This window comes from Bos indicus, chromosome 29, assembly GCF_029378745.1.
Source record: "Bos indicus isolate NIAB-ARS_2022 breed Sahiwal x Tharparkar chromosome 29, NIAB-ARS_B.indTharparkar_mat_pri_1.0, whole genome shotgun sequence".
NCBI lineage: Eukaryota > Metazoa > Chordata > Mammalia > Artiodactyla > Bovidae > Bos > Bos indicus.
In genome coordinates, this window is record NC_091788.1 from 24,764,241 (window position 1) to 25,052,598 (window position 288,358).

The 288,358-nt window shown below is 39.7% G+C and overlaps 4 protein-coding genes and 1 non-coding gene across 6 annotated transcripts in view; all 5 read right to left on the minus strand.

Annotated features, from left to right (window-relative positions):
- Positions 1–47,543: 47,543 nt before the first annotated feature.
- On the minus strand, positions 47,544–174,047 carry PRMT3 (protein arginine methyltransferase 3). Its single transcript, XM_019955035.2, has 16 exons — positions 173,814–174,047; positions 173,464–173,587; positions 171,789–171,871; positions 169,931–169,980; positions 169,189–169,291; positions 166,136–166,295; positions 164,775–164,919; positions 160,255–160,320; positions 153,659–153,780; positions 135,030–135,129; positions 111,861–111,939; positions 100,324–100,511; positions 98,290–98,376; positions 67,569–67,619; positions 67,310–67,397; positions 47,544–53,200 (listed from the first exon to the last, which is right to left on the minus strand). The coding sequence occupies exons 1-16, from the start codon at positions 173,839–173,841 to the stop codon at positions 53,091–53,093; spliced, it is 1,584 nt and encodes a 527-aa protein (XP_019810594.1). The 5' UTR covers positions 173,842–174,047; the 3' UTR covers positions 47,544–53,090.
- Positions 136,768–136,839, minus strand: TRNAC-ACA (transfer RNA cysteine (anticodon ACA)). Its single transcript has one exon. It is a non-coding gene; the product is annotated as a tRNA-Cys (tRNA).
- A 3,715-nt stretch (positions 174,048–177,762) lies between the features above and the next one.
- HTATIP2 (HIV-1 Tat interactive protein 2) lies at positions 177,763–192,007 on the minus strand. 2 transcript variants are annotated; one of them, XM_070782470.1, is made up of 6 exons: positions 191,989–192,007; positions 191,272–191,467; positions 189,276–189,383; positions 179,910–180,047; positions 179,351–179,412; positions 177,763–178,755 (listed from the first exon to the last, which is right to left on the minus strand). In XM_070782470.1, the coding sequence occupies exons 2-6, from the start codon at positions 191,464–191,466 to the stop codon at positions 178,530–178,532; spliced, it is 729 nt and encodes a 242-aa protein (XP_070638571.1). In that variant the 5' UTR covers position 191,467; positions 191,989–192,007; the 3' UTR covers positions 177,763–178,529. The 2 variants fall into 2 exon arrangements, with proteins under 2 accessions (XP_070638571.1, XP_019810799.2); XM_019955240.2 differs by lacking the exon at positions 191,989–192,007 and adding an exon at positions 191,804–191,982.
- Positions 192,008–200,647: 8,640 nt separating this feature from the next.
- Positions 200,648–202,240, minus strand: LOC139180621 (E3 ubiquitin-protein ligase RNF113A-like). Its single transcript, XM_070782560.1, has one exon. The coding sequence runs from the start codon at positions 202,158–202,160 to the stop codon at positions 201,111–201,113; it is 1,050 nt and encodes a 349-aa protein (XP_070638661.1). The 5' UTR covers positions 202,161–202,240; the 3' UTR covers positions 200,648–201,110.
- The window catches only part of LOC109554013 (ubiquitin-conjugating enzyme E2 variant 1-like), a 100,154-nt gene continuing 13,990 nt past the window's right edge, over positions 202,195–288,358 (minus strand). The window contains exon 4 of the mRNA XM_070782434.1: positions 202,195–202,280. Within this exon, the coding sequence (XP_070638535.1) occupies positions 202,195–202,280 (86 nt within the window). The remainder of the gene's footprint in view (positions 202,281–288,358) is intronic.

Sequence of the window (288,358 nt, forward strand, 5' to 3'; positions counted from 1 at the left end):
ATCTGTAGAATTCTCCAGGCCAGAATACTGGAGTTAGGCACAACAAGATTTATTATCTCCTTCCAACTGCAGAAAGTGAGTCTCAGAGAAATGTGTAATTTATCCCAGTGGGTAGCCTTTCCCTTCTCCAGGGGGTCTTCCCAACTCAGGGATCGAACCCAGGTCTCCCACACTGCAGGTGCATTCTTTACCAGCTGAGCCACAAGGGAAGCCCAAGAATACTGGAGTGGGTAGCCTATCCCTTCTCCTGTGGACCTTCCCAACCCAGGAATTGAACTAGGGTCTCCTGCATTGCAGGTAGATCCTTTACCAACTGAGCTATGAGGGAAGCAGGAGAAGCGTGTTTCTTAAAAAGGAGCATAATCAAGGTTACTTACCAAGGAATGGACCGTTGTCAGGCCCAGAATGAGAAAAAGATGCCATGAGCTGCATGAGGCAGTCTGCTAGCTGTATTCCTCACTCTTCTTTTCCCATAATAGTTAAGTTTAGCTGGGCACATGGCAACCCAGCTAAAGATGACATATCTGAGGGACTTCCCTGGTGGTCCACTGGTTAAGAGTTTGCACTTCCAATGCAGAGAGCACGGGGAATTGGTCAGGGAACTAAGATCCCACACACCATGCAGTACAGCCAGAAAAACAACAACAACAAAAAGCCAACTGTATCATGTGTTTGTATGACTGAATCCCTTTGCTGTCCACCTGAAACTGTCAGAACATTGTTAATAAGCTATACTCCAATAAAAAACAAAAAGTTAAAAATAAAAGAAATCCACCTGCCCCCCACCCAAACACAACAGCAACAACAAAAAAAGGATGTATCTACGCCTTCCTTATACTCGGTGGGCCCTTGTCACTAACTTCTGGCCAAATGAGATATAAGCTAATGATGGGTGAACTCAGGGTCTTAACTTAAAACCTTGAGCATACGCTCTCTGTTCCTGCGAGATAAGAGACGATGACCACCACTTTGCGCCTACAAGGAAGAAAGCCACATGTCAAGAACAGCAGGGCTGCCTATCAACTTAGCACCCCTTCTCTCAATGTCTCTACTATGACATAAAGACAAATTGTTATCTAGTTTAAGGTACTGATATTTGGGGTCTGTTGGTTACAGCAGCTCAGACTTTACCCTAGCACACTGGACATTCCATACAACATCAACAGGCCCCTGCTCCCAGTGGGAGCAAAAGTCTTTTGTCAAATTGAGGCAGTGTCCATGCAACTGACTGAAGGATTCTTTGCCTCCTTGATTTACTGGAAGACTGATGAGACATTTTTCTTGAAAGCAATATCTGTCAGGATGGCCTGCCAAGGTCACATCCACGAGGCGAGCAGCATCTGTCTCAGATTGAAAGCAGAGCCTGAGTCGCCGCCTCTGCTCCTTTATTCTGTGCTGCTGTTGAGCTGGACTCCCAGGGGCAGAGTGGAGTATGTGTTCATTAATTGTATCCACCCATAATGATAATGCATCTCTGCATGCCTGCTAGCATCCAGACAGAGTTTGGTACTTTATATCCATATCATTCCCTGGTAGCTCAGCTGGTAAAGAATCCACCTGCAATGCAGGAGACCCTGGTTTGATTCCTGGGTTGGGATGATCCCCTGGAGAAGGGATAGGCTACCCACTGCAGAATTCTTGGGCTTCCCTGGTAGCTTAGACCATAAAGAATCTGCAATGCAGGAGACATGGGTTTGATCCCTGGGTTGGGAAGATCCCCTAGAGAAGGGAACAGCTACCCACTCCAGTATTCTGGTCTAGAGAATCCCATGGACTGTAATTCATCATCATTTAAGCTTCCCTGGAGGCTCAGATGATAAAGAGTCTGCCTGCAATGCGGGAGACCCAAGTTCAATCTCTGGGTGGAGAAGATCCATAGAGAAGGAAATGGCAACCCACTCCAGTACTGTTGCCTGGAGAATTCCATGGACAGAGAAGCCTGGTGGGCTGCAGTCCATCAGGTCACAAAGAGTCAGACACAACTGAGTGACTAACACTTTTACTTTCATCCATAGCCTTAAGGTAAGTGATATTTTTTGGACCAAGAAACAGTCTCAGAGACGCTGAGTGAGTTCCCTGAGGCAACACAGAGCCTAGATGATGTCAAGGCAGATTGGACTCATTCTATAGCCTCTGCTTCTTCCACTCCATGGACTGCCTTCAGACAAGCTGTCTACTTCAAAACATGGTTTAAGGGTTGCTGAGCAAAGCTGGCCTCTTCCTATTGGGATAAGAATCCAGGGGTCTGGACGCCTTTTCTCACCATCATTCACTACCTGCTGCCCACAGTTTGGGCTTTGACCTTTTCAGAGGGTTTTAATCTTTGTGAGCATGTGTGCCTGGACATGCATGAATGTGTATGCTGGACACTTCTGGAATCTGATGAAAGCTCTGAAAATATCCACAGCGTTATGGATTGAATTGTGTCCCTCATCTCCCAAATATGTTGGAGTCCTAAGCCTCAGAACCGCAGAATGTGGTCTTACTGGAAGACAGGGTCTTGAACAGAAGTGATCAAGTTAAAATGAGGGTGGCCCTAACTTGATACGATCTGTATCCTTGTAAAATGGGGACATTTGGACACAGAGATAGACACACATACAGGGATGGTGCTGTGAGAGATGCAGCAAAGACAGCCATCTACAAGGAGGGCGGCCCAGGACAGACTCTTCCTACCCCACCGGCAGCGCTGTGCTGCTGCTGTCCTGGCAAATGAATGCATCACTCAGTTTATGTACATACACACCAAATATCACACACAAATTCTGGGGATTCATAATTCACCCCAGAATATCCACAGACCCTTATTGAAGGACCCTAGCAGAGTTCTCGGAGAAGGCGATGGCACCCCACTTCAGTACTCTTGCCTGGAAAATCCCATGGATGGAGGAGCCTGGTGGGCTGCAGTCCATGGGGTCACGAAGAGTTGGACACAACTGAGCGACTTCAATTTCACTTTTCACTTTCATGCATTGGAGAACGAAATGGCAACCCACTCCAGTGTTCTTGCCTGGAGAATCCCAGGGACAGGGGAGCCTGGTGGGCTGCTGTCTATGGGGTCGCACAGAGTCAGAAACGACTGAAGCGACGCAGCAGCAGCAGCAGCAGAGTCCTATTTCCTGAAAACCTTCCAATGCCTACAATGATAATACTATCAAAAACAAACAAAAAGCATTTAGGCCTACCTTGATAATCCAGGATAATCTTTCCATCTCAAAACTCTCAATCATATCTGCAAAGTTCTCTGTCTCTCTCTCTCTCTCTCTCGTCATATGATAACATTCACAGTTTCCAGGAATTAGACAAGGGCATCTTTTAGGGGAACACCATTCAGTCTACTGTGATCTGTCTTCTGGGCTCCAAAGATGCATGCCTGTCCCACACAGGCAAAAGGCATTGACCCCCATCCCTACATTCCCCCAAATTTCAACCCATTAAAGCATCAGTGCATTGAAACTCCCATCTAAATATCATCAACTCAGACTTCCCTGGTGGGCCAGTGATTAAGAATCTGCCTGCCTGTGCAGCTAACATGAATTTGGTCCCTGATTCAGGTGGATCCCACATACTGTGGGGCAAGTGAGCCATGCACCATACATAACTATTGGGCCCCCATGCTCTAGAGCCTGTACTCTGCAACAAGTGACACCACGAGAAGCCACCGTGATGAGAAGCCCTCACACTGCAACTAGAGTAGCTCCTGCTCACTACAACCACAGAAAGTCCACATGCAGTCGCAGCAAAGACCCAGCGCAGCCAAAACTAAATACATACATAAGTTAATTAAAAAATAAATATCATCAGCTCAAAATCCCCAAATCTCATCGTTTAAATCATCTAAATCAAGCATGAGACTCTGTATGATAACATCCTAGGCCAGAATTCCCCTCTACCTGTGAACCTATGAAATTAGAAAGCCAGTCACCTGCTCCCAAAATGCTGGGGTGGGCAGTGACGGACATTCCCATTCCAAAGGGAGAAAAGGCAAAGAAGAAAGAGTCAAAACCCAGCAGGGCAAATTCCATTAGGTTTCAAGGCTTGGGGATGATCCTCTGGGTTGGAAGCTCTGTTCTCAGGGCCCATGACTTGAGGCAGGTGCTATTATTATGTTCACTTTACAGATAAGAGCAAGGAGGTGAGGAACCTGGAGAAGATCCTACAGCTAGGGACAGCGGACAGAGGAGATGTTACCAGCAGTCTGAGGACAGGGCCTCGGTCCACAGAGGTTCTCTGCGTTTACAGAGGGCCCCAGAAAGGCATGGGGGGTTTGGCTGTTGCAACTTACAAACATTTGCCTAGACATAGAAAATAGACTTGTGGGTGCAGTGGGGGAAGGAGAGGGTGGGACAAATTAAAAGAGTAGCGTGGAAACATACACTACCATATGTATGGAGAAGAGCCAGCCAGTGGGAATTTGCTATAGGGTGGGAAGTGGGAGGGAGTTTCAAGAGGGAGGGGACAAGTGTATACCTATGGCTGACTCATGCTGATGTGTGGCAGAAATCAACACAATATTGTGAAGCAATTATCCTTCAATTAAAAATATTTTTTTAAACTTAAAAAAAAAAGCCCTGCCCAATTACATAGTCTTTAAAAATGTTTCTGAACTCAGCAAAGCATATGCGGAGCTGTACTTTGCCCTCTCTGCCTAAACACTTTCTTTGCGGCTATCATTTTGACCAAAACCAGGCTTCTCAAACCATGAGAACTTGAATGGGAGACCCCTGACAAAATGGAAGCAGTTTTGCAATCGTCCAGAAAACCTTCCCATACTGGTCATGCATGTTTTGAGTTTTCAGGCTTGTTGATATTGTAGGCTTTCGAGTCAGACCTAGTTTGGGGGTCTTAGCTCGTCTACTTTTTAGTTCCATGACCATAGGTAAGTTATTCTTAACCTCTCTCGGCTTTAGTTTCATTTTTGAAAGTGAGGTAATAACGGAACCTACTTCTGGGTTTGCTGGCAATGAATAATGTAATGACATATGCAGTACTTAGCATGATCCTTAATAAACATGATCAATTGCTAATATTATTACTGCCGCTGTTGTTATTTCTCTGTTATGGAATGATCTCTGGAGCTGACATCCTTCCAGAAGGATAGTTCAAAGTCTCTGGTCCAGAGACTAAAAATCTTTTTTAAATACTTTTTTTTTTTTTCTTTTTTCTGGCCATGCTGCACACGTGGCATGGAAGATCTTAGTTCCCTGACCAAGGATGAACCCAAGCCCCTGCAGTGGAAGAGTAGAGTTTTAATTGACATGGACCTTGAGGGAAATCTCTAAAACAGATTTTTGAAAAAAACTCCCTCATGTAGCTTTAGCAGTGTATTATTCAAAATATCAAATCCCTGTGCCCTTTTCACATTCTTCCTGAAAAACAGCAACTAGAAATATTAAATAAATTCAATTTTCATACTTTTAGATTTCACGAAAATGTGTACTTTCCCCCTTCCTCTTCTCTTTCCCCCCTTCCTCTTCTCTTTCCCCCCTTCCTCTTCTCTTTTCCTTGGTTCTATGTGTGATAAGGAAAAACACTTTTAGTGAATAAAAAGTTAGCAGACTGGTAAACAGGTTTTCCAATTACTGAGCTTCTATAATAACAACCAAAAAAGAAGCCATAATAGCTCAAGGTGAATGGAAAAGAGATAAGAAAGTAAATTATCATGAAGATCGATGATAGCAGCTTTATAAAGACCCAGCTAGTACTTTTCCCATCTTACTTGTCAGCAGACATGAGGGAATAAAACTGCACACTCACCACAAAATACACACATGCAATCATTCTTGTGCTAGATCTTCCTTCACTGCTTTTACACAAACACACATACATGCAAACACACACTAAAAAGAATAGCTTGGTCAGGTGGTTCCAGCACAGGTGAAGGTTAAGGATGAACTGAAAGTCCTGAGAGTGGAAATGGCCCTGCTAACAGTGTGAGTGGCAAGAGGAAGCATCCTGAGTCAAAATAAAAGACGGAAGATCCTGGGGGAGTGATTATCTGGAATCAGCATGCTTTGATTCATTGGTATTTCCCCCGTTCCGTCTTTGATTACAGACTCCATCTTCAGAAGGCCAGATCTGGACAAGGACAGGGAGAACGGCTAAGGCTCAGCACTGACTGCTGAATAGCTCTTGGCGGCTCTACTGATTATCTTCTTGACTGAGTGAAGTTGGATAGCCAGGGGCTTTACGAGTACACGGGTATTTGTCCTTTGAGCCAACTATGGAAATTTTCCTGCAGTAGCCCTCTAGACTAGGTATGACCTAAATCAAATCCTTTATGATTATACACTAGAAGTTAGAAATAGATTAAAGGGACTAGATCTGATAGAGTGCCTGATGAACTATGGACGGAGGTTCGTGACATTGTACCGGAAACAGGGATCAAGACCATCCCCATGGAAAAGACATGCAAAAAAGCAAATTGGCTGTCTGAGGAAGCCTTACAAATAGCTGTGAAGAGAAGTGAAAAGCAAAGGAGAAAAGGAAAGATATAAGCATCTGAAGGCAGAGTTCCAAAGAATAGCAAGGAGAGATAAGAAAGCCTCCCTCAGCAATCAATGCAAAGAAATAGAGGAAAACAACAGAATGGGAAAGACTAGAGATCTCTTCAAGAAAATTAGAGATATCAAGGGAACATTTCATGCAAAGATGGGCTCGATAAAGGACAGAAGTGGTATGGACCTAACAGAAGCAGAAGATATTAAGAAGAGGTGGCAAGAATACACAGAAAAACTGTACAAAAAGAGCTTCACGTCCCAGATAATCACGATGGTGTGATCACTGACCTAGAGCCAGACATCCTGGAATGTGAAGTCAAGTGGGCCTTAGGAAGCATCACTACAAACAAAGCTAGTGGAGGTGATGGAATTCCAGTTGAGCTCTTTCAAATCCTGAAAGATAATGCTGTGAAAGTGCTGCACTCAATATGCCAGCAAATTTGGAAAACTCAGCAGTGGCCACAGGACTGGAAAAGGTCAGTTTTCGTTCCAGTCTCAAAGAATGCTCAAACTACCACACAATTGCACTCATCTCACACGCTAGTAAAGTAATGCTCAAAATTCTCCAAGCCAGGCTTCAGCAATACATGAACCGTGAACTTCCTGATGTTCAAGCTGGTTTTAGAAAAGGCAGAGGAACCAGAGATCAAATTGCCAACATCCGCTGGATCATCAAAAAAGCAGGAGAGTTCCAGAAAAACATCTATTTCTGCTGTATTGACTATGCCAAAGCCTTTGACTGTGTGGATCACAATAAACTGTGGAAAATTCTGAAAGAGATGGGAATACCAGAACACCTGACCTGACTCTTGAGAAATTTGTTTGCAGGTCAGGAAGCGACAGTTAGAACTGGACATGGAACAACAGACTGGTTCCAAATAGGAAAAGGAGTACGTCAAGGCTGTATATTGTCACCCTGCTTATTTAACTTATATGCAGAGTACATCATGAGAAACACTGGGCTGGAAGAAGCACAAGCTGGAATCAAGATTGCCGGGAGAAATATCAATAACCTCAGATATGCAGATGACACCACCCTTATGGAAGAAAGTGAAGAGGAACTAAAAAGCCTCTTGATGAAAGTGAAAGAGGAGAGTGAAAAAGTTGGCTTAAAGTTCAACATTCAGAAAACGAAGATCATGGCATCTGATCCCATCACTTCATGGGAAATAGATGGGGAAACAGTGTCAGACTTTATTTTGGGGGGCTCCAAAATCACTGCAGATGGTGACTGCAGTCATGAAATTAAAAGATGTTTACTTCTTGCAAGGAAAGTTATGACCTACCTAGATAGCATATTAAAAAGCAGAGACATTACTTTGCCAACAAAGTACCATCTAGTCAAGGCTATGGTTTTTCCAGTGGTCATGTATGGATGTGAGAGTTGGACTGTGAAGAAAGGTGAGCACCAAAGAATTGATGCTTTTGAACTGTGGTGTTGGAGAAGACTCTTGAGAGTCCCTTGGCCTGCAAGGAGATACAACCAGTCCATCCTAAAGGATATCAGTCCTGGGTTTTCATTGGAAGGGCTGATGCTAAAGCTGAAACTCCAATATTTTGGAAAGGACTGGGGGCAGGACAAGAGGATGACAGAGGATGAGATGGCTGGATGGCATCATCGACTCTATGGACATGAGTTTGAGTAGGCTCTGGGATTTGGTGATGGACAGGGAGGCCTGGCGTGCTGTGATTCATGGGGTCGCAAAGAGTTGGACACGATTGAGCGACTGAACTGAACTGAACTGAACTCCTCTCCTGGCCTCATGTTAAAAAGTGAAAGTGAAGTTGCTCAGTCGTGTCCTACTCTTAGTGACCCCATGGACTGCAGCCAACCAGGCTCCCCCGTCCCTGGGATTCTCCAGGCAAGAACACTGGAGTGGGTTGCCATTTCCTTCTCCGATGCATGAAAGTGAAAGTGAAGTCACTCAGTCGTGTCTGACTCAGCGATTCCATGGACTACAGCCCACCACGCTCCTCCGTCCATGGGATTTTCCAGGCAAGAGTACTGGAGTGGGGTGCCATTGCCTTCACATGTTAAAAAAACCCATCCCAACTGGATTAATACTGCCCTCTTTTTTAAAATAGAAGATAAGTGTTTCACAGTGTTGTGTTGTGTTGGTTTCTGGTGTACAACAAGGTGAATCAGCCATAAGTATATATACATTCCGTCCCTGTTGAGCCTCCCTGCCATTGAGGGAGTCAATTCCTAGGCAGGTTGATAAGAAGTCCGAGGTCCCTGAGGTGGAGAAAGGGGTCTGGGGCTCTTGAAGTGGAGATAGGGGTCTGGGGTTTTCAAGGAGAAGGAAAGGACAAACTTTTTTTTTCCTTTACATTCCTTAGTCTTAGCCACATTTTCTTTAAGCCTGGAACTGATGATTATACAACAAACAACTCAGTTTAAACTCTGTACTAGGGATTATGTAACAACAGTGTATCCTACTTGAGGACAGTTTCTCCTTCCTGAAAACCTTCTGGCTAATCCTGTTACCTTAAAATGTATATTATGGGAGTGGGTCTAGTAAGATCTTTACAACCTTGAGACATTCTTTTGATTTATTGTAATAACTAATTAAAACAGTATGTAACTCCCTTGCTAACACTTGTGAGGGGGCACTCTGCACCCCACTTCTGATGTCTGTGTCAGAAGCTTTCTCTGTCCCTTTTTATAGTTTAATAAAACTCTGCTACACAGAAGCTCTTGAGTGATCAATCCTGGTCCCTGGTCCTGAAGTTAAACCTTCTTCGGAGGTCACAAACCCAATGCCATTCACCGTAAGCTGCCACCACCCTGCCTCATCTCACGCCTCTTTGACTTGGTTTACCTTCATACACAGTTCACTTTGTGTGACACATATTTATTCAGTAAATGTTACTGAATGCAGTGTTCCAGAGAATAGTAAGGAGAGATAAGGAAGCCTTCTTAAGTGAACAATGCAAAAAAAAAAAAAAAAGAAAACAATAGAATGGGAAAGACTAGAGATCTCTTCAAGAAAACTGGAGATACCAAGGGAATATTTCATGCAAAGATGGGCACAATAAAGGACAGGAATGGCAAGACCTAACATAAGCAGAACTATACAAAAAAGGTCTTTATGACCCAGATGACCATGGTGGTGATCACTCACCTAGAGCCAGACATCCTGGAGTGTGAAGTCAAGTGGGCCTTAGGAAGTATTACTATGAATAAAGCTAGTGGAGGTGATGGAATTCTAGCTGTGCTATTTCAAACCCTACATGATGATGCTGTTAAAGTGCTGCACTCACATGTCAGCAAATTCAGAAAACTCAGCAGTGGCCACAGGACTGGAGAAAGTCAGTTTTCTTTCCAATCTCAAAGGAGGCCAAGGCCAAAGAATGTTCAAACTACTATACAACTGTGCTCATTTTACATGCTAGCAAGATAACGCTCAAAATCCTTCAAGCCAGGCTTCAACAGTACGTGAACCAAGCACTTCCAGATGTATAAGCTGGATGTAGAAAAGGCATAAGAACCAGAGATCAAATTGCCAACATTCACTGGACCATAAACAAAGCAAGGGAATTCCAGAAAAAAATCTACTTCTGCTTCATTGACCACGCTAAAGCCTTTCGTTGTTTGGATTGCAACAGACTGCAAAACTCTTAAAGCGATGGGAATACTAGACAACCTTACCTGCCTTCTGAGAAACCTGTATGCAGGTCAAGAAGCAGTAGTTAGAACTGGACATGGAACAATGGATTGGTTCAAAATTGGGAAAGGAGTACGTCCAGGCTGTATACTGTCACCCTGCTTATTTAACTAATATGCAGGACATCATGCAAAATGCTGGGCTCAATGAATCACAAGCTAGAAGCAAGACTGCCAGGAGAAATAGCAACAACCTTAGATATGCAGATGATACTCGCTCTAGTGACAAAAAGGGAAGAGGAACTAAAGAGCCTCTCGATAAGGGTGAAAGAGGAGAGTGAAAAATATAGCTTTGAACTCAACATTCAAAAAACCAAGATCATGGCATCCAGTCCCATCACTTGATGGCAAATAAAAGGGGGAAAAGAGGAAACAGTGACAGATTTTATTTTCTTGGGCTCCAAAATCACTGCAGATGGTAACTGCAGCTATGAAACAAAAAGATGCTTGCTCCTTGGAAGGAAAGCTTAGACAAACATAGGCAGCATATTAAAAGCAGACATTACTTTGACAACAAAGGTCTGTATAGTTAAAGCTATGGTTTTTCCAGTAGTCATGTACAGATGTGAGAGCTGGACAATAAAAAGGCTGAGTGCCAAAGAATTGATGCCTTTGAACTGTGGTGCTGGAGAAGACTCTTGAGAGTCCCTTGGGCTGCAAGGGGGTCAAACCAGTCAATCCTAAGGGAAATCAGTCCTGAATAGTCATTGGAAGGATTGATGCTGAAGCTGAAGCTCCAATAATTTGGTCATCTGATGAGAAGAGCCAACTCATTGGAAAAGACCCTGATACTTAGAAAGACTGAGGGTAGGAGGAGAAGTGGGGGGTGGCAGAAGATGAGACGGTTGGATGGCATCACTAACTCTATGGACAAGAGTTTAAGCAAACTCCGGGAGATGGTGAAGGACAGGGAAGTCTGGTGTGCTGCAGTCCGTGGGGTGGCAAAGAGTTGGACACAACTGAGCAACTGAACAACTCCTTTGATTGCTGTGGTGCCCAAAATCTTTTCCTGGCAGGAAAGTCTGCCTTAAAGTAAGATCAAGGGATCACATCAACATATTATCATTAATTAAGCACCTATTATGCTGCAGTCCATGGGGTCTTGAAGAGTCAGACACAACTTAGCGACTGAACAAGAAAATATTACTGGGCAGTATCTCTAGGCAAAGTATCCCTGGGAATACAATAAACGTGACAGATGCCTCTCTTCATTCATTAACCTTATTCATACACTGAATAAAATTCACTCATTAATCTCAGGGAAGATGACTCTTAGGCTATTGTAATACAGTATGATGAAGCTTGTATTAAAAACAACAAACATTAATTGAATGATTATCAGGAGCCAGATACGAAGTATATTACATACATTAACTCATTTAACCCCTATGACAATTAGATGAAGTTAGTAACATTCTCACCCCTATTAAATAGATAAGGAAACTGAGGCACAGAGAAGGCAAATAACTTGTCCAAGGTGACCAACTAGTAGGTAGGAGAGCTGGGCTCTGAACCTAGACAGCATGGCTTCAGAGCTGGTGCTTTTTCCATTATGTTGGTACATAGAGAAGCTCTAGGCGCACAGGGTCAGGGGACAGAGTGTTTCAATCTGGTTCAGGTGGTAACTTTGCTGAGTATGGTAGGATGAGCAAGATTTAATTTGGGAAGGTAGGTATATCCAGAATAAATGCTTTAGGCTTTAAGAAGTGCCCAGTGAACAGTGTCCTAAACAAAGAGGAGGTTATTTTTCAACATAACAAAATGTCTGGCAGTAAGGGGTCTCTGACATTGATGCGGAAGCTCTATGAAGTCTGGGTTCTAGTCACCTTCCCTCTCCTTTCTCCCACTGGTCAACAGCAGGTCCAGTTTCCAGGGAAGAAAGCTAAGAGAGCACGGAGTTGAGAGTTTTGACTGACATACCTTCCTCTTAGCAGGAAAGGAAAATCTTTCCATGTGTTCCACAGTGACTTCCTCTAATAAACATTGAGAATTAGCCAGAACGAGGTTACATGCCCACCCCTAGACCAGGGCTAAGGCTCGCCTTCAAGGGGTCTTCAGGATTCTGTAGGCAAAAATCAAAGAGTTTTGATTAGGCAACCAACAAAGTCTGCCAGAGGGAATCCAACATGCAAAAACTTGACAGAAAAGCAGAGCATGGCAAAAATGAGAGGTGGGAAGAGGCTCACTATCTGGAGGTGAGCTTGACAGTGGGCAAGAGGTGAGTCTGGAAAGGTGAGAGCCCAGAGCATGAGGGACCACATGTGCCATCCTATGGAGCTTACCCTTTGTCCTGTAGACAAAGGAGAATCAATAACTGATTTTAGACAGGGCCACGACCTCAGATGACTTGTTTAGAAAGATCATTCTGGGATCTCAGTGAAGATTAATGGAGGGGAAGAAGGAAGATGAGAGGCAGGGAAACTAGTTCAGAAGATGCTGCAGTGGTTCCGAAGAGCGACGGCATCCTGTGCTCTTGCAGGGGCATGGTGGTGGAGAGAGGTGGACTGCCGTGGTTAGGAAGTAGAATCAAAGATGACGACTGGATTTGGGAATGAGGGCCCAAGCAGCATGATGAGAGCTACTGATGAATACTGCTCCATTTCCACCAGTGAAAACAGCAGTCATGAAAAGACGAGATTGCTGAAACCAAGCCTGAGGATGCAAGTCCAGGATCGTGAGTTGGCAGTCACCACAGAAGGAAATCCAAAAGGTCCATTCATTTTTGTAAATCTGAATTTTATTTCTGTTACCCATACCCACAGCTCACATCGAGTATTTTCACCAGGTTTACAATAAGAAGCCTCAAGCCTTTGTCCCAACTCACCCCACTGCCTTCAGAAGAACGCATTAGCTTCTTTAATGATATCACTATTCTTGAATACATCTGGTCCTTCTGGTCCAGTGTGGAGTGGTTATTCTCTCAGTCTGTGGATCAGTTAGCTGTTTCTACATACTAAATCATCCTGACATTTAGTGGTTAAAAACAATAATCATTTGTTTAGCTCACAGTTCTGCAGGTTGGATTTAGGCCTGAATTCAGCTGGATGGTCCTCCTGATCTCAGAAGGAGCTGAACTCCTTCAGGCATCCGTAGTTAACTGCAACTCTGCCCGGGGAAAGGCTGGGTAGCTGGCTATTGGACGGCATGCCTCATGGTCTCTTATCCTCCAGTAGGTTAGGCAACACTTCATGGAGGAAATAAGGATCCAAGACAGAGAAAGGAAATATGCACGCCTTCTCGAGCGCAGGATTGCTCCTGGCTCATCACAACTCCTATCACATTTCATTGGCCAAACAAGTCACAAGATCAGAATCAAGAACAGAAATAGATGCCCCATCTTGATGGAAGAATCTGAAAAGCCACTCTGCAAAGAAGATGGATACAGGAAGGTCATGAACTGGGGCCCTCAACTCAAGCGACCCACCAGCCTGATGCATAGCTATTGCCCTGGAATCTCCTGTCACTAGTATCCTTGGAGTTCTTATTTTTTATTGTTGGATCCACCATATATCAGTCAGGCTTCAGAAGCCATACCAGTTATTTTATCTGTGGGTATGGGACGTGAAGGAGGTGGCTTAGCCAGTGGTGGTATCTCTAAAGGGCCATAGTAAAGTTGCTTCTGCAAGTGTTGGGAAAGCTGCAAACTGGACTCAACTGTTGCTACAGGAAGGAACTGGTTCTGCCGGGGTGAGGCCAGTGTGATTCTCTCACGAACTACAAGCACACAGGAAGCAAACAGGAAGGAGCAAGTTCCTTCTTCCTTCTCCAGTCTCCCTCTAGTAACCGCTCCCCATTATCTAGTTTAACAGGGGGCTAGCTGGCCAAGGCAAAGAGGTTTTTAGAGCCTTGGCCTCAGCACCACACAACACAGTATAGAAGTGGGGTTGAAACTAAGGGTCAGTAAGCTAATACCTGGTACACCTGTTCTCAGATTTCTAGGTCTTCCTCATTTCTTGTAACTCTGTTAAGAAAGCATGCATGTAAGGTATATTTCCTCACATCTTTAATGTCTAAAATATGCTTAGTCTACCATCACAATTCTGGTTTGGCTAAGTATGGCACTCCAGTGTGCAAATTATTTTCACTCCTTATTTTGAAGGCATTGCTCCATTATTTTCCAGCATCTCCTGTGGCCACTAAGTCTGATGCCATGTGGATTTCTGAACTTTTGTATGTCACCTGTTTTCCTTCTTGTCTCTTGGATCTTTTCTCTGTGGAAGCTTTCAGGATTTTCTCTTTATCCTATCCCTGGTATCCTAATACCCTGGTATCCACTTCACAATGATTTGCCTTAGTTCTCTTCGTTTTTTTTTTTTTTTTTTTTAATTCATCTGCAAAGTGCACTAGGTCTTTTCCAACTCATTTCCTTAAGTTCTGGAAATTTTTATTGAAATGTATTCAAGTCTTTGATAACCTCTTCACCTCCTTTTTTCTCTGTCTTCTTGTTCTTTGGAATTACTATTAATCAGTTGTTGCTGCTGCTGCTGCTGCTAAATCGCTTCAGTCGTGTCCGACTCTGTGCAACCCCATAGACAGCAGCTCACCAGGCTCCGCCGTCCCTGGGATTCTCCAGGCAAGAATACTGGAGTGGGTTGCCATTTCCTTCTCCAATGCATGAAAGTGAAAAGTGAAAGTGAAGTCACTCAGTCGTGTCCGACTCTTAGCGACCCCATGCACTGCAGCCTACCAGGCTCCTCCGTCCATGGGATTTTCCAGGCAAGAGTACTGGAGTGGGGTGCCATTGCCTTCTCCGTTAATCAGTTGTGGAATCATCTAATTTTCTCAGTGTCATCTGGCTTATCTCCCTGTTTTCAGTATGGTCCCCCTACCTTTAGCAATGCCTGATATCCCAATATAAGAATCTTTCCATTTTTACCTCTCCAGACTATCCCTCAATCCTGGGATATGGAAGAGTATTCAGTTGATCGTGTGGGGGCAGCAATAAAGAAGGTCAAGAAACTACCTCTTACATAGACTTTCAGCTTATTCTTCTGTTTTTAGTCACACTTGCACTCTGAATTTCAGATGCATTTGGTGCCTTCAATTTCTGAGTCTTTAGGATTCTATAGAATGAACCGGTCAGGCTTTGGTTTCCATTTTCTCTGATCTGCTAAGTTGGTCTTTCTTGCCCAACTTTTTTCTACTTTTCATCTCTTTTAATCTAGCTTTGACTGTCAGAAACACTGGGTAGCATCACCATTAAAAAGAAACAAGAGACATGATCATCTCAATTGGGGAAGATGGTATATGTGGTTCATAGCTTGTGGTAGACTGCTGCAGTAATGAACCAGAGAATCTGTGACCTTGTGTAGATCCCTCCCATATTGAGTCTGGGCTTGTTCCCTGAATCTGTGACTTGCTAATGGGATATTAGCAAATGTGAGGCATGCAGAGGCTAGTATACTGAGTTTTATCCTCTGGTGAACTGGGTGGAGAAGCAAAAGCCAGCATCCTGGATGGTGAGACCACATGGAGGGAGAAGTCAAATCATCCCAGTAGAGCCCAGCACTCAGTCATACTAGCTCCCAGCTGACTGCAAATGAGTGAGCTAGTTAACTCCAACAGAAGATCCACTTACTTGAGCCTAGCCCAAATCACTGACTCACACATTTGTGAGCAAATAAAATGATACTTATTTTAAACTATTAAGTTTTGGGGTGGTTTGTTACAGACGTGATACTGAATCAGAGGTGTTACACTGAGGTTCTCTTTGGGTCCCTTTGCATTTGTAGGCTTCACATATCAAGGCTGTGCTGCTTTTGTTCTATGGGTCCTTGCAGGTTAAGCCTTATTTTAGCTCTGTAATACCACTTTAGTGTGGTTTGCTAAAGGAGTGGGCTTCTCCGATAGCTCAGTTGGTAAAGAATCCACCTGCAATGCAGAAGACCCCAGTCCATTTCCTGGGCTGGGAAGATCCCCTGGAGAAGGGATTACTCATATATGTAAATTATACCACATTTAATTGGAAGTCTCCACTCCTACTTCATCAGCACAACAGGTTATTTATTGAGCATCTAGTAGGTATCAGCAGCAACAGGCACTTGTAATGTGACTCTCACTTAATCTTTACAATAACATTCATTCGTCTCTGGTTTCTTCCTTAAACTGTTATGACCACATCTCAAAATTAAGTGGCTTGCTGGAAGTCAACAATTAGAAAGAAGCAGTTAGGATTTGTGCCCTCGGCTGAGTGTTGACAGAACTCCAATAGTTGCAGTAAACTCTGTTGATCTAGGAAATACACATTAGCAATGCACAGAGTGGGATGAACAGAAGACCCATCACTGAGTAGACCTGACCCATAGCTCATTAGATATCCTGGCTTCCCTTATAGCTCAGTTGGTAAAGAATCTGCCTGCAGTGCAGGAGACCTGGGTTCAATTCCTAGGTAGGGAAGATTCCCCAGAGAAGGAAATGGCAACCTACTCCAGTATTCTTGCCTGGAGAATCCCATGGACATATAAGACCCATCGTTGAGTAGACCTGACCCATAGCCAACTAGATATGAGAGATGATAGTAACAATGTCTGTGATTCCAGCTCCTACAGATCTGCCTTTAACCCCATGATTGCTCAGGGACAGCACCACCAACAAAATGTAACAACAGAGGCATGGACATCTTAATTGGGGAAGATGGGGGAATTTGCTTCTAAGGGGCTTTCTTGGGTCTTTCTCTCTGTTCTCCTCGGCATGTTCAGATGAAGGCCCCTCTGAGCATTGTCAGCATTGCTTGCGGTCTGCCCTTATTGGGGGAAGATTGGTTGGTGATACTTACAGGGCATTTTCCCAGGGTAAATGGTAGTTTCCGATCGAGCTCCTCAGTGGTGGGTGGGGAGCTAAGCCCTGTGAGGCTCAATATGGTTAATAGCTGTCGAATGGTTAAAACCCCAGGCGTTGCCTGGGAAGTATTCCCAGAAGGCCGCCAAAATGCCTTCAGTGCTCCATGTAAGGGAAATTAAGTGCCAAGAAAAGAGTGTTCAATTTAGATCCATCTGGTTTGTGTTGTTTCTTTTCCTTCTTTTTCTCCAGGAAAGAGACCTATTCAAAGATACTTGTGATCACTCTAATCTGCTAGGAAGCTAGGGTATTGCCAGCCCAGCAAAATGAAGAGCAGAGAGAGAAACTGCTCTGATTCCAGATTAGCAAGGAGACCTCTCTGAGTCGTAGGGGTGGGGTTTGAGCAGAGGGCAGTATCAAGCCTGTCTTGCTCACCACTCTAACCTAGTATCTAGCAGCAGGTCTGGTCACATAATAGGAACTCCTAGGGGTTGATGTGGACTTCTGTAAGGGCATTTTTCAGTGTCACAGTGATTAGAGGCTGCTTCTGGAATTTAGTGGGCAGGGCACAAGAATGTTAGATATCCTACAGTGTCCAGGAAAGTCCCTCACAGTGAAGAATTATCCCATACCCAACACAGCTGTCATAGGTGCTACTGGACACAGGGAGCTGAAGAACTTATTCATAGTTATCTGACTCTGGAATGTAGCTCTGCTTTAAATATGAACGCAGGACTTCCCTCTCCCAATGCAGGGGACGCGGGTTTGATCCCTGGTCTGGGAAGATTCTACATGCTGCCAGGCAACTAAGTCCATGTGCCACGATTACTGAGCCCACGCCCTAAAGCTCACCAGCTACCAAAGCCCAAGCACCCTAGCGCCTAGGCACCTCCAGAAGCCACCGCAGTCAGAAGCCCGTGCACCATGAGGGAGCAGCCCCGGCTCGCCACAACCAGAGGAAAGCTCGAGCGTGGCAACAGAGACCCAGTGCAGCCGAAAACCAACAAAAATAACCGCTGGGATTTAAAAATGAATCCATCTTTGAAAAATTAGGAACACAATTCATTTTTTCACAACCTGTACACACTGAATTTTTAAAAAACAGAATTACCATGTAAATCAAGGATAAAGTACACTTACAGTATGTAAATCATAACTATTTTTCTTTCTAATTGAAACTATATTTCAATTAGAAAGAAAAATTAGAGAAACACAAAAGACTACATACTGTATGATTCTATGTGAAACTCTAAAAAATAAAAGAGAAGACAACTAAATTCATTCATTTTACATACTATAAAATCCACTCATTTTTAAAGAGTTAACAATTCAGGCAAGTTTTTAATCAATTCAGTGATTTGGTAAAGTTGATAAGTTGGGCTACCATCACCAAAAGGCGATTTCAGAACATTTCCATCCTCCTAAAATGTTCTCTTTGGTCTCTTTACAGTTAATTTTCATGCCCACCTTCAGCCCCAGGAAGTCACTGATCTGATTACTGTCTCTATAGAGTTGTCTTTTTTTTTTCCCCCAAGTCGTCTTTTCTAAAATTTCACATAAATAGAATCATACAGTATATATGGTCTTTTGCATTTCTCTTCTTTTACTGAGCATATTTTTTTGAGGTTCATCCATACTGTGCCATGGATCATTATATATAACTAAGGATATAATAGTGATTTTTTAAGAATTATGTACACAGGTGAGTTTCACTTCAGGATTGTAAGGAGGGTATTATAAAGAAAGAGTTTCAGGACTGGTGATTTTAAGGACTTTGATACCTGTGAATTTTTAAATCCTGTCCTCAGAAAGGCTTAATTAGAAGGGTAACTAGTAATCCAAATTTGAAGCAAACAACAAATCTAAGCAATTGTCTTGCACCAGTTGCTTTGATCATCAGACTGTGGCCTAGATTCAGATTCAGGCCAGAGTCAGAGAGACTGAGAGGGATAAGCAAACCCATGAGAACCATCATGAAACTCACAGAAAGAGCTTCAGATTCTATAACTCAACCTGGGTTTCAGCGTGAATAACAGCTCAGACAGGCTGGTGCAAGAAGTCCAACCCTGAGAGACCCCTGTGGAGGTTTATATTCCACACATCAGAAAGGGAGGGCTGGAAGAGGAGTGGGGTTGGGGGGATGGACCAGCCCCACAGCCAGACCAGGTCTGGGGGCTCCAGGGGGGCCTGGTAATTAGATGCCTCTTCAGTCAGACATTCTGTAGTCATTTAGAGAGGAGTCTGGGCAGGAGACCCAGGTTTGATCCCTGGGTCGGGACGATCTCCAGGAGAAGGAAATGACCATCCACTCCAGTATTCTTGCCTGAAAAAGAAGCCCGGTGGGCTATACTCCATGAGGTCACAAAGAGTCGGACATGACTTAGCAACAAAACCACTAACACTGATCCATGTGGGGGATGGCTGAGATGGAGAACACGGAGAGCAGAGCTGTATCCCCTTCCTTCCTCAAGCAGCCCCGGCTCAGGCTTGCATCTCCTCCAGTTAACCTGACCCACCTTTCCAGCCCAGAAGGCAACACTTATCTGCTGTTACTCTGGAAATGGTGTTAAGGTCTCCCCACCTGCACCCACTCTTGGTGATTTATCAGAGTATGCCTGTGTTCCTTTACCTCCATGGAGTCCTGGAAGAATATACAGAATGTTCTCCGTTCCCTTAGGTTTACTGCTGCTTTCTGGGCACTCCTTGTTGCAGGGACTGGAGACAGTAGATTTGCCTTTTGACCTGGCTCTGTGCCCAGTCAGGCTCTTCTCTCTCCCGGCAGCCTCGATAGTTAAAGCAGAGATGAGCATTCATTAGAACAGTAAATCTGACTCTGAGGAGATCAGGCCATGCAACAAGGTAGGTCAAGGGTAGCCCTGGAACCCTCTCTCGACCACCCCTTAAATCTGTGGTAGACAAGGAGTCCCAGGGCTGGGCTCAGCCCTTCCCGGGGGGGCCCTCACTGGAAGTGAGGTGTGTGGAGGGGCTGAAATCCAGTGCTCCAGGCTGTTTTGACATCCCAGATGACATCATCATGTAACTTCAGTTGTGGGGTTTTGGAATTTTTAGAAAACACAGACCTTGGCACTTCGTTCACATAACCCGCAGCTATCTTCAAAGGAGGCATCATTCCGAAGAGACCTCTGGTACCCAGAGCAGTCCATGGAGAGCCTGTGACTGCGGCTGCACAGAGATGCAGGCGAGGATGGGACAGGATGGCAGACTCATCTCACCTGACAGACCGCCCACTGGGTGCAGACCCAGATACCTGTATGGAGCTGGCAGTTCCTGCCCAGGCTTGGGCACCGACCTTCCATATAGCCACAGCAAGCTCCAAAGCTGGACTGGAGTTAAAAGCAGACATGCAAGTCCTTTTGTGGGTTTAAGTCCTTTGTTGGGTTTAAGCTTTGGCCTGGGCCTCCTGGGTGAGCAGCAAGAGGTGGGCGGAGAGGCAAGTGCCCTGCAGCCTGGGCTCTGATGCCAGGACAGCCCACGGCAAGGGCTGGCAGCACAATTCCTGTCTCCTGCTGCTCACCACATTCCCAGAGTCATTTTCCATGTGTTTATGATGGAGGAATCACTGGCTGTGGAACAGTCACTGTCTTGCAAACAAAGCATTATGTTTGGAGGTGAGAGGCAAAACAAATAGCAGGCACTTTAAAATCTGGCTCTTGTAATGCATCTGTAGCAAACTTCCCAGGTATGGGGCGATTGGAGTTCCTGGAGCCCAGCAGGAAGCTGCTGGATTAAAGACATTTGCACAGGAAAGAGAATAGTCATCCTGGTTTAGATGAGCAGCACACATCTAGCTCTGGGAAGCCTGGAGCGTGTGCCTTGCAAGCAAACAGCAGTGCCTGTTTGAGCACCGAGAAAGCTGAATACAGGGCTTTTAAAAATGAAATGATCATACCCACTGCTTTCAAGAACTAGAGCAAGAAACGATAAGGTTATTTTTAACTCAGTTATTTGCTCACTGCTGATGAAGCACACGCCTCCTTGCACCCAGGTGGATGTAGACAGAAAGCAGTAGAGAGAAAGCTGGGCAGGATGGAGGGAGATTAGGACCATAGGCCTTGGACCACAGGTCAAGCTGTCTGCATTTGCATCTGACCCCTCAACTTTCTATCTTTGCAATCCTCTGATATTGTTTCTGATCTGAAGCCTCAAAGGGCTTTCGTGAAGATTAAATGAGATCCACAGAAAATGCTTGTGTGTGTTAGTCGCTCAGTCATGTCTGACCCTTTGCAACCCCACAGATTGTAGCCCGCCAGTCTCCTCTGTCCATCAGAGTCTCCAGGCAAGAATACTGGAGTGGGTTGCCATGCCTCCACGAGGGGATCTTCCCAACCCAGGGATTGAACCTGGGTCTCCAGCATTGCAGGCAGATTCTTTACCATATGAGCGACCAGAAAATGCTTCAGTTCATTTCAGTCGCTCAGTCATGTCTGACTCTTTGGGACCCCATGAACTGCAGCAGGCCAGGCCTTCCCATCCATCACCAACTCCTGGAGTCCACCCAAACCTATGGCCGTTAAGTCGGTGATGCCATCCAACCATCACATCTTCTGTCGTCCCCTTCTCCTCCTGCCTTCAATCTTTCCCAGCATCAGGGTCTTTTCAAATGAGTCAGCTCCATCAAGTGGCCAAAGTATTGGAGTTTCAGCTTCAGCATCATTCCTTCCAATGAACACCCAGGACTGATCTCCTTTAGGATTGACTGGTTGGATCTCCTTGCAGTCCAAGGGACTCTCAAGAGTCTTCTCCAACACCACAGTTCAAAAGCATCAGTTCTTTGACGCTTAGCTTTCTTCACAGTCCAACTCTCACATCCATACATGACCACTGGAAAAACCATAGCCTTGACTAGACAGACCTTTGTTGGCAAAGTAACGTCTCTGCTTTTTAATATGATGTCTAGATTGGTCAAAACTTTCCTTCCAAGGAGTAAGTGTCTTTTAATTTCATGGCTGCAGTCACCATCTGCAGTGATTTTGGAGCCCAAAAAAATAAAGTCTGACACTGTTTCCACTGTTTCCCCATCTATTTCCATGAAGTGATGGGCCTGGATGCCATGATCTTCGTTTTCTGAATGTTGAGCTTTAAGCCAGCTTTTTCACTCTCCTCTTTCACTTTCATCAAGAGGCTTTTGAGTTCCTCTTCACTTTCTTCCATAAGGGTGGTGTCATCTGCATATCTGAGGTTATTGATATTTCTCCCAGCAATCTTGATTCCAGCTTGTGCTTCTTCCAGTCCAGCGTTTCTCATGATGTACTCTGCATATAAGTTAAATAAGCAGGGTGACAATATACAGCCTTGACGTACTCCTTTTCCTATTTGGAACCAGTCTGTTTTTCCATGTCCAGTTCTAACTGTTGCTTCCTGACCTGCATACAGATTTCTCAAGAGGCAGATCAGGTGTTCTGGTATTCCCATCTCTTTCAGAATTTTCCACAGTTTATTGTGATCCACACAGTCAAAGGCTTTGGCATAGTCAATAAAGCAGAAATAGATGTTTTTCTGGAACTCTCTTGCTTTTTCCATGTTCCAGCAGATGTTGGCAATTTGATCTCTGGTTCCTCTGCCTTTTCTAAAACCAGCTTGAACATCAGGAAGTTCACGGTTCATGTATTGCTGAAGCCTGGCTTGGAGAATTTTGTGCATTACTTTACTAGCATGTGAGATGAGTGCAATTGTGCAGTAGTTTGAGCATTCTTTGGCATAGTCAATAAAGCATTCCAATCCCCTTTATTTGGGGTTGGAATGAAAACTGACCTTTTCCAGTCCTTTGCCCACTGCTGAGTTTTCAAAATTTGCTGGCATATTGAGTGCAGCACTTTCACAGCATCATCTTTCAGGATTTGAAAGAGTTCAACTGGAATTCCATCACCTCCACTAGCTTTGTTCGTAGTGATGCTTCCTAAGGCCCACTTGACTTCACATTCTAGGATGTCTGACTCTAGGTAAGTGATCACATCATCGTGATTATCTGGGTCGTGAAGCTCTTTTTTGTACAGTTCTTCTGTGTATTCTTGCCACCTCTTCTTAATATCTTCTGCTTCTGTTAGGTCCATACCATTTCTGTCCTTTATCGAGCCCATCTTTGCATGAAATGTTCCCTTGGTATCTCTGATTTTCTTGAAGAGATCTCTAGTCTTTCCCATTCTGTTGTTTTCCTCTATTTCTTTGCATTGAACTCTGAGGAAGGCTTTCTTATCTCTTCTTGCTATTCTTTGGAACTCTGCATTCAGATGTTTATATCTTTCCTTTTCTCCTTTGCTTTTCTCTTCTCTTCTTTTCACAGCTATTTGTAAGGCCTCCCCAGACAGCCATTTTGCTATTTTTGCATTTCTTTTCCATGGGGATGGTCTTGATCCCTGTCTCCTGTACAATGTCATGAACCTCATTCCATTGTTCATCAGGCACTCTATCTATCAGATCTAGGCCCTTAAATCTATTTCTCACTTCCACTGTATAATCATAAGGGATTTGATTTAGGTCATACCTGAATGGTCTAGTCACCATGAAGCATTGGTGACTGTCAATCACGTGACCACTAATTTGTATACTTGGCAGCTAGCTTGTGAATTATCTAATGCTTACAGAGGTGGCATCCTGTCATGTACGCAGGTGAAGTTACCCACCCCTTCTCCCTTCTTGATGCACTCACATGGCCAGGGTCATTCTTTTCCAGTAGGGCCTGGCTCCATTCTAAGATGTGCTTCTCATCCAGAAAATGTTAAATTGGGCAAGATCCAAATGAATCATCATGTCCAGACCATTTAGTTTTTTAAATGTACAATTCAGTGGTTTTTAGTATATTTTCAGAGTTGATCAACTATTACCATAATCTAATTTTGAAACATTTTCATCACACCACCCCACAAAAATGGTACCTGGGAGCAGTCATTCTCTAGTTCCTCTCCTCGCCAGCCCCCAGCCCTGGGCAACCACCCATCTACTTCTGTCCCTATAGATTTGCCTATTCTGAACACTTGATAAAAATAGAATCATATAATATGTAGTTTTTTGTCACTGACTTCTTCACTTAGCCTAATGCTTTCAAGAGTCATCATCACTTTATACCCATCGGTTCAGTTCAGTTCAGTCACTCAGTCGTGTCTGACTCTTTGCGACCCCATGAATCGCAATAAAAAAGACAATAACAAGTGTTGGTGATGATGTGGAGAAATTGGGACATTCATACATTGCCAGTGTTAAGTAAAATGTCTCAGCCACTTTTGGAAAAGTTTGGAAGTTCCTCAAAGGATGAACGTAGAGTTACTATAAGCCCTAGCAGTTCCAATCCTGGTACCTAAGAGAAATGAAGACATACGTCCACACAGAATCTTGTACATGAATATTCACAGCAGCAATATTCATAATAGCCAAAAAGTAGAAACAACCAAATGTCCGTTGACGGACGACTACTCTTTTATTTTCTTGATGGTGTCCTTTGAAGCACAAAATTTTCAATTCAGATATAGTCCCAACTTCTCTTTTATCACTTACACACTTTTTGTCGTATCTAAGAAATCATTGCCTAATCCAAGATCATGAAAATTTACTCCATTGTTTTCTTCTACGAATTTTATAGTTTTAGCTTCAACTATTTAATTTAAACCAACAGGGAAACTAAAACCAAGCGAAGGTATGATTTGCTCCAAATTACATTGCCGCTGCTGCTGCTGCTGCTGCTAAGTCACTTCAGTCGTGTCCAACTCTGTGCGACCCCATAGATGGCAGCCCACCAGGCTCCCCCGTCCCTGGGATTCTCCAGGCAAGAACACTGGAGTGGGTTGCCATTTCCTTCTCCAATGCATGAAAATGAAAAGTGAAAGTGAAGTCGCTCAGTCGTGTCCGACTCTGAGCAACCCCATAGACTGCAGCCTACCAGGCTCCTCTGTCCATGGGATTTTCCAGGCAAGGGTACTGGAGTGGGGTGCCATTGCCTTCTCCAAATTACATTGCTAATAAGTGTCAGATAAGTAATTTTAAAAAATAGTTTAATTTTGTACAATCTTAAATCAATATAACTTTAAGACCAAAGAGGGTCTCAAGTCATGTGAAAAAAAAAAAAAAATCAGAGTCTAAAACCCAATTTATATTCACCCTTAAATAGAATCAACCTTTTATTTGAGGCCAATAATGATAAGAACACAACCCATTTCTTGAGCAATCAGTCTGGGTCAGGCACTGTGCAACATGTATTCTCTAATTCTCAAAGCCACATAGTATGTAAATCCTATTATTATCCTTATTTTAAAGATGGGGAAATGCATGCTCAGAAAGCTTTTAAGTAAGCTTTCTTAAAGTTCCCACAGTTAATAAGAGGCAGAGCTGGGTTTTAAACTCACGGCTCCTGCTCTTCTTGTAGGGTGTCCTTTTAGAAAAACTAATGATGGTTGCTGAAACCCTAATAAGTGGCTTCTAACAAGATAGGAATCTCCTGATGACTTGAACTGGACCCCAACTGTCATGCCCATTCTTTGTCACATCTGTGGTAATTTCTCTTGGTGGGGTTGTGTTGATTTGTGGAGGCGAAAACCCAGACACAACAAGCATTTGGGTTGCCATGAAGTCTTGATCCTTTTCCTTTAAATCCAATTTTCCACTTGGTTTGGCCAGGGCAGGAGGATGTCAAATTCTGTGGCAGAGGTCAGTCCTATAAGGTGTTTATCTCTATTTACATAATTCATTAGAACATTTCATGAGGGGAAAATCCATCTTCCCTGACATGAGTCTTAGGATGGAGAGAAGCAATCCTAGGCTTAGCCATGCACAGAGGTCTAGGTTTGCAGTTTCAATCAGGCATATTATTTACATGTGGAAATTCCCAGTGGGAAGCTGAAGAACACAACTTAGGAGTGGTCCCCAAGTGAGAAATTGAACAGTACACTGAGCTCCTTTTATTTCCATTTAATTTACCATCGGTATCATTACCATTATTTTCTTAATCATTTCACTAGCAATGCTGTAACTTGGGACCAAGGTAATTGCAGTCAAATGGGGAAGATGCTTATCTGCAGTATTTAGTTAGCAAAGGCTTTCATTCACCTTTTTAGGGATGGGTATTAGTTCTTTCCTTTATTCATGGAGCATAGAGCTGCCTGGAAATGCCGAAGATATTAAGAGCTCCCTGCAGCTTAATGAACTCTATATTTGGTAGAAGAGAGATTTCTGTAATTTTTAGCTCACTGCTGCCTGAAAATGTATCACAATACACAGGAAGTGGCTTCCTAAGACTCTAAGAAGCCTGTGTGAAACAGGCCAGGGCTGCCACATGGTCAGAGCAACGTGGAGTCAATGATCATAACGTTGCCTTCAGTGACCTGACTCTACTATTTGACCGCTGTGTGACTTTGGGCAAGTGACTTGTGCTCTCTGAGTCTCTATTTTCTTGGTACTACTACTTATCTCACAGATTGTTGGGCAGTAAATGAAGTAAGATGGGTAAAGACTCAGAGCATTCCTTGGCCCATAACAGGTGTCCATTAAATGCTCTTTCTTTCCTGAGAAAGTGCTGGTGTGGAGGACTTTTCTGCTGAGTCTCAGGATTCTTTGAGAGCCAAAGGAAAGAAAAGTTTTGAGGACTGACTAGATAGGAGGTACCTTTTGGTTGGCAAGAATGAAGACCTTGGCAAGGCGACAGATGTGTTGGTGAGGGGACTTGGTCTCCATACTCACCATTAGACTCCAGGGATCATCTTGGCTGGGGAGCTGGAAACTCCATGGGACCCAGCCCCACCCACCTCTGCACGTCACCCTTGACCTCTCCCCCACTTGCTCCGGCATTCCCCTCACTGTCCACCCCTGCCCCCCATTTCCTCTGATGTGTTAGACATCCCTTCTCAGGGTCTTTGCATGCATAGGCTCTCCCTCAGCCTGGTCTGTTCTCTTCCTTCACTCCCTCCACTTGGCTGGAGCCTCCTCATCCCCTTGGTCTTGTCTTCTTTGTCATTTTCTTTGTCATGTCCTCATTGAACAAGCCCCTGATGGGCTCTCAGAGATCACCCTGTGCTTCTCAACAGGGCACAGATTGGGTTTGTAGCTAAATGGCTTCTGTTTGTCTGGGATTTTTCATTTGAAACCCCTTCACCACCACCTAGCACTCCATTACGAGGCATATACCCTGAGCAAATCATAACAGAAAAGGACACATATACCCCAACGTTCACTGAAGCAATATTTACAGTATCCAAGACATGGAAGTAACCTAGATGTCCAATGACAGATGAATAGATAAAGTTATGGTACATATACACAATGGAATATTACTCAGCCATAAAAGGAACAAATCTGAGTCAGTTCTAAAAAGGTAGGTGGACCTACAGCCTGTTCTACAGAGTGAAATAAGTCAGAAGAGAAAAACCAATATCATATAGTAACACATATATATGGAATTTAGAAAAATGGTACCGATGAACCTATTTGCAGGGCAGGAATAGAAACTCAGACGGAGAGAACAGACTTATGGACACAGCAGGGGAAGGTGGGGTGAACTGAGAGAGTAGCATTGAAACATACACATTCCCACATGTAAAACAGATAGCTAGTGGTTATATAGCTAGTAGCACATATAGCTACATAACACAGAGACCTCCGCCTGGGGCTCTGTGACAGCCTAAAGGAGTGGGATGGCGGGGGGTAGGAGGGAGGTTCAGGAGGGAGGGAACATATGTATACCTATGGTTGATTCATGTTACTGTGTGGCAGAAACCAACACAATACTGTAAGGCAATTATTCTCCAATTAAAAATAGACAAATTTAAAGTAAAAAAATACCTTCACCACTAGCCAGTTTGTTCCTTGAAGGGTGGGTCTGGGAGGATTTTCCTTACAACATCTCCCTTAGAGGTGTTCAGTCATACTCCTTGAATGGATGAGTTCAATATTGGGGAAAATGACAAGGGGCCTTTGATGCTGTTGAACCCTCACAGTCTTGGGCTAAGACTTTTAAGCAAAGGCAGAATGAAATGATTGATGTTAACGGACACAGTGCACTTTCTATCCAGCCAGGACTCTTCTAAGTACTTCTGTGCGTTATCTTTGTCGATCTTCATAACCATCCCATTGTCACTAGTGCCCCCACTGTGAAGATGAGGAAGCTGAGCACAGACGTCTTTCTCAGGTAATAAGTGGCTGAGCCATGACTTAGACCTGGACACTCTGGCTGCCCAACGCACGCGCTTCACCCCTACATTCTACTGCTCAACAGGCATTCCTTCTCCCCTAGAATATGTTCTCCTTCTCCAATTCTCCCCTTCCCACCACACCCACACATTTTAGGCCTCGGGTTTGAGGTGAAATAGCCCTTCCTCAGGGAGACATTCTCACCGCCTGAATTTCCCATCCACGAATCCTGACTGGTTATTTCCTTGTTGATGTCAGGGCATGTCTGGTTTATCTTTGGACTCTCTGTAGCGCCTAGAACAAGGCTCAGCACACAGTAGGTGCTCAAAAACTTGCTGTCAATGTGCAATGCTCCAGTGTTCCCAGAAACCAGCTGTTAATAATACTGTACCCACTTTTGGTGATATGTCAATACATGTTAAATATGTGTAGGTTTGACCCAGCGAGTCCACATCTAGGAATTTATCCTAAGGGGATAATCAAGCAAGTTCAAAAGGATGTGGATGCAGGAATTGTTGACACTGGGAAAAAACCAGGAACAATCTAAGATGGTGATCAATGGGGGACTAGTTGAATAAATTATGTTCTCGCCATATAATGAAAGCATATGCAGCTATTGAAAAGGATAATATAATACAGGTGATAACACAGAACTTTACCCATGTTATACTGGTGTTTTAAAAAAAGCAGACTAACAACTCATGCTGAAAGATTACTGCCAGGCGCCATGCTAAGCCCTTTTATATACATTAGCTCATTCAATCCTCACATTGGTCCTGTGAAGTAGGTTTGTTCTATTATGATCCCTAATTTATAAACCAGTGAACTGAAAAGTAACTGGTGAAGCCAGATTTCAGTCCATAGTCATCTTCAGAGCCTGTAATCTATATTATACTGTCTCTGTGATCCTGTTAAATAATATTGCATAAACAGTATGACAAAGACTGCAAGATACCCCTTCATATCCCACTTGCTGGGCACATGGCTGTCAGAATAAGGACTACATTTCCCAAAGTCCCTTGCAGCTGGGTATAACCATGTAACTTAGTTCTGGCCAATGGGATATAAACAGAAATATTATGTATTCCTTTGGCATTTTTCCCTCTCTCTCTCTCTCAATCTCTCTTTTGTTTCTTCCTCTTCCTGCTTTCTAGAATGCAAATGCTGTCCTTTGGACCATGAGGTGGAGGCCATAAACAGTATAATAAGAAGATGGCACATGCCTGTACAACCAACATCAGGGAGAACCTTGCCATCCTGAACCACCCACCGAGAGCTGCATGTGAGAGAGGAATGAGCTGCTATCCCATTTCCATCATCAATATTCTGGTTATCCATCATTTGTAGCCAAGCATAACCTAACGTGTGCACACGCCTAAAAACACGCCTGCAAGGATGTCCATCATCATGTTGACAGTGACTGCCATAGGAGTGCAGGGTTTGTAGTGATTTTTGTGTTATCTTTATCGTTCTCTGGGTACATGGGCCACTTCTTACAAAAGCACTACATCAAAGAAAAACATAGCATAATAACCTCTACCTTCTGCCCTACAGTTTTGGTTCAGTGGCCAAATTCTCACCTGCCCTCAGCCCATCCATAGCATTGTGACTCTGGCTGACAGCTCACTGTGACTCTGGGTGACAGCTCACTGTGACTCTGGCTGACAGCTCACCATGACTCTGGGTGACAGCTCACCGTCACGCTGGGTGACAGCTCTCTGGGGCACACTTCTGTCTTGCCTCCATTGAGGTTCAAGCTCACATCTGCAAAAATACATTTGCAGTACACCATCATTTTAGGAGGGAGAAGAAATATTAGCTCCATGCCCTCCTCCCCAAAGAGGTGAAGAAAACCAGAAAATCAAGCTAGTGTTGCCAAAGAGAAGACAGATGGAAATATGCTTGGAGTTCATTCATTTATTCAATAAATATTGAAGGAGGGCCTATATCTGTCCCAAGCTCTGCTCTAGGTGTGGGGATACAGCAGTAAGCAGGAAGGAGTTTTTGTTGTCATGAGTGCACAGCCTAGAGAAAGGGACAAATGTCACTCAGCGCACACTGAGAGGCCTCCATGTTACCCTGCCATGTCGAGCTGGTCTGTGTTTGAACCCATCTGTTGGTGACAGTTCTGCTTTCCAGAAGATCTCAATGTCTCATTGCCTCCTTCAATCACTGGAAAAACCTTTTCTGTGTGCCTAGAAGCTCCAGGTTGTAAACTGGGAATTTAAAAGGCAAGCAGGATAATCTGTTCTCAAGATGCAGCCAGTCTGATGGGAGTGGCAGCACTAAAAATGCAGCAGCTGGGACTTTCCTGGTGGTCCAGTGGTTAAGAATCCACCTTGCAATTCAGGGGACAAGGGTTTGATACCTGATCGGGGAACTAAGATCCCACATGCTGTGGAGCAACTAAGCCTGAGCACCACAACTACCGAGCCCCCGAGTCACAACTAGAGTCTGTGCGCTGCAACGTTTAACATCCCACATTATGCAGTGAAGAAAATTAATTTAAAAATTAAAACATGAGTGGCTGCCACCAAGTCAGACAGGAGTCAGATCCCCCACAGGCCTCTGTCTGAAGACCAAAAGGAGCCCTCCACTCGTCTGGAGAAGGGGTGCCAAAAAGGCTTTGGGGCCACAGGGGCTGAGCTAAGTTCTGAGAGTGAATGAAAGCCACTGGGCTATGTCTCAGGGCCAGTGAAAATGATTCCACCTGAAGCACAGGCATCAGCAGTTGTAAAATTCCTGGGGACCCTTTATCAGTCAGGTATGCCAAAGCCTTTGACTGTGTGGATCACAATAAACTGGAAAATTCTGAAAGAGATGGGAATACCAGACCACCTGACCTGACTCTTGAGAAATTTGTATGCAGGTCAGGAAGCAACCGTTAGAACTGGACATGGAAAAACAGACTGGTTCCAAATAGGAAAAGGAGTACGTCAAGGCTGTATATTGTCACCCTGCTTATTTAACTTATATGCAGAGTACATCATGAGAAACGCTGGACTGGAAGAAACACAAGCTGGAATCAAGATTGCCGGGAGAAATATCAATAACCTCAGATATGCAGATGATACCACCCTTATGGCAGAAAGTGAAGAGGAACTAAAAAGCCTCTTGATGAAAGTGAAAGAGGAGAGTGAAAAAGTTGGCTTAAAGCTCAACATTCAGAAAACAAAGATCATGGCATCTGGTCCCATCACCTCATGGGAAATAGATGGGGAAACAGTGGAAACAGTGTCAGACTTTATTTTTTGGGGCTTCAAAATCACTGCAGATGGTGACTACAGCCATGAAATTAAAAGACGCTTACTCCTTAAAAGGAAAGTTATGACCAACCTGGATAGCATATTCAAAAGCAGAGACATTACTTTGCCAACAAAGGTCCATCTAGTCAAGGCTATGGTTTTTCCAGTGGTCATGTATGGCTGTGAGAGTTGGACTGTGAAGAAAGCTGAGTGCCGAAGAATTGATGCTTTTGAACTGTGGTGTTGGAGAAGACTCTTGAGAGTCCCTTGGACTGCAAGGAGATCCAACCAGTCCATTCTGAAGGAGATCAGCCCTGGGATTTCTTTGGAAGGAATGATGCTACAGCTGAAACTCCAGTACTTTGGCCACCTCATGTGAAGAGTTGACTCATTGGAAAAGACCCTGATGCTGGGAGAGATTGGGGGCAGGAGGAGAAGGGGATGACAGAGGATGAGATGGGTGGATGGCATCACTGACTCAATGGACGTGAGTCTGAGTGAACTCCGGGAGTTGGTGATGGACAGGGAGGCCTGGCGTACTGCGATTCATGGGGTCACAAAGAGTCGGACACGACTGAGCGACTGAACTGAACTGATACCAGAAGACTCAGCTGAAGTCTAAAGATAGGATTCTGCCATCCATGAGATGAACAGATGAGCTGGGCTTCCTAATCCTGAAATGTGGCTGGAGTTAAGGGGGAAAAACAGGGTTGGGGGAGGGGGTCTGCTCAGCTGCTTGTCCCCGCCTGGTCCCGCAGACTCACGTGTGAGCCCTACAGGACAGGCAGAGGCTGGAGGAGTGGTTTTCCTGGGGCTGCGTGAAACCTGGGGAAAGAGGAGCTTGCTGAATGGACAAGCAGTGACCCCGCTGGTGGGAGGGGGAGACAGTTTGGCAGTAGCTGTTAAAATGTAAAACCTTCAAATATCGGGACTCAGTGGTTCTGTTTCTCAATATGTCCCTTGGAGGAGCACCCACACTAGCCTATAGGGATGCCCATAAAGCACGGTGACTCCAGCATTGTTTGTCATTTCTACACAAACAAGACAAAACAGCAACAAATATAGAAGGACAGGAAGCTGCTTCAAGGCTGGTCTATAAATAAACCTGTGTTTGATATTATGCAGTAATATGCAAAACAAGAAGAGTGTGAAACTAACATTGTAAAGTAACTATACTCCAGCAGGAAAAAAAAAAAATTAAAAACCTTCATGAAACATAAAATAAGTTGCATATGTTACTACATTTCAAAAAAAAATAAAAGTGTGGTGGTGTTATGTACTGACATGGAAAAATCCATAACACACACCCATGGGTAAAAAAAAGGGTAAGTTGTAGAATAAAAGAGTATGATACCGTCACAGGAAACAGTAATCAATTGTTCCCATAGAAACTGTATAGAAGAGAGCCTGGAAACATAAATGCCAAATTGACAGCATAAATTTGTGCTGGGGAAAGGGAGACAAGAATCACTGCTGGGGAACCCCTGTCTTTACTGCTCTGGCTTGTTTAGAAAGGCAGTGTATTTGTGCATGACTTGTGTAGCCTTAAAGATTTTTTTTTCAAATATTAAAATATATTAGCAGTCGATGGCTGGCAGTCTCCCCTTTTCCTAGGCTCCAAAGAACAGAATTCCTACTCCAGGATCACCCCAGACCACCCGCTCCCCACAGCATGGGCCTCGCCTGGCTCTGCACTCAGGCCTCTGCCTCCCACGCCCATCCCAGAGGCCAGGCCCTCACCATCCCCTTTCAAAGATTCCATTACAGTTGTTGGCAGTGCCTTGACATTTGTTCACCCAGAGCTAACTGCAGGGCAATTCTATAATTACAGTGGAGTCTTATTTTTTCAATCAAGAGAAAGGTTGAACTTGTAATGTTAACATTCAACCTGGTGTAAAAACATTTCAACCCAAAGACTTTGGAAATTGATTTTCGTGGTAAGCAACCTGGGAAACATTTGTTAAAAAGTTGCTCGTGTTTTGAACTATGAACTGGTAAGAGGTGGTGTGGGTGTTCATTGAGAGCAGTGGTTCTCAAAGGGTGGCCCCCAGATCAGCAGTATCTGGGAATCTGTTAGATATGCACATAGTCAGGCCCCACCCAGACATATGGAATCAGAAACTCAGAGAGGGACGGTCCAGCAGTCGGTGTATTAACAGGCCCTCCTGGATGATTCAAGGGCACACCAAGTTTGAGAATCTCTGATTTATACAGCGAGATATAAATGGCCTCTGGGACAGCTGATCTGTGCATCTACGGAGTAATAGCCTGAGCTAAACTCTGGTCACATTTCTACTCTCCTTCAGATCTCAGCTGAATCATCACTTTCCCAGGAAACATTTTCCAGTTCTATGCTTCCATCACCTCCTGTATCACAGGCATATGTTACATTTATTTGTATGCACATTAGATTCATATTTGTCCGTCACTAAGTCACACACACACACCCTAATCTACTTGAGGAGACTAGCGTGCCAGGCACATGGCAAGCACTTCACACATTTGTGAATAAATGAATGAATGAACAAATGCTTCATAGAGAGTTTTCTCCTGACTTTTCAATACATTTCAACAAACAGATAATGAAGATCATCACTATTTTGCCTGACCAGCATTCCCACTGCCGGCCGTGAGCCAAGCTTATCACTACCCTCACAGGTCAGGCGAGCAGGCTTTCAGTCGACTCCAATCTCATGTCAGCCTACTTGGTGAATTTCCTTTAACTACTGTATTCACTCAAATTACAGATCACAACGATTAGTATCTGATTAGCATTTTACAATGGCACCCAACTCCAGTACCCTTGTCTGGAAAATCCCATGGACAGAGGAGCCTGGTAGGCTGCAGTCCACGGGGTCACTAAGAGTCGGACATGCCTGAGCAACTTCACTCTGACTTTTCACTTTCATGCATTGGAGAAGGAAATGGCAACCCACTCCAGTGTTCTTGCCTAGAGAATCCCAGGGATGGGGGAGCCTGGTGGGCTGCCGTCTATGGGGTTGCACAGGGTCGGACACGACTGAAGTGACTTAGCAGCAGCAGCAGCATTTTACAGTTTCCAGAGTGCCTCTACTTAAATGAAAATATTAGCAATCATCTATTGGTGTCTTTCGTGCCAGGTGCTGAAGTGATTCCTATGAGTATGACAGAGATATTTGTTATTTACTCTATGTCTTCATGAAAGGAGAAAGCCAGAGGTGGAGGGGCTGAAGTAACTGGAGGTGCACAATTTCTCAGCTCCTAAGTGCAGGTGTAGGATTTGACCCCTGATTCTGGCTGATTCTGTGACCTATGCCCTGTGCTCTAATGCTCTCTACTTATCTCTTATTCACAGACCCTCAGGTATTTGGATTCTATAACTGCTGCTTCCAGGTCACTTCTCCATGTCACTCCTTCTTCTCACAGCATGCAATGAGAAAAAGTGTGTATTCCAGAGAGAAGATGAGCTCTGGACACAGACTGGGTTTAAATCCAAGCTGTGTGAAAGTACAAGTCGCTCAGTCATGTCCGACTCTTTGCAACCCACAGATAATAGTCCATGGAATTCTCCAGGCCAGAATACTGGAGTGGGTAGCCTTTCCCTTCTCCAGGGGATCTTCACAACCCAGGGATTGAAGCAGGGTCTCCCACATTACAGGAAGATTCTTTACCAGCTGAGACATAAGAGGAGCCCGAGAATACTGGAGTGGGTAACCTATCCCTTTTCCAGAGGATCTTCTGAACCTAGGAATTGAACTGGGGTCTCCTGCATTGCAGGCAGATTTTTTACCACTGAGTCACCAGGGAGTCCCCTCAAATGGTTGCTATGAGAACCAAATGTGGCTGTGTATGTACTGGCATACTTGGCATAAGCAATAATCAATGCTAACTATATTACTGTATCTATTTTGAGTTCTTTATACATCAACTCTGATCTCTAGACACCTTTCAAGGTTGCATGTAATCTAGGCTCCTCTTTTCCTAACATTTCTCTTTATTCTACAAAGGTTCATCTTTTTGTTCTCCCAGGACAGGACATATGATAATCATTGCCATTGCCCTATTTCCAACTATAAAATGGGTGGATGCACTTTGAGAAATAAAATCAAACTACACACAAAACTACAGAGGAAAGGAAAAAAATTTCCAGATTCCAGCCCCTCACCCACCTAAGAAATAACCACTATAAAACATCCTTTCTTACTTCTGTGTGTGTATGTTTGTGTGTGTAATTGTGCCTAGATAGTGTTCTGAAATCTGGTTTCTTTCACTTAATAATATTGAATAGACATCTTTTTATGTCAGTAAATATTGATCATATCACCATTTATAACAGTTGCATAGTATGGTTTACTAAACTATGTTCTACTGATAGACTGTATTGGATAACAGTGTGCTACATAACCATCCTCAAACTCAGTGACTTAAAACAATTATAAGCAATATACATATTCGTATAAATTATACACATTCTATGTAAATTTCATTTATATATCACATGTCTGCAGGTTGGCTGGAGTTTGGCTGACCTAGCCTGGCCTCAGCTGGGCAACTCTGCTTCCATCTATAGCTGCTCTATTTATAGATTAGCAAGGATGGCTCTTCTCCGTTATCTCTTTATCCTCTCTCTGGGGCCAAAGAGCCAACTGAGGAATGCTAGAGAGAATACAAAAACACAGGCGGGAAAGCAGAAACACTTGAAGCCTCTTAAAATTTAGGCTTAATGTCACTTCTGCCCACATATCACTGATCAAAGCATACACATGGCCAAGCCCAAAGTCACGGGGTGGGGAAACAGATATTGCTTACAATAATGACATATACAGATGGAGGTGAAGAGGCCAACCATTCAATCTATTATACAGATAACTAGTATGGTTGTTCAGTTGCTACGCTGTGTATGACTCTTTGTGACCCCATGGACTGCACCACGCCAGGTTCCTCTGTCCTTTACTCTCTCTCAGAGTTTGCTCAAACTCATATCCACTGAGGCGGTGATGCTATCTAATCAGCTCATCCTCTGCTGCCCCCTTCTCCTGTTGCCTTCAACCTTTCCCAATATCAGGGCTTTTTCCAATGAGTCAGATCTTCACATCAATGGCCAAAGTACTGGAGCTTCAGCTTCAGTATCAGCTCTTCCAATGAGTATTCAGGGTTGATTTCCTTTAGGATCAATTGGTTTGATCTCCTTGCAGTCCAAGGGACTCATAGTTTCCAATTTTTTCTTATTATGAGCCACTACGAACCTCTTTGAATGTATATTTTTGTTTACATGTTCAATTTCTTCTTGTAGTAAATTTCTAAAGACCAATTGTTATGTCAAAGTGCATATGCATTTTAAATACTGAGACATATTATTTGATATTATTCCAAAAAGGTTGTATACTCCAAATAACACTGTATAAGGTGCTAATTTTCTCACTTTTGCCACTGCTAGGTTTTGTCATCTAAAAAAAAAACTTTGCTCTGATAGAGGAAATACGACATCTTAATTTTATTACATTTCTCTGATGACTAGTGAGGTTAGAAATATTTTTATGTTTGTTGGCCTTTTAGATATATATATATTTTGAATGACTTCTTCATTGTCTTTACTTCAACTCACTCCTTTTTGAATAAAATCATTTTCACAAAACTAGGATGAAGTCACTTAAGCTTCTCTTAACCCAGCCCTTATGGAATTCTGTATACTGTCACCTCACCACCATCTCCTTTACTGAGAAGAATGCAATCAGCCAAGTTGGCAAGAAGACAAAGCACTGGAGCATTCATGCCCTTCATTTGACTGGGAAAAAGTCAAGGATATGAGATAGCTATGGGTCTGAACCTGGAACCAATCCCCTATGAAGGGTAACAATTCTTGCTCCTGATGATGCTGACTCAGAAGGAAGAAGCCTGCTAAAAATCACAATTTTATTTTTTTTCAAAGGAAGGGAAAATTCCTCTATAACCAGTGTCATGGGATATCTAAATGGTTTCCAGTTAAGGGCATTTTTATTTAAATATATGCACATCTAAAACCACAGTCCCAGTTGGCAGGTTCTAGAAAGAAACTGGTAAATCCTATATCCTAGTGTGGTTAGAAATGCTTTGAACTCAGAAAAGAATGTCAAGAGATGCTTCCTTCCCATCCCTCTGCCTTCTTCCAGATCACTTGACAGGAGATCTGAGAGTTGGGGAGACTGGAATGATTGGGCTGGAAGCCGAATGGCATGAGAATGACAACGACAATATAAGCTTATACCAACACAGCACTTTTTAGATGCCTGGCATTGCTCTAAGAACTTTACTTGTATGTTAACTCATTTAATCTTAACAACCATATGAAATAGGTACTACAGGCAGACCTCATTTTTTTTCCTTCAAAAAGTAGAATTCTTTTTTTTGTGTGTGTGATTCAGTTATACATATACACATACATTATTTTTGAAGTTATTTTCCATTATAGGCTATTACAAGATATTGACTGTCATTCCCTGTGCTATACAGTAAACCTTTGTTGCCTGTTGCGTATCTATTCTTCTAAATTAGAAATCTAGCATTCTATTCATACTAAGTCAAACAAGTGGCATCAAAATGTCATAAATTTTTAATTAGGCAAAAATTTATAAGTTTTCTAAAATATATTATCATACATATCATTTATATACATGTATACAAAAGTTTTTCTATTATGCTTGATAAAGGCTTGAGAAAGAACATCTAATAAAAGGAGAGATAGAGAAATTGGAAAACATAAACTAAATGAAATGGGAGCACTGAATGTAAAATAGAAAAAGTGAAACAAACTAGATAAAAGATTCTCATATAGTCCAGTTGTTTTTAAACATGGCTGCTCATTAGAAACATATCTTGAGCTCTGGAGGAAAAAAAGCAATACCTGGGACATTTGTACTTTGCAAAGAATTTCAAGATATTTCTGCTATGTATCTGGATTTTAAAAAGTGATTACAGGTTTTTCTACTGAATGGTAGTTTTGGTGATATAAAATTCTATTATTTTTCCATTGACCAATCATGATACAATGGCACTGAGTAATAGTTACATAATCACAATAGTTAAATCTTTTACTGTTTAGTAATAGTATTTTCAGTTGAGTTTAGTTCAGTTCAGTCACTCAGTCATGTCCGACTCTTTGCAACCCCATGAACTGCAGCACGCCAGGCCTCCCTGCCCATCACTCCTGGAGTTCACTCAGACTCACATCCATCGAGTCGGTGATGCCATCCAGCCATCTAATCCTCTGACATCCCCTTTTCCTCCTGCCCCCAATCCCTCCCAGCATCAGAGTCTTTTCCAATGAGTCAACTCTTCGCATGAGGTGGCCAAAGTACTGGAGTTTCAGCTTTAGCATCATTCCTTCCAAAGAACACCCAGGGCTAATCTCCTTTAGAATGGACTGGTTGGATCTCCGTGCAGTCCAAGAGACTCTCAAGAGTCTTCTCCAACACCACAGTTCAAAAGCATCAATTCTTCGGCACTCAGCTTTCTTCACAGTCCAACTCTCGCATCCATACATGACTTTACTATTTACTATTATTACTATCACTATCAGTTTTCATATAGTCAATAGCCAGAAAAAAAAAAAGATAATTACAATTGCAAGCCATAATGGGAACATGATTAACCTAACAATATAAATTACATATAATTTGTGGGGGGGAGTGGTCAAGCAGAGTGATGTGGTAAGTAGAATTGCTTACAAGCACATGTTTTCATCAGCTCAGCCAGTCTATGTCTTTTGGTTGCAGACCTCATTTTATTTTACTTCACTTTATTGTGCTTTGCATACAGTGCATTTTTTTTTTTCAAACTGAAGGTTTGAGGCAGCCCTGTGCTGAGTAAATCAATGGGTGCCATTTTTCCAACAGCATTTGCTCCCTTCATGTCTGTGTCATGTTTTGGATAATTCTCACAATATTTCAAACTTCATTATTATTCTATTTGTTATAGTGGCCTGTGATCAGAGATCTTTGACATTACTCCTTCAACTTGCTGAAGCCTCAGATGATAGCTTTTTTAGCAATAGTATTTTTAAAACATACACATTTTTTTAGACATTATACTATTGCACTCTTAATAGACTACATTATGGCATAAACATAACTTTTATGCCCTGGGAAACCAAAATATTCATGCAACATGCTTTTATTGCAGTGGTGTGGAACAATACCTGCAGCATATCTGAGATATGCTTATAATTATTATACCTATTTTATGGCTGAGGAACCGAGACAAGAAGGTTTTATTTGCCCAAAGACCCACAACTCGTAAATGGTGGAGCCAAGATTCAAGTTGTCTGGTTGGCTCCAGAGTCTATGCTTTAATCAACCTGCTAGATTTTGCCCAAATGCAAAGCCTGTCTCCAAGGGAGTTCTAAAGAACAGAAAGGAATCTTTGGGTTGAGGATATCAGGCCTCTTTTCCTTGGCACTTCTTAGGACTCAGTGGTAGATTTTAAAGAAGAAAATTAACCTTGCAGCATTTCCCTAACACATTTGATCCTTTAAAATCTTGTTTCAGGAGATTCTCAAGAACTCATATTCCATAGACCACGTGGTATTAAACACTAGGATAGAGGGTTTTGGGGTCAGATGCATGAGGCCACTGGAGCTGGTTGGCATCAGCTCATGAGAGCCAACTGTTAAATTTTCAGAAACTGTGAAAGCCAGTTGTTAAACTCAATCATTATTAAAAATTAAAATGGATAAAGGGCTTCCTTTGTGGCTCAGCTAGTAAAAAATCTGCCTGCAATGCAGGAGACCTGGGTTCAATCCCTGCATTGGGAAAATGCCCTGGAGAAGGGAAAAGCTACACACTCCAGTATTCTAGCCTAGAGAATTCCATGGACTGTATAGTCCATGGGGTTACAAAGAGCTGGACACGACTGAGCGACTTTCACTTTACTTTTTACAATTAGATTATATAACACAGGTAATGGACACTCAAAATTTACCACTTCCTAATTATTTTATTATACCTTAATCTGTGCTCTTAAGGTTATTTCTGTCTATATGTCTATTTATGTTGTCATATCTACAGGATAGAAATATCTGTGATCTCTTGGGCATCTCTTCCCACCTCCAAGTGCAGTGATGTCATGCTAATAGCTTGAAGTAAGCCATGGAAGAGCATCACACCATGGAAGAGCATCACGCCATGGAAGAGCATCACGCCATGGAAGAGCATCACGCCATGGAAGAGCATCACACCATGGAAGAGTATCACGCCATGGAAGAGTATCACTAAAAAGCAAGAGAATTCCAGAAAAATGTCTACTTCGGTTTCATTGACTATGCTAAAGCCTTTGACTGTGTGCACCATAACAAATTGTGGAAAATTCTTAAAGAGACAGGAATATCAGACCATCTTAACTGTCTCCTGAGAAACCTATATGTGGGTCAAGAAGCAATTGAAAGTGAAGTTGCTCAGTCATGTCCGACTCTTTGCGACCCCATGGACTGTAGTCTACCAGGCTTCTCCGTCCATGGGATTCTCCAGGCAAGAATACTGGAATGGGTTGCCATTTCCTTCTCCAGGAGATCTTCCCGACCCAGGGATTGAACCCGGGTCCTCTGCATTGTAGGCAGATGCTTTACCATCTGAGCCACCAGGGAAGTCAAGAAGCAATAGTTAGAACCTCATATGGAACAACTGACTGGTTCAATATTGAGAAAGGAGTATATAATTCTATATATTGTCACCCTGTTTATTTAACTTACATGCAGAGCACATCATGCAAAATGTCAGGCTGGATGAGTGAAAAGCTGGAATCAAGATTGCTGAGAGAAATATCAACAACCTCAGGTATGCAGATAATACCACTCAAATGGCAGAAAGCAAAGAGGAACTAAAGACCCTCTTGATGAACGTGAAAGAGGAGAGTGAAAAAGCTGGCTTAAAATTCAGTATTAAAAAACTAAGATCATGGTATCCAGTCCCATCACTTCATGGCAAATTGAAGAGGAGAAGGTGGAAGCAGTGACAGATTTCCTCTTCTTGGGCTCTAAAATCACTGCAGATGGTGGCTGCAGCCAGAAAATGATTGACTCTTCAAAAGAAGGCTATAATACATCTAGACAGTATATTAAAAAGCGGACATCACTTAGCCAACAAAGATCCATATAGTCAAAGTTATGGTTTTTTCAGTAGTCATGTACAGATGTGAGAGTTGGACCATAAAGAAGGTTGAGTGCCAAAGAATTGATGGTTTCAAATTGTGGTGTTGGAGAAGACTCTTGAGAGTCCCACTGACAGCAAGGAGGTCAAACCAGTCCATCCTAAAAGAAATCAACCCTGAATACTCATTGGAAGGACTGATGCTGAAGCTCCAATACTTTGGCCACCTGATGCAAAGAGCCAACTCATTGGAAAAGACCCTGATGCTGGGAAAGATTGAAGGCAGAAGGAGAAAAGGGCGACAGAGGATGAGATGATTGGATGTCATCACCAATTCAATGGACATGAACTTGGGCAAACTTTAAGAGATGTTGAGGGACAGGGAGGTCTGGCATGCTGCAGTCTATGGGGTCTCAAAGAATTGGACATGACTTGGCAACTAAATAACAACAGAGCTGAGGCAGAGACAGAGTCCCCCTGCTCCTCACAGCTACTTTGTGTCTATTATTCTCTGTAGTAACCAAACTAGGCCAGGACCATTTCTCTATGCCATCTAAAGGATGTGCAAATACACAGTTTTGGAATTGTATTTAATAATGTTTTTTTTTTTTTTTACTATCAGGAGCTTTTTAACTTGTCTTGCAAACAAATCTCAACAGCAAGGCCGAGACACCAGGATTTAAGTACTACTGCTGCTGCTGCTGCTGCCAAGTCGCTTCAGTTGTGTCCGACTCAGTGCGACCCCATAGACGGCAGCCCACCAGGCTCCCCCACCCCTGGGATTCTCCAGGCAAGAATACTGGAGTGGGTTGCCATTTCCTTCTCCAATGCATGAAAGTAAAAGTGAAAGTGAAGGCGCTCAGTAGTGTCCGACTCTTAGTGATCCCATGGACTGCAGCCCACCAGGCTCCTCTGTCCATGGCATTTTCCAGGCATTTAAGTACAGGCCGCTCTAATTCCCCATGCATCACTCACACCGGAAAGTGCAAGTTGCTCAGTTGTGTCCGACTCTGCGACCCCGTGGACTACACAGTCCATGGAATTCTCCAGGCCAGAATACTGGAGTGGGTAGCCTTTCCCTTCTCCAGGGGATCTTTCCAACCCCGGGGATCGAACCCAGGTCTCCCAGATTGCAGGTGGATTTTTACCAGCTGAGTCACCAGGGAAGCCCAAGAATACTGAATGGGTTGCCTCTCCCTTCTCCAGGAGATCTTCCCAACCCAGGGATTGAACCAGGGTCCCCTACATCACAGGTGGATTCTTTACCAACTGAGCCATCAGGGAAGCTCCTGAACAAGGCCAAAAGCCAACCAAAGCTGATGCACTGAACCAGACCCCTGACCCAGACATCCCAGAAATCATCCTGCCTCTCCAGCCCATCCCAGCCTCATTTTCAGAGGGGTCACTAGTTTTGGCTCAATTTTAAATGTTTTATTACATAGAAGATATATCTATATGACCATACACATTGGTTACAAAATAGAAAACTATAAGAGATCATTGTAAGAAGACTCCATTTTCCCATTCCGCTTCAACTCCACCCCTCCTTCCCAGAACCGACCTATTTTAACTAGCTTAACAATTGGCTTTAAAATTTTCTTGCCATCATCTTTAAATCCTTAAATAATGTAACTGTTTTTTGACACAATCATTTTAGGCAATATCCGTTACCGTCTTTCTCTACAGTAGGAGAGGACTTTAACCTTCATAGCATCTAATATTCTTCCTATGTCCATAATTGATTACTTCAAACACCTTTACACATAAAGTTTTTTTGGCTTATCCCATTGACACTAGATTGTGTTTTGAGTTACTTCAGCAGAATTTTAGTGTCCCTGCTTTCTCCTCTGCTTTCCTGCACACACTCCTTTCTGCTCCCAGCTTGTGGCTTGTCTTTGCACGTTATGAAGGCTAGGTGGGCTTTTGCGAGATATAACCTGCCCAGCCACGGCTGAGATTTGAACTTAAGTAACCACTGTGATCTTCCAAGCTCAACATATTCAGGCCCGTCAGCAAATATTGGTCACATATAATGGCAGGAAACAGAGAACATAATTTTGAATTTCCTCAGCTATCTATTTAAGGAAAAAGGCTTTTATTTTTTTTTTCCTGGATCACAGGAGTTGACTCATTAAACCAAACATCATAGCACAGCATGAGAAGCCAGGGCAGATGAAGGTGTAAGGGGAAGAAATCCTATTAGGGTTCCCAGCAGGAGGCTCCTTGGAGAGACACACACGCTAATGAAATAAAGACCTGGGGCTGTATTCACATTCACGCGGACTCAGCTCCAGTCCCCGAGGAGGAAAAAACGTGCTGTCTGCTTCCAAAAAGCACTCCAAAGGCCCTGCTTAAACCACACAAGACCTTCTGTCTTTCTAGGGGTAAACATCCTCTAGGGTACAGATGGGGACAAAAATTTGACTTAAAAAATTCCTTGCTGTCACTGTTATAAAACTCAAAATTTCTCATTAGCTAAAATGTTCCTAATTATTAATGTCATTAGTTTATGTAGCTGTGTGCTGAAGAGATTTTGAGTCACTCATAATTGTGTCCTTATTTTTTAGCTATTAATTCCTAATGAAGAAAAACCGTATTGTTTTAGAAATGACTTATTGGATTTTTTTTAATGTTTTAAAAGAAGTTTAAACTACATCTGTGTGCTGTTTCCACACACTTACTGAAACACCAGAGTTAGCCTTTGCCAAATCTAAATTACACAAAATTATCTACTTTTTGAAAAGGATCAACATACAAATCAATTACAAACTATGTGAATGTGTATATGTCGATTAAACGACTTAACCATTTGCAAACCCAGGGTTCTGTGGGCTCAAAACCATGTGATGGTCACAGGCTCTGAAATTTTAAAACATCCAAGTGGTTGAGAAAAATAAACATTTAAATATGTAAAAATGATATGCAAGAGATTTCCTAATTCAGAAAAGCAAAAATAAATTCATAGATAATAAAATAATTAAGTAGAAGAAATTGGCATAGTATCATTGGTTAATTGCAGTAAACCACTCATCTAGATGATCAGCCCGTTAGATGATGCATTCCTTTTTTTGTTTCTTGATTTTAGTTCTCCAATCAGGGATTGAACCCAGGTCACAGCAGTGAAAGTACCAAGTCCTAACCACTGGACCACAAGGTAATTACCTGCATTCATTTTTAAATTCAACAGATACTTATTGAGCTCCTACTATATGCCAGGGCACAATACAGCAGTTAATAAAATACACAAAAATCCTTTTTCTTCTGGAACTTACATTTCTGGACTAATTCTATTGAATAACAAACACACACATTGACAGGAATAACATTTTTTAATGAAAATAACTTTTGCAAAATAGTATTTAATGATGAGTGGTATTATGTAACATGTTTACAAATCTCTATTATCAGGTTTGGAATAGCACACAGCTGGATTATCATAGTGGCTTCTGCATTCGGTCTGCTATGATACACTGTTTTGGTTGAACTATATGAAGAAAATATGTGCTGTGTGCCTAGACACTCAGTTGTCTCCAACTCTTTGTGACCCCATGGACTGTAGCCCACAAGACTCCTCTGTCTATGGGATTCTCCAGGCAAGGATACCGGAGTGGGGTGTCACTTCCTCCTTCAGGGGATCTTCCCTACAGCCTCATATAATCTTCAATACTAAAGCCAAACAGGACCAACAGTTTATCCTTTGAAAGAATATTTGTCAACATTATGCAATTTGGTGCTGCTGCGGGGTATAGTTTTAGCTCATCGAATCATGCATATCTTCCAAGATTGATGTTTTATTATACAGCATCAAAATCAGTTATTACACCACTGTTACTGGTTCACCATATGTGACCTCCAAATATGGCATCTTGGCAAAGTGAGTATTTCAAGCTAAAGAAATCTGAGAGATGGCATGTGAGGGGAAGAGTCTTTTTTTTTTTCTATTTGCTTGTCTGTCTAACTCATTGCTTCTCAGTAAACAGGTGAACTGAAACCCACAGTGTCCAACAGAGGCCATTAGAATAAACATTGATTTGTTTTGGTGATTTCTTTCATCTTCAGGAAGGACTTCCGAGGCTTCCCCTGAAGCAGGTCATAACACCCTCACGTGAGAGTCGTGCTCCCAGTGCCCAGGGGAAAGGCACGTCCTTATCTCCAAAGACACTGGGATGCCAGGAAGAACCTGATCAGTCAGGTCTTGCAAAGTGTCCCCATCTACTAGGCTCAGCTCATCTTTGTCCTATGTCTTCCCGACTTTCCACTCTTCATTCAGCCTAACATAAAACCACTTGGGTTTTTTTCTTCTTCAGGTCTTCATTCACTTCCTTGTGAAGGTTTGTGTGTCATATAAAAACTTCTGTTAAAATACATCCATATGCTTTCCTCTTGTTAATCTGTCTTTTGTTACAGAGGTTTCAGTTGAGAACTTCAAGTGGTAGCTGCTGCTGCTGCTAAGTCGTGTCAGCTGTGTCCGATTCTGTGCGACCCCACAGACGGCAGCCCACCAGGATCCCCCATCCCTGGGATTCTCCAGGCAAAAATGCTGGAGTGCGTTGCCATTTCCTTCTCCATCAAGTAGTAGCGTAAGAGGTTTTCCTTCCTTTTCCCACTTACATACTTTCCAAAATTATAACTTCAGCTTAAAAACTGGAAACTAGAAACAAATTAGTTGTCTTCACTTAAGTGATGTCACTTTTTTTCTTTCCAGGACAATGTCTGTCATAGATATTCCTTCCAAGTAAAAATGTTACATTAAAAAGTGGCCAGATCAGCTTGCAACTGTGTCACACAAATGCTTTTGTGGAGACAGATATTTTTATTGCCATATGCAATAAAAGTGCTTTATTAGTATATCATATAGAATGTTAACAAGATGAGTACTCAAGGGTCAAGATTTAATGAAATGTTTTTTTTTTTTAATCAAGGACATTTTAAATCGAGTATGTGGCAGTGAAGAATACAATGACTATTAGTATAGTTTGGTGCCTTGATCTGTGCTAGAGCCAGCAATTTTACGCGACTGCTTTTGTACCATCGGTGTAAATATGAATACAGTGAAAAAGGCAAATACCTTAGTACTATTGCAAAAACAGTTTCATTTCCTGGACTTCCTCTAAGAGGTTTTCAGGGGTCATGAGGGGTCCGCTGACCACAGTTTGAGAACCAGTGATGGAGGTAAAACATGATGGCAGCTTGGACTAGCATGGCGTAGTGAGATCTGTTTTGGTTCTGGACATATTTTGAAGGTAGATTATGTAAGACTTGCTGCCTAACTTGGATGCAGAGGGAAAGAAACGGGTCAAGGATGTCTCTCAGTTTTCTGTCCTATAGATGGAGGAAAATAGCAGGGTTTGGAGAAGATCAGAAATTCAGTTTTGAATGTTATTTTGGAGATGCTCAGGAGGCATCTCGGAAAAGGCAATGGCACCCCACTCCAGTCCTCTTGCCTGGAAAATCCCATGGACGGAGGAGCGTGGTGGGCTGTAGTCCATGGGATCGCTGAGTCAGACACGACTGAGCGACTTCACTTTCACTTTCATGCATCGGAGAAGGAAATGGCAACCCACTCCAGTGTTCTTGCCTGGAGAATCCCAGGGACGGGGGAGCCTGGTGGGCTGCAGTCTATGGGGTCACACAGAGTCGGACATGACTGAAGCGACTTAGCAGCAGCAGCAGCAACAGCAGGAGGCATCTATATAGACATGTTATGTGAGAAGTTGGATACAGACTGCCATGGTGATAGTTTTAGGAATCATCAGTGTCTTGGTATTTATAATCTTAAGTCTGGATGAAATCACCAAGGGAGGGAAGATGGACAGAAAAACATTCCCAAGACTAAGGTGCCAACATGTAAAAGGTGAAAAGGTGAGAAAAAGCCAACAAAGGAAACTGAAGACTGGCCAAAAAGGAAGGAGTGGGGAAAGCCAAGCCCAATGTTTCCAGAAGGGTGATCATCAGCATTGAGTACTACTGGTGGGGCAAGTAAAACCAGGGCTGAAAATTGGTCACAAGCTAACTGGATGGAATTGGCAACATGCAGTTCACTGGTGACTTTGATAAGAGTAGTTTCAATGGAGTTGTGGAGGCAAAAGTCCTGGTGAGGGCAGGCTCAAGCAAAGAGTTGTACACAAATGTTCATAGCAGCTTTATTCACAATACCTACAACCTGGAAACAATCCAAGTGTTCACCAACAGATGAATGGATAAACAAAGGAGCAGAATTCCATTTATAAAGTGGAATATCCAGTAATAAAAAAAACATACTACACACACACATCAACATAGATGAATCTCAAAAAAAACTATGCTGGAAATGAAAGTACATACTATATGATTCCATTTATATGAAGTACTAAACCAGGCAAAACAAATTTATATTGATAGAAATCAATTAGTGTTTGCCTAGGGAGGGGATTGGGGAGAAGTGTTGGCAGCATAACTTTTTGGTACTTAGGAAATTTCCATGAACTGCAGCACGCCAGGCTTCCCTGTCCTTCACTATCTACTGGAGTTTGCTCAAACTCAAGTCTACTGAGTCGGTGATGCCATTCCACCATCTCATCCTCTGTTGCCCCCTTCTAATCCTGCCCTCAATCGTTCCCAGCATCAGGGTCTTTTCCAATGAGTTGGCTCTTTGCCATCAGGTGGCCCAAGTATTAAAGCTTCCACATCAGACCTTCCGATGAATATTCAGACTTGACTTCCTTTAGGATTGACTGGTTTGATCTCCTTGCTGTTCAAGAGACTCTCAAGAGTCTTCTCCAGCACACCAATTCAAAAGCATCAATTCCTCGGTGCTCAGCCTTCTATATGGTCCAACTCTTTATAGTTGTTTAAATAATGGGAAGAGAGAAAACACTGAACACACAAATCCTTTCTGTGTAGTCTCAATGTAAAGGGAAGGTAGAACTGTGACAACAGTGGGAGGCAGAAGTGGGAGTTGAATTTTTTTTTTTTACTGTAGGAGAAACAATATCCTTTCTGAATGCTGATCGTATCTGGACAATGGCTCAGACAGTAAAGAATCTGCCTGCAATGCAGGAGACCTGGGTTTAATCTCTGGGTCAGGAAGATCCCCTTGGAGAAGAGAATGCAATCCATTCCAGTATCCTTGCCTGGGAAGTCCCATGGACAGAGGATTCTGGTGGGCTACAATCCACGGGGCTGCAACAGGTTGGACAAGACTGAGTAACACTTTTCACTTTCATGCTGATCATGGAGCAGCAGAGGGAAAACCTGGTGACACCAGAGACACGCTGAAGCAGTATCTGAGTGACTGAGGGAATGGCTGTGAGGCACAGGGCGAGGAGCTGGCTTGGCCAGATGTGGTGAAAGTTCACTCAGTGGGAAGCCCGTACATGGGCATCAAGGTTGGCTGGGGAGTATAGTATGGAAACCTGTTAAGTTCTCCTCAGACTGGCTCGATTTTCTTAATAAAATAGGAAACAAGGACTTGAGCTGGAAGAATGAGGTTTAGACTACTGTTGATTACCTTAATTTTAAATAACTCAGTGATAGACAATCTTTATGTATGTATTTAACTATACTCTAGATGTAAATGAATCTTAACCTATTTCATCATTCTGTGTGGAAAAGTTTACCTTTTTGGCAAGGAAACAGACACAAGATCTTAAAGCAACATGGTTTTGGGTTTTCCCTGGTGGCCCAGTGATTAAGAATCCACCTTCCAACACAGGGACGTGGGCTCAATCCCTGACCCAGGAAGATTTCACATGAGGAGGAGCAACTAAGTCCATGCGCCTCAACTACTGAGCATGCACACTGCAAGTACTGAAGCCCGCGCACCTAGAGCCTGCGGTCCACAAGAGAGCCGGCACTCCACAACGAAGAGCAGCCCCGGCTCGCTGCTGAAACTACAGGAGGCCCACGGACAGCAACGAAGACCCAGTGCAACCAAAAATAACTAAATGAACACATCTTGGGAAAAAAAAAAGCAACCTGGCCTTATCTGATAGCTGGCAAGGGACTTCACATACCTTCCCAGGATGTCTAGTACCTTAGTACAAAAGCAATGCCACATTTTAGGCTAAAACCAAGCAAGGAAGGCACGGAGGAGCCTCAAGCATGTTGAAAAGTACTGATATAAGGCCATTCCCCCAACTGTCTTTCCTACGGTTGACAGTTAGGGGCCCTAAGTCTCTTAAAAACCCAGAGGTTAATGAGCTGCATGCGACTTCTTTTAGGCTCAGAAGTCATTCATTAGCTGACTCTGCTTGCAGCTTGTGGGTAAGGTTCAACCATCTCTAACTGTGAAAATTTGTCCATTTCTCTACTCTTTTTAAAAACTTTCTACGTGAAGCTGATAATCAGCTAGTTTCAACTTATTGATTCCTGTTGCAGAGCATTAAATGTTACAGTTTAAGACATCAGTCTCATTAATACTGTAATGTTAGGTACATCTTGGTCAATCCTTGAAGTCTTCATAAATGGAAGTCTCCATATTTTAAGAAATAGTCCTTATAAGCTATAACTTATTGTATCTTCTCTGCCATGGCTGTTAGTGAGTCATATGAAGAAATATGATTTCTAAAATATTGCCTATCTCAGGTTCAGTAAAATTTTATTTACCGAAATGAACAACATGGTGGAGTTGGCTCTGGCCTGTAGCTCACCAATCCAATAGTAGACAACACTTGACTTCCGCTGTATCTTACTTACCTAACCTTTCATAATAGGCTGAAACTCCATGACAGTAACTGCGTAAGAGATATGCATTTTGAGGTATTTCACTACACAGAAAAAGTCTGAATACCGTAACGTTTAGATTTGTTATGGTCCAGCAGCTTAATATATGGCCAGCAGAAGCTAAACAGGGCCTCATCCTGTTTCAATTTTTTCTGTTGGATGCTCTTAGAGCACTGTTATCCTACTTCCTCTACTTGATAGCATGGGCATGATCAGTGAGATGAGTATAAAGTGATCTCAAATCCATAAGGTCACACAGTACATTTAAAATATTCCATTCTAATACGTGATAGGGGTAGAATGCTGAAAGACACAGGTGAACCAGACTACAATTCAGATTAAGTGATAAGAAAGAAAAAAACTCAATATTTAAACAGTATTACTTATTCACCTCCACAAAGAGGAATTATTTCAAAGTTATCTGACAGCTCCCTGATTCACTATGAAGTGTGTTCCTAGCATTCAGGGCTACTCACTGGACCACCTTGTCTATGCAATGCTGTACACCTGCAGTTCTGTTTTCTTGGAACACTGCTTCCAAAGTCCTCTGTTTAGAAAATACCACTCTACCAGAGATGACTATTAACCTTGGATGAACCCCACACATTATAACATTAGTTTTCACAAAGAAAAATAGGAGAAAAATGTATTTTCTTAATGGGAATAAGATTCTTGGGACAGAGCAAACTGCTATCCCTAAGTGCCCATCTGCCACAGCAGGAAAGAACGCTGTATTTATCACTATAAAGAGCTACAAAGTACTTATTTTCTATAGCAGTTTAATGGCTGAAATTCTAACCAAAGAGCTAATATTCAGACTCTCACATCTCAGAAAATGTTTAGGTACACAAATTGGGGTGTTCCAGCCTGGGGAGGCTACCAGGAGGAGAATATCAAAAGAGACACTGGCTGAAAATCCCCTGAAAATCAAACAAGACTTTTAATGAGAAATCATTTTTGAGAAGTACTTTTTTAAATAGTAAAAAATACTTGTTAAGAAAGAAAAACAAACAAAAAAAAAAGTTTTTCGGTTACTTTAAAAATTTAATGGTAAATCTTCATATATGGTAAATCGGACATATATATACCACCACTAGATAGCTAGTGGGAAGCTGCTGTGTAAGCACCAGGAGCTCAGCTCGGGGCTCTGTGATGACCCAGAGGGGGATGGGGGGCAGGAGGGAGCAGACAGACATATATACATATAGCCGATTCACGCTGTTGTACAGCAGAAACTAACACAACATTGTAAAGGAAGTATATGCTATTAAAAATTTTTTAAAAATTAATGGTAAGTCTTTTTACTTTTGATCCATCATCCCATTACTCAAATTGTTACATGAAACACCCTAGACAGAAATTTAAAACATTTTGAGCTGTATTAGCAGCAGTACACATTTCCAGTAGTGGCCGGAATCCAAACCATGGTGAAAACAAGCTGACTAGTTTGGCTCAGTGAAAAAAGAAACCATGCTTATGAAGAAGAAAGACTTACATTAAGGTCTGAAATACCATCGTTTGATGGGGCTATTTTTCCTATTGCTGGAACTCCAGTTTTCTACTGAAGACCAAAAGACAGTTTATTTTTGATGCATTTTTTTGCTAAATAAATATTAAATTCTCTTGTAATCTTCCCACTCACTCACACACTACAGTAGTATCTCATAAGGTTGACAATTCTCAAACTGATCTAATGCAGATGCCACTACAGTCTTTGGAAGGGGTCCTTGACTGGTGATGATGATATCACTGAGCACGGACTAAGTGTTTTCTGTGTACTAGGCACATAGAAGTTGTGAAATGTATCAGTTGAAATGTACACATTTCAGTAGTTGAAATGTATCAGCTCATGAATTGGCACATTTATGGAGGGAGAGAGAGGTTAAGGAACATAGGATTACACAGCAAGTAAGAGCTGCAGCCAAGGCTTGAACTGGCTCCAGAATTCATGCTTCTCAACACAATGCTATGCTGCTTTGTGTGTGTGTTGTTGTGAAAATGAACCAGCTGATGAATGGAAATGAACCATGTGATCCACCTCGCCTTAAAATTCCTATTTTCTTAAAAACGATTCCTTTGCTAAGACTTGTTGTAAATGCTTCTAATTTTGTAAACGGCTTTGGTATGTGGAAATGTCACTTTATAATACTAATGGCTGTTGTATACGTTTATTTGAATGTTTTCTGTATTTCAAACTGGGTCAATAATTGTAAATTACACAAGAGTATAAAGTGATAAAAGTACATTAACAGTTACATGTTTAACTTTGTACATAAATCTAGTTTGAAAAAAACGATTAGTAAATAAATACATATTTATCCCAATCTTTAAAAATTTTTTTTTAATCTAGGGCAAATGTATTGAAACTAGATGTCCTGGGCAGTAATAGAAAACTATATGACTGAAGAATATTTGCAAAGAGAGAAGAAGCTAAAAAATGAGAACAGAATTATATACAACAATCAACTAAGCTGATTTCAAATACAGTTTGTGTGGTCTCTTTTCCACATTTTAGTTCCTTACACTTGCTCTACATTATATCCTGATATTCTAGCAGATACAATTAAGACTATTTCTTAGAAAGGAAATTTTCAATAAAATGTGTAATACCTTGTGTACAGTTACTAGTTTCATAAAACATTATCCAAAAAACAATTACTAGTGCTTAAAATTTATAGTAAGAAAATTATTAAAAACAACAAAAGATTATACCTCTGTTCCAAATTTAGGCCAATTTGAATGACTTTCAATACAGCTGAACTCAATGCAGGGATTACATTTTGTTAAATCTCACTGACCAGACTTTCAAGAATGTGATTCCAGAGGTGGATCACGAGGATCAGTTCCCTCCGTAGCTGAATTACCAGATTCAAAGATTCAACATCCATGTGTTCACATAAGCTTCCTCCCCTACTGCCCGCCCCTCCCCGACCATAAAAGCTGCAGATTAGTTGGCGCATTTGTAGCCTTTTTACTGGAGACCATAAGTTTGAGTTGTATTGTTCAATGTGAGGGCCACAATGAGAGAACGTGGATCTTTCTTATTCTTGTGCACTGTGATCTTTCCTTTCAAGGCTTCACCTATAGAAGAAAGGCAAAAATTGGGTTTCAGAATTCAAGGAATACAGTGCAGCAGAAAAGCAACATGGTATACTTAGAATTGATACTTCTTATTTTTTGTTGTGAGATGTTTCACTTTTTTTTTTAACTTAAAAAATTTCAGGACAATTTTATGTTTAATTTTTGAAGAAAGCAGATCTAACTTAGCTAGCATGGGTGTCAAATGCTTGTGAAAAAGCATAACTACAGCAGTCACTGCAGGGTTGGGGACTGTTTACTGGACTCTTCAATATGAGGCCCTGAGGTATGTCCTGGGCATATTATAAAAGAGACATGGTCCCTGACCTCAAAGCGTTCACAGTTCAGGGCGAAGAAAACAGAGGTGCTGACAACTATGCAAGAGGTCTAACAGGGTATGCTGGCACAGAGGCCTGGGGATGGCTGGAAGGCAGTAAAAGGTAAGGCTTCACAAGACTTAATTCACATGCTAGCAAGGTAATGCTCAAAATCCTTCAAGCTAGGCTTCAACAGTATGTGAACTGAGTATTACCTAGATGTACAATCTGGATTTAGAAAAGGCAGAGGAACCACAACAGATCAATTGCCAACATCCATTGGATCACAGAAAAAGCAAGAGAATTCCAGAAAAATATCTACTTCTGCTTCACTGACTATACTAAAGCCTTTGACTGTGTGGACCACAGTCATAATCTGGAAATTCTTAAAGAGATGGGAATACGACACCACCATAACTGCCTCCTGAGAAACCTGTATGCAGGTCAAGAAGCAACAGTTAGATATGGAACAATGGACTGGTTCAAAATTGGGAAAGGAGTACGTCAAGGCTACATATTGTCATTTATTTCACTTACTTGCAGGGTACATCATGTGAAATGCAGGGCTGAATGAAGCACAAGCTGGCAAAGATTGCCGGGAGAAATATCAACAACCTCAGATATGCAGATGACACCACTCTTATGGCAGAAAGCAAAGAGGAACTAAAGAGCCTCTTGATGAAAGTGAAAGAAAAGTGTGAAAAAGCTGCCTTAAAACTCAACATTCAAAAAATGAAGATCATGGTATCTGGTCCCATCACTTCATGTCAAATAGATGGGGAAAGAATGGAAGCAGTGTCCGACTTTATTTTTTTGGATTCCAATCACTATGGATGGTGACTGCACCCATGAAATTAAAAAACGCTTGCTCCTTGAAAGAAAAGCTATAACAAACCTAGACAGCGTATCCAAAAGCAGAGATATTACTTTGCCGACAAAGGTCCCTAAGGTCAAAGCTATGGTTTTTCCAGTAGTCATGTACGGATGTGAGAGTTGGACCATAAAGGCTGAGTGTTGAAGAATTGATGCTTTTGAATTGTGATGCTGGAGAAGACTCTTGAGAGTCCCTTGGACTGCAAGGAGATCAAACCAGTCAATCCTAAAGGAAATTAATCCTGAACACTGATTGGAAGGACTGATGCTGAAGCTCCAATACTTTGGCCACCTGACGCAAAGGACTGACTCCTTGGAAAACACCCTGATGCTGGGAAAGACTGATGGCAGGAGGAGAAGGGGGCAATAGAGGATGAGATGGTTTGATGGCATCACTGACTCAATGGATACGAGTTTGAGCTAACTTCAGGAGATAGCAAAGGTCAGGGAAGCATGGTGAGCTGCAGTTCATGGGGTCGCAGAGTCAGACATGACTGAATGAATGAACAACAAGAAAGGGATAAATCATCTGAGGACTCAAGCAGCCAGAATAGAAGACTGCTGAACACTTAGGATGATTCACTAGAGACTCCAGGCTACAGTTTAGTGTTAAACCGCCCTAAGAGTAAAGTCAACACCATTGCTCCTTAACAAAGCTTTAAAACATTTTTTTTGGTAAAGATCAAGGTAATCTTTAAATAACTTAACTGTCTGCCTAAGCAAACTTCAACGCTTTTAAAAGAAAATAACCAAAATCCAAACATTCAGCAAAACAATATTTCTAGTGTTTGACATTCATTTAAAATGTCTAGATTTTTAAATAGCTGCAAATTGAGGCTTATAAGCAGGAAAAAAAAAGTTACAGCAATAACAAAAACACATTTAGGCATATCTTAATTAAATTCCTGAAAACCAGTGATAAAAACAATAATCTTTAAAACTTCCAGAGGGGAAAAATGAAGATATTACATATAAGAGAAAAAAGAGCAACCTCAAAATTTTCATCAGCTAGACATATTTTTGAAGTGATGAAAGAAAACCTATTAAGAATTCGATATCTAGCAAAAATCCTTAAAAAAATGAAAACTAAGAACAAGTTTTTATTTTTATTTTTTTCAAAGAAACAAAAGCATTCTTTTCTGGGAGGCCTGCACTGTAAGAAATGTTAAAGGAAGTTCTTTAGACAGGAGGAAAATGACACCAAAAAGACACCTGAATCTACACAAAGGAATAAATGGTGCTAGACTATAGTAAATATCTGGTAAATAAAAGATGTTTTTTCCTTTTGAAAACTTATTTAATAGATACAGATCTTAATACATTTAAACATACAGACATCATATAGATTACGTTCTCTGACCAAAACAGAATGAAAGTAAAAATCAGTAAATCCCAAAATATTTAGAAATTAAACAACAGATTTCTAAATATTCCATAAATCAGGGACCTCCCTGGTGGTCCAGTGGGTAAGACTCCGTGCTTCTACTACATGGGGTGCAGGTGCAATCCCTAGTCAGGGAACTAAAATACCACATGCCATATGGTAAAAAAAAAAAATTTCATAAATCAAAATAAAAATCAAGAAGAAAGTTAGATGACATTTTGATTTGAATGATTATGAAACCAACATATAAAAATAGGTGGCCTATAACTACAACACTGCTTAGATGAAAAACCATTAACTTTAAATGCTTATATTAGAAAAGAAGACAGACACAAATGTCTTCACTGGGGTAATTCTATCCAACGGTTAAGGAAAAATAATAACAAATGTATAAAAAACAGAGGAAGGAATACTCCTCAGTTCATCTTTTAAGGGCAGCATTACCCTTATACCAAAATTAGATAAAGTTATTTGAAGAAAACTACAGAGATATATATCCCTCATGAACAAAGATTCAAAAATTCTTTGAACAAAAGAGAAAAAACATGATTGTGTCACACAAATGTAGAAAAAGCCTCTGCTGCTGCTGCTGCTGCTAAGTCGCTTCAGTCGTGTCCAACTCTGTGAGACCCCAAAGACAGTAGCCCACCAGGCTCCCCTGTCCCTGGGATTCTCCAGGCAAGAACACTGGAGTGGGTTGCCATTTCCTTCTCCAATGCAGGAAAGTGAAAAGTGAAAGTGAAGTCGCTCAGTCGTGTCTGACTCCTAGTGACCCCATGGACTGCAGCCCACCAGGCTCCTCTGTCCATGGGATTTGCCAGGCAAGAGTACTGGAGTGGGTTGCTAAGCCTCTGACAAAGTTAATTTCTAACAACTTTCAGCAAGCTAGGAATAGAAGGAAACTTCTTTAACCTGATAAAGAAAATCAATGAGAAACTATAGATAACATCATTATTAACTGAAGAACTGAAAGGTTTCTTCCTAAGACTGGGACTGAAGTAAGGATCTTCATTCTGACTGCCTCTAATTAGTATTCTATTGGATGTCCTGGTCAGGGCATTAAGATGCAGAGGAAGAAAAAAAATATAGATTGGGGGAAAAAATGGTAAAATGGTCTTTATTTGCAGACCATATGGTCTTACACATAAAAAATTCTTAAGCACTATGCAAAAAAAAAAAAAAAAGGAAAACAGCTACTAAAACTCTCAGAAGGTTTAGCAATCTCAGAACATAAGATCCATATAAAAAATTAACTGCATTTCTATACATGAGCACTGAAGAATTAGAAACTGAAATAACAATAGCATTTATAATAGCATTGAAAAAGCGTATAATTCTTGAGATAAATGTAACAATATATACGCATCATTTAGTTATATCAAATTATGAAACACTGCTAAAGATGATCTAAGTAAATGAGACATATTGTTTGTGGATGACACTCAATACTGTTTTAAGATGTTAATTCTCCCCAAAGTAATCTATAGATTCAACACGGTCTCAATCAAAATCCCAGCAGGACTGTTTTATTTGGGCAGAATTTAAGTTGACTTTAAAACGCATATGCAAATTTAAAGAGCCCAGAATAGTGAGAGAACAGAATAAAGCAGGAGGATTTATATCATCTTACAGTGTCTTACTGGCGTAAGAAAAGACACACAGATCAAGGAAACAAAGTTCAGAAACAGACATGCATACATGGTTAGTTAATTTCTGACAAAAGAGCCAAGGTAATTAAACGGGAAAAGAAAAGTCTTTTCAAGAAATGATGATGAAACAACCTAATATAAATTTGGAAAAAGATGAATATTACTTTTAAAATCAACATGAAATAGTTTATAATCCTAAATGTACAGGCAAAAATATAAAGCTTTTAGAAGAACCGTATAGGAAAAGCTGTGATGTTAGAGTAGCAAAGATTTCTTAACTTAGGCCACAATAGCACAAAGTTCAAAAGACCTTAAGAAAATGAAAGGAAAAACTAGGATTGAGACATAAATATCAGCAATGCGCGTATCGGACAAACAACTTGTACCTTATTAAGATTCTTATAACCCAGTAAGATGACAACCCAACCAAAATTGAGCAAAATATCTTAAAAGAAACCTCACCAAAGAAGACATACAAATGACCAATGAACATATGAAAAGATGCTCAACATCATTAGTCATGAGGTAAATGCAAATTAAAAACACAGCTGTCACTACATACACTTATAACACAATGACATATTAAAACATATTAAAATGACTGCCCTTTTATGTAAGTGTTGACAAAGATGTGCAGCAAACAAACCCACAACAGTGTAGGAACCTTGAATAGTATAGTCATTGTGAAAAAGTTTGCCAGCTTCTTATGAAGTATTTATTTATCGTAAGACCTAATAATTCCACTCCTACGTATCTGCCTAGGAGAAATGAAAACATATGTCCACACAAAAACTTTTACAAAAATGTTCATATTAATTTTATCCATAATGGTGCCTGACTGAAAATAATCTAAAAGTCTATCAGCAAGTGAAAGCCTATGTACATTACAGTAAGTTCATACAAAGGAACACTACCTGGCAATAAAAAGGAACAAATTACTGATTCACAGATGCACTTTAAAATATGCTAAAAGCAAAGCTGGAGTATGTTCTATATAGTAATTCTGATATAAAATTCTAAAAGAATACTAATGCCTTACTATTATTAATAGTAATATAATACGTAGTGACAGAAAGCAGATCAATGGTTGTCCAGTCTGAAAACTGAAGATGGGGATGACTGACTGCACAAGGGATCAACAAGGAAACTTTTTAGGGTGAAGTAAATATTCTATATCTTCAAAGACATGGGAATACCAGACCACCTGACCTGCCTCTTGAGAAACCTGTATACAGGTCAGGAAGCAACAGTTAGAACTGGACATGGAACAACAGACTGGTTCCAAATAGGAAAAGGAGTACACCAAGGCTGTATATTGTCACCTTGCTTATTTAACTTTTTTGCAGAGTACATCATGAGAAACGCCAGGCTGGAAGAAACACAAGTTGGAATCAAGATTGCCAGGAGAAATATCAATAACCTCAGATATACAGATGATACCACCCTTATGGCAGAAAGTGAAGAAGAACTAAAGAGCCTCTTGATGGAAGTGAAAGAGTGAAAAAGTTGGCTTAAAGCTCAACATTCAGAAAACGAAGATCATGGCATCTGGTCCCATCACTTCATGGGAAATAGATGGGGAAACAGTGGAAACTATAGCTGACTATTTTTGGGGCTCCAAAATCACTGCAAATGGTGACTGCAGCCATGAAATTAAAAGACGCTTACTCCTTGGAAGCAAAGTTATGACCAACCTAGACAGCATATTAAAAAGCAGAGACATTACTTTGCCAACAAAGGTCCGTCTAGTCAAGGCTATGGTTTTTCCAGTAGTTAAGTATGGATGTGAGAGTTAGACAATAAAAAAGCTGAGTGCTGAAGAATTGATGCTTTTGAACTGTGGTGTTGGAGAAGACTCTTGAGAGTCCCTTGGACTGCAAGGAGATCCAACCAGTCCATCCTAAAGGAAATCAGTCCTGGGTGTTCATTGTAGGGACTGATGTTGAAGCTGAAACTTCAATATTTTGGCCACCTGATGAGGAGAGCTGATTCATTTGAAAAGACTCTGATGCTGGGAAAGATTGAGGGCAGGAGGAGAAGGGGACGACAGAGGATGAGATGGCTGGATGGCATCACTGACACAATGGACATGGGTTTCGGTGAACTCTGGGAGTTGGTGATGGACAGGGAGGCCTGGCGTGCTGCGGTTCATGGGGTCACAAAATGTCAGACACAACTGAGCGACTGAACTGAACTGAACTGAACAGAGTGGAACATACATTTGCCAAAATTTATTAAACTGTATAAATAAAATGCGTAAATCTTTACTGTATGTAAATATAGAATAAAGTGTTTTTAAAATTGTGATGGCTTAGGAATAAATTCATAGATAAATGGAATAAAGATTCATTATAGAGATTCAATACATTTTAACTGGGGCATTTTACATCACTGAGGAAAGAAAGGAGTCAAAAGAAATGTATAAATTTAGTAACACAGTATTTCTTTGTATGGAAAAAAAGTTAGAAACCAAAAGGAAAAGGCTGATGATTTGTTTATACAAAAATGAAACAAATTCTATAAAGCCAAGATACTTTAAAAAGGCATAAAATGTGTTCAATTTTTACATTCCAGCCATCTTTACCAAAATTTGGCTGTTAGAATCCAACCACAACAGAAAAAGAATGAAAGAAACCAGTAACAAACAACAACCAGTATCTGACTGCTCTGATTTGCATTTTGGTGATTATCAGTAGTGATGCTATTATTTCAAATGTTTAACCGCCATCTAAAAAGATTCTTTGAGCATTTTATTTAACTCAGTGATTTTCTTGTTGATGTGCCCTAAGGGTAGTTGCTCTTTAAGCGGCTTTAGACATGTTAAAAATGTTAAGTTCACTTGTTTATAAATGTCCTATTCAATCCTTAGTGTAGGGTCAAAATGGAAATGTTCTCTGGTGCCTATAAAGCAGGTTATCAAATACTGCATTTCAAGTTTAAAAAATATGTTTAAAAAGAAGAATGTATTTAAGAGGTTTATGTATCCCTTAACTTAAAATACAGCTCAAGATGCATGAATAGCAGATAATTTTGTTAAATTTTCACAGAAGAAAAAATTTTCAGCATCAATATTAAATAAAATATTTGAGTAATTAAAAAGTCTTAACACTGTCTTATAAGCTGATATTGTAATTTTCATGTTTTAAAACAAAATACAAGCAAAATAACTCTTGCTGTAATAGTTATTTTGTAAGCTTAATTTCAAAATGGAGATGTAAAACAATACTTAATTATACAGCATGAAGGGTCACAGTAATAAATACACAGTTCACACTGCTGCACCCACTTCAATTGTTCAAGCCTGGCAAAAGTGCCAAGGTAACAGCTCTAATGCAGTAGAGATAGGAGTAATTAATCAGTGTCAAATAGATATAAAATGACTGATGTTGTTAAGTGTGTAAACTGGTGAGAGCTGCAAAGGACAGTCTCTATGCAGCTGAGCTGTATCACCTTGTTTTTATCATCAGCAGACGGCTATTAGTATATCACAAAGCAGCACTGCAGTTCAATCAAGAACAAAATTGATTTCATTTCAATTTGGTCCTAGTGGTTTTTTCAAATTAGTTTCTTCCAGAGCAATAAAATTTCATTCCCCACAAGGGAGATAAATAAAAATCAGTATTATCACTACCAAAGCTTAGAGTTAAAAAAATGAAAAGAAAAAAAAAAAAGAAAAGGATGCTCCATCACATAAAAGCTTACTAATAACATGTAAGTGACTGAACTGAACTGAATAACATATAAAGAGATCTAAAGAGTATGATTTTAATAATATTTTTCAAAGACAAACCACAAGAAAAAAAAATCTGGATCTTTAAAATAAATACTGTCACATAAGTTTGTACAATAAAATTGTACATTATTTTTTAAAGGAAAAGGGGGAAAAAACACTCTGAATTTAAACTTTAAAATTGACCTTTAAATCCTTTAAAAGTATTCATTCTGGGAGGCTAGTCTCTAACTCCCACAATGCTGGAAATGCTCAAATGTTGTAGAATATTTCTTTGGAAACTATTGTTAGAACTATGTTGTGAAAATAACAACAACAAACAAAATCCCAAACCAAAGCAAAAACACATTAGTTTCATCATCTTATAGTTACCTTGTGCTTTTGGTCAACTGTAAAATTCCTATTCTGAGAAATTTCCTATTCACACTGTCTTTTTCTTTGCTTTCCAAATATCCTGTCTGCCCTCAATGATAGATTTTGTTGTTGTTTAGTAGATAAGTTGTGTTCAACTCTTTGTGACCCCACAGACTACAGCCTGCCAGGCTCCACTGTCCATGGGATTTCCCAGGCAAGAATACTGGAGTGGGTTGCCATTTCCTTTTCCAAGGGATCTTCCCAACACAAGGATCAAACCCATGTCTTCTGCATTGTCAGGTGGATTCTTTACCACTGAGCTGCCAGGGAAGTCCAATGGTAGATTTACCATTACCAAAAAAAGACTTAACATTATTCAAAATATTAACATGTACACATACACACACACACACACACACAAGCTGGGTGGAATAACTGTATAGGCATGTTCACAATATTTTGTTAAAAAAATCTTGTCACATTACTGTTTGGACAGTAAAATAAACTTTATGCACAACAGCAAATTGTCATGATTAGACACTTGGCTTTATTTATCTAAAAACTGTACACCATATTAAGTCAAAAAGTAGTTTTTGACTCAAGCTATTTTTCGACTCAACAATACTCTCCTCAGCCATGCCACAATTTAAGAGAACATCAGAGTTGACAAAATGGGGCAACCAAATACAGCAACTAGATAATTGCCCCTGGCATGTGTCACCCACGGTGATGAAAGGAAGTTATATTTCAATGACAATGCATATTACTGTACTTATTCATTCATTCAGGAGGGTATTTATGACATGCCAAATACTGCACCAGATAAAAAAGAAGTGAGAGGGGCAAATAACTCATCTATGAGAACCCCTTATCAGAGCACACTGGTATGTTATAACACAGATATACGTATGAATTGATCTGGGAGAAAAAAATAACAGAACAGTTAACTTTTTAAGACAATGAGGAAAGATGTACAGAAATAAGCTGGGTTATAAAGCGAAAAGTATAATTCATCAAGTGAAAGAGGTCAAAGTAGTTTCCTAGGTAGAGAAGTATCTCAGATAAAGGCAATGAGGAAGAAAAGATGGGAAAACTAGCTAAAAAATGAGCAGTACAGCTGGAGCATATGATGGGCTTCTGTGGGGTTCTGACAGGTTAGGGCTGGAAACGATGAAAAACGGTCAGACTGTAAAGGGTCATGGAAAGAATCTGGATTTTATCCTGGATATACTTAGGGTCCAGTGAGGGCTTTTTTTAAAATTTTAAATTAATTACTTAATTTTAATGGAGGCTAATTACAATATTGTAGTGGTTTTTGCCATACATTGACATGAATCAGCCATGGGTGCACATGCGTTCCCCATTCCGAACCCCCTCCCACCTTCCTCCCCATCCCATCCCTCAGGGTCTTCCCAGTGCACCAGCCCTGAGCACCCTGTATCATGCATCAAACCTGGACTGACGACCTATTTCAGATACGATAATATACATGTTTCAGTACTTTTCTCTCAAATCATCGCATCCTCGCCTTAACTTTAGTAAGGTGTAGTTTATATATAATAAAACTATAACATGTAAAATTGCAGTTCAGTGAGTTTTACTTAATATTTCACTTTTGTAAACTTTCACCTACCTCAAGTATCAAGATGCTTCTCTTATGTTATCTAGAAATTTCACAGTTTTAAGCTTTTATGTTTATGTCTATTATCCATTTAAAGTAAGTTTTTATATATTTGGTGTCAGATAAGAAGAGTCATTATTTTCCTTTATAAATATTCAGTTGTTCTAACACAATTTTCTGAGAAGACTATCCTTTTCCAATTAAATTTATATTGGCCCTTTGAAAAAACTTAATTGACTATACAAAAATGAGGCTATTTCTGGATTTTCTATCAGTGTATTAATCTATATATTCATCTTTTATATGTCAATACTACACTGCTTGTGTTAATATAATTTTTAAGTTCAGAATTTACATAGTGTAAGAAGTACAATATGGTTCTTAAAATTGTTTGGCTACAATAGTCTAGATCATTTGTATATAAATTTTAGAATCAGCACATTAATTTCTCTTGCTAAATTCACTTACTAGCTCTGTATTTTTTTTTTTTTGGTAGATTTCCTAGAATTTTCTATGTATACATTATCTATAAATAATAACAGCTTTATTTCTTCCTTCCCAATGCTTTTTAATTCTTCTTCATTGCTTATCGCACTGGCTAAGAGTTCCAGTTTAAGAGTGCAGGAGTGCAGACATACACACCGTGGTCACAGTGTATTTTCTTGTTACACATCACTGGATTCAATTTGCTACTATTTTGTTGAGGATTTATTCCTGAGGGACATTGGTCTGTAGTTTCATTTTCTTGTACCATCTTTGTCTAATTTTTGCTTAGGCTAATATACAAATGAAAAGATGCTCAACATCACTTATTATTATATAAATGCAAATCAAAACCACAATGAGGTATCATCTCACACCAGTCAGAATGGCCATCATCAAAAAGTCTACAAATAAATGCTGGAGAGGGTGTGGAGAAAAGGGAACCTTGTTACACTGTTGAATGCAAACTGATACAACCACTACGGAGAACACTGGGAAGATTCCTTAAAAAACTAGGAATAAAACTACCATACGACCCAGCAATCCCATTTCTGGGCATATACTCTAAGGAAACCAGAACTGAAAAAGACACATGTACCTGAACGTTCAATGCAGCACTATTTACAACAGCTAGGATATGGAAGCAACCTAATGTCCATCAGCAGATGAATGGATAAGGAAGTTGTGGTATATATACACAACGGAATATTACTCAGCCTTTATAAAAAGGAATGCATTTGAGTCAGTTCTAATGAAGTGGATGAACCTAGAGCCTATTATACAGAGTGAACTAAGTCAGAAAGAGAAGGACAAATACTGCATATTAATGCATATATATGGAATCTAGAAAGATGGTACCAATGATCCTACATAAACAGCAGCAAAGGAGACCCAGATGTAAAAGAAGAGACTTTTGGACTCAGTGGGAAAAGAAGGTGGGATGATTTGAGAGAAAACCATTCAAACATATACACTGTCATATGTAAAACAGATAACCAGTGCGAGTTTGATGCATGAAGCAGGGCACCCAAAACTGGTGCTCCGTGACAACCTAGAGGGATAGGGTAGGGAGGGAGGCAGGAGGAGGTTCAGGATGGAGGGAACACATGTACTACCTATGGCCGATTCATACTGATACACGGAAAAAACCATCACAATACTGTACAGTAGTTATCCTCCAAATAAAATAAATTTTAAGAAAAAAAAACCAGTGTAGGAGTGGAGCAAGTAGACACCATTGCCTTATCTCAAATTTAGTCTTTCTTTATTCAGCATGATGCTAGCGATAGGCTGTATGGATGCCTTCTGTCAGGATGATGAAGCTCTCTTTTGTTTCTAGTTTGCTGTGTTTGTCATGAATTGATATTACGTTTTGTCAAACTTTTTTTTTTCTGCATCCACTGATACAATCATGTAGCTTTTCTTCTTTAGACTGCTAGCATGGTGGACTACATTATATGATTTTAAAATACTGAATCAGCCTTGAATTCTTGGAATAAAACCCATTTGGTCACAGTGTATTTTCTACACATCATTGGATTCAATTTGCTACTATTTTGTTGAGGATTTATTCATGAGAGACACTGGTTTGTAGTTTAATTTTATTGTACTCTCTTTGTCTAATTTTTGATATCAAAGAAATACTACCCTCATAAAATCAGTTCTTTTCTTTTTCCTGGAAGAGACTGTGTAGAGTTGGTGTTATTTCTCTAAGTGGTTGGCTTCTTTCACTCAGCAATATGGGTTTAAGATTCCTCCATGTTTTTTCACAGGTTGATAGTTCATTTCTTTTTAGCACTGAATGAAATTTCATCTTCTAGATGTACGGACCATTTATATTTAATACAATTATCAACATGTCCCTAGAGCTCTTTTTTCTGACTAGCTTCTATCCCAATACTCTGCCCCACAGCTTCTGGCTTCTATTTATCAGTAATACCATCAGAGGCTAATGATTAGTAGAGTTAAAAAAAATTCTTATAACTGAGAATGACTATTTTTCCTTTCTTTGAAATTTTGTTTTCACAAACTTTCCTCAGGTTATACTCTTTTAGGAGAGCCTATTGGACTTATGTAAGTACACACAATGGCAATAAAAGAAATATAGAATGTAGATGGTGCCACGGGGCAACATTAGAATCATATATCTTCTTCACAGTATTCTGAGAAATCAATTACTCGAAGGATTACTGTGTAAAGAATAGTTAGGATTTCAAATTTTCACTAGGTATAAATAATATTGTGTTGCAATTAGGTAGGAGAAAATTCAAAGGCTATCTTAAATCTCTCTCAAGATTAAAACATGAAAGAATTAGTATAGCCTTTAGAATTCTAGTAGTAAGACAACAAATGGTCACAGTGGGGAAAAAGCAGTATTTTCAATTTTCCCAAAGTTAATCCAAATATCAGAGTTAAAAAAAAAGCAAAGAAACATAAATGAAGATGTCTTTGCTTCATTTCAGTTTTGCTGTGCTATAGCTTTCCAGAGAAAGAGAAAATGACACCATCAAAGTTTTATTTCCATAGCATTACAACCTCAAAGTGAAAGAATGACAACACAGTGCTGCTTTACTCTAATGGTGTTAATTTGCATCTACTAAATTCCTTTACGCTTCAACAGTGAAATAAAAACTACATTACAATTTTATGAAATATTTTAAACATGGAGAATGATGTAATGACCACTTGCTCAGTTTTGTCAAATCTTGACATTCTGCACAGTTCCTTCAGTTTTTCAAAGAAATAGTTCAGATATACGGCACTAAAGCCCCTTTCTGCAATCTTATTTCTATCCTTCTCTAGAGGTGACCACGTCAATGAATTCAGTGGTTATCATAAGTGTTGCTTCTTAATTTACTATGTGCGTGTATAGACTGTTGTTTTACATGTTTTTAAAACTTCATATAAATCAAAACCATATATTTTAGAAATCCTTCTGCAAATCTTTGCTCAACGTTGCTTTTAAGAGACATACAAATAATCTGATGTTGAGTATCTCTGCACTGAAGTTTGGTGTGCATTCAGTTTTCCCACAGTCAAGATGCTTTCAGTGAAGATGGGACAAGACATACGTGTAACAAGCAGTTAAAAAAAAAAAAGTCCATAATCAAATTCTAACTTTTGGTGTTAGATGTGTAGATATATAAGAACTATAGGTGCTCATGTAAGTGAACAATCAACGAGATGTAAGACAAAGCAATGCAGCATCGGATCAGTCTTTAAACACTAGGCTAGATCTGAGGAGGTGGATCCAGTGGAGAGCATTCTAAACAAATATATTTTGAATATAATAACTACTGAATGACATTCTCTTTTAATTTACACTTTACTTCTATTGGTAATATTTCTGTTTAGTCACTTGGGAAATTAAAATATTTTCTTTTAGTTATAGTTTCAACTTAGTATATACTAGTTAATGCTTAACGAAAAATTTTCTGAATTACTCTGTAGTACTCAACATAAGAGCTACATAATGGCACATACATTGTAACTGGCAGACATCAGATTCAAATAAAAGTTTTAACTTACTTCTTTAATGAAATGATATGCCACCTAAACTTTATGTACATGGTAAACTCTAAGAACTACTTACCTTAGTATGCTATATTGCTTCAAATACAGTGGGCACAGAAAAAGTGTTTGTAGAATGGATGAATACTGTTTATTTCAGAATGAATAAGACACCCACCCCCCTTTCTTACCTGCTTTAACTGAAAATGGCTTTTCCAATAGAAATACTGTTTGCTTCCAGTGTGTTTTGGTGCTCAGTGGGCCCGTAGAAAACACAACCTGCATTGGTAGAGTTCAAAAATGTCTGATGAAGTACAAGATTTTTAATATCACGGTACATTAATTTACTACATCAAATACAAGCTCCAACTACTTACAAAAGCAAAATGCTTATGATCAAATGCCTTGGGGCACAAAGATAAAATACTTGCCTAGTTATGAAATACCTACCTTGTTGTGGCAATTCTTCTCAAAATATATATCGAAGTAGCCAGCAATTGCCTGTTTTTTTAAAAAGAAGTAATATAAATAATTATTAAACAAATCATGTAACAATTGATTTCATGGTCTTTTAAGTCAAGGCAAGTAAGAAACCATTTCAAAGATCAGACACTCTTAAATAAATGGCAGGTCACTATTTTCTCTAGAAAAGATGTTATAAATAAAAATAATGTAACTTGGCTTTTCCCCATATAAACAAGATAATAAGGGTAACAAGGCTAATCAGATACTCAATACGTGTTCACTTAGAGAAACGCCAGTGCTGGACCACTGAAAAGTGAGAATCTACATGGAGCGAGGCTCACCCGGCCCCTTACCCATCCAGACTCCCCCACTGAGACGCTGCCGTGTGAGTCAAGTCTCCATACAGCCGCAGCAGTGTGAGACAGCCCAGGAGAGACCAGGAGAACTAGGATTGAACTAGACCAGCAGAACAATCCAGACTACAGAAACACAGACAAATAAATCTACATGATTTTGACGTCAAGACACTAAGTTTTGGGGTGGTCTGTTACACAGAAATAAATAATTGACACATACTCTTTTGTACAAACCCAGTTCACTTCATTTCTTCTGATTTAATTCATCCAATTTTAAAGTAAAGTAGTATGATTATTTTTATGATGAGATAAATGAAATTTTAAAATATTACATATTTTGTTTCTGAAAATAAAAATTACATCATTCAATAAAACTTATGTTTTAGGTATACACACAAAGAAGAAATCTGATGTAACTCTAAGGTTCACTGTAATTATATAAAAGGCTGCTAGAAGAAATTAATATGTTAATCAAATATAAATTTTAATTTCTTTTTGTTTAAAATTTAAATGATCATTCCTTTTTCTTTCACTAGTGGGACAGGCTTGACTCAACCTATTTTAAAACTGGCATTAAATAAAGCATATAAAGTGTTAAAAATTAGAAACTGATTATCAAAAAGTCATATAAAGCTGATTTGTGTACTTTCCTGCTTTTGTTAAAAACGTGGAGTTTTACTGATTCCACAGGGTTAATGCAGATTGGGCCCAAACCAAATTCAGTATTTAACCTTGAGGTTCATTATGCTTCAGATACCAAAAGAGAATCAAAATACTATTTATAATTTTGTCAAACAGAAAAAAACACTGGTCTCAGACCAATTCCTAAACTGTGTTCCTGCAGGAGAGAACCCCAAAACAGAAAGAACAGCACACTCTTAGAGAGCAGAAATGAGGTTTGAACCACTGTCTGCTGAGACACTGCTGACAGAATTTATGTCCTGACTTTAACTGCACTGGTCGCCTGTTAACATCAAACATCAATAAGGTCCAGATGACGATAAGTCAGCAAAGAGTCCACAATACCCAGGATACAATCCAATACTACTCAGCATACAAAGTCCAGGAAAATGGAACCAACTGTCAAGAGGAAAGACAGTCAACAGATGTCAGTGCTGAGATGACCCAGATGCTGGACTATCAGACAAAGACTTAAAGCAGAAACTATAACTATGTTGGTATGAGTTAACAGCAAAGCCACAGCAGAGACACACTGAAATGAATCAAAAGAGAGATTCTCAGTGGAGAAACAGAAATGACAAAAAGAGAACCTAAAGGGAATTTCAGAACTGAAAAACACAATTAACTGAAACAAAAAACTTCCTAGGATGAATTGTAGAATGGAGAAGATACAGAGGAAAAAGTCTGAATTTGAAGTGAAACCAATAGAAACGAACCAATTTTTAAAAACAAGGGGAAAAGATTGAAATAAAATTCCCAGAGACTCGGGGACCTATGGAATTAACAAACATCTGACTGGAGGTCCAGACTGAAAAGAAAAATATGATGGAACAGGAGGGGGAAAAAAAAAAAACACTTTTAAAATTCTATATCCAGGAAAAACATCCTTTAGAGAATGAAGGATAAAAATATTTCCAAGTGAAGGAAAATTACAGAATCCATTGCCAACAGGCTTTTTAGAAGACATTTTAAAGGAAGTTCTTTAGGCTGACAGGCAATAATATTGGAAGGAAACCTGAAATATCAAAAATAAGAAACCAAAAGAAATGATAAATAGTTGGGTAACTATAATCCCCTCTGAATTTGATACCTATGATTATTTAAGGCAAAAATTATAACATCATCTGGTGGGCTTTTCAATGTAAGCACACATAAGCACAAAGATCAGTGCAGGGGCTGGAGGGTAGGAGGAAGAATGAAATCTAAACAATAAATAATGTCTATAAAGTCTGCAAATAAAGAAGGCTCTTAAGCATCATACACAAGGCAGAAACTTAATATAAGAAAAATTTAAATTTTAGAATCAAAACTAAAAGATAAGCAAGAGATCGGAGAATATTTGCCACACATATAACAAAGGGTCACTGTTCTTTGTATATTAAGCTACTACAAATTAGTAAGACAGCAATGTATCAAAAGAAGCTAACAAAAGACAAAGCAAGAGATTTACAAAAGAAAAACAAATGATTAATAGACATGTTAAAAAAAAACTGTTTCACCTACTTAGAAAAAAATAAGTAAATTAAGACAACTGGATACAATTTTCCTTGACTGTGTTTTTTAAATGACAGTATTCACAGCTAGTGGAGAAAGAAGCATTCATGCTGGGAAAATAAAATGAAATAACTTTTCTAGGGAAAACAACTAATACATATTACAAAGAAATCAGATGCAAAATAGCACACGTGATATGACTCAGTTTATACACAGAAATCCAAAAATAGCAAACCTAATTCATAGTGTTACAAGTCAGAAGAGGAGTTATCCTTGCAACAAGGATAGAAACTGGAAGGGATTCCATGGTGGGCTCCTGGGTTTCTGGTAGTATTCTGTTTCTGAAGTTGAACGCTGGGTATATATACATGAGGGAAAAATCACTTTGTGTAATTTTATTAAACTATTTATGACTTGTATACTTTTCTGTTTTCATTCACTCAATTAAGATTTTTTACAATGTAATACTGGTTGACCCAGTAATTCAAAACTTCCAAAAAGTTATTCTAAGGAAATTATTAAGTATGCTTGCAAAGATTTAACTATGTCAATTTTAGCCCAAATTTTCAACAACAGGTAATCAGTTACTAAATCATAAAATCTACAAATAATAGAATACTATTTGGCCATCAAAAGTAAACCTACAGGTAAGTATTTACTGATTTGGAAAATGAGTTGTGGTATACTATTAAGTGAAAAAAATAATATATATTTGTTTGGGGCACTTATTCTGTGTTACACAAATGTGAATATATAACTATCTGGAAAGATCTGACCAAGCTATTGAAAGTAACAGATAGATTTGGAATATCGATATTCTTCATGTTTATCTATCCATTTCTCACAAATATGAAGAACTGTGATAAGTTATTTTTAATAGGACTTGAGCTAAATAATCCATAGTATTGCACGGAGAAGCATTCAATTCAGCTGTTATCTCTGATTATTTCCCTTAGTGACTCTCAAAAAAATCAGTCCTCTCTGTACCTCAAAGGCTAGGGTAAGTGTCTAACATGTAAAAGGAACTAAACTAATTTAAATAAAAAGAATGACAAGTTTTCCCCAGCTAGTAATTCTAGAAAAATAATATTTTCCAGGGCTTCCCTGGTGACTGAGATGGTAAAGAATCTGCTTGCAGTGCAGGAGACCTGGGTTTGATCCCTGAGTCAGGAAGATCCCGTGGAGAAGGGAATGGCCACCCAGTTCAGTATTCTTGCTTGGAGAATTCCATGGATAGAGGAGCCTGGTGGGCTACAGTCCACAGGTCACAAAGAGTTGGATATGACTGAACGACTAACACACACACACACACACACATTTTCCAATGAGGAGAGTAGCAAAAGTGAAAGTTTAGTCACTGAGTCGTGTCTGACTCTTTGTGACCCTATGGATTGTAGACTGACAGGCTCCTCCGCCCATGGGGTTTTCCAGGCAAGAGTACTGGAGTGGGTTGCCCTTGCCTTCTCCAGAGGATCTTCCCGACCCAGGGACTGAACCCGGGTCTCACACACTGTAGGCAGACACTTTACCGTCTGAGCCACCAGGGAAGTCCCTAAAATTGCAAATAGAGACGAAAAGATGCAAATGGGAAAGCAACAGTAATAGAAATTATTGAAACCCTCTCTATATGTATATATATTTTTTATTATAAAATCGTTGAAAAATGAAAATTTTTATTTGTATTGGTTTGCATTAATTTTTATTGAAGAATAGTTGCTTTACAATGTTATATTTGTTTCTGCTATACAGCAAACTGAAACAGTTACATGTATACATATATCCCCTCTTTTTGGATTTCCATCTCATTTAGGTCTCCACAGAGCACTGAGCAGAGTTCCCTCTGCTATCTAGTAGGCTCTCATTAGTTACCTATTTTATACATAGCAGTGTATATATGGGGATGGGCTTTCCAGGTGGCTTAGTGGTAAAGAATCTGCCTGCCAGTGCAGGAGATGCAGGTTCAATCCCTGTGCTGGAAAGATTCCCCTGGAGTAGGAAATGGCACTTCACACCACTATTCTTGTCTAGATAATTCCATGGACAGAGGAGTCTGTCGGGCTGCAAAGAGTCAGACATGACTGAACAACTGAGCAAGCACACAGTGTATATATGAAAACATTATGAAGACTTCTAGGGTTCTAGAGGGAGAGGGTTACTTTATAATTATTCTTTAAGTTATACATATGTTGTATACTCTATGTTACCAAAAATGGAAGTGAAGAAAGAAAAACTTCAGTGACCTAATAAAACCTTTTGTGGAAACAACAAATTTGGGCTGAAAAGCAGCTCTTACAACGTTATCAGAAATGCGACCAGAGTTTGAAATATATAAACTATATGAAGAGAAATGGCCTATTTAACTCTGGTGAAAAAAAAGGCAAAAACAGGCCGGTAATGTTAATATAACAGAACATTACATAACTATAATCATGGAGTATAGGTCTTAATGAACACAAGAGGCTGATACACAAGTTTACAAAAAGTTAAAAAATAAAAAAGATCTGAGAATATAAAGGCATTTTAGAATTGTCTTTCAATCCCTAAATATAATTTTCTATGAAATTTAGTTCTCAAAAAAGAAACTAACCCAAAAATACAGTGAAAGAAATACTGTGTAGTTTAGCATAACCAAAAAACAAATAGTTTATAAACCCAAAGACAAATAAATAAAATAAGAAAGAAAAATAGAAGACATATCTATATCATAGTTCCCTGTGAAGGACATTATAGGATCTCCAACTCTTCATGCAGATCTACCTTCCTAATGATGTTTGTTTAAGGGTAGTGTTAAGATCAGTTCCACAGCAAACATTAAGCAGAAGCTTGAGAAGTCAGGAAAAAATTCACCTGGGATTTAAAATCACATGCACATAATGTACTCATCAGAGAACTAAATGGTATTTACCCTCTAATACAAGCAATGCCTAGAATGCCACTTTAAGGAAAGAGCTTTTTTTTCTTTTTAAATATATAAGTGATCCTTGATAATTAAAATAGAGATGAGGAAAAAAGAGGAAAAAAATCCTTAAACTTGAAACATCATATAAACTAGTTGAACTATGATTGCTGTTTTTATTTCTGCAAGGATGTTATAAACAGTCAAATATGTCAGCTGATTTGGGGACAAAACTATTCATTTCGCTGCAGAATATAAACATGCAACTGTTTTTCAATTACAGTTTAATCTCCTTGTTACCACCACTTTGACACGATATCTCTAGGTGTTTTAAATGTTAATTTCAATGAACTCACACTCTCTCTGTGGAAGTCATTCAAATACAAGAATAAACAATCAGCACAGGAAATTGAAAATGATGCCAAACAGGCAATGGCGATAAATAACTGGAGCACAACTTGACATGTGCTTAAGAAAGATCAGATAGATTGGAAGACCTGGCCACAGAATGAATTTCCCTTTTGTTTCATATATATCTCTAATTAGGGGCAAGGGGAATGCTAAGGAGAGAAATAAGCATTTAAATTAAGTATCTATAGGAGCTAGGTTAGTTTGCAAAGGCAAGGTCACAATGAAATAAATAAAATTCGCTGCCTTATACCACAGGCAGAAAAATACAGGTATAAAGTCACTAAGACTGAGAGAAAGTTAATAGTAATTAAGAACAACAGTGATAACAACATAAACAGAATGAAAGGAAAATATATGCATACAGTAAATTTCTGGGATAGTTTGATCATGCTTATAATTTGGTGAGAATATTCCATAATTACTCTGAAGTACATAGGAAAATAATACAGACATGTAGCTTTTTTGGGCATCTTAAATATTCTGAAGTATTACAAGAGAGTTTCAGAATGAGCTATTTGTTTCTGCTTTGTGGATTTCACAAATCATTTCATGTGTACATTGAACCGGTTCAATTTAAAAAATCTGTTTTAAGCTACATTTTGTTTTTTCATCCCATACATACAAAGTAGTATGATACATGCTCATTTGAAGAACAATGACATGGAATAAAAATGAATTGCTTTCTCATGTATTTTAGTGTGATGAGTATTTCTTTAAAGAGGACATATCATGTGTGTATATAACAGGATGGCAGCCAATGAAGTGAGATCAGACTAGACCTTATGAGGAAGAAGGAAATTAAAAATTATCATTATCACTATCACCTGCAGGGAGTAATTTATCATTTCTGTTCTTCATTGGTATCATGTTCCAGCAGCGTGTGGTTACAGCAGATACAATTAGGCAGCTGGCCACAGAAATAGGAGGATAATGTGCTTTTGATGGAGTTTATCCAAGCATGGAGATAGAGTGCTTGTAATCCATGCAGCAGAATCACTATAACAAAAATACAATTCATTTTTTGTTGGAGTATTTCTTTCAAAACCTTAACATGGAATTCAAAAGCTAACTGATGATGAGTCTGAAGCAAGTAAAGCAAGAGTAAGAAGATAATGCATAAAAAAGATTATACATTTTAACTTACATCATTGTCTATAAACCAATCAGATGAAAATACAAATACAGGCCATAAAAAGCTGCTGCATAGAGAGCATGAACTCTGCTGGTGATGACTGGTATTTAAGAAGACATAACCAAGAAAATGAACCAAGAAAATGAAAATTACATGTTACATTATTCTCCCAATATTAACTATAGCTTAAATTATAGACTCTTCCCTCTTCAATTAATTTTCTATTTTATCCCAAGAGGAAATTTGCATCTTTTCTTTCTTTCATGATTCCTCTAGGGAACAATACACATTAAGTGCCATATACTTCTCAAGGGTATCACCAAACTGAGTATCGTTTAGAAATGGATCAAGCAATATGGAAAGCATCAAAACAGACAATAGGTCTAAGAATATTTTTTAAAGGTACTTTTACTAAAAGAAACTCAACATAAATCATTTTTGATCTACTAAAATATTCCCAAAGTACAACTGAAATTCCTTTAAAATTTACTAAGATTGCTCCCTTGTAGTTTACCTACAAAATTACCTAAAAAGGCAGTTTTAGAGAGCAGAAGGGATCACTGCTTCAGAGACTAAAACATAGGTACTTGAATTCTGACATTTCATAAATCAATAGCTTATATGGCCTTACTCAACACTTCTTCCTAGCTAGAAACACAAGATACTATTAATTTATACAGTCAATGATGTAACCAACCTAACAATATATAATGTAAGGTGTGCCATGTGTTCATTTGATACGCTTACATACCGCAAAACGACTACCACCAGAGCATTAACTAAATCTCCATCATGCCACATCATTATTACCTTTTTTTTTTTTGCAGTGAGAGCATTTAAAATCTACTTTCAGTAATCTTCAACTATATAATATAGCATCATTAACTATGGTATAATAACCTTGATGTACAATGGATCCCCAGAACTTCCTCAACTTCTAACTAGAAGTCTGTACTCTTAACCAACATTTCCCCCTTTTTCCCAGTTCCCAACCCACTGGTAACCAACATTCTGTTCTGTTTCTGAGTCTGGCCTTTTTATTTAGGTTCTATGTATAAGAGTTATTTGTTTCCTTCTGACTTCTTTCACTTAGCCTAATACCCTCAAGATCCATCCATGCTGTGGTAAATGGCAAGATTTCCTTCTTTTTACAGTGGAATAATACTCCACTGCATGTGTGTGTGTATATATAATCTCGTATCTTCTTTATCTAGTCCATTGTACACACTTTGGATGTTTCTGTATCTCGACTATTGTGAATAATCAAGACCCTGTTTTCACTTCCTCTGGATATACACCCAGAAGCAGGATTGCTGGGTTATATGGTGTTTCTATTTTTAATTTTCTGAGGAACCTCTGTACTGTTCCTATAGTGGTTGTACCAATTTACATTTCCACTAAAAGTGTACAGAGTTCCCTTTTCTCTACGTCCTTGCCAAGACTTCTCTCTCCAATTTCTAAGCGCAGATTCATTTTCCCTATTACATGCTTCACCAATATCATAGTCTTTTGTGCCTAGCTAATTTTATTATTGTTTTTGACATTCACTTATACGATTGCATATTACCTAAATAGTTATATGGCTCTAAGACATATGTGACTATACAATTTATTTATCCAGTCTACTGTTGACAAGTACTAGGTGCCGTTTTTATGAACATTCTTTTATGAACCTATTTTGATGAACTTAAGCACTCAGTGCTGTTGGGTACATACCTAGGAGTGGAACTACTGCTATATGCACATACACCACTTTTGTTCACTTTCACTGCTTCCTGTATTTCTGGACTTCCATCTAGGATCACTTTTTGTCTGCTTTTATTCCCTTCATTAATCAGTTTCCTGGGGCAAATTCTTTTTTGTTGTTGTTCACCTTAAGTATCTATTTCAGCTTCGTTCTTCATTTTTCAGTTTTGTTTTTGGCCGTGCTGGGTTTCACTGCTGCATGCGAGCTTTCTCCAGCTACCGTGAGTGGGGCTACTCTTTGTTGCAGTGCACAGGCTTCTCACTGAGGTGGCTTCCCTTGTTGCGAAGCACAGGCTCCAAGGGTGGAGGCTCAGTAGCTGTGGCACATGGGCTCAGCTGCTCCGTGGCACGTGGGATCTTCCCAGACCAGGGATAGAACCCATGTCTCCTGCACTGGCAGGTGGGTTCCAATCCACTGTTCCACCAGGGAAGCTCTCAGCTTCATTCTTAAATGTTACTTTCAGTTCAGTTCAGTTCACTCAGTCGTGTCTGACTCTTTGTGACCCCATGGACTGCAGCATGCCAGGCTTCCCTGACCATCACCAACTCCCAGAGCTTACTCAAACTCATGTCATCCAGTCAGTGATGCCATCCAACCATCTCATCCTCTGTCGTTGCCTTCTCCTCCTGCCGTCAATCTTTCCCAGCAGCAGGGTCTTTTCCAATGAGTCCGTTCTTTGCATCAGGTGGCCAAAGTATTGGAGCTTCAGCACCAGTCCTTCCAATGAATATTCAGGACTGATTTCCTTTAGGATTGATGAGTTGATCTTGCAGTCCAAGGGACTCAAGAGTCTTCTCCAACACCACAGTTCAAAAGTATCACTCTTGGCGTTCAGCTTTCTTTATAGTCCAACTCTCACATTCACACACGACTACTGGAAACATCACAGCTTTGACTAGACGGACCTTTGTTGGCAAAGTTATTTCAGTTGGGTAAAATTCAGGGTTGGCAGTTATTTTCTTTCAGCACAGTGAGGATGTCATCACTGAATTACCTTTTGTCTTTCCAATTCTATTGTTCCTGCGGAGAAATCATCTATTTATTGTTCTTTTGAAGATAATTTCAATGTTCTTCTTACAACCCCACTGAGGCTTCTAAGATGTTCTCTTTGGTTTTAGTAGAATGTATCTAGGGATATTCTAGGGAAAGTCTTCTCCTTTTTTAGATTAAAATACAATTCACATACCATAAAAATTTCCCCATTTAAGTAAACTGTATAATTCAGTTTTTAAAAAGTATATTCTGAATTGTACAACCATCACCACAATCTAATTTTAGATTTCTATCAAACCCAAAGAAACCTTGTATCCATACTGCTCCTTTTATCCTCAGTTCTCAGATTTGCCTATTATGAACATTTCAGATAAGTGGAATCATAGAACTGGAACATCATATAAATGGAATCCTCTCACAGCAGGCCTTTTTTACTTAGCATTTTCACTCATTATCTCAGGGTTCATACATTCTGCAGCATGTATCAGGATTTCACTGTTTTCTATACCCACATAATATTTTGAAGTTGGTCTCAGTAAAAGGGTTACTCCATTTTACACAGTCTGCTGTTATAGGAGACAGATTCATCACTGGACTGTTTTAGGTTTTTTTCCTATCTAAGGTCTGTCATCGTCTAACCTAGCTTCTTTTCACTTGTTATGTCTCAGTTTAAATGTTACTTTCCCTGAGCAGCCTTCCCTAATTCCGCAGAGATTATAACATACTCATTAAATGTTCCTGCGTGTCCTCTAACAATATTCATCATATTCATAATGCTTTCTGTTCGACTGAAAATCCCAATAGGCCCTTTAGGGCAATCTCTCTGTATCTGTGCTTACCTCCCTATATTCACTGCCTAGGCACAATGACCGGGTGTTCAATCTAAACATTTAGTGAAAACAGCCATGCAGTTACAAGGGCATGAAATAGCCTGGGATGTTCAGGGACCACAGGAAATTAATAAAGATTTGTTAATTGAGAGAACAATTAAAGAATGAAATGATATAATATGCTCCACTCCTATCAACCTTCAGGAAAAGAAAACTACGATGTTTTACTTCTCTTATAATTTCTTACTTTTTATTCAAAACTGGAATTTGATGTCAACTGCTCTAGAGGAATATTCCTTGATGTCTGTACTAACAATTAATCACTCTGCACTAATTTAGTGCAAACTGTATGATGAAGGCTTTTTAGAAGAAAGTCATGCCTAAGGTAAAACCTTAAATGTGAGTGAGAGTTTGTCAGGTCAAGGGTACCTTTTACATATGCCTGTATCATTAAAATTCTATTACAGAGCACATAGTACAATTATCTGTTTATATGCTGACCTCTCCTACTAAGTGAAGGTCTCTGGCATCAGAGACTATTTTCTGTTGCCCTCACGATGCCTAATACAGCACTAGAATCCAATACATGTGTGAATAAAAAGTCATCGTGAAAAGGTGTGTGGGTGTGTGTGTGTGCTTGCTTGCTTGCCATTTAAGAACTCTTGCAGCAACTGCTTCTCGAGCTTTCTATCTCTTGGTTCCTCACGTCATCAGTTTCTCACAGCTCAATGTCAATGGTTACTGTTTCATTATATTCCATCTTCCATGCTGCTTTCCAATATTCCGTAAAAGCTTTAAGAACTACATGGCCCATTACTCATTCTTCAAATGCCAGAAAATACTATCAATGGTAAGAAAACATTAAATTTAAAAGTTTAAGAACAAAATAGTAGATAAACTGAATTTAAAAAATCAATGCAGAACAAAAAAAATTAGTTTTCTGCTACAGAGGTTTAAAATTGAAAACTATTAAAACTCATTTTTGTGGCTAGGAGATCAAGCTCTACAAGATACTTCTTGTCTTTATAAACCTTCAGAAGTATAAACTAAGAGATGGAATACTGAAAGAAATCCTGACAGACAGGAAAGAAAAAGGAGGGGCAGGTAGAAGATGTGATATACTTTAATTTCCAGGAATGAATAGGGCTGTTTTTTCTCTCTTGAAATGTGAACTAAAAAGATAGCTATTACCGTTCCATTAGAGCCCTTCTAAGAAGCATCCAACATCTGAGGTGAGAACTAAAAATCTAGTTAGTAGACATTCAGATTTCTTTTTTTATTGTGATCTTTGAATACTAAGTGAGACTAGCCCATCCCATATTCATGGGGTTGGATGCTGAATAAAAGGATGAGAAGAAGAGAAAAAAGAAATCAGATTTAAGGCTATGGTACAGTCTTCAGGGACAGCCAGGACATATCACCTACTGTAATAGTTATGTCACTGTCTTAGTGACCTAGAGGGGAAAACTGTGACTCTGAAAAACCGTAGGCATTAAAGAGTGATTTTGCTTTGAGAAGCACCTGGCTTGCATAAATGTGGCATTTTGAAAGAATGTCTCATTTCTCGAATACATTAGGTATTCAGGGATATGAACAGCTTACAAAGTTTACTGCATATCTCTGGCTGTGAAGAAACTGGTACTGACAGACACATCAGGGCTTCCCAGGTGGCACTAGCGGTAAAGAACCCACCTGCAGTGCAAGAGACATAATGAGATGTGGATTCGATCCCTGGGTGGGGAAGATACCCTGGAGAAGGGCCTGGCAACCCATGCCAGTATTCTTGCCTGGAGAATTCCACAGACAGAGGAGCCTGGTGGGCAACAGTCCAATGGGATGCAAAGAGTCGGACATAACTGGAGCAACTTAGCACGCACGATAGACAAACCAGTGACACTTATTTAATCCTGATGGAGTAAGTAAATTCAGCCTATGAAATCACACTCCCCATAAACAAATGAATAAGTTAAAAATAAATAAACAATCCCTTCTTTAAAAAGATAGGGAAGTGAATGGAAATATTAATCAGATCATTTTATGAGCATTTTCTATGTGCCAGACATAGTGGTAAATGCTTTTATGCACTGCCTCATTTCACCCTCAAAATAACACCCAGGAGGTAATTACTGGCGTTATAATCTCCACTTTTCACATGAGAAATTTCAAGGTCAGGTGAAGTTAAATGCCTTTTCTAAAGTCATTCCGGGAAAAAAAAATCATACTGGTAAACGTGGCACACTGGGTTTAAAGCTTGAAGTTTTTAACTGCGGCACTATGTTACCATCATCTAAACTTTCCTCTTTGATTTACATTATTCTTTAGAAAACTCTATTTTAAGACTGATCCTTTTCTCATCTAGTCTTCTAGAAAAGAGAAAGACAGATTAAGGTAAATATTAAGTTCTGAGCCATCTGGTATATAGAACAAAAATTTATTTTTCCAATTCTTGACTCATCTTTCCACAAGGACTGATCGTTCCTATGAATACATACATACATACATATATATGTCTGGAAACATTGGATGTTTTAGGATTTTTTGAAGACCTGGATGCCAATATTAATGATGGTTTCTGCCAGAACATAAGTCAAAGGGAATTTGAACTGAGAAAATTACTTAGAGGTCATTACTCCAGGGATAACTGCCTGAATCAGAGAGGAAAATACCTGGTCAAACTCATTTACTATCACAACATAACAATGCTAATTGGCAGCCTCTGAGATAAGAGTGGGGAGAACTCCCCTGACATCTCCAATCAAGAGTTCACTAATACTGATTATTTCATTTTTATGCTTATTGCTGTGCTGAAGACAATATTTTAGTCCTGCTTCAGTGTGATTATTTCTCTCATAAATGTATTCTCTCCCTGGGCTAACTTCAAGCATGACCCTATACCTATTTAGAATTAAACTGTGATTGTAATGTAGCTTAAGATTTTAACATTGCACTCTAATTGTATTTCAGAACTGATATTAGAATCCTTTACTCAATTTCAGGGTTCCTCATTTTGTGGACTTCTGCACTCTGTCTGCGTTGGTTAAATAATGGTTTAATATTGCTGATTATCCCTTCCACTATTCTATTCAATGAACGTGAAAAGACTTTAATAGGATGCTTTGTCTCTTATTTGAAGGGATTCAAAGTTAATATGAAGTGTGAAAGATAACTTTTTAAAATTAAGTTTTTATTAATGATATGTTTCCAAGGACAGAGAATGGAAGTAGGTAAGAAGGCAACTAAACATAGAGAATGGGTTTAAGAAATCTAGATTTTAAAAGGTTAAAACCCTCAGGGGTCCAGTTTCCCTCTGTGGCTGGGAAGACTGAAAACTAAGAGAGGATTAAGTGGAAATGTCCAAAATTTTGTAGACAATGCGTAGGGTACACCTGGATTTTAATCAAATATAAAAAAATGAGAACTAACTAGAATCCCTTCAAATAAGAGACAAAGCATCCTATTACAGTATAGTCATATATTATATAATGGGTAAGTCACATAAGGAAAAATCTTAAGATAATCAAAATCACTCAGGAAAATCCCTTAAGGTTTTGCACTGGAGAGTGAAATATAAACCATTCTTCAGTATGTTCAAGACAACCAGTTCTCCTGGCAATGGCAAAAATCAACATTTCTTTGGTTGGAATCCAGATGAAGTAGATGGCTTTCGGGGTGTCATGCTGTATTAAAAATACAGTACTCCCCACTTACCTGCAATTTTTCTTTCTTTGGTTATCTGCTACCCAGGAAAGTACTGAATGAAAACTTCCAGAAAGCAGCAGTAAGTTTTAAATTTCAAGACCTTCTGAGTAGTGCGACAAAACCTCATGCTTTCCTGCTCCATTTCGCTCAGGCTGACAATAATCCTTCTGTCCACAGTATCACTGCAGTTTACCCTACTTATTAATTAAAGTGTCATTAATCACTTTAATAGACAACTCAGTTATCAGATTGTTGAGTAAACCTTACAGTATTTAGTAATGGCCTCGAAGTGCAGGAGTATGATGCAGACAGTTTGAACATTCCCTTATTAGGTCTAGTTATAAATTAAAGTTTACCACAGGTATGTATATATAAGAAAAAACACAGTGTATATAAAAAGTATGGTACGATCCTTGATTTTAGGCATGTCTTAGAATGTGTCCTGAGCATGAAGGTGACTACTGCAAATACTTTGAGACAAGAATCACATGCAATCCAGCAAGATATTCATACTACTGATAAACTTGCAAACTGAACATAACTGAAGAAAGAACATATGTGTTTCCCACCTCAGGCTCATTCTAAGGCACATATTCATTAAGTAAAATGGAGGGTAGTATCATCTGCACTAATTAGACCATTATTTCTCTCATGGACTCTTTTTCTTCTACTTGAATAGTTAATTTGGATTAAGTTCTATTTGCACATGATGCTACTCCACTGGATTTGATTATTAAAAAGAAAAAAGAGAAAAAAAAAACTTCTAGAGCCTATCAACCTTGAGAAGTACCACAGGTTAGAAAATGCATCCTAGGTCAAGAGCAATTTGTGTAATTTTATGATTGCTTTTGCTTCCACTATCATATATCATATCTGGATGGAATATGTCACAAGTCTGACTTGACAGAACCGACCATGGAAGAGTATCCTAATTTTCAACTGGAAATCACCACTTGGATATCTCAGAGGCATTTCAAATTCAACACACCAATAAATGAGCTCTTATCCTTAACTCTAAACCTGTTCTTCCAGGTTTCTTTGTCTTACAAAATAGTATCATCATTCTCCAAACAGTAAAAGAGAGAAACCACAGAGTCACCATTGTGAATTCCTTCCTTCATCCCTCCCTATCTAATCCATCCTCAAGTCTGGACATTTTACCTTCTGCTGCTGCTGCTGCTAAGTCACTTCAGTCGTGTCCGACTCTGTGTGACCCCATAGACTGCAGCCCACCAGGCTCCCCTGTCCCTGGGATTCTCCAGGCAAGAACACTGGAGTGGGTTGCCATTGCCTTCTCCAGTGCATGAAAGTGAAAAGTGCAAGTGAAGTCACTCAGTCGTGTCCGACTCTTAGCGACCCCATGGACTACAGCCCACCAGGCTCCTCTGTCCATGGGATTTTCCAGGCAAGAGTACTGGAGTGGGGTGCCATGGCCTTCTCCGTTTTACCTTCTAGGTAGCTCTCAAACACATACACTTTTCTCCATCTCCACTAAAGCTATCTTTATGTAAGTCTATTTCTTGTCTGAGGTACTGTGACAGCTGACCCATCAGTTCAGTTCAGTCACTCAGTCGTGTCCAACTCTTTGCAGCCCCAGGGACTGCAGCATGCCAGGCTTCCCTGTCCATCACCAACACCCAGAGCTTACTCAAACTCATGTCCATCGCGTCAGTGATGCCATCCAACCATCCCATCCCGTCATCCCCTTGTACTCCTGCCGTCAATCTTTCCCAGCAGCAGGGTCTTTTCCAATGAGTCCGTTCTTTGCATCAGGTGGCCAAAGTATTGGAGCTTCAGCTTCAGCATCAGTCCTTCCAATGAATATTCAGGACTAATTTCCTTTAGGATGGACTGGTTTCAACTCCTTGCAGCACAAGGAACTCTCAAGAGTCTTCTCCAACATGACAGTTCAAAAGCATCAACTCTTTGGTGCTCAGTTTTCTTTACAGTCCAACTCTCACATCCATATATATACTCTAGTCTCCTCATTGTTCTTCATATTCCATCCATGATCTTTTCAATGTGCCCTTCAGGTCACATCATTCTCTTTAACAAAAACCTCCATTATTTCCCACTGATTTAAGGAAAAGTGTAAACAGCACAGGTGCTAAATGACCTGGACGCTTACCACTTTTCTTCAACAGTAGTCTACGTCCTCCAGCCACACTGGGCTTCTCTGAGCTCCTTTCACTCGCCAAGTTTCAGACCAAAGGGGGCCCTTTTGTGGTTTGTTCTTTATAAACTTTTTAACCGAAATATTATATACATGCACAACTAGAGATGTTTCTTTTAGCTCAATGTAAGAATCATTTATTTTAAAAAAATATTTTACTGAAGAATACAAGAATAAAATATACAACACACATCTAAGAGTAAGGAAATCATTGATAGAGCCCAGTGAACTTCACAGTGAGCCTTTACAAAGTAAAGACACTCAACTGTTACCCAGATCAAGATGCAGGGCCTCTATTATTCCCCTTCCAATGATTAAGCTATTTCAAATCCTAAAAGATGATGCTGTGAAAGTGCTATACTCAATATGCCAGTAAATTTGGGAAACTCAGCAGTGGCCACAGGACTGGTAAAGGTCAGTTTTCAGTCTAATCCCAAAGAAAGGCAATGCCAACGAGTGTTCAAACTACCACACAATTGCACTCATTTCACATGCCAGCAGAGTAATGCTCAAAATCCTTCAAGCCAGGCTTCAACAGTACATGAACCAAAAACTTCCAGATGTTCAAGCCGGATTTAGAAAAGGCAGAGGAACTAAAGAACAAATTGCAAACATCTGGATCATAGAAAAAATAAGAGAATTCCAGAAAAGTATCTACTTCTGCTTTATTGACTATGCCAAAGACTTTGTGTGTATCATAACAAACTCTGGAAAATTCTGAAAGAGATGGGAATACCAGACCACCTGACCTGCCTCCTCAGAAATCTGTATGCAGGTCAAGAAGCAACAGTTAAAACTAGACATGGAACAACGGACTGGTTCCAAATTGGGAAAGAAGTATGTCAAGGCTGTTTACTGTAACCATGCTTATTTAACTTATATGCAGAGTATATCATGCGAAATGCCAGGCTGGATAAAGCACAAGCTGGAATCAAGACTGCCGGGGAAAACATCAATAAGCTCAAATATGCAGATGACAACACCCTTATGGCAGAAAGTGAAGAGGAACTAAAGAGCCTTTTGATGAAGGTGAAAGAAGAGAGTGAAAAAGCTGGCTTAAAACTCAACATTCAAAAAACAAGTATCATGACATCCAATCCCATCACTTCATGGCAAACAGATGGGGAAAGAATGGAAACAGTGACAGACTTTATTTTCTTCGACTCCAAAATCACTGCAGACAGTGACTGCAGCCATGAAATTAAAAGATACTCGTTCCTTGGAAGAAAAGCTATGACAACACAGAAAGCCTATTAAAAGCAGAGATATTACTTTGTCAACAAAGGTCCATCTAGTCAAAGCTATGGTTTGCTAGGGTTTTTCCAGTAGTCATGTACAGATGTGAGAATTGGACCATAAAGAAAGCTGAGCACTGAAGAATTGATGCTTTTGAATTGTGGCATTGAAGAAAACTCTTGGGAGTCCCTTGGACTGCAAGGAGATCAAACGAGTCAATTCTAAAGGAAATCAATCGTGAATATTCATTGGAATATGATGCTAAAGCTGAAGCTCCAACACTTTGGCCACCTGATGCAAAGAACAGACTCACTGGAAAAGACCTTGCTGCTGAGAAAGATTGATGGCAGGAGGAGAAGGGGACGACAGAGGATGAGATGGTTGGATGGCATCACCGACTCGACAGACATGAGTCTGAGCAAGCTACAGGAGTTGGTGATGGACAGGGAAGCCTGGTGTGCTGCAGTCCATGGGGTCACAAAGAGTCGGACATGACTGAGCGATTGAACTGAACTGAATCATTAAGTCCTCCCACAAAATGTAACCATTATTCTGATGTTTATCACTATACTAATTTAGCTTTTTATGAAAATTTAAAGGCAAAAGCTTTTGTGTATTTGGCTTTCTCCCCTCCTTTTTCATGAATGTTCTATTCATGAAATTCATCCACGTCATAGTGTACAGCCAAGATCCCATTTTTCTCCCCACTCATGTATATTACCTCATAAATATCCTGCACCATTTATCCATTCTACTACTGATGAATGTCTGGCTTACTCCTAGTCTAGGTTTCCAGAAACAATGCTGCAAGAGAATTCCTGTATAGGTCTTTTTGGTGAACATATGAACACATGTCTAAGTGTGAAAACGTGAAGCACAGTGCAAGCGTGTGTTTAGCCTTGGTAGCTATAGCAGAGAGCTGAGTTTTGCAGAAACAATGTAGGCTAACACCTTTGCCTCATCACTCTTATGCATTTCTTAGAATACTGTTGTTAGTATGATTGTTTAAAAAGATCGGACTATGAAAAAACTTCAAACATATACACGATTATAGAACCTGAGCACCTATCACCTATATACAACAGTGACCAATATTTGGCACGTTTGCTCCATATACTCTCCCTCTGCTTCCCCCTTTTTGCTCAACTACCTTGAAGCAAATGCCTGACACGTCATTTCTCCCTTACCTGTGTACATCTCTAAAAAATATGAACATTTCCTTATATAACTACAATACCTTTATCACATGTAACTAAATTTTCAATAATTCCTTGGTATTATCTAATATCCACAAAGTGAACTTTAACATCTATCTCCCCCATTAATGCCTCATGAAGAGAAGAGCTGCTTGTTCTGGCTTATTACTATATTCCCAATGCCTTGTAGCTCTTAACACATCCTACTACTCAAAAACCAGTTCATGGAAATAGATTTAAGTATTCTCAACAACATCTAAGCCTAACTCCAAAGGTTCACAGAGAGAACAGGAAGTTCAGGACCAGGCTCTAGACTGTATGGTCATTCATTAAAGTAGAAACCTAAAACTGACTGTAAAGGTGGAATCTCATTAGAAATGCTCTCCCTCTAAGACATAAAACTTATTTAATGAAGCCTGTTAAAATATATAGCAGATGTCCCATTAAAATCTATGATGCAAGTTCAAGACAAATCTTACAATTTTGAAGCAGTGCAGATGTGTTTTAATAATTAGTTTCTTTAGCTGATTAGCTCTGCTGGGTCAAAATTAGGTCAATTTGCACCCAAAAGTACTAAGAACTGATTCAATACCAAGGAATGAGTTTAAAATTAGTAGGCTTCAAGTGTCAGGAATTTTTCAAAAGCTTTAAAAGAAGACTTAAAGAATACAACTGCAAATAAATGGGCTCATTTTCATGTTTCTTCTTAAACCATTAGAAAAATTTAAAGCTTAATTAAAACATAAAATGAAAACAAGGAGTACCATGAGTACTCCTTGAGAACCATGAAAGTTTGAATGGCAAACATTTTAAAGTTTCTTTTATAACATCTATATTATCCTTAAAAAACTGTAACTCAAGACCTGTTCTAGTACCAGTGTCTCTTAAATATGTTTCTACTGTTTATGAAGTATATCATACTTTTTTAAAATAGAAAAAAAAAAAAGAACAGAGAGAGAACACATAATTCAGTTTCAGTTAACTTTTATTTTCATAAAATTCTACTTTTCCTAACTTAAAATCATAAATACCGTAACTTTAAAAAAATTTTTTATTTACTCTTCCTAACTTAAAAAAAAAAAGTTAAATAAGCAGACACAGATTTATCTTCCAGATTTTTAAAGATTTATCTTTAAAAACCCAAGGTTTTTAAAACAAAGCTTTCAGGGACTTCTCTTTCCAGTGTACAAAAGACCCTCTTCTCAATCTGATATAGCTACTACAACAAAACACTGAGTAAATGGAACAACTATATTTTTCAACCATCAAAGAGCTTTGGATACAAATAAATAAAAGTAAGGGATTAGCACTTCCTAGTTGAGCAAACAGTTGCTTTCACCTGAGAGCATCTATCCAATGCAGGGGCAAAGAAGCAAAAATGTCACGGCATAGCAACCTTGCTGGTTCAAGGAAAAACCAACCGATTTTTAATGTCCAAGTCTGGGGTAGTATGGTACAGTGGCTTCTGGAAAATTCTCAAAGGCTTGGCTAGTCCTCTCTGCAAGCTAAGAAAGCTGATGAAGCTGGTGCTTATACTAGAAAGTAGGAAGAAAGAGGTTTTCTTGTGGTGTTTAGATCGCAAAGCCAAAATCATCTGCAACCACACGGTTCACTGGCACCATTAGCATGGTCTTGCTATTCAGCTCTCTTGTTATTCCACAAACTCTTGTCCAGGAAGATGAGGCAGTTTGTTTCAGGTACCTTAAGAAAATCCATGTATATGAACAATAACCCTGTTTCCAACTAACCCTGACAGTAAAATACCCTCTTCTCAAACAGAAGGCTCAACTACACTGTTAACTCTTCAGAACTCAAGCTGAAACCCAACCATTACTATGTCTATGGTCAACCAAAAAAAAAGCACAATGTGAAAGTTGCTGCTGCTAAGTCACTTCAGTCATGTCCGACTCTGTGCGACCCCATAGACAGCAGCCCACCAGGCTCCCCCGTCCCTGGGATTCTCCAGGCAAGAACACTGGAGTGGGTTGCCATTTCCTTCTCCAATGCATGAAAGTGAAAAGTGAAAGTGAAGTCGCTCAGTTGTGTCCGACTCTTAGTGACCCCATGGACTACAGCCTACCAGGCTCCTCCATCCATGGGATTTTCCAGACAAGAATATCGGAGTGGGGTGCCACTGCCTTCTCCTGTGAGAGTTGTGAGTTATCTTATTTGGGGCAAAATGAGGACTAAAGCCCAGGAGACAGCATCTTAAGACAGCTCTAAGGAATTGCTTTGAAGAGATGGGGTGGGGAGGGTTAGTACACCTGTCATTGTGGTGAAGGGGGACATGTGCAGTCAAGGACACATTTGGGCAGAGGGTTGCTGCTAGTCACGAGAAAGCTGTTGCTAGCCATGAGGAACAGATATCTCCTTCAATGATTTTAGTGCTTCTCTAGATAAGAGGGATGCAAGAAACTGGTCTCATAAAATCTTACCAAAATATCTATCTGCACGCCCCTGTTTTTCCCAGAGCATGGAGGGCATCATTCCACTCTGAACTCTTTTATAGAGTGTTAAAGGTCAGCGACTGCAGTAGCTAGTGACCTTGTGGAGGCAGAAGGCAATTGACAATTTTTGACTGGCATCACGAACCATGCCAAACCCAGAGCAGAACCTTTCCTCTCCCCTCTAATCCCTTGCTCTGAAATGAGAGATCCTTCAAAAATCAGATCTCCTAAACCTTACAAATATCCTGATTTTGTTCTCCTCCCTGAAGTCAGCTTCATTTTGATGGTCTTTCTATGAAGTTGGAAAAAGGCAGAAGTCTAATTTTATGCTCAAGACCAAGTAAATTAACTGCAGTGGAATCTAGACCCAATCAAGCTAAACTTCAGATACGATAAAAGGGATCAGGTCCTCAGAGTAGCTACCAGACAGAGGTAAGTAAAGGTCCTTCTAGGTGAAAATATTAGATAAGTCTGTACTATCTTTTAACTTGTGTTGGTCAAAAAGTTGGTTCAGATTTTTCTATGTGATCTTATGAAAAAAACCAGAGCAAAGTTTTTTGCCAACCCAACACAATGACTAGCATAAAATACAAAGGTATGAAAAATGAGAAGAAACAGGAAAATCTGACCCACAGTCAAAAGAAAAAGCAATAAAAGTACAATCACAGGCAGCTCATAGAATCAGTAAACAGGTCTTAAAAGAATTATTATATATATGTTAAGCAATTAAGATAAAAAGATTAACCAAAGTGGTTAGAAAGACAAAATATAACTCAAAAAAATCAAAATAAGAATGCTAGAACTAAAAAAACATGATATTTAAAATGAAAATATTTATTGGTGACCTTAGCAATAGAAAGAATACAGATAAAGAAAAGACTAGCGAATTAAAAATTAGGTGAACAAAAATTATCCCAAAGTCAAGTTATTACATGGCTACCATACCTCAGCTTTCTATCAGTCTTTTCATTCTTGGAAACAGAATAGACTTACTTGTTTAAAATACAAATCTTTTTTTTTTTTGGAGGGGGCAATGATCTTTATCTTTCTTTGTCATGAAATCTTGGCTATAAAATCTGATCACCAACTGTAACTTTTCCATCAGAAAAATACCTCACTTCTGAGCCCCCAAACTCAGACCACCCTATTCATCCCTCTATATTACTATCTTCACTTTTCATACTAAAAGCTAGTCAGTCAGTACCTGCCTCCTCTCCCTTAAGTGTCTTTTCAGGATACAGGAGAGATTTTTTGGTTGTTGTTATCTGTGACCAAACATTTCAAACAAGTATCTGGCACATGGTCATCATTTCATATTTGTTTAACAAACTTAAATATCTGTTGATACAAAATTTTACATTATTATAAAGATTTTAAAAAGTTACATTAAAAACCAAATAGCTCTCAAATGCCACTGAACTCTTGCACTTTGATAAAATTCAAAATAAAGACTTTATTGTAAGAGATCATTAAATCCAAAATAAAGGTTACTAAATCCAAATATTTAAAAAGTCTGATTTTTTAAATTTAATCCACTGTTTTATGTTTAACAAGTGCAGTAAAAAAATGGCTGGAAAAATATTCTTCTTTAAATGAGGTTTAAAATCATATTAAGGAAAGTTTATACAAACTGAACATTATTCTAGTCCATGCCAATATAGAGGTAGAATAAAAGCATAATGCTAAAATTAAGATGTAAAAATGATCGCTTTAAGAGATGATGCATTAAATAAAAAATCTTTACATGTCAAAGACATTATGTATGTGAGCATGTAATCTGATATAACTAGCTTAAGTATTTTCATTTTTAAGGTATAAACAACTCATTTTTATATGAAAGAACTATGAGAAGTCATTTAATGTATACCCAGGATTAGGAAAAAGGATGCTTTTCTGTATCTTTATGGAGCTTATTCAGACCTTATTCAGCTTATATTATATTATCAATATAAATGCTGCTAGAATACAGAGTAAGAGAACATTACACAATTATATAAATGGCATTAAAAAATAAACCTTAACTCACAAGATAAAACACACTGGTTCTAAATTATATAGCTTTAAATCATTTGCTTCTGAACACCTATGAAACTTCCATGAAAATAATGGACTTTATTGTTCATTTACTGCAAGGTTAGACAGGCTGATATGATAGGTAGGAAGTCAGTTGCTAACTAAAGCTGCATTCACTTCAGTTCAGTCTCTCAGTCGTGTCCAACTCTTTGCGACCCTATAAATCACAGCACACCAGGCCTCCCTGTCCATCGAGTCAGTGATGCCATCCAGCCATCTCATCCTCTGTCATCCCCTTCTCCTCCTTGCTCCCAATCCCTCCCAGCATCAAAGTCTTTTCCAATGAGTCAACTCTTCACATGAGGTGGCCAAAGTACTGGAGTTTCAGCTTTAGCTGAAACTTTGGATTTCCTTCCAAAGAAATCCCAGGGATGATCTCCTTCAGAATGGACTGGTTGGATCTCCTTGCAGTCCAAGGGACTCTCAAGAGCCTTCTCCAACACTACAGTTCAAAAGCATCAATTCTTTGGTGCTCAGCTCTCTTCACAGTCCAACTCTCACAGCCATATATGACCACTGGAAAAACCATAGCCTTGACTAGACAGACTTTTGTTGGCAAAGTAATATCTCTGCTTTTGAATATGCTATCTAGGTTGGTCATAACTTTTCTTCCAAGGAGTAAGCGTCTTTTAATTTCATGGCTGCAGTCACCATCTGCAGTGATTTTGGAGCCCCCCAAAATAAAGTCTGACACTGTTTTCCCATCTATTTCCCATATAGTGATGGGGCCAGATGCCATGATCTTCGTTTTCTGAATGTTGAGCTTTATGGGCTTAACTACTAAGAGAAATTCTCTATCTTATTTTTTAGCTACGCATTCAGGTTTCAAGCACAAGAAAGAAAGCATTTAATGTATTTGAAGGTTTGTACTTAGCAATACAAAACTGGGTACCTTTCTCTTAACTCTAAGAAAAGCACACCTTTTCCTCCCAGAGCAACTTTCTCCACAAAATCGGGTACCTTTTTCTTCACTAAGAAAGCCATACCTCTTCCTCCCCAGAGTAACTTTTTCCATCTCTTTACCAGACATTGCTTTTTATTTCCCATATTTTTAATTAATTCTTCTGATTATGTAACAGAATAACTAAATTCCAATTAGGCACTCATCCTCTCTTAATACCTTTATTAATGGATTATTACCAAGTAACCAGGCAAATAATCTAAAAAGTAGCCTTGAAGACTAGGCTTGCAGAGTAGCTCCAGACAGTTGTTAAGTGAAGAGGTTAAGGAGTTGGCACTCTGTCACAGAGCAAATGCTAAATGCCAGGCTGGATGAAGCATAAGCTGGAATCAAGATTGCCAGAGAAATATCAATAACCTCAGATATGCAGATGATACCACCCTTATGGCAGAAAGCAAAGAGGAACAAAGGAGCCTCTTAATGAAGGTGAAAAGGAGAATGAAATAGCTGGCTTAAAACAACATTCAAAAAACTAAGATTATGGCATCTCGTCCCATCTCATAGCAAGTAGATGGGGAAACAATGGGAACAGTGACAGATTTTATTTTCTTGGGCTCTAAAATTACTGCAGACTGTAACTGCAGCCATGACATTTAAAGACTCTTACTCCCTGGAAGAAGAGCTATGACAAACCTAGACAGCGTATTAAGACAGCATATTAAAAAGCAGAGATATCACTTTAATGACAAGGGTCCATATAGTCAAAGTTAAGGTTTATGCACTAGTCTCATATGGATATGAGACTTGGACCATAAAGAAGGATAAGCACCAAAGAAGTGATGCTTTCAAACTGTGCTGTTGGAGAAGGCTTTTGAGAGTCCCTTGGATTGCAAGGAGATCCAAGCAGTCCATCCTAAAAGAAATCAGTCCTGAATATTCATTGGAAGGACTGATGCTGAAGCTGAAGCCCCGATACTTTGGCCACCCGATGTGAATAGCCGACTCATTGGAAAAGACCCTGATGCTGGGAAAGATTGAAGGCAGGAGGGGAAGGGGATGCAAGAGGACGAGAAGGCTGGATGGCATCACTGATGCAATGGACATGAGTTTGAACAAGCTCTGGGAGATGGTGAAGGACAGGGAAGCCTGGTGTGCTGCAGTCCATGGGGTGGCAAAAGTCGGATACGACTGAGTGACTAAACAACGACAACAGCAAAAGAGCCAAAGATACCTGGAGTAGATATGGGTGGATGGTTGAGATTCACAAACAATGAAAATACAATACAAGCATTAGGCCATAAAATCTCACTCAAGTCAGGTTCATGTTAGAGTAACATACTTGGAAGCAAAGGCGGGTTTTACGAAATGTACGTGATTAATCAAACAACTATAAGCTTACTCTGACAGCGTAAATAAAAGATTTTTCTAAGATATACTTTTTCTTTGCTGCAAAGAGGATGGACTATGGGGCTTATTGTAGCCTATGAGTCTGTCAGTCCCACCCCGGATAAAGAGCACACTGTGATCATACACATTCTCTTCCCTCTCCCTCTCAACAACTGCTAGACTACTAGCTGGGAATAAGATTTTTCAAACCTGTTTCAAATAGAGAACATGCAACCTCCTGTCTTTCACACCTGGAAGAACTCATAACGTTTCTCAATGTTCCTTTAATAGTTTGTATGATCCCCCTATGAAAGTTTCTTTGGGTTAGGAAAGAGTAAGTGTATTGCTCAAAATATTACCGTGATTTATCTTTTTCTTCACCCATAAAATGGGAATATTAGTATCCATGTAAACTAGTCATTATGCAAACTAAATGAAATAATGCTTTTAAAGTGATTAGCACATTGCCTGACATACAAATGTTCAATGCCTGCTGGATATTATCACCATCAAAGATAATTTATATTGACTATTTGACCACATAGTATCAGAGGAGTTAGCATAAACGTTGAGTACTAAAATTTTTATCTTCAAAACTTGGCACGCAACCAATAAATATGATTTAAGACTATACATTCCTCTCAAGGTGAGTTACAGAACTATGTTATTTAGCAGTGTGATCACACACATACGGGTCCCTTCCAATCTCCTGCCACCTTTCTCTCAAACTCTGGGCCAGTCTCAATCCAGACTTTTACATTACAATCATTCAGGCAAGTTGGGAATAAAAATGTAATTCTAAATGGTTCTTCACAGATATGGAACTCCAAATGTACAAGGACAAATGCAGTAACACCTATTTGACACATTATTTTTCAACATAAACATTTTGATTACAATCTTTGGATTAAACAGACTACCAGTTTTTTCCCTTTTTTCATTCTATTTTACTCTTTTAAATATACAAAATAAAACTAAGATCATCAAAGGATAAATACAATTTCTTTTAACATAAAGCTTCTTTCTTGTACTCTATCCCAAATAACAATAGAAATAATTCTATATAGGTATCTCCTGCTTTTCAAAAGTTCACTTTACACCATGTCCCTTTTAAAAAAGACCTACGTTACTATGTTTTCCCTAACAGAAATAAATTTGAAGAGGATTTTTGCTTTTACAAAAAACGGTGAAAAGCAAAAGTAGCATTCAGTGTTTGTTCTGGAGAGAGTGCCACACTTCTTTCCCAGGATTCACACTAGGCATCTCAGCATCAAGCCACCAGAGCTATGAATTGCATCTACACTTTATACCAATTTAGCTTATGCATCTTTAGCAAGATGTGGTTCTAAGGTAGCTTTCTTCGCTTTACACCACTTCAGTTTACAAAAAGTTTCACAGAACACTCTACTTTCAGATAGCAAGGGAACCCAGCTTATGTGTTATGATACTTTCTCCAGCCTAACACTTCTGTGGCTAAAAGTCTTCTCCAAGACTTTCTGTAACTAGGGTACAACATAATCTGCATTCAGCTATGTAGAGGTGTTGAATCAAGATTTGTAAGGAGGAACTGGACAGCATGAGTTGGGTGGTGGGTAGAGGACAGGAACAGAATGGTAGTGAAGTGGTTATGCATCTGGGGCTGTCAGTGGTACCTCAGTGGGCTAGGGGTACTGGGGCTTATTGGGCCTGCAGTGGGGAAGACAGCTTTTGTAGCAGGCCAGTTCTAAGGTGGTGTGGTTCTATAAGTTGTTTCTGGAAGTTCAAAATGTAGCCTATCCTTTAGCTCTGCCACTGTGTCTGGAAATCCTCTTATTTTCTTTAGCAAATTCTTTCTGCTTAAACAAGCTTATCTGGATTCCGTTGTCTGAAACTAAGAACCTCAACCCATACCCAGAAAATAAAAAACATTTCAATAAAACTCAATAAACTCATATAAATAAAGTTCAAAAATATGCACAACTAAAAACAAACACAGTCTTGAGGTCTTCACCAGTTTCATATTTGCTCTACTTTGATTTGTGTGGAGATCACTGCAAGTAGATTTGAAATAATATTATTTAATAGTAGTGGTAATACAACAAGTAACTTCTAAGAGTTACTTTATAGATCAATGGCCATTAATCAAGGTCTCTTTTAGACAGTCTCTCTTCAGCAAGCAGTGTAGGCAAAGTTGGACGGTCAAATGTAAATCAATGAAATTAGAACATATCCTCACACCATACTCAAAAATAAACTGAAAACGGCTTAAAGATTTAAACATAAGGCATGACCCCATAAAACCAGAAGGGAATATAGGCAAGATATTCTCTCACATAAATTGTACCACTGTTTTCTTAGGGCAGTCTCCCAAGGCAATAGAAGTAAAAGGAAAAATAAACAAATGGGACCTAATCAAACATAAGCTTTTGCACAGCAAAGGAAACCATAAGCAAAAGAAAACACAACCTACAGACTGGGAGGAAAGATGACCACCACCACCACCACCACCACCACCACCACCACCACCACCACCAAGGGACTAATATCCAAACTATACAACAGCTCATGCAACTCAGGAACAAAAAACAACTCAACCAAAAAAGGGGCAGAAGACCTAAATAAACGACCTAAATAAGGACCTAAATTTCTCCAAAGAACAAATACAGATGGCCGACAGGCACATGAAAAGATGCTCAATATCACTAATTATTAAAGGAATGTAAATCAAATCTCAGTCGGTAAAGAGTCTACCTGCAATGCAGGTGCCCTGGGTTTGATCCCTGCGTTGGGAAGATCCCCTGGAGAAGGGAACGAGTACACACTCCAGAATTCTCGCCTGGAGAATTCCATGGACAGAGGAGGCTGGTGGGCTCAGTCCATGGGGTCACAAAGAGTCGGACATGACTGAATGACTAACTTTCACTTTTCAAATCAAAACTACAACAAGGTACCACCTCACACCAGTCAGAATGGTCACCATTAAAAATCAACAAATAACAAATGCTGGAGAGGGTGTGGAGAAAAGGGAATCCTCCTACATTGTTGGTGGGAATGTACATTGGTATAGCTACTATGGAAAGCCATATGGAGGTTGCTAAAAAAACATGCGATTCAGCAATCCCACTCCTAGGCACATATCTAGAAAAAACTATAACTCAAAAAGATACACGTACCCCTATGTTCATAATAGCACTATTCATAATAACCAAAACACGAAAGCAACCTAAATGTTAACAGATGAATGGATAAAAAAGATGAGGTACAGATATACACAACGGAATACTCCTTAGCCATAGAAAAAGAATGAGATAATGCCATTTGCAGCAACAAGGATGGACCCAGAGATGATCATACTAACTGAAGTCAGAGGACAAACATAATATGACAGCAATTGTATGTGGAATCTAAAATATGACACAAATGAAATTATCTACAAAACAGAAACAGACCCATGGATACGGAGAACAGACTGTGGTTTGGTGTAGTGGGGAGGGATGGAGTGGGTGGTTGGGATTAGCAGATGCAAAGTATTATATACAGAAGGGATAAACAAGGTCCTACTGTATACCACAGGGAACTATATTCAATATTGTATAATAAACCATAATGAAAAAGAATATGAAAAAGAATGTATATATATGTATAACTGAATCACTCTGCTGTACAGCAGAAATTAACACATTTGTAAATCAACCACACTTCAATAAAATATTTTTTTTAAAAACGAGGTCATTTTTAACACTCAAGGATTATGAATATCAAAACACAGAGTAAGTCTAGGAGTTAAAGGCTGTAGTCTGTAATTTCAACTGACCAAATAACTTCAGTTTCTATTAATAAAAAGCAGAATTAGAAAGTCTGGGATAAACAAATGGGAAAAATGAAATTTTGCTTTTCACCAATTAAATACATTAATATAATGGGTGCTTAACAATCATAAGTCTGGGATTTAGATTTTTTTTTAAACTATAAAACCAACTTTGATGAAAAAAAGACTTTCTCATAACATCAAAGAATAGCTAAAACATTTTTGGATATAAAATAATTATTGGCTCAAAATGAACTGAAAAAACTCTTGAAGAAATCATATAATCTTTGTACGCTGATCTGAGCAAAGTATTTACAAGAATCAGGTTGAAGAGTCAAAGTTTACATGACTATAATCTGTTTCACAGTTTCTGACGATACGGTTTTCAATAAAATTTTTCATTTTGAAGATATAGTTAGTATTTTTTAAACCATGTAATTAAATTTTAAGATGATAAAAATATACCTATAATACCTATGTAAATTTATACGTTGGTAAGGAAAGGTCCACATTTTGTTAACATTCTAAGTCTCCTGGTAAAGGTATATACTGTAAACTTAGTGTTAATACACATTGAGAAATTATTTAAGAAAAATTAATGTATTTTAGTAATAACATTTCTGGCTACATTGTAGGTGTTTTCACATGTTATATCTCACTAATCTATACAATTAGTCTTCAACACAGAAAGAATAACCATTTTTCTTAAAGCAGTTAATTAGTCTGCAGTACTTATTACCTAGGTAAGCTGAACAAAGTAACAAACTATGGAGTGGCAGAACCAAATGTGAATCTAGATTTGTCTAACTTTTCTAAAACATCTACTTATTTCTATTAGAGCAGGCTGAATCTTTCAAGACAGGTACACCATCAGTTTCTTCATTATTTTTCTCACAGGAATATAAAATATTATACCAAATGATCATCTTATTTCCATCTAAATTGAGTGTTAAGAGTCAGTGAGAGGAGCAGGGCATTTCCCTTTTATCTATGAAGATAAAGTTGAGTGTTCTCCATTAATTATATAAGTAACAGTGAAGAGTTTATAAAGAAATATCACTATGTAAACATGGTTTCCTAATACTCTCTCTTCTCAACTTTCTGAAGTCTACTGACTTATTAAAACAGATCTATTCAACAGACAGATTCGATAGACTGTCAAAGGCAATAGTCTTTTTCATTTATCACAAGTCTGGTAATTAATTCATTAGCCTGCCAATCAACCACACTACTAGAGAGATTTGTGAAAGTAGAATGAAATAGCTTACCGTGCACAATGATGTCTCTGTGATTTTTAGGGTAAAATCTGAAGAAAATTCCAAATCTGAGACAGATGTCGTATGACAATCTATATGCTACCCATGAAAAAAAAAGAGTAGAGGGAAGGATTTAGTAAAAATAGTAAAAACAAAATCAGAAACACATAAATATTTCTTTTTATGCAAAAAAATTACTGTAAGCCAATGCTTTGCAAACTTTAATCACCCACACTCCACTTTGGGGATTATTTCTAAACTTAAGGGCTACTAGCACTAATATATAATTATATCTTCTTTTAATCAAATTAGTATTTTTTACTTAGACTTGTTATATGAATAATATATATCAAATCATGGCTCTGTTGTGCTAAAATTTTTTCTAAGATAGATTAAGATACTCTCAGATAAAAAGTGTTTTCCTTGTTCCAACCAAAATCATTTTGTAAACCACCAGTGGTACACATTGACAATAAATTATGTGGTAAGTCAATCTTTTTTGTAGGAAATGCCAACTTGAAAACATATGCTATTTAGAAGAACAAGATGTTTTAGAATTCATTTTTGCAAGTGCATTTGAAGTTTGTTAGACATTAAGAACAACCATAACAATTCCAAACAATGAACAAAATCAACTATGAAGATTCACTTCAGGGAAAAAAATGGCCAAATATCCTTATTTTCCTGTTCTGTCCTAGTTCAAAGCTTTCTCCATTTCACTATGGAGAGTAGATGGACTTGGGTACAGCAGTGTGACCAAAGGATGCTGCGCTGTGAAGGCTGTCATTGGCATTTGGCTGACCATGAATAGGTTGTAACACAGTGAACACAATTCACACGACTACTTGAGGCATTACTCTATTTTAAACAGTGAGGAAATTTTAAAGAAGCTACACTGTGGTTGCCTTTTATTTATAACAGGATTGGGGAATACAGAACAGGCAACATTTACCTAAACAAACAAAAAGAAAAAGGATATGTATACTTTTTAAACACCTTGGTTTATCAGTCCTAAATTTTCTATTTCAACTATCTTATTTACCCATAGCATTTTGGGGAATTAAGCCAAGAAATAACTAGAAAGAGAAATTAGCACCACGACATGGGACCCTTCTCTTTCTGTTCCATCTTAAGACTGAATTGGCTATAACCATACACCCTTCCCTGAGTGGAAGAATCCAAATAGATCCTTTACACTCAGTGTACCAGGGCACTGAACAGTCCTATAGTCATTAACCATGCTATATTTTTTTTTCTTAAATGAACGCAATTTTAATCAGCTTGTTTTCTTGTTGAGAAACTTTACATATTAAGACTTTATCCACTTAAGAAAATTAATGAACTTTTACTGAGTATCTACTGAATATTTTGTGCCAAGAATAATTATTGATACTATGAAAGTAACAGTGTGACTAAAAAGAGACAGTGTTCTGAATTTAATACTAAACAAGCTATATTTATTTAATTATACAATTGAAATAGATAAATTAAGGAGTCTTTCACCAAAACCAACAGTACTATCACTAACGGCAAAATTACTCAACCTATGCAAATTCGACATAGCAAATTGTCAATAAAACTAGAGATTAACATGGTGAAAAATATAAAATTTAAAACAGCAGGGTTTTAGTCTCATGGACATAGTCACTATAATTACTTAATCTGAACGGAGGAAATCTGAATGAGAAGTTAAACTGTGTGAAACATACATGAATGAATAACCTGGCTGTAAATAAGCAGCTTAGAACTAAGGGCAGGAGGTGGTGGTAAAGCAGAAATGACACTACAACAGGACTTTCTGCCTTTACTAAGTCAATGATTCAAGCCTTCAGTGTAAGAAACTTTACTACATAAAGAGAAGTGATTCCAAACGGATGGCACAGTCAACTGGTAAATATTATGGCATCAAGTTGCTTTAATTAAAATGAAGAATGATTAGTTTTGAAGACCCATACTTAAAATCAATTCATTAATTTGAAATACTAACCTCATAAATGAAAAATAATAAAAAGCCACATCGTTAAAGAAAATTAGGTAAGTACCCACCTTAATACTACAGGCGTCTGAAATAAGTGTCTTTGGATCTAAAATATCCACCACAGCCTCCGGAATGACTGCCTTCTTCATGCAGGACATGTTGAAGCCATAGACATCATCCCAAAAAGCAATTCTATCAGCATGCTTATTCATATCACTTACTGCCACAAGGCTGATAGTGCAAATATCAGGGTAGACTGTAACAAATAAAACACCCAGCAATTTAGTGTTATCTGCCTTTATAACAAAATATAATCATTAGGCTAACCAGAAATACCAAATCCAAAGTAGAGATTACTAGCAATTGATTACTAGCAATGGAGGGTAGTAAGATTAAAATAAGGATTTCAATGATGAGCTCCTATTCAAATTATTTTAAAAGGATGACACAATCTTGAAATTATTAATATTAAACATGCTAACTGTAAAGAGGTACTAGATTTTTACCTTATATGTTCTTTTGAAACGTGTAAAGACAAGTCATTTCTAAAGATGTTATGTGACATGTAAAGAAAATTATGGGACAGAATTTTATAGTTGTGCAGACCAGTTCATATTACCCTCTCTTATTTATTATAAAAGGTAAATATTTATGAGCACTAAATATGTGCCAGTAAGTTACTCTAATTTACAGACTGTGGATACATGACCCTACTCAAACTTACATTTATATAATTTTGACAAATAAACTGACAATTATTTGTGATGTAATAAATACTAAGAAAGGGGAAGCATAAGGTACTAAGAGACCTATAGAAAAGAAAAACAAAAAACAAAAACCCCCAGCTAACTCAGGTTTGTTTATGGCAGGGAAACAAATTATTACGATGAGAGCTGAAGAACAAGTAAGTTTGGAATGTTTGGGGGGGAGGGGGAAGATATGTTCTAGGTAGGGTGGGCAGTGGGCATCTAGGGACATAGTACACTCCAACTTGAGAGGAATAAGTAAGGAATACTAAGCTACAAAGCTAAGTAAAACCAAAAAAAATAAAGCCAGGGCTGAGTAAACCACATTAATAAACTGGACTTTATTCTGAGAATAAGGATAAGCCAGTGAAAAATTTTCTATGAGGAAGCACCTGGTCAAATTTTGGTTTCAGAAAAGCCACCTGGAGTGCAATGTGGAGAATAAATGGTAGGAAGCAAGACTTAAAGAGGCACTTGTAATAATTCAGCTGATCTGAAGCAGAGTGACGGCTGTGGGAATGGAAATGAGGAGATACAGTCAAGGTAAGTTTAGGAGGCAGAACTTACAGACTGTAAGACAGGCTGGCTAAGAAAGCGAGAAAACAGGAAAGAGGCAAGGATGACACGATTTATACTTAGTGACTCGGCAAACTATGGTACTAACCAGGGAAACAGCAAATAAAATAAGGGCAGATTCAAGAGGAATATGGGAGTTTAATGCTTAGACAAATAGGTAAAAATATCCAAATACCAGCTGACACATAGGCCTGGATCACAAAAGAGGTGATCTGGATTCAATACCAAGAGAGTAAGTGTTAAGAGAGGTAGGGGAATAGTGTGTTCAGAGAGACTTCTTTTTTTTTAGTTTCGGCTGTTCTGGTCTTCATTGCTGTGTGTAGTTTCAGAGAACAGAGGCTACTCTCTAGTTGTGGTGAGTGGGCTTCTCACGGTGGGGGCCTCTTTTGTTGCGCAGCATGAGCTCTAGCTCAGCAGTTGTGGCGCATGGACTTAGTAGCTCCATGGCATGTACGATCTTCTCGGATAAGGGAATGAACCTGTGTCCTTTGCATTGCCAGGGGGATTCTTTACTACTGAGCCACCAGGGAAGCTGAGAGAAACCCTCTTCTAGTAACAAGTAAAAGTCTACAGCACAAAAATTTTAAAACAATACTGATGCTTTTTGGACTAACAATAAAATTAACTTTGTCCTTCAAATGTCAACATTTAGGGAATTTGCGAATTAAAATATAAAGTACACATTACTGTATCAACACACCGAAAGCAAGTACATGTGTGCCACAGAAACAAAAGAAATAATTTCACTATTATTAACTTAGCCTTCAGACTTAAACATCAGAGAAATAACCCTCCTTCCTCCAAACTTTCTCTCCACAGCTGTAGGAATTTTATTATTCAATGACAGCAGTACTAAATTATCTTCTAAATAAAAGCCCATGATAAGATCTGTTGACAACGAAGCAACTGCTTCTTCCAAACCTGACATCTGAGATACCCAGAAAAAAAAACCTGGTGCTATGATACTGATACGTTTCCCAAGTCTTGTCTAAAGCAGCAAGTGAGTCAGGTGTGACAGCTCCCCCGGGCTGGAGTTGACTGCTGGGTAACCTGGATTACTTCTATTTTCCTCTTCCTCCACTAATGTGGTAAGCCTCTTGACTTGTGTTTAAATTTCTGACTGATATAAATTCTTCAAAGTAAAAGATATGCTACTGCAAACGGTGATTCAGCAAGAGTTATCTGCTATAGGAAAGGTATGCATGTTTAGTTTCTGAACCAGGTCCTTATGAATGAGGAACACTGAAGAAGAAATAGAAGCAACTTTAGATATCTGGGTCAGGAAGATCCCCTGGAGAAGGAAATGGCATCCCACTCCAGTATTCTTGCCTGGAGAATGCCATGGACTGAAGAGACCGGTAGGCTATAGTCCATGGGGTTGCAAGAACTGGACACAACCTAGCAACTAAACCAAAACGAAGTTTTTTATGTACACTTTGTCAGACTTAATATGACCATCACAGAAGCTTTCCAACATTATGTCCTGTAGTTTCACCCTTAAAGAGGAACATAATAGATCAGGGGTCAGCAAACATTTTATATAAAGTGACTGTATTAGGTTTTGTAAGCTATATGGTCTTTACTGAAACTATTAATCTCTGGTGTGCTATGATGTAAAAGCCCCACAGATAATTATAAATACATGAGCATGGCTATTTTCTAATAAAACTTTATCTACAAAAATAAGCAGGACACTAGGTATCAGTTCAGTTCAGTCCCTCAGTCATTTCCAACTCTCTGCAAACCCATGGACTGCAGTCCTGCACACCAGGCTTCCCTGTCCATCATCACCAACTCCCGGAGCTTGCTCAAAATCATGTCCATCGAGTCAGTGATGCCATCCAACCGTCTCATTCTCTGTCATCCCCTTCTTCTCCCACCTTCAATCTTTCCCAGCATCAGGGTATTATCAAATGACTCAGTTCTTCGCATCAGGTGGCCAAAGTATTGGAGTTTCAGCTTCAGCATCAGTCCTTCCAATGAATATTCAGGACTGATCTCCTTTAGAATGGACTGGTTGGATCTCCTTGCAGTCCAAGGGACTCTCAAGAGTCTTCTCCAACACCACAGTTCAAAAGCATCAATTCTTCGGTGCTCAGCTTTCTTCATAGTCCAACTCTCACACCCATACATGACTACTGGAAACACCACAGCTTTGACTAGACGGACCTTTGTTACAGGCAAAGTAATGTCTCTGCTTTTTAACATGCTCTCTAGGTTGGTCATAACTTTTCTTCCAAGGAGCAAGAGTCTTATGGATATTCCTAATACAGATGAGGCAGTGTATAATTCTTCTATTTTAGAATATTATTAAAAATCTAGTGGACTTAAAATACTATCTAGCCTTTTCTAGAAATGTCCAAAATCAGGCACTGAATCAAGTAATATGATGTACTCATTAGTAACAGCATTAAGAAATAAGGATAACTTTTCCACTGTTTTTATAAGGAAAAACTCAGTTACTAAACTAATTAAAAAGCAATTCTGATATTAGAGAAATGCAAATCAAAACTACAATGAGGTATCACCTCACACTAGTCAGAATGACCATCATTAAAGATTCTACAAACGATAAATTCTGGAGTGGATGTGGAGAGAAGGGAACCCTCTTGCTACTGGTGGGAATATAAATTGATACAGTCACTATGGAGAACAGTATGGAGATTCCTTAAACAACTAGGAATAGAACTACCGTATGACACAAAAATCCCACTACTGGGCATATACCCTGAGAAAACCATAACTGAAAAAGATGCAAGTACCCAAATGTTTGTGGCAGCACTTTTTACAACAGCCAGTACATGGAAGCAACCTAGATGTCCATCGACAGATGAATCTTACATAAATCGTGGGGTGTGTGTGTGTGTGTAATGGAATATTACTTAACTATAAAAAAGAACACATTAGAGTCAATCCTAATGAGGTGGTTGAACCTAGCCTATTATACAGAGTAAAGTAAGTCAGAAAGACATTGTATATTAACACATGCGTATGGAATCTAGAAAGACAGTACTGATGAACCTATCTGCAGGGCAGCAAGGGAGACAGAGACATAGGGAACAGACTTGTGGACGCAGCTGGGGAAGGAGAGGGTGGGATGAATCGAGAGAACAGCATGGAAACATATATATCACCATATGTAAAATAGATAGCAAGTGGGAATTTGCTGTGTGACACAGGAGCTCAACTCAGTGCTCAGGGACAACCCAGAGATGTGGGATGGAGAGGGAGATGGAAGGGGAGTTGAGGAGGGAGGGGATATATGTATATCTGGGGCCGATTCATGTTGATGTATGGCAAAAACCAACACAATACTGTAAAGCAATTATTCTCCAATTTAAAAAAATTGCTCACACAATTAGCAGATTATAGGAAGTAACAATAACATATTTTAACTGTTAAACAATTTAAAAAATATGTTGGTAATAAGAAGAAACAGACTAAAGAGGAATATGATTTAATTTTTTGAAGTTTATTTTTCAAGCTAATTATCGAATATATTTCACAAAGATATAAAAAATCATGGCCTCTGTATGTGTTAGAATTTAGAAATAAGTTTTTATCTTTCAGTTAGTAAGATATATGAATATTCATGAAAGACCTACTATCAGTGCTATAGGTCAATTTGATTCTTTATCCACCTCCTCACAGCTGGCTAACATTTTGGGCCACCTGCCAGAATCCTGACTAACCCTTTACCTTCACATTCTGACACATTTGTCATCTGATTTTTGTCAGATGGAAGCATAATTGAATAATTATTCCCTCTTGTAGGTGAAATTAACAAAGCACTGACTGGACAAAAGCCTTCTCTTAGCAGACCATTTATAAATTCATGGCTTTGACATCTGTGTCCTTCTCGATTCATTGCCCAGAATTCATTTGTCACTAGAACAGCTCACATGGTGAACAGATAAAGATGGGAACTCCTTCATCCCTTAGAAATGCCTCACAAACTTTTGAACACTAAAGGATAAGACTGAGACGCATGAAGAAACTACTCCTAGTAAACACTAGCATCATTGTTTGTATGTAAGTAACCAGAGAAGGAAAAGGTTTATAACAAAAAGGAGATAATAAATAAGTCAATATAGACTGTTCTTTTCACAGTATATGAACCACATAGAGGAAAACTTCAGTGAAATAATAGTCAATGATAAAATGACTATCATACATCAAGGAAAATGTACTACTAGGTAACTACATCATCAAATAATCGCAGAGGTTTAAAACATTAATTTCAATTTATATAATAAGGTTATCTTAAAAATCAACTGTTTATTTGGAAATTGCAACTTTTCTCATCATTAACTTATAATAAATACTGACTGGGTCCACTCTAAAGCTTAGCTAGGCTAAATTGTGGCTGTAATATACACTGAAAAAATTATACTAAAAAAGGTAGAAAATGACAGTACTGCAATATCACTGAACAAAACCAAAATAATAAATGTGGGCAAAATGAATCTGAAGATGAGGAAGTACACAGTGAATTATGGAAATACTGAAGGAAACCTCTAAGCACTATGACACAGACTCAGTGACTGATTATACTGAGATAAGTTATGTAAAAGTACTAGACAAAAGACAGGTGAAAATGCCTAAACTGATTGCAAACTTTTATAATGTATAAATTTAACATGAATCTCATGTTTATCAGCTAAAACTCAGGAGTGGAATTAACTTTTATTGAGCAACTACTTTATGTCAAGCACCTCATTTAGACTTTTGACTGATTCTATAAAGCTAGATTATAATCTTCATTTTTAAGATAAGGAACCTGAAGTTCAGAGGAATAAAGTAACTTTCCAAAATTACTGTTAATCAGCTAACTAGGTAACTAGTCATCTGATGAAGCAGGGATTTAATTCGAGGTCTGACTGCAAAATTTTGTGCTTTCCATTATTCATGATGCCACATTTTGTGCTTTTCAAACAGAGAAAAAGTAAAGAGGAACTCAACTGCCCTAATGAGCACCTGTTGGAAAAGAATGAGGAAAGAGAAAAGTGTTAAGGAAGATTAGAGATAATAAAAACTTCAGGGCAAAGTGAGGAAAATGGGAATGTTCTGCCTTACCCATTCCATCTGAGTAAAGGAATAAGGTGATAAAGCAAAGAGAGACACTAAAAAGGAGAGCAACCAAGCAGAAATGGGGGAGGAGTCATCTAGAGTTCAGCTTGCAAGGGAAAGGCATTTGTAAACCTGGAACTCATAACAGAGGCAATTTCTTATTAGCATAGACCAGGATTCCAATGTATGTATCTGCCACTCTGTTCCGCTGCCCTCTTCTGAACTGTGCATGAGATTTCCTGTTATGAGACAGATCTGCTTTCTTTTATAGAAGCTGAAAATGAGAAAAAGTTGCTTTCCCTCCTTTGCAAGTTAGGCACGAGTTCATGACTGAGGCTCCACTAATGATACACACCTAAATCTCTGCCTACTTTTCAGAGGCAGCAATACCTACTACTGTGTATTGTTGCTGTTTACTTGCTAAATCATGTCAGACTCTGCAATCCCATGCACAGTAGCCCTCCAGGCTCCTCTGTCCATGGGATTACCCAGGCAAGAATACTGGAGTGGGATGCCACTTCCTTCTCCAGGGCATCTTTCCGACCCTGGAACCCAACCTGAGTCTCCTGCTAGGCAGGCGGATTCTTTACCACTGAACCACCACGGAAGTCCACTACTGTGTACACCTTAAATAAATTTGAAAAACAGGATGATTCCCCAAGTTTTGGGTCAAAAGTATCTGATGTGGTTTTTGGTTCCAAAGTATCCGGAATTCTAATAAAAGGTCCCAGACATTGTGATGGTCTGTCAAGGTCAGGAAATGACGACTTAGCAAACGGCTGTCTTAAAACTCTGCTTTGCATAAACAAAGTTCTCAACTTGATAATCCTGACAATTTATAAATTAGAGAAGCGGTATACTGAGGACCTCATAAGGAAGTTGAGTTTTGTTCTGACTGTATGAGAGGGGAAGAAAACTTTCATTTTCCTTGTAATGAAAGGCAATGAAAATAACATTCTTTTCCAATACCAGAGAAGATGTCTCCTTTAATGGGCCTCTACATTTCTATGCAACATTGTAATTTTACAAAACCGTTATCAGTTCTGAGGATGTTTCAAAGAAACAAATTATTTCTTCATGCTCCAACAGTATTAATTAGTCCAATTCTCGAGGATGCGAACTCTGATTACGACTAAAAGTGGAGTCTGCCAGGCTTCTACAGATAAATTTACTATTTTCCCTTATAATGAGAAGATATTTCATGGGGGAGATTCTCAGAAACAAACAACTTAAGTATGCCATTCTTAACCAAATTTTCAGATTGTTTACGTATTTTATATACATCAACCTTTTCAGTAGCTATGAAGATGGGCATGATTTTGCTCCTTAGTGCTAAGCCCTATTTTTATGAATAATTATATATTTTGCCCATATTCCCTTTTGTTAGGTATCAATAATGTAACTGTATTTTCCTCTTTGCTTGAGTATCTTTTTTTTGTCCTGACTTTTCTATGTAATTTTGTTTTAAGTGTACCACAGAATCAGGGTTTCTCTTGTGTTCCAACGTAAAAATTTTTTTCTTTTATAAATTAGTTTAGTCCATGTACATTATTGATATGAAAACTTTTCTTGTTCCTATCATGTTACTCTGTATCTATAGTTTTTGTTTTATTGTTTTTTAAGCAGTTCAACTGCACAGTCTTTTTCCTTTTTTCTTAAATATTCTTTTATTTACAAAGTCTGCCTTTTTTGTGCTAATAGCTAACTTTATAATTACAACCTTACAGAATATCTCCTGTTTCTCTTTTTAATAGTATTTACTAATCTCCTATCACGAGTAATGATAAACAGTGTATTTACTTGGTTCTTCCCTTTCCTTTCCACTTTTTAATCACCCCAATTATTTTTTAGTTATAGAGAGATATATTGATAATACTAACAAAAATTACAGAAGTGGGCATAAAGTTAGTACATAGCTTTATTTTTCAAAACAGCTAGAAATCATATTATATCATGATTCATTTGACCTGACGGAGGTAATACTGCTTCATTTTTTTTTAAGTCAATTCTACTGAGGTAAAATTTATATGCAGTAAAACTCACTCTCTTTGCCCTTTTCGGTGTATAATCCTATGTGATTTGATAAATACTCCAGTTATACAATCACCACCACAATCAAGACACAGACAGGACTGATGACCACAAGCCTCACCATTCAATTTTAATCAACAGTATCATTTTAACATTACCTTTGTAGTACTAAATGTACTTATAATGCTATGATGTGAGTTGTCATTTTTAAATGACATAAAACAGCCAACCCTTGAACAATGAAATAATGAATTACATAAATTCCTATTAAAGATAAATCTGTGTAGGTATTTTGACACTTTTAGTGTATAAAACATTTATATCTATGCTTCAATCCTAAAATATACATTGGTTTTCAAATTCAGTTCAGTTCAGTTGCTCAGTCATGTCCGATTCTTTGCTTAATTTCTTGTAAAAATATGCACTGGTCATGATCTAACATTTTCCTGGTGTTCCTCCTGAGTTTTTGGTTGGTTGAATGTAAAAACACTACGTTTCTGATATACAATTGGTAAACTAATAATAAGCAGAAAGTAGTAAACCCACTTTCAGTAACTTTACAAAACTTAAAAAAAATTATTTTATTTTTAATTATTTTATTTGGCCTCACCACATGGCATGTGGAATCTTAGTTCCCCAACCGAGGACTGAACAAGGGAACAAGGCAGTGAATGCACCGCGTCAGCCTAACCACCGGACTGCCAGGGAATCCCCACGAAGTTTTATTAGTGATAACAGCAGAAAATGAACACCTCTAAAGTACTGTGGATTACTTGGTGATTAGGAGAGTGACTACTTAAGCTATTGGCTGACTATGTTTTATGAAGGCCTTGCCATTATATATAAAGTGAGACACAAATTGAACTAAGATTCCTGTAAAAATAAATTGTGGTCCCTTCATGCTTATATAGTCTTCAATAGTCTATTTCTCATAATTCAGTTATTCTTTCTTAAATCTTTACACTACTAATAGCTTACTAAATCTTTCATTAAGAAAAACATAAAACTCTTATTTGCAATAAAAGAATGAGCATCTAGATGACCAATGATATTCATCAAAGCATGCTCAAATACACAAAATAGGCTAAACCACTTCATGTTACTCATTTCTGTCTTTTCCTACTTTTTTAATTCTGTTGACAAGTAACATTCAATAGCACCACTGATGCAGTTGAATGCTGACCTCTCTTTACTACACCCCTAGAATATCTGAGTGCTAAAAGCAGCTATATAAAAATATGGAAAGAGATAGATTTATGTGTCTCTACTTTATCCCTCCGATGATGGAAAATAGCTCTGCCACTGTTTCAGCTACAACCTCTTTATTCACATGGCTGTAAGTTCTTAATGAATTTCATCAAGAATTCAATTTAAATGTATTAAACTGCTGTCAGTCCCTCAGTAAGATCAATGAACACCACTCAGGGAGGTATGGAAACAGTTTTCTGAATCTTCCCCTGAAACAACTTCAAGGCAAGAATGAGATTCAATAAAATGCACTTTAGTAAAGAAACAACAAGGAACAGTCAATAGAACATGAATACTAGAGTCTGGCAGATCTGTGTTTAGAAAAACAAGTTCAAGGCTTGGATATTTAAATGTACCATCCAGGACATCTATGTTTCTAAAATCTCAAAGGGCTGTTGTGACGATTATATGTAATACAATAAATAAAGGTAGACTGTATTATTTGGCTGCTAGTAGACAAAAGTAGCGGAGAAGCCAACGGCACCCCACTCCAGTACTCTTGCCTGGAAAATCCCATGGACGGAGGAGCCTGGTAGGCAGCAGTCCATGGGGTCATACAGAGTCGGACACGACTGAGTGACTTCACTTTCACTTTTCACTTTCATGCATTGGAGAAGGAAATGGCAACCCACTCCAGTGTTCTTGCCTAGAGAATCCCAGGGATGGGGAAGCCTGGTGGGTTGCTGTCTATGGGGTCGCAGAGAGTCGGACACGACTGAAGTGACTTAGCAGCAGCAGACAAAAGTAGATAATATTAGTTTCTAGTCATTAAGTATAGTTGTCATAAAAAAAACACTGCAATTATTACAAGATATAGCCAATTATTACAGGGTAAAATATATCTAAAACATTCTAGCCATATTCATGTCACAGATCAGAAACATATCTTGAAATGGTTGCAGAAAATACAGCGATAAAATGAGAGCATTTTGCAAAAGAAAGGCAATCCACTTAAATGCTATTATAAAAAGACCTCAATTGTCCTGGAGAATTTTCTGCGCACTTTCTGTTTTGGCCTTACTGATTTTTACTGCCAAAGTAATTTCATAGAACACGAATGCGCAGGAGGCATACATATGCTCAAGTGCTTTTATGATATCAGTTCAAAATGTATCCTCCTTTTCATCTACTTTTATATAGCAGTTTTATCAACTATACTCTGACCACAGAAATGACTTACTAATTCTAAAGCTTTGAGAAAGGGAAGGTCCAGGGAAAGGTGAGTGAAGGGAGACAGATGCTATTCAACTCAGTTTTAATGATTCAATGCAATAAACATGTATTATGATCTATCTATAGTCCAGGAGCTGTAGAGCTCAGTAGAGAGCCAAAGATGAGCAAAACATAATCCTGAGGACACTCTATTTGTATACAGCTGTTTACAGCAGAAAGCCTATAAAACACAATCTTACCAAGTATGCAGATAATGTGAGTGAAAGTTCACTACAGACATGAAAAGGAAGCCTTCCACATTTATTGGGATCTATTTAAAAATACTGACTGGTATGCGGTGCTTTATAAATTTAACAGAAACCAATATTTAAATGTTCCTGTTAAATCACAGAGAAGACAGGTTTATACATTTAGTGAAGTCATGGAAAATTTGCTACCAAAGTGAATGATTTCCAACCTAGTATGAAACATTCTTTTGGGGAAAAACAACAACTAAATGTCATAAAAACAAACAAACAAATCAAAAGACTCAAGTGTTCACGAGAATAGCATTAACTTGGGAGTCCTGCATATCTTATATTAATACAATGTTCTACTACCAACAGTACACTAAACAAATGTCTTAAAGCTTCCTCTAATGGAAACATCTTTCATCTCTATTGGGAACTTTCTCAGTCATGCATAGTTTATTTGAAATCCAAAGGTTCATTTGGTTCTGCCAGACTAAAATTAGATTACTAAATCTAGAATTTTATACTCACCCGATCCTCCTTTTGCCAAGTATTTGTTCTTTGCATAAAGGACAGAATCTAACATAGACTCAAAGAGAAGAAAATAGCCCTATATAAATAAAAAGGGAAAAGTGGTTTTCAGAAATGTGCAATATCATAAGCAGATAACTTTAAATATCTAGGCTAGTATTTCAGCAAAAAATAATTTTTTGTCTCTACCATATAACAGTCTTCAAAGTTTGAAATTACCTTTTGCAGGAAATTCCCCATGTAATAATTAAATCAAGCCAGCGTACTAAGTGGATCAAGAATGTTTATTACAGTAGAATGTAATGAACCTTCTCTACCTGTGCTTCCACTTCCTAGACTATTGTTTCTTCCCCATTAAAAGCAAAGTTGCACATAGAAATTGCTAATGTATTGTATAACTTCCTGGAATACTGCAGTATGAATCTAGACCAATTGTTCTATTTGCCCCCAGAGAACATTTTTGATTGTCACAACTATTTAGGAGGTAAATATCCTTTACTGATAAACATCTTTTACTGACACAGGATGTCTGATCTCAAATGTCTATAGGGTTAAGGCTGAGAAACTGGTCTAGAATATCTTTTCCCAAAGTTATTTTCTGCCCAAAGACATTCTCTTTGAAGAGTTTTTTTTTTAAAAAAAGAGGGCAGGGGACTTTTAATCAAAGAGGTGAGGAAGATCAGATGTTCTATTCTCCTCGGAGAGATTTATAATGCACAACAGCACATTAACAAGTTCTGAAAAGTGTTACAGTGAAGAGTATGGCTGAACATATTTTAAATAAGTATTGTCCCCTTTCTGACTAGAGACCTTTCTTTTCCTATGTAACATATATCAACATCTTGCACAACTCTGTTGTCTGAAACACACTGCGTGAAACTTGGCTCCAGTGCACTCCAGATTCTGGAGAACACTGCTGACTCCTTCACCAAAAAAGGATAATCACAGCACAAATGAAAAGATAACTCACCACTTCAGTAAGTCCCCTACATATGAACCAGTTCCATTCTGAGAGCACAGCTGTAAGTCCGATTTGTAAATCCAACAAAGTTAGCCTAAGTAACAAGCTAACACAACTGGCTATATAGTACTGTACTGTAACAGGTTTATAATACATTTCATACAAATAAAACATAAAAAACAAAAAATTAAGGAAACATTTTTACTCTTACAGTAAAGCAACTTGGAAAGTACAGTAGTACAGTGTGCTAGCTTGGCACACTTGAATCTTTCAAAGTTCGCTACTTGAAGGTTCGTATGTAGGGGGCTTACTGTATCGGTGTCACATACACAGCACATTCTAGTAGTATGCTACACAGTTTATTATAGAAATGATAAAGTAATTATAAGTGAGAGATCAAAGCCAGTTTCTATTAGTCTTCTTCTGGGGCCTATCTCCCAATAGCCCTGAACAGTAGGGAAAGTTAAGTCTTCAGTACAGTGCTTATTAGCACACAGTAAACACTATTATTGCTAAAGGTGAATGAATATGAGTGTTACCCTCACTCAGCATTGTGAAACAAAACTGTTTTCATTCATTTGCTCTGTGCACAAATTAAGTGTCTAATAAAATCAATATACAACACAATGAACAATGTTTCAAAGGTTTCTGCTGCTGCTGCTGCTAAGTCGCTTCAGTCGTGTCCGATTCTATGTGACCCCATAGATGGCAGCCCACCAGGCTCCCCCATCCCTGGGATTCTCCAGGCAAGAACACTGGAGTGGGTTGCCATTTCAAAAGTTTCTATACAACCAGAAAAACCTGTAAAACCACAATGCGTAATTTTCCCAAGAGATTAACAACAAATTTAAATTTACAGAAAATACAGCTCTCATGTTTGAATCACTTATAACGGAACCTAATTAAATTGTTGCTAGCAACTCTACACTGGCATTTACCATTTCCCCCCAACTCACTAATTTATTGATAAGAAAATAACTGCCTACAAAACACAGACTTAGCAACAAAAGTCTTTTATTAATGTGTTTACTTAGGAAAATTAAGGATTTGGACTTCCCTAGTGGCTCAGACAGTAAAGACCTGCCTGCAATGGAGGAGACCCAGGTTCAATCCCTGGGTCCAGAAGACCCCCTGGAGAGGAAATGGCAACCCACTCCAGTATTCTTGCCTGGGAAATCCCATGGACAGAGGAGCCTGCCAGGCTACAGCCTGTGGGGTCTCAAGGAGTTGGACACAACTGAGTATGCATGTATACATGCATGATAACAAAAGCGACAATAACAACGGTATTCTGTATCATAGTTCTGTTGAGAGATCTAAATATGTTAATAAATGTAAAAGGGTTTACAGCAGTAAATCTTATCAGTTTAACTAAATAAGTACTTAAAATTATATTTGTAAAGGCTACGGAGATTTTTTGAAATTATGTTTAATACATTAGAAGGAAGGTTTACCAGATTCTTCAGAATCATATAGTATTTACTTAGTGAATGGTCCTTTATTCAAATCCTTGAGTCAGAACTAAAATTCCTTTTCTTTTTTTCCCCAGGAGTCACTTTTTCCCAGACTATCCAAGACTATGTATATGTGTGTGCATACAAAAAATAAAAAGACTCTTTTTAAAATCCTTGAAATTTCTTTAAAATTCATAAACAAAATTTTAAACCCAATCAAAATAATCTGATCAGGTTGGCCAAATTAGTGCCAATTCCAACTTCAAGGTTCTCAGAGAGATTTTTTTCCCCTGGGTTAAAAATGTCGACTTTTCTTAATCCTCTGAAGTTTGGTATTTATACTTAAAAGAATTTCCTATATGTCTACTTCTATTCAAAATAAAAAATATCAATAAGCCCTTTTCCACATAACCCATGATGATTACCCAGAATCCTGATCAAACAATATTAGAGAGAGCTTCTGAGGTTCTAACTATTTAAACAACATAATTTTCACATCAGAGAAATCAGCACCAGCGAGGTTAAGTGACTTATTTTAGGATATGTAGCTGGAAAAATAACTCTGGACAATCTTCAAATCCCATCATAAACACTGGCTTTAAGATTCAATTCCAAATGCTGCTAACCAAACTCAACCTGAGATAGAGGGCAAGCAAACAAAAGAAGGATAATCATCCCTCGAAGCTTGAACATCCTTTCCTAGATGCCATGCCTTTATGTCAAAATTTTTAGAGTGAGCCACCATTATTAGGTAGGAGAATTTCTGAAAGCAAATAATCAAATGTTTTTGTTGATACATGTAAAGGATTTAGCACAGTGCCTGGCACCGAGTTAACACATAAAACCTACTAAAGACTGTATCACACGACTGTATTTTGGCAGAAGTCATATGGGGTCTACTACTATGGGATGGAACTGGGCTACAACGGTAAAAGCAAAAGGTTTTCTTCTTTCCCCATTCCTCCCCCCCCCCTCCTTTTTCTCTCTTCATTGGTGTATAATTAAAAACAATACTTTAAATCTATTTCTTTAACTTTTTAAAAATAATTTTATTTTGGTTGTGCTAGATGTTCACTGCTGCACTTTTCCCTAGTTACAGCAAACAGGGTCCACTCTCCAGCTGTGGTGCACGGTCTCACTGTGGTGGCTCTGTTACAGAGCACGGGCTCAGGGGCAGGGGGGGTGGGGGGCTTCAGTAGTTTTGGATCCTGGGCTCTAGAGCACAGGCTCAACAGTTGTGGCAAATGGGCCTAATTGCTCTGTGGCATGTGGGATCTTCCCAAAACAGGGATCAAACCTCTCTCCAGCACTGGCAGGCGAACTCCTCACCACTGAACCACCAATAGACCCTATATCTATTTCTGATAATACCTTTCTTCATTTCTGTAGCAAGATATTTGAATGGACATGAACTTGGGCAAACTCCAGGAGATGATGAGGGACAGGGAAGCCTGGCTTGCTGCAGTCCATGGGGTCACAAAGAATCGGATACGACTTGGCAACTGAACAACAAGTAAGATATTTCTAGTGTAAGTATATGACAAGGGTTCTATTCTGTCAGAGTACTTTTCTAAACTTTATGAACTAGCAAATCAGTAGAACAGCATTTCTTCAAAACAACAACGGATTACACATATTCATATTTAGCCTATCTACTAAATATGCCACATTATTATTATTATGGTCTAATTTTGCAGCTAGTGGGCTCTTAGTTCCCCTATCAGGGATCAAACTTAGGCCCTGGCAGTGAAAATGCTGAGTCCTAACCACTGGCATACGTGCGTGCTCAGTTGGGTCTGGCTCTTTGCAAACCCATGGACTGTTTAGTCCACAAGGCTCCTCAAGACATGAGATTATCCTGGCAAGAATACTGGACTGGGTTGCCACTTCCTCCTCCAGGGGAATCTGCCTGACCCAGAGACTGAACCTGTGTCTCCTGCACTGGCAGGCAGATTCTTTACCACTGAGCCACCTGGGAAGCCCCTCTAACCACTGGACCACCAGGGGAAACTCAAGCCACATTATTTAATACTTGATGAAGACTGACAATTTTACTAGTCATTTATTTCACTTAGTATCTGGATATCTGTTCAACTACTACCTCCTCAAAAAGGATTTTCTTGATTCTCCATATTAAATATCTTCTTTCCCCACCAAACTCCATCTCTTTATTCTGCTTTGTACTCCATCATGGCACTTGAACGAAAACTGGTTATTTTTAAATGCTGTTTTGCTTTCTAAAATTAATTTTCAAATGTTAATAGTGGTAAATATCATCACAGTAATATTAAGTGTCCTTTATGGAATATCTTATTTAATTCATCCCTAAAGCACATGTTATTATTTTCATTCAGCTGACAAGGAAACTAAGGCTTAGAAATGTTAAATAACCTAAAAATCATAAGACTTAAAAAAAAACAGCTCACAGTTAAAGAAACAGTTGAATGAGTCAGAATTTGAATCCTTGTCTATCTGACTATAGAGGCCAAGTTCTGAGTAACTATTCTCTGTTGCTTCTTGCTGATTTACCTGAGTAAAAGTAAGACTTGGTATTCATATTATATTATGGGACTTCCCAGGTGGCTCAGTGGTAAAGAATCCCCCTGCCAATACAGAAGATGCAGGTTTGATCCCTGGGTCAGGAAGATCCCCTGGAGGAGGAAATGGCAGCAGTGTCCAGTATTCTTGCCTGGAAAATCCCATGGACATAGAAGCTCAGTGGCTACAGTCCATGGAATTGCAAAGAGTCAGACATGACTTATCACACACATTTGTATTATATTATACTACATTTGTAATTAAGGACTCAAGTGTTCTGAAATAAAAAATACCCAGCACATATTAAACAAGATTAGATTTACAACAGGTACCTGATTGATAATATTTCAGAGTGAAAGCTTAGTTGGCAAGTGGCTGTTAGCCAGCATTCACTGTGAAAAATATTACTTTAGAAAATCCATAAATATATGTAGAAACAAAACTTAACTGTGAGATAAATTAAAATGTCTAGTTAAGTATATTAGCAGATGAAAAGATTCATATATGGACTGCTTGCAATTATTGTCCTTTCTCGCAACTTTCCACTTTGCTAAACTTCATTTTACTATAGGCTCCCTACGTGACAGAATGGGCTTTAATTTCCTGGGAATTGTCCTTGGTTCTGAACCAAGTCATTTATTACTGATATCAGAAGGCTTTGCTCCAAATGCCCTGCTTGTCTGCAGTGTGATTCAGACTGTAATTTCACAGGCTGCTGCCTCACCTGTAGGGGTGCCATCTGGAAGAGAATTATACTCCATACTTTCTCCCATGATGCTCATGGAGCACTCTTCTTCCCAAATTGACATTCATTTTTTAAAATTAAAATTTGCATTTACACTTCAAAAATTAATTACTACTAAAGGAACACACTGGATCAAATCTGGAACTAAAAGAGCCATTAACATTATTCACTGAAATAGGAACCTTATTTTAAAATGCCTGTTCATGTGATACCTTCAGAATAAGGTGCTTCTCCTGACTCATTTTTTTTTTCAGTTCAAATAACTCAATTACTGATACACTCTTAGGCAGAACTAACTAGTTAAAAAAGTGAGGCTAGGGGAAAGCAAAAATAAAACAAAAAGCTAGTCTGTAGAAAGTCTAGTGACAAACAGGCAATAATATGGATTTAAAGATAAAAATAAAAGATTATTCCAAAAACTAAACAAGCCTATAAAATCTAATCCCAAATTCTTTTTCATATTCTTTTCCATTACAGATTATTACAAGATACTGAATATAGTTCCTTGTGTTATGGGCTTCCGAGGTAGCTCAGTGGTAAAGAATACTCCTGTCAACGCTGGAGATGCAGGTTCAATCTCTGGGTCAGAAAGACCACTGGAGGAGAAAATGAACCCATTCCAGGATTCTTGCCTGGAAAATCCCATGGCAGAGGAGCCTGGCAGGCTACAGTCTATAGGGCTGCCAAGAGTCTGACGTGACTGGGCGTGTGCATGCACACACCTTGCGTTATACAGGAGGCCCCTGTGGTGTATCTATCGTATATACAGTAGTGTGTATATGTCAGTCCAAAACTCCCTATTTATCACATTCCCCCTTTCCTCTCTGGTAACCATAAGTTTGTTTTCTATGAGTCACTGCTGTTTTGTAAGTAAGTTCACTTGCCCCATTTCTTTTAGACTGCACATATAATATCATGATTAGCTGTCTTTATCTGACTTACTTCAGTTACTATGATAATCTCTAGGTTCATCCATACTGCTACAAATAGCATTATTATTTCTTTCTTTTTTATGGCTAATATCCCATTGTGTGTATACACACACACACACAGTTTTTTCTTTTTCCATTTATCTGTCAATGGACATTTAGGTTGCTTCCATGACTTGGCTATTATAAATAGTGCTGCTATAAACACTGGGGTACACGTATCTTTTCAAATTAGAATTTTCTCCAGATTTATTAGCCCAAGAGTGGAATAGCTGGATCGTATGGTAACCCTATTTTTAGTTTCCTAAGGAATTTGCATACTATTCTCCATAGAAGCTGCACCAATTTCATTCCCACCAACAGTGTAGTAGAGTTCCTTTTTCTCCATACCTTCTCCAGTATTTTTATTTGTAAACTTTTTGATAATGGCCATTCTGATCTGTGTGAGGTGTACTTCATTGTGGTTATGATTTTCATTTCTCTAATAATTAATGATACTGAGCATTTTTTCATGTGCCTGCTGGCCACTTGTATGTCTTCTTTGGAGAAAGATATATGTGTATTTCTGAAACAATATTCCCAATCCCCACAGTGATTGAAGAAAATTGTGAATTTTAACTGGATATTCTACTTATAAAAATAATTACTTGCTAGCACTTTTATTAAAGAGAATTATTGACATATTAAGTTACATTTATATAACAGGGTAGTCATACAATATTCATAAGTTATAGATATTTGAGACTACAGGAAAGATGAACTCTATTAACAGTATGATTCAAGGCTTGAAGAACAAGATCACACTCTGTTTCCTGCAAAAATGCATTTTAGGAGCTACTGATCCTCTGAGTTCAACAATACCAGAAGAAAGAAAACAGACCATCTAGTTAGATGCATCAGTAAGCTGGTTGTCACCCTGAGAGTCATTTGCTAAAGCTATTATAAACTGAATAAACTGGGAAACAGGAGATAAAACCTATCATCCAGCCAAAGTGAGGAAGAGAAGAGGAAATGACCCTAAATAACAAAACAGAGACAACCAAATATATCTGCAGAGTAAATATAAACTTAAAATATCATCTGCTGCCACCTTGCCCCCTCCCTGCCAACCCAGTTGAGAACCGTGGTCAAACATGTATCTCCTCCCCACCCCAACACCATTTCCAATAATTAACTTAAGCTAGTCCTCTTGTTAATTCACCACACTAATTTACAATGTCCAGGTGGCAAGAAAAACTTCAATCATTTAAAAGTAATTCTGCAACATACTTTGTTGGTATGACTGAAAAAACAGGAATTCTCATACTACTGTTGGCAAGAAAGCAGAATGGTAAGATAAGTGCTAAGAAGAATTTGGTAAAAATTGTTAATACTGCATATGCATTAAGTCTTTGACCCATCAATCCCACCTCCGGGAACATGAAATAAAATGAATAATGTATAAGAATATGCAATACATTATTATTTGTAATAGCAAAAGAATGATAGACATTTTCATGAATGTTAGTTATTTACATTACATTTATCTAGACAATGGAATATTATCCAGCCATAGAAAAGAATGAGGAGTATTTCTCTATAATGATATAGAATGATGGTCAAGATATAATTTTAAATTAAAAAGCACAAAGCATAGAACAATACATAGAGTGTGTTAACTCTGCATAACACAAGGGTAAAAATGTAAATATATACATATCTAATATTTCAAAAATAAGCCAAAAGCTAAAAAGGAAACAAAAATTTATCTATTAACTAATGGGCAGAAGAATGGAATCACTAAACTTTTTTGTAATTAAAACATAAATTTAAACTAAAAAGAAAAAAAAGAAGCAATTCTTCCAAACTGAAGAAAAAGAAAACTAATACATCTGAAGGTACGTCAGGTTGGTTACATAACCAAAGGAAACTAATTACTTCAAATAACTTTGTGTGTGTATGCTCAGTTTTGCCTGACTCTTTGTGACTCCACGGATTATACCCCGCCAGGCTCCTCTGTACATGAAATTTCCAGGCAAGAATACTAGAGCAGGTTGCCATTTTCTACTCCAGGGATTGAACCCATGTCTCTTGCATCTCCTGCACTGGCAGGCAGATTCTTTACCACTGCGTCACCTGGAAAGTCCCCCTCAAGTAACTTTAAAACACAGTATTTAGACTATATATTTCTCATGAGATATATATTCTAGGACAAAAGAAAATATAAGGAAATCATAAATGAAGTTATAAAACTTCATTTACAAATTCTGTTACTAGTAAAATTCATGTAAAATTTTTGAAACTATTATATAGATATATGATAGAACAAATAAGCAATTATTATTCTAAGAATCAAGATTTTTCTACAAAGAGATACAGTATAAAATTAAAGAATTAAAAATTCCATAATCTTAAATTGGAAATATCAGTGTAAACTCATGGATTTTTTAATATTAAAAAAAAATAGCTATATCTGTCTACTAAGAATAACATACAACGAACCCAGACTGTGATCTCTAAATACTGTTTCCCAATGAAAGAATCAGGATTCTTTGGTTCCTTCCAAGTTTAGGCAGTATAAAGTGACTGTAAAGAGTTTTATACTATCAGAAAGTATAATCTGAAATTTAAACATACATTTTTTTCTTCTCATCATTATACCGAGGATAACTAGAAATTGTTAAAGGGATCTAAGAGGTTAATTCAAATGCTTATCATTAGCTAAACATGGGCCAATTCAAAAATCAAAATAATAATTACAATGGTTCAAAACACACCAAATATGAGTTCATAATGACACTGCAAACAAAAACAAAAACAAAAAAAAACCCTCCAAAAATCTCTTTAGAAAATGCTGCAGAATAATTCATTATTCTAAAAATGTTAGGTAGAAAATATCCAGCATTTATCACCCTTTCAACTATAAGCTATAGTTCATAACCAAGTACTTGATGAAAGTACTTAGTAACAAATAAAGAAAAAATGATAGAATACCACAATTTTGTAACTTCTAATGAAATAATGAATCTAAGAGATCATTTTCAATGAATTTTAAACTCTTTAAGTCAAACACTGATAGGGAACTTTTTTTCCTGTTCTGAATTCCAACTAAGATCCTGAGAACAGAAAAAGGGAGGGAAGGAAGGGGAGAGTGTTCCACCATGACAACCCCACTAAAGCCACATGGAACAGAGAGAAATGTCGTGATGGGCAAGTGGTGACTTCTGAGAACTAAATCCATGACTAGTTTGTATGATTCAATTTTAAAAGAACTGAAGAATTAAAACAAACAAATCCAATTAAAAAATGGGCAGAAGATCTGAATAGATATTTTTCCAAATAAGACATACAGATGGCTAACAAGCACATGAAAAGATGATCAATACTGCTAATTATTAGAGAAATGCAAATCAAAATCACAATGAAATAAATATCACTCACATCTGTTACAATGGCTATCATCAAAAAGTCTACAAATAAAAAATGCTGAAGAGGATGTGAAGAAAAGGGAACCCTTCTACACTGTTGCTGGGAACGTACATTGGTGCAGCCATTATACAAAACAGACTGCAGGCTCCTTAAATTACAAACAGAACTACCATAAGATCCAGCAATTCCACTCCTGGGTGTCTATCCGGAAAAAACAGAAACACTAACTGAACAGGATACATGTACTCCAACGTTCACAGCAGCACCATCTGTAATACTTCAGACATAGATAGTGAAGGACAGGGAAGCCTGGAGTGCTGCAGTCCATGGGGTTGCAAATATCAGACATGACTTAGAGACTCAACAACAATAAGACATAGAAGCAACTCAAGTGCCCAGCACTAGATGACTGGCCTAGGAAGATGTGAAACACACACACACACGACTATTACTCAGCCATAAAAAATAACGAAACACTGCCATTTGCAGCAATGTGAACAGACCTAAAGAATTTTATGCTTAGTGAAATGTCAGAGAAAGAAATACTATATAATATCATCTATCTGTGGAACCTAAAAAATAGCACAAATGAATGTACATGTACAACAGAAATAGACTCACAAACTTGTAATCACCAAAGGCGAGAGAAAAAGGAGAAGGGACAAATTAGGGGTACAGACTAACAGGTACAAATTGTGAAGTGTTAGTCACTCAGTCCAGTCCGACTATTTGTGACCCCATGAACTGTAGCCTGCCAGGCTCCTCTGTCCATGGAGTTCTCCAGGCAAGAATACTGGAGTGGGTAGCCACTTCCTTCTCCAGGGGATCTTCCTGAACCAGGGATCGAACTCAGGTCTCCTGCATTGGCAGGCAAATTCTCTACCGTATGAGCCACCAGATACATATAAGCAACAAGGAAATACTATATAACAGATGAATTATACCCATTATCTTATAGTAACCTGTAATGGAATATAATCTGCAAAAATCATGAATCACCATGCTGAAAGTAATACAATATTGTAAATAACACACATATTTTAAATAGCACAATATTGTAAATCAAACTATCCTTCAATTAAAAAAAATATCTAGAGAAGAGGCTATAAAAAATGGATGAGTTTAACAGATGGTGAAAAATAACTTCAGAAAAAAACAGGTGGACTGAAAAATTATCCAGAGTGCAATTCAGAAAACCAAAACATTAGAAAATATGAAAGAGGTGAAGAGGCATGGAAAGTGAAGAAGTCTAATAAATATACAATGGTAATTTTAGAAAGATTTATTAAACAAGATACAAAAAACTCAAACCATAAAGAAGTTTGATAAATTTGATACACAAAGTTAAGAATGTCTATTCATCAAATTACACCAAAAGAGAGAAATGACAAGCCACACACTGCCAACAAATAGAGAATAATGTATCTGTTAAGACAAGCTAGGTTACTCTGCACTAACAAACACCCAAATAACCAACTAAAACCAAAACAGACTTCTTTCTGATATGACAGATTGACAAGAAACATTGCTTATTATAATCACTCAGGGATCAGGGAAATCACAGGGCCATACCTAACTTCAAAGGATACAGAAGAAACATTCTATTATGTGCCTCAAAACAAAGAGAAGCAAAAGATATGAGAGTAGGCCAAGTAACAGTTTGATAATTATAACAGATAAGACACTCTTTCAGAAAATAATAAGACAAAAGTCACAAACAGAATGATAAGCAAAAGAAATCAACAGAAATTTTATAGAAGAAAATGCTGAAATGAACTATAAGTTCATTTAAAACTGCTGTAGTTTTGATTTCCATTTATCTAATAATGAGCAATCTTGAGCATCTTTTCATGTGTCTACTAGCCATCTGTATGTCTTCTTCAGAGAAATGTCTGTTGAGGTCTTCTGCCCATTTTTTGATTGGGTTGTTTGTTTTTCTGATGCTAAGCTATATGAGCTGCTTATATATTTTGGAGATTAATCCTCTGTCAACTGCTTCATTTGCAATTACATCCTCCCATTCTGAGGGCTGCCTTTTTATCTTGTTTTTTGCCTTCCTTGGCTGCAATTTTTTTTAAGAGGTAAAACTCTGTTTGCAGATGGCATGATACTATACAGAGAAAACCCTAAAGATACTACCAGAAAATTACTAGAGCTAATAAGTGAATATAGTGAAGTCCCAGGATACAAAATCAGTACACAAATATCCTTTGCATTCCTAGACACTAAGAGTGAAAAATCAGAAAGAGAAAAATTAAGGAAATCAACTCACTCACCACTGCAACAACCAAAAAAAGATACCTAGGAGAAGAGTTGGACTATAAAGCTGAGCGCCAAACAACTGATGCTTCTGAACTGTGGTGTTGAAGACTCTTGAGAGTCCCTTGGACTGCAAGGAGATCCAACCAGTCAATCCTAAAGGAAATGAGTCCTGAATATTCACCTGAAAGACTGATGCTGAAGCTGAAACTCCAATACTTTGGCTACCTGATGCAAAGAACTGACTCCTTGGAAAAGACCTGACGCTGGAAAGACTGAAAGTGGAAGAAGGGGACGACAGAGAATGAGATGGTTGGATGGCATCACCAACTCAATGGACATGAGTTTGAGTATGCTCCGGGAACTGGTAATGGACAGGGAAGCCTGGAGTACTGCAGTCCATAGGGTCGCAAAGAGTCGGACACGACTGAGTGACTGAACTGAACTGAGGAATAAACCTATCTATGGAGACAAAAGAGCTGTATACAGAAAACTATAAGACACGAATGAACAAGTGGACAGACATACGATGTTCTTGGATTGGAAGAATCAATATCGTGAAAATGACTACAACCCAAACCAATCTACAGATTCAATGCAATCCCTATCAAATTACAATGGAATTTTTTCACAGAACTAGAAAGAAAATTTCACAATTTGTATGGAAATGCAAAAGACCACAAATATCGAGAGCAATCTTGAGAAAGAAGAATCAAGTTGGTTTTCGTGACTTCAGACTATACTACAAAGTTACAGTCATCAGGAGAGTACAATACTGGCACAAAACAAAATACAGACCAATGGAACACAATAGAAAGCCCAGAGATAAATTCACATACCTAGGGGCACCCTGTCTTTGACAAAGGAGGTAAGAATATATTAAGACAATGGAGAAAACATAGTCTCTTCAATAAGTACTGCTGGGAAAACTGGACAACTATGTGTAAAAGAATGAAATTAGAACATTTCCTAACACCATACACAAAGATAAACTCAAAATGGATTAAAGACCTAAATGTAAGACCAGAAACTATAAAACTATTTGAGAGAAACATAAGCAGAACACTCTTGGACATAAATCACAGAAAGATCCTCTATGACCCACCTTCTAAGGTAATGAAAATCATGGCTTCTTTAACTTGTCCCTTGAAGTACTAAGAATAGCTCAAGGGAATGAATTGAAATTCCAAGGAATTAGGGAATACTTAACTAAAATCAGCTCTGCAAGGGCTCAAAAAAGTATGGAAGGCAGGTGTTTTATCTTAAGAATCTGTGAGAATTTTGTATTTCACTCCATAAAAATAATAACGATGCCCCCCTTGAAGCTTCATACAGATATAATTTATCATTTCTCAAACACATGATTAGGGGTTTTCTAAAGCCATGTTGTGAAGCACTGGATCAAGAGTATTTATTATAAACTGGTGCAATTTATATGATTACTCATGGCATATGAATCAAATATCTGTCCCAGGATAATTCTTTAGTAGAACCACTTCATACTAATTATTATAATAATTATGACTGAGCCAACTCAGTTACATGAAACAGAACTTGTAATGAACACCCATCTGCTTGCAAATCCAAACTGTTAAATTTTAGGAGCTTACTTTCATTCTCTGGCAGAGGTAAACAGTATTATTGGAAAAAAAATGTTTTAAATTGCTATACAATGTTAGAGTTTGAAATCAAAATTAACAAAAACTTCCTGTTCTCTGGCTAATATACTGAAAAATTTTTGTAAGGACAGTTGATTCATACTTCTGAGTAACTTATGCCCTTTACCTTCATAATTAGAATAATTTACAACTTATTGAGCAAACATTTTTTTTTAAAGTAATGCATACAGGACTTAAGCACAACTAGAATCCAACATGGCACAGGGAATTACGGAGAGCCAAAAACAAATAAACCAATCAAATCAATCATATATCATATACGAGCACAGAATCTCTTGGTAAATGCAACTTTCAGAACTTTGATGAAAGAGACATAAAACATCTAAAATATATTTCAAAAGCAAAACCTTTATCCACAATACGTAAGTGTTTCAATATAAACACTTTGCTTAAGGGACTAAATATTTTCACTGACATTTGGTCTCAAGCCCCAAAGTGTTAAATTTCTCCAATAGCTTTCAAGATTACAAAACAGCCTCCTCTCTAGAGTAAGAAATAAAATGGCTGCAGAGTGTGATCTAAACTTTAAACAAATATTAAGATTAAATAAAGGAGAGGCTGGGGAGTGATTAAGAATGCAAGTAAGAACATATATAAAGATTATAAAACAAATAATTGAACATAAGAGGCCTATTCTTAATTATATTTTTACTGTTTTCATTTTATTCTTAATTCAGAATAAAGAAAAAAAATACTTACAAACCACAATTTTCGATTCAGCATTCAAGTACTGTAACTATTTCTCTGTTAATATTTAAAATACTAAAAAAAAAAGCCTATTGAATGTGTATTTTATACTTTACCTGAAATCATTATGTAATATTAGTACTGTCTCTAATTTATTTACAGAGCAGCAAACTCAGAATTACTCTTGAAATAGACATATAATACATTATTCATCAGCTGATGTTTGTATTTCTTTGCATTCATTATAGGCAGAGTCAACTAGTAAACACTAGCCATTGAAATAGAGGGTCTTCTGCTTTTACAAAGGGCTCAAAAGCCAAGAGAGAAGCACCAAGTATGTTCTTCCCTCAAGTATTAATATTCCTGATTTCACATATATTATCATTTCCAGCTTTTATTAACTGAATAATCTACTCAAGTAGCCCATTCTTTAGTTAAAGAGTCCTTAAAAGTTTGTACAACTTTCAAAATGAGTGGCTAATTACTGAGATCTTATTATGTGCCAGAATGTTTTATGAAATTTCCATGTATTAATTCATTTAATCCTCACAAAATCCATATAAAGTAGGTACTATTGCTGTCCTCATTTTAGAGAGAAGGAAACTGAGGCACAGACAGGTTCAGTAATAGACCCAAGGTAACAAACCAAGATGCAGCAAAAGAGCACCAAGAATTCAGGTGGCCTGACTCTAGAGCAATAAATACTCTTAACTCTGTCTCATCTGTGCCTTCCTCTGATGCAGAGAAAATTATAAATAAGATTGTGTCTGTGGCCAGTGAATTTCTATCTGGAAAAGTTCTCTCATATATTCTCTCATCATGTACTCATACTGATCCCTTTGACAAATTCTGACCGTATCAAGTAAAACCTGGTTCCCAATCTTAGAGAATGGAGAAAGGTTTATCAACAATGAATTCTAATACACTGTAAAAGTATATAATAGAAGCTTAAACTAAATTGCAAAGAAAGGGGGAAAGAGATTTTTTATGTGATCAAGGGGCAAAAAGGGAAAGCTGCACAGGTGAGGTGATGTCTGAAATGAGTCGTGCAGAAATTGTGGCAGGTTGCCAGACAGGGACAGTAGAACACATTAAAAGAAATAAGTCAATCTGCTAACACATATTTCTCTCATCATCAGTATATTCCATTAAAAGACAAATTATTTGTCAAAAATATAAATAACATTTTAGAAAGAGAAATAAAGGATACTAAAACAACAGTAGTCTCTGTAATCAAAAGAACATGTTTTACAATTAATTTTATGTATCTTATTTTTTATTTTGAAGCATTTATTGGCTTCCCAATGGTAAAGAACATGCCTGCCAATGCAGGACACATAGACATGGCAACCTACTCCAGTATTCTTATGTGGAGAATCCCATGGACAGAGGAGCCTGGCAGGTTACAGTCCAAAGGGCTGCACAGAGTCAGACACGACTGAAGTGATTAAGCATTTGTTTTTTTAATTATTATCATATTGACTGATTTTAAAAAATACCACAAGTCGGGCAATAAAAAGATGACTTTTTCTCTGATGGAACAACAAAAAAAAAATAAGAAAAATAAGGGAAAAAACTAACCAGAGAATATAGAGTTGAAAGTTACATCTTACATTTCCTTATCTTGAACCACTAGACATTAGATTATATCTACTCTTAAGTAAACAAAATACATACTAGACATAGACAATTTTATTTTGCTTAAAATTTTCAGGGTAATATACATAAAAGAGAAAAAAGAAGACTAAAAAAATCCTTAAATTCAGGTCATAAGCATATTTCTTATCAACAACTGGAAAGGCAAAAATGTACCTGTACGATTAAAAATTTGTGTTGCAAATCAATCTCTTATGCTTTCCCTAGCACTAAGATTAATTTAGCTTATATAACTTACTAAACTACTTACATAATTATTATTACATCATTTAAGGTAAGAAGACAAATCAGGAAAGGCCACCTAATCTTCATGGCAGTTGGCTGACATGGCATGGCTTCATTGCCAGACCAAACTAAAAACAACAAAAACATTCCAACAGTTGAAAATGTAACCTATGACACGCTTCATGGCCCAGATTCTAGTGTTGATAAACCAAATGACAAGTCATGTTTCTAAGTGATAAAGTCTAAAGTGATAAAAGCCTGAAAAGCTATTTACCAACAATAAAGAGTATTAAATGTGAACGAAAGATACCCCATCATTGTGGGTGTGGGCGGCACATGCATGCACATTACATAGACACTGGTGCTGGTGAAATGGGATGGGAAAGCTGAGAAAATTTTAGGTCACTTCTGTGAAAAGCAAGTCTAGACAGAAAAATTACAAAGGACAATCTGAATGTATACAGTATGTGATCGTGACAATATAACTTAAAGTTCACCTAATGTATAATTTTGCTGATGGTCCTGATGATAGAAAATAACATGTCCAAACAAGATTCATCTCTGGCAATTATATTATGCAGTGCCAGGATCTTATCTATGTAAATATTTGTAAGGAGACCATGCTGAAAACTTAGATGGCAAACAACAACATCAAATCAGTCTATCTGGGCTTACTGGCTCACAGGACAAGAATCAGGGATGCTTACTTTGAACAGCATCATTAGGCCATCAGAAATGAGAGGTCATAAAGAATGGCTCTATTGGTACAGTAAAATGTAAAATATGAGAACAGATATTCATAGGCATACATAGTAATATCCTATAGAAATTAAACTTTCTATTTAACTGATAACAATTTTATCAAATAGAAATTTCATTCAATAAAAATGAAAATGTAAAAGTAAAGAGAGGCCTAAATATGGAAATTTCTAAATCTAAGAGGCAAGTTTATTAAATGACATGCTAACAACAATGATTTAGGTTTTAAAAACACATTCTTATCTGAGAACAACTTGCAAAATAAAAGCAAAGTTCATGAACAGCTGCAGACAAAAAACATATCTAAATTAAGCCATGAAACAGTTAGCGGACCATAGTCAAAGCAAACAGATGTACATCTCTACAATATATGATGCCTACATTGCTATATTGGATTACAAGTTCATTAAACATCTGTGTCCAATTCTTCAAGGTACATTTTTTTTTTTTTTTGGTTCTTTCTGGTTCAAAATACTTTTAAAAAGAAAAAAAAAAAACACTATGCCATAGTTTAAATTTTAATTATTCTAATTTTTGAATCCCTACTGCTATATGTAAAAAAAAAAAAAAGAAAAGAAACTTCCAAAGACAGGATTCTATGCAAGGTATTTTAATTCTAAAATGCTGGTCCAAGAAAACATGGCTTTAAAAATCATTGTTTAAACAACTTGGGTTTAAGTAGGAAAATGCACTGGTCATAACAAACACCCTCTTCCCAACAACACAAGAGAAGACTCTATACATGGACATCACCAGATGGTCAACACCGAAATCAGACTGATTATATTCTTTGCAGCCAAAGATGGAGAAGCTCTATACAGTCAACAAAAACAAGACCAGGAGCTGACTGTGGCTCAGATCATGAACTCCTTATTGCCAAATTCAGACTTAAATTGAAGAAAGTAGGGAAAACCACTAGACCATTAAGGTATGACCTAAATCAAATCCCTTATGATTATGCAGTGGAAGTGAGAAACAGATTTAAGGGCCTAGATCTGATAGATAGAGTGCCTGATGAACTATGGAATGAGGTTCGTGACACTGTACAGGAGACAGGGATCAAGACCATCCCCATGGAAAAGAAATGCAAAAAAGTAAAATGGCTGTCTGGGGAGGCCTTACAAATAGCTGTGAAAAGAAGAGAAGCGAAAAGCAAAGGAGAAAGGGAAAGATATAAACATCTGAATGCAGAGTTCCAAAGAATATCAAGAAGACATAAGAAAGCCTTCTTCAGCTATCAATGCAAAGAAATAGAGAAAAACAACAGAATGGGAAAGACTAGAGATCTCTTCAAGAAAATTAGAGATACCAAGGGAACATTTCATGCAAAGACAGGCTCAATAAAGGACAGAAGTAGTATGGACCTAACAGAAGCAGAAGATATTAAGAAGAGGTGGCAAGAATACACAGAACTGTACAAAAAAGATCTTCACGACCCAGATAATCACGATGGTGTGATCACTCACCTAGAGCCAGACATCCTGGAATGTGAAGTCAAGTGGGCCTTAGGAAGCATCACTACGAACAAAGCTAGTGGAGGTGATGGAATTCCAGTTGAGCTATTCCAAATCCTGAAAGATGATGCTGTGAAAGTGCTACACTCAATATGCCAGCAAATTTGGAAAACTCAGCAGTGGCCACAGGACTGGAAAAGGTCAGTTTTCATTCCAATCCCAAAGAAAGGCAATGCCAAAGAATGCTCAAACTACCGCACAATTGCACTCATCTCACACGCTAGTAATGTTCAAAATTCTCCAAGCTAGGCTTCAGCTGTATGTGAACTGTGAACTTCCTGATGTTCAAGCTGGTTTTAGAAAAGGCAGAGGAATCAGAGATCAAATTGCCAACATCCGCTGGATCATGGAAAAAGCAAGAGAGTTCCAGAAAAGCATCTATTTCTGCTTTATTGACTATGTCAAAGCTTTTGACTGTGTGGATCACAATCAACTGGAAAATTCTGAAAGAGATGGGAATACCAGACCACCTGATCTGCCTCTTGAGAAATCTGTATGCAGGTCAGGAAGCAACAGTTAGAACTGGACATGGAACAACAGACTGGTTCCAAATAGGAAAAGGAGTTCGTCAAGGCTGTACACTGTCACCCTGTTTATTTAACTTATATGCAGAGTACATCATGAGAAACGCTGGACTGGAAGAAACACAAGCTGGAATCAAGACTGCCCGGAGAAATATCAATCACCTCAGATATGCAGATGACACCACCCTTATGGCAGAAAGTGAAGAGGAACTCAAAAGCCTCTTGATGAAAGTGAAAGAAAAGTTGGCTTAAAGCTCAACATTCAGAAAACGAAGATCATGGCATCCGGTCCCACCACTTCATGGGAAATAGATGGGGAAACAGTGGAAACAGTGTCAGACTTTTTTTTTCTGGGCTCCAAAATCACTACAGATGGTGACTGCAGCCATGAAATTAAAAGACGCTTACTCCTTGGAAGGAAAGTTATGACCAACCTGGATAGCATATTCAAAAGCAGAGACATTACTTTGCCAACAAAGGTCTGTCTAGTCAAGGCTACGGTTTTTCCTGTGGTCATGTATGGATGTGAGAGTTGGACTGTGAAGAAGGCTAAGCGCCGAAGAATTGATGCTTTTGAACTGTGGTGTTGGAGAAGACTCTTGAGAGTCCCTTGGACTGCAAGGAGATCCAACAGTCCATTCTGAAGGAGATCAGCCCTGGGATTTCTTTGGAAGGAATGATGCTAAAGCTGAAACTCCAGTACTTTGGCCACCTCATGCCAAGAGGTGACTCATTGGAAAAAGACTCTGATGCTGGGAGGGACTGGGGGCAGGAGGAGAAGGGGACGACAGAGGATGAGATGGCTGGATGGCATCACCGACTCGATGGACGTGAGTTTGAGTGAACTCCGGGAGTTGGTGATGGACAGGGAGGCCTGGCATGCTGCGATTCATGGGGTCGCAAAGAGTCGGACACGACTGAGTGACTGATCTGATCTGATCTGAAAAAATGTTGGATATATTTTAGGAAGCATACTTGCTTCTTGTTTAATTACGTAATTAGAATTTTCCAGCATCCAGGCTCAGAAATTCTAGTATATGTACCAAAGTTAGGAGAGGATCTAGAATATATTATAAATGATATTGCCAAGCCACAAAGATGACTCTATAACTGCTGTAAGTTACAGTGTCTAATGCTCCTTCTAATGTGTTTAACAAATCTACTAGACACCAACCTCACTGATGCATACAAGGAAAGGCTGACAGCAAGATGATGCAAACTCTAAAATTACACCTTTGTGCAGAGAAAAAGAAATTTCTTAGCCATCACATGCTGGACATATGTTTTTTTTCCCCTTTCTGAAGGGTTTCTGAAAGAACGTTTGTGAAAGCATCTCAGAATGCACCTTTTCATCTTGGGTTCCAGTGACTCAGTATTGCTTATGTGACGCTGCCTTCCTGATAGAGGCAGAGATCATTCCTGACCAAACCCCCAAAATAAAAAAGTACTGCAACAAGAGCCCAGGGTCAGGGTCACACAGTGGATGCTGGAATTATGAGTGGTTTGTCAGGTAGGAATTGGAGTCACAAAACAAACAATTTCTGCCAGCAACACCACCAGAGGCAAAAAAAAGAAAATGCCCTGGCTTCTCCTTTCATAAATCTCCCATTAGATTTCCCAAGCCAGCTGAAGTTGGCTGTCACAGGAGCCGAGGAAAAGCCACCTGCAGTGTTAGCCCTTCTCCATCAGACAGCAGAAAACAGAAGGGTGTAAAATGAGTCTTAGGGAAACAAGCCCAAGACCAGCACACCTTTCCATAAAGCTCACATCATACCTGTGACAATCTCATAAATTCACTCAACCTAGCTAGGTTTTTGTTATTATACCAACTGGCTCTAAGATTTCAATTTCATATTAATACTTCTCTTGAGAGTCCCTTGGACTGCAAGGAGATCAAACCAGTCCATCCTAAAGGAACTCAGTCCTGAATATTCATTGAAAGGACTGATGATGAAGCTGAAAGTCATATACTTTTGGCCACCTGATGCGAAGAGCAGACTCACTGGGAAAGACTCTGATGCTGGGAAAGACTGAGGGCACGAGGAGAAGGGGACAACACACGACAAGATGGTTGGATGGCAACACCAACTCAATGGGCAAGAGTTTGAGCAAACTCCCACAGTTAAGGAGGGAAGCCTGGTGTGCTGCAGTCTGTGGGGTTGCAAAGAGTCAGAAATGACTGAGCGACTGAATGACAATACTTCTAGACAGTGTTTCAAGTTTCAAAATGAAAGTTCCTGAAACATCAATATCCAGAAGGATAATTCTGCTAACCTGGTCAAGAACTACCAGCTAGTTAACTGAGGTGACAGGAAGTTTTAGTAAGGTCTATCTTTTAGTTTGCTTACAGTGTAATTTGGGGTAATTTAAAAGATGCATTTCCCAAGAAAAATAAAATGATTCTTAGAGAAGTAAGGACTACATTAGGCAATACTTAGTACAAACTACTTAAAGCTGCTGTCAAGCAGATGCCTCATATGCACTTTTTCCAAAGCACCTTTTTGTGGTCTTTAAAGAGATGTTAGATTTTCAGTTATATATAACTAAATTACTTCTTGCTCAATTTTAAAGGGAAATCAGAGTACTGATACACATTACTTGGTTAAGAAGAACAAGGGTATTATGATCAAGAATTGTTAGAAGCCAACCTTAGCATGAAAAAACTCAACATACTGTTTCAGATGCAAAAGAGTAACTGCCAACAACAGTGACTGTCATAGGGTTAGGGTCTATGTCATAGGCTCTGAACTGAAATCACGACATTAAATCTGAACACTGCAAAAGCACTCTAATTCTAGCTATTTTGCTAGAATTGTTATTCAAAAGTTATAGATAATTACAAAGCAAAACTCATTCTTTTCAAGAAATTTTGATAAATTCACTTAATTAAAATACAGGTATCAAATACAGTTTCTTTAAAAAAAAAAAAAAAAAAACCTTAACACTTTCCAAATGGCTATCCAGAACTACTATATACTAGTCTTAACAGAAGTGGCATATCAACAGGTCAAATCAGTTGACAAATACCATTAATTTTACTTTACAGACACTTTAAATACTCTGACCTTGATTTGTGGTTTCAAAAGCAAACTATAAAGCTATATAATAATATACCTTTACTTCATTATTTTAATAATGCCAATAAATACTATTTTATGTGGTATAGGTGGAAAAACAAATGGCAACCCACTCCAGTATTCTTGCCTGGAGAATCCCATGGACGGAGGAGCCTGGTCGGATACAGTCCACGGGGTCACAAAGAGTCGGACACGACTGAGTGACTTTACTTCAATAACTCATGGAGAAGGCAGTGGCAACTCACTCCAGTACTCTTGCCTGGAAAATCCCATGGACGGAGGAGCCTGGTAGGCTGCAGTCCATGGGGTTGCTAGGAGTCATAACTAAGTGACTTCACTTTCACTTTCACTTTATGTGGTATAGGACACATGACTAAAGAGATCAGAAAGATAGGCTATTCGATATGACAACAACAGTAGCAACATCACATTATTTTGACATAAACAGTCTTAGTAAATCCTTAAAGAATCCTTGCAGGCTTTTAGGCAAACACAGTTAGGTCTCAACAAATCTAGAAAGTAATATTAAGACTTTAAAATTAAAAAAGATAATTTATTCTCTTCTTAAAGATTACAAATTGCCAGTAAATAAGTGCCGCTGCAGAATAAACTACCATAAAAACACTGTAGCTATTTTTAAAATAATGCTATCATTCTGTCATTTATCAAATATAATAAAATGCATAATACTTGCTACTTTATTCACTGCCTTTAAAAAAAATTAATAAAAGTAGTTCTGTGTGCAAACACTTACCATCCACTCGGATATAATAACATCCACTTTTTCTACAGGAAGACGAACTTCTTCAATTTTTCCTTTAATTAGTGTAACAGTATCTTCAAGTTTATTTAATCTGAAAAATGCCATAATGAACAAATTGAAACAAATTCTGAAAACTAGTCAAACTACAAAAATTCTTGGCAACTGTTATTACTTTATAGAACTCAAAGTATGTTTGTTCAAAGTTTTCTTACTCCCTGGCATTATAATCGCTCTTTGGTCACTTCATGAATCCCCAAGAATGTTTGTGGTTAATACCACAATACAGCTGAACCAGTGTTTAAAAGTACAGCATGAAAAGAAACTCAAACCCTATCAAGAATACATATCAATAAAGTTAAAAAAAAAAAAAAAAGTTTTTAAAGGGAGAGGTGGAAACAGACCAGTATATTTTAAAGAGAAGTAGCTTGCCATAGCAGCAGAGAGTTAGGCCCAGAAGCTTTACTCTGAATTCCAGGTCCTCTAGCACTTGTCAGCTAAGTGATTTTCAACAAATTATGTAACATCTCATTGAGCCTGAAATCAAGTGTAAAACAGAAATAGATACCTTCCCAAACTATTAACACTTCTATTAACAGTCTATTATGAAGATGAGACATTTGTGAAAGCTATGTACACATCCTCTAGCACTATATAACAGCAAGGTATTATCATGAATAACAATAATATTGCATGTTACATAAACTTGAAACTTTCCTCCAATCATAAATTATTTAACTTTGTCCAACAGCATTCATTAGATACTTTTATATGCTTGGTCATAAGATTAGCACATATTTTTCATCCCGTTCTTTTGCAATTTCAAATAAATAACAGAGAATTTCAAAAAGCTAAAAGTAATCTGCTAAGTTTGTATCTAGTTAAATAAATCTGCAGTCTTCAAAGGCTGTATATCTGAATTACAAAAGATTTTTTTCTGCAAACAATGGAGTGATTTTCCTCCTGTAAATTTCACTGAAGTATTATATACATAAAACTAAATGCATTTTTAAGGGTAAATTTTTCTGAACTAAAAAAAGAAAAAAACAAGAGATACCTGAGTGGCCACCATCATCATATAGATTATTTTATGTAGAATATTACAATTTTCTCAAAAAGATGCATTACTGCTCTTTCCCACAAAACCCTCCTATCCACACCCAACTACTGATTTCTTTCTTTTACTACATATTATGATTTGTATTTTGTAGAGTTTTATATAAACAGATCATATTGAATGTACTCCTTTGTGTCTGGTTTCTTTCAATAAGTGTACTTTTTAAATTAATGCCTATTTTTCTGTATATTGGAAGTTCAATCCCTAGTTATTGTTGAGTAGTATCCCACTATATGAATAAAACACTTTTTGTCTATCCACACATCTGACGATGGATTTCTGGATTTCCACTTTTGGACTACAATGAATAAAGCTGCTATAAATATGTATGTACAAGAAGTACTCCGTCAAATGGAAGTGATAGAGCTTTTTAAGAAATTGCCAGTTTGTTTTACAAAGTTCATATATGATTTTACATTCTTACAAGCAATATGTGAGCATTTCTATTGTTTCACATCCTTGTAAACTTAGTATGAAGTGAAGTGAAATGAAGTTGCGCAGTTGTGTCGGACTCTTTGCAACCCCATGGACTGTAGCCTACCAGGTTCCTCAGTCCATGGAATTTTCCAGGCAAGAATACTGGAGTGGGCTGCCATTTCCTTCTCCAGGGGAATCTTCCCAACCCAGGGATCGAACCCGGGTCTTCCGCATTGTAGGCAGACGCTTTACCATCTGAGCCACCAGGGAAGCCCGTATAGGATTCTTTTTAATATTAACTTTTTGGTAAGATCTCATTATGGTTAAAAATTGAACTTTCCTAATGCAAGTCTTTTTTCCATATGCTTACTAGTCATAATTCCCTATTATCTTTTGCTCAAACATTTTAACCATTTAAAAACTGGATCAGTTGTATTCTTATTTTTGAATTTAAAAAATTCTTTACATTTCTGGATAAAAACTCTGGAAGAAAACAGTGAATATTTTCTTCCAACCTGTGGCTTCTTTTTATTTCTGTAATAATATGTTTTAAAGGCTAAAGTTTTTTAATTTTGATAAAGACCAATTTATCATTTTTTTTCTTTCATGGTTCATGCTTTTGGTGCTTTTCATATCCAAGAAATTTTTGCCTACATCAAGTATTTTGACCTATGCTTTCTTCTAAATTTTTTTAGTTTCCATTTTGAGTTGATTTTTCCAATGTATCATCATGATCTTTTTCCCGTATATAATGAAAAAACTTTGTTAGAAAAACTATCATGAGTGATAGCTGCAACTCTGTTGAAGAAAAAGTTTCACCAACCCAAGGAATTACTTCAGAATCATTGTCAAAAACCAGCTAAGCATAGATGTGCAAGCTTATCTCTGGACTTTCAATTCTGCGCCAAGATTTAGATGCACATCCTCGCACTAATACAACATTTTCTTGATTCTTATACTTAAAGTCATAAAGTCTGACAGAATATATCCTTTAACTTCATTCTTCTTTTAAAATTCTTTTGGATATTCTAGGCCATTTGTTTCCATATGAATTTTAGAATCAGCTCATGGTATCATTCTACATTTTTTAGTGTTTATGTCTTCAACATATTTTGCTAAATTTACCCCTAAATGTTTAATGATTTTGATTGCATTGTAATGGTATGTACTTTTTAAGTTTTAATTTCTAGTTGTTTACGGATAATAACAGAAGCATAACTGATTTTCATATTTTGACCCTGAATCCCACTGACTGTCATAAAGGGTTTAGCTTTAGCACAGTTTTAGTGGCTATCTTATAGATTTCTTAGGATTTTTACGTGTACTTGATCATGTCACTTGGGAGTAATGAGTCTTAGTTCTATTGTATTTACTGCCATTTATTGCCTTCCTTTAAATGTATTTATGGCACTTGTTAGATCCCCCGAGACAATGCTGAATAGAATTGGCAAGAGTGGACATTCCTTGTTTTATTTTCAGTTATAAGGGGGCAGCATTCATTTACTGTTACTTAAGATACATTTCCTAATGGTCCAGTGGTTAAGAATCCATCTGCCAATACAGGATCCCTGGTTCGGGAAGATTCCACGTGCTGCAGAACATCTAAGCCCACGTGTCGTAACTACTGAAGCCAGCCTGCCTAGAGAGTGCAAGCTGTAGCCACTGAGCCTGCACACTGCGACTAGGGAAACCTGTGCGCCTGGAGCTTGTCCTCTGCAACGAGAGAGGCGCTTCAGTGAGGAGCCCCGCACCACAAGGGAGAGCAGCCCCTGCCTGCCACAACCAGGCAAGTCCGTGCACAGCAACGAAGACCCAGTGCAGGCAAAAATAAGTATTTAAAATAGCCTCAAAAAAAAAAAAAAAAAATCAGAAAACATTTCTACTGAGTTATTAATAAGTTTTGTAGGGAATGGTTCAAATCCTGGTGACCATGAGCATCTTCACAGGCTTTTTCTTTGCAGGTATCACTGTAGAAAATGTTGCAAGATACCAGAGAAATACATGGCAAGGAAATATTGACCAATGTCAGAGGGTACACTGGGGAAGAAGCTGTTAAAACAGTTCACGCACAGCACCTACTGGGGGACATTCATTTCATGGATGTGACTTAGCATCCTAGCACTGTCTGAAAGATTGTTAGAAATATGAGAAATACACTTTGATATGCTTTAATTTTCACTGTCTTGTTTTGTGTTTTTTATAGAAATACAACCAATTTTTACATACTATGTTTTCGTACTATGAACAATTATATGCCAACAAACTGAACAACCTAGAAGAAATGGACAAGTTTCTAGCAATATATGCCTATCAAAACTAAATCAAGAAGAAATAGATAATTTGAACAGACCAACCACTAGAAGTTTAACAGAATCTGCAAAAATAATAAAAAATTCCCTGCAAACAAAAGTCCAGGAACAGATGGCTTCACTGAGGAACTCTACCAAACATACAAGGAAGAATTTACATTGATCCGTCTCAAACTCTTCCAAAAGACTAAAGTGGAGGGAGCACTCCCAAAGTCATTCTATGAAGCCATCAACGCAGTGATATCAAAATCAAAGACAATACTTAATATATATATATAAATAAAATTAGAGGCCAGAATACCTAATATATATATATTTGATCTCTAATATCTTTGATGAATTCATCAAAGAAGCCAATATCTTTAACGAATATAGATGCAAAAAATTTTCAACAAAGTATTAGTAAACTAAATCCAAAAACATATAAAAAAGATCATACGCCATGATCAAGCTGGATTCATCCCAGGGTCAAAAGGATACTTCAACATACTCAAATCAATCAATGTGATACACCACATCAACAAAAGACAAGACAAAACCACATGATCATCTCAATAGATGTAGAAAAAGCATCTATTGAAAAAAATTCAACATAAATTCACAATAAAAACTCTTATCAACGTGGTGACAGAAAGAACATATTTCAAATAATAAAAGCCATTTATGAGAAATCTACAGCCAACATATACTCAATGGTGGAAAAGCTGAAAGCCTTCCAACTGACTACAGGAAGAAGACAAGAATGTCCACTCTCATTGCTTCTGTTTAGCATAGTATTAGAAGTCCTAGTCACAGCAATGAAACAAGAAATAAAAGGTATCCAAATTGGAAGGGAAGAGGTAAAACTGTCATGATATACAGATGATATGATACTTAACTCTAAAGCCTTCACACAAAAACTACCAGAACTGATAAATTCAGGAAAGTAGCAGATTAATATACAAAAATCCACTGCATTTCTTTACACTGAAATAGGAAAAAAAAATCTCTAGAAATACTGAGGATAAACTTGATCAAGGTCAAAGACTTATACACTGTGAACTATAAAACACTGATAAAGGAAACTGAAGACGATTTAAAGAAATGGAAAGATATCCCATGCTCTTGGACTGGAAGAACTAATATTGTTAAAATGGTCATACTACCCAAAGCAAGCCAAAGATTTAATGTGATCCCTATCAAATTACCCATGACATTTTTCAAAGAACTAGACAAATAATTCTAAAATTTATATGGAATCACAAAAGGCTCAGAATTGCCAAAGAAATCCTGAGGAAAAAGAACAAAGCTGGAGTTCCTGAAATTCAGATTATGCTATAAAGCTACAGCCATCAAAACATAGTATTGGCACAAAAAGAGACATATGGGTCAAGGGAACCGAAAAGAGCCCCAAAAAAAACCACATACCTTCAGTCAATGAATCTCTGACGTAAGAGGCAAGAATATACAATGGAGAAAAGACAGACTCTTCAGCAAGTGGTGGTGGGAAAGGTGAATAACAACATATGTATCAATGAAGTCAGAATACTCCCTCACAGCATATATAAAAATAAACTCAAAATGGCTTAAAGACTCAAAGCCATGACACCATAAAATTCCTAAGAGAAAACATAGGCAAAACAATCTCTGACATACATAACAATGTTTTCTTAGGTCAGTCTTCCAAGGCAATAGAAATAAAAGCAAAAATAAACAAATGGGACCTAATCAAACTGATAACCTTTGCACAGCAAAGGAAACCATAAATAAAACAGAAAGACCACCTACAGACTGGGAGAAAATATTTGCAAATGATGCAGCAGACAAGGGCTTAATTCCCAGAATATACAAACAGCTCATACAATGACCAAAAAAAAAAAAAAACAACCCAAAAAACAATTCAATAAAAAAAAATAGAGAGAAGACCTAAATAGGCATTTCTCTGAAGAGATACAGATGGTCAACAGGCACATTAAAAGATGCTCATTATCACTACTAATTATTAGAGAAATGTAAATCAAAACTATAATATTATACTACCTCTTTGATCAGAATGACCATCATTAAAAATTCTACAATTAACAAATGCTGAAGAGGGTGTGGAGAAATGGGAACCCTCCTACACTGCTGGTGGGAATGTGAATTGGTGCAGCCACTATGGAAAACATTATGGAGGTTCCTTAAAAAATTAAAAATAGAACTACCATATGATCCAGTAATTCCACTCTTAGGTAAATATTAAAAAAAAAGAAACATTAATTCAAAAAGATACATTCACCATCATGTTCACAGCAGTACTATACACAGAAGCCAGGACATGGAAGCTACCCAAGCGTCCATCAACAGATCACTGGATTAATAAGATATGGCAGGGACTTTCCTCATGGTCCAGTGATTAAGAATCTGCCTTGTAATGCAGGCTCGATCCCTGGTCGGGGAACTAAGATCTCACATGCCGCAGAACAACTAAGCCTATGTGCCATGACAACTGGGCCCTCACACTGTGGAGCCCGTGTGCCACAGCTATTGAAGGTCGAGCACTCTGCAGTCTACGCGTGGCAACTATTGAGCCCTTGTGCCACAACCAGAGTCTCTAGGCCACAACAAAAGATCCCATGTGCTACAACTGAGTCCAGGGGCAGCCAAATAAATTTTTTTTTTTAAGATCTCACACACACAGAGATACACACAATGAAATATTACCCAGCCATTAAAATATGAAATGTGGATGGACCTAGAGCATACCACGCTTAGTGAAGTCAGAGAAAGATACTGTATGACATCATTCATATGTGAAATTTAGAAAGTAACAGAAATGAATGTATACACAAAACAGAAACAGATTCACATAAATAGAATTCAAACTTATGGTTACCAAAGGGGAAAGGCGGCACGAGGAGAGGGCAGGAATAAATTAGGAGTTTGGGATTAGCAGATACAAACTGCTATATATAAAATAGATACAAACAAGGTCCTACTGAATAGCACAGAGAACTATACTCAATATCTTATAATAAACCATAATGGAAAAGAATATATATATGTATAACTGATTCACTCTGCTGTACACCAGGAACTAATACAGCACTGTAAATCATATCAATTTAAAACTTATGTATCACATTTAAAAATACATAATATTAAGCACCTTAATACTTTTACTGCTGTAATAACTTATTTAGAGTTTATTTCTGATATCTATATTCATAAACATACTACTAGGGAACATGAAAAGTCTTGATCCTTCATTTCCAATTCTTGTATCTTTCTTTTATTGCCTTGTTCCATTGTCCAGGATCTCCTTTACAGTGTTGAATAGAAGAGATGATGGCAAGTGTCCCTGTCCTGTTCCTGAACTTAAATTTTCAAAGCTTCATCAAGTTGTGGGCTGTAGTTTTTGTTTTTGGATATACACTGTATCGTGTATGATATAACACATTCCAATTCTAGTTTGCTAAGAGTTTAATATATAGACTGAAAGGATATGGAATTTTATCAAACTTTCTCTCCTGAGATACATCAATAAATTTTTATGGTTAATTTTCTCAAATTAACCAAACTTGTATTCCTGGGATAAACTTTATCTTCCAGTATATTGCTCGAGAGGCTTTCCCAATAGCTCAGAAGGTACAGAATCTGCTTGCAATGTAGGAGACCCAGGTAGGGAAGATCCCCTGGAGAAGGGCTTGGCAACCCACTCCAGTATTCTTACCTGGAGAATTCCATGGACAGAGGAGCCTGGTGGGCTACAGTCCAAGGGCTTGCAAGAGTCAGACACAACTGAGCAACTAAGCACACACTGCTCAATTAAGTTTTCTAATAGTTTGAATAGGATGTTCTCCATATATGTTCATAAATGATTGACCTGTAAGTTTTTGTCCTGCCTTAGCAGAGTTCTGGTATAAAGGTTATACTGGCCTCATATATGTACACTTGATTCCTGACAAAGATGACAGTACAGGGTAGAGGGGATAAAATGGTCTTTGGAACAACTAGGTCATTTTTAAACAGATTAATACTACTATTACTACTGCTACTAAGTTTTAAAAAGTTGGACCACTACCTCATACCATATACAAAAACAATGCCAAGTAGATTACAAATCTAAATATTTTTTAAAAAACTATAAAATTTTACACAAGAATATAGGAAAACACCTCCATAAGGATTTTTACCCAATTCACATATAGTGATAACCATAAACAATGATGATGATACATGAAAACTGAGAATTTCAGTACATCAAAAGATACTTGGAGAGAGTAAAAAAGCAAGATAGAAGAATTTTTTCATTACATAAAGCTTACAAACATTTCAAATACACATACAAAATAAAGACTGTCTACAAATAAATAAGAAAAAGGCCCAAGTCAATGGAAACGTGAACAAAAGACAAACACATACTTCACAGAAAAGGAAATCCAAATGCCAATAATCACAGGAAAAAGTGCTCAGTCACATTAACAATCACAGAAATGCGAATTTAAATTTCAATGAGACACTGCTATACAACCAACTGGAATAAGTTCTTAAAGGTAGGCAATACCAACCCAAACTGTTACATACTACTGGTAGAAGTATAAATTGGTATTACCACCATATTGCCAAGTATAAATTGGCAATACCAGGAAAATCTGAAGACATGTATTCCCTAGTCTGCACTATTTTTTAAACATATACCTCACAGATGTGTACCAAGCACATGGACAAAAAGGTTCATAACAAAATCGTTCTAAATAGACCTAAACCGGAAAACATAAAAATTCCCGTCAAGAATAGAAAAGATAAATTGGGATATACTAATCAATACCATTCTATGTAACAATATACATAAATGAACGCTAAAAATAATGTTGAACAAAACAAGCTAGACTAAAATAATGCATAATAAATGATTAAAGTGAAATATAAAGCAATATTAAGGAAGTGATTACTACAAAAGCCAGGATGGTCATTACCCAATCAAGCATGGAGAGCATCTTACTGAGAAAGGACAGATGGAGAGGGGAGGAAATCTAAAGTGCTGGAAATATTCTTTCCTATTACTTATTTGTACTTATGTTACCACGTAATTTATGTGCTATGTACTTTTTAATATGTGCATTTCAGACAAAGGTTAAAAAGGATGCTTATATCATATTTGAGCTTTTTAAAAGAGGTATTCAATAAAATTCTCTATGATGAAATTGCTGTAGTTGATTACATTTACTGAAATATTTTATTAAGGCTTAATAAGTACAAACACTTCAAAAGAAACAAAGAGCAATATTCTTAGAAGATCACAATGTTCCTACTGCCTTAGAAATATTTTCAGGATGCTCATGCTGAAACAAGACATGTCCTGTAAAAGGCCATCTGCTCAGGCTGTTTATTGTCTGCTACAAGTCATAATCCTATCTGCCTCAGTAATTACTTGTTGGAATATAAATACAACTGGAAAGATTAAGATTTCAGGGAATACACAGAAAAACAGACAAAAGGCCATAATTCCCAGTGATTCTGTATTAAAACATTGCAACACAGACGTGATTCACAGAGATAATCCCATTTGCGAGCCTGCTCATCTTAATCACCACCTGATTTTACCATTCATGAAAAAAAAACTATAGATTTTTACTTACTTTTCTTCTCTCAAGAGGCCAATCACTAAACATTACTTTAGCATAAAAGCATTCCAAATGAATTCTATCTCTGAAAACACCTGCTCAAAAAGTAGCATAGCTTTAATTTTCAGAAATACAACACCATAATATAAAGGGTATGTTAAGTAAGTCTCTTAACTAATCCAATAAACACTGAAATTATTTTTCCGAGTGGATATTTTGTTAGAGCAATAATCACTATCTTATATTATTTCCTATCTCAGAAGCAGCAATTTAACTTTTATCTCATGATACAGGGACATCATCATGAGTAATTATCTGATACTGGGCTTACAGAGATGAGAGAGAGAGAGTTCATGCACTTAAGAACATGGTCTAAGGCACTGAGAAAGGTAAAGAACACAGGCTTCATAGGAGCTAATATAATAAGACCTTAACTGAATGACATTCGATTTTAATCAGAAAAAGACAGAGCATCCATAAAGATATGTATGAATATGGGGGTAAAAAAGGGTGCCTCATCTATGTATGCACAAACTGCCTGTGTGTGTATGTGTGTGTGTATGGAAGACAAATCGCAAATGTGAAGAGCTAAAAATAGTTTAGTATGATCAGAGCAGCAAGAGGCAGTATGTAGTGACAAAGATGGGAAGTAGTCAGAGGTAATGCTAAGGAGTCTAGTTTTTAGAGGCAGTGAGGAGCCATTTCAGGATTTTTAGAATGAGAAAGGAGAAGGCAATGGCAACACACTCCAGTACGCTTGCCTGGAAAATCCCATTGGACGGAGGAGCCTGGTAGGCTGCAGTCCATAGGGTCGCAAAGAGTCAGACACGACTGAGCGACTTCACTTTCTCTTTTCACTTTCATGCACTGGAGAAGGAAATAGCAACCCACTCCAGTGTTCTTGCCTGGAGAATCGCAGGGATAAGGGAGCCTGGTGGGCTGCTGTCTATGGGATCGCACAGAGTCAGACACGACTGAAGCGACTTAGCAGCAGAATGAGAAAACAGGATCAAATTTGTAATGTACTTCTGCCCAATGCAATTTTGATTTAAAAAAGACACAGTCTAGATTCTAACGAAGAACAGGGTCTAGCAGGGAGACAGATGTGTAAACAGCATAAAGTACCACCAAGTGTTCATACAATGAACATCTTATCAATTAAATGACATTTAAAGTTGGTGACAAAATGACTATAAAATTCACCTAGAAGAATACCTAGGTAATAATTTTTTCAAAATGCATATGGGGGTGGGGTGGGGGGAATACTGTAATACAAAAATATACAAGGCATAATATTGTTTTCAGTTCACTATGGCACCCAAACATACATGTTTCTCCCATTCCCCAAGCATGCCAAAATGACAACAAAGTAATACAAAATGTAACAAACTGATAAATGCATGGAGATTTTAGATGGTACTATCAAAGAACCAAAGATATAATTCAGTGGAGGAAAAAAGGGCAATCAAATCATTTTGGTAAACGTGTGAGGAAGGATCCAGTGCTCAGTGCACACATCAGAGAAGACTCAAGTGTTGCCCAGAACAGATCTCCCTCTTTTCTTCTGAGGCAGATAACAGAAAACACATACCAATTTCCTTTATTAAGTGTATTTCATGAGCTGTCTCCCTCCCAAATGTATAATTTCTGTTTATAGGTTTTAGGCGTGTAGCTAACACTGAGGACATTTACTGTTTTAAGTTAGCAATAGCTTAGCTTCTAATAAAATGGGGGGGTGCAGGGGAAGGTTAGAGAATAATGCAAATTCAAGCAGAAAGATAATGGGTTTTCAGCAAGCTTTGAATATTTCATGTCCTGGGTCTTGAAAACCCATTCACTAATTCAACAAGTATTTACACTGAATACCTGCATGCCTGGTACCCTTCCAGATGGTTGGGGTATGTCCATGAATAAGAAAAAAATCCCTGTCTAACCTTGGAGAGCTGATATTCTAGTAAAGCTTACATTTTCATGTGATAAGTCTTTAAAAAGCCCTACCAAAGTGCTGATAGTGAGATCTCATACCAGGATCAGAGGTAATTTTTAGTCTCTCCATTTTCCTCTCACATCTTCCCAACACAAAAATATCTTTTCACTCCCTTTCTTCCTTTATTTATTTAAAAGAGATGAGAAATGGTAGGAAATCAACCTGGCCACACTAAGAGAGTAGATAACAGAGAGCCAAATAACTCAGCTACTTATATACAAATGCATTAATTCAGATAAGTATATAAAAAATACAAGAATGTGAATGAAGGCATAAATTTAAGCTACATCAAGGAGTAGAAGGATGGATTTGAGAAACAGCAAGGATTCTCACGAGGACTCTATCTCCAGTAAGTCTGCTGGTAAAAGAGAAGGAGACGTCAAGTATCAGCCCCAGGTTTTCAATTTTAACCTGTGAGAAGAGTTATTGCAGGTCTGTTCTCTTGGTTCCTATCTCTGTAACCATGGCAATAATTCTTGATCAAATCCTAAAAACAAAACTCCTGAACACTCTTATATTTACTGGTTAATGATGCTATTCAATACACCTGAAGATGTGCTGCTGCTGCTGCTGCTAAGTAGCTTCAGTCATGTCTGATTCTGTGCAACCCCACAGACAGAAGCCCACCAGGCTCCGCCACCCCTGGGATTCTCTAGGCAAGAACACTGGAGTGGGTTGCCATGTCCTTCTCCAATGCATTGAAGTGAAAAGTCAAAGTGAAGTTGCTCAGTCGTGTCCGACTCTTCGAGACCCCATGGACTGCAGCCTACCAGGCTCCTCCGTCCAATGGGATTTTCCAGGCAAGAGTACTGGAGTGGGTTGCTATTGCCTTCAACACCTGAAGATGTGAACCAAGACAAATCAGGAGAACAGCATGTGTGAAGTTAACAGGAAGATTCCTGATACGCACCTGGCATCTGACACCACTGCACAATGGCTGATCACACAGCGGTCATGTGCCTATGCCACCAGTTAGTTCTCTTTGAGAACCATAAACTGTTAAGACTCGAACTTGCTTGGGTTGAGGCATCTCTTGAGAATCTCTGAGGTTCACAGCTAGAGGGAAAATCACATCTTGTGTGACTCTTGCAAAGAAAGGATTTTGTGGGAGCCTGTAATGTGACCTCTTTACTGATGGGTATCTTTTCTTTGCTGTCCCTGGACTGTATTCTTTGCTATCATAAATCTTAGCAGTGAAGCTGTGAATACAATTTTATACTGAATCATGTGAGTTCTTTCAGTGAATCACTGAACTAGTAGGTAGTCATGGGATCCCCAAGACAGGACCATTAAGTAGACAGGAAATTAAGGAGGTGGCAAGATGTGAGAAAAACAGAATTTAGTCTCCATGTAAACCATCTTAATCACCTTCATTAGAAGACTTTTGAGCAGCAAATTGTTTTTAACCATTTTTATCCTCATCACTGCTTCAAAGTTTCCTTCAGCTTTTACTTCCTTTTTTATTATTTCTATTAAATTTAGAGGACTTCCCTGGTTGTTCAGTGGTTAAGAATATGCCTGCCAGGGCAGGAGAGATTCAGACAGAAGAGACTTATGGACACAGGAGGGGAAGGAGAGGGAGGGAGGAATTGAGAGAGTGGCACTGAAACATATACATTACCATGTGTAAAACAGGGAACTAAAGGGAAGTTGCTGTGTAGCACAAGGGCTCACCTGGTGCTCTGTGACAGCCTAGAGGGGTGGGACGGGGCAGCAGGTGGGAGGGAGGTTCAAGGAGGAGGGGACACGTGTGTACCTATGGTTGATGTAGGGAGAAACCAACACAACACTGTAAAGCAGAGTTAACCTCTAAGTTAAAAAAAAAAAAAAAAAAAGAATCCACCCGCCAATGCTGTTAACAAGGGTTCGATCCCTGGTCCAGGAAGATTCCACATGCCACGGAGCACCTAAGCCTGTGCACCACAATAACTAAGCCCACACCCTAGAGCCCGCAAGCAACTCCTGAAGCTAGTGCACTCTACAGCAAGAGATGTGCCCACAGTAAGAAGCTGCCACCTCCATGAAGAGTAGCCCCCACTTGAGCAACTAGAGAAAGCCTGCACACGGCAGCAAAGACCTAGCAGAGCTAAAAATAAATAAATAAATGAACAAAAATAAATGAATTCAGAAACAAGATATGACAGAATATCCCTTACTTCAAGAATATATCCTAGTATATTTTGTGATCTTGTTCCAAATCTTATATATACCACCACTATCTTTAAATTCATTGTGTTAAGTTACTAAGTGCCTAAAAATACTAAGAAGATAAAGCTCTTGTCCTGGAATCTAGAGAAGAACACTTACATGAATATGACAACAGATCTAAGCATAAAAATGAAACAGATCTGTTTCATTTCTAACAGTATTCTAGGCACAGGTAACATAAAAGATTGCATCTTTAAAGTCATAGTGAGATTGAAAGTACTGCATTACAGTCATATGACAGATCAACCTTTTCATGAAAATTTTGCAAAAACATCCAAAAAGCTGAATAATGAGCTTTCCACTGCAGAGTCAAGGCGAAACCAAAGGCAGTCAGAGTAAAGGTAAATATTACCAGAAGCTACCTTTGCTTCCTGAGGGTGAACACTGGATACGATAGCCTGACAACTGAATAGCTTTGCTATCCTCAGGACATTTATGCTTCTGGAATGATTATTCACCGGAGAGTGAGAGTAAGAAAAAGAAACAATTTTTCATTCCTCCCACGTATGACTTTGAGTTCTATTTGCCCCTACTAATAAAACATCTTTCATTTCTTTAGAAATGCTACATCTCCTTTTTAAATAAAAGAGATAAAATTATTTTATCATCTTTTTGAGCACAATTCAAGGATTGTTAAGTTGAATATGCTTAAAAGAATATGAAACATGTAATTATTCATCTTTTATGTATGGCAGGAACCAACACAATTCTATAAAACAATTATCCTCCAATTAAAATAAATATATTTAAAAACAAAACAAATCTCTTTCAATCAGTTTGACTTAAAATAGCCAGTGGTAGATTTTATTGGTTGAAATCTAGTTCCATGACTGGTACAATAAAAATTTTTTCCTACTTAAAGAGGGGGGAAAAAAAACTATCCATCTTTTAGAATTTAAAGTATCTTGTTACAGATGTAAGCTTAGGGAATTTTACAGAAATTCTGCTGTGTACAAATTTCTAGCAGCAAAAGCAGCCTCAGAATTGCTAAAGACAATTCACAGCCTGCTAATCAGAAGAGCTGCTTTCACTGATTGATGATGGTTCTAGAAAGCCCCAGTGCAATAATAGACAAGTATAAGAGAAGCTAAGAGTAGATTTCAAGGGAGGAGAGTGAATACATAATAAAGCTGACTAAAGCTTGAAACTTTATGGTATAAAAGAATAGAGATCATGAAACAGAATACAGAAAAGAGAGTCAGCATATGTTGGTGGGATAGCGGCAAGAAATGATCATTTCAGAAACATAACCAATCAAATGTAAAGTATTACTGGAGGCATTGGTGCCAAATCAAACATATCACTATAATTATCTATTAATATTATCATAATTACTACTAACATTTAGTAAGCAGTTACATGTCAACCGGGCTGCTCTGGTGGCTCAGACTGTAAAGAATCCGCCTGCAATGCAGGAGACCTGGGTTCAATTCCTGGGTTGGTAAGATCCCCTGGAGAAGGGCAACAGCTACCCACTGCCAGTATTCTGGCCTGGAGAATTCCATAGACGGAGGAGCCTGGGGTCCATGGGGTCACATTTGAGTCCGTGGGGTCGCAAAGAGTCGGACACGACCGAGAAACTTTCACTTCACTTCACTTACATGTCAGCCACTTTGCAAAACACTGTAAGTGGATTCAATCTTTATAACAATCTTATGAGACAGATACTACCATCAACCTCATTTTATAAATGAAGAAACCAGGGTTAAAGAAGTTAAGCAATTTTCCATTAGCATAAAGCTAGTCAAAAAGCCAAAGTTAGAAATCAAGTCATATGGTTCTAGATGCTGAGAGAAGTATGCTATTCTGCTTTCTCATCTGGTAGAAAAATGAGCCAGAAAATGCTGCAGACATTAACAATAAACTGTTTCATGAAAATTCTTTTATAGATAAATCCACAAACAGAAGAACAGAGGTTATTTCATCCACAGTGTACATTTCAAGTTTTTGAATGGAAAACAACGGAGAGATACTATGAACACTACGGAAATAGCTATCTTATCTTTTCACAATATAAAAAAGGCAAAGGAGAACATCTTTGAAGAAAAGTATAATGTTGGCTCATCCAAAACAAAAAGTTCTAATATTCAAATGCTATAGGTTCTAAGTAAGCAAACTACTGGCCACAATAAATATGTGCCCTGTGAGCAGTGCAGTGGAGACACAGCATAGTAGACTGGCTGTCAGGATCAACTATGGGATCCAATCCTGGCACTACTACAAATAAGGAAACGGATGTGCTCTCCATGTCTCAATTGCTTAATCTCTACTAAAAAAAAAATATTATACTGTTTTTGTACCTACCTCAAAAAAAAAATTCAATAGAAAGTACTAAGTTAATGTTAGCAACTTTTATTAAGTTGAAGTGCCTAAAACTGAATACTAAGTCACTTTCAATAAATGCTCTCATGTAAAACTTCTATACATTCCAGCACTAACTTTTATACACAAAGAATCTGAATATAATCATTGTAAAAATGTATTTCTAAAACATCACTAGGAATTAGGGCTTCTGTGAAATAAAATGAAAACCAAATGAGTGGTATCACCATCTTTTTCTTCCACAGAGGAATTACAATGAGAGTACATTGGACCCTCCTGGTGGTGCAGTGGTGAAGAACCCGCCTGCCAACACAGGGGACATGGGTTCAATCCCTGGACGGGGAAGATCCCACATACCACGGGGCAACTAAGCTCATGCACCTCAACTACTGAGCCCGAGCTCTAGAGCCTACGAGTACCAACTACAAAGCCCAAAAACCTAGAGGCCATGCGCCACAAGAGAAGCCACCACACTGAGAGGCCTGCACACCACAACAAAGACAGACCCCACTCAAGGCAACTCACGTCGGCACACAGCAACAAAGACCCAGAGCAGCCAAAAATAAATAATTTTTTAAAAGTATTCTTAAAAAAAAATGAAAGCACATCTAGTCTCACAGAAATCAAAAATGACAAATAAATATATACATGAACATGGGTCTCCCATATTTCTAATAGAAATATCTTACCATAATCTTACTATCAACAATAAATTTTGTTAATTTACGTAAAACAATCTCTTCTCTGGGATATCAGTTCTCATACCTGTTTGGAAAGCAAGGTGCAAGCAAGACAGGGTGCTATTTACAGAATCCGCAAAATGATGTTGTAGTTAATGGTAACAAAAACTAAAAAAAAACTTTCCCAGATTATGGAATTGTATACACACATGCAACACATATGCACATTCTCCAATATGAAAATAATAACCACCATCCTCTATCTATGAAAAAAATCTAAGCAAGACAATGTCATTTTTTCATTAACATTCATTTGGTGCTTGTTAACAGTAACAGTTGTTAACTTCTGAATACCTACTACATGTCAAGTCAGGCAATATGCCAAAGAGACTGAGGTGTGTATTTTACTTACCACTTATTTACCTTGTTCATAACCATTACTGACTCCTTATCATCATTACTCTCATTTTTACAATGAAACAGCTGAGGTTTCAAAGAGGTTAGATATTTAATCGAAGTTCAAACAATGGGGAAGGCGCAGAGCAAGGACTCAAAACTGTCCAACTGAAACTTTTCATGTATGTGCTTAGTTGCTCAGTCATGTCTGACTCTTTGCAACCCCATGGACTGTAGCCAGCCAGGCTCCTCTGTCCATGGGATTCTCCAGGCAAGAATACTGGAGTGGGTTGCCATGCTCTCCTCCAGGGGATCTTCCCAAGCCAGGGATCAAACCCAGGTCTCTTGCCTGCAAGCGGTTTCTTAACCTCTGTGCCATGAGGGAAGCCTGAAACTTTGCATGCTTAACCACAACACTACACTCTACACTATGCAATAAAATTGTAAATTTAAACATTTTACACAATTGTATTTATTTAAATGTTATACAAACCAGAAAAGATCAACATTAATCAATTTTAAGAATAAAATATACACATCAGTGAGAGGACCATTGAAGGATCACTGCCAAGAATGTAACGTAAGCATGGTGAAAGTTGTTTAGAGAGTATACCTTTAATGTTCTCCCGCTAAAATAGAAATGGTAATTATTGGGTTGGCCGAGAAGTTGATTCGGGATTTTCTGTAAGATGTAAGGGAAAACCGGAACAAACTTTTTGGCCAACCCAATATTTCCTGTGACACAATGGAGATGCTAACACACACTACGGTGGCAGCTGTTATGTTAATACATTAATGTAGCAAAGAAATACACTTATAATTCGTTTTCATTAAAGTCACACAATGTTATGTGTCAATTATATCTTAATAACCCTGGGGGGAAAAAGAATTGCTGAGAAGCCTGTTATTAAAATTATTTTGGAAATTACTCAAGAGTTGCAAATGTAACATGCTTTGGTTAAGTACACAACTAACCAAATCTAGTTTTATAAGTTGTAATTCAAATAAAGGTCTTCTTACTAGAATATAAACCAACTGTAAAATCAACCACTGGTCAATTAACCTAACTTAATTCCTCAAAGAGAGGATGTATTTTTAGAGAATAAAATTAAGTTTTAGGGGATAAACTAAATCCACTCTAATCTGTGTGTAGCCATTTTGGACTTCACATTTTAATTTGAGGAGGCACAGGGCTACCAGTACTGTTAAAAGGAAAATGATAACCTTTAGTTTTCTTTTAGCTGAACTGTTATCTGGTAAACAAAATACTACTGATATATTGACTTTTGTAGCCCATTTTCTAACATTACCCTATACATCCATGATTTCTAATTTAATATTATTATAATTAGCATATCCATAGTCATAATTGAAAAGATAGAAAACTATATAAAAATAATTCTCATAATAAGGAGAGTGAAAAGACTGTTCATACTTCAAACATGTTTAGGTCAATTCAACTTAAAATCTTACTGTGCTGGAATGAAATTTTACTCAAAGATAAGGGCTTTAGGTCTGCACTGGACAGCTCTTAAAGACAAGAAAATCTCCTAATCATCAAATTTAAAAATAATCTTAACTCAAGCCTTAAAATGCATTTACCTAATGATATCCATTGCCTGGTAAAGTATTTCAGACTGATCAACTCCAAGAACCTTCTTTGCCCCTGCTTTAGCAGCAAACATAGAGAGAATTCCAGTTCCACAACCAACATCCAAAACTACCTGGTATAAAAATAAAAGAAAAAGAATACATGTTATTGAGAAGGTCTAGTACTCTTGCCTGGAAAATCCCATGGACGGAGGAGCCTGGTGGGCTGCAGTCCATGGGGTCGAAAAGAGTCAGACACGACTGAACGACTTCACTTTCACTTTTCACTTTCATGCACTGGAGAAGGAAATGGCAACCCACTCCAGTGTTCTTGCCTGGAGAATCCCAGGAACGGGGGAGCCTGGTGGGCTGCCATTTATGGGGTTGCACAGAGTCGGACACGACTGAAGTGACTTAGCAGACTTAGCAGCAACACTGTAAATCCTATTCATACATGATGATGTTTCTGGCTAGGAATAGACAACAAAATTTAAACTTCACCAAACATGGTAATAATTTCTACTTGGGTAAATGGAACATATAATTACATTATTTTAAATTCATAACTGTTTTGGCCACAGTTTATTGTAATCATATGCAACAATGTAAATTTAAGAAATGTTTTATATGAAATGAGCAATTTCCACAGACTTACTAGGGAAGTAGTCTGTCTTTTATTTCCTTATTGTATGTATGCTCTAATTTAGGTTCAGTAATCCTAAATTTTAACAGAAATAAGCTTTCTCAAGTTTGAGTACCAGAAGTTAACCTAAGCAGGATAGTCTGATCCAAACAATTTAAAAATGGTTATAATATAGAATATTGTCATACCCACTCCACTTCCAAAGTTTAATATTTAACTCATTTAATTATAGAGATACAATAAAAAATAGGCTTTTAAGAATTCAGTAACTTGAGAATTTAAGTTTTCAAAAGATATTCATTACCAATGGTAGTAACAGTAAGAAGAATGAAATTTAATATGTTATTGGGGATTGGAATGTAATAATTATTTCTAATCAAGAATTTCATATGGTTCTTCCCAGAATAATAATAATGAAACCTGCATGGTTCACAGTAAAATAAATAAATAAATAAACAAAACAAATTACCAAGGAAACACATTAAGCAAAATACTCAGAAACAACCAAAAATAGACAGTAATAGGGAATAGTAGTGTGATAAAGAAAACTCAAGCACAGAGCAGAGCTTAGGGCAAGGGGAGAGGACACACACACTCTTTTAGAATTTTAAATAGGTCCATGAAGCGCTTTTCCTAGCAACAATATTGGAATGGATTTCCATTTCCTTCTCCAGGGAATCTTTCCGACCCAGGGATCAAACCCATGAGACGTCTCCTGCTTGGCAGTAGATTCTTTACCACTGCACCACCGGGGAAGCCACCGTAAGAAAAACACACCTAGAATTTACCTATCGTGTTGTTCAATCTACAGGGCTTCCCTCGTGGCTCAACAGTAAAGAATCTGCCAGCAACGCAGGAGATGCAGGTTCAATCCCTGGGTTGGGAAGATCTGAAGGAGGAATTGGCAACCCACTCCAGTATTCTAGCCTGGGAAATCCCACAGACAGAGGAGCCTGGTGGGCTATAGTCCACGGGATTGCAAAGAGTCAGACAAGACTGAGCAACTGAGCAATGTTCAATCTATGTAAATGAATCTTTGTAAATGAACTTATTTACAAAACAGAAACAGACTCACATGCTTAAAGAACAAACTTATGGTTGCCGGAGCAGGGCGAATTGGGGGAAGAGATAGTCAGGAAGTTTGGGATGGATATGTACACACTGCTTTATTTAAAATGGAAACCAATAAGGACCTACCGTATAGCACAGGGAACTGTGCTCAATCAAACAGCCTGGATGGGAGAGGAGTTTGGGGGAGAATGGACACATGTATATGTATGGCTGAGTCCCTTTGCTATCTATCTGAAACTATCATAACATTGTTAACTGGCTGCTGCTGCTGCTGCTAAGTCACTTCAGTCGTGTCCAACTCTGTGCGATCCCATAGACGGCAGCCCATCAGGCTTCCCCATCCCTGAGATTCTCCAGGCAAGAACACTGGAGTGGGTTGCCATTTCCTTCTCCAATGCATGAAAGTGAAAAGTAAAAGTGAAGTTGCTCAGTCGTCTCTGACTCCTAGCAACCCCATGGACTGCAGCCTACCAGGCTCCTCTGTCCATGGGATTTTCCAAGCAAGAGTACTGGAATGGGGTGCCATCGCCTTCTCCATTAACTGGCTATACTCCAATATAAAATCAAATTTTTTTAAAAAGAATCTATTACATTGTTCAACAACTACTTTTTCACTAGGTAATATATTCATTTTTCCACAAGCCTAAGAGAATCAGCTTGTCTATTTTTTTTTTAAGTCTTAGTATTTTTATGGGGACTGAACTAAAACATAAATTTATAGAACACAATTTCATTTTGTGTTTTCTATTCAGGAACATGGTAAGAATTTCAATTTGTTTTAATCATCTTTTATGTTCTTCAGGAGTTTGGCATTTTTTAAAAATCTTTTTCATTTAAGTCCTGCATACTAAAGTCTGTTCCTATGCATTTTATCTTCTGCACTGTTTACTAGTATAAGGGAAGTCTGTTTCATTACATTTTTAAAATATACCAGAACTGACTCCAGAGGAGAGAATCTAAATAGTCTTAATTTCTATTGAAGAAATAAGGTTGTCAAAAGGCTGCTACTCTGTGTCCCCTATCCTCTCTGCCCCTCTTAGAAGGTTGAGGCTGCTTAAGGAGAATGCGACTGTCCCTGACCGTAATGTTACCTGTTTGGGTGAGTCAGCACATTTTAACATAACCACTTCATACATTAAGAGAGTTCAAAACTGTAAAATGAAATCTATAAAATACCACTGCAAAACCATTTTTTTAAGTTACAAATAAATATACTAACCACATCATCAAGTAAATACTATAACGCAGAGCATATATATTTACAGCATGGTTATAGTATATCAACCTGAAATGTTACATGGCATAAAATAATAAAATGTAAAAATATATACAACACAACAGTAAGTGATGACTTCCCAGAAACTTTCACTGAAATATTTGCAAAGTTAAAAATAAAAGATCAGTGCAGAATTTACCAAGTTTGACAGCACAGTGCTTTGGCAATGGTGCTTGGGAATATTGAATATCAACATTCATGCAGTTTCTGGAAAGACAAGCTGGCAGCACGAACTCCATCCAGGGTAGAACCTTTCTGAACCAGAGAGTTCTCTGCAAGAATTTATCTTATTATTCTATTCCTACATTTATAAAAAGATTTTTAATATTTTATATTTTTACATGCATTATTTCTAATATAAAAAATTAGAACTATGACCAATTTACACTGAATTTTTGAGCCATTAAAATAACATTAAATAAGGGATTATCTTAAAGAAACTGCTAAGTGACAACAACGAAGTACAGCAGGATATATATCATGTACTCCAATTAGAGTATGTATTATCTTGTAAAACTACACACACACATAATTTATATGCATATATATATATAAAATCTTACTTAATTCTTTCTGAAGCAAAGAGAGCTTTAGAGAAAGAAACAGATTCAGGATCATACACTGGGTAATTTAAAGCTTGACTCAAACATAGGTCAAGCCGCTTTTTTAAAAGTGCATACTTAAATTATATTTTTAGTTGCATACTAATTATTTATTACATCTAGCTCAGAGTTAGGTATTTGGGCAAATAAACTAAAACTTGATAGAACCAATAAACAGGGAGAATGATAATAAAATACACTATTTTATAAAACAATGAAGGAATGTATATAAAACATTTTAACTGTAGATAATAATCAAAAGCATAAAAAAGGCACCAAACTGTGAATGTCTTCAATGAACTACAAATAGACATTAATTATAAGTGAGCGATAACAAGATTATGCCACCGAAAGTTAAATTAAATCTGAGAAACCATATGGCCTCCACAGGAGCTTTGTGAATTAAAACAATATTAAGAAAGGAAAGAAGGAAAGGAAGCAGGAAGGATGGAGGGAGAGGAAAAGAAATTTTAATCCCTTTTCTGAAAAATCAACTTCTACCATGCCCTAAACAATATATAATACAGAAGCTAGAGCTGTGATATGAAATTTATCTACCTAATGAAGAAAAATGAAAACAAAAACAATGGTATAAAACTTAAGACATATTATTCCATACATTTTTTAAAAGAACTATATTTAAGAAATTTCATGAGCATGTTCTGTCATGCCACACAGGACCTATGCATGAAAAATAATGAGAATTAAAAAGTCATTAATGAATCCCACCCTAATTATTTTCTCCTTAAAGTACAGGGGCACAGGGTTAAGGGCACTAGACTAGGACTAAAACCTTCAAGTCCTGTTTTTTTAGTTGCCTATTTTAGGACAAGTCTTTAACCTATTGGTTTCAAATTCCTCATGTATTAAATGGAGATAAATACCTACCATCCCTAGTTACGGTATATTATACAGCAAAGAGACAACACATTTGAAAATCTATAAATTATCAAACACTATTTAAATGTATGGTAGTATATTTTCCACATCTGCAGCCATAGTACAATACAAAGAAGAGTATTCCAAATCACATAAAATCTCCAGATTACTACTGTTAATTATGGAGAATTATATCCTGAATATGCTTTAAAGAGTTAGAAATTGATACATATTTGATCAATTTTTGAATTACATAAGAAAATAGTGAAAAGACAAAAGTATTAGTAATCATAAGATTAATCAGGAAATTAAGTAATTATGCATATTTCTATGTATATGAAACACATCTTACTGGGTTCATAGACCTGTACACAGTCATTATCTGCTTTTAATTTTTTATTTGTAACTTATAGAAATACTATATTATACACTTTTGGACAAAATACATGACCATGGAAAATATATAAAGTTTATTTTATGTTGTACCTACTGCTTTTACTGAAGAGATTAAATCTGCCACAGTTAGGAGAGGGCTTCTTAATAAATTAGAAGTATTTTTCCTTAGTATTTTGGCTAACATGCTTTCTTTTATCAATGTGTGGTTAGGTTTGCTTGGCATTTATGGTTTCTCAAGAGTATATATGTGTTACTCCAACCAACATAAAACTCAGGAAAACAGTCTTTTCAATATATTAAGGTTGTGGGTCACTACTGCAATATCATATAAGGTCCATGAAATAACTTTAGAAAAGTTATCTTTTAAAATGAAGGCAAACTACGAAAACCTGATGTTACCAGTATACATAGTCTTGAAGTAGAAAGTGTGTGTGTATGTTAGTCACTCAGTCATGTCTGACTCTTTGCAATCTCATGAACTGTAGCCCACCAGGCTCCTCTGTCCATGGGATTCTCCAGGCAAAAATGCTGGAGTGGGTTGCCATACCCTTCTTCAGGGGATCTTCCCGACCCAGGGATCAAACCCAGGTCTCCCGCACTGCAGGCAGATACTTTACCATCTGAGCCACCTGGGAAGACCCTGAAGGAGAAAGAGAGGGGGAAAATTTCCAAGCAAAGGTATGTGAGTGGCAGAGACAATCATATACTAGACTAAATTAGTGGACTAACTTCCAGTAAGGTGGAACAAATAGAAAACCTGAACTCTTAGGTACCATGCCAATGTAGAGAAGGAGGTAAAGAGAAAGTGAAGAAAAAATGGAAAAATTCACAAGGGAGGAAAAAATATATGACACAAATTTCACACATATACTCATACACACCATGAAAGATCATCTCTGAAATAACCAGAGGCAATATAAAGACTAACTGTAAAATATAAAGTATCTCATAAAATGGTCTCAAAAAAAAGCACATAAAATAAATTCTACCTGAAAATATTTGACCCTATTTACCAAGTGAGTTTTTAAACTAAGTTTTAACTAATTAATGTGAACTAAAATAATAATTAAATGCTTTGATATGGGGTTTATCTTGTACATTTGAAATTAACAAGAATCACAGTAAATCAAAAACATGGTTTAAGAAAAACTTACCTGACTGAGCAAAGTTTAAGTTAAATCACTATAATTAATGAATTTCAATTAAAAAAGTGTAATGAATAACACCAATCAGCATTTCTGTTATCAGTATTCTGCACCACAGATCAGCATCACAAAAGTCTTCCATGAAATAAAGCCAGTATACATGAAATTGGGCTTCCCTGGTAGCTCAGCTGGTAAAGAATACACCTGCAATGCAGGAGACCTTGGTTCAATTTCTGGGACAGGAAGATCCTCTTGAGAAGGGATAGGGTACCCACTCCAGTCTTCTTGGGCTTTCCTTGTGGCTCAGATGGTAAAGAATCCACCTGCGATGCGTGAGATCTGGGTTTGATCCCTGGGTTGGGAAGAACCCCTGGAGGAGGGCATGGCAACCCACTCCAGTATTCTTGCCTGGAGAATCCCTGTGAACAGAGGAGCCTGGCGGGCTACAGTCCATGGGGTCGAAAAGAGTGGGACACGACTGAGTGACTAAGCACAGTACACACATGAAATCAACTGCTGTCACAATGACCCAAGAGAGTATTTCTGCTACCCAAAATCCACATGAAACATGTAATTCTATAGCCTGTGCTACTCACCTTGTCTTTGAAGATATGTGGGTTTTGGTATATAAAATCTCGGTAACTTTCTGTTCGTACTCTGTCCTAGGGCAGAGAAAGGAAAACATCACATTATACTTACAAATAAAATTTTTTAAGGAAGATATCTGCTAATTATCACATACGTTTCTATAGCTACTTTTTGCCTGGAAACCCATGTTTAACCTTTTTTTGCTAGAAGAAAATAATAGGGACTTCCCTGCTGGTCCACTGGCTAAGACTCCAAGCTCTCAATGCAGGGGACTCAGGTTCGATCCCTGGTGGGGGAACTAGATCCCGTAAGCCACAACTAAAGATCTCATGTGGTGAAACTAACACCCAGCACAGACAAATAAATATTTTTTCAAACAGAAAATAAGAACAGTAACAGCAACAACACACAAAGAAAACATTTAATAACATCACTGAAAGTCAAATAAGACCTAAGTTCTTAAAAATGTACATATTTTTGTCTTGACGTGCACCATCACTATAAGACTTCAAGTGATGATTAATACTAATGGGCCTGATTCCCTGTAGTAGAACTAGGTTAAAATATGAGAGAAAAAAGACAAAAGAGACAGATGTGAAAATTACAGTTACATAATGAAAAATGACGGAGAAGGCAATGGCACCCCACTCCAGTACTCTTGCCTGGAAAATCCCACGGATGAAGGAGCCTGGTAGGCTACAGTCCATGGGGTCGTGAAGAGTCGGACACGACTGAGCGACTTCACTTTCACTTTTCTCTTTCCTGCATTGGAGAAGGAAATGGCAACCCACTCCAGTGTTCTTGCCTGGAGAATTCCAAGGAATTCTCCTGGCAAGAATGCCTGGAGAGCCTGGTGGGCTACCGTCTCTGGGGTCGTACAGAGTCAGACACGACTGAAGCGACTTAGCAGCAGCAATGAAAAATGAAGCTAAACTGAGTACAGTTTTCTAAGAAAGTCATCGATCAGCACCTACGTGATTTATAATCCTGTTTTGTTTCTAGAACAGTCTGTAGTAGGAAATGATGCTTAAAAGCCTATAAGCCTAAAAGTAAATCATTGGAGCCCTACAGCCCACATTATGAGACTTCACTCCAGAGTCTCACATGACCTGTAACTCAGGCAGGCACTGAACGTTAACATTTATGTTGGTTCCTGAAGAGTGCAGATTCCCTTTTAAATCACCTCAGCTGAGGCATGTACTGACAGCAAATTAAGCAATAGCACAGTTGCTAAGGGAGTAAAACGAGTCTGATAAAAATATCTCAAACCGGGAATTTTAAATTTCACACTTGGTAAAAAGTAGTTAACATCAAATACTACAACATTTATACCATTCACATCCCTGACAAAACCATGTTCATGCCAATATTGGAATTAAAAAAAAAGATATATAAGTCTTAAATTAGAAGCTGTTTTACAGGGGGAATTCCATAATTAATTCCATGTTTTATGATAGTATTAGTTCTAACTGCTTTACAAACAAAATTTTAAATCAGGTTTATTAAATTTATGTATTTTAAGATTTATTATGAGAATCTAATACTCAAATTAATTTAAACATACTATTAAGTAATTAATTTTACAAATCTTTAAAAAAAATACCATTTCCTACATTCTTACTATTTTTATACTCCTCTTACACTATAACCAGTGATTTTTGCTGACACAACAAAACCCACAAAGGGTGAACACGTCAAGAAGGCAGTCATTCAGAAAGCTCTCACCAATCACACTGCTCTACTTTAATCACTAGCGCCCCAACTCCTGTCCTAAGTCCATGCACTGCTGCTCAGCTCAACCATAATCTTTCATCTAGCTCTTCCTACACCTCCATTTGCTTTCACTCATATGCTCACCCTGGTGCAATGGAATTCAAAGTATACTAAACACAGTGCTTTGGACATAGCAGAGCTTTGATTTAATACATGAATGTTTGAGAGGAAAATCCACTGAATGTGAAAATCCAAACAAATTAAAGACAAGCCCTCAAACCATTCCTAAAAATTTATTCTAACAAAAGACTAAAACTGTTCAATATAAAATAAGGTAATAAACAAAAATAAAATAATCTTTTGCACTCACCTATTAAAACTAAGAAACACAAAAGAACGAGAGGTTCTTCTGCTTCTCAATATTAGGAAGCAAAATAATCTTTTAAGACTAGGACATGGTGTCATGGAATTATTCCTACAAATATTTTAAAAATTTAAGTATGAGACTAAAGACAACAGAAAAATTATATACTATAAATTTTACTGACATAAGTAACAGCATGTTTTAAAATACAGGCTCATGAAGGTGGACAGAATGCCTGAGTCAGCTACAAATACAATGAGGAAAATGAAGTAAAGAAAAATTATTTAATGGTATTATAGTTTGGATAAATGTTCACCAGGATAAACAATGTTTTTCTTGGGGGGAAAAAACAGAGAGAGAGAGAGAGAGATACATCTCAGATTTAAAACATCAGCAGCAACTCCTATCAGAAAGATAAAGTGGCGAAGGATTTTGAAAGTTCATGTCATCTATTCTGCGATCAACTACATCTCTGGAATTCAAAGTTACCTTCATCTTGATTCTAAAAAATAAGATTACAAACTATCCTTATTTATAATCACTAAATAAGGCATATCCAAAATAGTGTCATTAAAATACTGTATCTGAGACTAAGCAACAAAAAAATCCAAATAATATTTTTTATAAAAGCCAGGCCAATTCTAAGCATAAAAATAAGTCCTGTATGTATGGCTTCTCAATTTTAAATAATTTGTAAAGATCATGTGAGATTCTGGTAGTAGCACAACCTTGAACAAATTGTATGTGCTAAGAATTGTTTTGATAGGAAACAGAAAAAATACTGTGTGACATAAGGCAATATTTCATATTTGCCCACAGTATGTAACTCAGCAAAATATAAAATGGACAAATAGTCTTTTTGAATGAACTATATCCATATTTCCTATGATCCAAGGAGAGGTGATTATACTATATATCAGCTAAGGGGAATTAAGGCATGGGAAGTTATATTAATAAGAATTCTTAAGTGATTCCAGATCTAAAAGTGAAAAGACAGCACTGGGAACTTTCAGCTGGAACTTCTTAATGTATATCAAACGGACTTAAAGATACTCTATCAGGTATGAAATCCTCTAGTTACTGAAATATAGCTACAAGGTCCAGGAGAGAGATTTGGAAATAAGTCCAAACTGGATTTCCCAGATGACTGAACCAAGAGCACTCAGATGTACTATCTTCTAGGAGTCTCAATAACTTACCAGTCTGAAAAATCCAATACAATTTCCCTATCAAAAGCATTAAAGGTTCATGGCATTGAAACTGACGGGGTGATTTAAAATGACGAACATGGGCAAAGAAAAACTCCTTTAAAGAAAATATTCTAGACACAATAAAATTAATTTTAATGAGGAAAAGAGTGTATGTCCATTTCTTTTAAATAAATTCATCCTGGACTTAAAATAATTTATTACTTATAACTGTTATTTGCAATCCTATGCAACTACCCAAGTAACAACAAAAAGCACAACCAACCATGACAAGTCATTAGTGAAGAAATGACATGACATTGCTTTAAAAGACTCCAAATAATTACAATTACTGTTAATCAGCAAACCTCCAACTCTGCAATCCTGCAAAACTGACTCAACAAAATATATACATGTTATTAAATATTCCTGGTTATTTTAAATAGGTATGTTTCAAGGAACACAGTCTTCAGAAGAAATAAATCTTCTGAGGAAGGATTCAAAAGGGAATTTTTCTTTTGTTGGTTTTAAGAAAAAAAGAAAAAAAAAAAAGGTAGTGACATCTAAAATTGACAGAGATAAACATTGAAAATTTTCAATAATTTTTAAACTCCAACTATTTGTTAGATATTTTCACTTTTACTAAATTAAAAAATTACACTTTGATATTTTATAATTTATAATAGATGATAAAATGTATCTATTATACCAGGTACAGCTAGAAATCTACTTATAGTTTATATAAACATTACCATTACAAAAATTAAAACCAAGTTCAAGTATCTGATCTGACTTAGGAAATTCTATCATTGATTTCAAATGTAAAAAAGTTATAACTGTGAGAATTATCTACAACTAACTTTGTACCAAATAATTATTCTTTGCCTAAACTAATGACAGTACTGCCAATTAAAACACTAATTTCTCCTTCACACATTAAAAGGCAAACATAGAATTTATTTCTTCCTACTTAAAAGTTGCTCATGAGAAACCTAAAATCATTAGCAATTTTTCCCATTGTTCTATTTTAAGCAAAAGTAATCTCACAACAAAGATTAATAATGATCTTAAGTAGAATTTACAGTAATTCTGATGCTTCTATAATCTTTTCAACGTAAGATGAGCTATCAAGTACCAAAAAGATCTAAAAAGCAGTTCTCAAAAAAAAGAAAAAGGCAGTTCTACCACAGCCTGTGTGTTAAGAACCAGTTTCACTCTATCTTTCCTTCAGTATGGACTTTGCACATTTGTGCTCTTTTCTAACCTTGAGCATTTCTTCGTGTATCCCATAATGCCCGTAGGAGCTGAAATAAACACCATCCTCATCCTCCAGGAGATCTGCAATGGCAGTGGTAGATGACGGGCAGGCTCTGACATCTGCGTTCATCACAAAATCCTGAGCAAATTGTCTGTAATCAATTTGAAATACACCCTTGAGACAAGTTTATTGGACCATGAAAAAAGGAAAGGCTGAGGCAGAGGTAGGAGGGGAGTGTGGAGTGTGATGAGCCTCTAAATCACGCTCCACCTTAAGCAACGAAAAGCTCCCCCTGCTGGATTTTAAGCAACGGGCATATTCAAACCCAGCTGGAAGCATTCCTTCTGCAAACCACAAAAGCATAGCCAACTGCAAATTATGGCTGTTGATACCTTTCGACCAACAAAATAAGCACACTATGACTCTATTCACTTTTCTACTGTTCCAAAATCTTATTATATCGTGGAAGGGTTATATGGGCAAATCCAAACTGGAAATTATTTACACACACCAACACCATCCACTCAGGCTCTAACTCAGTTCCCTCTCTGATCACAACACATCAGGAACCTATAACGTATACATGGGAAAGAAGTGTAAAGATGCAGATAAAAGAGTTGTTGGTTACTAGGTTACTCAGCGTAAAATATCAGAAAAGGGGAAGGGAAACTACAATTCACTTGACTGTTTTTCCTGCTGGACATTCTGGCAAATGGGTACTCAGGCAGTAGCAAACAACTTACAAATCTAACAGGTTAAGCTGGAGGTATATATACATGATAGAAAGGCAGAATCTCAGACTCTATTCAAGGCCTCCTGAATCAGAATTTGTAGTTTATTGTGTTAGCCAGGTGATCTATATACACGTAAAATTCTGACAAGTACTAAGCCAGCAGAATGCTAATTTACACACTGTAGAAAACCATCTCATGGAGCTAGTTTTCTGATTACATACTTCACCATAATTATCATTTGATTCTTTAAAAACAAATACTTCAACTGTGTATTTTCCCCAAGTCTAAAAAGTACTAATCCCTATACTTTAAAAAGCCCAGGAGAAGAAAAGTAAAGTGGAGAAAGCTATTAGAAAGAAAGTAGTATTAAGGAACAAAAGCACTCAAGAGGAAAACACTCCTGAGGACAATTACCATTAATATAAAAGTAATTATATAGAAGTATATGAGAATAGAATTTTATGTTAATTAGTTGTAGCCACAATGTACAAAAATACTGCATATCCTCAATATTACTAAAATTAAATATCTACACTGTGCTTTCTAGTACATGAAATATTTTACTGTATTTCACTTGAACTGTATTATTTGGGGGATCTAAACCATTAATTTTCTGTAAGATTGATAAATTACTTCATTTTTTGCAGGTCCTCACGTGCTCCAGCCAATGCAGCTTCAGCAGATAGTGCCCTAGTTTCCATGTGTTTCAATTTTTCAAGAAGAGACGCATTTTCACTGAGCCCATTGGGATATGAGAATGGGACTGAGACCGGTTCATAAAGATCTTCTACATCTAAAAAAATGAATGGACATTATTTTCAGGCCATCTTATAACAACGAAGCACATATACATGTGTTACAAATAAATATATACTAAGTGCCTATTATGCAGCCAACTGAGAAAAATCAGTACAAGTACATTTAATTAAATACTTAATATCCAAATTGTTTTGAGTTTATAAAGAACATGCTATTAGTCTAAGTTTTTCACTAGCTGGCTAAACTGAACACACAAACAAACAGTAATTGCACTGAATCAAACCCAGGACAAAGCAAAAAAGTAGAAGGAAAAAAAATGCTAATATTTACTGATCGGGTATGTTTGAAATTCATGTATCACATCTCGTTTCATCTTCAAAACAAACCTAAAATATAAACATTTATCCCTGTTTTAAGACATGGGAAAAATAAATTTCAGAGAAATTGACTAGCCCAAAGTCATACAGCTGTTTAATAAGGGAACTATGATTCAAACCCATTCCTGCTTCTAGCCCATGTCCTGCCATCACAGAGGGCCACCTCTAGTTTCTGGGTCTTTACCTGTAGAAAAACAGGTATTACATTTAGATATTCCTTAAGAACAGCATGGAGGTAAGGAATTTTGTACATTCATTAAGTTTTTCATCTTGGGTAAGGTGGTATGCAATCTATACACTGCCTTAGTGCTGATATTGTTAAATATCCCAATTCCTAATATTATTAAAAATTGATTTAAATTTAATTTCACTATATGTAAATTAGTAACTTCTGCTATAGAAGTTAATGTATATAAATCATTAATTCTGAAAACAGAAATTAATATACGGAGCTAGTGAGTTGTATAGAACTTCAATGTCCATTGACTAGTCTAATTAACTTTCACATCAACCTAAAGCTATAAAAACAATGCAGGTATTATACTGTTTCCTCAGAGCAGCACTGAGGGAAACAGGACTTTTTTTTTCCCCATTCAGTCTACTTGCAACAATTCTTTAGAGCTGGGACAAAATACTAAGTTTAACAAATTCACAATGTTATGTAACTTAAAGACTAACGCATAAATTGAACTTGTTATAAAAGCAGTGCAGGATAATCAGTCTGGCAGAATACTGACTCTTTGCTTTAAAAACTATAGATTCAAAAAAAAAAACAAAACTATAGATTCATCCACTATTTAATTCACCCAAAATTAACAACAGCAACAAAATACTGCCAAACTGTTAAAGGATGGTGTGCCATTTCTCTACTTCCTACTACAACTCTCATTGTGTATCTTCTCTTCAAAATTCTTTGAACTGTTTGCAAACCACCTTGTTAAAGAACTGAACAAAGAAATTGACTTGTTTCAGCTAGTTTCTCTGTTTTGCTTTCTGCTGCAATTAAGTTAGTCAGAATAAAAACTTTAAGTATTAATAATACAGTTGTCCCTTGCTATCTGCAGGGGCTCTGTTTCAGGACCTCTCTCAGGTACCAAAACCCACAGATGCTCAAGTCCCTGTATAAAATGGCAATTTACACTTAGCACTTTAAATCATCTCTAGATTTCTTATAGTAACTAGTAAAATATAAATGCTATACAAATAGTTGTAAATACAATGTAAGTAGTTGCCACTGGGCAGCAAATTCAAGATTTTTTTTTAATTTTCTGGAATTTTTTTTCCTGAATATTTTTGATCCAAGGTGGGTTGAATCCAAAGATGTACAACTCCTGGATATAACAGGCCAGTTGCACACAGATAATTATAAATTAAAGGTTAAGTGTACAGCTTTGAAAATGAGAAAGGATTCAGTAAACATTAACATTCATACCTATAGTATACCAAAACAGTCTAATTCAAAGTCCTAAACCACACTCAGGAAGGACTGCCACATCTGTATTCTACCTGAGGAAGTTCAAATCACCTGGACACTCCATCTTGGCAGCTGGAAACTACCACAGAAGACAGTCAGTTTATCACGAAGACCTAACAATTATGAGAATAAATCTCACAAGAGAGCTTCAAAATACATGAAGCCAAAGCTGACAGAATTAATGGTAAAAGCAGAAAATCCTCTAATAATGGTCAGGGATTCAAATATACCTCAATCAACAATTGATACGGGCAGATTTTTAAAACTCCAAAAAGACATAAAAGATCTGAAGAAAAATACTAGCACTGTGACCCATTTATACAATAATGTGCCCAATAACTATCTTGACACTTGTGAAGAACACTCATCAGTAATTTTGTAGAATGTTCCTCAGCCTAGGACTGTCTGATGAGCTTTTCACTACTGGAATGAGGTTATACACTTTGGGCAAGGACAACAGAGAAACAATGCTGTCTCCTCAGAGCATTACACAAAGGGGTTCATGATGTCAATATGGTTATTACTGGTGATGTTAACCTTGATCACTCGGTTGTGGTGGGGTCTGCTTGGCTTTTCCACAAAAGTTAACATCTCCTTTGTAACAGATTTCTTAGGGGAGATACTTTGAGCTATGCAAATCCTATCTCACCCACCTAACAACAGCTCTGTAAATTAGATATCTTAAGAAAAGTCAATTATCTGATGATGTAAAAACAGCAAATATTGCTAAATTTACTTAAATCTATTAAATATTATATCTGATTTAAATTTTTTAATTTAGATTTAAAAGTTGTCAATTTGAGTTACATTAAAAATTAGTCTGCCAACTAAAAATTACTCTAAACTTTCCTATGTTTCCAAACATCTTATACACAATGTTTATCCCAAGCTCATAGCCCTCCCTGGTAATTGTTAGCGTGACTCACTTTTCAAGTGACTTAACTTACCTACTGAAACCAACTACCCAAAAGGTCTTTCGAGAATCAAGGACGTTACATATCTCCTGTAAAACCTAACCACTATTCTGCCGTAACAAATGACCCTACTTTAAAGTAGATGTCGAATGTTCAGCTTACCAAATTGAAGTAAAAGGTCATCTTCTAATACTGGCTTTAAATATTCTTCTTTTTCCCAAGGCACTGGGTTGTATATGGAATTCATATATTCAACTGTAGGATTCTGGAAATAAAATCAATTGCATATTTTTTCACTGCACATAATCACACAATCCCCCTACCAAAAGAAAATTAAACAAAAAAGGAAAGCATGTCTACATTAACACAATTGCTATTTAAAATGAACCTGTGTTAACCTGCCATTTCATTAACTTGACTGAATGATTGCTTAATTGTGTCAGTGCACAGTTTTATGCAGTTTGGATTTGGGGGAAATGGCAATATAAATATCAACTGACCAGAACAAAAAAAGAGCAACCAAAGCACTTAAAAATCACACTAGAAATCAGAAATTTCTGCTTTTACAGAAAGACTGTATTCTTTATCTGACACTGAATTACTTTGCCACATAATACTGATTCATCTCTCACGTGCAATTAAAAACCATACTCAAGCATGGTAAGTACGTATGGTACCACACGTAAGTACGGTACTTGTGTATGTATGTAAGCACCACGCATTTACCTGGTGCTACGTGTTGTGCTAGTTCCTAATGTCCAAGATTCCAATATGATGACTGTCAAATTTAAAACACTTCCTTATACAGCAGCTCTTTATAGTCTCTTAAAAATGGGTGCACTGATAATCACTGCAGTATTTCTTTAGGTTTTAAACGAAACTGTAAATTAAGCTACCATCTTACCTTAAGTCTAATAAAATTTATCAGTTTAATGTATCCATAAAATTCAAGTCCTAAAAGGGAAAAAAAAATTCACTTATTTCAACATGAGTTTTGTTTCATTGACTTGCTCCAGAGATGCTTCTCTGGTGAGACAACAGCCATAGATAACAAATTTCTAAATGCCTTCCTTGCATTTCTAGAAAATGGGAATTTTTAGAATTCTACTCTTCTCAGAAAAATACCAATAAGGAAGATTAGGCCCTAGATTTTACCAAGTATTTGGCAGTTGACACTAGAGCCAAATTTTCTAATTTCCCAATTTTTATAGTATCTACCAAACACAGAGTACACAAAGTCTACTAGCTTTTACATTAAGTTAAATGATACAAATGAAAAAACAATAAGGCTTGTACTGGTTCTCATCTTTTCAGAAATGAAGCAGCATTTAAAATAAGGGAGAGCAAATAGCATGCCCAACCAATTATTATTTGTCATGAGAAAGACTGTTACGAGAACATGTGCTGTGCTCAGTCACTTCTCATGTCTGACTCTGTGCAGCCCTATGGACTGCAGCCTTCCAGGTTCCTCTGTCCGTGGGGTTCTCCAGGCAAGAACACTGGAGTGGGTTGCCATGCCCTCCCCCAGGGGATCTTCCCGACCCAGGGATTGAACATGCAGCTCCTGTGCCTCCTGCACTGCAGGCAGATTCTTTACTGCTGAGCCACCAGGAAAGCCCTGGCAAAAGACTGTTATGAGAACATACTGGTATATGAAAGTGTTTCACATGCATAACATACAAAACCCCCATTTGATAAGTGAAAACATAAAATTATATTAAACATGATTCCAATTTAAAAAGGCACATTAGAAATATAAAAAAAACAAACAATGCAACAGTACTTTATGTCTTACAAAAATAGTTGCGGTTGAACTTACGGTTCACAAACATAACTGCATCATGTGTGTATCCAAGACCTAAAATCTGCCTATTTGCTATTCTTCAGTAACGTCCTTTCTAGTTATTAGTAAATACAGGGACCAAAAAGTCAATTCTCTACTGAATTAATTTTAGTACCATACTGTAGCTCTTCAATATTTATTTAAAGTAGAAGGCTTTAAGTATGTCTAGTACTCTTGCCTGGAAAATCCCATGGATGGAGGAGCCCGGTAGGCTGCAGTCCATGGGGTCGCTCAGAGTCGGACACGACTGAGCGACTTCACTTTCACTTTTCACCTTCATGCACTGGAGAAAGAAATGGCAACCCACTCCAGTGTTATTGCCTGGAGGATCCCAGGGACAGGGGAGCCTGGTGGGCTGCCGTCTATGGGGTCGCACAGAGTCGGACACAGCTGAAGTGACTTAGCAGCAGCAGCAGATCCAAGTTAGAACAGAATCATCATCTGAACCTCTGGCTACCACCTTAAGTTTACCACTCCCTACTTCCATACTCTCTTATCGAACTCCTTATGAAACCCAATCTTCTGTGCCCTGAAGTCTACGTTACGCTCTGAGCCGGTAAGTTGTCTCTTTATGAAGAGACATCTGCCTCCTTTTCCCAAGTCCACCTTTACCCTTGTTCTCCCTAATTCTAACATCCCCCCTTCTCTTAAAATGATTACAATGCAATCACGTGCCAAGGGTGTTTTTTTCCTTTTTAGCTGTGAAGCCAATTTAAGCTTAAAAACAGTGACTCTTATCTAGAAGAATGACTTATTAATCTTTCCTCAAAAGCCACTTGCCAAAAATACCTTATTTTCATAAACTGTTACTATATGTTTCACTATATTAGACTTGTATAGAAAAAGAAGAGATGTGGAAAAACAAAGTTTGAATTTGAATTTCATTACTAAAATTTTCTTTATTCTAAAAAATACTTACCATGTTTATGAACCATGTTATCAATACTAAATTGATGCTCCAACTTACAGTGTGAAAATGTTTCTTCAGCAGATGTAAATAACCTGAAAAACCAAGCAACAGCTTCATGGAATAGTCCCCTAACAACTCTCAGTATTGATTTCATACTTAATCAGATATAAACTTTTCCCCCTCACTCTACAAGTTTCCAGTTTTACTTCCAATTAATAATAATAAAAACCACCTGTAAAGAGGATCCTAGCACTTCTAAAGGGAATTAGTACTTCTGAGTTCCACTTTACACCTAAAACAAACTATCCTTTAAAGGTCAAGATTAATTTGCCGAACAATAGCAATGAATTTATCACAAAGCTTTTGAGAGAGAGAAATCCCTTTGATAATCTCTCTCTCTCAAGACATGAACATTCCCCATGTAAGACTCTTTTTTCCTCAAAGTATCAACTCTTGTTTTCAGAGGCTCTGAACTGGCACAGCTCAAACATCTTTTAGAAATAAAGCATAAAATGTAATTTTATAACTGGCACATTTCCTAAGCGCCATATTTCAAAAAGTGGTCTTATCGTGCTCCACAAGGATTTGCATTACAGACACTAGGAGGCCCAAGCTTCTTTATTATGTTATCTGCAAAACTGAAGGATGCACAATAAGTTAGGAATTTACAACAGAGACACATCTTTATGCTTAGCACATAGGCAGCAGTTTTAAATAAACATTTACCAAGACGGGTTATTTTTGTAGTACTTACGAAGCCTACCACAAAGAAGCACCTCCCTGATACTCAATAAATATTATTTTGTGACTAGAGTATATGCACACATCCCTTATTTACCCAAATGAGGCTACATGTGGAAACTGACGAAATCAAGAGAAGCTAATATACCATCAATCAGCACCATACACAAACTCAGGGGGAACTAGTAAAATGTTTATTAAAGTAATACTAGTCAATGGCAATCAGTCGTCTTTGATCTCCACTTGCCCAGAGAAGCAGCCAAAGTTTGTTGAGATGCAGAGGCAGAATTTTAAATGTAAAGAACACTGTTTTGGATATAAGACAAACCACAGCTCTGCAACTCTGAACAAGTTACTGGTATTGCAATGTCTTTCTCTCAAAGCGAAAAAGGCATCAATTTCCTTCACCTTCTACAGGTGGGGATCCTATAACAAAGGTGATTTTTAAATGGTTCAAATGGAACTATTTACACCTGAAAAGCTTTCTACTTGTCAAACAAATACAGAAAGGGAGAGCTGGAAGGATTCTGAGGGATTAATCTAGTTTAGTGACTGCCTTGTTATTCTTTAGAATCACTTCGGACAGTGTCTTTGTTAAAAAGCAGATTCCTAGACACTAACCCTGATTTAGAAGGGCAGAGGTGCAAAATCTAGCATCTGTTACTTTTTTTTCTTAAGTGTTTTAGGTGACAACCAGACTAGGGAACCACAGATCCAGTCCAGAACACTTTTTACACAAGGGGAAACTAAGGCCCGTCGAAGATCAATAGTGTAACCTGGCTTCCAGTTCATGGCTCCTCCCTCTGGACAAACCCTCACTCCCAAACACGGGTTCCACATTTCCAGGGCAGCCACTCGGGTTACAGACTCCAGCTGAACCGATCACGAAAACCCACGTGGCTCGGCCACCTTGGGCTTTAGCCTGGCGCTGAGATGGACGAACCTGTCACAGAACAGGCAAGGGGTCTGCTGCTCGGCGTGGGGGAGATCTGCGTCGTCCTCATCCTCCCAGCTGGCCTCATCTCCGCTGTCTGACAGGCCTGGCGGGTCCTCCTCCTCCGCGGCGCCTAGCACACGCAAACGGTCAGACGGCCTCGGACACCAGTGCTAAACGGGCGCACGAGGAGCAGGGAGCGGAGAAGGCTTTGGGCCTGGACGGCCCTCCCCCACCCCCGCACCTCCCCGTCCATCTCCGCTGGGCCCCTCCGCCCCGACCAGGGCGCAGGGGGAGAAGGGGGCTCTCAATGGCCCCACAGCGGCGCGGCCTGCGCGCTGAGGGGTCGGGGTACCCACCGGTAGCGCCTGACGCTAACGAGCACATAGCTAAGGCGGCCCTGGGAGACCAGCGTGCCTCGGGGAGGGGAACGGCCGGAGCAGCGCGAGCGTAGCCGCCTCAAAGAAACGCCGGTCCGGGAACTCCGGAAGTACCGTGAGCGCCCAGCGGCGCCGTTGCTCGGGGAAACCTCGGGGAAACCTCGAGGAAACCTCGGGTACGCCAGGAAACGCGAGAGCGCGCGCGCCGGCTCGCGACAGCTTCCGGCCTCAGGAGCGCGGCGTAGTTCGCGTGAGCTGGGGTGGGCGGGGCGAGGGCGGGGCTCCGCCCCCCCAACGCAGGGTGGGCTCAGCGCGCGCCGAATGTGCGTGGAAGCCTGGGCTGGGCCTTGCAGCTTGTACGTACTTTTTGTGTTCTCCTCGGACTGCGGCAGACATGAGCGTTGACGCCCTCGCCTACAGCCCAGAGCCAACAGCGGCTTCGCTCCCCTAGTCCATTCCTTATTCGAGGGAAGACCGGCTAGTGGAGGACGATCTGCTTGCAGCGCCCTCTGGTGGCGGAGAAGGTCAAGCGCAGGCGAGAGCCTGGGACTCCACCCTGGTTCGGGGCCTGAGGCGCCTCTAGGGTGCGCCTCGGGAAAGGGAACTGCAGAGACCACTGAATGGAATGTACCAGGGGCCAAAGCCTGAAGGGCTGTTTTAAGCAGTTTTGTCTTTGAAGTATATGTCCCAAGTTCTAGTACCAAATGTTAGCACTGGGCTTGGCACAAATTTATCCAGTTAAACTGACCGCTATGGCCTGCCCAGGCTCTTATTTTGTCTAACATCTCAACTCATGCCTCCTCCTTGGGCCCTGCTCTCCAGGGACTTCCCTGGTGGCTCAGATGGTAAAGAGTCTGCCTACAGTGTGAGAGACCTGGGTTCTTCCCTCAGTTGGGAAGATCCTCTCGAGAAGGAAATGGAAACCCACTCCAGTACTCTTGCCTGGAAAATCCTGTAGACGGAGGAGCCTGGTAGTCTACAATCCAACACGACTGAGCGACTAAACTTTCACTCCAGCCTTTCATTTGGTGCCACCCTTTTTCCCACCTGGTAGGTACTTTTTGTCTTCGCAAGCCAGTCTCCTCAGACCATTTTTCTAAAGTAGTTTCCACTGTCATCCTAGCAGCCTCCAGTTTCTTAGCACCTGCGTGTGTGCTGTCTCTTCAGTCGCCTCCGACTCTTTGCGACCCCATGGACTGTAGCCCACCAGGTTCCTCTGTCCATGGGATTCTTCAGGCAAGAACACTGGAGTGGGTTGCCATTTCTTTCTCCGGGGTATATTCCAGACCCAGGGATCGAACCCTTGTCTCCTACATTGCAGGTGGGTTCTTTACCACTAGCGCCACCTGGGAAGCCCTTTTTCCTTTCTTCTTTCAGTCTTTAGCCACAGTACTGTTTGAGCATGAGGGAAGGGCCATGTCTCTACTTTCATTTCTCTGGCACATAATATGTGGCCTAACTTAGATACTCAATAAATTTACTGAGTGAATAAAAAAAATTCCTTAATGAGCATTCCTTGTATTATTGCTACACTCTTCTGAAGTTTACTCCTTTTACTGTAACCTCTAGGGGACAGAATCCATCAAATACTACTTTTGAGGTCCCCTTATATCAGGATGTGCCACTCTGCCATGCTTAAGTCGCTCAGCCGTGTCCAGCTCTTTGCAAACCTCAATGGACTATAGGCCGCCAGGCTCCTCTGTCCATGGAATTATCCAGGCAGGAATACTGGAGTGGGTTGCCATTCCCTTCTCTAGGGGATCTTCCAAACCCAGGGATTGAACCCAGGTCTCTGGCATTGCAGGCAGATTCTTTACCGTCTGAGCCAGCAGAGAAGCCCAAGAAAACTGGAGTGGCCTATCCCTTCTCCAGGGGATCTTCCTGACCCACAAATCAAACCGGGGTCTCCTGCATTGCAGGTGGATTCTTTACCAGCTGAGCTACCAGGGAAGCCCATGTTGTAGGATACTGCCAGACTATCTGCTGGCTTCGCTAGGTTAGACTTACTGTTCACTGTTTACTGTTGTAAACCCACTGCCTACATGTCCAGTGGCACATAGGAGTGCCACATATTACTGAATGAACTAATGAATTCAAAGTCATTTGTTACCTGGGCTCATTCAGCTTTTTCCTTCATCCTTCCAACACACTCTCCAGCAAGGCTTATCTTTTCCCTGTCTGCATAACATCTGGAGGAAAACGTGCTAAATCCCATTAACACCCCAGGTAGCTCAGTGGAGCCACAGGTTTGATCCCTGGATTGGGAAGACCCCCTGCAGAAGGAAACGGCAACCCATTCCAGTATTCTTGCCTGGAAAATCCCATGAACAGAGGAGCCTGGCAGACTACAGTCCATGGAGTTGCATAAGAGTCGGACATGAACAACATAAGAGACTGAACAACTCCATGTTAACAGTAATCAAAATAACACCCAGTCTAGAGGGGTGACAGGGTCAGAAGTTTATCTGTCACCACAATGCTGGGCTTAGCAGGGAGCAGCTTTTTTCTTTACTCCAAAGATAAAACACAGACCATCTCCCATCACCCCGCTTCACTACTGAGATCAGAATAGAATGTTGAAGACCCAACAAAAGGTTTGTGGGTAAGGAAATAACAAACAGAATAATTTAAAACTGGGCACTGGGCATAGCTGCTTTTAGAGCCCACCAGCCTCAAGATATCCTCATGGGGTCCTCTCACTTCACGCCACACTTCTTGCAGCCCATGCTTGTTATCACCCACACAGACTCTTCAAGATTTCAGCCCCAAAAGAAACCAACCCTCCATGAAGAAGGAAGATGTTCTACCTCCTTCTTAAAGCCCACATTCCAAAATCTTTTCTCATCCTAAAATATGCCTCTTTCCCAGATGATTGACACTGGGCTTATCTCATCCTAAGATATGCCTCTTTCCTAGATGACTGACATTGGGAATGTCCATACCCTCTTAAGACAGACAGACACATGCACGCACGCGTGCGCACTTCCCTTATGGATCAGATGGTAAAGAATCCACCTGCATCGCGGGAGACCTGGGTTCCATTCCTGGGTTGGGAAGATCCCCTGGAGGAGGGCACGGCAACCCACTTGAATATTCTGGCCTGGAGAATCCCCATGGACAGAGGAGCCTGGCGGGCTACAGTCCGTGGGGTCACAAAGAGTCCAACATGATTGAGCAAATAAGCACAACACACACACACCCATTAAAGGGGATAGCCTGTATCTTCTGGCGTCCACTGAAGCTTGAGATTCACTACTTGGCTTCCCCCAGCACAGAAGTTAAGACGAATTTCACTGCTATCCTTTGCCCCATGATGTGTGCTCCTCTTGACTCTGACCTTTCCTTCTGCATCTTCCTTTCCTTCTCCATAATTTTTAAAGTGAAGCACTTTGAGACATGTTAACTGGCTATGTGAACATTTTGTGGTTAATCATTAGAGAAATCCTAGACCAATAGAGAAACTCAAATATTTCTATCTTATGCATCCATGGCATGTACTGATCCAGTAACAATTAGGTGGAATTTCCTGGAAATACACGGACACTGGACCCTCTTGCCGAGTGGCTGAAAACAGAAGCTATGGATTCAGGCTGACTTGGGTTAGAATCCTGGTTCTGCTATTTCCTGGCTTTAGCTTTGGGCCTTTGGGCAAGGCACTTAGCCACAGTGAGCCTCAGTTTCCCCATCTGAGATATGGGGATGATGTGAATTATAAGGATTGCTTGGAGGGTTAAAGGACAGACAGCACATATAAAGGTTGGCATTTCGCAATCCCCTGATAAATATTAGCTGCTATTCTATCACCCCACTGGTCAATGCACTGCATATTCTGAATGAAACCTGGGCATTTTCTAACAATCTAAGGGCACCCACGACTTATCCATTCATATTAATTATTCTATTTAATTCTCCCATGAATTATATAAGCTCGGCTACATAGTAACTTTTATTATATATCCAAAAGAAGTAGTAAGGCACAATATTCACTTACACATTGAACACTCAGTCAGCACAGGGTAACTCAAAGACACAAATGTAAACAATTTTACTTCAGAACTCATCTGCATGATACATAAAGTGTGCACTGCTGCTGTGACTTTGCAGAAAAGCATTTCAAAGCTGGCCTCTGTGCCAGCGGCATCAGAACATTAAGCTTCAACAACAGATTCCTGTGCCCATAACGCAAAAGTTCTGAGTCAGAAAATTCTGACTCAGGCCCTCCTATGAACCCCTTATTTCTGTGCAGAATATCAGACACTAGGCCACCAGAGAGCTGGTGGATCTCTATTTTTGAAAGGCTCCCCAGGTGATGTCTACTTATGTACAAGCAAGCAAATGTTAGTTGCTCAGTCATGTCTGACTTTTTGCAACCCCATGGACTGTAGCCCACCAGGTTCCTCTGTCCTTGGAATTCTCTAGGCAAGAATACTGGAGTGGGTAGCCATTTCTTTCTCCAGGGATCTTCACTACCCAGGGACTGAACCTGGGTGTCCCACATTGCAAGCAGGTTCTTCACCATCTGAGCCATGAGGTAAGCCCCAGGTTCTAAAACACTGAGGCAGAGCACAATAATTTTTTGACTGGACAAAAACTGAAAACCATAGTCAAAGCACATTTTTTTTAAGACTCTGAAATTACCAATTAGCTGGTAGGTGTTGAATCTGACAAAAAAAAAAAAAAATTTCTCCAGTGTGGTCATGGCTTGAGAGAGTCATCAGCTTTCCCCAGGTCATGGATGGCCTTGTTATCCAGCAGTTCCTTCTTCTTGTCACTTGGTCTCACGACGTTGTTCAGCATTGCTCTGACCACAGTTATCACTGGCACAGAGTGCCCACTGGCCCAAGATTCTGGTAAGGAGCCAAAGAACTTCCTAACCAGCCATTCACCTGGGCGAGATTCCTGCCTATCACATAAGAGAACTCTAAAGAGAAAAAGAAAAGCAGGGGAAGAGATGGTAAATTGCATTCAGACCATTGTTGTTGTTGCTCAGTCACTAAGTCGTGTCCAGCTCTTTGCGACCCCATGGACTGCAGCACACCAGGCTTCCCCTTCCTCCCCTATCTCCCGGAGTCTCACACCATACAGGATGTTAATTGAACTGTGTCTCCCCAGATTCATGATAAAGCCCTAATCCCCAGTGTGACGTCACCCAACACTAACCCTGATGGTACCTTGATCTTGGACTGGTAACCTCCCATTCTGTGGTGTTACTCTGTTAGGACAGCCCAAACACCGATCCAGTGTGAAAACAGTCTTATTTGGGCATGAAGAGGATTCTGAAGAAGGCAGCAAACGCTACCCAGGAAATTCCAGACTATTCTGAACGTGGCACCAACAACGTAGCATCTACCCCTTTCTTGAAAGCCCAAAGCTGGGTTCTTCGAGGAAGTGCTCTCCCTCCATACAACTTCTATTCACATCATAGATATCTTATTTGTCAGTCTCTTCAAACGAAAAACCAGCTCCTAGAGAATAACCAACTTAAAGGGGTACTCCTAGGCAGTAGGAATACTTACCCAGGCCTAAATATGGAATAACGATCAAATTTTAACTCTTCAACTCTAGCTTCCACTTCCCCCTGTTAGCAAAAAACACATTTATTATGTAATCAAGACCAACTTGCTGTAATGCTAACAACAAGAGTAACTTGGGGTTTTGAAGACAATCTGCTTCTGCAGGTCTCAATATTTGTAAATATCCTCTTCCAGAGTTTTAGATTCTAGAGTCTGGAGAGTGAAGGAAGAGATGACGTGCAGTAGAAAATGAAAAAAGATGTGCTGAACTATCTCAAAGTCTCTTCTAATGCTAGAGTTCTGAGGATCTTTAATACCAGAGATGGCAACATTTCATTTCATGCTAACCAGATAATCAACAAAGGGGAAGACACTGGAAATTACCTTTCAAATCACTCTTGATTACTAAATATAGCCCTGCAAAAGAGCAGTCCCTGCAGCTATAAAAAATGCAAAACATAATGCATTTAATGCATTTTGGTATTACCTAGCATTTTTATATTATTACTGCCAAAAAGCCAGGCTTCCCCAAAGTACATAAAAGACAGAAACATGCACAAACCTTGACTTGCAGATATAAAAAATTGCTTGACTTATCAGCTCCCTTAGAGGAGAGCAAGTTGAAATGCTTGCACCCTCCAGACTTCGCCAGCTCTGCAGACTTCAGGACATAATCACGATCAACACGGACAAATCCCTCCTAAGGGCAAAAAGAATGAGTTTTTCCAAACAGCTGTGAGTTCATCTTAAAAATTACTCCTCAGCTTGGGTGGCAGGTAAGCAGTCAGTGGTGGGGAGGGGAGGGGATCCAAGCAAAATGAATCAGAGTAAAACATGAACATCAGGCTCAGACCCTGGGAAGGGCTCCGATATGACGCTCAGGACGGATGTTCCAGCTTCAGTAGCGAGGCCAGACTGTGATGAAAAACAAGGACAGTGACACTGAAACACAGACACCGAGCAAATCTGCAATGAACAAAAGGAACGATAATATCATGAGGCTTGGAAACGGTGTTTAGCCTCATGTTTCTGTGTCTTTGGTCACTTACAGTCTTACCATCCTCCTCCTGTCTTCTCTGTTTTTTTCAGTGTTAACTTTAACATGGTAGTGTCTCAGAAGAATGGCTGCCAACACTATCCAGGCACTATGAGAATGACGTCTATTTAACTTCCAACTTTTATGTTTTACAACATACTTTACTTCCCGGGTGGCTCAGACGGTAAAGCATCTGCCTGCAATGTGGGAGACCCTGGTTCGATTCCTGGGTCGAGAAGATCCCCTGGAGAAGGAAATGGCAATCCACTCCAGCACTCTTGCCTGGAAAATCCCATGGATGGAGGAACCTGATAGGCTACAGTCCATGGGTCGCAAAGAGTCGGACATGACTGAGCGACTTCACTTTCACTTTACATGTTAGTAAGGAGTACATCTGCAAATTTTTTACTGACAGGTGTATAATCAAGGGGGTTTCCCAGGTGGCTCACTGTTAAAGAATCTACCTGACAGGCAGGAGACATAGGTTCGATCCCTGGGATGGGAAGATCCCCTGGAGAAGGCAATGACAACATGCTCCAGTATTCTTGCTTGGGAAATTCCATGGACAGAGGAGCCTAGTAGCCTACAGTCCATGGAGTCACAAAAAAGCTGAATAAACAACAACATATAATTAAGAATGTTGGGAGACCCCTGATCTAGACTCAGTCCAGTGAGGGTAGCAGTTGGGTCTTTCTTAGTTCACATCTCAGCATCTGTACACACCCAGTACATGGTAGGTGCTCCAAAAATACTGGAATGAATAAAAGTCCAGTGAAAGCAGAAAAAAGGCAAATCCAACGAGGAAAAAAATAAGAGGCAGTCAAAGGAGGAGGGGAGAGGATGCTGTAAACAAGAGAATACGGATTCAGTTTTATTTTTAGGGTCTAACTGAAGGACACATGCCTGTATCCAGAAAAGAGAATTCCGTGTAATAGCTTCTTGGGACCACCACAAAGCCAGGCATCTTCAAATTCAGGACAGCTGAAAAGAAGTCTAAAGTCCACTGAAGTTGAACTTCACAAGTACCCACAATTATATAATGAGGTTACACATAAGGAAGATTCCAAATCTGAAGGCTGGATTACTGTCCCAGTGACTTTTTGTTTGTTTGTTTTTAATTAAAAATCTGCTCAGAGTCTCTGTAACCATTTACAGGGATTCGACGGGGAGAGATATGGGAGGGAGGTTTGGGAGGGAGGGCACATGGGTGTGCCTAAGGTTGATTCTTGCTGATGCTTGACAACAAAACTCCTTCAATTAAGAGTAAATGAATTTTACAAAATCTGCCCTCTCGTAGGTTTTGACCCTAAATGTATGTATCTTTCACAGGATAGACAGAAGGCACTTTTGGAAACATCACAGCCAACCCCCTCACTGTGGAGATGTGACCGGCCACAAGGTCCAGCAATCCAAGAACTCCCAGCTAATAAGGGAGAGAGCTGAGAGCAGGATGCAAATTCCCGACTCTCTAAGCAGGGCTTCCCACTTGTACCCATGTTCCTTCTTACCTCACACCATCTCCAGCTACTGACAGGACTAATCCATTGTTGTGGCAGGCAGAATACTGGCCCCTCAAAGATGCCTACATCCTAATCCCCACACCTGTGAATGTGCTCGAGGCTGCACGGCCAAGGTGAATGAAGGGTGCAGGTGGACTTACGGCTGCTAACCAGCTTTTTCAGTCTCGTCTTTCACCCTCATCAAGAGGCTCTTTAGTTCCTCTTCACTTTCTGCCATTAAAGTGGTATCATCTGTGTATCTGAGGTTGTTGATGTTTCTCCCAGCAATCTTGATTCCAGCTTGTTATTCACCCCAGCCTGGGCTTTTGCATGATTTATTCTGCATATAAATCAAGTAAGTGGGGCGACAATACACAGGCTTGAGGTACTCCTTTCCCAATTCTGAAACAGTCCTTTGTTCCATGTCCGGTTCTAACTGTTGACCTGTATACAGGATTCTCAGGAGATATGGAAGGTGGCCTGGTATTCCCATCTCTTTAAGAATTTTCCACAGTTTGATGGGGTCGCAAAGAGTCGGACACGACTTAGCGCCTGAACAACAACATTCAGTAACAACAACCTTGATGCTGAAAAAGCTTATTCTGTATTATCCAAGTGGGCCCAATGTAATCACAAGAGTCCTTATAGTGGAAAAGGGTAGCAGAAAAGGAGATTGGAGTCAGGCAGTGTGAGGGGCACTGGATCCCCCATTGCTGGCTTTAAAGATAGAGGAAGGGACCATGAACCCCCGCAGGCTCTAGAGCCAGAAACGGTAAAGAAATGGATTCTCCCCTAGAGCCTGCAGAAGAGAATGCAGCCCTGTCAACACCTTGATTTTATCTCAGCAAAATCCACATCAGCCTGCTAACCAGAAGATGATAAATTTACATTGTTTTAAGCCACTAATTTGAGGGAATTTGTTACAGCAGCAATAGGAAACTAATACAGAATTCAATTCTAAAACAAGGGGCCCAAGCGAACTTTCCAGACTTTGTATGGCAGTAGATCATAAAAGAAAACATATTCTCAGTATAGGACTGGCTATAAAGTGTTCATAAGCTAAACGTCTTCTGCAACCAGCTCCCAGACCCTGAAACAGAGCATCACTGTTACCCCAGAATCCTGTTTTGTCCTCTCTTCTCATCACTCCCCACAGAGAATCTTTGACTATGTCCACGACCTGCAGGACAGGTCTGTTGTTCCTTTGCCTTTCCTTTTTTTAGATGATATAACCTTAACTCTTAGCCAGGTTATCATCCCCATCTCCTTTTGGGTTGTAGACTTTGAGATTCAATCCTAATACTGGACTCGAAGACCCACCCTACACACCGAATGCAGTTCCCTCTTGCTGCTTTTCTTAATGGGTGTGCAGCACGCTGACTTTAATACTCAGCACACTCTGAGAGTGGGATGAGACTGATCTCCTCTGAGCCATTCTCTGAATTGAGATTTTACATGTGCTGAAAATGTGCCAAGAACCACCCAAAATGACACCGAAAAATTCGAAAACACTCTACTTCTCTTCCATATCTATTTTCTTCCCCTCACTCCAATTCAGCAGAACTCTGATTTTGGTAACAGGTCCATGATTTCCAATAAAATTACACTGGTGACTAGTGAAATTCCTTTTTGTTGCTGCTGCTGGTTTAGCACTATTTCTTATAAGGATTATTAGAACTATCTGTTAAAAAACGTTTCTTCTTTCATCAGCGTCTTTAAAGATAAGGGAAAGCTTTAGCCAATCACAAGGCTCTAGACCGACGCCGTGCCTCTCACTTAATCCAGGGCCAGTAAAGGGATAATTTGATTAAACTGAGACCCCAATTTATTTGGCTTTAGTTCTGGATCAACCTCTCCTTAATAGAGTCCTGTCGTCTCCAATTGTTTGATGAAAATTAAAGTGACATAAATACCATGGGACTTTTTTCAATCTGATTAGTCAGCTAAGGCACATCAATAGCACCCCAGCCATCAGCCTCTGGCGTCCCTCCTGTCACCCGCCTGGCAAAGGGCTGACAAGGGCTCCTTGCGGGACGAGCACCCACGCTGCTGCTGCTGCGACCCCCACGCTTGGCCCATCAGCCCTGCTCAATGGGCCCTGTTGACAAGGTGCCCATACCTTTCTCCACTGCTGTTCTCTGGACAAAGCGAAATACTGTTTTATTAGCAATCAATGGCTGTTAATCCAAAACGATTTCACAAATCCTCTGAGCCCTCAAGCTGATTATAAATACGCATTTTTCCAAGCCCACAAACTTTGAATTTCACTTCCCCCACCCTGATGCGTGGCCTTTTAGCTGGTGAATGAAACTCAAAAGCAAAGGGGTCAACGGCTTTCAAGGACTTGGAAACCAAACTAAACGTGGATCCCAGCGACGGAGTCAGAGACACCGACACACAACTGGTTTTCTCTGGAGTGAGGAAGATGCTGTTTACAGACCGAAGGGAGTTATCTTTAAAATCTAATTATTAACACCCTTTCTTGTTCTCTAGCAACTCAAATAAAAACGCAATAGAAAAAGAAACCAAAACACGCTATTCCATATCCCAGAAACACAATTTTCAGAAAAATCATATTTAGTTTCCCTAACCATATAGAAGAAAAAAAAGACATCTCTTCTGAGAGCATTAAGTCCATTATATTATCGTGTCTTTACGATCCACAGTCGGTGTGTTTTACCCTAAGAGAGGAATCAGAGTCCTTCTAGAAAAAGGAATTGATTAAATAAATTGCCACTATAAATTTCCTTTTCCAGTACCAGCTCAAAAGAATAAACACAATATACTTATATGACACAGCAGAGAGAGCTTTGTGAGCTCCACAAACATCTAAGGAGATAAATTCTCTAATTACTCTTTAAGTCTTATGACAATCCAAAGCTACTAAGTATTCTTTCTAATCTGCCAACGCCTGCACACTGGGAACACTGTGCCTTAGGAATAATTCATCCTGACACAGTATTTCAATTCTGACTGATACGACAAGCAAGCAGCGGGAATGACGCAAGGTCAAGAAGAATCTTTTCCAAGAAAGGAGGATCTATCATCCCGCAAAGGGTCCCACTTGGCCATATTTCTGCTTCAGATTCTTTCTCCTCCACTCCCTTTTCAATCCAACCCTACAAATCAGACTAGAAAACAAAGAGATGCTGACCAACAATGGACGGTATGACCTGAGACCCCATTTGTTCCTGTCCTGGAGAGCACATCTGTACTTCATGTACAGAGTAGGAAGCAAGGTCTTGGTGAGCAAAGGAGCTCTGGAGAGAAAAACAAAATCTTACAGAGATTCCTGAGTCAATCTCCATGTTCTCACACATTTTTTTTTTCCATTCGGAGCACTCTTTTCTCTGTGTTTTAAAAGTCAAAGAATTTTGCAGGCCAAAGGAGCTGCAGTGGTCATCTCCCTCTCAGCACAGACAAGGAGGCCGTGGTCCACAGGAGCTAACTGGCATACCCAAGGCCCCATAGCCACTCGGTATCCAAACAGAGCCTATAATCTGGGTTCCCTGAACCATCTGGGACCTCACCACTTCACAAGTCCCCTTCTAGACATCAAAGAAAACAGTAGAGGTGACAACAGGGGCTGGCAAACTTTCCCTCTATAGGATAAGACAGTAAATATTTGCAGATTTACAACTGTAATTACACAGCTCTGCCATCATTGTGCAAATGTAGCCATTAATAATAGATAAAGTAATGAGAATATTTCAATAAAATTTTACTTATGGATACAGAAATTTGAATTTCTTACATCCTCATGTGTCATGACACATTTTTCCTCTTTGAAAATTTTTAACCACTTAAAAATATAAAAACATTCGTAGCTCAAGGGCTATTCAAAAACAGGCAGGCTGTATTCGGCCCACAGCAGCGTGCAAGCGCCTGGTTTAGAAGAGTGTATTATTAGAATCAGAAGCCCAGAGATTCAATGATGCCTAATAAACGTGACAGTAGCTGTGTTAATCACATTAATGGCACCGTTCATTTGACAGACTCCAAAAGCCTGGACTTCGGAATCCTGTGCTGAGCTGGTGAGGAGATAAATGAAAAAAAGAAACTACAATAACACCCCCTTCAAACTCACTAACCAAATCCTTCTCTTAATAAGGAGAAAGCCCCATTCTCAGTGGCACCTGTGAGTTTTTTGCACTTCACTTACAGCCAATGTAGATCTGGTTTTCAAGGGATATTTCAAAGTTCACTGGCACGTAAGTTACATACCAAAGCAATGTGAAGGTCACCTGGGTCAACAGTTCCTGGAAAACCAGCAGGTGAGGAGGACTAACACTGCCCAACGCCTCCTGAAAGCAGGCCCAGCACGAGGAAGAGAGTTGGCTGCATCAGAACCCCCCAAGAAGCCTATTAAAAACACGCTTTCAGATACAACACATCTGGATTAGGGCCAGGTCATGAAGTCAACCTCTGATACAACACATCTGGATTAGGTCATGAAGTCCCTGCACTGATTAGACAACTATGGCGTGTGAATGTGAAAAGAAGATCAGCATCTCACCAGCTGCTGCTAAAGGAAATGGTTTTGCAAACAGCTCAAGACGGGCTAACAGACCCTAGCACCAGTGTCAGTAGAAATCTTGGTAGACTGTATTTGAGGTTGCAACCTCAAAATTCATATGTTGAAGGCCTAATCCCCAGTTAATGTGCCCGTGTTTGCAGATGTAATTAGTTCAGATGAGGTCATACTGAGTAGTTGCTCAGTCATGTCCAACTCCTTGCAACCCCATGGACTATAGCCAGCCAGGCTCCTCTATCCACGGAATTCTGCAGGCAAGAATCCTGGAGTGGGTAGCTGTACCCTTCTCCAGGGGATACCCTCCAGGAAGCTATACCCTTCTGACCCAGGGACTGAACCCAGGTCTCCTGCATTGCAGGCAGATTCTTTACAGTCTGAGCCATAAGGGAAGCCCCATACTGAGTACGGTGGTTCTTAATTCAGTTCGACTAGACTTGTTATAAAAAGGAGAAATTTGAACACTGCCACACGCAGTGGCGCTAGTGGTAAAGAACCCACCTGCCAGTGCAGGAGACATTGACTCCAGTTTGACCCCTGGGTCAGGAAGATCCCTTGGAGAGGGGCCTGGCAACTCACTCCAGTATTCTTGCCTGGAGAATCCCACGGACCGAGGAGCCTGGCAGGCTATAGTCCATAGGGTCGCATAGAGTCAGACAGACTGAAGTGACTTAGCATGCACACACAAGTACGTAGGAAAAACGCTATGAGAAGAGACACAGGGAGAAGTCAGCCATCTGCAGGTCAAAGAGAGAAGCCTGGAAAGCATCCTTCCTTCCCAGCCCTCAAAAGCAACCAACACTGTCAAAACCCCAATCTCAGATGTGCAGGCTTCAGGCCTGGGAGATAGGAAATTCCTGTTGTTTCAGCCACGGGGGTTATCATTTTTTGTTATGACAGCCCTAGCAAACTAATACAATGAAGGTCGGAGGGAAATAAGTGGGCTACTCTGATGACCTCAACACTAGAGATAGAAACCCTGAATTTCTTGAAGTTCCTGTACTGGAAACTCAGGTTCTAGATGAAAATGTGGGCTATTTCAGTTACAAAACAGCTACAGAATGACACTTAGCTAGCCACCAACTTTGCAAAAGCCATCCAATGACCTTTTTAAAAAAAAAACCAAATTGACAGGGTTCCTGACCAGAATACCAGGTAGGGTGAGGCCCCCATCAAACAAGTACCTAGCCACTTGTGAACTGTCACTTCTTTTAAACTGCCTTAAGTCATCACAACCTCCAAGCTTCATACTGCATCCAATCTAAATTAGTTTCAAATTAAAAACAAAAAAGACTTTCTGGAAGAAATGTCAGCTTATTTCCTGTCACTATCTTAAACCATTTATGCCTTAACTAATTTCTGAGATTATATATTTGGTTTACTAGTCTTTTCCTTACTCATTAGTTACTTTTATCTTTTCAAACTGTTTGGAGAATGAAAGGTATTGAGCAGCCTGTGGGGTGGAGAAAAAACTCCCTCCCCCAAAAAAATATTCTAGATAGGGAACACACCCAAATCCTGATTAAAACTGCATTATGCAATTTGAATGCAATAAAACAATATAGACCTTCCCCTGGAGAGCCCTATGAGATTTGCCTTCTGTCATGAAAATCAACCGCTCTATGCCTAATGCAGTGTTTTTTATTTTGCTGAGTCACCACCAAAGTCAGGTTGGCAGTTGAGACCGTGGAACCTGCAGTGTACTAGAACAAAAATTTTTCCATGCTTTTAGAGGACACAAGGCTTGTGACTGTCCCTGGGAAAGAAAAGACTGCATGAGCTGCTCGGCAGGAAAATGACCCTTCGTTGGAAAGATGATATGCCAATTCCTGGGAGAGTCAAACTTCTTGATAATCCTCACTTCTCAGCAAAGAACTCATAAACCAGACTGTTCCTCTGGGCACATGGCAAAACTACAGAAAATCTGGAAATTCATCCCTAATGAAAGCATAAATACAATTATTCTTTGGATTGTCCAGAGAAATATATCTGAGCCTAACTTCTTGGTTGGTATAAATCAATAGTTCTTAACTGTGTGTTCTCTGAATGATTCTGATGCCCGGGCCTGTTTATAAACCTATGGTAAGCCCGCATGGGACCATCGTCGTCCTGCATATTAACAGACATGTTTAACTCCAGCAAGTAAATTCTGTCAGAGAGATAAACTATAGTCAAGGTATGAATCAAATAAGATGTATGCATTAACACTTCCCCAGGATCTACATAGTAAGCTTTGATTTCTAACTATATAGTAAAGTTTGACTTCTAGATAGAGGCCAATGCAATTTAGAATGAAATTTATCATTAAAAAGCAAATAAAATGTGTGTGAAGACAGTTCCGAGTCAGTTAAAGCTGAATCACCACAGGGGTTGAATCATCGCTGGAGGCTGAGTCATCACTGGAAGCTAGCTGAATCGTGCCTCTGTTCTGATGTTCTAGCACAGAAGCTTAAGGCTCTGCATGGAAATAGGTTGAAGCAAATCACTCAAGTGAGAGAGATCAATTTAAATCATTTATAAAGAAACAAAAACACTTACTGCTAAGAGCATGAGCCAGTTACTTTTACTCAAACCTTAGTTAGAGGATGGAGTGACCACAATATTTGCAAAAGGCAAGACCATGAAATATCTATGATGGGATATGAACTCAAGGATTATGTTGAAGGAAAGATGAATTTATCAGTACTATTCAAAGTATAGCAAATACTAGGGCAGCACATGGAATCTTAAGTGTTAAGTGCTAATATTAGCTAATTAATGTGCTAATTAAGCACAGCAAATAGAAAGCAAAAGGGGGAGCAAAAACAGAATCTTTGACGTGACTGACAAGAGAAAAGGGAAAAGGGTGTATTTCTTCCTTACCGCCCCAGCTTTTTTCCTGGTGGTACCCAGGCAACAGAATCCAACATCATGACCTTGAAAGGCAGAAGCATAGTCATCCAGTTTCTCAAAGTCCACCACTTCTTGATTCTAGACAACAGAGACATAGTTGTATATTACTTGATGTTATTAAAACAAAACAAACAGGAAAAAAATACCCCCTCTAGATTTAAAGAATAAATGAGAGAATATTAGTAGAGTCAATTCACTTAACATCACATTTTGCAAGCTCATTTTCTTCCAGAAAAAGCAATAAATCTAAATTTAAACATCAACAATGTACTTAAATGTCTACACTACACACAACTGGACTACAGGTGATCTAGCTCTCTTAAGCCAGGTTCAAATATAATTTTCTCTCTGGAAAAATAAAAGACTTCTCTGTATATTACCAGGAGAAATACCAATGAGGTATAATGTCAAGGAAGGAAATGGTTTCTGGAATCTCAAAACCTAGGTTTGAGTCTTAGGTTTGCTGCTTACTAGGCATGATAATCATTTTGGCCAAGTTATTCATATGCCTTAGCAATAAAATGTGTTCCTTCGGCAATACAATGTGAAAGATAATCTTTCTTTCAGTCTAAACCAGCACTACAATCAGGCAGCAGGTGCTTGACAAAAAGCCATATTCCTAGGTCTCATGCCAACACTGCACTTTTGATAAGCACCCTTGCTAATTCTCACACTCATGAACATTCATGAAACTCCATCTAACCTCTTAAGTTTGCTGTGAAATTTAAAAAAGAAAAGTTTCAAAAGTTCCCATCATCCAGGAGTTTACATAAAATGTTGCTTTTCCCTCTCTTTCAAAAGCATTTTCCTGGCACTGTACCCAGTGCTGAAGAAAAGAATGCTTACAGAAAGTGCCTGAGCAAAAGAAGTGCCACCAAAACTCGACCATCAAAGCTCAGAACTCCATTTGTTTCTAACGGCCAGAAGTGTCCAACTTCATGCCCCATGAAGTCAGACTATGAAGATCACATATTACCTGCCTACGTCTGAACAAAGATGTCCATTTGGAACAGAAAAATCCTGAGACCAAAAACATATGCAAAATGACCTGCAGGAGTCAAGGACATTCATCTGTTAGACAGTTGTTAACTGGAATGTTACGCCTGTGAAACCTGTGGCAACAGTTGGAGATATCAGAATTACACCACAGTTTAATTTACCACAGTTTACAAATTACTCCCTTTACAAATTTCCACCAAGATCAAGCTTCAGATATTTAGAGAATTAGCACCAGACTGCAATCTGCTGTGTCAGTGGGTCAACCAAGAAAGTGTAAGTGACAGGAAAAGGATGATTCAACTTACAGACACAAGCCTGCAGCCCTAAGTCAGGCAGGGCAAATTCTTGCAGCTGAAAAACCGCACCTCTCAGTGCCAGAAAGTGTTTCCCACTCCACAAACTGATTCACTGACATTAGTGTGAAGTGGACAGGTAAACAAAACAAGCAATGGGGTTGAGAAAATTGCCCAAGGACTGTTTTCTCTAGAAGCCATGGCAACGTGGCTCTTCTCTTCCTCCCTGGCCTCCCTTTCACCTAGGCTCCACCTTATGGGGGTCTGGACTGAAAGAAGGGCTTTGTTCAAGTGAGGAGGAAGCCCACTCGGACATACAATCCAGCTTCCAGTAAAGCCTCTCATAGACCAATCGTGGTCACACTTGCACACCTCTTGAGGTGAAGTGAAAGTTGCTCAGTCGTGTCCGACTCTTTGCGACCCCATGGATTATACAGTCAATGGAATTCTCCAGGCCAGAATACTGGAGTGGGTAGCCTTTCCCTTCTCCAGGGGATCTTCCCAACACAGGAACTGAACCGGGGTCTCCTGCATTGCAGGCAGATTCTTTACCAACTGAGCTATGAGGGAAGTCCGAACACCTCTTGGGGCCACCGCAAGCCATCCCGCAGAAAATACCCTCACCCTGCAGAAACACTGCGGGGACACTTTTGAGTCACAGCGCAAATACCCACCACGTTTTTATAAGCTTCCTCGTCCAACGTGAGCTTCCTCCGGCCAATCAGCGTGACTTTGGAAAACAGGCCCTGTTCCAGAATTTCTTTCAAGAGCACTCTGCCGGTTTCCCCGCTGGCGCCCAGAATAAAGACGGATTTATTCTGCATCCTGAAGTCTTCCCGAAGCTTCGGCAGGGCTTCTGTCTCGGCCATGCTGCAAAAATAACATTAACAGGTGCTGGTCTCGGGACGTTTAAGGGGCGGCCGTGCTTCCCCCGGAACAAAGGTGGGTGGGTTGGTCTGGAGGAAGGTACGGTTCTTCTCCGCAGTCGGGGCCCAGGGGAAAGTGCAGAGTCACCGGCAGGGCGTGGCTCCCTGGCCGTTCCCCAGCACCTGAGCCAATCCACACCTCAGAAGGGGCTGGAACAGGGGCTGCGCCAGGTGCCACAAATTGCCGTTACCAGGGAGCCCGTGTCCCCGACTCTGGCCCCTCCTTCCTCCAACCACAGGGGGTACGGAGCCTCCTCGGTCCCCCAAGCGGAGGGGTTACCTGAGGCTGGCCCCCTGCCCCACGTCCTCGGGCTGCAGCAGGAGCAAGGCGGCTACTAGCGCCGCCACCCCCGCCGCAGCCGCGGCGCTCAGCGCTGCGCACCGGGACATCTGGCCATCCCTCCAGCCCCGAGTTCCTCGTCCCCTGGCACGCCTCGGCGGGGCCCCTCCCAGCTCGACGCCTACCGGGACTTCGTCTTCCGGGTGACTTCCGGGTATCGCTGCTCGCTCCGCCCAGAGGGATGGGGCCCTGTGGGGCTAGAGGGTGCGGCCCAGGCGCGCCTTGAGCACGTGGCTGCGCCCATCTGGGTAGAAAGCTCGGAGACCTCTACCTCAATGTCGGGGATCTCTGGGCTCCTCTCTCCAGCGTTCTTCCTCACCCTCTGGGCTGAGCTGGCCTGCATCCAAGGTCTCCGGCCAGTCGCCTTGACCTGCGTTTGACCCTTTTCAAAACCTATAATGTCAACTGCGTGTTGAAAATCTTCATCTTGAATTCACATTGAAACGTAACACTTCCCTTCCAGCCGCCCCCAAACAGCAGTAAAACCAGTCTGCTCCTTGCCTCTCTTGGGTGTCACTGTCTATTCATTTGCACAGTCTTCACCCCTTCCCTCTCAAGTCAGAAATTCCGATTCTCCCCTTTGACTCCTTTGGCAGGCCTTTCCACATTCTAGATTAATCACCAAGGCCTCCATCCTCTCTGCCTTTTAATTATTTCTCTTATGCAATTCTGGCTCTCACCTTATCTCACCAGTACAATTGGTTTCCCTGCTTAGGTTCTAGATGGTTAAGCCAAAGCAACCTTCTACACCCGTTCCCCTGTACACTCTTCGTAGCCAAGATCCATGGATTAGAACATAGCTATCTACACTGGGACTGTCCCAGATTTTGGAAGTCCTGGACAGGAGTTAGAATCATAAGCCAGAACCTGTACAACAGAGATAGATTGTGTTGTGGACTTTGGTCATTTTTGGCTGCCCAGCATTCAAATACTCTTATTTTGTGCTGTGCTTAGTCATTCAGTTGTGTCCAACTCTTGGCGACCCCATAGACTGTAGCCTGTCAGGCTCCTCTGTCCATGGGATTCTCCAGGCAAGAATACTAGAATGGGTTGCCATTTCCTTCTCCGAATCTTATTTTAGGGAATTCCAAAATTAATGGGATACAGGGCTCTACCTCCTACTCTAGAAGTCAAGTAAAACATGTTTTCTCTCCCAACTGCCAGGGAATTATTTTACATGCAGGTGAGACCTAGGCTCAGCCAGTCAGACACTTCTTATCCAAGTTTTTCACTTTGGAAGGTTATACAATGATGCTGTGGGAAGCTGAGATAGAGTTTGGTTGGACAGAGCAACTGTATAGGGTAATGGCATCCTGGGATCTGCCAGTGATCTGATGGTCTGATTGGTTGCTTCACTTTCTTTAATTCCTGCCTGTGTTCAAAGGCTGTTTATTATACTTCCTCTTATTCTTTTCTTTCTTTCCTTTCTATTTTTTTGACAATAGTTTCATTTTCTGCTTTAGCTAACCAGAGCTATTTTCTGTTGCTTGCAACCAAAAACCTTAACTGATACAGAGCAGAGTGTTTCCTTCCCTGCTGGTCTGCCACAGTGTTGAATTCTTCTATTAGAGTTCCTAGAGCTTTTCTGCTAAAAGGCAACTTAAAACCATGCCAGCTAACACTGTCTCAAGAATTCATTAATCAAATCTGTTGCAGAGATGATTAGCATTGTAGTGTTAATTCTCTTTAAAAAAAAAATGTGTCATAATTAATATACAATAAAATCAGTTAGGTTCAGTTGCTCAGTTGTGTCTGACTCTTTGCAACCCCACGGACTACAGCATGCCAGGCTTCCCTGTCCATCACCAACTCCCAGAGCTTGCTCAAACTTATGAGCAAGTCAGTGATGCCTTCTAACCATCTCATCCTCTGTCATCCCCTTCTCCTGCCTTCAATCTTTCCCAGCATCAGGGTCTTTTCCAATGACTCAGCTCTTCACATCAGGTGGCCAAAGTATCGGAGTTTCAGCTTCAGCATCAGTCTTTCCAATGAATATTCAGGACTGATTTCTTTTAGGATTGACTGGTTGGATCTCCTTGCAGTCCAAGGGACTCTCAAGAGTCTTCTCCAACACCACAGTTCAAAAGCATCAATTCTTCAGCATGGATACATAGAATAAAATGCATGGATGGAAAAAGTCCTGTTCCATGCTTTTAGATAATTGTGTATTCATCTTCACAACCACCACTAGAAACAAGATACAGAACATTTCTGTCACCCCAGAAAGTGCCTCCAATCCCCGCCATCCCAAAGGCAACCATTTTCTAAGCTATCAGTAGGTTAGTTTTGTCTGTTATAGGACTTCATTAAATATAATCATACAGCACATACTCTTTTCTCTCAAGTTTTTTGCTCAGCATAATGTTTTTAAGATTCATCTCTATTGTTTGTAGGTCTGTGTTATGACTTTCATGGATCCCATGCACTTCAATGAGCCCCTTCCTTCATAAAAAATAAAATTTATCTCTTATAACTGTGTTGCTATAATGACAAATATATATTATGTAATAAAACATTTTCATCAACCTAAAAGTTCATTTTTTCCTTCTGATTTTAAAAGAAATTAAAACATTTTCATGGGCCTGGGTGCTGTGCCTACTATGCTAAATGGGTAAGTCAACCTTGGTTGCTTCATGTATCAGCAGTTTTGTTCCTTTTTAATTGCTGAGTAATAGTCCATTGGATGAATAGCCCATGACATGTTTAAACATTCTGTTGATGAACATTTGGTCTGTTTCCTGTTTTTGGCTATTATGACTAAGACTCCCATGAACATTTATCTCCTTGTCTTTCTGTGGACACAGGTTTGATTACTCTTAGGTAAATACCTAGGACAGGAATGACCAAGGATTTCTCCCACCCGCTCTTTTAAAAATTTAGTCATTTCACTGGATATTACATGGTCTTTCTTGTCTTTAACAATAGAGCTCTGAGTTTTATCAAGCCACACGGCTCACCATTTATATTCTATATTTCCCAACATCACTTGCAAGTCCGTTTGAACATGTGACAATGTTTTAGCCAATTAGCTACAAGCGGAGATAATATGTGCACACTCAAGTCACATTTTAATAAGAAAACTACCTGCTTTCCCTTTCCTTTCCCTTTCCTCCTTTCCTTATGCCAAGATGTGAACGTGGTATGAGTGAGCCAGCTCTAACCATAAGCAGAATGGCAGAGTAAGAAGCTGGACCCTGAGTCCCTGCATCAATTCATAGAACAGAGCTACCTGCCTACTACCCTGGACTGTTCGCCCACTTCCGGGCTGTGGGATAGGTCGACTTCTGTCATGTTGGAGCCACTATCATGTGTCACAGCAGCTTCCTCAGCATTTTGCCTAATATAAGATGCTTTGAGTCAATCATGTCGATGGATACTCACTGGATACTGGACACTGATTCTCTAATGTGAACTAAATACTGTTCTAGGTACTAGAGACTTTTCCAGGATGAATCCGATACAAGATAAATGTACTCTCACCTGAGATGGTAAGTTATGAATACTCGGGGAGCTAAATAAAAGTACAAGTTAACATTATCTAACATCTCCCAAACTTTCATAGGGTAGCACGTGCTAAATGCAAATGAGTGACAAGGGATGGAAACTCAGAAAAAGATAAGCCCAAGGAGAAGGCAATGGCACCCCACTCCAGTAGTCTTGCCTGGAAAATCCCATGGACCGAAGAGCCTGGTAGGCTGCAGTCCATGGGGTCGCTGAGTCAGACACAACTGAGCGACTTCACTTTCACTTTTCACTTTCATGCATTGGAGAAGGAAATGGGAACCCACTCCAGTGTTCTTGCCTGGAGAATCCCAGGGATGGGGGAGCCTGGTGGGCTGCTGTCTCTGGGGTCGCACAGAGTCGGACACGACTGAAGCGACTTAGCAGCATGACTTTTCTTCTCTGACAGTTGGTGAGCATCAGTGCCCTTAGATAAACGGACACAACCTAGACTACTAAGGCAGCAGGGCCACAACATTTCAGAGCAAATAGGAAGGGGAAAGCATAAGGGAAGGAGATAAGGGAACACAAGAAAGCTGGGGTAGCATGGAAAGGCCCTGGGCCAGAAGACCTGCCTGCCAAGTCCACGTTTGACATTACCTTTGACTTAGATGAAGTTTCTTCATTTATCTTGGCATCCATTTTCTTATGTGTAAAATGGGAACTGTTTTATGATGTTCACTTTGCTCCAAGAAACAGAGACTCACTAATGCTAACTACAGTAAAGACAATGAATATTGTAATACCCACGTAGTGTGTATGGGAGACAGAATCTCAGAGAAATCTGAAAACAGAATCAGCTGTAGGATCAGGCCTCAGGGAGAATGGAACTAGAAGGTAGTTCTGCATTTAAGTCAGATGTAGAGTCTTTACCATCAGGGATCCAGGTGTCTTTTCTTTAGAGCTATATTTTTAGTAACACCTTCATTAAGACTTCTGTTTCAAGCTATTGAAATGTCAGCTCAAGATGTTTTGAGCAAAGAAAAATATATATACTGGATTACATAATAAAAAACAAAAATTCTGTGTGTGAAAGCCTTGGGCATCACTGAAGTCAGGTGGTCAGCCAGTGGAGCCAGGACTCAGTCCCTCTTCCTCCCTTGGCTCCTCTCTCCTTCATGTTGGCCTGACTCTCAGACCTCACAAGGTGACTCAAAGGTGGTGGGAAGGTCCAGCCTATCACCTCCCCCATTTTAATCAAGGTTCAAGATAGGTAAGACATGGCACTCAAAATGGGTAATTGAAGGCAAGGGTACTAAATGGATGATGTTTCAAAGAGCAAAAGAGAAGAGGGGATCAGTTCATCAAAACTGAGACAGAGATGGCTGTCTTATAGGACACAGTGAGTCTGGAGCAACTGCACAGAGAAGGAATTGAGGGAATAATAACCCAACCTCACTCCCTTCCACCTTTTTGGTGCAGCTTGTGGGACCTTAGGTCCCTGACCAGGCATTGAACCCATGCCCCCTGCAGTGGAAGCATGAATTCCTAATCACTAGCCGGCCAGGGAATCCTCTTCCCTGTCCCTTGATCTCCTGCTGGTACTAATTGATCAGAAGGAGCTTAGACTGTGCAGACCAGTTTTATTCAGGGCACAGAGCCAGGGGCAGGAATGAAGAAAATGGATTATTCAAGATATCAGTGCATCCTCTGAGATTTAAGTCCAGTGGAAAAGGCCAAATCATAAGCAAAAGTTCCTTCTTAGTTAACTGCATCTCCTTAGTTCTGACTGAGAAGAACTAAGGAGACCACCCTGACCATCAGTGTAGACAGAGGAATGAAGCCGGCTGCTGCTGCTACGTCACTTCAGTCGTGTCCAACTCTGTGTGACCCCACAGACGGCAGCCCACCAGGCTCCCCCATCCCTGGGATTCTCCAGGCAAGAACACTGGAGTGGGTTGCCATTTCCTTCTCCAATGCATGAAAGTGAAAAGTGAAAGTGAAGTCGCTCAGTATTGTCCGACCCTCAGCGACCCCATGGACTATAGCCTACCAGGCTCCTCTGTCCATGGGATTTTCCAGGCAAGACTACTGGAGTGGGGTGCCATTGCCTTCTCCGGAATGAAGCCTAGATGAGGTCAGCTCCTCATGTCTGAAAGTACCACCTCAAGGAAAGCAGCAATTTGGATTCCTTTCTTTTCTTCTTTGATTGCTGTGGCTAGAAAATAGAGGTCACTATTAAAAAAGAAAGAAGAATGGGTTTAAACAGTATTCAACGTGGCCATACTTCTTCCCCATTTATTATCCCATTTATTCATAAATATGTATGCTGGATGACTTTTTTTACAAAGGAGAGCTATAGATAAATGTAGCACTATTAAGATATCTGGTGGGGCACAAAGAATTTAGATTTGGTAAAGGTAGGTGTTTAGAAGGAAATTTTGCTATATTCCTGTCACAGAACAAAAACAGGCATGAACTGCATTCAGCAATTTAGGTGCTGATTTGGTATATTTACCATGTTCTTGACAGTAACTTTTTTCCCTTTTGGAAGTTGTAGAAGTGAAGAGATGCTTGCATATGTACCCACATGTTTCCTGCTACCATGCTAATTTTTGTTTCATTTTATAGATGAAAACTGAGTCACATTTCTGTTAAATATTTTATGTAAGATCATAGAATTAAAGTTTGATACCAGGACAAGACCTTGGATACCCAGATCAATGACCAAATGTTTAGTGATTCCAGTGCAATTCTAGAATAGTCTTCAGGAAAGCATAGTTTCTCTTGTTTTTAGCCGATTGTCCTGTATGTGTTGTATTATTCAGTTCCCTAGCATTTTTAAGAGTGTTCTCTCATTGACCAATGCTAAAGAATAATCAATGCAAAGACACTGTAGTTGGTGAGAGTATGGCTGGTTTTGAGGGGCCAAAAATCAATATGGCTGAACTGGAGGGATAAACACCTGGAGCAGGGGTGGGGACAGGATACGCAGGCAGGGCCAGACGGTACCTGACCTCAAAAGATAAACAATCACTTATAATTATTAATTTTAATTTTTAAATTTGGGGAAATGATTTCTTTTCATTATATTTTTATTGGTTTTCTTCTATTTAATGTAGCCACATATTACCTGAATTACTAGTAATACATTTATTAGTTGTTGTTGTTCAGTCTCTGAGTCATGTCTGACTCTTTGTGACCTATTAATACACTTAATAAGGTATTTAAAAGTGACGACATTTAAAAAATATTAAGAATAGATGATTATATAGGATACATGGGATACAATGAATTCAAAAAGGTAATATCTGAATGGGAAAAGTTTGTGAAATACTGGTGTACTGGGCATTTCTTATTTGCCCCATCATATCCACTTTCCACCCTCCATACTCTTCTCTCTGTGACGGCAGAGCTGACCTCTAAAGCCTGTAACATTCTGGCTTGTCCTCTAGTTTCTAGTTGGATTTGGCCAATGGGAGGCACTGGTTATCTGAAAGGGGGAAGAGAGTGAGCTAAGGGTCTTTATTTCCCCATATCCTTCTCTACAGAGTCACTGGGGTTGGTCCTCTGCCAAGAGGCACAACTCCCATCATTCAGATCTCCCTCACAGATACAGACACCCTCTCCAAGTTCCTGTAACCACCTCCCCGCCACACCTCTTCAGACCCGCCACACCTCTTCAGACCCAGCTATTGTTAGCACTGGGACACAGCACCATTCCCTGTTCGATTTTCCTTAACTCTCCCCACACTTATAAATCTTCTCTTATTAAATTCTCCTCCACTGTCCCATTTGAACAACTCTCTGTCCATGGGGTTCTCCAGGCAAGAATACTGGAGTGGGTTGCCACTTTGTTCTCCAGGGAATCTTCCCAACCCAGGGATTGAACTCAGGCCTCCCACATTGCAGGCAGACGCTTTAACCTCTGAGCCACCAGAGAAGCCCTGGTCCTGCCAGAACACTGATCAATAGGCCTGATGTGGTGGAAAGCGTGAACTTTGAAATCAGACAGAGGACTTGAATCTTGGCCACTTAAATAGCTTATGTGACCTTGGGCAAGTCCAGGTAGATAAGCATGGTATTCATCAACCCAGGAAGACTACCCTGTGAGTCCAGGCACCACATCTATCTCACTGATATAGTCCTGGTTCTTGCAGTAGTGTTTAATACTTATGTTAACTAAAAAAGATGTGCAACTTGAGAGTTGTGAGTTAAGTTTTATTTGGGGCAAAATGAGGACTGCAGCCCGGGAGGCAGCATCTCAGATAGCTCTGAGAGACTGCTCCAAAGAGGCAGTGGGGGAAAGTCTGTAAGGTTTTGGTAAAGGGGCAGTTCAGTACCATGAAGCACTCATTTTACAAAAGGCTTTTTGTTAGTCATGATGTCACCATTAAGGGATTTAGTGCTTCTCTAGATGCAAGGATTAAGATCATAAAATCTATTCCTAAAAACATCCAACTGTCTAAAGACCTGTCCCACCAGATTCCCTGGAGCACAGAGTGTCTCACTCCACCCTGAACTCCCTCAGGGGTTGCTGAAGGTCAACAGCTAGAGCAGCAAGGGGTTCAATCTCCATAGAGGCAGGTGGCAAATGCCTTTGTTGTTCAGTTATTGGCAATGCTCTTGGTTAAGTGCGGATTTGTAGTTGACACTTAGCTGGTACTCATGAAAAACTTTCGTTTTTTATCTTTTATTTCATCTTTTATGTGACCCCTAAGAAGAGGAAGGAGTCAACTTGTCAAACATTCTTACTTTGCAGTACCCAAAAATGAGGTATGAATTGTGCAGGTAGTAACCCTCAGATGTGCTCTTTAATGGAAACAATACAGAGAGGGATTAAAGTGGGGAGGGGGGGTGCCCTTTCCTGATGGTCTAGTGGTAAAGAATCCTCCTGCCAATGCAAGGGACACGGTTTTGATCCCTGGTCTGAGAAGACCCCACATGCTGCAGGCAACTAAGCCCATGCATCACAGCTACTGAGCCAGCACGCCTAGAGACCATGCTCTGAAACAAGAGACACCACCACCATGAGAAGAGTGGCCCCCACAACTAGAGAATAGCCCACGTGCAGCAATGAAGATCCAGCCAAAAGTAAATAAACATTTTTTTTTTTCAAGAAAGGAGAAAACATAGAAAGGAACTCATGGGCAAATGGTGCTCTGCTTACACACCGTCTGTCCTTAGAGTTCATCTCCTTCCCTATGTTACCCAAAAGCCAGTTCCCTTCTGAGGGGGGACTTCTGTTGCCATGGCATGTCTTCTTTCCAACAAAGAAGCAACATGAGGGATATCACATAAAGGACCTGAGGGTCCCACGAAGAAGGCAGTGAAGGAGTCCCAGAAGGGCTGAGGGTTTATTTGAGACACAGAGCCAGATGAGCAGCGAAGCCAGCGATGTCATGAACCCTCAAAGTCAAGAAGAGGTAAAGAAATGGTATATTAGGTTCCTACAGCTGCCATAACAAATTCACTCTGAGTGGCTTATAACAACAGCAGTGTATTCTGTCACAGTTCTGGAGGCTCGAAGTCTGAAATCAAGGTGTTGGTGGGGTCCTTCTAGAGCTCTTTGCTTCTTCCAGCTTCTGGTGGCTTCAGGGATCCCTTGGCTTATGGCTGCGGACATCAGTCTTTGCCTCTGTCTTCACATGGCCTTCTCTTCTGCCTTACAAGGATACTTAAGGCTGGACTTAGGGCCAACCCAGAAAAATACAGAATGATCTCACCTAGAGATCTGTAACTTAGCTACACTTTTTATTTTTTCCAAAACAACAAAACATTTCGAGATTTGAGAATAATGGGAAAATTAAGTAATGGGAATTGGACCCTTATCGGGGTCTTCTGGAAAATTAGAAGCACCACCCTCTTCTGCAGCTCGACGCTTCTCCAGTTTGGCGATCAATTCTTTCGCTGGATTGAAGACTCCGTTGGTCTGCTGGTCACAGACGTAGCAGCGCGAGGTGGTGCGGAAATGCTGAAGCGCACAGCCCTCGCAGAAATAATGCCTGCATTTGGTGACCACAGGGTTTTGGAAGGTCTGGCGACAGATGAAACACTTGAATGGTAGTTCCTCCTCATCCCTTGCCACTTCATAGTTTTCATCCTCGTCGACGCCATAGCGACCTTCGTCGAGCTCGCGTTGGATCTGCCACCCGTGCTTGTAATCTGAGCGGTCATGGAGGAATTTGCAACTGTCTCCGAAGCCGCAAAAGCCGGTCTCTTTGTAGTCCTTACAAATGTCGGGCTGGTAATCCCAGCGCACGGTGGCACGCAGATGCTCGGGAGCTCGAATGGGGCCCTTCCTCGCCATTCCTGAGGAATCACTACCCGCAGACGCGTCTTTGGGCCTCATGTATTTCTGATAATTATTCATTCCCCGGTAGATCTTATCATCTTCCTTGCCTCTCAACTCCTCCCGGATCTTCCGGCTGCGCTCAAAGATGGCTTGTGCGTCACGCTCCTTCTCCGTGTCTAGCTCGTACACAGCGGTCGCCCCCATGTCCTCCGGCCCCACGGGTTTCGCCGAGCGAGTGGACTTATAGACCACGCCGAGACTCTCGGGCTCCTCTACTTCCTCCTCGCTGCTCCGGTCCCCGGAAGCCCCTTTCTGTTTACCACCGCCCCAGGTCTTCTGGATCATCGGAGTGTGGATCGCCCGCTTCTTTTCAGGACGAACCACCCTGTTGCCTTCGTCACCGCTGCTGCTGCTGCCGCTGCCGCCGCCGCCTCCGCCTCCGGACTCTTGGTCGCAGATCCGGCGTTTTCTGCGGCCTGCACCCCCCTTTCGTCCAGGCTTTCTAAAAAGAAAGGTGCACACCTGGTCCGTCGTCTTTCCCGGGGAAAGCTGCTCTGCCATTTTAAAGAGTCGCGAGCTCTGAAACTGTTGTGGCCTACTGGGTGGCGCGGGGCTTCTGCGCGTCACTGCACTCGTGCGCTCCACCACTAGGTGGATGCAAAGCCGGTTGCGCAAAGAGGACTGTGGGAGCAAGGGTGCGCGAGAGCGTGCGCGTGCCACTCCTTAGCTACATTTTCAAAGACTCCCCCCGCCCCCCAATAAGGTCATGCTCACAGGTCCCAGGGGCTATATTTATTTATTTTGGAGGCACCATTCAACCTACTGCAAATGGCAGACAAAACAGATGTTAGCCAAATTTTAATCTAAAGAGTTGATTAATGAGCTCTGCATTTTGGAGAAGGAAATGGCAACCCACTCCAGTATTCTTGCCTGGAGAATCCCAGGGACGGAGGAGCCTCGTGGGCTGCCGTCTATGGGGTCGCACAGAGTCGGACACGACTGAAGTGACTTAGCAGCAGCAGCAGCATTTAGTAGATGAAGAAACTGGAAGTAGTGTGCAGAAAAGAGATAAAGATAGAAGAGGGTTTTTGGTTGAAGCTCTTGCCAGAGGGGATGATGACATGGATCAAAGCAGTCATTGTAGGAAAGAGAAGGTAAAGCCTATGAAAGATCTTATAAAAGAACTATCTTGGTTTATTTGGGAGAAGGAAAGGACAACCTACTCCAGTATTCTTGCCTGGAGAATTCCATGGACAGAGGTGCCTGGCAGGCTACTGTTCAAAAAGTTGGACATGACTGAGCAACTAATACTTTGGTTTATATGAAGTTCTCTGTGACAATAGAGAAAGAGAATAGGATTTCAAGTTATAAGAGCCAGGTGTAAGCCTCAGCTTGTACACTGACTGTGTATATTTGGCCCAGTCCTTAGTTTTAGTCTCTGCAGTTATAAACTTTGAATAATGGCAAAACTAGCTTACTGCACAGACTTATGTGCAAGTTTGTTTTTATTTTTTTACGTGAAAGATTTATTCAGAGTTCAAATTAGACCCTACGTGGGAAGGTAGTCTAAGCTGCTAGTTAAATGTACAAGCTGTGGTGTTGATCCACTGGGTTTAAAATCCCTGCTCTGCCACCAGCTATGTAAGTGACCTTGGGCACGTTCCTTACCTTCTTTTCCTTGGTTCTCCTGTCTGCAAAATGTGGATGACAGTAGTTAGCTAACTCATGAAGCTTTTGTTGGAGGATTAAAATGAGATGATCCAAATAAAGCACTCAGTATATAGCATATAGTAACCCCTGAATCAGAGAAGGCAATGGCACCCCACTCCAGTACTTTTGCCTAGAAAATCCCATGGACTGAGGAGCCTGATAGGCCTGCAGTCCATGGGGTCGATAAGAGTCGGACACGACTGAGTGACTTCACTTTCACTTTTCACTTTCCTGCATTGGAGAAGGAAATGGCAACCCACTCCAGTGTTCTTGCCTGGAGAATCCCAGGGACAAGGGAGCCTGGTGGGCTGCCGTCTATGGGGTTGCACAGAGTCAGATACGACTGAAACAACTTAGCAGCAGCAGCAGCGGCAGCAACCCCTGAATAAATATTACCTTATTATGGAAAAGATCTTTGTCAACATCTAAGTACTACAGCAGTGACTTGTAGTTTTGGCTATAGATGAGCATCTCTTAAAACTTCAGAAAAATAAAGATGCTTGAGCTTTGCCCTAGACCTGTTGAATTGGGATCAGTAGTTTTTAAAGATCTTAGATGACTGTGCTGCACCCAGAAGAAATTCACCTTGGCTAGACATGTTATTAGGATCCATTTCATAACAATATCCATTAAGAGAAAAAGCATAATCTTCATCTTAGTGAGACTGTATGGTGGTCTGAACCAACCTAGGCTTCACTTCCTTTTGTAAAAGTACTTTTATAGCACTTAACGATATGCTAAGGAAGGCAATGGCACCCCACTCCAGTACTCTTGCCTGGAAAATCCCATGGATTGAGGAGCCTGGTGGGCTACAGTCCATGGGGTCACTAAGAGTCGGACACAACTGAGCGACTTCACTTTCACTTTTCACTTTCATGCATTGGAGAAGGAAATGGCAACCCACTCCCGTGTTCTTGCCTGGAGAATCCCAGGGTCGGGGAAGCCTCTGGTGGGCTGCCGTCTATGGGGTCGCATAGAGTCGGACACGACTGAAGCGACTTAGCAGCAGCAGCAGCAAGGACCATTAGCTCATTTAATACGTGCAATATGCTTCTGAAGCAGGAGTTATTAGATAAGGAAACTGAGGCACAGAGAGATTAAGCAAATAACTGAAAGTCACACAGTTAGAAAGTAGTAGAGCCAGCACTGGAACTGTAGTCTTGTGGCTCAGACAATTACAGCAGACAGATTCTCTCAAAGCTATGGTGTCTCTCAAAGTATGTAACTTCTCTGCATCTCAGTTTTCTTATCTGTGCATGACAATTATAACACTACTTACTTCCTAGGAGACTTGTGAAAATGAAGCAAGATGCTGCCTGTAAAACATGAAGCAATGAATTTAGTGTTTATTGCTTAACTATTAAGCACTAAATAAAATTCAGTCATTATTATTAATAATTTTAATATCATCATTATTCAGTTTCATGGAAATATAATGCAGGTTCCAGCTAAAGTGTAATAATCTGAAACATCTGAGCCTGTTTAGCCAACTCCTGGGGCAGGACAGCTCGTTTAAGGCAGTGTAGAATCTATCACTTGCATTTTTACCTCGTGAGCCTCTACTCCTTTCCAGTGCTCACATGTCAGAGTCCAGTGATGCAGGGGGACATGAAAGGGGGACTTGAAAAGTGGTACCAGTGAACCAATGAAAACTCTGCAAGACTTTGATGAATAAGCAGCACCACCTCAGGGGGCCCTTTAGGTCAAGGACACGTAGATGGACTGCCCTCTTCCAAAGACAGCTTCTTGGAGCTTTAAATTTTTTTAAGGAAATCAGAGCCTTGACCCAAGGATGAGAGAGAGAGAGAAGGCAGTCCTGCCAGATAACCCAAGTCACACATGCTTCCAAAAAACACGTAAGTTCATTTTACAGGTTGTATGAATCTCTAGGAATAAGAGCTGGAGGAAATTCAAACTGGTTAGGTAAATTACAGCCTACCTGGTTAGGTAAAACCAGGTTACACAATATTTTACAATTCCTGACACAAGCACTGATTAGTGTAACATGGAAAGATGGGCAGAAAAGAGTTTAATCTCTAAGAGTGTGTGTGTTGAATTTTTTAAGATTGTTTGCCTTCTCAAGTCCTGGAAGCATCAGCACTTTGGATTAGTTTCCATGACAAAGCACAAGAGGGCGCCAGAGAAGATGGAAAGTTTTGTTTTCCAGGGACCCACTTTAGAAAGTCCTTTCTGATCTCAATATAGGGGTGTTTACTATTAGTTCTTTCCGAGTTTTTTAAAATGAAATAACTATGTGCCTAAGTTTGTTGGCTAATACTTTTGATCAAGGTGCTGCTGCTGCTAAGTCACTTCAGTCATGTCCGACTCTGTGCGACCCCATAGACGGCAGCCCACCAGGCTTCCTTGTCCCTGGGATTCTCCAGGCAAGAACACTGGAGTGGGTTGCCATTTCCTTCTCCAATGCAGGAAAGTGAAAAGTGAAAGTGAAGTCGCTCAGTTGTGTCCGACTTTTAGCGACCCCATGGACTGCAGCCCACCAGGCTCCTCCGTCCATGGGATTTTCCAGGCAAGAGTACTGGAGTGGGGTGCCATTGCCTTGAGTAGTTAGCAAATGCAAAGCTAAAATACTTAAACATTGTTGGAGAAAGCAGAGAGTAAAGAAGATTGCTAATGCTGAATCAGTTCAGTTGTGAAATATTTATTAGTTGCTTTCTGTGTGCACAGTGGTTAGATGCTTTGGGTGCCAAGATAAATGAGCCCACAATTTTTCATTGAATTTATTAGTCACATGAGAAGTCAAAATTATCTATAATACTTTACTTTTTCTTATTTGAAACTCTATCCTCTTCACCTATTAATTTCTTCAGAAGGAATCTGTGTAATGGTTAAGCACAAAGGTTCTAAAGTAAAACAGTTTTTTGCTCTTTCCAGCTATTAACCTCCCTGTGTCCCAGTTTCCTCACTTGTAAAATGAGATGGTTATATCACCTACCTCACTGAGTGTTGTGACGATTAAATAATACAATCCATACGAAGTGCTTGGAACCGTGTCATATTTAAGAGCTCAATATTTATGAATTTTTACTCAGATATTACTTGTTCTTGGGAACACAGCTGAACTTATAGACAGAATGATTGGGTCCAAAGGCATTGTTTGATATAACTATGTGGACCAGTAACTTTTTTATTTCTGTCACCTGCAACAGAAAGCATCCTGACTGACACAGCAGTTATATTTAATTTCTTGATTTGTGTTAGTACTGTGCTAAATTTTCCATATCTTATCTATCTTTTTAGTTTTCATAGTAGCTCTAGAGGTAGAGATATGATAGGTACTAATATTACTTCCATTTTACAGATGAGAAAACAGTAAAAACCACTGAGTAACACATCTCAGATCACACAACTAACAAAGAGAGGAATCAAGATCTGCATCCATTTCTAGTCTTACTCTTATAATAAAACTGATATTCCCCAAATGGTACAAATACCCTCTGGTATAACACACTTTAAAAAGTTTGACCTCAGTCACTGTGGTTCCATGGAACAGCAACATACTTCCTTGAACCTTCATTGACTTCTCCTTTTCCTGACTATTGGCCATGGTCACTATGAAAAGCCATCTAATTTATCCCTCAAATACCCACTGTGCTATATACTACTTACTGTCTTGCTAGAATGAACAGTCTATGAAGTAGGACTTTGTTTTGCTCACTGTTATATCCCCAACACCTAGGATGGTACCTGACACAGCATAGACGTTAAATAAATATTTCCTGAATGGATGAACAAACAAATGTGGCTTTCCTTGATCATATTGCACAACTTGGAGAGCAGAATGTGTGAGAACATTACACACTTGGTAGCGCTGGTCAAAAATCCTTGTGTGTTTTTGTATATTGTCGTATCATAGGAGCTAAACACACATACACTCACAGAAATTGACTGATAGATATATCAACTCTACCCTAAAAACAAGCTCAATTCCCTCAGATTCCACAGCAAAATTCTGTGAACACCTGGTTAGTACATTGAAACTGAGTGTAAAAGTTCCTAAACTCTGTTCTAGGCTCCACCCCTGAGGGCAAGGCAGGGTCTACATTCTTGCCACTATTGTGATGGAATTGGTCCCAGTATACAGCCTAAAGAAGCTTCGCTGGTGGCTCAGTGGTAAAGAACCCACCTGACATTGCAGGAGACTTAAGAGGATCAAAATCAGGTTTGATCCCTGGGTTGGGAAGATCCCCTGGAAAGGGCATGACAACCCACTCCAGTATTCTGCCTGGAGAATCCCATGGACAGAGGAGCCTGGTGGGCTGCAGTCCATGGGGTCGCAAAGAGTTGGATGCAACTGAGCACGCACACATAGAACCTAAAAGATCTGGGGTCTCTAACTTGTCCACTAGCGAACCATGTGGCCTTGGACAAATCCTTTAGCCTCATTGAAACTTCATTTCCTCCCATGTAAAACAGAAATAATCTCCTAGCTTTTTGTGAGGATCAAATTACATGGTTATGAAAACACTAAAAAGTCAAGCAGTATATATAAGGGAAGACAAATTGAATTCATACATTTCTAGGTAAAAGTTTAAAAAAAAAACCCTCATTTTGATGACTGAATTCCTTGTATTGATTGGCTTGTGTGGGTAGCATGGGATTTAGCCAAAGACAAATTAGAAACAAGTTCTCAAAATATGATTTGGAAGAAACAAGTTTGGTTGAAATCAAACTGGCTCAGGGGACAATTAGGTCAAAATAATAGTTTGAAGAACCAAGTTTCTTAGTTTTTTGTTTGTTTTTTTTTTAATGGTTATTTTGGTTTACTTTGGGAGTCTTTTACATGTCAGCATTTTTATCAGTCTAAAGAATTTCTCAGAGTTTTTTTCTTTCTTTTTAAAGTCATTTTAAGGATGCCTTGAATTAGGTTTCTCATTGGTTTGACCATTTGTCAAATGTGTTTCCTCTCAGATCTGATAACATTGATTAATTATTTATAACTGGGAATTCATAATTGTCTAATTATAAAAATGAAATACTGGAACACACACAGCTTTGCAGCTCAATAGATAACGGCAGTTTCTCTTTCGAACATTTGAGCTCTTGGAAACTGGCTGCTTTGCTGTCTTTTTACCTCTTTTATACAATTTAGTATTAAGAGAGAGCAATGAAGAGGAGAAAATCTTGAGTGCAGGGTAGGAAGTGTTCAGGATTCCAGTGTGGACAAAGACACCATTCTCTGCCAAGAGCCTTCATAAACCTTCATTTAAATTTAAAACAAGCGGGCAAACTCAACTGTTGAAGTGCAAGAGGGAAGACTGAGTGCAAAGAAGGCAGTGAGGTTTTAATCGCCTTCATGCTGTGAATGCGGTCCAAAGCACAAGAGGGCAGTGCAGCGCTAAATATCTCAGCATCGACCTTGAAACGTACACTGACTTGCATCTAAACAGGCAATAAGCACAGGAAAAAAGCCGAGCTCGTAGAAACAAAAAGTAAACACGTGTTTATCAGGGGCTGGGAGGTTGGAGGAATGGGGAGGGGTACAAGCATTCTGTAAAATGGATATTTTGGGAACACAGGAGTCTTGGGAGGATTATCTAAGACAGTGTACGGGAAGCGCCTGGGACCTAAAAGCTGCAGCATAACTGGTAACTCTTATTATTGCCAAACATTAATTTCATAGTACCTACCATTTCTGAACAAGTCAGGTAATACACAATCTGATTACAACAGCCGATAGTTCACTTTTGTCCTCATCACGGGTGAAAATTATAATTAGTTTAGCCCCTCCACATTCATTCTCATGCTAAAAAATCATCTAATGATGATAGAGATCAGTATAATTCATTCAAATATAGAAATCAGAGTTCTAACAGAGCCACAGCAGATAAAAATGTCCAATTGTGTATTAAGATGATGTTAAGGAAAAGTTTCTGAGTAGAACCCATCAAGCCAAGAATCTATAATCCAGTTTTCTGTCAAATCCCAATACCCGATTCAATAACAAGAGCCATGATAATGACAATAGTTCTTGTTTGTCCAGTCAACAAAACTACTAAGCCTTAATTGGTGAGAAGAATTCACCTGGGCATCCAACAGTTATTCTGCACATAATGTCAGTCATGATAAATCACTGTGCTATGGTTAAATCACTCAGCAAATAAATATTGGCTGGTAAGAGTATAGAGAAAAAAGCACCAAGAAATAGAAGGAGTCATGGAAGCTTCCTAGTTCATTAGAGATTATTGCATGAGAATCTAAAATTTAATAGCAGTTCAGAAAGATTTCTACCATCACTGCTGACCTGGACAAATTCAGTGTTCAATCCAGTTTCATGTGGAATATTACTCAGCCATTAAAAAGAACAAGAGAATGACATTTGCAGCAACATGGATGGATCTAGAGATTGTGATACTGAGCAAAGAAAATCCGAAACAGAAAGACGAATATCGTACACTATGACTTATACATAGAATCTGAAAAAGGAGTACAAATGAACTTATTTACAAAATAGAAGTAGGGTCACAGATGTAGAAAACAAACTTATGGTTACTAAGGGATAATGCAGGGGAGGGATAAATTGGGAGATCGGGACTGACATATACACACTGCTATATATAAAATAGATAACTAGTAAGAACATACTGTATAGCACAGGGAACTATACTCCATACTCTGCAATGGACTATTATGGGAAAAGAATCTTTAAACAGAGAGTATATGTGTATATGTATAACTGATTCACTTTGTATACACTGGAAATCAACACAACATGGTAAATCAACTCTATTGCAATAAACATTTTTTTAAAAATTTCAGAAAGTATAGTTGGACCCAAAGACTGAATAAATACTCCAGACAGTAATCAGTGAGGTGGTATATATAGAATATAGAAAACACCTGTGTATGTGTGTTGAGTTGCTCAGTCATGTCCAACTCTTTGCGACTCAATGAACTGTAGCCCACCAGGCTCCTCTGTTCACGGAACTTTCCAGGCAAGAATACTGGAGCGGGTTGCCATTTCCTACTCCAGGGGATCTTCCTGACCCAGGGATGGAACTTGCGTCTCCTGCATTGGAAAGCAGATTCTTTACCACTAGGCCACCAGGAAGCCCAGAAAACACCTTAGCTGGAAATTATTCATGTCCATTCAAGCTGGATTTTCCTTAAATTGTTACTTTTACATTTGGTTACTATTTCTTTCTCAGGGAAATATGTGTACCTTTTTGAACATGGAGGCTGAACTAGCCTGAATAGCTCCTGGAAAAGTTTTTTGTATACATGAAAGTGAACTCATTAAAAAAAAAAAAAAAGGAATTCATTTGGGAATTGAAAAGTGGAAAGACTCAGGTTTACTTTCAAATTGTATATAAACAAAAAGAAGAGAGTGAAGTTAGCTGATAGTATTTTAAATTTATTTTGTTAATCTGAAATAATCTTTGTAAATTCATTTAAAAATCTTTTAAATTAAAAGACAGAATTCTGTGTTATGGAGTTTCCCAGGTGGCTCAGTAGTAAAGAATCTGCCTGCCAGTGCAGGAGATGCTAGAGATGCAGGTTCGATCCCTGGGTCAGGAAATCCCCTGGAGCAGGAAATGGCAACCCACTCCAGTATTCTTGCCTGGTAAAGTCCATAGACAGAGGAGGAGCCTGGCGGGCTACAGTCCATGGGGTCACAAAGAGTTGGACACCACTGAGTGACTGAGCACGGTTAACATTTTGCTTCATATTCTCTTTGGTATAAATCTAGCTATATGTAAAGAAATGAAATTAAATGAAAACATAGTAATTACATTTTAAAATAAACATGTGCTTGTTGTGTTAAAATAATTACATATGCTGATTAAGAAAAAACATCCAAAATACAAGTACGTATTCAAAGATAATGTATTTTGGTAATAGTTTCACTTTGCAAACACAACAAAAAATAACCCTCATATCTCCACTTTGAAGATGATTCACCATCTTCTCCAGTAACTTCAAATCCATCTGCTACAATTAGCTCTGCTTGTTAAAAGATTATCCTTCTGTTTTCTGCTACAAAAATGGGATATCAAAATTACTGCCTTAAATCTATTGTGCTTTTGTAATGAAATGCATGCTATAACTATCTAACTTTCAAGGACTGTTATATAGGATTATACAACAAAAAACAAAACTGTGCTCTTTGTAGGAAAACTAGTGATTTAAATCAAACCTACTCGAATTCAAAGAGAGGCACGGTTATCAATTGGATAACTGTGGTTAGTGGCCACAAGATGAATGACTTCATCTGCAAACCAAATTCCTCAGTTTAAAATTGGATGGCCTTTTCCCTTGAAATTGCTTGGAGGGGATCACTCACTTTCTACAGAGCCAGCATGAATTCATTTGGTTGGTATTACTCTCTTTTTCCAAGATAAGATGGACTGCCTGAGAACATTTGTTCCTTCTGTAGTCATGGTTCAAAAGTGGACCTGATTGTTAGTAAAACCTGCCAGTTGTCAGAAACAGATGCTTTAATACGGGTAAGTTATTCTTAACAGTGTAATCAAAACTCTTGGAATGATGATCTGCCCTTGAAATATGGATTCTCAAATTTAAGAGTTGAAGGAGCCTTTAAGTCATTTAGCTCTTCCTGTAGCCTCTGTTCGGATTAGGCTGGAGATTCTTCTGACTTGTAAAACTCTCTAAGGACGAAGATTCTACTTCTATCTTACTAATTGATTCTAAGTGCTTTTTAACACAGATGTCTAAGTCCTTTCCTAGAGTCTAAAGTGAAACTGATATTTTGGGGTCCCCATAAATTTCCAAATGTATATGCCATGCTGTTGTAGAAAGAGTATTGGACTTGGAATCAAAAAATCGGGACTTGACACTGCTTATTTGATCTTCAGCAAGTCCTTTATCCTTTCTGGGGTTCAGTTTCCTCATCTGCAAAGCTAATAACCCTTACCTGTCTCAAAGGAGGTTGGAAGGATCAAATAAGCTAAGACATATAAAAACCTGAAATAATTATAAAACTGCAGATTTTATCTTATGTCTTATGATAATTAGGAAGTTCAGAAAGAAATAAAGATTTAGGGTTTTTAGATCTTAAATACCTATGCTATTAGGAATCTTGGTTATGTCAGTTCTCAGGCTACCCTAGACATATCACTCTCTTAGGGGCCTGACCCCAGGCTCAAAATCTACAAAATTTCAGCATCCATTGCTCTCAGACTCTTCTCAAACAGTTTACGAACTGTAAGTCATCATACACATTAAGCTGTTACAAAAAAGCCAGTGAGTCACCTGTTTCAGAAAAGCCTGGGGTTAGATTGTCCAATAAGAGCTGGGCTGAGTTTTTTCTTGGAACCCTTAAGGTTTGCTGTTGTTCAGTTGCTAAGTCATGTCTGACTGTTTGTGAACTCATGGACTGTAGCCCACCAGGCTCTCTGTCCATGGGGATTTTCCAGGCAAGAATACTGGAATAGCTTGCCATTTCCTTCTCCAAGGGATCTTCCTAGATCATGGATCAAATTTGTGTCTCCTGCACTGGCAGGCAGATTCTTTACCACCAAGCCACCAGGGAAGCCCATAAAGTTTATCCTGTATGAATCGATCTCGTTACTGAGGAACTCAACTGTTCAGAGAATCACATAATCCTAACATACTTGCTAGTATCTCCATTCTGACAAGCAAAGTAGCAAGAAAAGTATCTGCTATTTGCATAGTTGCTTTACAGTTCTCTGCTGCTAAGTCACTTCAGTCGTGTCCGACTCTGTGCGACCCCATAGATGGCAGCCCACCAGGCTCCCCCGTCCCTGGGATTCTCCAGGCAAGAACACTGGAGTGGGTTGCCATTTCCTTCTCCAATGCATGAAAGTGAAAAAGTGCAAGTGAAGTCACTCAGTCGTGTCTGACTCTTAGCGACCCCATGGACTGCAGCCCACCAGGCTCCTCCATCCGTGGGATTTGCCAGGCAAGAGTACTGGAGTGGGGTGCCATTGCCTTCTCCGCCACCTTCAGCTGAGATGACAGCAAACCCCACAAAAAGCCGCAGAACACATGGGATCTCCCCAAAGAAGCGGCTGCCGACTGTCGGTCCTAAACAAGATCCCACATCTTACAGTTCTCTAAGCTCTTCTATATATTACAAACCAAATATATAATGACTTTCATCATGGCAGTAATCTCAGGCATTTGAGAGGTGGCAACAAAAAGGAAAGAGTGAAAGATCATGAATTAAACCACTTAAATATCTTAAAACTATAAAATAAATACACAGATGTATGCCAAACTGAGATATGGTACTACCATCCACCAGAATGTAAATCTGTGCCATTCATACAAAGGATTTGTGCCCACTCAGCATTTATTTTCTTTTTTTTTCCCCCCATTCTTAACTTTTCTCATTGGGAAAACATCACTCGTTGTCCAGAATCTACGTATTGGGTTATCCAAAAAGTTTATTTGGGTTTTTCCTTAAGATATTACAAATTTGTGTGTGTGTGTGTGTGTGTGTGTGAAGTTGTTTTTTGTCGTGTCCAGCTCTTTGTAACCCTATGGACTATAGCCCACTAAGCTCCTCTGTCCATGGGATTCTCCAGACAAGAATACTGGAATGGGTTGCCATGTCCTCTTCCAGGTATCTTCCCAACCCAGGGATCGAACCAGCATCTCTTACATCTCCTGCATTAGCCGGTGGGTTCTCTACCACCAGCACTACCTAAGAATTTGACCAACCCAGTATTTTGTGTGGTACTGGAGAACTTTACTCTCCAGTAGAGCTGGAGAAAATAAAAGAAATATTGAAATAAACTATTTAAAAATAATTAAATTCTATGTCTGTAGCACTGAATCTGTTTACATAATGAATATCAATGTGGGTCCAATTTTCAGAAAGACTTAAAGAAGGTGGTGAAACATGAATCCAGTAAAAATAGGGGCAAATTTTTAATTTTCCTTAACAGAGGGTCCCTCTGCCTTGATAAGATTCACCTCCATGCATCTGACTCTAACTGCTTTAAATGAAGCAAAGATTCCAGCTTTTAAAGCTGATGTCATCATCCATAAAATAGGAATAAAACTACAACCTTCTTCATTGGGTGGTGATGACTATCCAATCATATGATGTCTGAAATGAAAGTATTTTTATATCAGTTGGGGTGCGTTCAGTTACAAGAGAAAACCAATTTTAATTTTGGCATACATACTACAAGGAATTTATTCTCTTTCCGAAAGAGAAATACATTAAAACTATAGTAGATCAAGCAAGCTTCAGGCACAGCTTGATTGGGGCTCTAACTTCATTTTTCTCTGAATTTCTCTAATTTTTCCTTCTTTGTGTAATGGATTTATCCTCAGGCTGGCTTCCAGATTTCTTCAGAGTATGGTTCTGAGACCATCTTCATCAGACTCTATTGAACCAGAATCTTGGGGTATATAGTAGGGAACGGATGTCCAGGAATCTTATGTGTGAACAATATTTCAGATAACTCAGACATACTAAAAATTAGAAACCAATAGAGAGCCCTGAAAGAGGAAGGCAGAAAGCACATAGTCCTATTCCAGATTTCCCAAATCACAGCCTACAACGATTATAGGGCTTCAGCTAACTACTTATTAAAGTGCAATCCATTCATTCTTATTCCAGAGGCCTCAGAGAGAAACTGAGGTTTGAGACTCTGTTAACATGATGTTTCACTCAGGTCTCTTTTGCCTGTGTCCTTCCCTTCAGACATTTGACACATACACCACTGTCTTCACAAAGGAATCTACAGAGGGAGAGGCAGATGGAAAGTGAATTTGCAGAGCATATCACTGGGATATTTTATTGCAGCAATAAAAACAGATTCTGGCTGTATTAGAAAAAAGGGGGGTTCATTAGCTAGATATTATTAATAGGTAGAGATGATGAGAAGGTGTTTGATCAAACGGTCAAATGAAAATCACATGTCTGTTCTTTTGCACATGAGATAGAGAATGAAATCTGGCATTTGGAGATTCTGAATTAAAAGCTAGTCTCTTCTAAGAAGACTATATATATAAAAGGGAAGTATCCAGAGAAGAAATAAGAAGTGAGGCCTTCTTACCTATAAGAAGGTAAGAAGGAAAAAAAAAATTACCTGATTAAAACATGGGCAAAGGAAATAGGTATTTCTCCAAAGAAGACATATGAACGGCCACCAGGTACATGAAAAAATGCTCAGCATCACGAATCAACAGGAAGATGCAGATCAAAACCACAATGAGATATCACCTTACACCCTACTTAGGATAGCTATTTTTTAAAAAAGATAAATATTGGCAAGAATGTACAGAAATCAGAACACTTGTACACTGTAGATGGGAATGTAAAATAGTATAGCTCTTATGGAAAACAGCATGGAGGTTCCTCAAAAAAATAAAAATACAACTAACATGTTTAGCAATTTCACTTCTCCGCATTTACTCAAAAAAATTTAAATCAGGATCTTGAAGAGGAATCTACTTTCCCATGTTCAATGGAACATTATTTACCATAGCCAAGATATGCAAACCACACAAATTGTCCAAAAACAGATGAACTGATAAAGAAAAGGTGGCATATAAACACAAAAGAATATTACTCAGCTTAAAAAAGAAACCTTACCATTTACAACAACATGGATAAAATTGGGACAAATGATAAGCTAAATAAGCCAATCCCAGAAAGACAAATACCATAGGATTCCACTAATATAGTCAAACTTATAGTCAACCTTCTAAAAGCAGAGAGTGGAATGGTGGTTGCCAGGAACTTAAGATGGGGAGTTGGTGTTCAATGGATATAAAGTTGTAATTATGCAAGATGAATAAGTTCTAGAGAACTTCTGGGCAACGTTTGCAACCCCAAGGACTGTATCCTGCCAGATTCCTCTGTCCATGGAATCTCCAGGCAAGAATACTAGACTGGGTAGCCATTCCCTTCTCTGAGGGATCTTCCCAATCCAGGTATCAAATATGGGTCTCCTGCATTGCAGGCTGAGCCACCAGGGATGTCCACAGCAACATTAAGAAGGCACATCTTGCATTAGGCATTCTTACCACAAAAAAGGATGAGGGAACACAAGGAAACTTTTGAAAGTTAAGAATATGCTTATTACCTTGATTATGGGGACAGTATCATGGGTATATGCTCATATCCAAAGCCATCAAACTGTATACATTAAACGTGCCTTTTTTGTATATAAATTATATCTAGTCGTTTTTTTAAAGTTTTGTTACTTTTCCCATATAATTTTTTTATTTTTATTTATTTTTTTAATTTAATTTTATTTTTTAACTTTACAATATTATATTGGTTTTGCCATATATCGAAATGAATCTGCCACAGGTATACATGTGTTTCCCATCCTGAACCCTCCTCCCTCTTCCCTCCCCGTACCATCCCTCTGGGTCGTCCCAGTGTTTTCATTTTTATGCAGTTCAAGAATTTTTTCTTTTTGGCTGAATGCCATGTGTTGGGATCAGTTTCCCAACCAGGGATCGAACCTGTGGCCCCTGCAGTGGAAGCACAAAGACTTAATCACAGGACCTCCAAGGAAGTCCTAATAAAGTCATTTTTTTTTTTAAAGGAATGCGACTACATGCTGGGTAGCCAAATAATGACAAATGCCCACTGCAGAGATCTCTGGACTAAAGCATTTTCCAAGGAAAACTGAGCCTGCTTCTGGAAAACATCTCCCTGGGTGTTAAAAGCAGATGATATGGGTGATCAGACAGCACCACCAATGAATATCAAGAAGGAGCCAGAAGAAGTTCCAAATTCATATTCTTCCCATTTATATGACATGCAGGGGCTCTACTGTGCAAGCAAAACCTCTACAGCTCAGGAAAGATCCAGTAGGTAGGGATGGGTGAATGTCCTTATAATATTTATGTCTGAGATTCACACTTACCTTCAGTGAGATCTAAATTAAGAACCTGGGAGTTTTCAGAGATTCCTAGAAACTCCAGTCTGTAAAAATCACTAGAAATCAAATAGCACACTGGTTTGAAAACATTTTTGCTGCAGACACACTTCTTCAGAGCCTGATATGGAAAGCAGACAAAAGTGGGGTCACTACAGCTGATTCTTGTTGATATTTGACAGAAAACAACAAAATTCTATAAAGCAATTATCCTTCAATTAAAAAAGTGGTGAAAAGACTCATTAAAATGTGGGGTGCAATTCTAAGCCATCTGTTCAGCTTACCCTACTTCATCCACACTCTCCCCACTCCCCAGACAACTCTCTTGAGTCACCTGTGTGATGCTATGAGAGTCATCTATTATTGCCCGATAGCTGGCCTAATAAGCCTGTCCTCAAACTCAATGGTTTCTAACAATGAGCATTTATTTTAAATCGTGCAGTTCTACAGAAAGCATGGGGTGTGGCATGGATTAGGTGAAGGAAGGGTAGCTGGTTAGAGTTTAATGGGAGCAAAGAAGGCCCTGCTAGCTTAATATACATTGCAAATTGTTCCACTGATAATGCCCACCTTTGGGTCCTCTGCCGCCCCTCCTATTTCTATCACATTCTGCAAGTTTATAGACTAACTGTTCAGTGCTTGACCCTACCTTGTATACTTGAGAAGCAGAATTCAACCAGTGGTGGGAGCTTTTGGCACTAATTTACGCTAAAGAATAAATGACTTCTTGGATCTGTTCTCTGCATGACTGGTAGGACTTGTAACCACAGACAGCAAGGATGTCCAAGTAGACGAAAGCAGTAAGAAAAGACACTATTGCGTAGAAGTTGTTATTTAGTCACTCAGTCACATCCGACTCTTTGCGACTCCATGGACTGTAGCCTGCCAGATTCTTCTGTCTGTGGGATTTCCCAGGCAAGAATACTGGGGTGGGTTGCCGTTTCCTTCTCCAAGGAATCTTCCCTGACCATGTCCTGCATTGCCAGGCATACTTTACCACTGAGCCACCTGGGAAGCCCATTGTGTGGAAGGGCAGGACACAAACAGAGTGGCCGAAAGTCAAGTGAGCCTATTTTGCCAAATTCTGTATCTTACACTTTTTTTAAAAAAAAGATATTTCCCAGGACCTGTAATGCAGAGCTGTATATTCAAATCATGAAATAAACACTTCATTAACTTGTTCATTCATCAAATATTCATGCACCTCCTCTTTCCCGGGCAGCTGGAACTTGTCAGCTGATTGATCTGCTAGCAAAACAGTGATTCCAAGAGATTATCATCATTTTTCTTCACCCACTACTTTCAAAGGGCATTGAAAACACAGATCTGACAGGGTAGTTAAAGGGCCAGGCTCTGTGAACTAGAGGGTTCAGTGCAAATATCAGAGATTTCCATTATCATCAGTATCACTGTAGATAGAGGAGGAAGGGGCTTTACACATGATCCCTGCTTCGGGTTCCAAGAATATAGAGTCTTGGAGGATGATCAAAGCTATTTTTTGATCATGTGATCATTTACTGTATCTCCAGGTACTATGTAAGTGCTAAGGATACAGCAGTGAATGAGACCGATGCATTCTGTGTCCTTGTGGAAATAAACTCTAGTGGATCAAGGGTTAAGGGCCATGTGGTGATTGTAATTTCTTTGAGTCAATATTTACTGAGTGTTTTTTCTGTACCAGCCTTGTGCTAGACATATAAAGATTAAAAAACAAAGCAAACCAATAACAACCATCCATCGTAACTTGCTGGGTACTCACAGACACAAAGACAGTAGCTAGGCTGACATGTGAAAATCGCTATCATCCAAGAAGTACTTTAGAGCTCCAGGGCACAGGTGCAGTTGCTATTATTTCTAACTGGGGAGAAGGAGTCAGAGAAAACCACAAGGATGTATTGACATGGAAGAGCTTGGAAGGACAGAGTCGAGTCCACCAGATGGATCTGTGAAGGCTGGGTTAAGATTTCATCCTTAGGGTTAACAATGAGCCATTCAAAATGTTACCGCTTCTGAAAACATACCAAGAGAAACAGAAACAACTGCAGCAAAGCAGATTTAGGCTTCATTTGATTCATTTACAAGCACAGTTACTTAAAAATTAGCTTTCCCTCTGATTTTGTTATAATGTCCCCAGTGAGACCACTCCAGTACCAGTCCAGACATTGGGTGGATGTTGACAAGACTGGCTGATGTACTGACTCTTCTACTTATTTCTTTAAACTTACATGTTGTTTACCAATTTGAAAAAGAGAGAGAGGGAGGATGGAGAGAGAGAGAGAGGGAGGGAGGATAGAGAAGGAAGGGAGGGGAGGGAGTAAAGGATAGAGGTTGATTCTGGGGGCTCATTAATTTGAGATTAGAATCTAGTACAAAAGAGACACTAGTTTTTTTTTTTTTTTTCATGACTTTTTGTAAGTGATATTCTTTTTTTGTTGTTTTGTTTTTAATTTTGTTTTATTTTAAAACTTTACAATATTGTATTAGTTTTGCCAAATAGCGAAATGAATCTGCCACAGGTATACCTGTGTTCCCCATCCTGAATCCTCCTCCCTCCTCCCTCCCCATACCCGCTCTCTGGGTCGTCCCAGTGCACCAGCCCCAAGCATCCAGTATCGTGCATCGAACCTGGACTGGCGACTCGTTTCATACATGATATTATACATGTTTCTCCCAAATTCTCCCATTCTCCCAAATCTCCCCACCCTCTCCCTCTCCCACAGAGTCCCTAAGACTGATCTATACATCAGGAGACACTAGTTTTAGAAAGGAACAGCACGGACTGGCACCAAATGAGAAAAAGCATGTGGAAAAGGTGGAAAAAATAACAATCAAGTGAGGGACTGAAAAGCTCTGAGAGGTAAGCCAGAGAAGAAAGGTGACAAGCAGCACGTAGTACAGATGACCTAATTCCCCAAACAGCAGGCTGGGCTGTTGCTCTACTTACTAGGAAAAAAGGTAAAAAAAGAAAAAAAAAGTAAAATGTTACTTCTTTGCACACAATCACCTACAGCTAAAAACTGCTTCAGCAGAGTGAAAGCAATTACAAATTGGCAGTTTATAGGGTGGGAGTTGGGAGGGAGGTTTAAGAGGGAGAGGATGAGTGTATACTTACAGCTGATTCATCTTGTTGTATGGCAGAAACCAACACAACATTGTAAAGCAATTATCCTCCAATCAAAAAAAAAAAAAAAAAACACTGGCAGTTTGCAGAGAAAGAAAATTAAAATTTCACATTTTGTGTGAAGTGAGCAGTCTGCAAACTGGCTCCTCTAAGCCAGCTGAGATTGTGCTCTGGGGGTCGTTGCCTTTAAAGGTCTACCAGGCTCATCTCCTGACCTCTCTGGAGCCTTAGGCCCAGAGAAATCTCCTACTTTGATGGTGATTCCTACTTGTCATTCTCTCTGGTTCCATTCAAAAATCTCCTTCGGCCTTTTTTTTTTTTTTTAACAAGAAAACAGTGGAAATAGGCTCCTGGGGAAGATGAAGCTATTCTATTTTTGATTGCTATGGCTGAGTCCTAGAAAGTTCCATTCCCTGAAATGTCTGGTTTATAGGCAGCTGCACATGACCTGATTTTCAAATAGAGTCCCAGACCACCTCTTCCCCAGGGGATTTGCCCTTTAAGCTGCACAGCCGACAGGCATCAAATGATACCCATCCCGACGCTGGGAGCCCAGAGAGAATTTTTCCGTTTCGCAGCTGAACCAAACTTCACAAATGCACCAGGGGAAGAACTGGTAAAAGGTTGAGCTGGAGTGACTGTCTTCAAATTGGAATACTAATGATGACCTTTAATGAAGCCTGACAGTACAATCTGTTTCTCATTGTTGTTTAAGTGCCGGCTCCCAAGCACACCCTGGTTTTCAAGGAAGGGACAGACTGGGATAAATGGGCCCTGCTGGTGTGCAGGCCTGAATACAGCTGATCTTTCAGCTGGGATTAAATTAATTAAAGTGATTCTCTTGGCCACAGAATTCGTCTTTTTATCTGTCATTATTGTATTGTTGATTAATCTCCAGTGGAGGCTAATTGGAATCTGAGCTTTCGGAGGCAAGGGATCTTGGAGTGATTGGGATGAAATTGCCCTCATTTGGAATGGCGAGAACAGGAAGGGTTGTCTTAGTTCTAGACGTGAAATGAGTTTGTTAATTTAAGACCTCCATCAGAAGACTACAACAGCCCAAGGCAAGAACAGTAAGGCAAAATGAACCTATATGGAGAAAGCTTTAGCTGTGTGGGCTTTGCCCCAGATTAATAATCAATAGAACAGTCGCTAAGAAACCTACTATAAGCATGGCTTTGTGCCAGGAAATTAGAGGGACCCATTCATACGCCACGGCTCCTTAAATCGGGTGCACTTTCGTTAATGAGATGCCTGAGTCCTGTGCCCTAGAGGAATCTGGAAAAAACTTGAAAACTCATCTAGTTCAAACTCTCATTTTACACATAAGATGGAAACTACAGTCAGCAGTGACGATGCTCATCAAAGCTAGGGTATTTCTTGAAGTGGGAGAAAGGTGCCAGGTCATGACTGGAACATCAAGACATCAGCTGGGTTCAAAGAGAACACCGTTTCCCCTTCTACTCTGAAGGCTGGGATGAAACTGGAAGGATGACCCAAGGAGGGATATTGAGACTGGGAATCTATGAGAGAAAACAAGACAATCTGAGACAACTTGCAAGGGAAAAAGAGAACCAAAGTTCTGTTTCTATTAGTAAAGGCTTTTTAAGTTGCAAGTGGCAGAAATTTGATTGTTCTTTGCCTCCATGGCCACTCCAGGGAGGTATATTCTAGTGGAATTCCTATTCTGAAGGCTCTACTGTTAAGCCATTCTCTCCCATAAGTTTGAATTCTGGCGTCTAGGTATTGACCAAAAAAGCTGATTGACAAGGGGATACACACACACGTACACACACACATAAAATTATGACTGATTCACATTGTTGTGTGGCAGAAACCAACACAACACTATAAAGCAATTTTCCTCCAACTAAAAAACAAAAAGCTGATTGATTTCAAGACATTATTCTGCAAGCTTCTGACCTCTCTGGCAATAACAAAACGTAAAATTGCAGTTGGCTGCTCCCGTTAGTATTCTGTGACCGTGAACTCAGGTCCAAAGTCCGAGATCTTATCTGTGATCCTTAAATGCAGACATTACCAATGTGGTTTCTGTCTCTTAGCAACAGTCTTCCCACTTTAACGAATTCCCACTCTGATCAGTAGGTGACACTTCAGCCTCTTCTAAGCAAAATAAAAGCCTAAGGTAGGAAACAGTTGATGTTTTCTTACCTCCAGGCTGCATCTCAGTCAATGGCTGTCTCCGACAGAGCCAGATGGAGGGTACTCAGCAGGAAGAAAGAATAGAGCAGGTCAAGCTTCCCTGTGCTATGGTTATACCTGCATCCCAATATTATTTTCTATTCTGTATTCCATCTCCTTCCTTTTTAAATTTATTTTTGCTCTTTTATTTTTGGTTGCAAAGGGTCTTCGTTGTTGAGTGTGGGCTTTCTCTAGTTGTAGAGAACAGGGTCTACTCTGGTTGTGGTGTAGGGGCTTCTCACTGCTGTAGTTTCTCCTATTGCAGAGCACAGTCTCTAAGTGCATGGGTTTTGTAGTTGTGGATTCCTCCCGAACCAGGGATCAAACCCATATCCCTCGCATTGGCAGGTGGATTCCTAACCACTGGGCCACCAGGAAAGTCTTGTCCCCTTCCTTTGTTTGTACAACCTAAACAGTTGATAAAAGATTCATGTTTTCCAGCTCAGGCAGATACAACCACCTTGAATGGCTGGCCACAGCAAAAAGAGTATCTCAATAATGTACCTGTGTTGCACTTGGTGTATGTCAGAAACTCACAAGGGCTCAGTCCTGAAGCAGCCACCTCCACCACATGAATGTGGGGAAAAGGAAGTCCCTTCTTTGCTGGAACTCACCTGGTAGAGGGTGGGGAGAATCCCAAGAGCTTCACCCTCCTGGGGCCACTTCCGTTGCTGCTGCTGCCACACAGGTGGGGAGAGAGGTCTGCTGTTTCCTTACTGGCCTGGAGTAAGCCAGGGAACATTAAAAGACCTCTGTCCCACAGGATTCTCTCCTACAGGTCCTTGAAAGCATGGGCTTTCCTCAAAGCCTTTTACATCTGTATCTACTTGTAGGTTTCAGGGTGCTCCCGAGTCTGAGACAGGCTGTCCAGGAGGGACAAAGGCAGCAATCTAGGAGATCCACAGCTGGGCTGTCCCTCAAGGACTGGGTTCCCTACCCAGTCCTCCTGCTCTGATCCCCCTCGCAGAGTCCTCTGACAGTTGCTTTACACGTTCTACCCACAAGTTTTAGTTGTAGTCAAAGAAAACAATGGGGTGTATTATGCTTATTCCATTATGACCAAAACCAGAAATCTTCTGTTTTTTTTCATCATGTCTCCGTTAGTCTTTGAATACATCTTTGCTTTTGGATTCAATAAGGTGTTCCAGGGTCAACTTATATTTTTCTTGTCCAGCTCTTGAATCAGTCATTTCTCAAAAGAGTTCTGGTTCTGTTTTATAGAGAATGGTATTTAGGAGCCAAGATCTGGGCACTAGATCGCTATTTGCTGTTGCTTCTACTTTGGGGTTTTGCTTCTTCCAGACCCTTTCATGGCTCTTGGGTCCTCTCAGTGATCAGACCTTAAAAGAAGCAGCCATGGTACCACAGATAATAGTGCTACCTGGCTATTTATATAAGTTTAAAAGAAATAAAATTTAAAATTTAATACCTCAGTTGCATGAGCTACATTTCAAGTGCTCAACAGTCACATGTGGCTGGTGACAACAACCTAAGACATTGTAGATATGGAACATTTCTATCATTGCAGTGCCCACCTAGATAATTTCTGCCCCAAGTTGTCTGCATTATTTATTTCAGTTTGCTTGTGAAAATGAAGCATAAAACTCAAGTCAAACTTTTCATAACATCGATAAATTAAATACACAAAAAGTTATAGTTATCAAAGGAGAAAGAAGGGAGAGATAAATTAGGGAAAAGGGGGTGGGATTAACCAATATAAACTATTTTACATAAAATAGGTAAGCAACAAGGATTTACTGTAAAACACAGGGAACTGTAATATCTTAGTCTATAATGGGAAGTAATCTTTAAAAATACGTACATATAACTCAATCACTTTGCCATACACCTGAAACTAACATGATCTTGTAAATCAATTATACTTCAATTAAAAAACTAAATATACAACGCCACCTGTAACAAGCATACAAACAACCCAGGATGGGCTTTAGAGCAAAAGAAAGAACAATGCCTTCAAAGTTGCCTTCCAGGCTAGCAGTTTATCTACTTAAAGTCAGTTTTAGCTTTCAAAGGACACCAGAGATTCTAACAGAAACTTCTTAAGGATTCCCTCCAAGCTGTATTACCAACTAAAATGAGAAATTTTAATTTTCCTTCTCCATCTGTACTTTTTCCACTTACCCAATGAGGGAGGGAAGGATACTAAGTGAACACACTGTTGATTACAGAAGATGTAGTCTATTAACAGCAGTTTGATGCATAATGCCCTTCCTCACCAGGGGACTGTAGGATGGACTTTGTCTTGATGAGCTGCTGAAGAAGCTAACATGGCTCTCACTATTTTAGCATTCGTACTCAAGTGTCATAAGTCTAGGCCTGCTGACAATGATTGGCCAGAGAGAAAAACAGAGGAAAAAAATGACATCAAAATTGTATCAGAGATAAAAGAGGTATATGTCTATGTGTTCAGTAGCATCAGTCGTGTCCAACTCTAGGGACCGTAGCCTGCCTGCCTATTCTATCCATGGGATTCTCCAGGCAAGAGTACTGGAATTGGTTGCCATGCCCTCCTCCAGGGGATCTTCCAAACCCAGAGATAGAACCCAGGTCTCTTGCGTCTTTTGCATTGCAGGTGGATTCTTTACCGCTGAGCCACTGGGGAAGCCCCCCAAAGGAGGTATATGTGCAATATATATATTTATCAATAATATCACATATGTTATTGTATATGTAATATATAATACTATTATAACAATATAATTAAGGGAGATAATGCACATACAGAGTTTAGCATAAGACTCAGCACAAATAGTAAGCACCTGTTACACTTTAGCTATTCTTTTGATTGCCTTTTTTTAAAACATGAAAACTGGGTACAAGTATACTTCTCTTCCTCCTTCTTCTCCTATGATGACTAAGAGAAATTCCATAACTACTTGGCAACCATTTTGGCAAATGTTTTGATTGTATTATCTCATTTAACCCTGAAAACAACCCAGTGGGATAGGTAACATTATTATACTCAGCCTCAGGAAGATTAAATAACTTGCTCAAGATCACACAGCTTGAAAATCATAGAGGAAAAATTCTGTGCATGTCATCTGGCTCTCAAACCAGGACTCTTAATCTCAGTGTAAGAAATTCTAAACCAAGTTGCAAAATACTTTGACACCAATTTTGTGTGAAAAGGTTCAGAAAATATTGATCTCAAGCTTTGAAGCCTTGTACATCATAACACAATACTCTATATACATATAACATGCATACTCTAATATCTAGTGAAAAGAGAGGCTGGGGACATAGATTCACAAACAATGAAGATGATAGCAGTCCTCCCTTGGGTGTTCAAGTCTCTCATATAAATGGCATAGTATTTGTATATAACCTACATATATCCTCCTGATACTTTAAATCATCTCTAGGTTATTTATAATCTCAATACAATGCAAATGTTATGTAATAGTTGCCACTGGTTGGCAAGTTCAAGTTTTGCTCTTTGGAACTGTATGAAAAAATATATTTTGTAATATTTTTGATATATGGTTGGTTAAATCTGCAGACTCAGAACCCGCAGATACTGAGGGCGGAATGTATAGTACTTACTTTGTATCAGACTGTTCTCAGCCCTTTATTAATATTCATCCCATTTTCACAATAACCCTATTAGGTAGGTATTATTATTATGCCCATTTTTCAGGAAAGGAAACCAGGCAGCAAGATTTAGTGCCTCACACATCTCACACAACAAGTAAGTTTTAGATGTGGGATTTGAACTCAGATACTCTGATTCCAGAGGCCATAGTATATTGTCCCAAATGTGTGCTATCACATAGCTGGTGATGTCAGTTACTAAAGAAGTGATCCAACCACAACAACCACGGCCACAACTTAAAAATTCCCTAAAACTGAAGCTACAAAGTCTTTAGCTTTATCTTAAGAGAAGCATAAACATAGAAAATTTAAAACAGTAAATCCAGTTGCTGTGGGTTTTCTAGTCCCATAAGCTACCAGGATTCTCATTCACTACTCCACTCCCACATTTTCTTGTTTTATCATTTCTTTATCAATTCACATAAACACACACACACACACAGCTCCTTCAGAAAAACTCGACCACTATGTTTGTCTTTCTGAATTATTCTGACCCTTCACACTTGAGACTTGTAGCTCCTTGAGTAGCAATATGCCTGAAACAAAAGAGGAGATCAGTTGAAAAACATGAGTGGATTTTCTGAGAAAATTGCATGCTTCCATCACAGGGCTGTTGTGAGGATCAAAGTGGGAATGTGTGTGATCTCGCTTTGAAAATTCTGAAGGCCTTCAGAAATGGAAGGAGTCATTATTATCACCATACTAAAACCAAAACCCTAAGCTCTCTTCCCAAAACAATTCCCGCAATCACAAAATCAATGGGAAGGCCAGGTCTGTGGTTCATGGTTTTTCTTTATATTGTGTCAGACTTCAGAGTTTTTGTGGTTCTTTAGTTGTTAATATTTGTTTCACTGGAATTGCATAAGACTTGCACAAGCTCATGAAAAGTGTGCAGTAAGATTCATTTATGAATGGCCCAACAGATGACACTTTTTTTTTCAGGGAAATTTGCATCTGTCATTGCAATAATTGAATTCACTGCTCAACACACAAGTAAATTCCTCAAAGAAGCCTTTGTGTTGTGCTTGGGATTAAGAGTATTTCTTTCTATCAAAGCAAGGCAAGTTTTGTCTGAAATGAGTTTCTTTTTGCAGCACACACACACAAAAGTAAATTAGAAAAAGATGCTAAGATGATCCTTTGGATATGATGACCTCAGTTGAACCAACTTGCCCTGTGGCCCAAGTAAAGTCATACAATTTATCTAGACCTTGGTTTTCCTCACTACAAAATGGGGAGGGTGAACTAGGATTCTGTGATCTGTTCTAACTCTTATTTTATGATTCTTTCCTTCTGATGTGCCCAAAAGATTAAATGTGGTGCACCTAGCACCTAACGATTGATAAACCTTAATGTTCCAGAAGGAAAAGTGAGACTTATTCCACCTTCATTCTAATCAAAATACATTGTATCCCTCACTTTATAGTTAACAGTGTTTCACATATATTATTTCATTCAATCCTGGCCATAAACCTTTGCAGTAGCAATTTTTATTCAGTTTTATAGACGATGATAGAATTGAAACTCAGAGGGAGTGGTTCAGTGTCTCTTTCAAAATTCCACATCTAATGAATGGTGAGCCCATTCATATAGGTCTGGAGTAGTGTAATTTCTACTACTCTGTGATGCTTGATTATTTATTATAGGAGGAGAATTTTACTACCTCCCTATGGATTGCAAATGTTGGTATTGAAAATTATGCTGGTGACCCATATCTTTTCTCATAAAATGATAGTAAGAAACTAGTTGAGCCAGAAAGTTTGAAATCCTATTAGGTCTATTTCATAAACACTGTAAATGTAAAATGCAAAAAAAAAAATAAATACTATATCTTGACATTCATTCATCCATTATTTCTTTCATAAATTAAGCACATATTTTTCAAGTGTCTATGATTGCTAGGCATGGTGTTAGGAGGTATACTTAATAAGGCCAAGCTCCTGCTCTCATAAAATGTATAACTTAACAGAAAAAAACATAAGCATTGTCATGAGTGTTCAGCTAGGAAATGGTTAGGGTGCTGTAGGAGCATACAAAACAGGCTTGTGACTATCTGGAACAGTTAGAACTGCTGCTGCTGCTAAGTCACTTTAGTCGTGTCGGACTCTGTGCGACCCCAGAGACGGCAGCCCACCAGGCTCCCCCATCCCTGGGACTCTCCAGGCAAGAACAATGGAGTGGGTTGCCATTTCCTTCTCCAATGCATGAAAGTGAAAAGTGAAACTGAAGTTGCTCAGTCGTGTCCAACTCTTAGCGACCCCATGGACTGCAGCCTGCCAGCCTCCTCCATCCATGGGATTTCCCAGGCAAGAGCACTGGAGTAGGGTGCCATTGCCTTCTCCAAGACTTCCCAAAGGATGTAGGGTATAAACTGAGAACTGAAGGAGGAAGAGACTCCTGATAATATAAATGGTGACGGAGAAGTTCCATCTGGAAGAAAGAATATGTGCAAAGGCAATCTTGCTTTTATATTTGTAAAGTTATTGCATCTTTTTAAAACATGTTTCTAAGATTTTAAAAGTACAAAAATAATATAAGTATGTTGTGCCACATGAAACAACATAAAGGTCTATAAATGATAAAGTTAAAAGACTTCCCTGGTGGTCCAGTGGTTAAGACTGCTCGCTCCCAGGGCAGAGGGTACAGGTTCCATCCCTGATGGAGGAAGCTCTGTATGCCAGGCAGCTCAGCCAAAAACAATAGAATGGATAAACAACAAAGTCCTACCGTATGGCACAGGGAACTATATCCAATCTCCAGGATAAACCATAATGGAAAAGAATATAAAAAAAAGTACATATGTGTATAACTGAGTCACTTGTTGTACAGCAGAAATTAACAAACATTGTAAATCAGCTATACTTCAATTTAAAAAGATAATGGAACACCCTTTAAAAAAAGAATAAGTTAATATTCTCTTTATCTCCATTCTCTTTCCATTTCTACCCAGCCAATATGAATTACTTTTATGTGGAATCTTCCTCTTCCTCTCTATGAAACAGTTAATATATAGCTAAATTGTTTCATAATGCTTGGACCCAGACAGGATGGTATTATGTGTGTGTTGGTTGGTTGAAGTCACAAGCCAAGAACAGCTAGTTGCTGTGACCCAGATGTGGCTATTATAATTGCTTCAGTGATTTTCATCTTCTTTATGGACACAAGGACATCTGATTAATTGTTTAGCAAAAGTCAGGAATGGATTTTTCACAGGTAAAATGAGTAGATTTTAACATCATAGATGTTAAAATCACCTCTTATTGGTGAAATTGGTGGTATTCAATTGTATATGGCTTATCCAAAGTCTTTTAGAGACACTCCATTTCCTTGAATGGACAGAGATTAAGGCTCCAGCAAGGTCTGCAGCCGGCTTCCTTAGGGATGGTGTCTGAGGCCTGATCCTAAAGGGTACTGTCCAGTGTGTTCTGGGGGATTTCTGATGACCCGAAAGACCATAAAGAGAACAGAATCCCAGCCCTGCAGTATTGTCACATCTGGCTCAAGGGAACCTGCTGTGCAAGACAGTGAGTAAAGCAACAAGAGGGCTTAACTAAGCTTCCAGAACTAGCGATAGGCTCTGTTTATGCTTGTTTGCTAAAAGCGTTTATTTATGCAGCAGAATTGAGTCAGACACTTGCTTTTACTATAGCCCAGTAGTGAGATTATCTGAGACTACCTACCTTTACCTGCCTGGAACTATTAAGAAGCTAGTATTGACTTCCTAGACCGATATGACCCTAAGAGTGGTGCATGTCTAAGTTGACTTAGATAAGTTCAAAATACATATAGATATACACACATACACACACACGTGTAAAGTTTTAAAAAGTAAAAATATGGCATGCCATATTCATTTCTGTTTTTTACTAAATACATCATGGTTCACCTGGGTTAAAGGATAAAGACAATCTACTTTTTTTAGAGGCTGAAAAATAGTCTATAGAGTAGACACACTCACTTATTTGACCATTCACCATATACCACTATATTGAATATTTCTAATTTTATTTCATTTTTGTTTTTATGATTATAAGCATTGTTATAATAAACACCCTTGAACTTTAAATCTTATTTTTGTTTTTGTTTCTGTGGAATGTATTTTTCTAAAGTAAGATTGTCAGGCCAAATGCAATTCTAACATATGAAAATGAAGAATATTTTAATAGATATTGCCAGACTGCCTTCCCAAAAGGTTGCAGTAATTGACAAATTTCCATACCGCATAAATTTATGGGAATGCTAGTTCTCCAGCATCTTCTCCAATTCACAACAGTATTGTTTTTTTTAGTCTTTGTCAATTTTATGGGTCAAAATGGTACATCATTGTTATTATATTTGGCATCTTCCTGACTATTAAGGTTAAGCCTTTTTTTCCTCGTGTTTTGAGACTTTGGGATTCCCTCTTACGTGAATTTCCTGTTCATATTATTTGGTAAATTTTAAGGTGCCTTTTAAAATTCGTAGGAATGTTTAGTGTGGTAGAAATATTGGTTTTGTTTGCCATACACTTCATATTTTTTCTAAGCTACTACTTGCTTTTTGATTTTGTCATGGTGTCTTTTGCCATGTTAAAAAAACATTTCTTTTCCTTCATGGCTTCCTGGTTTCCTGTGATGAAGATGGTCTCCCATATAACAGGTTTCCTTCAAATATTTTTCACATTTTTCCACTTTATTTTAAAATGTTGAAATATTTAATCCACCTGTAATTCTTTTTTTTTTTTTTTTGTTGCCTACATTTAATAGCATGTTTCTTTCTTTTTTTTTTTTTTTTAATTTTATTTTTTTTTATTTTATTTTTAAACTTTACATAATTGTATTAGTTTTGCCAAATATCAAAGTGAATCCGCCACAGGTATACATGTGTTCCCCATCCCGAACCCTCCTCCCTCCTCCCTCCCCATACCATCCCTCTGGGCCGTCCCAGTGCACCAGCCCCAAGCATCCAGCGTCATGCATCGAACCTGGACTGGCAACTCGTTTCCTACATGATATTTTACATGTTTCATTGCCATTCTCCCACATCTTCCCACCCTCTCCCTCTCCCACAGAGTCTATAAGACTGTTCTATACATCAGTGTCTCTTTTGCTGTCTCGTACACCGGGTTACTGTTACCATCTTTCTAAATTCCATATATATGCGTTAGTATACTGTATTTATGTTTTTCCTTCTGGCTTACTTCACTCTGTATAATAGGCTCCAGTTTCATCCACCTCATTAGAACTGATTCAAATGTATTCTTTTTAATGGCTGAGTAATACTCCATTGTGTATATGTACCACAGCTTTCTTATCCATTCATCTGCTGATGGACATCTAGGTTGCTTCCACGTCTTGGCTATTATAAACAGTGCTGCGATGAACATTGGGGTACACGTGTCTCTTTCCCTTCTGGTTTCCTCAGTGTGTATGCCCAGCAGTGGGGTTGCTGGATCATAAGGCAGTTCTATTTCCAGTTTTTTAAGGAATCTCCACACTGTTCTCCATAGTGGCTGTACTAGTTTGCATTCCCACCAACAGTGTAAGAGGGTTCCCTTTTCTCCACACCCTCTCCAGCATTTATTATTTGTAGACTTTTGGATCGCAGCCATTCTGACTGGTGTGAAATGGTACCTCATAGTGGTTTTGATTTGCATTTCTCTGATAATGAGTGATGTTGAGCATCTTTTCATGTGTTTGTTAGCCATCTGGATGTCTTTTTTGGAGAAATGTCTATTTAGTTCTTTGGCCCATTTTTTGATTGGGTCATTTATTTTTCTGGTGTTGAGCTGTAGGAGTTGTTTCAATATCCGCAAATCAATCAATGTAATACACCACATTAACAAATTGAAAAATAAAAACCATATGATTATCTCAATAGATGCAGAGAAAGCCTTTGACAAAATTCAACATCCATTTATGATAAAAACTCTCCAGAAAGCAGGAATAGAAGGAACATACCTCAACATAATAAAAGCTATATATGACAAACCCACTGCAAACATTATCCTCAATGGTGAAAAATTGAAAGCATTTCCTCTAAAGTCAGGAACAAGACAAGGGTGCCCACTTTCACCATTACTATTCAACATAGTTTTGGAAGTTTTGGCCACAGCAATCAGAGCAGAAAAAGAAATAAAAGGAATCCAAATTGGAAAAGAAGAAGTAAAACTCTCACTATTTGCAGATGACATGATCCTCTACATAGAAAACCCTAAAGAGTCCACCAGAAAATTACTAGAAATAATCAATGACTATAGTAAAGTCGCAGGATATAAAATCAACACACAGAAATCCCTTGCATTCCTATACACTAATAATGAGAAAACAGAAAGAGAAATTAAGGAAACAATTCCATTCACCATTGCAACGGAAAGAATAAAATACTTAGGAATATATCTACCTAAAGAAACTAAAGACCTATATATAGAAAACTATAAAACACTGGTGAAAGAAATCAAAGAGGACACTAATAGATGGAGAAATATACCATGTTCATGGATTGGAAGAATCAATATAGTGAAAATGAGTATACTACCCAAAGCAATTTATAGATTCAACGCAATCCCTATCAAGCTACCAACAGTATTCTTCACAGAGCTAGAACAAATAATTTCACAATTTGTATGGAAATACAAAAAACCTCGAATAGCCAAAGCGATCTTGAGAAAGAAGAATGGAACTGGAGGAATCAACTTACCTGACTTCAGGCTCTACTACAAAGCCACAGTTATCAAGACAGTATGGTACTGGCACAAAGACAGAAATATTGATCAATGGAATAAAATAGAAAGCCCAGAGATAAATCCACGCACATATGGACACCTTATCTTCGACAAAGGAGGCAAGAATATACAATGGATTAAAGACAATCTCTTTAACAAGTGGTGCTGGGAAATCTGGTCAACCACTTGTAAAAGAATGAAACTGGACCACTTTCTAACACCATACACAAAAATAAACTCAAAATGGATTAAAGATCTAAACGTAAGACCAGAAACTATAAAACTCCTAGAGGAGAACATAGGCAAAACACTCTCCGACATACATCACAGCAGGATCCTCTATGACCCACCTCCCAGAATATTGGAAATAAAAGCAAAAATAAACAAATGGGACCTAATTAACCTTAAAAGCTTCTGCACATCAAAGGAAACTATTAGCAAGGTGAAAAGACAGCCTTCAGAATGGGAGAAAATAATAGCAAATGAAGCAACCGACAAACAACTAATCTCAAAAATATACAACCACCTGTAATTCTTACATAAGGTACGAGTTAAGGGGTCTTTTTCTTCTGAGAGGAGAGCAAATACCATTTATAAAATGGAATATCTATGTTTACTGAGATGGAATGCTACGTCTCACATAATAAGCTCTCAAATGCACTGTATCTTTTTTTTTAGATTTTTCTATTTGGCTCCAACACTGTAGTTTTCTTTTTCTATGCGCTTGCCAATTCTCTGTTGTTAGAACAGGAGACTTATGGTAAATTTTGCTTTCCTTGGTTAGCTGTTGTTTATTAATAAAAATAAGTTAATCAAGTGAAAAAGCAAAGTATTGAAATTTTAAAGCTTATTATTCATATGGTGAAAAAACCAAGTGGAAACAGGCAATAAAATCAGTTTTACCTAACCAAACAACTTCGGAAATGCCCTTTACTTCCCTCAACTTCAATTTGCTCATTTGTAAAATGGGCGTTTATAATTATCACCTACTCCACAGGTTCGTTGTAAGGAGCTAAATAAATCAGACATAGAAAACAGCTTGTAAATTCTAAAGCATGTTACAAATGCCAGTTATTGTTGTTCACATATGTGTTGTTGTAATACATGTGACCCCTATTTCTTTATGGACTATTTCTGAGTATGTAAACATAAGGACATTTATAAATCATGAGCCTACTCTGGTTTCTCCCACTTAAAATAGAGGAACAGCCTACAAGGCCTTAAAAATCACATGTGTTTTCAAAGCCCTGGCCAATTAATTGGAAGAACTATAGAAAACAAATGGAGATGATGAACAATGCATTGTGGAAAAGCCGCCTCCCCAAATCCCCAGGTTAAATAGACTTAAGCATCATCCTATGTTGCAGCCTTCTCTGGGGAGGACTCTAAGAGGATCACTGCCCCATGGCAGGCTGGGTAAAGGGTGAAAGGTTAACAGGCCAATCCCAGGACAAGGTGTTGGCCCAAACGAGGTGTTTGAAACATTTGCTGAAGGACTTAGTCTGCTGAGTTCTTTATTTTCAACAGCAAAAGTATTTAGGGAACAAAAAAAGACTTTTGTGTGGAAGAATTCGGGAAATTTAGTTAGGTCCTCTCTTCTCCAAGGGAACCAAAAAGATTAAAAAGTTTCCCTGTATTTTGAGGACATTATTACAGATAAACACACACACAGCAGCTCATTTGTGTTCTGAGAACCAACATCATGCTGCAAGACTCCCTGTTCAATAACTTTTATTTGGAATTACTTTTCCTGAGAGCAAACAGAACCACCAAGAATACAAGTGATTGCCTGATACCCTGACATCTGAATACTTTTAATAGCTCTTTTACTTTTAAGAGCAATGAATTTTTCAGTAAAAACTAGGTTTGAGGCAAGGGCAGGTAAGAAGCGAACAATTTCAGAGTACGAGGAAAGAAACTCATTGGACGCCTGCCCTTCCCCCACCCTCTAACCCTACACATTCCAAGGCCAGAAAAATTGTCTTCAGTCATGCATCGAAGTCCTTAAGCATTGGCTTTGGCCACATTGTTATTCAAAAGCGGTTCTGTAGGAATGAGATCAGGAACCTGGAAAATGACATTTTGAAGGGAGAAAACAGTATTTCTTTAGATGTTTGTACAACATACTCTGAAAAGGCCTCTGGTCAAATTTATCCGGAGCCAGAATGTTCATATCACCTTTCTGAATTCTGAAGATGTTAGCAGTGATGGAATGCAAAGGATCACATGGCAAATTCATACGAACATGGCACCAATCAGGTAGGAGTTCAGCTTGATTTTACAATGATAGGCCAGAAAATTTGTAAAACCAAAGTGACTATACAAGAAACTAATTCCAAACCCCATAAACTACAGAATTTAACTGTATGGACCTGGAAGAAAGGTGCCATTTGTGGGGAGAGGGTTGCTGGAAGCATTAGTGGCTATTATTCAATGCACAGAAGGAATTGCAAATAGAACTCGGTTATATCCCCTTTTCTCCTTGCCTTAATGAAAAGAAAGGATAGAATATAAAATTATTTTTAAGCTATGATAACAAGTGTGTTATAATTGTGTATGCTTGTTGGCTGACTTTAAGAGACACCATGAAAAAATAATAAAAACAGTGTGGAACGGGGATTAGAGGTCATTTCATCTGTTTCTCTCTCCCTCTCTCTTGGCTTTTTAGTATGTTACGATATTCCTTGGAAAATAAGTAACAGTTAAAAAAATTGACAAGTCCAACTTATTGTAGGATTGTCCCCAGGAGGATGAAAGATACCTCTTTCCATAATGGGCAGATAAATTTGCTATTTTCTAGAGGAGATACGCAGATGACACCACCCTTATGGCAGAAAGCAAAAAAGAACTAAAGAGCCTCTTGATGTAAGTGAAAGAGGAGAGTGAAAAACTTGGCTTAAAACTCAACATTCAAAAAACTAAGATCATGGCATCTGGTCCCATCACTTCATGGCAAATAGATGGGGAAACAACGGAAACAGTGACAGACTTTATTTTCTTGGGCTCCAAAATCACTGTGGTTGGTGACTGCAGCCATGAAATTAAAAGACGCTTGCTCCTTGGAAGAAAAGCTATAACCAATCTAGGCAGCATATTAAAAAGCAGAGACATTACTTTGCCAACATAGGTCCATCTAGTCAAAGCTATGGTTTTTCCAGTAGTCATGTATGGATGTGAGAGTTGGACTACGAAGAAAGCTGAGCACCGAAGAACTGTGGCATTGAAGAAGACTCTTGAAAGTCCCTTGGACTGCACGGAGATCCAACCAGTCCATCCTAAAGGAAATCAGTCCTGAATATTCATTGGAAGGACTGATGCTGAAGCTGAAACTCCAATACTTTGGCCACCTGATGCAAAGAACTGAGTCACTGGCAAAGACCCTGATGCTGGGAAAGATTGAAGGCAGGAGGAGAAGGGGATGACAGACGATGAGATGGTTGCATGGCCTCACTGAATCGATGGACATGAGTTTGAGCAAGCTCCAGGAGTTTGTGACGGACAGGGAAGCCTGGTGTGCTGCAGTCCATGGGGTCACAAAGAGTCAGACATGACTGAGCAACTAAACTGAACTGAGAAGAGATAGTTTGTAGAAAATCAAGTTATAACATAGCTTTTGTTATAAAGCTATGTGTTTTCAAAGCCCTGGCCAACTTACTGGGAGGAGCTATAACATAGGTGTTTTTTTCCCCCTACTAAAAGAAAATTAGAGAAATTTATAAATTACAGATGTAAAATTTTCTAAGCCTGATTTTGCTCATTACATAAACCCTTCTATTCTTTCTGTGTGTGCCAAAGATGACTTGCATTCCAAAGACCCTCATCCAAAGATGATTCTCACAAAGCACCGAGAGGTCCCCAGTTTTGCCCTGTTAGAAGAGTGAACCTTCTTTGGCAGAGTTCTCGGGTTCACACTGCCGTGAGAACCAGAAAAAGAACATAAATATGGGGACCGAGGGAGTGTAAGACGTAAGGGAAGGGTGGGGCCTGGAATAATCTGAACATCAAACTAACTCCTAGGTGGGCAAACAAGGCTCCTGCCTGCTTCTGCAGCTTTACAATCTGTCCCTTGCCCCCATCGCTGCCCTCTGGCGCACACATCTCAAATCCAGACATACTGACCTTCTTGCAGAAACCCAAGAAAATATCCTCTTAGCTCACACAGTCTGTTTGGCCTTCCCTTTCCATCATCTTCATTAGGAAAACTCTTACCTATTCTCCAAGACAAATGATAATATTCTTTTAGACCAGTGGTTCTCAAACTTCTTGGTCTCCAGACTCCTAAACACTCTTTCAAATTACTGGGAACTCCAAAGGTTTTTGTTGATGAGGGTTATTATTTCTTGATATTTACAGTATTAAAAAACTAAAAAGTTTTAAAAATATTTATTAGCTTATTTAAAAAATTATGTTTTATGAAAATAACCATTTTCCAAAAGAAAACATATTGGTATGCTTTTGCAAATCCCTTTAGTGTCTAGGTTAGTAAAAGACAGCTGAATTCTCATATCTGCCTCTGCATTGAGTCCATTTAAATAAATACGTTGTTTTTGGTTGAAGTGTATGAAGAATATCTGGTCTCACAGATACGTAGTTGGGAAAAAAAATGAGTATTTAAGTATCCTTTGCGGATAACTGGATTTTATTCTTGACATTATGCCCAAACTAGACAAACAGTGATTTCTGAAAGGTTAGTTGCCATGTGGAATTTGAAACCATGTCAAAGGAATTTTCATACTGTGTTAAATTAAAATCTCAGTCCACCTGACACTCTGAATGGATCTTTTATCCATGTCTGATTTTGTAACACCAGCATTGGTCATTTAAAAATATTGGTTCACTAAGTTAAGCAGATCTTCCAAATGTTGACACATTTCATTATGCAATATTGGAACACCATTGTCATTAATCTCACCACTAACTTTACTGGAAAAGTCTTTTTTATTGGGATATGTCAAGCTCATGATGCGGGGGGGCAGAGGGTGGGGGAGAGATACAGGTTTTGAAATTTTAATTTTTGCTTGAAATCTCAAATTTTATCATTAGCAGGAATTACTGTCAATTGTTTCCCTTGAAATGACAGGCCCACCTCATTCATTTGCAAGAAAATACTCTTTCAAGTAAAAATTGTGTTTCACCAGAAGAGCAGTCCATTCAGCTCACAGGTTGAACAACCACACAATGCTTTGCTTTGAGGTCATCCTCATGCTTTGGTATGAAGAATACTTTATATATTACTTCCCCGCTCACTACACAGAATGTTAAAAAAACATGTACTCAAGGGCCAAAATTTGACAATATGAATCATTTGAACTCCTCCCTCAAGGAAATCCATAAAAGAACCTGGAATGTTTTTTTCCCTGCCAGTGTGCAGTTGTGAAGAAAGCCTGTACTAGCAGAGCCAGGCCTTCATTCACACTAAGCCTCCAGTTTTATCACCATTGTTTTTGCACCATCAGTGCAAATGTCAACCAACATAGTGGGCAAAAGGGAAGTAGTATCTTAGAATACAGTGAAAATAGTTTTGATCTCAAAGACCCCCTCTGAGAGCTATTGCACGAGACTGCAAGTAACATGAGGGCGAGGTCTATGTCCAGTGGTGCGCTGAAGTCAGCTGGTACTGGCTTGCAAGAGCTCATAGTTAACTTTTCAGGAATTCTTGCAAGCAGATTGACATCACACTGGCTGTGTGATTATCAGCCAGGGTAGGAATGTAATCCACAGAAACCATCAGACATCACAAATCTGGGTCCTTATGGAGAATTGATTGTTAACTGTCTACCAAACACCACTCTCTTTGTGCCTAGTTCTTTGTAAATCAATGTCTTACATTGTTCTTGCCACATAGAGGTATTTAATGAAAATCTGTTAAATAAATCAGTTAATCTATTGATGCTACCTTCTCCAGGAGGTTTTCCCAGATTCTCCAGGCAGTCAGTCTCTCCATGTGTTCTATTTAACATCCTTACACTGGTTACGCATGCGTGTACATGCGTGCCTCTCCATGTATTCTATTTAACATCCTTACACTGGTTACGCATGCGTGTACATGCGTGCCTCTCCATGTGTTCTATTTAACATCCTTACACTGGTTACGCATGCGTGTACATGCGTGCCTCTCCATGTATTCTATTTAACATCCTTACACTGGTTACGCATGCATGTACATGCGTGCCTCTCTATGTATTCTATTTAACATCCTTACACTGGTTATGCATGCGTGTACACGTGTGCTCAGTTGCTTCAGTCATGTCCAGTTCTTTGTGACCCTGTGAACTGTAGCCCACCAGGCTCCTCTGTCCATGGGATTCTCCAGGCAAGAATACTGGAGTGGGTTGCCATGACCTCCTTCGGGGGATCTTTCTGACCCAGGGATCAAACCCACATCTCTTGTGTCTCCTGTATTGGTGGGACATGGCATACAGGATCTTAGTTCCTCAACCAGGGATGGAACCTGGGTCCCCTGACATTCAATGGGATAGAAAGATTGTAAGAAGTCTCACATCTGTTCATACCAGGCTTTTCTGCCAGATGAATTATTGAAACAAAACCAAAAAACTTTGATTTCCTGAGCTTTGGGGATTTCAGAATTGCAGAGAAGGAGTGTGGACCCTTTTAGGCTTTGTGTTGGCAGAGCTGGGCATCTGACCTGTCTGGTAGCAACCTCTCCAAGGAAACCACCCAGCTGAAGCCAGTCGTCCTCGGATTCCCGTCCTTAGCTGCACGTTCTGCAGACATGCTGTACAGGACTACAGGGCACGCCCCTCTGCAGATGGGAAACCGAGTCATTGTGTCCGGGCCACCAAAAAAAAAAAAAGATGGGCTAGGTACAACTCCCAGATAGCATCTGCCTGATAGAGTCTGGAAAGCCAGTAACAAGTGATGAATCATGTTGGTAAAATCCCCTCTCACTGCTTCACAGCTGTCTCTCAAGCCCTTCCCGCCTGTGGGGGAGGAAGAAAAGCCCCTCCTGGAGGCCACTCTTATGCTGCTGGGTATGCCTAAACACCCAATGGCCGGATTTATTAACTTCATATCTTTAGTAGGCCTTCACGTCAGACCCACCGCAAGCCTAAAGATGGCTCCCACTGGGCCCCCAGCAGGAGGACAAACGTTGAGGCTAAGAGTGCAAGCCAGCATGAATAGGCCTAAATTAGGCCGGGCCTAATAACCCGTTTACTAACACCTGTATTAGTCCTGCAGCACTCGGGGCGAACCGCTGTCAGACAAGCTGTAATCCCATAAGCTTTTCATTTGCATACCCCTCATTAGCTGATGAAAACTTGAAGAAGGCAGGTTTCTGCAGCTGGTGGGCCCATTCCTTCACACCGCCTGCCTGGGTGGTTTTGGTAATGAAGTCATGTGAGTGGATGTGAGGTTTATATGTATGGAAGGGATTAAGAGTATTAGAATGTGTGTGAGCTGATGTTGCCATATTCTCTGTACCGGAGCCCAGTAATTGGATGGGAGGAGAAATGGCAGACCCATTAGTTCTGTCTGTTTACTCAGGAGCAGGGTGCTGGAGATTCAATTTTGCTTTCTTTGGCTCCCTTGGCTTTGTGAAGCGGGCCTGCTTTGTCTCCTCTGGCCCCCAGCACCTCCAAACCCCAGCCCTGCTAAGGCGATTCAGCCACAAAGGAGAGAGGTCGGTGCCTAGAGGCTTGGGGAAGAGAAAATGCAGCCCGGACTCAAGTACTACTTGAAGGCAGCCCCATCCCGCCTCACCCAATCCTGGGAGAGAGCGGAGAGATAATTGAAATTTATCAACACTTCTGAGGCCTTTTTTGATTATTTTATTAGTTCTCCACATTTGGGATTAACCATCCTCAGCATCAAAGGCACCGCAGCCTCCTTATTTGGGAAATGAATGGTTAGACATTTCAGAGACTTAACAAAAGCAATTGTTGTATTTGCTGGGTTTGCATAATTTTAATAGACAAAAAATAACATGAAGGAAAAAAAAATCCATTTCCTGTGCTGTTTGTACAGCTGGAGACAGAGCTCCTTGTGCTCGGTGATGTCAGAGAGGCACCACTGTTTGCCCCTCACCCCGACAATGCGGTCCCACTAGGGTCGTTCACAAAACTGGACCAGGCAATTCTGCAAACTTTGAAGCTAGACATTGTTTCTGAAATGTATTGGGCGCACAGATAGAATGATGTTTATTCATCAGCAGGGCTGGGGTTTGCAAAGCCCCAAGCTGAGACTCCCACCAGCAAAGAGTGAAGAAGGGAGGTGTGGATGAGCACGAGGCCAGAGCTTGAAGCCAGAGAAGGCAGGGGGGAAATGTGGACTGGGGAATTTTCTTCCTGAAAAATATTGGAGAAGCACAGGAGAACGCTTCAGCTCAGACCCTGTGAAGGTTTATGTTATACTTGTAGTTTTCTTTATTAAAAGTCACAGCCTTGACCCCTTCCAAATATTCTGATGTGAAAACTTTATCACTCCCTGAAATATTCCATTTCAATCGGGCTTACATTTTTAAATGAATTTAATGAAGGAAAAAAAGTCCACCAAATGCAAGTCTGAGTTAGGTCATTTGCAGGATTTTTAGAGAGATCAAGGTATTCAAGTGAGACCCTCATAGCAATAGAGAAACTGCAGTGCCAGTTGTTATCAAAGGTCTCCCTCAGTAAAATCCAACTTTTACAAACAAAGCAAACAAAACACCAAGCCAGTAAGTCAGGAAGCACATTTATGTGTGTTTGACCAATCAGTAAAAGACACATTTTGCCATTTCTACCTTCCTCTGTCTTTATGACTTTAATTACTTTTTCCATTTCTGTTAAAGCAATTGGATCCCCTGTGCTTGACACTCAATACAGTTAACATTTTTGAGTCCCTACTCTCTGCTGTGTTTAACGCAGGGTTAGAAAGAAGGTCACCCAACAAAGGCAATGGCACCCACTCCAGGACTCTTGCCTAGAAAATCCCATGGACGGAGGAGCCTGGTGGGCTGCAGTCCATGGGGTCGCTGAGGGTCGGACATGACTGAGCGACTTCACTTTCACTTTTCACTTTCATGCATTGGAGAAGGAAACGGCAACCCACTCCAGTGTTCTTGCCTGGAGAATCCCAGGGATGGGGGAACCTGGTGAGCTGCTGTCTATGGAGTCGCACAAAGTTGGACACGACTGAAGCAACTTAGCAGCAGCAGCAGCAGCAGCAACCAACAAAGCATGCAAAATTTCAACCACTACCCCATATTACCAAGTGGGCAATCAGGGAAATCTGGCTAGAAAGGTGGTGAGGAAAAGAGAAGAGGAGAAGTCTTATCCTGGCTCCTACAATGATTCTTAAAGATAGATTCATCAAATGTTAACCTTAAAGATCCTCAAATCCAATCATGCAAGCAATACTCTAAAATCCCCTCTACCCAAGATTCAATAGACCTCCTTATCTGTTCCAAGCATTTTGGACCTATCATCTTCTTCAATTTTTGTAATTCTGATTTATAACTTGATTGCAAACTATAGTTTTTGTAATTCTGATTTTCTAGTCACTTTGCTGCAGTCCATGGGATCACAAAGAGTCAGACATGACTGAGTGACTGAACTGAACTGACTGAAGCCACTTTGCATTCCTCTCAAGTTTATCTTTGCATAATATAGTCCTCACAGGGAAAGAATTTACCATTTTTTGAGCACCTGTTTACACAGAAGGCTTCCCTGGTAACTCAGATGGTAAAGAACCTGCCTGACAATGCAGGAGATGTAAGAGACAGGAGTTTGATCCCTGGGTCAGGAAGATCCCCTGAAGAAGGGACTGGCTACCACTCCAGTATACAGAGGCTCGGGGAGGCTAAGCCATGGTCCCAAGGACATACAGCCTTTAAGCAGATCAGCCTAATTACTACTCCAAACCTAGTGGCTTAAAACAATAGCCATTTTCTTATTTCTTATGGTTCTATGGCTTGGCTGGGAGTTCTGCTGACCTGGCTGGCGTAGCTGGGCTGGGTCATCTAGGATGGTCTCCCTCACATGGCTGGGCTTCAGCTGGGATGGCTAGGATAGCTGGTCCTCCCTCTGCTCATCCATCAGGAGGCTGATAGAGAATTGTTCAGATGGAGGCACCTTTTCAAGAGAGTGAGAGCAGAGGCTGCAAGACTTACTGAGGTCGAGGCTCAGAACTTACGGTCACTTCCCTGCACTCTCCTGATCAAAGCAAGACATGAGGCCAGACCAGGCTTACTAGGTGGGTAAACAGATTCTGCCTCTTGATAAGAGGAGTTGTAAAGAACCCAGGGCCATTTGCAATTGAACTTATGGTCTGAGGTTTCTGCTCTTTACTCTGAAGACCAACAGTCTGTGTTCAAATCTTGGCTCTGCTAAGTATTAGCTGTGATGTCTTGGGAAAGTTAACTAACCTCTCCCTGCCTATTTCCTCATCTTTAAAATGAAAATAATAACAGGACCCCTTTAGAAGGGTATTTATGAACACTGAGTGGTTATATATAAAGCACTTAGAATATTGCCTGATACAGACTCTGCACAATATAAATCTCAGTTATTATTATTGTTATTGTTGTTTTTAACCCATATGTTACACTGCCTATCTCTATAATTACTAATGTTTATTATGTGCTAAGGCCTGAGTGAGTGAGTGAGTGAGTGAAGTTGCTCAGTCATGTCCAACTCTTTGCGACCCCATGGGCTGTAGCAGGCTCCTCCATCCATGGGATTTTCCAAGCAAGAATACTGGAGTGGATTGCAATTTCCTTCTCCAGGAGATCTTCCCGACTCAGGGATTGAACCCAGGTCTCCCACATTGCAGGCAGATCCTTTACCCTCTGAGCCACCAGGAACATTTGAAACAAGAAACTGGGAAAGATTTAATATTTATTTACCACCCATTTATGTAGGCTCTGTGCTGGGTACTTTACATTTTCATTTAATTCTTATAAGAATCCAGTAAGGTAGGTATTATTCTCTGTGGTTAGGTAACTAGGGGCTTCCCTGGTGGCTCAATCAGTAAAAGAATCTGCCTGTAATGCAGGAGACCACCTATCAATGCAGAAGACTCGAGTTCAATACCTGGATCAAGAAGATCCCCTGGAGAAGGAAACAGCAACCCACTCCAGTATTCTTGCCTGGAGAATCCCATGGACAGAGGAGCCTGGTGGGCTATACACTCCATGGGATCACAAAGGGTCGGACACAACTTAGTGACTAAATCACCACCACTACCATCACAGGTAACTAAGGAGAATAAGACACGGATCCCTTTTCTCAAAAAGGTCACATCCTACTCTGGAAGACATTACCTAAAAGTGGCTTTTAATTGGTTATTTCACAAAACACTCAATAAACACATTATTAACTCACTGGAGCTCAATAGAATTTTTGTCAATACTGTGAAGCCGCTGAAGACAATGGTGTGCAGAGAAGGTAAGCATCGGAAAGGCCACAGGCTGGAGAAGAGTCTGGACCAGGGCTGGGGTCTTTGGCCAGTCCACTGCAGGCTTCTCCATGATACCCACTGACGTCTCACTTATTTAAATCAGCAAGTGTCCTGTGAGGAGGGAAAAGATCTCCAGAAACTGCTAGGAAAAACTTGACTAGATGAAGGCAGAACAGCCAAATGTGGCACAAGCTGGCCAGCCTGGTACGTGCCACCCCCATCACATTTACAGCTGCTGTGCTTGTGCTTAGGCACTCAGTCGTGTCTGACTCTCTGCGACCCCAGGGACTGTAGCCCACCAGGCTCCTCTGTCCATGGGATTCTCCAGGCAAGAATACTGGAGTAGGCTACCATTTTCTTCTCCAACAGCTGTTGGCTGAAATCATTTTGGATGTGGTGGGCCTAGGAAGCAGGAATGGCAACACGAAGCTTGAACCTCCATGGCCTTCTCAGGACTAGGGTTGTGGAGCCCAGTTCATGAACGGAAACCATTCCACAGATGGCTTGATTTATGATCAGCTCACAGATACAAAGCATTCATCAAAGACTAGGATGGCCATTATCTGAACAACTTTGGAAAACTAGGGACCCTCCACTTCATTTAGGATTGCCACAGATCCTGGCCAAGACTAGACTGGCACACACGGTTCCCTTTGCACATTGGAGGGGACCGACATGAGCCTTCAGAGAAAGCAGAGTCCAGCAGACTCTGGTGACACTGCCATGCACTGAGCAAGTCCTTCACTCGGTGGGCCTTGAATGCCTTGTCAGTGAGAAGAGCAGCTTTATTAGTGTGTCACTGTGTGGCTGTGTGAGGTGCTGAGCACATGGTAAATTCTTAACTGGTGACGGATGAACTGATAGTATTGGAGTAAGGAACCCAGGCATGTTCAAAGCCTGCCCTGCAATCACCGCTTTGAAGGAAGATAAACACTTGAGGAACAAGGGCTGAATGGAAACCAAAGTTCCATTTTTGAGTTGGCTGCTTGCACACTCTGCTCCTGAGTTCTGGCAAAGAGATGGTGGAGCACACAGTTTTAGCTTGAGCATTAGGGAGAGCCTTCCCACTCTCCTCTGAAATTTAAATCTCAGCATCGTCAACCCTCTGGTGGATTCATGGGGGTGGGAGGTCAAAGAAAGGAAGAAGAAAGAAGTTGGCCAGATTTGAAAAGAGAGAGAGAAAATGGGAGAGAGAGAGAGGAAACAGGAGCAGGATGAGGAGGTGTGGGGAGAGGGAGAGAGAGGTGACCAGGCATACTTGCTGTGACAGCTCTGGGCGGATCTGCTCACCACACAGTTTCGAGGAGATGCTAGCTGCTTTCTAACACAGTGACCCTGTCTCCTGATAACCATGACCCAGTCCATGTTTTAGATTCTCATTATTCATTTAGCAACTCCTCTTCCTGTGCTATGGGTAGTAGAAGGTGAGTGGAGGAAGGGGCAGCATTGGGAGACAAGGTTGAAGACTGACCCGCCTGGTGGCACTTAGCATACCTTAAGCATAATTGCTGTCATTGTCGTTGTGGCTGTCATTACATCTCTATGCTTGTGTTTTCACTATTAGTGAAAAGGAAATTGAATAGTGAGGGTTAAGGTTTCTTTCAGCTCTGCATTAACGATAGTAGTACTTCAAAAAAATAAAACACTGATAAATAAAAACCTATCAATGCAAACTCATTGGTTTCCAATGATACATTGGGAGACAGTGAGCCATAAAAATAAAGCCTGAAGACACAGTTATACTTGGGCATATTATTTAACCCCTCTGAGTTTTAGGGAGAAGGCAATGGCACCCCACTCCAGTACTCTTGCCTGGAAAATCCCATGGATGGAGGGGCCTGGTAGGCTGCAGTCCATGGTGTTGCTAAGAGTTGGACATGACTGACTGACTTCAATTTCACTTTTCACTTTCATTCATTGGAGAAGGAAATGGCAACGCATTCCAGTGTTCTTGCCTGGAGAATCCCAGGGACGGGGGAGCCAGGTGGGCTGCCGTCTATGGGGTCGCACAGAGTTGGACACAACTGAAGCGACTTAGCAGCAGAGTTTTAGATTCCTTATCTGTAAATAATGATAACTATTTCCCAAATTTGGGAGAATTAAGGAGCTAATGTAAAAAAGGCTTGTTAAGCAGACAGAGATAGATATCCTATGATATAGCTTATTTGCAGAATCTAAAAAAAAATTGATATAAATGAACTTATTTACAAAACAGAAATAGATTCACAGACTCAGAGAAGGAACTTATGGTTAGCAGGGGGAAAGGGTGGGGGAAGGGATAGTTAGGGACTTTGGGATTGACATGTACACACTGCTATATTTAAAACAGATAACCAACAAGGACCTACTGTATAGCACAGGGAACTCTACGCAATGTTCTGCAATAACCTAAATGGAAAAAGAATTTGAAAAAGAATGGATATATGTATATGTGTACCTGAATCACTTTGCTGTACAACTGAAACTAACACAACATTGTTAATCAACTATACACCAATATAAAAAAATTTTTTTAATTGTTTTAACAATCAAAAATAAAACACAGGCTTATACGTAGTCAGGTTCTAGAAATGGTAGATCATTATTACTGAAAATAGGATATAGGAGTCTACTTTTTCATCAGTTCTGACCTGTATTATGCTATTACACATACTCCTATGTTTGCAGCTTTAGTTTTATCACACCTCACTCACAACTCCACCACCACTCCGTATTCCCACAGGCCAGGTCCGGGTGAAGCATTGTAATTGAAGTGGCATCAGATTCAGATTCAGGGAGAACCAGAGATGAATCTAGGTTCTGTCGCTTTACAATTTTGTGACTCAGGACAAATAATTTATTTCTCTGGGCTGCTTCCACGCCCAGATAATAATTCTGTGACCAAACTTCTAGCTGTTGACCCCAGTCTACATTCACTTCCGTATTATCTGCACAGACTGCTGCCTCCTTAAAAGACTACATTCCCCAACGTCCTTTGCAGCTAGTCATGGTCACATGACTCGATTTTGGCCTCAAGATATAGCCAGGAGTATTACCTGGCATTTCATTCATCTTTCCTATTTCTAAGAACAAAGCCATAATAGCTGGAACTCAAAAAACTCTGTGGCCCCTAGAGATAATTGAACAGAGACCAGAAGGAGTCTAAATCCTGAGAAAGTGGGATTCCAGTACCAGATCTGTAGAGACTACCTCTGAACATCTCTTAAGAATAATTAAAAATAACCAACCTTGTTTAAATTAATCTTATTCTGAGTTTTCTGTCACCTGTAGCCAAACCTACATAAGATAATGAATGATAAAGTACTCAGCATTTTGTGGGCATTCAACAATTTTAGTTTATTTCTCTTATCTTCCCCATCAAGTCCATTCTTGTTACTGCAGTCAGAGAGCCTTTTAAAATTCAAATTATTAAGCAACAAACTTCATAGATGTACTCAATTATCCCCGTTGCAAAGTCATTAACTGGCTTATGATGAAGATCAAATGAAATAGTTCTGTAAAAGTAATTTGTATGTTGTAAATTCTACCTAAGTGGGAGGCATCAAGACCCTTCCCACTATGGCCACACCTCTCTGATCAGCCTTGTTCTCGCTTTCTTCTCCTGTCTATCCTAACCCCTCCTTCCACATACCTCATTTTCCAGCTATATACCAACTGAGCACCTCCTACATTAGTCTCAAAATTTTTAATTGGTGACAGAGTAGAATAAGCACAGACCCCAGGCATATCTGGAGACAAAGCCTGAAACAGCTTTATAGAAAAGTCCAGAATTTCTTGGAAGTATTGGATTTTATTTTTAAAAAAATTTAATTTTCATTCTCCTTTACAATATCCTCCTATTTCCATTAGTACAACTATACTGTTTAAATCACTCAACCTTGAGTAGTTCGTGACTTTGAGAATTCTCCAGATCCAGATCCAAGAAGGAAGCCCAAATCTGTCACATCTCTGTGCATTTGGGGCTATTTTTTCTGCCAGAAACACCTTTCCTTGAACTTGGCCCTCCAAGCCTCCTCTGTAAAAGTATTCTTGATACCTTTAAGCAGATTTAATTTCCAGCAAGCTGTACATTGCTCCACTGTAGCACTTAAGAGATGATACTTACGCTTGTTTTGGGAGTGGGCTGTCTAAAGTGAACGGGCTGGCTCCTTCACTAGCCTACGACATGCTCCAGGAAAATGACTGCACTCTTGTACCACCATCACTGTTACCGCTGTTGAACCTCCATCCCCGTTAGGGCCTAGCACTGTGCCTAGCCCCTAAGAGATGCTCAATAAAGACCAGATAGAATACATAAATGTCCAACAAATAAGTCAAAGGATAGAAGCTACTTTGTGGACCTTAAGCTCAGATTTCACCCACCGTGCACTGTCCAGTTTGACCTGGGTCAAGGCCAGTAGTGACCTCTTCCATGGATGCGGCTCACTACACTTCTAAACTGGATCCTGAACCCTACTATGTGTACAATGGAAACACAAAGGCAACCACCTTCAGCGCAAGTCAGTCCAGCCAGGAAAACCCACTGCCAATGTCCCAGTGGTCTCCAAAATGTCAATACTATTGAGGTTGACGCTAAGCTTCACACACCCCCACATTATCAAAATGCCCGTTTGCTTCATGTTTTGTCTGGTCTGTCAGCACCATTTACTGCTGAGCAGGTCCCTTATCTTTATTGATCACTTAATTTATCTTTTCTTAACTTCCCTTGCACCGTCTGGTGCCGTGTGTCCGTCTGTTGAGGCTGTCATGACTGGTTTGCTCTTGACATAATAGGGGCAGCAGGTGGTGTGACTAAGTCGACCCTTGGCAGAATGGAGGATCATTCCTAGTCCCTGTCTCAACCTGCCAGTGCGTCTACACCCTCCCAGCTGTTCCACATTAAAGCAGTCAACTGTGACTTTACAGTCCGAGTTTTACACAACTGTTTTACAAACCGGGAAGAAGGTCTTTTGTCGCAAATCCTTTGTCAGGCAGTAGAATAGGGGGTGTGGGGAGCCAGTTCCGAGACTCGAGACTCGGTGCATTTTAATGACTATGCAGATAGATGCATATTGCTTTGCTTTAGTGTGGGTTGACGTGGAAGGCTGGCTGGGAAGAGAGAGGCCAGCTGACTCCTTGCTCTTGGGACGATTTAGTAAGAGGAGCAACTGTTGTTTTAACACTAATTTCAACTTCAAACAGACTCTCTACTCCGTAAGTCTTCATTCTTCTTGTAAAGTGAAAATAAGGGCAGTTATTTAGAGCCTTATGTCTAAGAGTCAGTACCCTGGGGGCAAGTGTTGCCCAAATGAGAAAACAGCAAGAGAATTATGCCTTTGGGATATAAAAGTCAAGTGTCTTTATGATTTAGGGCTTGTAATCACATGTGAGAAGAAATGAGACAAAGTGAAAAAAAAAGCGTAGAGTTTTGAGTCAGACAGACCCAGACTCTAAAGTTAAGTGACTTTTGACATAGCTCTCTAGTAACAATATAGTGTATCAAAATTCTTATTTCCATTTTGCAGCCAATCAGGGGTTAATTTCCAAATTAGTTGCCATACTAACAGAGTACACAACTCAATAAAAAATAAAATAAAATGCAATCAAAAAATAGGCAGAAGATCTAAATAAACATTTCTTCAAAGAAGACATACAAAGGGCCAACAAGCACATGAAACAATTCTCAGTATCACTAATTATTTGGGAAATGCAAATCAAAACCATAATGAGGTATCACTCATTGGTCAAATGGTTATCATCAAAAAGTCTACAAGTAATAAATGATAGAAAGGGTGTAGAGAAAAGGGAACCTTCCTACACTGTTAGTAGAAATATAAATTGGTAATCGTAAAATGGAGAACAGTATGTAGCTGACTTAAAAAATTAAAAATAGAGCTACTATATGATCCAGTAATCCCACTCCTGGGCATACATCCCGAAAAGGTGCAAACTCTAATTCAAAATGCACTTTAATGCACATGTACTTTAATGTTCACTGAAGCACTATTTACAACAGCCAAGACTGGGAGCAACCTAAGTTTCTATTGATGGATGACTGGGTAAGATGCATTTTCCAATCTCTCTCGCGCGCGTGCGCACACACACACACACACACACACAATGGAATATTATTCAGCCATAAAAATAATGAAATAATGCCATTTGCAGCAACATGGATGATCTTGCTACTGCTACTGCTAAGTCACTTCAGTCGTGTCCAACTCTGTGCGACCCTATAGACGGCAGCCCACCAGGCTCCCCCGTCCCTGGGATTCTCCAGGCAAGAACACTGGAGTGGGTTGCCATTTCCTTCTCCAATGCCTGAAAGTGAAAAATGAAAGTGAAGTCGCTCAGTCGTGTCCGACTCTTAGTGACCCCATGGACTGCAGCCTACCAGGCTCCTCCGTCCATGGGATTTTCCAGGCAAAAGTACTGGAGAGGGGTGCCATTGCCTTCTCCAATGGATGATCCTAAAGAGTATCATAATAAGTGAAGTAAGACAAATACAAAAGTGAAGTAAGCATAATAAGTGAAGTAAGACAAATACAAAAGTGAAGTAAGACATACCATATAACTCATATGTGGAATCTAAAAAATAACATAAATGAATTTATTTACAAAACAGAAACAGCCTTACAGACAGAGAAAATAAACTTATAGTTACTAAAGGGGAAAGAGAAGTAGGGAAGGGGAAAATTAGGAGTATGGGATTAACAGATACACACTGCTATATATAAAATAGATAAGTAATGAGAATTTACTGTATAGCACATGTGTGCATGCTAAGTCACTTCAGTTGTGTCCAACTCTTTGCAACCCTACGGACTGTAGCCTGCCAGGCTTCTCTGTCCATGGAATTCTCCAGGTAAGCATACTGGAGTGGGTTGCCATGCCCTCCTCCAGGGGATCTTCCCAACCCAGAGTATGAACGAGGGTCTACTGCATTGCAGACAGATTCTTTACTACTGAGCCACCTGGGAAGCCCCACTGTATAGCACAGAAAACCATATTCTATATCTTGTAATAACCTATTATGGAAAATAATCTGAACATATATATTTATATATTCAGATTATTTTCCATAATGGAACCACTTTGCTGTACAGCTGAAACTAACACAACATTGCAAATCAATTATTCTTCAATAAAAATTCCTGTTTCTGATCTATTTCTGTCTGATTCCTTACAGCAACTTTTCTCTCCTGGGTGGTGTGCAGTATTAAATAAAGACTGCTGTTTCCAGAAGACCTTTTTCTCTTTAAGATAGATATTTTTGATATGACATGTATCTGTTAACTAGAAGCTGTTAAGCAAAACCTTCAAATAATTAAAATCCACACTCCCTGTCTCTACACATACACATACATCTGCATTTTAGTTAGAAGTGACAAGGCAAGGAAAAGATTATAAACTTAATATTGTGAAAGGGTATATTAGAGTAAAAAAATCTTTCATTCTCTCTTGTTAATACTAACCAGCTGTAACCAGCTGGATGAGTTTAGGCATATCACTTAAGCACTGTGAGCTGAGTTGGGAAACTATTAAAAGTAGTTTATCTGTATGTGAACTGGAGAAGTGGATGGTAATGGGGGCAGTAAAAGAAGAGTGGGGTTTATGATCTCTCTTTCTCCTTTATATAGTCTGCAGAATGGCAATTTCTATTTTCTTTTTAGGTATCAGAATGGCACTGGTAGCCTTTCCTCTCAATGACCCCTAATTAAGGTAGGAGATGTCTAGTGTCTGATTCCTTACAGCAACTTTTCTCTCCTGGGTGGTGTGCAGTGTTAAAGACTGCTGTTTCCAGAAGACCTGTCTTTTTCTCTTTCTATTGTCTGGCACGAAAGCTCACAGGTGCAGTATTCTCCTTCCAGCCTTCATGTCTTTATCAGGGGTGGGAGGTGGGTGGTGAGAAAACCTGAGTTAGAACCCAGGTCATATCTTCTAAGGCAGTGATACTCAAATGCGACCTGCTGACCAGCATGTTTATGACTGACCGATGATAAGTAATGCAGACACTGTCATTAGTATTTAGAAATCTGTCAATCCATGAAGGAAGCCCACTTTTCACATTAAAAACTAAATACTGATTTAGCCAAGAGGTAAATGTATATATAACATTAAGTGTTTATATTGGAAAACAAGTAAGTCCTGTAATTAATAATCTAAGATTCCATCTTATGAGACTAAGAAAACAAAATCAGATTAAAACCAAATCAAAGAAAAGGACATAAAAAGATAATAGCAGAAATCAATAAAATAACAGAGACAATCAATGAAGTCAAAGTGATTCTTTGAAAAGAGCAATAAAATTGATAAACCTCTAGCCATGCTGGTCAGGAAAAAAGGAGGCAGACATAAATTACCAATATTAGTAAAGAAAGAGAAGATCAATATATAGAATGCTCAGAATTTAAAAGAATAATAAGATAATATCATAAACATGCCAATAAAGATTTTGATAGCTTAGGTGAAACAGATTCCTTTAAAGACATAAACTACTCAAGAAGAAATGGATAATCTGAATTGTCTTTATTTATTAAAGCAACTGAATTTACTGTCAAAAACTTTCCCACAAGCCATACTTCAAGTCTAGATGGGTTGACTGATAAATTCTACCAAACATTTAAGGAAGAAATATGCCAATTTTATACAAACTCTTACATAACTTAGAGGGCTTCCCTTGTGGCTCAGCTGGTAAAGAATGTGGGAGACCAGGGTTTGATCCCTGGGTTGGGAAGATCCCTTGGAGAAGGGAAAGGCTACCCACTCCAGTATTCTGGCCTGGAGAATTCCTTGGCCTGAATAGTCCATGGGGTCTCAAAGAGTCAAACATGACTGAGCAACTTTCACTTTGACATAACATAGAAGAGGAGAAAGTATTTCTGAAGTCATTTTATGAGGCCAGCATGACCTTGGCAGCAAATCCAGAAAAGACATTGCAGGAAAAACAAACAAACAGATATTCCCCATGAAAACTAACAGAGAAATACATAACAAGATTTTATCAAATTGAATCCATTAATATATAAAATATTATATATCATGATTAAATAGAGCTTATTCCAAATATGGAAATTTGATTCCACATTTAAAAGTTAATCAATCATGTCAATGGACTAAAAATGAAATGGTCTATGGGCATATCAAGATGCAAAACAAAAGCATTTTTCGTAATCCACATCTATTCATGCTAATATTTTCAGCAAATTATAACTAGAAGAGAACCTTTTCAACTTTATAAAGGCCATCTATGAAAAACCTACAGCTAACATTATGCTCATCTCACAAGCTAGCAAAGTAATGCTAAAATTCTCCAAGTCAGGCTTCAACAATATGTGAACCATGAACTTCCAGATATTCAAGGTAGATTTACAAAAGACAGAGGAACCAGAGATCAAACGGCCAACATCTATTGGATCCATAGAAAAAGCAAGAGAATTTCAGAAAAACATCTATTTCTACTTTATTGATTACACCAAAGCCTTTGGCTTTGTAGATCACAACAAACTGTGGAAAATTCTTCAAGAGATGGGAATACCAGACCACCTTACCTGCCTCCTGAGAAATCTGTATGCAGGTCAGGAAGCAATAGTTAGAACTGGACATGGAACAACAGACTGGTTCCAAATTGGGAAAGGAGTACATCAAGGCTATATATTATCACCCCATTTATTTAACTTCTATGCAGAGTATATCATGTGAAATGTTGGGCTGGATGAAGCACAACCTGGAATCAAGATTGCCCGGAAAAATATCAATAACCTCAGATACTGCAGATGATACCACCTTTATGGCAGAAAGTGAAGAGGAACTAAAGAGCCTGTTGATGAAAGCGAAAGAAGAGAGTGAAAAAGCTGGCCTAAAACTCAACATTCAAAAAACTAAGATCATGGCATCCGGTCCCATCACTTCATGGCAAATAGATGGGGAAACAATGGAAACAATGAGAGACTTTATTTTCTTGGGCTCCAAAATCACTGCAGATGGTGACTGCAGCCATGAAATTAAAAGACAGTTGCTCCTTGGAAGAAAAGCTATGACCAACCTAGACAGAATATTACTTTGCCAACAAAGGTCCATCTAGTCAGAGCTATGGTTTTTCCAGTAGTCACATATGGATGTGAGAGTTGGACTATAAAGAAGGCCAAGTGCCGAAGAATTGATGCTTTTTGAACTATGTTGTTGGAGAAGACTCTTGACAATCCCTTGGACTTCAAGGAGATCAAACCAGTCAATCCTAAAGGAAATCAGTTCTGAATATTCATTGGAAGGACTGATGCTGAAGCTGAAACTCCAATCCTTTGGCCAGCCGATGCGAAGAACTGACTCATTGACAAAGGTCCTGATGCTGGGAAAGATTGAAGGCAGGAGGAGAAGGGGATGACAGAGGATGAGAAGGTTGGATGGCATCACCAACTCAATGGATATGAGTTTGAGTAAGCTCTGGGAGTGGACAGGGAAGCCTGGCAAGCTGCAGTCCATGGGGTCGCAAAGAGTCGGACAGGACTGAGTGACTGAACTGAACTGAACTGAACATTATACTTACCAGTAAGAAACTTGAGTACTCGCCTCACTAAAATCATGTAGAAGGCAAGGATGTTTGTTCTCACTCCTCTTATTCAACATTGACTGTAGCCAGTGTTGGAGAAGGCAATGGCACCCCACTCCAGTACTCTTGCCTGGAGAATCCCATGGACAGAGGAGCCTGGAAGGCTGCAGTCCATGGGGTTGCGAAGAGTCGGACACGACTGAGTGACCTCACTTTCACTTTTCACTTTCATGCATTGGAGAAGGAAATGGCAACCCACTCCAGTGTTCTTGCCTGGAGAATCCCAGGGACGGGGGAGCCTGGTGGGCTGCCATCTATGGGGTCGCGCAGAGTTGGACATAACTGAAGCAACTTAGCAGCAGCAGTAGCCAATGTAACAATGCAAGAAAAAGAAATAAAAGACTAACAATTGTAATGAACTGAATCAGTCTTTACTGCATCATGATCATCTAAGAAAATCCCATGGAATCTTTTTTTTTATTTTTTAAGTCCTACTAGGGAAATAGATGGGGAAACAGTGGAAACAGTGTCAGACTTTATTTTCTTGGGCTCCAAAATCATTGCAGATGGTGACTGCAGCCATGAAATTAAAAGATGTTTACTCCTTGGACGTAAAGTTATGACCAACATTGATAGCATATTCAAAAGCAGAGACATTACTTTGCCAACAAAGGTCCATCTAGTCAAGGCTATGGTTTTTCCAGTGGTCATGTATGGATGTGAGAGTTGGACTGTGAAGAAAGCTGAACGCTGAAGAATTGATGTTTTTGAACGATGGTGTTGGAGAAGACTCTTGAGAGTCCCTTGGACTGCAAGGAGATCCAACCAGTCCATTCTAAAGGACAGCAGTCCTGGGTGTTCATTGCAAGGACTGATGCTAAAGCTGAAACTCCAGTACTTTGGTCAACTCATGCGAAGAGTTGACTCATTGGAAAAGACCCTGATGCTGGAAGGGATTTGGGGCAGGAGGAGAAGGGGACAACAGAGGATAAGATGGCTGGATGGCATCACCGACTCGATGCACATGAATTTGGGTGAACTCCAGGAGTTGGTGATGGACAGGGAGGCCTGGCATGCTGCAATTCATGGGGTTGCAAAGAGTCGGACACAACTGAGTGACTGAACTGAACTGAGAAGTAATTAGTGAGTTTAGCAAGGTCAATATACAAAAATTGTTTATATTTCTGAAGTGAAGTGAAAATCGCTCAGTTGTGTCTGACGCTTTATGACCCCATGGACTATATAGTCCAAGGAATTCTGCAGGCCAGAATACTGGAGAGTGTAGCCTATCCCTTCTCCAGCACATCTTCCTGACCCAGGAATTGAACCGTGGTCTCCTGCATTGCAGGCGGGTTCTTTACCAGCTGAGCCATAAAGAAAGCCCAAGAATACTGGAGTGGGTAGCCTATCCCTTCTCCAGCAGATCTTCCTTACTCAGGAATTGACCTGTGGTCTCCTGCATTGCAGGCGGATTCTTTACCAACTGAGCTATGATACTAGCAATAAAAAATTAGAAATTAATTCTTAAATACATTTGCAATAGCATTGAAAAACATGAAATACTTATTGATAAGTTTAGCCAAATATGTACAAAAATTGTACACTAAAAACTATAAAACATTGGTAAGAGAAATTTAACAAAAAACATGAAACATAAAAGAAAAAATAGATAATATGGACTTAATATAAAATTAAAATTTCTGTTCTTTAGAAGACGTTACTAAGAAAATAAAAAATGAAACCATAGACTGTAAGAAAGAAAATATTTGCAAAAAAAATTTTTCCATGAGTAAAACTATGGCTGCTTCATGTTGATGTTTTGTAGAAATCAACACAATACTGTAAAGCAATTATCCTTCAGTTAAAAATGAATAAAAAGAAAAAATACATTTATTAAGTTCAAAAAAAATTTTTGATAAACAATTTGTATACAGAATGTCTAAAGAACTCTTGATAATTTCATGATAAGAAAGAAAATTTTCATTTGTAAAAATATGAACACACACATCACAAAAGAAGAAATCTGGATGGCTAATCAGCACAGGCAAACATGCTAACATCATCAGTTACTGCATGCATGCTCTGTCATTCAGTCATGTCTGACTCATTGTGAACCCTGTAGCCCACCAGGCTCCTCTGTCCATGGGATTATCCTGGCAAGAACACTGGAGCAGATTGCCATTTCCTCCTCTGGGGGAATCTTCCCAACCCAGAGACTGAACTCACATCTCCTGCATTGGCAGGGGGATTCTTTACCACTGTGCCACCTGGGAAGTGATATGTAAATTATATCTCAATTAACCTGACTTAGATAAATAAGGAAAAAAATATATATATATATATCAGAGAAGGCAATGGCACCCCACTCCAGTACTCTTGCCTGGAAAATCCCATGGACGGAGGAGCCTGGTAGGCTACAGTCCATGGGGTCGCTAACAGTCGGACACGACTGAGCGACTTCACTTTCACTTTTCATTTTCATGCATTGGAGAAGGAAATGGCAACCCACTCCAGTGTTCTTGCCTGGAGAATCCCAGGAGTGGGGGAGCCTGGTGGACTGCCGTCTATGGGGTCATGCAGAGTTGGACACGACTGAAGCGACTTAGCAGCAGCAGCAGCATATATATATATATATACACACACACACACAAATACTTACACAGAAGGAGAAGAAGGCGTCAGAGGATGAGATGGCTGGATGGCATCACTGATGCAATGTGCATGAACTTGGGCAAACTTCGCCTGGCATGTTCCATGGGGTCACAAAGAGTTAAACATGATTGGATGACTGAACAACGACAACATACAAATAACATTGATATATATAATGTTCACTTAAAGTGTCCATATACGCATTAAATGTGGGTAATTGCTATTTTACTCATAATTTTAAATTTTGTTATAATTCACAAGGAGAAAAATTATGAGTGTGATAGTGATTCTATATATTGATTGCCTATAGGCACACTTTCAATGAACTATATATAGTTTTATAGTACTTTTTTTAACCTTTGTTATTTGTTTTATTATATTAATGGAAATGTAATTTTTATCTGTTGGATCTAATAAACACTGCAATTTGGGTTTTGTGTGTCTTTGCTTTCTTCATTTCGTTTGTCTGGTAATTCATTTTTATTGCATTTGGCTAATTAATGGGTCTGCTATTGAATAGGAATAAAGAAAAGGAAAAACTGGTTCTTCATCACAGATAGTTACAGAAGCACTGAATGCCTAGAGCCTGTGCTCCACAACAAGAGAAGCCGCCACAATGAGAAGCCCTTGCATCACACTGAAAGAGCAGTCCCTGCCTGCCGCAACTAGAGAAAGCTCATGCAGAGCAACAAGGACCTAGCGCAGCCAAGAAAGAAAAAAGCACTAGTAAGGCAGGTGTAGAGGCCCATGCATGTATGTGTGTGTGTGTGCGTGTGTGCATTAGTTGTTTCCCTTGTAATTGGTTTGGATCACTGTCTATCTGCAGATCAACCTTCTATTCATAGCAAGCAGCAATTCTAATAATCCACTGAGTCTTAAGTACAAAATCATTTCCCAGTATAGCTCTCCTGGCAATCTGTGACTAATTCTCAACTCTTTCTGAAATTGGAGAGGAAGAGATATGATCAGCTATCTCAAATCCCAACATAAAGTTCCTTTCAATTTTAAAATCCTAAAATTCGATTGGGAGTTTATTTAAAAAAAAGCTTAGGGTGTTTGCCAGGGTCATTGCACAGAGAAGTCTCCTTAACCTAGTCCTTTTCACCAAGCCTAGATACTTTCCCTCAACTCAGTCAATGGTAACAGATACCGACTCTCTATAGGGCCCCTGCTGCTGCTGCTAAGTCACTTCAGTAGTGTCCAACTCTGTGCAACCCCATAGACGGCAGCTCACCAGGCTCCCCTGTCCCTGGGATTCTCCAGGCAAGAACACTGGAGTGGGTTCCCATTTCCTTCTCCAATGCATGAAAGTGAAAAGTGAAAGTGAAGTCGCTCAGTTGTGTCCAACTCTTAGTGACCCCATGGACTGTAGCCTACCAGGCTCCTCCGTCCATGGGATTTTCCAGGCAAGAGTACTGGAGTGGGTTGCCATTGCCTTCTCCGATAGGGCCCCTACTCAGCCCTATAATAGAAAAGATGAGCAAGGCAGAGTCTGTCCCCTCAAGAGATTTATAGTTCATCTTATAATAACAATTACTCTTCACAATGTTAATCCCAAAGCCTCTCTCCGTACATGCTCAGTTGTGTCTGATTCTTTGCAACCCCATGGACTGTAGCCCACCAGGATCCTCTGTCCATGGGGTTTTCCAGGCAAGAATACCGCTGTGGGGTGCCATCTTCTCCTCCAGGGGATCTTCCAGACCCAGGGATGAAACCCACATCTCCTGCATTGGCAAGCGGATTATTTACACTGAGTCACCTGGGAAGCCAATCCCAAAGTCAGTAAGATCCAGAATTATCAGGAAAAATTCAGTTGTGTTTTCTTCCTTAAGTAACAAAGTAGTGCCAGAAATGTTAGAAAAAATATATGATTACAATAATTAAAATAAATAGCTCGTCCCTTAAATTTCAGTAAGGTAAGAATTAATTCTTACCCAAACACCAAATTCCTCAGAGTTTTTGCTCTTAAGCGACTTAGCAGCAGCAGCAGCCCACTTGAAACTGTTATCCAAGAAGGATAGAACCTCCCTTCCCAAAGGGAATAATTAGTTTGACATTGACCACCTGACCTGCCTCTTGAGAAAGAGGACCTGTATGCAGGTCAGGAAGCAACAGTTAGAACTGGACATGGAACAAAAGACTGGTTCCAAATAGGAAAAGAAGTATGTCAAGGCTGTATATTGTCACCCTGCTTATTTAACTTATATGCAGAGTACATCAATGAGAAACGCTGGGCTGGAGGAAGCGCAAGCTGGAATCAAGATTGCCGGGAGAAATATCAATAACCTCAGATATGCAGATGACACCACCCTTATGGCAGAAAGTGAAGAGGAACTAAAAAACCTCTTGATGAAAGTGAAAGAGGAGAGTTAAAAAGTTGGCTTAAAGCTCAACATTCAGAAAACGAAGATCATGGCATCCAGTCCCATCACTTCATGGCAAATAGATGGGGAAACAGTGGAAACAGTGGCTGACTTTATTTTTTTGGGCTCCAAAATCACTACAGATGGTGACTGCAGCCATGAAATTAAAAGACGCTTACTCCTTGGAAGGAAAGTTATGACCAACCTAGACAGCATATTAAAAAGCAGAGACATTACTCTGCCAACAAAGGTCCATCTAGTCAAGGCTATGGTTTTTCCAGTGGTCATGTATGGATGTGAGAGTTGGACTATAAACAAAGCTGAGCGCCAAAGAATTGATGCTTTTGAACTGTGGTGTTGGAGAAGACTCTTGAGAGTCCCTTGGACTGCAAGAAGATCCAATCAGTCCATCCTAAAGGAGATCAGTCCTGGGTGTTCATTGGAAGGACTGATGTTGAAGCTGAAAGTCCAGTACTTTGGCCACCTCATGAGAAGAGCTGACTCATTTGAAAAGACCCTGATGCTGGGAAAGATTGAGGGCAGGAGGAAAAGGGGACGACAGAGGATGAGATGGTTGCATGGCATCACCGACTCAATGGACATGGGTTTGGGTGGACTCCGGGAGTTGGTGATGGACAGGGAGGCCTGGCATGCTGCGGTTCATGGGACTGCAAAGAGTCGGACATGACTGAGTGACTGAATTGACTGAACTGATTGATACACCCTTGTTTTCTCCCAGTGTCTTGGCTTTTTTGCTCACAATTTTTCTGTACTTACTTGCTTGTTTATAGATTTTTCTGTTGAGATACTAGACATAGCCCCTCTGGTTTATTGCTATTTTCAAGTAGTGGAACACAAGGTTTATATAGAAACCCTAATTTCCAGGCTTTTCTTCTGCTGAAATGTGAAGGCCAGGACCTTAAGAGATAATGGTCTAAATGGCTCTCATTTTGAAGCTAACAGTTTAAAACCCAACCATTTGTAAAGAAGTTCTTTCTAGAATTTGCCTCCACTCCCTGGAAAAGATTTGACTTTCCTAATGAGCCATGTACCTCCATTTACTATAAAATAGACATTCTGTAATTTATCCTATTTTATTTTGGCTTAAGCTAAATAACTATGTCTCTAGATCTCAATTACTCAATTGTTCCTCTATGTGATTTTTTCACTTCTCTTTTAACCTGTCTTACAACTTTAATCTGCCTCAAAACTTCTGTGGAAGTTAGCAGGTATACAGCACTCAAAAGTAAACATTAAATTAATAATGGCAGTTTAAGAATGGATTCTATTAATTCCTTCCTCTCCATTCACTACTAGTTGTATAATAATCAGATTTTGAGGTGTTTCAAGTGCCTAGATTTATTTCTTTTAGTGAAATCCATGTTCAATAGATGGATTTTAATTAGTATTTCTACAATTTAATTTAATTAGTATTTCTACAATCAGGTAGAAATACTAATTAAGGTAAAATTAGATATTACTTATTCTTTCTCTAAAAAATCAGAAATAACTGAGTAGGTTTCTGAAGAAGATAATTTTGTAAACAAAAAATTTAAAAATTTGCAAGCAACTAAATCCAGGCAGTCAGTAATAGCACTCCCCAAGAAAATACTACTATAAAAATTTGAAATTATTCCTTAAGAGCAAACAAACAAAACAATATACAAGATATTTGAACAACATGGATAATAAGCAACATGTTTTCTTAAAGACAGCATCAAAAATTTTAACCTATAACCAAAATCTGGAGTTCAGGTTTACTTCTGAATATAATCTCATCAAGGGTGATCATGTTTCCAGTATCTCTTTACACCTCGGTAATAAAACAATGTGAGTGGACACTGGAAATGTCTGTCTGCCATCCCATTCTGCAAGTTGGTCTTTTACTAAAACATCTTCAGTTAAAAGTTCTCCAGTTGCTATTATTTACTGTGGTCAGGCGACCAGATAGCGGGGTCCCTCCCCTCAGGGTCCTGGGCTGTAAATTAGAGAGAAGGCAGAAGTGAACTGAGTTTGGTGGTCATTTGAGATCCTGATGGACATTTGTCTACCTCACAAAAGCCCCCTTCAATTGGGCTCAATTTGTCACAACTGACAGCTTCTGCTCTAAAGAGGCCCAGATCTGGAGTGGCACAGATGTTAACAGTTTTTCTCTTTGCTCAGTTTGGACCACAGGGACAAAATTCACAGAGCTGATAATTCTAAGCAACCTGCAAAACCTCAAATATGCACCTTTCCCTATCTCTTTTCAGAGCTCATTGATGTTATTCCGATCAGTTTCCTTAGGGCGAAAGCCATTGCCAGAACCAACGAGCAGGAGACCTACAGGAACACAATAATTTCATGAAGCATTAGAAGGACTCTAAAAAATAAAAACTGAGAGGGCATCTTCACGCAAGTCTCTGAGCTTTTAGAAGGCAGAGCCCAGCCTCACTCACCGCTGTATCATCCCACGGGGTTGAACTGGGTGGACCACGCAACAGTCCCTCTGTAAATGATGCACAGAATTGACAGAGGACCTTGACATGTGGTCTTAACGAGCCCATTTCCCTCAAGTCTCCCTTACACTGGTTTCAAAGAAGTTCCAATTTGTAACCAGACATCCACAGCAGGGGCCATTAGAAGGTACAATCACAGTGGATTCTTGTGGCAAAAGCCATCCAACTCTTGTGTGTTTTGTCTGTTCCCAGAAAAATGACTGAGGAAAACAAAAATTTTTGTGCAGGCACCTTGCCGTGAGTACAGTTTTCATATAATTGTCTTAAGAGTAATTGAATCTGTCTTTTAACAACTCACAAATTATCTCCTGACAACTTGAAATAATAGACTTTTTTGTTAAAAGGAAAAGCCTGTGGAGACCAAAGGTTAAACAGGTCTTTTCATCATGATAAATCACTGGTTAATGAGGTCACTATTGTTGAGTATTACGACCATTCCCTTTAATGCCATTACCTCCTGGTTGTAAAGCTGACACTACCAATGGGCTGCATTCTTTGAACTTTTCCACAATATTGACTGGCTTTTCTGAGCAGATGTTCCTTGCATGTGATTGCAAGAGGTTCTACAATTCTCAGTCAAGGAAACAGCTTCAGGGAAGCTTATGGAAACCAGACGATTGAGGCTTTGGCAGAGACAAGGTTAAGAAGGAGCAGGAAAAAAGAACACAAGTTTTAATTCTGTGATAATAACTTCAATTTGCCCCATGTACCTGAGGTGATATTATGTGGCAACTAGCACCAGAGAGCTTAATGAATGGTTATTCATTAGAAATAAGGTGAAAAGTGCAATTAATACTTGGATTTCTCCTTACACATTACAATAGCATACATCTTCTCAAGTTGATTCTTACACAAATTCTCTATGTTCCATTTATTAATACTACTTTTAGATGGGGAGACTGAGAACCTTAGAGAATTCCTTTTTCTAGGTCTTGCAGATATTAGGTGATAAGGAATTATTGACACCAATCTCATGCTCTCTCATACACACAATCATTGACACCAGAAGAAGAAATTAACTAACTACACATTAGACTCCGGTAAGTATTAATAGTCACTTCAGATGTTTCTTTTAGAAACAACAATTCCACAAGAGTTGTTCTTCATTTGCACTCAATGACTGAACAGAAACAGAACTATATAATTTTTACAATAGAAAGATTTTAGAGAGATTGTAATTCCCAATTACATAGGGAACAGAGGCCCAGAGGTAACTTAGCAATTCTCATAGCCAGATGATGAATGAAGATATCATGAATGTCATATTTGCAGCAGCATTCTTAGAGCAGAATTGCTTCAGGGCACATTTACAATTTTTTGAATCACAAAATCTCCCTTCCTTAATGTTTTCTTGTTGTTGCATTGTGTTGTTTTGTCTGCCTGAATTAAAAATGAAAAATGGGATTAATAAATCAGATATACTGCTAATATGAAATCATGTATAATGCCTTCCAAATACACATTGTTACTATTATGTAGGCAGGACACCCAGATATTTTGGCATGAACTGTACATTTATTAACATCTGCTACTCACTGCCTTTGTGAAAAAAAGAGGAAAATTAAGCCATTGCCATCACTGGAGCGCTAGCAGACATTCAGTTGAAAAAGATGTGTATGAATTTATACCATTCCTGTTTCATAAAATTTTGAAGCATTGGAATAACTTAAATGTTTTACTTTTTGAGTTATTGAGAAAGAACTTTTCTCATAGGGGAATAAATCTAGAATCACTGATGTTTGCTACCTTTTTCCCCCTCACAGTAAGTAATGACACCTACAACATTAGCCAAGCTTTGCTACTTCAGTCTGTGTTTTTACATTTTTTACATGCTTTAAACTTTTTATTTTATATTGGAATATAGCCAATTAACAATGTTGTGATGGTTTCAGGTGCGTAGCAGAGTGATTCAACCATGCACACACGTGCATCCATTCTCCCCCAGCTCCCCTTCCCTCCGGGCAGCCACATGGGTCCAGCCATCACGGTTTGGGTTTGCATCACTTTTGAGGGATACTGATGAGATTTAGAGAGGATTAAAAGAGAGACTTGAAAAAATGGGGAAGCAAGAGAACAGCAGCATATTGGATGTTCATTAAGGGCAAACCACTTTTGTATCTGGCAGATAGAAGGCATTCAACCCATGTTTGTTGAATTAACTGAATAGGTACAAATGCACAAATCATAAGTGAACACTTCACATATACTCTATAGATAATGGTTTAATTTATACTTCAGGCTTCCTTTTCCAAAGCTGGCTGACTTCAAATATTTAATTTATTATCACAACTTCCAACTGTCAATCAGGTGGAGAATCGTTTTGTCTCTTTTGACAGATGAGGAAATAGAGCCACTGAACAGGAAGCATACTATATACAAAAAGAAATACTGATTTCAACTGAATCTTGCTCCATCTTTTCAAAATTATAAAAGGGAAACCATCCAAAATAAAACTGAAACATTTAACACAAGAAGAGGCAATCTTGGTTGTGTATGTTCCTGCAAAGAGGGAAAGGTTTCCATTTTGGGGGAACAACAACAAAAAAAGAGTCAAAAATCTTTCCTCTCACACAACAAAGGATAAAATGTGGCATTGAAATAGGAAATTAATCCCCCCAGTGCTTTGTCTCTGTATTGTCAAAAACTCTGATATGGGGGAAAATTCTAGATGTCTGGAATCCCATATCAAAGCCCTAATAATGAGCTGTTTTTCACTTTTTTTTTTTGAGAACTGCAACCCTGGATCTGCAGGGGGGATTAGGCAAATGTTCATTAGTAGGGCTTAATTTCCAAACCTAAACTCAGACTAGGCCTAGTCCACATTCACATGAAATAAAAAAAAAAAAAGAAGAAGAAGAAGTCAGGCACACTTCAGGATGTTTTGAAATACATGGATATTAAGTCCTGTCTTGGTAAAACAAATATTCTGCTTAATTTCTTTTTTCACCACATTCAGGTATCATACAGAGTCTGAATTGGAGACTAAACCTATTCTCTCACTTTAAGGGATTATAGTGTTTCAATAATCAAATTAAATAAGTGATTTCAAGAACATGGGTCTGGTCAGTGGACAGAGAAATAACGAGAGGATGGTAGTTAATATTTTACTTGAACTCACCACAATGTTGTATTGTGCCACCTTTGGCTAGTGTAGTTATTCTCATTTTAGATGAAGAAAATCAGCTTCTGATGGGTGAAACGAGAGGTGAGCATGTAACATCACTAGCGAAACAGTCTTGCCTCTCTGTTTCTAGCTCACTGCAGTGATCAGCAGTATGGTGGTTATAATGTCTGCAGTGCTTTAAAAAACCTCAATATAATCTTGTGATAGAGAAGATGAGCCAGATAGCTTAAAGTGTATAACTCCACGGGTGGCCAGCTCACATCTAGAATGTGTACTTCCCAGGAGCAGGTGGCTAGTGCTATTTCAGAAAACATACATCCCAGAGGAGGCCAGGTCATTCCTGATTGACAACTCACATGCTGCTAATTGGAATACAGGGCTGTCAAAAAGGGATATTATTAGTGAAACTAGTATCCTGTTAAATAGAATAAATGTTAGAAAATGGGTTTGCATTCAACATAAAGGGATGGGCAAAAATAGTTTAGGGTCTCTCTCCATCTTTGTATGAACAAGGTATAAGAATCCACTGGGGGACTTCCCTAGCAGTCCAGTGGTTGGGACTCTGAGCTTCCAATGCAGGGGACACAGGTTTGATCCCTGGCTGGGGAATTAAGATCCCACATGTTGTGTGGTGCAGCCAAAAATAAAATAAAAGGCACATGCCATTGGGGAAAAGAGCATCTAAAATAAAAAGAATCCACTGAGGCACTGCAGGAGCAAGGGGATCCAAAGACCCTGAGAAGTTTGTCTTCAAGGAGAGCTAGAAGACAGCTACACAATCCATCAAGCATTCCTGGACTCACCCCTGTGATCATTTAGTATCCACCTTCAGCCATACCGTAGCCCCAGTCTATAGATTAAGTTCTGATCTTCAAATTCCGAATCAAAAATATTCAAGGAACCTTAGTCTGAAGTTTGGAGTTTAAGCATCAACTTTCCCACATGTCTGGGGTTGACTTTGGGTGGCCAAAGTTTTGACAACTTGGCTTTTTCTTCTTCCTGGGGACTTTGTAATATGATCACAACTTGGCTGCCTGGGTAAGGATCCTCCTCAACCGTCATTCCAAACCCAGAGTTTGGGTCCTGCTCTTGACATACAGATTCTAGCCAGGAAAGTACAATTTCCATAAGTTTGCCCAAGACAGTCCTGGTTAATGCCTATTGACGCAGTGTCATTATTGTGTAATTATTAATAGCACTCCGATTCCCTCTTAGAAGTGTCCTGGTTTGCATAAGAAATTATATGTTCACTCTACCCTTGAGAGAAGAAAACCTTCTCTTCTTCAGCATTATATTCCTGGGGCTTGGCAAGGAGATGGGCTTCAATATGTATCAGCTGAAAGTGAAAGTCACTCGGTTGTGTCAGACTTTTTGCCACCCCATGGACTATAAGTTCAAGGAATTCTCCAGGCCAGAATATTGGAGTGGGTAGCCTTTCCCTTCTCCAGGGGATCTTTCCAACCCAGGGATCAAATCCAGGTCTCCCGCATTGCAGGTGGATTCTTTACCAGCTGAGCCACAAGGGAAGCCCAAGAATACTGGAGTGGGTAGCCTATCCCTTCTCCCTTCTCCAGCAGATCTTCCTGATCCAGGAATTGAACCAGGGTTTCCTGCATTACAGGTAGACTCTTTACCAACTGAGCTATCAGGGAGGCCCCCATGAGGATTCTCCAGGCAAGAATACTAGAGTGGGTTGCCATGCCCTCCTCCAGGGGATCTTCCCAACCCAGCGATCAAACCCAGGTCTCCCGCATTGCAGGCAGATTCTTTACCAGCTGAGCCACAGGGAAGCCCATGTATGGGCTGAAGGAGTGAGTTAAGTGAATGAAAGACTCTGTCACAGTGTGTTACCCGGAGCCAGTCTTCCTGATATTACTACTGCTTAAGACTTGCCAACACCACTTGCGTTGACTTTCAAATACATTCTTACATTTCCTGCAGCCACTTAAATTAGGCCAACTTGAACTTTTCACTTTCATGCATTGGAGGAAATGGCAACCCACTCCAGTGTTCTTGCCTGGAGAATCCCAGGAACGGAGGAGCCTGTTGGGCTGCCGTCTACGGGGTTGCACAGAGTCGGACACGACTGAAGCGACTTAGCAGCAGCAGCAGCAGAAGTGTCTTCTACTGGCCAAAGCTGGGAAAATCTGAATATCAATGAGAGTAACAACATCAATGTGTTGAACACATTAAATAAGATTAAGCTCATAATTAAAAGTGATAATCAAAAGATTCCAAAACAAAACTTCATTTGTGATTTTTGGAAGACCTGAGGAACCAATTCATCATTTAAAAACTAATATATATGGACTTCTCTGGTGGCTCACTGGATAAGAATTCACCTGCCAATGCAGGGAGCACAGGTTCGATCCCTGTTCCAGAAAGACTCCACATGCTGTGGAGCAACTAAGCCTGTGTGCCACAACTACCAAAGCCCATGCCCCTAGAGCCTGGACTCTGCAGCAAGAGAACCCGCCGCGCTGAGAAGCACACGCACCAGGAGGGAGCAGTTCCCACTCTCCGCAACTAGAGAAAGTCTGGACGCGGCAATGAAGATGCAGCACAGCCAAAGGTAAGTAAATAAATACAGCAGTGTGTACATGTCAAAAAAAAAAAAAACTAATACAGAAAGGGAAAGAATCAAGCACTGAGCCTGCCTTTCTTACAGGACTAACTACACCTCACTGTAGGTCATCAGCTCCTGAGGGGACGTTTGGCTTTATGATAGGACACCAGCTAAAAACCAAAGACTGAATGATGTATTTAGAATATCAACATTTTCCAACTTCTAAGGAAATAATGAGTCTAGATTGGTGGTTTTCAAATGGAGCAATTTTGACCTTCAGTAGACATTTGGCAATGTCTGAAGACAGTTTTGGTTGTCATAACTGGGGAAGAGATGCATATAGCGTCTAGTGAAGAGACATCAGGATGCTGCTAAACATCTGAAAATGCCCAAGACAGTGCCCCACAGTAAAGGGTTATTTGGCTCAAAATGCCAACAGTGCTAAGGATGAGAAACCCTGAAGTGGACAATAATCCTTAATGGTTGCGAACATTAGAGACAAGCAGACACTGTGTCCCTCATGAGAGGCATACACAGCACCTCCTATACAGTCATCATGCAAGATAAATCAAGCTTGCATCTGAGTAAACCTCTAGTTCAGGGGCTCTAGTAGGCATTCAAATCCCCAAGTGGGCTTTTGAAAACACATATTTCTGGGATCCTCAACTGAAGTTGCTGATTGGATAGCCCACCTCGGGTGGGCTCCGAGGTGTTGGCCCTGCTGGCCCAGGCTCACACTCCAAAATACAACTTTCAGTTTACAAGAAATAAAGAAGGTAGGGGAACATCTTAACTCATTATAATATTCATCCATCATACTCTGTATTATACTATTGGAGTTCATTATAATATTCTCTTCTGACCTGGGAGTGGGGGGCTTATCTAACAGTGTCATATCATTTTGTCTTTTCATACTGTTCATGAGGTTCTCATGGCAAGAATACTGGAGTGGTTTGCCATTCCCTCCTCCAGTGGACTACTTTTTGTTAGGATTCTTCACAATGACCTATCAGTCTTGGGTGGCCCTGCATGGCATGGTTCATAGCTTCATTGAGCTTCACAAGTCCCTTTGCCATGACAAGGCTATGATCCATAAAGGGGTGTCCAATATGCTATGGGGAAGAGCAGAGGGCAATCATTAATAGCTCCAGAAAGAATAAAGGGGCTGGGCCAAAGCAGAAATGATGCTCAGTTGCAGATGTGTCTGGTGGTGACAGTAAAGTCTGATGCTGTAGAGAACAATACTGCATAGGAACCCGGAATGTTAGGTCCATGAATCAAGGTAAATTGGACATCATCAAGTATGAGATGGCATGAGAACATCGACATCTTAGGAGTCAGTGAACTAAAATGGACAGGAATGGGCAAATTTAATTCAGATGATAAGTATATCTACTACTAGGGGCAAGAATCCCTTAGAATAAATGAAGTAACCTTCATAGTCAACAAAAGAGTCCAAAATGCAGTACTTATGTGCAACCACAAAAATGAAAGAATGATCTCTGTTCGTTTCCAAGGCAAATCATTCAGTATCACAGTAATCAAAGTCTATGCCCCAACCACTAATGCTGAAGAAGCTGAAGTGGAACGGTTCTATGAAGATCTATATGACCTTCTAGAACTCACACCAAAAAAAGATGTCCTTTTCATCATAAGGGACTAGAATGCAAAAGTAGGAAATCAAGAGATACCTGGAGTAACAGGCAAGTTTGGCCTTGAAGTACAAATGAAGCAGGGTGAAGGCTAACAGAGTTTTGCCAAGAGAACACACTGGTCATAGAAAACACCCTCTTCCAACAACACAACGGACAATTCTACACACGGACATCATCAGATGGTCAATACTGAAATCAGATTGATTATATTATTTGTGGCTGAAGATGGAGAAGCTCTATACAGTCAGCATAAACAAGACCGGGAGCTGACTGTGGCTCAGATCGTGAATTCCTTATTGCAAAATTCAGACTTAAATTGAAAAAAGTAGGGGAAATCACTAGGCCATTCAGGTATGACCTAAATCAAATCCCTTACGATGATATAGCAGAAGTCACAAATATATTCAAGGGATTGGATCTGATAGACGGAGTGCCTGAAGAACTATGGATGGAGTTTCGTAACATTGTACAGGAGGCGGTGATCAAAACCATACCCAAGAAAAAAGAAATGCAAAAAAGGAAAAATGGTTGTCTGAGGAGGACTTATAGTTGATAAAAGAAGAGAAGTGAGGCAAAGGAGAAAAGGAAAGATATGCCCAACTGAATGCAGAGTTCCAAAGAATAACAAGGAGAGATAAGAAAGCCTTCCTAAGCGATCAGTGCAAACAAATAGAGGAAAATCATAGAATGGGAAAGACTAGAGATCTCTTCAAGAAAATTAGCGATACCAAGAGAACATTTCATGCAAAGATGGGCACAATAAAGGACAGAAATGGTATGGACCTAACAGAAGCATTAGATGTTAAGAAGAGGTGGCAAGAATATACAGAAGAACTATACAAAAGAGATCTTAATGAGCCAGATAATCATGATGGTGTGATCACTCACCTAGAGCCAGACATCCTGGAGTGTGAAGTCAAGTAGACCTTAGGAAGCATCACTGTGAACAAAGTTAGTGAAGCTGATGGAATTCCAGCTGAGCTATTTCAAATCCTAAAAGATGATGCTGTTAAAGTGCTGCACTCAATATGCCAAACTCAGCAGTGGCCACAGGACTGGAAAAGGTCAGTTTTCACTCCAAATCCAAAGAAAGGCAATGCCAAGGAATGTTCAAACTGCTGCATAATTGCACTCATTTCACACATTAGCAAAGTAATGCTGAAAATTCTGCAAGCTAGGCTTTAACAGTACGTGAACTGAGAACTTCCAGATGTTCAAGTTAGATTTAGAAAAGGCAGAGGAACCAGAGATCAAATTGCTACCATCTGTTGGATCATAGAAAAAGCAAGAGAATTCTAGAAAAACATCTACTTCTGCTTCATTGACTACACTAAAGCCTTTGACTGTGTGGATCACAACAAACTGTGGAAAATTCTTAAAGAGATGGGAATACCAGACCACCTTACCTATCTCCTTTTGTTTTGCTTTTTTAATATTAAAGATATTCTCTTTTATCCTAAGAAAGTTACAAAAATTTCTCTAGAAACTATATTTCTAATTGTCTATTCTGTGTCCATCTTAGTGTCCTTACCTGGTGGAGATAGTGTCTCCCAGACACAGTCCCTTGAAGGCTATAGCAACCTGCTATAAGTCTTGGGCAGTCCTAAGCTATATTTACAAAATGACACAAAACGACTATCACACAAGACACCCTGGGAACTCAAGGATAGTGTCACTGGGGTTGACCAGAAGGAAAGACCACCTCCTTCCTGATGTAAGAAATCAGGGATGGCTGCATGGAAGAGGAAGGGTCAGTTGATTCAGAACCTGAAGCAAACGCATAAGATTTTGACAGCTGGAGATGCAGTAGATAAGACAGACAAATGAAAAGTCAATCACTGCAATAGATGCAATGGGGCAAGGTCGAAACTGGTTCAGCATCTGCTCAGAGGCTGGCAGGAGCATGGGAGCCCAGGAAACTTGTAGATGTAAGGAAGTTGGAGACACATAGTGAAGAATGGAGAGTGCTCAGTAGATGATGTGTCGTAAGTCTCTTTTGTTTTTCAAAGGACTTGCCTTATTTTGGAAGCCTCACCCACATAGCTCTCTTGTGTAGGTCTAGTTCATGCAGGTTCTTTTCTACTTCCTTTCCTTTTGATACTGCAGACAATTCCCCTCTCCCTCTAATGTAGACAATTCTCTCCACCAATGGGTACATGTATATTTTCATTTCCACAAAGACAGCCCGCTGCAACACTACCCCCAGATGCACAGGGTGTCAGGTTGAAGAACTACAGAGATGGCCAGGCCAGGCAGGTTCTGTCAAATTCTCCACTGCCTTGCACACATTCCTGACCAAGGCTGCCCTAGGGCTGTGCTCCTCACTGAGGGAAATGGTTGTGACCCTCAGCTCCTTTATTGGGTTTCCAAGTGAAACAAATAAATTTGGTCTAAAAAAAAAATGCTCATTTCATGTACACTGATTAGCATAAAATTGCCCTTTTGTCTCAGCTGCTACAGAGAACAATGGTGCTGAGACTCCTGGCTGGGAAGACAGTCCCTTTCCCTTCTTGCACATTGGCTCAGGTCACTCCACACAAAGATCCCAAGGAACCAGATCAGCCAGACTTCCACTGTAAACACCAAGAAGGGACCTCTGGCCTCAACCTGCTGCATCTCTAGGTGAAAACATAAAACATGGACAGGACAGAAAGTATTCCTCTCCGAAGTGCAATTTCTACCTCCCTTCAGGAGCAGAACCTTAAGACACGGGCGATTTTATTTTATTTCCTCTTTTATTATTTATGCAGTGGCTATCGCATAAGTCCTGATTGGCCTTGACTCTTAGCATCTGAGAAAGAGGTGAGAAAGCAAATCAAGTCACTGCTTATTCCAAGAACTTGGAAGGAATTACCAGCCCTATAATGCTGAAATCCAAGTATATGTGTGTGTGTATATACATATATGGGCTTCCCTGGGGGCTCAGTCGGTAAAGAATCTGCTTGCAATGCGGGAGACCTGGGTTCGATCCCTGGGTTGGGAAGATCCCCTGGAGAAGGGAAAGGCTACCCACTCCAGTATTCTGGCCTAGAGAATCCCACAGACTATATAGTCCATGAGGTCCCAAAGAGTTGGACACAACTGAGCGACTTTCAATTCATTGTATACATATATATGTGTGTGAATACATATATTTGACTCTGAAGTATGCACTTTCCTACATTTTAATATCTCCCAAATACGCAGAAGTCCTATGATTAACAGCGCAAAATTATAAATGGCAGGAATTTTTCTTTCTTGGTGGCACATGAAACTGTGTGTGTTTAATAATTGATAATATCTTGGATTGGATTTAAAAACCAGTAAAAGTCAATGACAGACTGTTAGAAATTGATAAACAAACAAAAATCCTCGTATTGACAAGCTCTGCGCATCTCAAAGGAATTTCCCTTCTCATTCCAGTCCTCCAAAGAACAGTTTTCCGGGAGACAGAATTCTGTTTTATCAATCTGAAAATGAGGTAGTGTATCTCAAATTCCCTAAGACTACTGGTTCCTAGCAAAACTGCAAGGAGACAGAATCAACTTTAGGCAGACAGAGCTGGTTCTAACTTCCATTTCTGGTACTCACTATTCTTTCCTTTTTGAAGCTTCACTTACCTGCTCTATAAAAGATTGATGACATTTCTCTCCTAGAAATGAGATAAAGCCTGGTATGTAGGAGATGCTCAGAAAAAGTTTCTTATCTATTAATACAGTTATTTGTGATACTAGATACACAATTGCCCAGAAGTTCATGCAATCTGCAAAACACACCAATCAGGTATGAAACTGGTAACTTAAAGCAAGGTCACACGGTTGGTGAAAGAGACGGGGCTGGGGGTTCTGAACAGACTAGTGTTCTCTTTTCTATTCAACAGCCGACTCTGTCAAAATTCTCATCATAGCCCCCAAGGCCTGCACTCTGGATCCTAAAGAGCCCCAACCCACTCAAAAAGCGAACAAACAAATCCAGAGAGTGACATGAAAATGGCTAGGTTCTTTAGAAGACATTGACTGGTTCTAGTGAGCATCTGTGTGAATTATCATGTCAAAAATGCAGGGGTCATAACGAGCTCTGATAGGATCCGATGCCTGTGACCCCCTCCCCTGACATCCTCTGGGGGCCACCAGTCCTAGCCCGACACAGCTGCTCTGCTACCCCAGTTCGCAGCTATATTGACACAGCCATTTTCATGGTAGGCCTGTTGTAAATTTGTTGTTACATGGTGCGTCTGCCCCAAATTGCACGGTGTACGTAAATTTTTGTGTGTGTGGCGGGGCTGGCACGGGGGTTGGGGGGGTACCGGGGCTGAATGGAGCGTGTGATGAGCAACCCGCAGGAGACCTAACCCTGATAAATTGTTTACTTGTTAGCGATGGGGCTCAAGCGTGGGCCGGGGGCTGCGGGCTCAGCGGGACAGCCGTAGAAGGTGGACCCACGCCAATTACGAGCCATTGTGGCGTCGCACCCTGTGATTGACACCAATGTCTCCCCTCTCACCATGGGTCCTTTTACTCTCCCAGACCCAACACAAGCCCCACTGTGCTAATACCATGGTGTCTTCAATTTCCTCTGCTGCCAGCAAAAATTAACCTAGGCCTGCAGCCTGTGGAAGACCTAAGGCCTCTGTTTTATCATGCATTTTCCCCCAGTTTTTCAAGGATGAGTTAAAAAATAGAGGTTGCTAAGGCCAGTTGGGCAACAAAGGAAGCAAAGGGACAAACATTATCTTTGGATGACTGACTTCAAAGTTAATGATCTTCCCCACTGAATCGTGCCCTCCGCTCCTCAATGAGGTCTTTGCCATCAGATAAAGAAGCGCCTCTTTAATCCACTAACACTTCTTTGTCCCTTTGTGGCAAAATGATCATTTCATCAGTTTCGGGTACTCTCTGCCGGGAGAGGTTTTTTTTTTTTTTTTTAGCCTGAGTGATTCAGAGCAGGAGGGACAGAGAAGGGTATTTCTCTACTTCATTTTTCCTCAAGTGACGGCTGAATAACTATGCAAAAAAATTAAGGCATAATGACCCAGTAACAGTGACAAAACCTAATTAGTCACGGAGGCCACTGGGTAATGAGCCGCAAAACCCGGCTCTTGAGTGTGTAATAACTGTATTTTTCTCCATTTCTTCCCCTTTAGTCACAGCCTTGTGTGGCATTTTTAACAAACTAAAATGGCACCAGATGCAACAGGGTTCAGACATTTTAACTTGAATTAAGAAACCATATGTTCCGATAAGTCATGGTCTCTTCTTTCCCACAGACTGGGTGCTCCATCTGCGAGGTAACACTCCGATGGCCCATGGTGAGTGAGCACCCCACAAACACCATGAGGGGCTGGGCTTGGGAGTGGGGTCTCCAGAACCGTTGCTAGAGACAGCGGTTCTGACTCCCGCCGGCATCCTGGATATTCCAGGTGTGGGGCCCAGATTGTTCTCTGAGCACGCTAAGACTGAGAAGCTTGAGGGGGAGAGCAGATGGGAGGGGGCTCTGTGTCCAAATAATTGAGTCTGGAATGCTGAGAATTGCCTTTAACCCTGGTGGCTCAGGTGGGAAAGTACCGCTTACAATGTTCAATCCCTGGGTTGGGAAGATCCCCTGGAGGAGAGACTGGCAATCCACTCAGTATTCTTGCCTGGAGAATCCCATGGAGAGAGAAGCCTGGCGGGCTACAGTCTGTGGGGTCACAAAGAGCCCGACATGACTGAACAACTAAGCATGCATTTATGACAACGTCATCCACTTTCGGGTGATTTAAGACACACTTTAGCCAAGTCTGAGGCTCCCAAGAGCCTTGAGAATTAGGATGGTCCTGGTCTCCTCCATCCTTTTGAGAGAAAGCAACCAAGGATCAGTGAGCTTAGGACACTGCCCATGACCACAGGAGTGCAGGCATCAAGCTTTGGAGCCACATCTGTGATCATTATCCCAGCGTATTTCCTGTTTGTTGTCATTATTATTGTTGTTAGCAGTAATTCCCCTTTGCAGTTAGAACATTTTTTAAAGGGCGGAAAGTTTACATAGCATAGTTTGGCATGACCTCTGTCTTCAACCCTCAGATCCAGAGTCAGTTAGGTAACAGGCCAGTAATAAACAATGCTTATTTGGAGCGGGGCATCATCGGGGGTGTGCCCTTGGCCCTGCTCTGATTTTAATGTGAGATACTTCCAAACCCCATCCAGGCAGGCGCTGCCCTACAGTGCTAACTTTCATTTCTCCTCTGTTTCAGTGAAGGTCATCTTACTTCTGGACGACACCAACTTTGGGGCTGCGACTGGGCTTAGAAATAACAGGCATTACGATCTTTGCTCTATGCCACAGAAAGGCTGACTTTTCTTTTGTTCTTCCCCATACCCAGCAGACCAAGAAAAAAACCTTCACGAGATGAATCCAGCTCCCTCTAGATTTCAATAAGGATCTTATCTCCCCCTGAGCCTCCGGCTGGGGAATCACATAGAGGAATCTCAAATGAGGAGTCCCACGTGGAATACAGAGTATAGAATTCACCAGAAGACACAGACACAGGTTTGGAAAAAATTGCCTCCTTGGGGATTTTTAAATATCATGCAGTTAAAAAAAAAAAACACCAACCCAGCAGCAACTCTCTCCCTATAACAGGAACAATGCATGATATGAAAACATAAGCAAAAACAAAAAAAAATAGATTATACAACTCGAGGGTTTATATAATACATGTTATATTTTAATTCCCCATATAATTCTGACACAGCAAAGGCCTGGTGTCTGGGACTGTGTAAATGTGACAGCTCTCTGTTTCTCTAATCCAAGAGCAGCTGCATAAGGCAAAATAAGAATGTGGCGACCCCTGTTCAAAAATTCTCAAGGATTTCAAGACAGAGCATTAAACGAGGTGCGGGCCCTTCCACACCTTGGGTCCTGTGTGACTGCACAGGTCACATACCCATGGAACCAGCCCCGGAAAGCAAAGCTCACGCATCAGCGTCCAGGTTGCAAAGGCGCATGTGAGACAACCATCAACAGTTGGGCTGAGAAGACCGCCTTGCGTTATCCCGACTTCTCACTCAGAGCGGTTCAAAGCTGACTCTTTTTCCTCTAAACTTTGAACTTCAGAAAGCCTACTTTAGCATCTCAGAAGTACTGTATGTAAAATAGGGAGTCTCTCCGTGCAGACAATGCCATTTCTTCTTGACTCTTCTCTGGACTTTCATCTATTCTAGTCCCCGGCAAGCTTGGCTGCTCTGCTCATTGGGCCTTTTCCTGCACTCCCGTCATTATCCTCTTTTTATATACTGCACTTCGTGCCCTTGTGAACCTGTTGAAAAATAGTGAAAGAGAGCTGAAAAGTACCACTGGCTCCTAAAAATAGTGCTGAGGAGGAGGCAGAAGGGGGAACTGCGGTTTTATTCAGTGCTAAAGATAACACCACCAGAGTGATAGACTCCTCCCAATTGTTTGTCTCCCCTCCCCACCCCGGGCACTGAATGAGCCTCTTAGCAGCTCTTGAGGGCCTGTCACAGGTAGGCACCCAACAGAGATAATTCCCAGCCTATGCTTGACTGCTTCTTTATAGACACTCACTCATGGTTCTGAAAGGCCTCAGACACTGTTGAATAAACTCCTACTCGCTTCCATAACCTTTTTCTCCCACTGAATTTTCCGGGGATGTGAGCAGCTTCCCAGCCTCGCCAGAGGATGCTTCTGAATGCACTCCTGTTCTGAATCAAAGTCTGACAGCCAAGCCCCTTTCCTAAACAAGAGAAGAAAACGGGGGCATCGTTCCCCAGGAGGAATCTCTGCGCTTTCTTCTTCAGGTGAAGGCCAGCTCCCAGAGGCTCTGGCCTTCTTCCTGCTCTTCGCATGGGTTTATTTAGTTAGGTTGCAGGAGACCCGTTTTTTGTTTTTGTTTTTGTTTTTTTAATAAACGAAAAAAGCTTCTGTTATCTGAGTCCTCTCTCTTTTGGTTTTGGACATGAAAGACATGCCTATGGGACATGCCGGGGGCCTATTTGTCCTCAGAATGTCCTAGAAGAACACCACACTGGCTGTGAATCCAAGCTCCACCATTTGTTAATGTGTAGGGCCTTGGGCAACTCCCTTGCCTGTCACAGTCTCATCTATAAAGTAGGGCTAATAACAACCTCTCTCATAGGCTACTTTCTATCAAAGGTTCAAATAGATCATGTATGTAGAGTGCTTTCCATGGTGCCCAAAGAATTCAATAAGTGTTAGTTTTTATTACTATACTATTTCTCTGTTTTTCTTTTGTTATTCTTCTGATTTGCAGACTCTTAGAAGGCAATGGCACCCCACTCTAGTACTCTTGCCTGGAAAATCCCGTGGATGGAGGAGCCTGGTAGGCTGCAGTCCATGGGGTCGCTAAGAGTCGGACACGGCTGAATGACTTCACTTTCACGCATTGGAGAAGGAAATGGCAATCCACTCCAGTGTTCTTGCCTGGAGAATCCCAGGGACGGGGGAGCCTGGTGGGCTGCTGTCTATGGGGTCGCACAGAGTCGGACACGACTGAAGCATCTTAGCAGTGGCAGAGGCCCTTTGAGGCCAGTCTTTGGCTTCTGAAGACTGTCTTCTGGCCTTTGACACTGACCACCTGCCATCCAGATCTTTCTAAGCTGGCTTCTTAGTGAAGGAGACACGACCTTCTCCTTATCACTATTAATTCATCTCTCTTTGTGTGTTCTAAACTTTGGGGCTTTATTTCTTTTTGGCTGTGCTGAGTCTTCATTGCTGCTATTGGGCTTTCTCTAGTTGCTGCAAATGGGGGCTACTCTCCAGTTGCAGTGCGAGGGCTTCTCCTAGCGGTGGCTTCTCTCCTTGTGGGGCACAAGCTCTAGGCTCATGGGTTTCAGCAGTTGTGGGGCACAGGCTTAGTAGTTTCAGCTCTTAGGCTTGGCTGTTCTGTGGCATGTGGGATTTTCCTGGACCAGGGATTGAACCCATGTCCCCTGCACTGGCTGGCAGGTGGATTCCTAATCACTGGTCCACCAGGGAAGTCCACTTTTCATCTGTCTCTTGAGAACACCCTAGGTGGACACATTTTGTTATAGTTCCTCATTCAAATAATGGGAGTGAATATCCCCATGACTTCAAAGGCCTCTTTTAAGATCACTGAGGCATGAGAGCACTTAGGGAAAATATTATATAAGACTTTGGATTACTGTTCTCTTTATTCTTTGTTCACCTTTTACTTCATTGTGTGAAATAAACAAAACAAATGCCTTGCTGCCTCCCTACCAGAAAGATAGAAAGATCCTTTTAGAGATTTCTCATTTAGAGGAAAATGAGGCCAAAAGTGGGGGCAACCTCCTTTCCTCTTCTTATTCCCCCAGCATTTCCTCTGGAACATCATTGGCACAAAATGCAAACTTCAAGGTGACCCATCTCTGAGGTCTTTGTTTTGAAATATCAGGCACCAGCAACACTTCCTCTATGAAACCACAAGGTTTTAATCCACACGCTGATTGGTGTGTGCTGGTGCTGGTTTAGCCACTCAGTTGTGTCCGACTCTTGCGGCCCCCTAGACTATAGCCCACCAGGCTTCTCTGTCCGTGGGATTCTCCAAGCAAGAATACTGGAGCAGGTTGCCATTTACTTCTCCAGGGGATCTTCCCAACGCAGGGATTGAACCCAGGTCTCCTACACTGCAGGCAGATTCTTAATTGGAACCTCTAGAATCAAGCGGGCTAGAGGCTAGGAAGGAGGCTCCCTCACTGAACACGTGAGCATTCTTTCTCTTAACAAGAAGAAAGGCATTTGTGTCCTATTCAAGTTGCTCCCCCTTTAGGATCAGCACAAAGCTGTCTGAGGTAAAGTCCTGGGGGAAATTGTTCAAAGGGAATTCCACCCCAATTCCAACCCACCCCAGAGAACCCATCACTCTGAGACATCTTTCCTCTCAGCAGGACTACTTGTGAGTAATTCACTTACTCATTCAGCTGTCTACTGAACACCTACTCTGTGCCCGGTCCTCTGCAATATGCGTGTGTGTGTGCACTAAATTGCTCAGTTGTGTCCGACTCTTTGCGACTCTATGGACTGTAGCCCACCCGACTCCTCTGTCCATGGAATTTTCCAGGCAGGAATTCTGGAATGGGTATCCATTCCCTTCTCCAGGGGATCTTTCTGACCCAGGGATGAATCCATGTCTTTTATGTCTCCTGCACTGGCAGGCGGGTTCTTTACCACTAGTTCCATCCGGGAAGCCACTCTTCCATGTGTGGGGATATGGAAATGAGTCAATAAATGATCCCCACGGCCAAGAACTCACTCTCAGTAGGATAAGGAGATTACATACAAAGAACTCTAAGCCATGGTTTAAAAAACCCACTGTGCCACAAAAGAGGTGCAAGCAAAATATTGTGGGAGTACAGAAGAAAGAGAGACGAGTTCAGTTTTCAAGAATTGGCAGGCGAAAGGACAGGATCAAAAAATCCTCTTGAATTGTGCCTTAAAAGATAAATCTGGATCTGTTCTTGCAAAGATTTGTTGAAAGAGGAAATGAGCTTCCAGGTGGAGGAACAGTCAAAGCTCAAAAGTGTCGGCCCAAGAGGCATGTTCAGGAACAAGAGATATTGCATTGCCATTCAATTTTCAAACATGAATGAACTCTGAGAGAAAGGGACTTCCAGTCTTGTTTGGAGCCACCTCCTGCTCTCAGTTTATGCCCAAAATGCTCACCTCTTTCCAAAGTACACAGAGTTCCACCAGGAGTCCTGAGGAGTTACACCAGCATAAGACTTAGTCTTTGCCCTCCCAGGGCTCACAGCCCTGCTTCTTCATCCTTTTCTCTCTCTCCATACATAGTGTTAACATCCCTTTTACTATACTAAAACAATCTATAGGTATTATCATATACCTTCCAGGGCTTCCCTGACTCACTGGTAAAGAATCTGCTTGCCAATGCAAGAGACGTGGGTTCAATCCCTGGGTCAGGAAGATCCCCTGGAGTTGGAAATGGCAAACCACTCCAGTATTCTTGCCTGGGAAGAATCTGTCCTGGGAAATTCCATGGACAGAGGAAACTGGCGGACTACAGTCCACGGGGTCGCAAAGAGTTGGACGTGACTGAGTGACTGAACATACACACACATTATCATATATGATATAAACTACATATTGAGCTGTGGTTTTGGAGAAGACTCTCAAGAGTCCCTTGGACTGCAAGGAGATCAAACCAGTCAATCCTGAAGAAAATTAACTCTAAATGTTCATGAGAAGGACGGATGCTGAAGCTGATACTCTTAATACTTTGGCCACCAGATGCGAAGAGCCTGCTCATTAGAACACACCCTGATTCTGGGAAAGATTGAAGGCAGGAGGAGAAGGGGATGACAGAGGACAAGATGGTTAGATGGCATCACTGACTCAATGGACATGAGTTTGAGCAAGCTCCAGGAGTTGGTGAAGGACAGGGAAGCCTGTGTGCTGCAGTCCATAGGGTCACAAAGAGTCGGATATGACTAAGCGACTGAACAACAACAACCTACATATATAATTTCAAAAAAAAAAAAAAAATGTGATACCCTGTCAGAGATATAAAGGAGAAATAAAAGGAAAATAATTTATAGTAGCATATATTTAAATATGTAAATGCTTGAGGACTCTTACACTAAAGTTATGAGAGATCAAAAGTTTTTATCTACATGTAGGATTATTGTAAATGCGGTCACTATAAAAGTGGATCAACAGACCTGTATTTTGCTGGAGAATCAAGCACCACAAACAGTGTTGCCATCAGTGGATGTAATTTTCTGAAGCGGTTGAAAACTCTTAGTCAAAGGCCAGGCTAAACAAAATGGATATGGGGAGAGGGGAAGAGAGGGTGAGATGTATGGAAAGAGTAACATGGAAACGGACATTACCATATGTAAAATAGATATTTTACATATTTATCCCTAGAGGGATGGGATGGAGAGGGAGATGGGAGGGAGGTTCAAAAGGGAGGAGGTATATGTATACCTATGGCTGATTCATGTTGAAGTTTGACAGAAAACAGCAAAATTATGTAAAGCAAAAAATATATATATATATATATATACACATATATATAAAATAGCCCTTCTTTGTTTTTTAACAGTGGTTGCTACATTCCTGGGAAATTCTCTGTATATTAAACTGTGCAATGATTACTTGGTGTCTACAGGCTCCAATCCTTTGGCCACCTGATACGAAGAGCCGACTCACTGGAAAAGACCATGATGCTGGGAAAGATTGAAGGCAGGAGGATAAGGGGGTGACATTGGATGAGATGGTTGTATGGCATAATTGATGCAATGGCCATAAACTTGGACAAACTCCAGGAGATGGTGAGGGACAGGGAGGCCTGGCGTGCTGCAGTCCATGGGGTTGTGGAGTTGGACATGACTTGGCAACTGAACAAGAACAAAAAATAGGTAAAACAGAGTTTGGCTGATTCATGTTGATGTTTGGTGGAAACCAACATAATACTGTAAAGCAATTATCCTTCAATTAAAAATAAATAAAAAATAAAAATAAACCAGAGTTAGGTTTGAGCCTTAGACAATTATAAAAAGTTTTTAACTTTGAATATCTAGTGGAATACCACAAAATTTTGTGACTTGTGGTGTAATTATTGTCTGGGACTATCCTCTGCATTGCCTCTGCATGTATATGACAATAGTCCTCACCAATCAACGTGATCACTAGTCACCACACATAAATATTTACAAAATGCCTCTGAGGGGCAGTGCCAGCCCATTGAGAACCAACAGGTTTAGAGTTTAATTGAGGAAGGAAGATTCACACCCCAAAAGACAACCATATCATCTATTAAATGTCAAATCAGTCATTCAGAATAGACATCAGGTACTATTCCAAACAGGTCAAGAAAATCGGGGATTCGAGTTATCAGGAAATTCTTCATGACTTAGCATGGGTTAAGAAAAAGTACAGACTCTGAATCAGACTCTGGGGCCAGAATTCCAACTTTGACATTTGCTCCCTGCATGAATTTGTGTAAGTACTTTAACTCCTCCAATCCTTCTTTTGTCTAGCTGTAGAATGGGAATAATGATACCTACTCTGAAAGGTAAGTGTGTGTGTGTGTGTGTGTGTGTGTGTGTGTGTGTTAGTCACTTAGTCGTGTCCGACTCTTTGTGACCACATGGACTGTAGCCTGCCAGGCTCTTCTGTCCACGGGCTTCTCCAGGCAGGAATACTGGAGTCGGTTGCCATTTCCTTCTCCAAGGAAAGGTAAGTAGAGAGGCTTAAATGAAGTTGGATATGTAAAGTATCTGGGAGAATACCTGGCTCTTGGCAGATGTTCAACAAGCAGTTACTTGTTACTGTTATAAAGGAAGAGCAGCTCTGGCTGGCCTCTGCAGGCTGACAGGAGTGGGGAAGGCAAGGCAGACACAGTGTGAGCAAAGGCCTGGAGGTGGGACTATCTATGGGGGGTTTTGCAGTAAATAGTTCAGGGAGACTGGCAAAGAGGGTGAGTGGGAGGCACGCTCAGTAGGTTGGGCACATTTAAGAGGGTGCAGCCTTGAACGCATGGCTCAGGAGGCTGGCATTTATTCTTGTTGGCTAAGAAGACAATGGATATGGAACAGTCCTGGAGACAACCTAGGTTAGAAGCAACTGCAGACAAGCCCAGCGAGAGCTACAGTCCCCACTGCTCTTAACAGCCATGTTCGGCACTGTGTTCTTCTCATCCTGCTCATACCTAAAAAGCCTTTTAGCAAAATTGAGCTGGGTCAATCCAGATTCTTCTGTGATGAACAAGAGCAAGACAGTAGCTGCTACAGCTGAACAGAAGAGTTTTGAGGCAAACCTGAGGCTGGGGTGTCTGCTTGGGACCACAGGCTCACCGAGTCTAGGAGGATGCTGGGTGATAGAGAGCAAGGAACCTGGACCAGACATGGATGAAGCTGTAACATCATTATGAAAAATCACATGGCCCATAGGAGAGACCAAGAGAGCAGCTACCTGAGGTACTGGTGGTTTTCTGGTACCAGATTCAGTTTCTGTGCATCCTCACAAAAACTGCTCCTTCCTTAAAGTTAGATGAATGGGTTTATAATTTCTAATTACTACAGATTATAATACAAGCAGTACCATGTTTCTGGATGGCCCATCAGAATGCCATGAGTTGTCCATGGAAGAAACCCCAATGGAATCCAGATAGCAACCTCTAGTTTGTAACATTTCCTTGGGGAAATCAATAAAGTAAATCAAATTTCAAGTTTCCTAAAGCCTGTAGAAAGGCAGAATGCTCTAACACAAAAGGAATAGGAATTCTTTTGCAAAGACCACACCTGACATGGATGGATGGTCAGTCAAAATGCACAAAGAACCCAGTCAAAGGTAGATCCTTGAAAGAGCAGTCCTGCAAGTTAGAGATGAAACTGAGTGAGGTTAACTCAGACAACTATATCCGAAAAAGAAACATCTTACACACAAGTCAGTATCCTTTCCTTGACACTGCTGGTGACTGCTTCCTTCTACTCCAGTAGATGAAGTGACTTCTCTTATCATTGAGTGACATAAACTATGGGTTGCCCCTCACAGGGGTTGCCCATTCCCCTCTCTCTGCTAAACAGTGAACTGTTTAGTGAGGCAGATGATCACTTAGAATAAAATGTGCATTTCCCAGCCTGCCTTGCAGGTAGGATTCAGTCATGTGACTAAGTCCTAGCCAATGAAATGGAAGTAAAAGCATCATGTGGTAGCGTCCATAAACTTCCCTTAGTCTCTTCTTTCCTCTTTCCTCTATCTTGCTACCTGGAATGTGGGTGTGGTGGCTGGAACCATGAGCATAGCAAACACCCTGATTGTGGCAAGACAGAACGAGCCTGAGTCTCTCAGGACTTGGAGAGACCTGCCTTACCAGCGCTAGAATGATTCTTTTCAGATATTTACATACAACACAGATCTCTCTCTCATTGCAAATAATGTTATTTCATATCTCTGATACAGTCCAACCTAACTCTGAGTGCAAAAGCAATACTATATAAATCTGAAGTGTGTATGTTCCCTTTCATCTGAGTTTAAAGAGGTATGTAAAGGTGACACATAATCAATCATAGAAATCTCAATACTGGACAAATAAAGGCTTCCAAGTGTAAGGATGAGCAAAGGGAAAGAATTTTCTGGATATATAGCAATATTAAGCAATTCCAAAGAAAGTGTTGATACAAGATGATATACAGCCCTAATAGCAAAAGAGAACTATAGAAACATCTCCAAATTGTATTATCAATATGCTCTAGAAGCTATCGCATCTATAAAACAGGATCAGTTTGGCAATGAAAGGGGAAAAAAATCTATATATAGTTTTCTTAAACACGGAAAGTATAACTAATGGATTTTAGAATACAGTGAAGGTAATAAAGGGCAGACTGAGTGCTGCAGAAGTCTGGGTGTCCCTGATTATTTCCCTTAAACATGCTGCTACTACTGCTAAGTCACTTCAGTTGTGTCCCACTCTGTGCCACCCCATAGACAGCAGCCCACCAGGCTCCCCTGTCCCTGGGATTCTCCAGGCAAGAACACTGGAGTGGGTTGCCATTTCCTTCTCCAACGCATGAAAGTGGAAAGTGAAAGTGAAGTCACTCAGTCGTGTCAGACTCTTCATGACCCCATGGACTGCAGCCTACCAGGTTCCTCCATCCATGGGATTTTCCAGGCAAGAGTACTGGAGTGGGGTGCCATCACCTTCTCCATTAAACATGTTAAGCTTTCATTATTTTTACTCAAGGTTGCAACACAATCTATTCTACTCTTTCCAACATCTGACTTAACCTGTTTCACCAAGAATATTAAGTATATTAGGTATGAAATCCCTCAAACTTTTTCTATATACCTATAGTTTATCTCTATGTGGCCTGCTCTCTCACCAAAACACCCTCTCATTGAAGAGGAAGATGGATCTTTTCCTTTTCTTAGGCCAGTCTCTATTCCTGATCACGTCCTTTTCTGATTTCTCTAAGATCAGGACCTTGTTCTTCCTCTTTCCCTATATTATTACCCTTTCACTCTTTGCCAGATTCTTTTGTGCAGACTGAAGATATGTTTAAGTTACCTCTTTTTAAAAATCCTTCAGTTCTTCATCCTCCACTAGTACTGCATCACCGAGCATCTCCTGTGCCAGACATGGTCCTCAAAACAACCAGAACCCTCACTACCTCTATTTTCTCACCCCTAAGCACTCATTTTTAAAGAAGTTGCTTACGTAAGTTGCTAAATAAGTTGATTTTCCTTGTTATAAAATTATATGTGTTAATTATAGAAAACTGAAAAAGTATAAAAGAATTTATCCATAGATCTGTGACTTAGAAACAAGTGAATCTTTCAGAGATTTTTCTATTCATCTAGTCTCTATATATTAAACTATAAAATTGAATCTGACTCTAATTATAGTTTCATAGGCTTTTACTCACTTTAAGAATATTTTGTAACTTTTCTATATCATCAAGTTCTCTTTAGAAATACATTCACTTAAATAACAACTTGTACATGAATGTTCACAGCAACCCTAATTACAATAGCCAGAATAGAAGGTGAAAACAACCCAAATATTCTTCAGCTGATGAATGGACAAACAAAATGTGTTACACCTATACAAGGGATATTATTTAGTCATAAAAAGGGATGAAATAGTATCTATGAAAGTGAAAGTTGCACAGTCGTGTCTGACTCTTTGCGACCCCATGAACTGTAGTCTGCCCGGTTCCTCTGTCCATGGAATTATCCAGGCAAGAATACTGGAGTGGGTTTGCCATTTCCTTCTCCAGGGGATCCTCCTGACCCGGGGATCGAACCCAGATATCCTGCATTGCAGGCAGATTCTTTTCCAACTGAGCCACTAGGGAAGCCCAGTATCTATACTACTGAATAGACAAATCTTGAAAATGTTAAGGCCACATATTTTATGATTCTATAGATATGAAAAGTCCAGAAGAGGCAAATCCATAGAGACAGAAAGTGGATTAATGGTTGCCAGGGGCTGGGGGAGGGTCAATGAAGAGTAAGGGGCTTAGTGGGTAGGTTTTTTGGTGTGTGTGGAGCAGGAGGGGCGTGATAAAAATATTCTGGAACTAGATAAGGGTGATGTGTATGTACCAAATGTCATTATTGTATACCTTATAATGGTTAAAATATTCAACTTTAAGATTATATGTATTTTACCACAATAAAAAAGATATTTAATAGTTGTTCCCCCTAGAACAGATAAATGACACAAATACCACAATAATTCATTAATGACTCATCCACATGTATGATTCATTAATACATAGTCATTCTTTAGCAGGGACCTATGAAAATTGGACATGGAGAAGGAAGTTTTAAGATAGGAAGGCAGAGGGAAATCCCCGGCTGTCCAGTAGTTGGGACTCCATGCTTTCACTGCAGAGGTGTCTGGTCGGGGAACTAAGATCCTGCAAGCCATGTGGTGTGGCTAAAAAATAAATAAATAAGGGCAGGCAGAACACAATGGGAAAAAGAACCTCCTTGGCGTCACCCAGAGTGAGTGCATTTTGGCACTTAGAGGGCCGGTTAGCAAAGAGATGAATGGAGAAAGGAAGAGAGATCGAAGCAGAGGAAGACTTTGGTTTACTTCTCTAGATTTGTAGTACAAGCCCCACAAGTGGCTTGGAGAAGATGGCTGGGAAAGTACAAGACACATTAACACAAATTGTAAACTGCTTAGGAGTCTATCACTGCCTTTTCCATTACTGTAGTCCTAAAGGTTGACACAATGTCAGGTACACAGTAGGTGGCAGGTGCCCAATAAACTTTTTTAATTTAAAGGAATAATGGAAATTTCATAGTTTTCTTATCATAATATTTGCTTGTACATAACAGAAACTTCGTCAAATTAATTTAAGTAAGTTTAGCATGAGGATAAAGATGAATTTCCCGCAATCCAACTGCAGAATGCACAGCAAGGTCTTGTGAGAACAGAACAATTATCCGTTCTTTTCCTCTACCTGGAGCCATGCAGATCTCTCACCTTGACTCCTTTGTCCATATCTAATCTACTCTTCCTCTTACAGATTAGTTTTCTCTGCAAAACTTTTAGTTTTTATTCTTTCAAAATTCTAGCTGCATGAGGCTTTAGGTAGACACGTTGACTACTTTGCATGCCTACAACTCCGATGAACAACACTGCTGACTGACTCAATCTCAGCTTGATTCAAGTGTCTACATCAGAAAAGTGGCTGTGACTAGACTGGAATCATGCAGTTAAAGACTCTCTCTTCTAGGCTATGCATAAGAGATTTTCAAAGACGGATCATTGTTTGTGGAGGCAATGGTAGTGCTATGACATGGATAAGTGCAAAGGGAATCGTATTCCAGCCTTTGAAGCTTTGGGCCACAGCCCATGGGCCTATGAAAATGTCTTTAGGCTATAAAGTGTCACTGTGTGTGCGTACGTGCTAAGTCACTTCAGTCGTGTCCAACTCTGTGCGACCCCATGGACTGTAGCCAGCTGGGCTCCTCTGTCCATGGGATTCTCCAGGCAAGAATATTGGAGTGTGTTGCCATGCCCTCTTCCAGGAGATCTTCCTGACCCTGGGATCGAACCTGCACTTGTTAGGTCTCCTGCATTGGCAGGCAGGTTCTTTACCACTAGCGCCACCCGGGAAGCCCCTAAAATGCCACTAGAGTCATAGAAATACCATCAGCAGGATGCTCCAGTGACTCATCTGCTTTTCAAGTCACTATTTTTCAAATGGATGCTAGCCTCCGCAAATGGAGATCAAGCTACAAGGGTAATCACTTAGTCATGACATATATTGTGCAAGAGTCCCTTCTAATAATTAGCATC

Coding starts and splice junctions, on each gene's coding strand:
- PRMT3 (XM_019955035.2), bottom strand. CDS start 173,841: ATGTGCTCGTTAGCGTCAGGCGCTACCG. Junction 166,296..169,188: donor TGACCTTTTACTTCAATTTG/GTAAGCTGAACA, acceptor TCATTTTTTTAG/ATGTAGAAGATCTTTATGAA. Junction 111,940..135,029: donor TTATTATATCCGAGTGGATG/GTAAGTGTTTGC, acceptor TTATTTATATAG/GGCTATTTTCTTCTCTTTGA.
- LOC139180621 (XM_070782560.1), bottom strand. CDS start 202,160: ATGGCAGAGCAGCTTTCCCCGGGAAAGACGACGGACCAGGTGTGCACC.
- HTATIP2 (XM_019955240.2), bottom strand. CDS start 191,913: ATGTCCCGGTGCGCAGCGCTGAGCGCCGCGGCTGCGGCGGGGGTGGCG. Junction 179,413..179,909: donor TTTTATATCTGCAAGTCAAG/GTTTGTGCATGT, acceptor TTTTGCTAACAG/GGGGAAGTGGAAGCTAGAGT. Junction 178,756..179,350: donor TATTCCATATTTAGGCCTGG/GTAAGTATTCCT, acceptor TTTTCTCTTTAG/AGTTCTCTTATGTGATAGGC.